The sequence below is a fragment of the Budorcas taxicolor genome, chromosome 12, assembly GCF_023091745.1.
Source record: "Budorcas taxicolor isolate Tak-1 chromosome 12, Takin1.1, whole genome shotgun sequence".
NCBI lineage: Eukaryota > Metazoa > Chordata > Mammalia > Artiodactyla > Bovidae > Budorcas > Budorcas taxicolor.
In genome coordinates this window covers 11,270,975-11,509,255 of record NC_068921.1, presented here as the reverse complement: position 1 = coordinate 11,509,255, position 238,281 = coordinate 11,270,975, and the positions used below count along the sequence as shown (strand labels likewise).

Sequence of the window (238,281 nt, the reverse complement as noted above, 5' to 3'; positions counted from 1 at the left end):
ATGTAAAGAAATTTTTAGTTTAATATTTAGCCTCCACTTAAACTTTATCATGCGATATCTGTTGTGTGATATGGTAGAATGGTGATTGTTTTAGGATTAATAGTAGGTAATATTCCCTTTTAGTTTTTACTCGGAGTTGGACATGAGTGAGTGACTAGCACACTTAGGTTTTACACATGGGTTTATTTTCATAACTGCAAGTATAAAACATTTTGTTCTTTGAAAAATAATTCTAGCATCGATGACTTAAATTTCGATGAAGCAATAACAACTATTTCATAAGTTTTGCCTGTTTGCTGGGTGTGTCTTTACAAATCTTAATAGGTCTTTTATTTTTGAATGCAAACCATTCACTATTAAATGCATACCTTTGTTTTGAAACTTTTTTTTTTTTTTTGCTTTGTTTTAGATCTCTGTGGAGGTACTTAGCTAGTGACTTCTAGGTCCAGAGAATCTTCTGGATAGTCTGAAATCTTTGTTATTGTTTAGTCTCTAAGTCGTGTCCAATTCTTCTGTGACCCCATGGACTGCAGCCGTTCAGGCTCCTCTGTCCATGGATTTTTCCAGGCAAGAATACTGGAGTGGGTTGCCATTTCCTTCTCCAGGGGATCTTTTCAACCAAGGGATTGAACCTGCATTGGCAGGCAAGTTCTTTACTACTTAATTAAGGTTTCCTTTGGATTCCTTAGACCCAAGGAATCCCAAGACCAGGATATATTTCCCATTTAGGATGTGCTGATGTATTGCTTTGTGTGAAGCTTTTTATGTTTCCAAATTTAATTAGGCACTTAATTCAAGTTTTCAGGGTTGTAATGGGATTTGTTTTGCCCCAGCTCTCCTACCATCTGTGCTTATCACTGATACCCTCCAATGCCAAGGAACCCAGTGACCCTGCCACCTGGGAGCAACAGAGCCCTGCCGCTCAGTCATCCTGTGTGTCAGGCAGGCACTGACCCAGTGGCCAGGCGGAGCTGAGGTAGAAGGAAGACTATCACAGGAAGGGACTGTCCCAGCACACAGGTAGCAGGCAGCAGGGGAAAGGAAGCATTCTAATAGAAGGCTGAACATCAACTTAAGGAATTCATAAGGCCATGCAGGCAGTTGGCATTTGAAAATTTCACATATGAATGGGATATGCCTTCCCATTATTTTTTCTCCTTTTTTTGGCCATTTCACATGAATCGCAATTTTATTGTCCCTTATATCCTGCTTTAAAAGACTATTTCTTCTTTTCTACTTTCAATAAAGAAAGCGCTGAAGAGTTGATGCTTTTTGAACTGGTGCTGGAGAAGATTCTTGAGAGTCCCTTGAACTGCAAGGAGAGCCAACCAGTCCATCCTAAAGGAGATCAGTCCTGGGTGAACTGATGTTGAAGCTGAAACTCCAATACTTTGGCCACCTCATGTGAAGAGTTGACTCATTGGAAAAGACTCTGATGCTGGGAGGGATTGGGGGCAGGAGGAGAAGGGGACAACAGAGGATGAGATGGATGGATGTGAGTTTGCGTGAACTCCGGGAGATGGTGATGGACAGGGAGGCTGTGTGTGTTGCAGCCCGTGGGGTTGCAAAGAGTCGGAGATGACTGAGCGACTGAACTGAATTACTTTCAATACCTTTTGGAGTTGTCTTTCGCTAGTTCGTGGAGCATATCTTAGAGGGCTTTTAGCACATGTTTGTAACAGAAAGAAAGCACACAAAATTTATGTAAAAGCAAGTCTAGGGCTCTCTGGTGGCTCAGTGGTAAAGAATCTACCTGCCAGTGTAGGAGACGCTGTTTCGATCCCTGATCTGGGAGGATTCCACGTGCCTCGGAGCAACTAAGCCTGCGTGCCACAACTGTTGAGCCTGTGTTTCAGAGCCTGGAAGCACAACTCCTGAGCCCGCGAGCTGCAGCTGGGGAAGTCCCTGCGCCCTAGAGCCTGTGCTCTGTAAGAAGAGAGGCCGCTGCAGTGAGAAGCCCTGCTCACCGCGACTAGAGAAAAGTCCCCGTGCGGCAGTGAAGACCCAGCACAGCCAAAAACCAGCAAATCTTCCACCTGCACTCATTAGGGTGGCTACTATCAAGAACCCCCAAACACAAAACCCTAAATAACAAGAGTTAGTGAGGGCGTGGAGAAAGTGGAGCCCCTGAGTACTGTTCGTGGAAATGTAAAACGGTATAGTCGCTGAGGAAAACAGTTTGGTGGAAAACAGTTTGGTTAGAAAGCAATTTCTAATTTTCAAAAAATTAGAAATAGAATTACCAAATGATTCAGCAATTCTGTTTCTAGGTTATCCCCAAAGAATTAAAAGCAATCTCAAAGAGATGTTGTGCACCCATGTTCTTAGCAGCGTTATTGACAATAGTGAGAAGGTAGAAGGAGCCCAAGTGTCCATGAATGGACAAGTGGACAAACAAAACGAGGCCTCCACGTGCAGTGGAATGGTCTTCAGCCTTGAGGAGGAGGGAAGTGCCAACACAGGTTATGACCTGGGTGAATCTGGAGGGCATTATTCCTAGTGAGATGAACCAGTCCCCAAAAGACAAACACTGCATGATTCCACTTACCTGCGGTACCTCAAGTAGCCAGAATGATAGCGAACACAGTAGGGTGTTGATTGCCAGAGACTGTGGGGAGGGAGGACGGGGAGTGGTTCAGTGGGTATAGACGTCTAGTTTTGTGAGATAAAATGAATTCTGGAGATTGGTTGAGAAACACTGTGAAAGTACTTGCTATTCCTGAACGGTACACTTCAGTGATTAATTTTGCCATGTACTTTTTTGAAAAGGTAAATCTGAATTTGTATTTTTATATGCAACTTGTAGGAGCTTCCCAGGTGGCCCTAGTGGTAAAGAATCCACCTGCCAATGCAGGACACCCAAGACATAGGGTGTTCGATCCCTGGGTCAGGAAGATCCCTTGGAGGAGGGCACGGCAACCCGCTTCAGTATTCTTGCCTGGAGAATCCCATGGACAGAGGAGCCTGGCGGGCTGCAGTCCATGGGTCTCAATGAGTCGGATGCGACTGGGTAGGCACGCACGTGGCCTTTTAATGTGGTAAAATGTACTTAAAGGGTGGATTTAAGGGGATTGTGAAGGGTAACTGAGCAGAGGTGAATTTCACCTTTATAGTTGAAATCCTAGAAGTGGATGTCTTCGCCCAGGGAGAGTCTGGAGTGAGAAGAGGCTTTTCCGCCGAGCCCTCGGGGCCCCGGTGTTCAGTCGTGAGGTGGAGGAGGTGGGCCGAGAAGACAGGAGAAGGAGCGCGTGTTGGTCTCGCAGGTTCCAAAAGCATTCCTTGGGTTTAGCCCAGTGTGGTCTTCGACTTTAGTTAGGGCAGGTTTAGTGGCTCAGTAGGGGCAGGGTTAGGCTAGACAGACTGGAATGAGCGGGAAGTGAAGTGGAGTTAGGCAAATCCCTGAGGAAGGCTGGCAGTGAAGGGCCCTGAGAAGCAATGTTAGAAGGGATTGAGGTGTATGTGGCACTTGGGGTGTCAAATAATGGAGTTTTTTTTTTTTTTTTAAGAAAGCTTGAATTAAAATAAAAATTTTCTTTACATCTGTGAAATACTTGAGAAGTATATCACACTCCTTGCTGATTCTCTGAATAGAATCTACTGAGTACAAATGTGATCTCACTGACTTAATCTGGGTACAGAGTTGTGGGACTGTGTTTACACAGGTGCAGTCAGGTTTGCCTGCTGAGGTACAAAGGTCTGTTTGTCACTATACTAATTTCTGATCATCTGGGCAATAAAAACCAGAGAATCTTGGGTTCCCTTCTGAGCTCCTAGTTTGAATCTTAGGTGTAGGACTCAGAAGTGTATGTGTTGTATATGTGATGTTTGTGTCTTTGGATAATTCTCATACATGTGTTCTGTGGACTGGCTTTGGAGAACTGTGGTCCCAGGAATGTTCTATTGATACTTTGATGTGTTCTGAATGCTTTTTTAAAAAAAATTTTTATTTTACTTTTAATTAGATGATAATTACCTTACCTTACAATATTGTGATCAGTAATTACTTTATAGCGTTGTGCTGGTTTCTCCCAGACATCAACATGAATCAGCCATAGGTATACACATGTTCCCTCCCCCTGGAGCCTCCCTCCCACCTCCCTGCCCATTGCACCCTGCTAGGTTGTCACCGAGCATCGGTTTTGGGTTCCTTGCATCATACAGGAATGCCCACTGTCTATTTTTACATATGCTACTTATATGTTTCAGTGCTGCTCTCTCAAATCATCCCACCCTCTCCTCCCCCCACTGCACCCGAAAGTCTGTCTTTTATCTTTGTGTCCCCTTTGCTGCCCTGCAAATTGGATCATCAGTACCTTCTTTCTAGATTCCGTATAGATGTGTTAATATATGATGTTTGTCTTTTTCTTTCTGACTCACTTCACTTTGTGTAATAGGCTTTGGGTTCATCTTCCTCATGGAAACTGACTCAAATGTGTTTCTTTGTACAGCTGAGTAAGATTCCATAGTGTTTGTGTACCGTGTCTTCATCCATTCATCTGTTGATGGACATCTAGGTTGCTTCCGTGTCCTGGCTGTTGTCAGTAGTGCTGCAGTGAATATTGGGGTACATGTGTCTTTTTCAGTTATGGTGTCCTCAGGGTGTGAGCCCAGTAGTGGGATTGCTGGGTCATATGGTAGTTTTATTCTTAGTTTTTAAAGGAATCTCCATACTGTTTTCCATAGTGGTTGTATCAGTTTGTATTCCCACCAACAGTGCAAGAGGGTTCCCTTTGCTCCACGCCCTCTCCAGGATTTATTGTCTGTAGACTTTTTGATGATGGCCATTCTGACAGGTGTGAGACGATATTGTGGTTTTGATTTGTATTTCTCTAATAATGAGCAATGTCGAGCATCTTTTCATGTGTTTATTAGCCATCTGTACGTCTTCTTTTGGGAAATGTCTGTTTAGGTCTTCTGCCCACTCTTTGATTAGGTTGTTTGAGCTGCTTGTATATTTTGGAGATTAATCCTTTGTCATTTGTCTCATTTGCTATTATTTTCTCTCACTGAATGCTTTTGAATAGCTCTATCATGAGGATTAAACGAGATATTTATGTTAAGCTTCCCAGGTGGCGCTAGTGATGAAGAACCCATCTGCCAGTGTAGAAGCCTTAAGAGGTGCAGGTTCAATCCCTGGATTGGAAAGATGCCCCTGGAGGAGGGCATGGCAACCCACACCAGTATTCTTGAGTGGAAAATGCGCATGACTGAAGCGACTTAACACAGCACATGTCAAGCCCTCAGCAAGGAAAGATTTTTATAATTTTGTCCACCTGTGTGATTGGGGTAGTGGTAAAGGTTTTCTGCTCATCTGTTTTTTAGGATGAAACTAGCTTGATCTTTTTCCCTGACTGTAAGGGAGATACTTGTTTAGCGCGTGCACTTCTCCAGCCACTTTGCGTGCTTTTCCTCTCCCCGCTGCTCTCTGAGGGCCATGGCGCTTCCTCTCGTCGCTTTCTCCTACAGCTGCCTCTGCTGATGATATTCTGCCCCAGCCTCCTGCTTTTACATGCCTGCCTCCTTATCGTTAGGTCTCAGAGCAGCTGTCACATTTTCTGAGAGGCCTTTCCTTATCTAAGGTTTTCTTGGTCACCACCCTTTATGTTGCTTTGTTGCTTTCCTTCATATGTGGGCAGGGACTGTGTCAGAATTGTTTACTTGATTCCATAGGTAAACTATGTCTTGAGTCTACAGAAGAGTGCTCAGCACATGGAAGCTACTTAAATACCGAATAGCACAGACAAATAGTGCAAATCATAAGAATTTTACCAACTAGCATATGTACTGTATTTAGTTGATCATTACTTTGGATACTGAAATGTGGACCTTGTATGTATAAGTATTGATTGTGCAGTGATACACACTGTTTTCTAACTTGTGTGTTTCACTTACATGTATAGTGGAGATTTTTTCAGTCAGTTCAGTTTAGTCGTGTCCAACTCTTTGCAATCCCGTGGACTGCACCTGGAGTGCAGGCCTCCCTGTCCATCACCAACTCCCACAGCTTACTCAAACTAATGTCCGTCGAGTCGGTGATGCCATCCAACCATCTCATCCTCTGTCAACCCCTTCTCCTCTTGCCTTCAATCTTTCCCAGCATCAGGGTCTTTTCCAGTGAGTCAGCTCTTTGCATCAGGTGGCCAAAGTATTGGAGTTTCAGCTTCAGCAACAGTCCTTCCAGTGAATATCCAGGACTGATCTCCTTTAGGATGGACTGGTTGGATCTCTTTGCAGGTCAAGGGACTTTCAAGAGTCTTCTCTAACACCACAGTTCAAAAGCATCAATTTTTCAGTGCTCAGCTTTCTTAATAGTCCAACTGGAAGAACCGTAGCTTTGACTAGATGGACCTTTGTTGGCAAAGTAATGTCTCTGCTTTTTAATATACTGTCTAGGTTGGTCATAGCTTTTCTTCTAAGGAGCAAGGGAGATTTTTTTATTGGTGTATTATTTTATATTGGTAATCATTCTTTAACAGTTCCATAATACAGTATGCTCCATATAGTGAAATATGATTTCTGTAACACCTAATTTCTCTAACAGTTTATTTCCAGTTTTTTACTGTTTTGAACAATGGTACTGAATTTCTCTAATCTTTGCATACCTTGTTTGTTAGAATAAATTACTGGGACTGAAAAAATACATAAAGTCCTTTTGGTTGTGAAATTGCCTTCTGGAGTTATATTTTTGTACACCGATGAATGTGTGAGACCATTTATTTCTCCTATACTTTCTCTATTCATTTTACTCTTTGCTAATAGGTGAAAAATGCTATTGTTTCTCTGCTCTGAGGTTGTGAGAATGAACATCTTTAAACATCTTCTGTTGTGTTTGGCCGTATTCCGTGAAGTGCCTCTTCATGCCCAATGTCCATTTTTCTATTAGAGTGTTTGGGTCAATCAATAATAGTTGTTTCTTTCCTCATTTTATTATAAAAGTTTTTAAACATGTAGCAAAGCTGAAGTTTTTTAATGAGCACCCATATACTCACTTTTTAGATTTTAGCATTAACTTTTTATATTTGTTTTACCACACTTTTATCCTTCTATCTAAAGTGAATTGCAGACATTAGTGCATTTCCATCTAAATACTTTAGCATCCTTATCACTGACTATAGTTTCAATATTTGTTTACTTTTTTCCTTGTGAGGTACAATTTGCATTAAGTTAAATGCACGAATCTTTTTTAGTTTAAACATTTTATTTTAATTTAAAACAGAATTGGATGTTCCTTGGTCAACCTTTGAAGAGACAAGGCTGTTTTCTTTGAGAATAAGCCCATTGTTGCAGTTCCGTGTTGTATTGTTTTTCTTACACACCCACATTATATAGACTAAGATTTCTAGTTGGCTTTTTGAATGGAGCAGCAACTTTATTTTTTGTAAAGCATTTGTTGAGTTTCAACACATTAATTTGCCAGGGTAAGCCAAACCTTAGACTGATTTTTTTTGCTTATTTTTTGTTTTTAAAATGTTGTCATATTTTCCGCCTAGTTTATCCTTTGCCTTACCTTTGGTTATGGTGCTTTTAGAGTTTTAGATAGTCAAATGCCATTCTTTTCCTTATCTTTTTTTTTTTCCCGCCCTTTGTATCATATAGAAAGATGTGGCACTAGTGGTAAAGAACTCGCCTCCTAAAACAGGAAACACAGAGGACGTCGGTTTGATCCCTGGGTCAAGAAGATCCCCTGGAGGAGGATGTGCAACTGACTCCAGTATTCTTGCCTGGAGAATCCCACAGACAGAGGAGCCTGGTGGGCTTTGGCCCATAGGGTCACAAAGAGTCAGACATGATTAAAGTGACTTAGCATGTCTTCACTGGATAGTATATAAATACTTATATTTTCTTTTGCTCCTTTTTAAATTGGAATAATATGGTATAGGCTCTTTTTAGAAAAATGATTATCAGTGGTTTGAAATTATTAGCTAATACTGTCTAATGAACACCCTTCCCCTCTGTGGGTTTTTCCCTCCAGACAAAACCGAATTTAATGTTTCTGTTGATGCTATTTTTATTATAACCTAAATTTGTATATAGTATCATATCTTTAAAAAAAATTTATTTTATTAAGGTATAGTTTATTTACAATGTTGTGTTAATTTCTGCTGTTCAGTAAAGTGACTCAGTGATACTCATACATACATTATTTTTCATATTCTTTTCCATTATGGTTTATCCCAGGATATAGAATATAGTTTCCTGTGCTATACAGTAGGACCTTGTTTATCTCTTCTGTATAGAACAGCTTGCATCAGATATCTCTTTCAAAATATTGTATTCTATTTAATCTATTTATTACTATACTTAGCTACTTGAGATAACCTAGTATCTGTATTAAGTACATGTCTTCTTGCTGTGCTAGGGATTGGATCCGAAACCCCTGCATTGCAGGCGGATTCCTTACCACTGAGCCACCAGGGAGGCCCTGTAAACAGTTAGTGAAGACTTTAGTGATGACTTATTTTTTTGTGAAAACAGGAGCTATAGGAGGGTTTTGAAACAGGAGAGTAATATGATCTGGATGTATCTTTTTAAATGGATTACTTCTGATTGCTGCTTTGAGAGTAGATTGTAGAGAAAATCAGAAATAATCCATTTAAAAAGATACCACTTGGACTACAGCGGTGCAGGTAAAAGATGACGGTAACGGTGAAGTTCAGTGGTGATAGGGTTCTAGGTTGAAAACTGAACTAATAGTATTTCCTTTCAGATTCGATGTAGGTCTACGACAGTCAAGAAAGAGCCAAGGTTTTTGGTGAGAGCAGCTAGAAGTGTTAAGTAGCCACCAAGAGGACTGGAGAAAAGTGGGTACAGTACATTTTGGAGGGGTGGTCAGGAATTCAGGTTTGGACATGCTAAATTTGTCCATCAGACATGGAATGGAGTTGTCAGCTTGGGCAGAACAGTCTGTGTGGTACAGGAACGAGACCTGAAAATAGGAATTTGAGAACATTAAGATACTAGCATCATATGTCCAAGAAATACTTCATAAAATGATACATCTGAAATACTCATAAAACTTTCCAGTTCCATTTATTCCAGCGGTGTGGTTTCAGGTGTGAAAGAGGAGTAGCAGGGCAGCTTGCTATAGCTAAAGTGTGTCCTTTGTGCTGATATTAAATCAGTGCACAAAGGCATCAACTGTTCATCCGAATGGTGTTGTGGAACACGAATAAAGCCTGCAGTCTAAATATTTTATTTGAATATTCCTTTTACTAAAACGTTTACTAACTTATTTATAATTTGAGAAGTTTGTTGACAGGAGGCTGTGTAAGTAAAAGCCTGAAAGAAACAGAAGACCCAGAAGTTGAAAGAAAGGGCCACATTTGGCTAATTGGTCCAGATCTGTTGGGCGTCTCCTCCTTTGTTCTCTGTCTCTAATTTTATTTGTCAACTGTTAATATAATGAGGTATTCAGGTGTAAGCATGGGGACTCATCTGGAAATTGTTCTGTGTTAACAAACACAGAGCTTTACTACTGTGGGCTTGTCCATTAAATGGGGCTGTCAGAGCCAGCTTAACCAACTTATTCATACGAATTGGACTGTTCAGGAAAGGGAGAAAGGGGCCTTGCTGTTTGTGTCATTTCGACTTGCAGAAAGGACCTGAAAATGGCATGGATTGTGTGGAAGGGAAAAAGCAGATTTATCACTGAACCAGTGTTTACTTGAACCTTCGAATGTTTTCTTTCAACAAATATTTATTAAATACTGTTGTGAGTCAGGAATGCTATTTAGCTGAAATAAGTAACCAGTGAGACATGTAAATAAATGGTTAAAAACAAAAACAGTGTCTTCACCAGAAATTCCAGTGGCGTAGATGGGAGGAATTTTAAAGGAAATCAATTCACCTTGAGGTCCCCCAAACCTAGAGTGCTTCGTGTATTGTAACCTTGCATAAATTTCTGTATGAATGGGTAAGCAATGTGATTTGTTGATCACTTACAAAATACTATGGGAGCATAAGGAGGAAGTGACCAGTTCTTCCTTCTAGTGGTGGAGGAGAGAGGGGTTTTGCAAGAGATTTCCTGGGTGGAGAAGGCCAGCAAATGTGAGGTGAGAAAACATGACATGATCTGAATTAATAAGTTCAGCAAAGCTGAATTATAGGGTGAACATTGGGAGGTGGCCTAGTCACAGATGAGGTTGTAATATGGTAGACCAAAGTCAAAATGCAGAAATATCTTGTATTGGAACTTATTCTGTGGGTGTTGGTAGACCATTGAATTTTTATATTTTTAAAAATAAGAATATTAGGAGGTAGAATTTATGAGAAATTCCTTAAGAAGGACTTTTTTTTTTTTTTTTCCCCTGCTGCACCTTGCAGTCTGTGGGATCTTAGTTCCCTAACTAGGTATTGAACCTGGGTCCCAGCAAAAGCACCATGTCCTGACTGCTGGCATTGGGGAATTTCTGGAAAGAACTCCATTATTCAATTAGGAAATCAAATGTTGATAGAACTTTTAGTTATAAATATATACCCTGAAGGTTGGCACAACTAGTAAGTCATATAATTTATGGTAGAATCTATTTTCTCTCATTCAGAGAACATGTATGCTCTTAGTGTGGGTATGACCTATACTAGGTAATCACTAGGTAATCACTACTTTACCTACGCTGAAGTAATCAAAATATGCAGGATGGCATTGATTTGTTTTTGAAAGAGAAATGTATTTTTGCTTTATGAAATTATTGCAAGTGTTTTTCTTAAAGATTCGGCATTTAACTTATTTTGAAATGATTTTAGGCTCGTGGAAGAATAGCAGTAAAAGTACAGAGAGTTCCTGTGTGTTTTTTATCCATCCTACACTACTGTTAACACCTTACACAGTGACAATAAACGATCAAAATTTAAAAATTAGCATTGGTGACAGTGCCATTAATTAAATGTAGACCTCGGTACGATTTTGATAGTTTTTCCGCTAATGTCCTTTTTCTGTCCTAAGATCCACCCAGGATACACACGTTGCATTTAGTTGTCATGGTATCCTTTCAAATCTATGATGGTTCCTTGTCCTTTTTGACCATGACACCTTGAAGAGTACTGGTCAGATATTTTGTAGACTGCCCCTCAATTTGATTTTGATATTTTCTAATGACTATGGACTGGAGTAGAGTTTTTGGAGTGTTGGAATTAAAAGTAATTTTTGTTTCATTTTCTAACTTAGGAAGTAAAATTGGTATTTTTTTGCTGAACAATTCTGTGAACTTTAATGCAAGTGTAAATTTGTGTAGGCACCACCACAATCAGGTTACAGAACAGCTCCATCACCCTCAGAACTCCCTCATGCTCGGTTACTGTGGTCAGTCACCCTCCTCCAGTCCATCCCCTTCAGCCACTGATCTGTTCTCCATCGTTATAGATTTGTCTCTCCAAGAATGTCATATGAATGGAGTCTTATAGCATGTAACCTTCTGACACTGGCTGGTGCTTTCACTCAACATAGTGCTTGTAAGTGTCATCCAAATTGTATCTATCCACAGTTCATTTCATTTTATTGCTTAGTATGGATGTACTATTAGTATGTGTGTGGTTCTCCTTTTTTGATAGGTATTTTAGAATACATTATGTGTCCTGGCACCGTAATAAGCAGTTTAAGTCATTTTTTTTGTGGATTTATGTGGTTAGTTGCTTTTTATCTCTGTTTTGACCAGCAGTGTAATTAAGAGAAATTGAAGTTCTTGTTTCTTTAACATATCCTAAAATGCCCCTACTTTTCTGTTTATATTTGGCTTTTCTTTTTATTAAAGAGCAAAAATAATAACAAGGTAATCTTTTTCATGTTGCTGGGTTTTAATCTTCAGGGCTAAGCACTGTATGTGTGGTTCAGGCCTATAGCAAAAGGTCAAACCAAATAAGTCGTCGGTCCACAAACAGTGATGAATTTATAGAGTCCATTTATTTGTAAGAAAGCCATAATACTTTTTATTAATCTCTTTGTAAGTAGAACCTTTAATTTGTTTTATAGATAAATAGTAAATATCAAATAAAAATAGACATAGTCTAAATCAGGCTAGTTAAAATAAGAGGCTTGACCTCTGTCATACTGTCTTAAATTTACTAATGGCAAAAGATAGTTGTCAGGGCCTTCCTTGGTGGTCCACTGGTTAAGAATCTGCCTTCCAATGATGGGACACGGGTTTGTTCCCTGGCGGGGAAACTAAGATCCTACGTGCTGCAGGGCAACTAAGCCTGTGGGCCGCAACAAAGATCCCACACCTGAGACCCAAATTTAATTAATTAGTTAATTTTTTGAAAAGATAGTTGTCTTTTTTTAAGAGCATGGAATTTTGGCATATTTTAAGATGAACTGTTTTGGACTTGTGTTAGAAGACTATTTACTTAAATATCCTACTACCATAAGATAAAAAAATGTTTCTAGAATATTAGTATAGATTTGGCTTCCCTTGTGGCTCAGCTGGTAAAGAATCTGCCTGCAATGTAGGAAATCTGGGTTCGATCCCTGGGTTGGGAAGATCCCTTGGAGAAGGGAAAGACTCTCTACTCCAGTATTCTGGCCATAGAATTCCATGGACTGTATAGTCCATGGGGTTGCAACAGACACGACTGAGAGACTTTCACTTAAAAAAAAAAACACACAACCTTTTATTAATAAAGTCTAATAAGTGAAATTGAATTTTTGGAGGACTTTATAAAGTTTCCAGGTTGTTCTGAATATCTGATAGTTTTGTGTATTACTTTCAGTAAGCTATGTAAAAATTTGATGAGGAAACTTCTCTTTTAAATGTAGCCTTAATGTGATTTTTGTTTTCAGTTCCCCAAACACTATTTAGAGGACTTGGAGAGGCTGTGGAACAATAAAATGTCAGAACTAAAATAGATCTTCAAAATTATCAGATCTCTAGATTCTCCCCGTATTTTACAAAAAACGGAAACTGAAATCCCATGGTGGTGTGAAGTAACTTGCTGTTCACAGTCACAGTTGGTTGTAGAAGCTGTATGATACAGTCCTGCCCTCAAGTGGGTAACTGGTTTATAAATGGAGACACAGAGTTGTACAAACTTAACTGCAATACAAAATGGAATGTTCTAGGCAATGGGAGAAGCACTGCCTTTCTTAAACAGCGGTGTCCTCTCACCCCTAAAATCTTTTCTTGACCTGTTCACAACAAAATTATTTTGCCTTTAGTTTCTCACCTCTCATTCTTTGCTAAACTGTCTCTCATCTGATTTTTTTTTTTTTAACCTCTATCACACCATGAAAATTCTTTCAAAATCAGCAGTCGTGTCTGTGTTGCTAAATCAGCTGTCGTTTTCCTCTCAGATCTCATTGTGTTTGATCTTTTGTCAGCCTTCGGCACAGTTTCTTCCTCCTGGAAATACTGCTCCTCAGATAGCAGGGTAATACCACATTTGCCTTATTTTCCTGCTGTGTTGCTGCGTACTCCTTTTCAAAAAGCCTTCTCTGCTAGTTCCACCTCGTCTTCCCTACTTCTAAAAAGTACAGTGTCCCAGAGTCTGTCATTGTTTCCTTTTATATCTGTACCTTTCATATCATATATGTTAATGACTCCCAAATTTGTATACCTAACCCAGACCTCTACCCCAGGCTCCAGGACTATATTCAGCTCCATGACAGTATACTCGTTTTGACATTTTTACTTGGATAGCTGATAAGCTTCTCAAACTCTATGTGTTTCATAACTCGTGATCTCCTCCTACCCCAAATCGTTGCCATCTGTGTTCACCTTTTTGTGTTCAGTAACTCCTGATACTCCCTTACTCCAAACCTATCAGTTTTGGCAGCTGCAGTCTTCCAGTTGCCAAAAATTGAGTTTTGAAGCCTTCCGCCTCCTCCACCCCCAACAACCCACTTTCGTCCATTAAAAAATCTTATTGGATATTCCTTAGAAACATAGCCATAATTTAGTCATATCTTCCTCCTCTGCCTCCTCTAAGTCATTGTCATCTTCTCTGCTATTGCATAAGCTTCTCTTTCTTCCATCCCTGGTTGTTTGCAGTCTTTTTTCAACACAGCAGTCAAGTCTTATGACTCAGCTACTCAAAACTGTCCAGCTAGAGTCTAAACAGTGAGGCTTTCCCTTAGTTTCTAGTAGTCTTCCTCCTCCTATTATTTCTCTTCGTTATTTTCTCTTCGGGAACCACACTGGCCTTCTTGGTTTCCTAAAACTTACCAGGCCAGCTCCCTGTTTGTCTTTGCATGGGCTTTTTTTCTGCCTGGAATGTTCTTCCTTAGGTATGGGTTGAGGTCTCTACTTAGAAGTAATCTGGCAAAGGGAAATTTTTCCTCACTAGCTGTCTAAACTGTCATATTCTTCTCATTGCTGTTTTATTTTGTTCTAATTTGTCCTTATCACTAACATACTATACATTTTATTTGTGTCTTTTCTTTGTAATCACCATACTGTGTATTTAGCTCATAACATTTCTCTCTTCCTAGCTAGAATGTAAGTACCATGTGAGTGGAAATCATTTATCACCTAGGTGTCTTTCTTTACTGCTGTATAAAACGGGCCTGGAGCTCAGTGAATATTTGCTAATGAATGAGTGCCTAAGAGTACCTCACCTCTGTTACTAACTTGACGTTGGTCAAGTCACTTCTTTCTGTAGCCCTGCTTTGTGTATGTGTGTGCTCAGTCATGTCCAGCTCTTTGTGACCCCACAGACCTCCTTTCCCTATTTTTAAATGAGACTGGATTGTATCGGTATTACAGGTTTTCTTAACACACCAAAGACAAATGCAGTAGTAAGGTTCCTTGAAGACTTTTATAAGAATTCAGCTACTTAACAGGAAAGTTTAAAAACCACTGGACTGAAAAGAGGATCTCTCAAGTTCTCTTTCAGCCTCGTGGTCAGTTCTTGTAATAATAATTGTAAGTGGAGCAACACGGGGGAACCGTCATGCAGAGAAGGCATTTGAACTGAGACTGTGAAGGATGGATGAGTAGGCAGAGATAAGGGAAAGGGTAGGAAGTAAGGCAAGTGCTTTCCAAGCTCAGAGAAGGCAAACGAACAGGAATGGAACAATCCAAAAGGTTCCAGTAAGCCTGGAGTGTGTGTGTGTGAGTGAAGGGGGAGGGGGAGGCCAGAGGGAGGAAGGACAGAGAGAAAAAGAGCCCCACGAGAGACAGTGGGGAGGTGGAGAAAGGGGAAGACCGGGCCGGAAACAGGTGATTGAAGTCCCAGTGTGAGAACTTTGAACACCGCGATAGGTGGTCCAGCTTTCTGCCTGTGGGGAATCAAAGTTGGTTTTTCAGCCATGAGTGATCATCACGCCACTCACAGAGTTGTTCTTTAGGAAGATTTCTCTGACAATAGTGAAAGGTGAATTGAAAGTAGACAGTTGGTGGTAGAGAAAGGGACAGTTAGGATGTTGCTGAGATGTTATTTTCCCGTGATGTTACTTTTACCTGAAGAGGAGCACAGGAGGAACTGGAGTCACACTCTAATCTCAGATTGAAAAATAGAAGATTTCCCCTCCACAACATCTGGAGATTGCTGAGCAGTAAGGTGGCCGTCCTTCGGAGTGGCTGCCGGGTGAAGAGCGCTGACTGCGTTGGGTCTAGGGCTGCAGAGCAGCAGAGCCGTGGCTCTCAGAAGCCTGGGCTCCGCCCATACCGCTGGTTCTGCTCCTGGGAGTAGGCATGCGTCTTCACAGACTAGGTAATCTGGAGGAGCATCCCTGGTTACAGTCCACTGAGGGAGAAGATACATTGCCTGTAATACTGAATTTTAGATTGTAAGAGATACAATTTCATATGATATGAAACTTGAGATTGCAGTTGGCCTGTTACTTGGAAGCATCAAAAAGAATATAATTGTACAGTTAAATCTTGGTTATTTTTGACAGGAAAGGAAAATCTAACACCCAAAGCAGTGCCTACAGGAGAATCTGGTAACATAGTTACATGAATTCAGCTGTATCGAATCATGGATCAAAGTGTCTCCTGATGGGTGAGGGATAAGGTAGAGGTGGTGTGTGTGGTTGGGATAGTATTCATGTCTCTGAGTTTCTGCTATGTGTTGGACCTTGTCCTTTTCTTTTTTTGACAGAAAAGTAGGATTTATTCGTGGGCATGAGTAAGGAGGGGACAGCACCAAGGCTCTCATGACTACAGGGCCCACCATTTGTCCAGAGGGCCTCGATTAGGGATGTATTTGACTCCACAGCCGTCCGGGATGAGCCACGTTTCTGCCACCATGTCTTCAAATGCATTGACATTAAACTTAGTAAATCCCCACTTCTCGGAGACATGTGTCTTCCGGTGGCCAGGGAGCTTGGACTTGGCGCAGCAGAGGGCCTCAATCATATGCTCTTTATTCTGCTTAGTGAGGATGGACCTTATGGCTTGACCAATGTAGACCCTGGCCCCTGTGCCCTGGGGCTTTCCAAAGCACCACATATATCCCTATCTGGAGCATAGATTGGGAACACCATGCCAGTCAGGAATGTCCAGTGAAAAGGACTGTCCCCAGGGTCCCTTAGGGCGACCTGCACTTGTGTACACACTGAGGAGGGTTCTGTGTGTGGCCACGGCACACTAGATCCCCATGGGGAGCAAACATAGTCCACTTAATTGGCTGCAAATGGACCCTGTCTTAGTGGTAGGAATGTAGTAATGAGCAAAGCCAGACGCAGCTGTGGTCCTTTCGCCTTCACTGTGCCTGTGAAAACACACAGACACTTGACCAGAAGAACATTCTTGTGGATGAGTCCTGGTAATCTGTGCAGAAATGGGGAGGGGGCCTTGGTTTAACAAATCTAGCGATAGACAATGGAGAATTAACTATGTTTTACATTGAAGCTCGTGTTTGGGAATGCTCTGGGAGTTGGTGATGGACAGGGAGGCCCGGCGTGCTGCAATTCATGGGGTTGCAAAGAGTCGGACATGACTGAGTGACTGAACTGAACTGAACTGAACACGTTGCTCAGAACCTAGCATTACCCTTTGAGAGGTGTTAGCATCAACAAGACTAATGCTGTCCCCCCAAAAGATTGGTCTAACACTGAATCTCAGCCTTTAAATTTTTATTTTTAGATAAAAACAGTAGGGGAGAGTGATTTTAGTCATTTGTCATTTTAATGGTTTGATCTTCTTCCATCTCTGAATGCAAGCATGTTAGCTGCTCACCCAGCAAGATTCAAATCATACCTTTTTTTTTTTTTTTTAAAGGCCAGGTTTCCTAGATATGAAACTTAAGACTGTTCTGTATTTTTATATACTCGAAGTTTTCAAATTTGAGGTCAAGGAGAAGAGGTAAAAATAAAAAGGAAGAAGAGAGTGCTTGCTTACACAGTAAATTCTTTTCATGAGTTCCATCTTAAAGAAATAAACAGTGTCTTAACTTTAGTTGGCATTTAATACATTCATTTAGTTGAAATCTTTCTCAGCTAATAGTTCAAATATGAATGTTGGCAATTCCCCCAGATGTGACAACTCTATATTAAGATATATACTGACTTTGATATATATATCTAATTTTAGAAATAAACATACGCACAGTATATACAGGTACATTGTATTTCCATCACAAATCTGAGATGCCACATTTTATTTACATAGAAATTTAGAGATCTAAAGTTTGTCTTCCTGAAGTATTTGATACTGGTGGCTTCTACTGTGAAGCATAGTGATAGCAACTCATATTTATGAAGTGTTTACTAAGCACCTGCTACTGTATTAATCACTGTAGTACCCATGAACTGGATTTCTTTTTAAAGTCCGGTTTATTGATGTGTAGTTTATAACACTCTATAGTTGGCCCTTCTTAGTTATGTAGTTCTGTGATTTTTGACAGGTACAGGTCTTATAACCAATACCGCAACCAACCATTCGAGATCTTTCCATCACCCCAAACAGTTCCCTTGTTCTTCTGTGTAGTCAACCCACTCCCCTCATTCCCAACCCCTGGTAACCATGGATAGGATTTCTTCTGTCTGTATTGCTTTTTGGAAAATGTCACATACATGGAATCATACAGTATGCGTTTTGAGTTTGGTTTGTTTAATTTAGCCGAACGCTTTTAGATTCGTCTGTATTGTATCATCATCCCGTGTAGAAGTTCATACCTTTTTATTGCTGATAGCCTTCCATCGTATGGACATGTTATTGATTAGTTGCTCGGTCGTGTCTCACTCTTTGTGACCCTGTGGACTGTAGCCTGCCAGGCTTCTCTGTCCATGGAAGTTTCCAGGCTAGGATCCTGGTGTGGGTTGCCATTTCCTCCTTCAGGGAATCTTCTTGACTTGGATTGAACCCATGTCTCCTGCACTGGCCAGTGGTTCTTTATTGCTGAGCCGCCACGGAAGCTCTTGTATGGATATACCACATGTTTATTTGTTCACCAGTTGGACATTTGCATTTCCAGTATTTGGTGATAATATTTATGTAGAAGCTTATATATATATTTCTCTTGGGTAAATATCTAGGAGTTGGACAGCAGGATTGTATGATAAGTATATTTTTAACTGTATAAGAAATTGCTGAAGTGGAAGTCTCTTAGTTGTGTCCGACTCTTTGCGACCCCATAGACTTTACAGTCTGTGGACTTCTCCAGGCCAGAATACTGGAGTGGGTAGCCTTTCCCTTCTCCAGGGGATCCTCCCAATTCAGGGATCGAACCCAGGTCTCCCACATTACAGGCAGATTCTTTGCCAGCTGAGCCACCCTTAAGGGAAGCCCTAAGTTAGAAATTGCTAAACTGTTTTCCAAATGGGCATTCCCACCAACAGTGTGTGGGAGGGGTAGTTGTTCTGTATCCTTACTGGCCCTTGGTATTGTGGATGGTGGTCGTGTTTTTAATCTGCTCTAATGGGTGTAGTGGGCCTGTGACTTTAATTTGCTTTTCTCTATTGAGCAATGATGTTGAGATCTTTTCTGTTCTTACCATCTGTCTCTTCTTTCGTGAAGTATCTGTTCAAATCATTTGAGCATTTAAAAAGTTGGTTTGTCTTCTTATTTTTGAGTTGTGAAAGGTCTTTACATGTTCCAAATAGTAGTATATGAACCGACTTTAATTCTCACAATAATTCTTTGCGGTGGGTACTCTTACTCTAAATTATAGATCAGAAGGTTTAGGCACAGGTTTTAGTAATTGCCCAGGATTTCACAGCTAGTAGGAAGCAGAGCTGGTATTGGAACCCATCCTGTGCTAGACTGTTTGCCAGGCTTCTTTTTTCTTTGGCGGAGCTTGATTGTGGGGGACTGTGACTAGAACCAGGATCCAGTCCCTGTAGGTGGTAAGATGATGGTTGAGGAGACATCGCTGAGCAGAGTGGCCGCATATTACAGTAGCAATTCTGCATCACCTCTTTGGGAACAGCTGCTTGTTTCTGTTGAAAAAAGTTGATTATTTTTACTCCACGTCTCTTCTACTGGTGGCCAAAAGTACTTCTTTTAAATTACAGTCCAAGTATCTGCCAATATCAGGTAATGAAGTACTGTATATAAATGGATTTTCTAAACAGCAGAAGTTTACCCTTTTATGTATCTATACTTCATAAAAATGTTTATGCGTTTAATGTTCGTCATTTGTTTTTTAAAAACCTTTATCATAATGCTGACTTCTAGGCGCTTACTCTTTGGTGACATCCTCAGATATCCTGAATATCCTCTGATATTTCAGAGCGGCTTCAGACCCCGGTACTTTTTTTTATATTTAATTTATATTGGGGTATAGCCGATTGATACTGTGGGGATAATTTCAGATGCACAGCAAAGGGCCTCAGCCATCCGTATTCATGTATCCATTCTCCGTTCAGGCTGCTACCTAACATCCAGCAGAGAGAGTTCCATGTGCTATACAGTGGTCCTTGTTGCCTGTTCATTTTAAAATCGCAGTGTGTACATGTCCATCCCAAACTCCCTAACTATCCCAGACTCCAGTACTTTTAAGTTACATTTGTAGCGATTGACTTTTATAAAAACAACAACAACAACAACAAACCTTTTCTTATTATCCCCTCTGTCACTTGTTGGTTCTGAAATCATCCTTTCACTAGTCCCTCTTTCACCATTTATAATTCGATTGGCTAAAAGATAATCAAATTAGGCTTATGTGGATATTATCTAAGATAAATTTTAACTCTGGGAAACAACTTGGGGATTTTCCAAGTGAAAATCTCCCGTGACTGCTCAGAGGGCCTCTCTTGGTGTTTGGGTTCCAAAGAGTCCTTCTGGATAAATGAGCTCTAAATCAAGTCAGGTATGATATTTGATGGTAGAACGTGTGATGCATTTCTCTTTTCAGCCTAACTTTTATTAATAATTTATTAAATCATGGAGATTATTTTAGTAAAAAGATTAGCCAGGCAGTGTTCAGTGACGTGGAATAAACAGGCACTTAGTGGGCAGAAAGTTGGTTTACAGTCATTATGTTTTGTAGCAGTTTACAAAGTTCCTAAGTCAGTGACAGCTTGTCCCCTCAGCTGTGCCTCTAGTAGGGCAGAATGATTACTTCCAAGTAATTAACTGAGGGGAGGAGACCTTGCTAAATCCTATTTATTTTTTGTAAAAGATAAGGATGAAGGCTAGCCAGTGAGCTGTGCTTTTAGAGTACTTTTGGAAGCGCTTAATGCTTTTAAGCCATTCTGATCAATTTAAGCTCTTAGAAGAGAGTAATATATATGCAGCCAGGGACAGGGTAAATTATCTGTAGTGACTGCAGTTTCAGCTGCTTGGGCACCTTGTCAGATGGACAGGGGCTTGGAGAGCAAAACTTCACTGGCCACATGTTGACACCCTGGGGCTCTGCAGGACATACCTGGTTGGCTTTTATTTGTGGACAGTTCTGTTTGAAAGGTAACGAGAACTGTGGCTGCCACTTGGAAGTAGTAGAGTTATGAAACACGATTATATTGATAATCTAATTCAAATAGGGTTTCATCAAGCTTGCAGTTTTATTTAAAATCATTTTGCTGTATTGGACTTTAGTTCCTTTTTAACCCCAAGTTTAGTTTTTTTAGTCTGAAAACCAGATTAGTAATTCACGCTTATTTTTCCACTGAACTTTGAATTTTCTAGTGGATTTTATCTGTTTAGTGAATTTATAAATCTGCATCTGGTATTGCAGCGTGCTGGCTTTTCCAGATTACATAGCAATATACACCTTTTCTATAAGCGTTAATGAGTAGCCAGGTTAGGCTTCCCGGGCCATTGTACATTCAAAGCCAGAAAGTTTGCTGTCTCCCTTCCATCCCCTCCCCTCCTTTTCCTCCCTTTCATCTTTGTATTTAGTTGCTATATTAAAATAACTTTTAAAATTTGTGATTTGTATTTTTTTTTTAAACAGCATGCAGGTTTTTCATTTTGCTTCCTTATAGATTCTGACTCTGTTTTATTGTGAATTTTAAATTATGGTGATTAACCTGGACTGAGTAATAGTTTAATCAAGGGAGGTCTGGCTGCTTGGCTCTCCCTCTCCCCCTTTTCTGTCTCTCTGCCCCGTTTTTACCTGTGGATTTGCATGTTTGACCTAGCAGAGTAACTGGGTCCACAGCAACATGGGCGTGCCTCCCTCAGAAACACTCAGTTTCACGTATGACTCATAAGCTGAAGCACAGACACCACTTCCCCAATCTACAGGAGCCATTTTAACAGCACAAAACTTGCCGGATAGCTTTTTACTTTCCAGCCCAAAGGACAGTGTCTAAAGAGAACGAGAATATTGGAAGGTAACTCATTAAGATTTTGCGTGTCTGCTTCTGACTGTTTCCTGGGCTGATGAACTGGGAGGGTGCTTCTTACCTGGCGAAGAACATGGCTGAATGTGATCTTTAACTCTCTGGAAAAAATGTGTGTCGGGGGTCCCATGCCTGATTGCACTTTGCTACTAGGGGGAAACAAAGCGTTCAAATGCTGGAAGCTTTGAGATCTTCTTGATGAAGCAGTTGTTTTATTTTCTGTGATTTCTTTTTCCCCCTCTGTGTGACTTGAGAATAAAGGAGACTTTTTTCTTGATTTCTTTTTTTTAATACCACAAAGGAAACGAGGTCAAATTCTAATTTTTAAAAATGTGACTATATTTGTGAGGGTGCTCTGTAAATTACAATTAAGCAGACTATTATTTGTGTGTGATTTGAGTGTTAAGGAAGAAGTTGAAGGGCGATGGTTTTGTTTTGGCATTTAAGTTAAGGGGAAGTTTGTAGATAACTCAGTCATAGGTGTTGCTCACTGACTGTAATATTCTTTGTAATATTCTTTTTTGTTTCTTTAAAGGTAATGAAATTTATGCTAAACATTTAATTTTGAAACTGAATGTAAGTTTGGATAAAATGCACATTTAGATAACAAGTAAAAGTGATTATTAAAGAGGAAGAAAGGCTAGAATGATTCATTTAGTTAGGAAAAAATAATAAAGTTTTATAATTCACACTAGAAATTTGTTCAGAGTAGCAACCTTAGAAGCATAGCTAATTTCTGAGGAAATGTAGTATTTTGATTTGTGTTAAAAAAAGGAATGTTGACCTTCCCTCTATACAACTATTCTTAAAATTTGCTTGTTTTGAATTAAAAATTAAAAACTAAGAAAAGATTACTTAGTCTTTTCCTGAAATAGTTCTCATTATGGAAATCAGGAGATTTTGTCAAGTGTATATAATGGTGTCCCTTCAAGTTCCAGGTGCTCTGAGAAAACTGGATGCAGCGGTATATTACTTAAAAAGTTATTTTGTGAAACTAAAATCTGAATGACAGTAAAGTTTGAATATGCAGTGATGCCAAATGCAGTTTTCAGAAATCAAACTTGGCAAGGCATTTATTGTTGGCTGTGATGATATTTAGCTAGTTCATCGAGGATTTGCTGTTAATAACTTTTATAAGTGACTGAAGGCCTGTCAGATGAAAGGGAAGATAGAAAGGCAGTCAATTATTATTTCTTACTCTTTGAAAAGATTGTTCCTGTTATCAGATCTCAATTGACAGGCATAAGCAGACATTTTACCAGTTTAGCTCTGAGCCATTTGCTATCATCTTTGTTTGCATATTGCTGGTTTAGTCAGCTTTTGAGTAAGCAGAAGCTGTATTTACTTCTGGTCTGCTCTGTGGGAAAAATTTAATGAAACTTTTGCCTTCCTTTCTTTTTATTGAGTTTTTAAGGCCGGTGACCCACAGAGAAAAATCAAGGGGCACACAGATGAGTAAATAATTAAGATTTCATTTATTAAAGTAGAAGAATTTAGTGTATTAAAAGTAAGACACCATTAAGATTTAAATAAAGATAAATACGAATCATTTTTGTATTATGTGGGGTTTATTGTTATGTGGAGAAGACTGAAGTGGGGCTTCAAGGAGAGGGAGGGAAAACGAAAAAAAAAAACACAGAAGCAAAGGCAAACCAGTATGACTTATTATGTAGTCCCCTTCCCACCCTTTTCCTTTCATAAAGTTGAATAGAAGTTAAAGTGAGTCATCAGAATTAAACTTAGAATGACCAGTTTGAAGAACTTCGCATTAAAAGATTGAAGATCGTTCAGCTGCCTCACACTTAAAGTTGAGACTGTGGCCCAGAGAGGTCTTGTGACTTGCTCAAGGTTAGGTTGTGCTGGACTGCAGGCCTTCCAGTCTGAAGCTGCTCAGTTGAGCCCCCACCAACAAGTGATGCTTTGTTTGAAATGGTCTGTGTTGGCTCAAGAGTGAATAAAATCTTACATTAAGTTCTTGGTGATGATTTTGGTGATAAGGTATGGCCAAATGAGTTAACTAATGATTTTGAAAATTTGTTCAGACTAGTTTCTTTTTTCATCAGAGAGAGGATGAGGCATTTAATTTCTACAGCAGCTTTTTTCTCACTATTAGAATTTTTTCATAGTTGAAGCTTTGTGACATTACGTGTTTAAGATGGGGCTAAGGAAGATGGGAATTTGCTTTGAACTCCTAGATACGAAGACAGATTTATTTCCACTTTAATCTTACCTTATCTTCTGTTTCATATGATGCCTTGTTCTATTAAAGTGTGTAAAACTGCATATGTTTGCAAAACCTGGAGGTCTCTAAACTCTAACATAAGTATAATCTTGAATTTAACTTTCCCATAAGTAATAATCTCATTCCATTTGTTGTACCTTCTTCTTTGAGTTTACTTCACATACCAGGCACTAGATTCTTAGAACTGTTTGGGGAATACAGAATCTTTGTCTATTAACTTTTTGATATGTTTTATTGTGGTGGTTGAAATTTACCTTAGATCTGCCTTTCTTTAGGTCTGAAATCTGGATGTTTAAATTGCTTTTCATATGACTGTTGAATCTGTTAAATTTCTGAGTCCCCTAACCTAATTCAGTATCAAATTTTCCACAGTGTGGTGGTCATCTATATCCTAAACAATAAACAGGGCACACAAGTCTACAAAATCTGGGCTCTAGTCTCACAAACTTAGAGTCTTACCGAGAAAATAGGGTGTGGTAACATAGGTGAAATAAATAAAGAATGAAACAAAACCACAAAGTTACTAAATTTTGGTTCAGATTGCTTGCCTAGAGGTGAATGGTGACCGAGTCTTAAAATGAGCATGAAAGGCCTGTGAGTCTTGAGGAGTATTGAAGAATGAGTAGCATTTCTTTGTGCAGGTTTGGAAGAGTATCTTCAATGAGAGTAAGAATGTATACGAGAAACAAATATAGCATCTTAACACATATATATGGAATCTAGAAAAACGGTTTTGATGGAACTATTTGCAGAGAGGAAATGGAGACCCCGATGTAGAGAATGGGCTTGGGGACACAGCGGGGGAGGGAGAGAGTGGGGCAGATGGAGAGAGTGGCGTCAGCACACGCTCACTTTGGGTGTAAGGTGGAGAGCTGGTGGGAAGGCACCGTGTAGCGCAGGGAGCCTGGCGCTCTGTCGGCCTGGAGGGATGGATGGGATGGGGCGGAGGAGGCTGGGAGGAGGGCCTGTGTGGAGAATTGCGGCTGTCTAATTATACAATAATTCGCATTGTATGGCAGAAACCAACACATTAAATCAACATTAAACCAAACATTTAAAAAACCAAAATTTAAAAAAAAGAATAAGAATGTAAATTCTTAGAGAGCAGAGGTGTTGTATTCTGTTTCTCCATCTTTTTCAGCCTTTGACAGAGGCACAAGTGTACAAGCCGTTACTATTATATTTGTTCATTAAACCCTTGCTACTCGGTTGGGCAGGTCCTGCTAAAGTGGTGAAGTGAAGTGAAGTCGCTCAGTCGTGTCCGACTCTTTGCGACCCCATGGACTGTAGCCTACTGGGCTCCTCCATCCATGGGATTTTCCAGGCAAGAGTACTGGAGTGGGGTGCCATTGCCTTCTCCAATGTCTGCTGTAGTGGTAGCAGACCTTTAAAGGACATGTGGCCCTTAGCTTAATCTCTGATGCATACACATTGTAACCACAGAAATAATGAACACCTGCCTGGTAATATGCTACATTTAAAGTAGTAATTTTTGACCTTTGTTGTAACAGAGAATCACCTGGTTTCAACTTAGAGATTTTGGTTTATTAGGCCCGGGGGTTTGGCTTATCCATCTGCAATTTTAATAAGTACCCTAGATGACTTTCTCGGAAAGAGAGTTTGCAGGTTTAAGAGCTGTGAAGAGTGATTAATCAGTTACTTAGCATTTTAATGTCTGAATTTTTAAGGAACAGTGGCATTTGGAAACCCACAGGCTCTAGTAAGTATTAATAAGAAAAATGACTAGGACTGACTGAGCCTCAGCTCCCTGCCCCGCGCTCCCTTTCTCCATTGGTTTTCTGCTGGGCTTTGTCTTTCAACGTTGTGGCTCTTCCTGTGTCCTTTTCTCTAATTTTGCTTTTCTTCCTCTGGCTGTCCACTCACAGCCATCTTGACCACATTATATAATTAATCTAATTATTTTTGTTTTTCAGGTTTAATTAGCCTCTTTATCTCTCAGTGAACCATCACTCTCCCAATGTTAGTATTTTGTTTTTTTAGTTCCCTTTGCTGCCTCATGGTAACTCTCCATTCCCTTTTCCTTGGGGTAGGGCAAAAAAAAAAAGAAAAAGGTCCCTTCCTGATGTGGGGTAACATTTACAGTCTTTGAAAACTCTTCTTTCCTCAGAGACACTGTTATTATTTGTTATTGTTTGAGTCTGGGAGGGAGTAACTTTTTTTTTTTTTTTTGCCATGTAATTCTTGAATATGGTTTTTGAAATGTCTTTGGACGTTTAACTGCATAATGGATTGCATATTTGTAGGCTTTGCATGACATATTGTCTAGACTGCACAGATTCTCAAATGAGAGGAAGAGTCCCGTCAGTTGAGTGGTCTGAGTGTAATTTTGCCTCCATCAGTTGGTCAGAATATTTTGCTCCTTTGCTTGGGAGCTGCTTCCTTCAAATGGTAAGGATTAAATTCGTAATACCATTGAGTCACCTAATTGATTTGGGCAGTTTTCAACTCTGGGAGCAATCTTTGTCCCATTAGTAAAGAGGAACTCCTAATGGGAAAGTTATTTGTTGCCTCTATCTTTGTTTCTTGTCAGTTGATCTGTGAACTAGAGTAAAAGTGGCTGTTGATCTATACTATAAATGTATAGGAATCCACCCTTTCTGAAAAAAATAGTTCCTGTGCAGTTTGCTTTGTTGGTAGAGGGGATAAATGCGGCAGCTGAGCTTTGGTTGTATAAATTTCTGTGCAGAAACATTTTTTATTCCTTCTCGTCCAGTAATAAGTATCTGAATTAATAACCCCACTGTCATCATCACAAAACTCTTCCTAAACTTGTCTTTTCACCTTCGTTCACTTACCCCTATTGGAATTCAGAGGCCTTTTCATTTGCCTGTTAATGCTGCGTGCAAGGTATCAGGGGCTTCGCAGGTGGTGCTAGTGGTAAAGAACCCACCTGCCAATGCAGGAGACATAAGAGACGCAGGTTCTATCCTGGGTCAGGAAGATCCCCTGGAAGAGGGCATGGCACCCCACTCTCGTATTCTTGTCTGGAGAATCCCATGGATAGAGGAGCCTGGTGGGCTAAATCCATTGGGTCGCAGACTTGGACATGTATGAAGCAAATTAGCATAGCATAGCAAGATAGCAGTTCTGTTTTGTCTCCATGTTTTGTAGCTTGAGATTGATTGCTAGCATCAAAAAAAAAAAAAAAAAGCACAAGTGTAAACAATATGAATGCATTCTAGAGTTATGAAGATTGATTTAATAATTTTTATATTAAAAAGCTATCAAAGTGTTGCACATTGTTAAAAATCTAATAAAAAGCCTTTAGTGAAAAGTAGCCTCTGTCCTCTACCCCTTCCCCATCTCAGTCCTGCTGCCTAGAGGCAGCCACTTATACAAGTTTTTGATTTTTCAAATTTATATTTTCTTGGATCTATCTTTTCCCTATCTTTTACCCTGTAGAATAGAAGTTCTTCAAGGTAGCAGGAACCAGTGTGACTTTAAGTGATGTCAAGTCCCATAGAGGTCATAACCTATGTGGTAGGTGCTCAATAATACAGTGGTCATTGTATTTGTACAGAGTTGTATGGCATGGTTTTAGAAATTAAATGAAAGAAAATTGGTTATTTTCTGTGTTTTAGAAAACAGTCCTGTAAACACTGAAACTAGAAGATTTTATAATAAAACAATAAAAATGAGCTGTTGATTTAATAACTGTTAGTTTCTGTGCATCTTATTTTTTGTATCAAAATACTAAATGGAACCTGTGTGTTGCAGTTAAGCAATTCATTATCCTTTTTTCTTTAAAACTATGAAATGTGAGTGTAGGATAATGTATAAAACATATACAGTTTAAATGTTATTACATAGTGTTAACCCATGTCACAACAGCCTAGGCTAAGAAATAGAGCATGTTTATTAAGATAAAAATCCCCAACTCTGCCCATGTTTGTTTTTCCTTAAAAATAACTATTATTCTGGTTTTTGTGATAACCCTTTCTTTATAGTTTTACCCCTTTGGATTTTACTGAAATGGATCATACCATCTACACTCTGTAGTGACTTGTTTCTTTCATTTAACTCTATGAGATTAATCTTAATTAATTTTAATTGCAGTATAGTACTGCATTGTCTGTCTGTACTGGAATGTACTTACCATCTTGTTGATGGTGGTAGATTATGTCCAGTTTGGGAACACTCTTGATGTAATTCTTGGAACATATGTGCAGGAGTTCTTTATTATATTATCATACTGAGGTATGTGAAGCGTTTACAAAGTGTATGGGGAGAATGCAAATTAAAGATAATCTAGAGTTTCTCCTTCTTGCCCATTCAGCCTCTTGTCATGGTGGTTTGCCCTGGGGGCTCAAACCTTCCAGCCTGTGCTCGCCCAGTTGCTTTAGTCGTGTCCACTCTTTGCGACCTCGTGGACAGAGCCTGCTAGGCCGCTCTGTCCATGGGATTTCCCAGGCAAGAATACCGGAGTGGGTTGTCATTCCCTTCTCCAGGGGATCTTCCTGACCCAGGGATTGAACCTGAGTCTCCTGTATCTCCTGCATGGTAAGCCACCAGGGAAGCTAGGACCCTAAACAAGTGGGCAGGTGATGTCTTTAGAATAAGCTGTGGACATTAGTACATTTGACCACTAAACACTCAGCAGTTTAGCATGCCTCCCATTTATTAAGTAGAGTTTATTTCAAATAATTTTGAGTAAAAATTTTGTGATAGATACATTAAAATCCGTATTACGTACATAAAAACAGTACTATCATTGATACATGTGAAGCAAAGTTATAAAAATATAGGCAGTTGGGCAACAGCAATTTTAGAATGGTCAGAAGAGATTGGAGAGGGATATACGCATATTTATATTTGACCATTTTATTCTTAAGACTGAAACAAATTATGGAAAAATGTTAATATAAAGCTGGGTGATGCGCATGTCATTGCATTCTTTCTTTGGTTGAATTGCTTCATAGTAAATTGTGCTATGTGAGGGGTAGATTATTTTCCCTCCACATTTATGTGTAACTGAGAAATAATGTTTAATTTGATGAGGACCAGAAGTTGATTTTTTAAAAAGAAGTGGTGAGTAAGCCCTACATCAGTTTAAAAAAATCATCATTTCAGTGAAGGAGATGAGCTAGATTCAGAATTAAGTTATTCATAAGACTGTATATCTGTCCCCTAAAACTAACAAGATGGCTCTAGGCATACATCTGATGAGTAAATGATAATTTCCAGTTGACATCCATTAACCAGTTGGAGATAATAGTTTGTTAGAAATAATTTAGCCTTTAGAATCATCAGTTTCAAATATTTTTCAAAATTGCATTTTAGAACAAAGATTCTTAAAACATAATTGATACAGTGTCAATTGACATTGATAAACTTTTTTTCCCCCCAAACTTTAAACTTTTTATTTTGTATTGGGGTATAACCAATATACTGATAAACTTTTAACTAGCAAATACCTTGAATTAGGTTTTTACATCTAACCAGATTTATTGCCATAATTAGTGTTTCGTCTTACTTCCTGATATGTGTTTCATCTTGTTTCCTTAAAATTCTTACTTATAATGATAGTAATTCTTGCATCTTTAGCTATAAACTTGATATGGAATCTTTATGTAAGATTTCCAAAATTCAGTAATGTAAATGTGGGATTTGCTGTAAAAAGTGAAACAAGGACCTTTCTTTCATAGTCATCCCTGGCTCGCGCTATCTCTTTTTTTAATTGGGAATGAAAACACAGTGGTTTATTATCAAAGAAATGCAACCCCTGAGTAAATGCAACTTTGCATATGTGTGCATGGGTGGGGGTCGGGGGGAAGAAATCAAAGTTTTCACTAAGTTCTCAAAATATCAAATTGCCCTGGCTCTCTTTTTTGAGCTGTTTTCCACAGTGTCTCTATTTGTAGTAGTAGGAACACAGAGGAACAAATGGAAGTAGAAGTCACAGGATTTATGTAATTGGAAAGGTTCTCATAAGTCATGCAATTCAGGGGTCTCCTGGATTTTTTTTATTATCTTACTTTTCCTCCTATATAATTTACGGATTCATTCAGCAATTGTTTATTGCCTGTAGGATTCTTGATGCGGGGGAACACAGCAGCCAGAGGTTTTCTTACTGCAGTTTAGAACATAGCCATACTGACGGGACCAATGCAGCGTTGGTGGTGGTATGTAGACTGCACCTTTCACGCAAGTTAGACAGAGACTGCGGGGGTTAGCCCCCTGAACTTCTTGTTAAGATCTCTGCACATGACATTCTTAAGGTGAGCTACCTTTGTTCTGCAGAAGGTCAGAACATGTTGTGAGAGGCATCATTGAAGATGGGCTGCTTTGTGTATCTAAGATATTTCTCTTTGTTATAGTGGAAGCCAAATAATCATGACTTATCTTTCTTTGGTAATAATATTTTTCTAAGCACTAAGTCCTTGCGAATGTTTAAAATTCCTTTCCAAGTAACCTTTGTATTTCTTCAGAATTTTATGTCTTAAAGAAGCTTGCTAAAGTATGCTGGAAGAATATATACAGTATGATACTATTTATATAAGGTTTAACATATACCACACAAAACACACATATACATTAAAGCATGGAAGAAGAAAAATGTGAAGATTTTAGATTTAAATTAGAATTAATCAGAATTAAAGTTATATGTGTTTTAGTTTCAGAGACAGTTAAGACAATTTGTATTTAGAAACAGAAGATTTGTGTAAGTTATTTGTTTATTTGAAAGACTTAATGGTATGAACTGTTAAAACTGGGTGTTACATTTGATTCTTTTGTCTATGGACCAGAGACAGATATGTGGTTGTTATGGGATAATTTATAACCTGTTAGTCTTAGAAATAAACTGAAAGGAAGATGTACTGTTCATCTGCACTTGGTAGAATAGAACAGTTGCCTGCCTTTGTTAGCAAATGATTGTCAAGAAGGTGGTACACACTAGGTTCTCTGCAGACGTCCTGAGACTTTCCTCACCATTTAGAGTGGTTCAAGGGCGTCCCAGGTGGCACAGTGGTAAAGAATCTTCCCGCCAGTGCAGGAGATGCAGGAGACTCAGGTTTGATCTCTTCAGTTGGGAAGAGTCTCTGGAATAGGAAATGGCACCCCCTCCAGTATTGTTGCCTTGGAAATCCTATGGACAGAGGAGCCTGTGCGGCTACAGTCCACGGGGTGGCAAAACGTTGGATGTGACCGAGCACCCTCACACGGGGTGGTTTGACAGAGCATCAGAGCCCCAGGCTGTGGGAAGGGAGCTGATGTGTAAGGAAAAGGACACTTCCCTAAGGCTCAGGGAGCATGTATTCCCTAGACACTGGGGACCGCTGAGGGCAATACACTCACAAGCAAGAGCAGAGATATACTACAGATACTAGACTCTTACAGTGTTGAAAAGTATACATTAGTATTTTCATTGAGAAATACTGAATAGAAACGCAGTTGTTATCCAGGGTACTCACTTTAAGAAATGTTACTTACTTTAGGAGCATGGTGCCATGCTTAGAGTTGATTTTTTATGCATATATTAAATTCTCTTGAAGAAAAAACCCGCAGATGAGCTTGCTTGCAGCAAAATATTGAGTCACTGGGGACACTGACCTAGAGACAAACAACACTATTGCCTGGTGAAATTGTGGTTGAGATAGCTTATAGCTTAGGTGAGAATTGACCATTATGAATGGAAAAGATGACTGTTGTAGGTTTTTATGGACTATGAGACAAGTAAGTGATGAATTGAGGTGACTCTTAGGAATTATTCATTGGGGAGACAGCTAGGCCTGGTGAAAAGTGAACATCTCTGTTTTAGCTGTAATTAATTGAAAGCTTGCTTAAAATGACTTACTTAAAACAGCAAGACTTGAGCTATTAGGAATGGAGTTCTGTTTGGTTTGTTTATAGTTGATGGGTGAACATACGTGAATAAATGATGCGAGCCAAGTTTTGGGTATTCTGAGAAGAGAACCAGGGGCTAGAGATCGTGTGATTGGCAGAGGGGACACGAATGGTGATCTGGAAAAAGTGCTTACCAGAAGCCACGGCAAAAATGGCCGGAGTTCCAAGAGGCAAGGTATCTATACTGCTGTTTTGAGTTGCCTGTTGGAAGGATTTTTGTTTCCGTTTTGAGCGGTGGTTATCTTTTATGAGAGGTAAAAGCTGAATGGGAAGGTCTTCTGTCTATGTAGTCAAGTGTTAGTTATCTAACCGGTTGGGTAAAATAGTTTGAGGGCCGTTCTGTTGTTCAGACATTTCATTTTGTAGTCCGTCATTGTGACTTTCAAGTCTTAATTTGTAAGGTGTTTACTCCTAAAAATACTTCTCGAGAAAACTATTAATAATGAGTCTTCATGTGTGAAATGAACTTAGATCCCCACCTCAGAATACCTTTTTATTTGTTCTGTTTTCATAAACAGGCTTCACCAATTACATCTTTATGCTTCTGGCACCAGGCTTTGATACGTTTTCACATAGACTATTGGACTATTTATAAAACAAGACATAAAGATGTAGCAGAGAAGGCAGGAAGTACTTGATGTTCATATGTCATATCTTGTTCTCTGCTTCCTGTCAGTTAAACCACGATGAGAGGAACAGAGACACAGATGTACAGTTGCTGCTCTACTTTCCCATTAGGGGGACACGTTAAGTATATAAAGCTTGTTCATTAAACTTTTGTCACTTGTCAGTTCTAGGCATGTCACAGGCTTGTTGTGTGTTATATGGATTCTGTGGATCACAGTTAGAGAAAATATGAAAATGTGTTTACTTTTTGTGAAATGTTTGTAGGTCATAAAAAACTGGCCTTCAATATGAAATGATAAGCTAATATGTTGCACTCAAATTTTGATACGCATTCTTTTTTTTTAATATTTTGGTGTATCAATATTCTTTAAAACTTTTAGAGCACTTGGTGGTTTACAAAGTAAAATCTTAGTAGGTACAGCTTTTAAGACGATGAAAGAAAGGTCACAGAGGTTGACTTACCCAGGGAAATAAAGTGATTAAATGGCAGTACTAGGATTTGAATACAGGTCTTCTGATGCCAGATCCTGTGTGCTTCTAGGAAAAAGTTTGTTTTCATTAAATTCCCATTTCATCTTTATTCAGTGATTTAAGCTTTTAGGTTTACCGTAGCTCCTTCTATCTAGAATGTACCCCCAGCAAATAATTACTGAATAACATGGGAAAATGAATTTTGTGTCTAATCCTGCTGCGTCTCTGGTCTCAGCTGATAGATGGATTGCCCATAGTGTCTTAGCTACTGGTCTCTTTCCTGTGCCCCTTACTCACCGGTGTCTGGCAGGTAGGTCCCTCGTGAGTCCTTGTGAAATAAATAAAAGAATGTAGATAGTACTAATATGACTTCTGAAGGCCACCTGGTATATAGGAGAAGACAATACAGGGAAAATGTACTCTTCTCCTTGAAGTGTTTATATTTGTGAAGGGAATGGTTTTTTTAAAAAAAAGAAAACTCCCCAGTAAACCTTTTGTCAGTCGATCAGTCATGTCCAACTCTTTGCGACCCCAGCTCACCAGACTCCTCTGTCCATGGGGATTCTCCAGGCAAGAACACTGGAGTGGGTTGCCATGCCCTTCTGTATAAGCTTTTTAGTCGTTGTTAACTTTCAATTAACTCAAAAGTCAAATTAAAAATTAAAGGGAAGTAGTGGCCTTGAGGTTTGCCTGTAAGAAGTTGGCCATTGGATTTAGCTGTATCTATTTTCACCTCAAATTTTCCCTTCCCCTCTCCTTATGAAAGGTAAGAAGTTACCCCACAGCTCTTCCTCTCCACTTAGAGAGGTCACATGTTCTGTGTCCGGTTGACAGGGGTTTGGAGGTAGCTGGGAGTTAGATGTGAAGAAGAGGGGCAGGGCTTCTGTTTATGGGTTGTAAGACAGCCATATTGCCTGACAATCCCACATTTTTAAAGCAGAATTTGTTGAGGGGGATCATCAAGATCACTAGATTAGAAACCCTATGAAGGCAGAAATGGTCTGTTTTTTCCTGTATTCCTGCCACCTCGAACAGAGTCTGACATGTTGTAGGTACTCAGGGGATATTTGTTGAATGCATGAGTGAATGAGTGTGAGCTGAGGTCAGACACGTACTCAAACTGTCTCTGAGCATCTTGAGTATTTCTTTGACAAATATTGTTCATGACCATCTAGGTGAGCTGTGGGGGTTTGGTGGTGACCTTAATAAAGTTCTTGCCCTTATGTGGTTGGTCTCTGAAGCCATGGTTGTTACCGACATGACGATTAAATGACAGATACAGCAAAGTACTTTAATATGAAGCCTGCCACCCGCAGCTATTATATTCTTCTTACTCTTTTTCTAATCTGTTATTATTATCCCCTTCTCAATTCCTTGAGGATAAGTATCATGGTTTTTTGTCTGTACAGCAATGTCAGTGGTTGTAAAGATGTTTAAGAATTAAGTAGTATGTATATGTCGGGCTCCCAGGTGGCCCAAGTGGTAAAGAACCTGCCTGCCAGTGCAGGAAATGTAAGAGATGTGGGTTTGATCCCTGGGTAGGGAAGATACCCTGTAGGAGGGCATGGCAACCCACTCGAGTATTCTTACCTGGAGAAGCCCATGGGCAGAGGAGCTTGGTGGGCTACAGTCCATAGTGTTTCAAAGAGTCGAACTTGACTGAAGCAACTTAGCACGCGTGGTATGATATGTCTTGTTTTGTAAATTGTAAGGCATTTATTAGGCACTAGATATTACCAAGAAATTATAATATAATGGACCTTATTGTGCTGTTGTAAAATTTCTAAGTGTGTCTTCATGTTAAAGTATTTTTTAAAATCTAGTAAGTTCCCACTATATCTACTAAAGCAACTTTGAATTGTTGAACTTCTGAAGAATCAAGCAAAGCCACAAAGCAGAAAATACATCTAATAAAGAGCCAAGTTTAATGCAAATAGACATTTTTACAGGAACTTCTTTCTTCTAAACATTGCCCTGGAAGAAAGTAAAGATTCATTGAAAGTTGGTGCTAGAAGTCTCTATTAAATGACTAAGAAACTTTCCTAAAGTCATGGATGTCATATCCTTTCTCACTGAATAACTGAATCAGCATCATCTTTTCAGGATATTTAATACTATAAACAGCAATATCCAGTCATCCATAGATGCAGCGAGTTCATATATTTCAAAGTTTCTGTAGTGTCCAAATGGATATAGGACAGTTTTGAGGTTCAGTTGATTAACTTAAAAGAAAAGTTGTATGGTAATGAGTCATATCTTTTTTAAAATCTAATTTTTCTATTTCTGCCTTCTTTTAATCCTTAGGCAAAGAATAAAAACTTGATGTAAACTAGTGAAGTAATTTTTGCTTGTTTTAAATAATTTTCCCATACCCTGGGTGATTTATAAACCATTGTGGAGAATCTCTGTTATATGTAATTAATGAAGAATTTAAGGAGGATAGTATACACATCAGTGGCTAGAAGTTATTAATACCAGTGTAGCAGTCAAGCTATGGGGTGTTTGTTTAAACTGTCCTCATCATTTTTAGATGGTAGTTACCCGACCGCCTTGCTTTGGGCTTCGTAATCTTGGGGACCACACAGTGTTGCTGCAACCGGATTTGAAAACCTCCAGGAACTTTCCACTTCTTCTTTCCAAATCAAGCCTGCATTCCACTGCCTGACTTTCAAGACTCTCCGTAATTCGGTTTTGCTTCGGTTCACATTTTCTACTGTTTGCCGTTGTCAGCTCTTAGCTCTGGTCAGTCTGTTAACTGTCTCCAAACTTACTTGGTCATTGGGTTCTGTTCATTCATTCATTCATTCATTTTTGTTTTGGGTATGCTGAGTCTTCGCTGCTGCTGGGGCTTTTTCTTCTCTGGTTGTAGTGAGCGGGGCCGCTCTCCGGTTGCGGTGTGGTGGCCCCTTTTGGAGCATGCGCTCTCGGGTGTGAGGCTCAGGAGCTGTAGTGGCTGAGCTCCATGGCTGGAGGATGGCTCTGCAGGGGTGCCGCGTGGGCACAGCTGCTCCTCAGTGCGGCTTGGGGCATCCTCCCAGGTCAAGGATCCAACCTGTGTTTCCTCGTTGGTTGGTGGATTCTCCACCACTGGGCCACCAGGGATGCCCACCTTGGTTTTAATTCTCTTTATTCCTTTGTGTCTCAGCCTTCACACAGATGTGCGTCCATGCACATGTGCACGCATGTACACATGTATGCCTGCCTAAGGAAACGTGTGCACACACACTATACTGGGCTATCTTTCCCTTTCCGTGCAGTCTCTCCACATCCTGCCTCACTTGAAGGTTGAGTTTAGGTTCTTCCCTGTCTAAAGTGTTTCCTTGACCCATTTGACCGTCCTTTCTTCGGAGATGCTACAGTATTGACCAGCTTTATTAACGTTTAATTAAAGACTGACTTTCAGTGTTCAGTTATTTTCTCTCTCGGTCTTGTTTCCTCAACTAGATTGTAAGCTCCATAGAAAGCAGCCCATGCATTATCTCTTTGTCTTTCCCACAGTGCTGAGTTTAGGGGAAGTTCACTAAGTATCATCAGTTGTGTTTTTTTTTTTTTTTTTTTACTGCCAAGTTGATCAGTAGAGAGCATGGTTTCTTGTGAAAATGGATGTTGTAAGAAGGCCTAAAAATTGAACTGTTATGTATTATAATTTTTTTTTTCCTACACTGCATGGCTTGTGCGATCCTAGTTCCCCGACCAGGGATCGAATCCATGCCCTCAGCAGTGAAAAGCATGGAGTCCTAACCACTGGACTTCCAGAGAATTCCTTGTGTTACAAATCTTTATATAAACTGTGAATGGTATTTAAAGTTTGCTTCGATCTGAGATTTGTGCAATAGGAAAATATAAAGTTATGTATGGAATTTATACTCAGCCCATGCCCTTCCACTGTCTCATTTCTCATCTTGGGTTTTGCTGCTTCTAGTTTTTTTGGTGTCCTTGAGTTTACCATCTTAGGCACGAGCCAGGTCATTATGAGGATGATTGTAGAAAGAATCCCATTTTAAGAATCCTGACATGGAGCACCAGGATCGTCTGATTATAGCCAAACTTATTGAAAATCGATTTTTATTGTTCCAAGAAGAAAAGGGTATGCTGTGAAACTGGAGACCTTCTCACGCATAGTGACCAGGACGTTTTGTGCATGAGAATGAGTCCATCGGACTTGCTGGTGACTTGGGAAAAGGTAAACGTGCTTTGCTTCTCGAGAGTTTATGTCCTTGACTCGGGTCCCAGTGTGACTTGGGAGAGGCCCCTAAAATGCCACAGGTATAAAAGGCTATGATTACTCAAGAAGATGTGGAAAGCTCTGAACTGGGCCAGCAAGCCTGGGACAGGGTGGGACGTACGGGCGCTGGGGGAACTGGAGCAGGACGGACTCTGGCTTCTTCACTTCAGGGGTGGGGCAGCGGGCTAAGAGGGGCTATGAACTGCAGAGATGCCAGTGTACTTGTTTCTGAGATGGGAATGAAGGGTTGTAATATTGTGGCCTGGGTGTCCTTTTAAACTCGGTCTGTGAACGATTCCCATTCACCCTTCTGCGCACGTGTTCGGATATCCTGCTTTACGCATCTGATGGCTGCAGGTTCTCATACCTTTTGGGGCATCATGAAGAGCCACTTCAGCCTTGTTAATGGACTTGAAGTTTTTCTTATAGGCAGTGAAAGCCACTGATTAGTTTTTTAAAATTGAAGTATAGTTGATTTACAGTGTTATGTCGATTACTTTTAAGTATAGAAGTCGGTTGGTTCTATTTTCATTTTTGGTGAATTATTCCTATTGCAGGGTGAAGAGCCGCAAGGGGTACTAGACTAAAGGTAGTAAGGATCCCTCAGTTGAACACATGGAGCAGCTGTCACCTAATAATGCAGTCTGTGGCCATTAAACTTTCTTTGTGGCCTTCAATTTTGTTTTCAGCTGATGGTGTATCTCTTCCTTAAGAGTGAAAACTTCTTAGGACAGACTAACAGTCTCCTCTGGGAGAATATTGCGCATTGTGGGAGTTGGAGGTGGGGGGAGGCATGTCCTTAGCAAGATGTCCTGTGGGCTTTTCAGCAGTATCCCTGGCCTTTTCGCCTTCACTCTGGGCCAGAAAGAAGCAGTGCTTTGGATGGGAAAGTGCTGTCTTCTGGAATGGGGGACCCGCTGCTCTAGAGCATGTCCGTTTTAAGAAGATGAAAATGTTAAACAGGAGTCTAAACAACCACATAAATGAAACAGCTTTCTTGCAAGCTGTTTCTTGTTTGTTATAGGAAGAAAATTGTTAACTGCCCGAACAGGTCTTGCTGATAAGCACATTTCAGCATATTTGTGTTCCCAAGCAGGTGTGTTTTCATCAGAGTTCAGATTTAGCTTGCTTGGAGGAAAGAAAACTCCTTCATTCAGTTTATTTGCATAATAAAAGCATCAATTAATGACATTTTGACAAAGATCACTTTCAGTCATTTGGAGAAAGTAAAACCTTTTTCATGACCCAGAATTAAAACAATACCTGATTACTGTTGAGTATTTCTCATTGGTTTTATTTTTTTTCGCTTCGGTTTTAAATTTTCTTATTTTCAGAACAGGCTCAGAAAAAGGGTTAATCTTGAGACCACAGGTATGAACAGGTCTCGGTATGTGATCTGGTTTTGCAAGGTACTGTGACTGCTGCCTGAGTGTAACCTGACACCAGGTAGGCCCGAGTGGCCAATGGTGGGAAGTGGAGAACAATGTGAAAGAACTGGCCTTTCAGGTCTGGGTAAGTGAGCAATTGCAGCCTGCCCTCCAAGTCCTGGAGCTGTCCTGGGGTGTCAGTGAAAAGGCCAAGCACAGAGAATTCAGCCTGTTTCCTTGATCATATTGACTTTGTGGGTTTGGGGTTTTCTTTTTTTTTTTTTTTCATTTAACGTGGTTGAAGCTAAGGTGAGCTTATTCAGGTTTCTAAGGCATGCTTCAGTTCTGCAGATGTCATCAGAATACAGAAAACATCAATTTGGGTTTCATTCACATGGGAATAAAACTATGTTCTGGAAGAAGATCTAGGTACTTCACTTCCCCTGCCTCCCCTCACTTTCAATGAAAGATGCCTAAAGCTGGGGAGCTACTTAACAGATTATTGTTCAGTCGCTAAATCGCCTCCGACTCTGCGACCCCATGGACTGTACCCTTTTACCTTTTTCTCTGTTTTCTTAAGTTCTTGAATATTTGAAGTAATTTAAATTTAAAGGTTGGAGTATAGGAACATTTTCTCCTTGAATTCAGAGAACTGTGAATGTGGCAGGGAATGACTTGCTCCTCTTGTGATGTTCGCTTGTATTTTTTCCTCCACTATCTTGCTTATGTTGCTCTGTCGTGTCTGGCTCTTTGTGCCTGCATGGGCTCTATAGCCCACCAGGCTCCTCTGTCCATGGAATTCTCCAGGCAAGAATACTGGCGTGGTGACCATTCTCTTCTCCAGGGCGTCTTCTTGATCCAGGGATTGAATCTGGGTCCTTGGTTTAGAGAGGACTGTGCAATGAGATTTATTTTACAGTTGATGTCTCTTGTTTGTTTGTTTCCTCATTCAGTAGGAACTTAGAGACTACCCTTGCTTGGGGAAGTGTTAAGTCTGGTTACTTAACTGTAACTACATTTTGGTAAGTTTTAGTAATTTTTCCTCATCTACGGTATTTTAGTTGTGATAGCAGTATTGTATTCAAAGAACTAGAAAGAAAAATGTCAATTAGAGTTTACAGTATTTTAATGACCTACTAAATTGTGGTAGCTTTATAAAAATGCTTAATAATGTTTCCTTTTCACTTTAGGCTGAATGAAGGTAAAGCAAAATAGCAGGATATGATAGAACTTGGGAAAGAACAACTAAAGTAAAATTGTAAGATTTAAAACAATAATAGATCTAGAAACTCCTCTGCTTCAGTTATTCAATGTGAAAATATTACTGAAAATGATTTTCCAGGTATCAAAGAGGTTGCACAGAATAGTATAGAAACTGGACTGTACTATACAGATATTTTTCTACAGATACTATACAGATCTATTTCTGCTTCATTGACTGTGCCAAAGCCTTTGACTGTATGGATCACAATAAACTGTGGAAAATTCTGAAAGAGATGGGAATACCAGACCACCTAACCTGCCTCTTGAGAAATCTGTATGCAGGTCAGGAAGCAACAGTTAGAACTGGACATGGAACAACAGACTGGTTCCAAATAGAAAAAGGATTACATCAAGGCTGTATATTGTCACCCTGCTTATTTAACTTACATGCAGAGTGCATCATGAAAAACACTGGGCTGGAAGAAGCACAAGCTGGAATCAAGATTGCTGGGAGAAATATCAATAACCTCAGATATGCAGATGACACCACCCTTATGGCAGAAAAGTGAAGAGGAACTAAAGAGCCTCTTGATGAAAGTGAAAGAGGAGAGTGAAAAAGTTGGCTTAAAGCTCAACATTCAGAAAGCTAAGATCATGGCTTCTGGTCCCATCACTTCATGGCAAATAGATGGGGAAACAGTGTCAGACTTTATTTTTCTGGGGTCCAGAATCACAGCAGATGGTGATTGCAGCCATGAAATTAAAAGACACTTACTCCTTGGAAGGAAAGTTATGACCAACCTAGACAGCATATTAAAAAGCAGAGACGTTACTTTGTCAACAAAAGTCCATCTAGTCAAGGCTGTGTTTTTTCCAGTGGTCACGTATGGATGTGAGAATGAGTATAAAGAAAGCTGAGTGCCGAAGAATTGATGGTTTTGAACTGTGGTGTTGGAGAAGACTCTTGAGAGTCCCTTGGACAGCAAGGAGATCCAACCAGTCCATCCTAAAGGAGATTGGTCCTGAGTGTTCATTGGAAGGACTGATGTTGAAGCTGAAACTCCAATATTTTGGCCACCTGATGCGAAGAGCTGACTCATTTGAAAAGACCCTAATGCTGGGAAAGATTGAGGGCAGGAGGAGAAGGGGACGACAGAGGATGAGATGGTTAGATGATATCACCAACTCAATGGACATGAGTTTGGGTAAACTCTGGGAGTTGGTGATGGACAGGGAGGCCTGGTGTGCTGCTGTTCATGGGGTTGCAAAGAGTTGGACACGAAGGAGAGAATGAATTGAAATGATACGGATATTTGTGTAATGGATTTCTTACCTGTCCAGATACTTTGCTAATGAAAAATACTAATGAAGTTCTATTAATGCAGATAGAGAGGCCTGAATAGAGAATTGGGCTGGGAATTGGAGAAAAGCAGAGAATTGTTACTTTCTTTGCCATCAACTGTGTGTGACCTTGGACAAGTCAGACTGCTCTGGGCCAAATTTTCTTAAGTGTTCAGTGAATACATTTTCCTAGGTAATCCATACATTCTTTTCACCTAAAAGTGTGTGATTCCATACTTTTTAGATTGAGAATAGACGGGTCTGTGGAAGGTTATATAGAATTTATCTTGATACCACTGATTTCTTATTTTCATTTCTGCTGAGAGATAATAGAAAGCATTCTACCATACTCAAAAAAGATTGAAAAAGCCTAACTATGATCTGTTACGTAAGAATCATTCCATTCACTACAGTGTATGGACTTATTGCTTGCTTCTCATTTCTAACTTAAATAGCTTTTCTTCTCTCACTTTTCTCATTCTTTTTAAAAATCTTCATTGTATTTCTTCTAGTTTCATGGTTTTTCTAAACTATTATGATGAGTATGTCTATATGTTGAAAAAAGCAGTTTATTTGGTTACCACTTCATATAAAAATACTTTGCATTAAGGTACTTGGCATCTGGAGTTACTACATAATTCCACTTCTTTAAATATTCCCAGCCTTATGAACACACACACACAGTCTGAATGCTTTATTAGAGATAGTCATTCAAATTAAAAGTAGTCATTCAACCATCCATTGCTCTAAGCTGTTGTATTTTACCTTCTTTGGGCCAGAGCTGTCTAATCTAAAAACTTTTTGCTTTTTTGTTTAATTAGTTCCCCTTATCAGTTTTTAAGTTAAGCGTAATGAGTTGGTGGCCTAGTAACTTTCAAAGGGTAGCAGTAATTTTTTTTTAATTGATGAATTGATGGATTTATAGACTCTGTGTTTAAAGCCCCTTTGAAGGAAGCTTAAATTTGTATTCAATTAGGGATTAAGGAAGCAAATGTGAAAAAGTATTAAAAACTGATTTTGACTATCATGTTTATTATATCTGAAATCTTTTACAATAAGTTATTCAAAAATTAACCACTTGAGTTAGCTATAGTAGCCAGTATTGTGGCTGAGGGTTTTGTGTTTGCAATCAGTAAATTTGTTTTGTTTGGATTAGGAGCATAATGGAACTCTGTCTTAAGGGAATCTTGCCAGACAGGGTGTGGTCCCAACCTTGAAGCGACTGAATTTATCAAATAGGTGCCAAATTTTTAGGCACTGACATAGAAGTATACTTCTGTTGATACAGGGCTCCGGTGTTGTTTGTTGCAGTCTAGCAAGTAACTGTTAATGGAGGCTCCCAGGGAGTATGGGTATGAGACTTAAGCACCTGTTAACATTATCTCTTGCACTATACTTAGATTATAGTGAAGCTAATCTTTTCACTGAGTAAAATTTATATGCCAGGCATTTCTGCACATACATTTACGTCTCACCTTCATAGAAAATCTAGATTTTGGTGGTGTTATAATCATTTTACAGAATGAGGAAACTGGCTTATAGTTGTTTTGCAGAAAGAAGGGACTGATGCTAAGTAAGTAACTTTAACTTGTCCATAGTCACAGTGCAGAAGATTCAAACCCAAGTGGTCTGATACCAGAGCCCGTGTTCTTCTCCTTTGCTTGAGCTACTGCTTCACCTTAAATATGAAGCTTAGTTTGACCATAAGAGCTGAGGAACCTCACTGATGAGGTATTTCTCTGGCACGGCTCCTTGAAGAGTAAGAATACGGTCCTTCCCAACTTGAAAGAGATGAGAGCCAGCTCAGGGAATTTTCATTATTTGGTGGATTCCTAACTAGATGAGCTCTCAAAACTGTGCAGATAAGTTAACTGTTTTTGTCTTTGTGCTGAATGCATTGTTTTCACTTTTTACTTATTATTTTATAAAGACTAACTGATGCTTTGAAAGTTATGGAATAACTTTAATCAGTGGAATAACTTTAATTAATGGGAAAGTTATGGAATAACTTTAATTAATTCCTTGGTAGCGATTAATACTGCAGAGTGTTCCTGAGTGTAATCCATATAACTAATGGTTAGTAAATTCAACCATGTTTAAAATTTACTGAAGACCTTATAATTTTGTTGAAGTAGATAAAAGGCCCCTACTTTATCCTAAGAACCCATGTTTTTTCCATACTAGAGTAAATTTGAGGAATAAAAATGATAAGCTTAGTTTTGAATGTTTTAGACACATTAACTCTGACATGGACTTATCCAGTAGATAATCTAGTGAGTAGATTTAGGCATCTAGAGCTAAACAAGAGATGGAGATTTGTTTTTTCTAATTGGATACATGTGTTTACTTAGAAACCTGTGTCCTAGGGAGTTCCCTGGTGGTTTAGTGGTTAGGACTGAGAGTTCCCACTGCACAGGACATGGGTGCCATCCCTGATCATGAAGCCAAGATCCTACAAACTGCACAGAGCAGCCTAAATAAATGACTGAGAAGAAAAGAAAAATTAAAGAAGAAAGAAACTGTGTCCTAAGCTATTACAGCATGAAGGATTTGAGTAGATTTAGACACTGTGTACTTTAGTCATGGACAGAGTCCTAATTTAGGAGATGAAGGTTCTAGTTGTAATTCTGTTATGCTTTCAGATTGTGACACCTTGGGCACAGAGACTTAGTTCAGTCGTGAAAAATTGAATCGTCGATCTAGGTGTCTCGTCTCATCTCTTACTGACAAAATGTGAATACACTGAGACTGTTAGTTTAAGTACATCTAATATGGGTGGGTAGACTTACAAGGTGGTGCTAGTGGTAAAGAATCTGCCTGCCAGTGCAGAAGACACAAGAGGTGTGGTTTCAGTCCCTGGGTTGGGAAGATCCCCTGCAGTAGGAAATGGCAGCCCCCTCCAGTATTCTTGCCTGAAGAATCCCATGGACAGAGGAGCTGTCCATAGGACAAGTCTATAGGGCCGCAAAGAGTTGGACATGACTGAGCGCGGCACAGCAATGTGTATGGGGTAGTACCTCTGGATCGGGAATTAGAGAAACTCTTCCCAAGAACAACCTGGTGCTGTAGGCTGTATACCTACTCAGAGAAAAGGAAGAGCGGTGGGATAGAGTGAAAGGAGACGGAGGGTCAGAGGCCTAATAAAGCCAATAAAAGAATGCAGGAGCTTTCCTCTACTTACACATTCTCAGTATGTGAACGAAAGTATAGAAGTGAACGAAAGCTACTCACCAGAATAATGGTGGCTCTTTCTACCCTAACAAAGTCTTAGTGATCATGGGCGATCATTTCAGTTTTGGTTGACTACTGTTGGTTGCTAGTATGTACTGTAATTTGTAAATATGTTGATTGGTTGTCCCTGTTTTTGAAATTAAAAAAATTTTTTTTAAATAATAGCACTGTGGAAGTGCTTGTAAGAAAAAGTTTGTGATTGCAGTGGAAAAGAAAGTGAAACTTCACTTAGATGTGTTCACATTGGTCATTGGAATGGTGTCACTTTTATATTTACAAATAAATGGATTTTGGGTTAGTCTTTTGGAATCCAACCTTTTACAGAAAAAAAAAACACAACTTTTTAAATCAGGAAGCATCCCTTGATTCTGGTTATCTGGTTATTCTTACTATGGTTCATCAAGTTTAGAATATTGGTTTCCCCTTATCAAAAGTATTATAGTCATTGTTTATAAAGAATATACATAGAAAGAGTTTAAATGTCTATGATAGATTGTAAACATATGATAGATTGATGACAGAAAACAGTTATCTGTCATCAATATCTATCTTTTATTATGGGCACATAGGTTTGGTAGTTACAGAAGAAATGTTAAAAACAGTGGTTACTTACCCAGAGAAGCTTTGCTCTAATTATCATGGTGCCTGACACACTGCTCTGCAAATAATAGACACTGAAACGTGTATTCAGTTGAATTAGGGGGACATAATTTTTAGGCGTGAGACAGTATACAGTTAGTGCTAATTTTGTGGTAGGGGCAATAAGTGTTGTATTTTTGAAGGGCCGTGTAGGTCAAGTCACGGAGGTTGGGAGGCTATAAAAGAAATGGGCCTTGAGTTGAGCATTTTGAAGGATGGAGAACATAGAAATGGCTGCTGAGAAGTGGGAGAGGAATTCCAGGTGTAGGTGATACTAAAAGTTGAGAAGGGAGGCAAGAATGAATCTGGTTTGTGTGAACAACCTGGGAAGACAAGCCTAGTACAGAAGAATTGGATGAGACTTTAAAGGAAACCGTTGTGTGTGCGTTCTGCATATCTGTCTGGCAGGGGCTTTTCCCACCTCTAGACTTGGCGCATTTCTCAAAACCTACCTGATGCAAGAGGGAGGGGGTTTGTGTATACATAGCTCTGATTCATGTTGCTGTACAGCAGAAACTGACACAGCATTGTAAAGCGATTATACTCCAATTAAAAAATTTAAAAATGTCTGAATATTAGTGCTAAAAATATTCCCCCAGCGTTAAAGCTGAACACATTATTAAAAGAAGTGGACTAGGTGAGTATGGGAAACCACTGGGTAAGAAGCTAATGAGTATCACCTGAATTGAATTGACTTCTTAACCGTTAAAATGTTTTTTTTTTTTAATTTTTAATTTCCTGTTAGGGAAACCATAGTCATCCATGATAACCCCTAGAATCTGGACTATATAGGAAATTGACTAGTGAAATTAGGAAAATGAGTGTGTGATTTAGCTAGCACACACTGGCTGGTTTTCAGGGAAAGTGATTCGTGAGATCAGCTTCATTCCTGAACTTGTCTCTTTAAAATTAAAATTGTAGATAATGTTTCAAAGAACTAGATGTTATCTGATGTGATTATTTGTATATCTTTGTCTCTTTATGTCATATTTGTGGCCATAACCATGTGATGCAGTGTGTAACAAACTTGTGATCAACTTTTAAATTAAATTTTCCTTTGACTTTTGTTAGTAATAGTAACTTCAAAAAACAAAGCATGAAATAGACAGACGTCTTTGCAGGCACTTTGCAAAGCTCTTCTCCCTCCACTGTGAAATTGTTTTCACTCTTCAGTTGCGCTTCTGTTTTTCTATTGTAAAGTGCAGTTCTTTGCATGTTCTAATTTGCCATGACGTGGTCAAGTGCTGTTTCCTTCCTGTTGCTCGCAAGCCTGTGCTGGAGATAAGGGCACATTTCAGTGCGTTAAGAAGAAGCCACTGAAGACAGACTTAAGCATGGTAAAGCATTCTACTCACCAGAAACCTTTCCAGAGAACAGAAAGAGCGGGCTTTAATTTCTGCTTATTTTTAAAAGCTCTTAAAACAGTACTTGTTAAACTTTAAATGTATTAGACCGAATTTAAAGCCTAACAAGGGTATTGTCTGAATGCTTATATCAGACCTAACGAGGATATTGTCTGAATGATTCTTAGGCAAAAAATATGTATTATGAAATTACTCATGGAGTACCAATTCCTGTGTGTGTGGTTTGCTAAGTTAGTAGAAAGAAGTTGTTTATGTATCCTTTATTGCAATTACAAGAACCTAGTTATGGCTGGGTGGGATTTTTTTTTGTTTTTAATTAATAGTACTTTGTAGTTTAACAGGGAGTTGGAGGAAGGATGGCTTCACTTTCAGTAATGAGAGGTGACATTTTCTTAGCAGGAATGAAATCTTAAAAGAAAATACATATCTAGTTTAAAAAAAATCACTGGTCATGTTGCTTTTGTTTAAAAACATTAAAAAATACTTTGGAGACATTGCCATCTGTATTGACTGTTACATTCTAAATAATATGCTTGCTTTCTCATAACTAATTTAAGCTTTATGTTTTTCAGGTCAAGAAGTTCCAGAGAAGAAAAATTTCAGAAGAATTGCCTCAGTTTAAGTAAAATCTCAGTGAAGCAAGAAAATCTGAAGTACCTTCCTTAAAGAAAACCTGGGCATACAGTAACTTCACAGGTCTAGCTGGGCTTATTTACGCAGATTGTTCACTGGTCTCTGCTGCCTGGTACTTGAACCTGTTTGGAATTTTTCTCATGTGGATCTAAGGGGAATGCTTTATTATGGCTGCTGTGGTCCAACAGAACGACCTAGTATTTGAATTTGCTAGTAACATCATGGAGGATGAACAACAGGTATGAATGATACTTAGAGAAAATTGAATTTTAATAAAAGTATTCCAATGATTTTTCTATTTGTCTCAAAATTACTTCCTTTAAAAGACAGCAAGAGAAACTTTATTAATATAAGCACTCATATTTAAAATGTGAAAGTAATGTGATTTTATGTGTTAAGTACTAGTTAATTCACTAAGAAAGAATTTTATCCTTAGCTTTGATGTGGTAACAAGGATATAGTACTTTGGGGGTTAGCTCGTTTTTTTGTAAAATGAGAACTTAACAGTAAATATCTTAAGTCATTATTTCAAAATACTTTGAAAAGTTCTAGATGACATACTGACAAGACATGTATATTTTTCTTAGGACTGGTGATTGTAATACTTGCTTGCAAATACACAGTTTTAATGTATGTGGTTAGTTACGATTTCTAATACTGGACTGTTCCTTGGATGGAAAGATGTTAGCAGTCTCACCATCAGACATCATTTCAGTCCAAAGCATGTGACTCTGAGGAAGTTACTTAACTTCTCTAGATCCTGATTTCATCACCTGCTGAACGAGGGCATTGAAGGGGAGAATTTCTAAATTGGCTTTCTTTTGTTGAATTTATACAAGATGTGTGAGTTACTGCTTCTAGAATGAAAAAGATTCAAGAGATAATGAGAAAAGGACTGAGTTAATTCTGCTCTCTCCCTTCCTAGGGGTTCTTTGGACTTTATAATCTACTTCATTTTGAACAGGTTATTTGGAAATGTAAGATGTGATGTGAGAGAAATCATGTGTAAGAGAGATTCAGTATACTGGGAAAAATATTTTGAGAGCTGGTAGGTTTAGAATATGTCTATAAAGTTGATACAAATACTGAAATAAGCCTAATTCTAAATACCTGATTTTAATAGGCCAATGGTAACATATCATGCTTTTATTCTAGGTGATTCTTACTTTTGGCAGGGCATTGTAATTTCTTAGTTCTTGCTATTGTACTGTCGAATGAAGAGACAGAAGAAAAATTTATAAGTAAACCTACAAAGGGTGAGAATTTGGATTAAGGTGCCTTAAAATCAAGATGAACTTTTGCTAGGGAAAGAAAGAGTGTGAGGGAAGGGATTGCATCCCAGTGAAAAATAGTTTTATCTAGGAACAACAGAAAAGACATGTTAGGAGGAAAAAGTGTTTTGAATTGGTCTTAAAATAGAATGTTTCTGTTAAGGTTTGAAAACAGTGTGTTTACTGTGCAGGCCTGGAAGATGAGAGATCTGAGGCTTGATGTGGTGAGGTTTGCTCTTTGGGTGTGGCCATGGGACAGAGCTCGGAGCCGCTCACTAGCACACTGCCACTGCACTGGCTTTGATGCTCTTTGACCATGAGAAACACGTTGTATGTTACGGTGAGGTATTCATACATGTGTCTGTATAGCCTTAGGAGAGAAGATAGTACCCACCCTTACTGTATATGAGATGTGTACTTAGTTTAACTTGGAGAGGTTATTAATGTCTTTGGGTAGGGTGATGTATGCATACCTTCAAATGTATATGATTTTTCTTAAGTTATTTATTTGTTTAAAAGTCACTGGAAAGACTGTGATGCTGGGAAAGATTGAAGGCAAAAGGGGAAGAGGGTGGCAGAGGAGGAGATGGTTAGATAGCATCACCAACTCAGTGGACATGAATTTGAGCAAACTCCGGGAGGCAGTGAAGGACAGGGAAGCCTGGAGTGCTGCAGTCCCTGGGGTAGCCAAGGGTTGGACACGTCTTAGCGACTGAACGACAACATCATTTATTTTTTGTCTAACAAAATATTTATTAGTTTTTGCAGAAGTTACTCTAAGGACTTTACAAATGTGAAACGTGGGCAAACACTCTCATCCCTGTTTTACAATGAGGAAATTGAGAAAATAGGTTGACTAACTTGAAGTCATACTGTTAGTAAACAGTGGAGCTGCAGCTTGAACCCAAGCAGTTTGACCTCATTAAAGATGCTGAACACTGTTACCATGATGAATGCTGATCGTACAGTATTATAATGAACTGGCCAGGTTTAGGGTTTTTCCATCTGTGGCCAGGAGCATAGGAAACTTAACTCATCAGATCAAGTAGTATTAGGCTGATTAGCATCTCATCTTAACTATTAGGTAGATACTGCTCTACTTCATTGCTTTTCATTTGCTTCAGTTTGTTTTTGGTTTAAAAGTAAGAACATGCCAATTATAAAATAAATAGCCTAATACAAAGATACCAAGTAAATCATGAAAATCCCTTTTCACTTACTCCCTCTAATCCTGTTCTCAGAAGATACCATTAACTATTTGATATGTAATTTTTGAACAAATGTCTAAAGGAAAGAACAATATATATACATACCAACCTATATACAGAAGTTATTTTTAAGATACAAATGAAAGAATGCAGTATCTTTTTTGTGACTTATTTTCACTTGCTACTGCTACTGCAGCTAAGTCACTTCAATCATGTCCGACTCTGTGCAACCCCATAGACGGCAGCCCACCAGGCTCCGCCGTACCTGGGATTCTCCAGGCAAGAACACTGGAGTGGGTTGTCATTTCCTTCTCCAATGCACGAAAGTGAAAGTGAAGTCCCTCAGTCGTGTCCAACTCTTAGTGATCCCATGGACCGCAGCCTACCAGGCTCCTCCGTCCATGGATTTTCCAGGCAAGAGTACTGGAGTGGGGTGCCATTGCGTTCTTCTTCTTCAATACATTCACTTAAAAATGTATTACAAATACTTGCGTGTACCTACACCAGCACTGTGTCATTTGTTTTTCTGCACAGTGGATGGATCATAATTTATTTTACCAGTATTTGATCACCGACAATTGGCTAGTCCCAATATTTTGCTATTATATTATAAATGAATATCCTGGTTTGGGAGGCAGTAAACTTATAATGGTTAAGAGCTCAGATACTGAAGTCAGAGCACCTGGATTTGAATTCTTGCTCCACTGCTTATTCCCTCTGTGACTTTGGGCAAGTTATTTAACTTCTCTATGTCTTAGTTTCCTTATCTGCAAGAGGGAGATGAAAATAACAGACTTGATTCTAAAGGTAGAGTTATTATGAAAATTAAATGAATCAATACACATAAAGTTCTTAGAACCATGCCTAGCATGTAGTAATATTAACTGAGCCATATCATTTCATTATTACACACGTGTGTTCACATGTATGTATAGTATATCTTTGTACACTTGTATGACTATTTCTGTAGTTGATTTTAAAAAGTAGAATTACTGAGTTTACTAAAAGTATAAGCTAAACGTATTACCAAATCATTCTTGAGAAAGCTGTATCAGTTTCTGCTACCCTAACAGTTCAGTTCAGTTGCTCAGTCATGTCTGACTCCCCACGGACTGCAGCATTCCAGGCCTCCCTGTCCATCACCAACTCCAGGAGCTTGCTCAAACTCAGGTCCATCAAGTCGGTGATGCCATTCAACCATCTCATCCTCTTGTCGACCCCTTCTCCTCCTGCCTTCAATCTTTCCCAGCATTAGGGTCTTTTCACATGGGTCAGCTCTTTGCATCAGATGGCCAAAGTATTGGAGTTTCAGCTTCAACATCAGTCCTTCCAATGAACATTCAGGACTGATTTCCTTTAGGATAGAATGGTTGGATCTCCTTGCTATCCAAGGGACTCTCAAGAGTCTTCTCCAACACCACAGTTGAAAAGCATCAATTCTTCGGTACTCAGCTTTCTTTATGGTTCAACTCTCACATCCATATATGACTATTGGAAAAACCATAGCTTGGATTAGACAGACCTTTGTCGGCAAAGGAATGTCTCTGCTTTTTAATATGCTGTCTAGGTTGGTCATAACTTTCCTTCCAAGGAGTAAGTGTCTTTTAATTTCATGGCCGCAGTCACCATCTGCAGTGATTTTGGAGCCCCCCAAAATAAAGTCTGTCACTGTTTCTCCATCTATTTGCCATGAAGTGATGAGACCAGATTCCATGATCTTCGTCTTCTGAATATTGAGCTTTAAGCCAACTTTTTCCACTCTCCTCTTTCACTTTCATCAAGAGGCTCTTTAGTTCTTTGCTTTCTGCCATAAGGGAGGTGTCGTCTGCATGTCTGAGGTTATTGATATTTCTCCTGGCAATCTTGATTTCAGCTTGTGCTTCCTCCAGCCCAGCGTTTCTCATGATGTACTCTGCATGTAAGTTAAATAAGCAGGGTGACAATATACCGCCTTGATGTACTCCTTTGCCAATTTGGAACCAGTCTGTTCTTCCATGTCCAGTTCTAACTGTTGCTTCCTGACCTGCATACAGATTTCTCAGGAGGCAGATCAGGTGGTGCTGGTATTCCCATCTCTCTAAGAATACCATAACAGTATATCACTAATAAATCCTTTCTTCTTTTTGGTCAGTCTTTTGGGTGAAAATTACATTTTTCCATTTAATTTGCATTGACTACTAGTAGTGAGGTTATAGCAATATGTGAACCATGAACTTCCTGATGTTCAAGCTGGTTTTAGAAAAGGCAGAGGAACCAGAGATCAAATTGCCAACATCCGCTGGATCATGGAACAAGCAAGAGAGTTCCAGAAAAACATCTATTTCTGCTTTATTGACTATGCCAAAGCCTTTGACTGTGGGAATCACAATAAACTGTGGAAAATTCTTCAAGAGATGGGAATACCAGACCACTGACCTGTCTCTTGAGAAATCTGTATGCAGGTCAGGAAGCAACAGAACTGGACATGGAACAACAGACTGGTTTCAAATAGGAAAAGGAGTACGTCAAGGCTGTATATTGTCACTCTGCTTATTTAACTTATATGCAGAGTACATCATGAGAAATGCTGGGCTGGAAGAAGCACAAGCTGGAATCAAGACTGCAGGGAGAAATATCAATAACCTGAGATATGCAGATGATACCACCCTTATGGCAGAAAGTGAAGAGGAACTAAAAAGCCTCTTGATGAAAGTGAAAGTGGAGAGTGAAAAAGTTGGCTTAAAGCTCAACATTCAGAAAACGAAGGTCATGGCATCTGATCCCATCACTTCATGGCAAATAGATGGGTAAACAGTGGAAACAGTGTCAAACTTTATTTTGGGGGTCTCTAAAATCACTGCAGATGGTGATTGCAGCCATGAAATTAAAAGACACACACTCCTTGGAAGGAAAGTTATGACCAACCTAGACAGCATATTCAAAAGCAGAGACATTACTTTGCCAACTAAGGTCCGCCTAGTCAAGGCTATGGTTTTTCCAGTGGTCATGTATGGATGTGAGAGTTGGACTGTGAAGAAGTCTGAGCGCAGAAGAATGGATGCTTTTGAACTGTGGTGTTGGAGAAGACTCTTGCGAGTCCCTTGGACTGCAAGGAGATCCAACCCATCCATTCTGAAGGAGATCAGCCCTGGGTGTTCTTTAGAAGGAATGATGCTAAAGCTGAAACTCCAGTACTTTGGCCACCTCATGCGAAGAGTTGACTCATTGGAAAAGACTCTGATGCTGGGAGGGATTGTGGGCAGGAGGAGAAGGGGACGACAGAGGATGAGATGGCTGGATGGCATCACGGACTCGATGGACGTGAGTCTGAGTGAACTCTGGGAGATGGTGATGGACAGGGAGGCCTGGCGTGCTGCGATTCATGGGGTCGCAAAGAGTTGGACACGACTGAGCGACTGAACTGAACTGGACTGGAGTGAGGTGATGGGATGTTCCATTAACTTTATTGATTGTTCATGTTTTCTTTGAATTGCTCATATCCTTTTGCCTGGTAGGAGTTTTTTATATGTTCTGAATTTACATCAGTGTCACTGTCTTCTAATTCATTACACAGTTAATGGTTAACTCCCTTTTTGTGACACAGTGCGCATATATTGTCCCCGTCTGGTGCTGTCTTTTTGCCACATGGTGTCTTGTGCCCTGTGGAAATTTAAAATATTTCCATCCTATGTTAGTTGCTCAGTCATGTCAGACTTTTTGCAATCCCATGGACTGTAGCCCACCAGGTTCCTCTGTCTGGAATTCTCCAGGCAAGAATAGTGGAATGGGTTGCTCTTTCCTTTTGCAGGGGATCTTCCCAACCCAGGGATCAAACCTAGGTCTCCCACACTGCAGGCAGAATCTTTACAGTCTGAGCCACCAGAGACGCCTATTTATATCATAAATTTACCAATTTGGGGGGCGATTTTTCTGTAGGAAAGCTTTACTTACCCTTAACACTATTGACTATTCTTTTTATATTTTATAGGTTTAATGCCTCAGTCCATATGAAAACTGCTTTTATAGGATGCAAAGTATAGGAATATGACAACTCTCCTCACCTACAAATGGGGATATTGGCTCTTCACCATTTATTGAGTTTTATGGTTTCTACACTTAGACTGCTGCTCTTGTCATATACTAAATTACCATATGTGTAGACTCGTTTTGAACTTGTCTAGTGTATTTTATTACATTTACCTGTTTTGCATTGTGCCAATATCACATTGCTTTTTATTAGTATCACTTCATAGGTTTGATATCTTTTCAGATATTCTTCCTCCCCTTCCAAAAATTGGGGTAGAGTTTTGAATGAATTTTAGGACTGACTTGTTAAGTTGTACAGCTCTATTGGGATTTTGACTTGTCAAAGTTAAAAAATATTGGTGTCCTTAAAATAATTTGCTCTATTTTTTTGATCCTATATTGGCTTGATTAGTTGGTCTTTATAAAATCACTGTTTTGAAGGCACCAGATGAGAATATATTTCCTGCTTTTAGTTATGGTTTGTGGTTATTAGTGTATTTGTCTAAAGAAACTGACACCATTAATGTGTGGTTGCAACCACCTTGATCATTTCCCCTTATATCAATTCCTACTCTTTTCAGAATTGCAAGGAAGGATTCCTTTGGCAGGGATGAAGAAGGGGGTATTGGAAAGGAAATATCAATATTGTTGATCCTGACAAGCCATATATTTATTTATTTTTTAATTAATTTATTTAATTGGAGGATAATTATAATATTGTGATGGGTTTTTTTTTCATGTATGCATCAGCACGAATCAGCCACAGGTGTTCTCCCCTCGCCCCATCTTGAACCCACCTCCCTCTCCCCTCTGCACCTTATCCCTCTGGGCTGCCCTGGAGTGCTGGCTTTGGGTGCCCTGCCTCATGCATTGAACTTGGCAGCAGCCATCTGTTTCACATGTGATACACATGTTTCAGTGCTGTTCTCTCAAATCATCCCACCCTCGCCTTCTCCACTGAGTCCAAAAGTCTGTTCTTTACATCTGTGTCTCCTTTGCTACCCTGCATGTAGGATCGTTGTTACAGTATTTCTAAATTCCATATATATATGCATTAATATACAGTATTTCTGACAAGCCATTTCGAAGTGTATTCTTGTAGCTTGTCTGTTCCAAGCTAGGTCTGTTTCAAGTTAGGTCTGTTTGTTAGGTGAGATAAGGTACTTCTCTGGGAGAGCCACACCATCAGTAGTGAATTACAGTCTACTTTTATTTGAAGGTGCCTCGTTTGACCTTATTGAACAGGGATGTTTGCCTGGTGAATATATAAGAATAAAAAGAAAGCTGAAGGTTGTGGACATAAGTTTCTAAAGAGGAGGAAAATTGACTCTATGCTCAAATATTCCAGAAGTTAATTGTGTGAAAAACAGCTGGTAGTTTAATGCTTTTTATAATTTTGTTACATTAATTACACTTTGGTTTTTTAGTTGTTGGTTCTAAAAGTAGAATTTAGCATACCATAGTTATTTGTGCTTAATAAACTTAGCTCCACCAGGGAGAAGGTTGGTGACATGCTAGGGAAAGTGAAACTAATATTTTTATAAAATCCCATCTGTGTAAGAACACGGCCTTATGGCTTTTGTTCTTAGGGTATAAACTAGTGTGGTCTGACTGCTGATTCCCAGAGGCTAAAGGATAAACCGTGCTTGCTGTCTTTTTACCAAGCTGCCCATTAATTCTCATGCAGTGTTTTGGAATCACTATTCAGTGTAACTTCCCTGGTGGCTCAGACGGTAAAGAATCCGCCTGCAATGCAGGAGATGTAAGAGACATGGGTTCTATCCCTGGGTCAGCAAGATCCCCTGGAAGAGGAAATGGCAACCCACTCCAGTCAGTTCTTGCCTGGAAAATTCCACAGACAGAGGACCCTGGTGGGCTACAGCCCATGGGGTCGCGCAGAGTTGGGCATGACTGAGTGACTAACACTTTCATACCCAGTGTAGCAGAGGTTAGCCCAAAGTGCTGTGGATACAGAGAAGGGAGCCTTAGACTGCACTGCAACTTTGGGGAAATTGCATTTGGTGAGCTGGATCTTGAAGGAAGATCTCATTTATTTGACAGATGAAGAAGAGGAAATGTTTCAAAAGAGTAGAATATACCAAAACTTTTGATAGATTTCTCTTGACTGTATAATCAATCTAAACATCTTAACTTTCGGTTAGAAGCTTTTCATACATAGTGCGACTGTTTCAGGCTCTTTTCTTTCTTGTGCTGTGTTAATTTTGCCAGCCTACTGTATAATTTTCCCAGATGCTTTCCTGCTTCCCTACTGTTTGACCTTCCACGTCCATACCTGTTGCCTGTTCTAAGTTCTAACCATCTTTCAGAATCTTAGGGCAAAACCTACTTATTCTGGGAGCTTACCCTAAAGTCATCTCTGAAGTAATTAGCAACTTTATTCTGTTATTCCTCCATGACTTATTGTCATTGTTATACATTTGCCATGTTAAATTTTTTATATATACATTAACTTCCCAGATAAGTGCTACTTGAAGAAAGGGTTGCCTTCCTTTCTTGGTAGTCTCCATGCCTTTAAAATAATTTATATGAAGCACAAGCTGAAATCAAGGTTGCCAGGAGAATTATCAGTAACCTTAGATACTCAAAAAATACCACCCTTATGGCACCAAGTGAAGAGGAACTAAGGAGCCTCTTGATGAAAGTGAAAGAGGAGAGTGAAAAACCTGGCTTAAAACTGAACGTTCATAAAACTAAGATCGTGGCATCCAGTCTCATCACTCCGTGGCAAATAGATGGAGAAACAATGGAAACACTTTATTTTGGAAGACTTTATTTTGCGGGGCTCCTAAATCACTGCAGATGGTGACTGCAGCCATGAAATCAAAGGACACTTGCTTCTTGGAAGAAAAATTATGGCCAACCTAGACAGCCTATTAAAAAGCAGAGACGTTACTTTGTCAACAAAAGTCTGTCTAGTCAAGGCTATGGTTTTTCCAGTGGTCATGTATGGATGTGAGAGTTGGACTATAAAGAAAGCTGAGTGCCGAAGAATTGATGCTTTTGAGCTGTGGTGCTGGAGAAGACTCTTGAGAGTCCCTTGGACTGCAAGGAGATCTAACCAGTCCATCCTAAAGGAAATCAGTCCTGAATATTCATTGGAAGGACTGATGCTGAAGCTGGAGCTTCAATACTTTGGCCACCTGATGGGAAGAACTGACTCAATTGGAAAAGACCCTGATGCTGGGAAAGATTGAAGGCAGGAGGAGAAGGGGATGGCAGAGGATGAGATGGTTGGATGGCATCACTGACTCGGTGGAAATGAGTTTGAGCAAGCTCCGGGAGCTGGTGATGGACAGGGAAGCCTGGCGAGCTGCAGTCCATGGGGTCGCAAAGAGTTGGACACAACTGAGTGACTGATCTGATAATACGTTGATTGGCTGAGTTGTCTTAAAGATTTTTCTTCTCTTAATCCTATTGGCAATATGATGTGGGCTATGTATGTATGTTTATGTTATGGCCGTTATTACATCAGAAGGCCTTTGAATGAAAGGTGATATCTTGCTCCACAGCTCTCTTGACTACATTTTTTTTTTTTTTCTGGGACCTGCATTCTCACTTAGTGCATGGGCAGTGTGGCATGTCAGCACCATTCCGAGACCAGAAACAAACATTCATGGAGTTTTGTTCTGTTTTGTTTTCTGAAAATGTATTTGGAGCTATTCTGTTAAATGTGTTTAGTGAAAGCCACCTCGTATAACTTAAGTTTTGTTATTGAAATTATCAATAAGTAAGTATCCATTGAAAGTTATCATATTTCTTGAGATACTCATTCAAATTGTAGAGAGGGAGTTTTTGACATGATTGTGTCTTGAGAATAAGGTCATATTTTGTTCGCTGAGAAAAGTATAGAGCCTGTCAACCTGCCATTTTTTCGTTGAAATGGTAACAGGAAGTTAGTTGACCTTAGAGTAGAAGGACTGTGTTGACAGTGTTGTGTGTGTAACTTGTTCAGCACCAGTGTTGTGGTTACTAACTTGTGCATGGATAGGCTAGATCCTGTTATTCGAGTTCCAGGTATACCGACTGCTCTATCTGTTCCTGTCATCCTCATTCTTAATCTTGGCAGTTCACATTTATCAGATATATGAAGAGTTTGACCATCTGTAAAACTAACATACAGAATCGCCTTCTTTTCCTCTTTAAACAGGTTTTCGTTTCTGGCTGCACTGGGTCCTCATTGCTCTGCATGAGCTGTTGCAGCAGGCGGGGCTCCTCTTGGTTGCAGTGTGCAGGCTTCCCATTGTGGTCGCTTCTCTTGTTGCAGGCACAGGCTCTGGATGCACGAGCTTCGGGAACTGCAGTTCCTGGGCTCTCGAGCACAGGATCAGTAGTCGAGGCACACGGGCTTAGTTGCTCCGCAGCGTTTGAAGTCTTCCCCGACCAGGGATTGAACCCGCCTGCACTGGCAGGCGGACTCTCATCCACTGTGCTGCCAGCAGTGTTGATTGCTTGTTCTGTACATTTTGCAAAGCCTTTATCAAAGGAGTTATGCAATAGAGCCCCCAGTGACAAGCCTTATTATCTTTCGGAAAAGTCTGACTTTGAATAAAGCAGATTATGTGAAGGGCCAACCCTACCCGTGGCCTGGAGTTTGGCCTGTTTTATCTCCTTACCAACTATTGGCAGCAAGGAAGCTAATAGTTGGTAAGAAAGAAGAGTTAGTTAGGGGAGTAGGAACTTATTAGTTTCTTTTGCAGGGATTTCCTCTAAATATCCTCTAACTATCACACTGAGGCCCTGTGACAATGTCTTAAAATGAATATGGATGAGATCATTGTATAGGGTAGGACATGGACCAGTTTGGCTCCAGAAACATTCAGTTTTGAATGTTAGTAACTGGTGTTCACGTATCATTTTGCTCTGCATACTCTGCTATGTGCTTTGCAGAGATTATCCTATTTAATCCTTACAACAATCTTTGAAATAAGTATTCTAATTCTTACTTTACAGAAGGGTAAGTGCGACCCAGGACTGGCTAGCTCAGTCAGTAGAGCATGGGACTCTTAATCCCAGGGTCGTGGGTTCCAGCCCCACGTTGAGGCAGTGGAACTTCCCTCTGCAAAGCCGAGGGGTCCCAAGGAGAGGTGAGCCTGCTGCCCGCCAACCCAGCCCCTCGGTGAGCGAGAGACAATCATACGCCACAGGGGTTCCGTCTGAGCAGTTCCGGTTTATTGCCACAAACTCTTGGTTTATATAGGCAAGCAAGGGGGTTCTGGGAGGGACCTCGCATAGTTGCACCAATCACGTTAAAGGTCAAATTATAATATGCCATAGTTACACCAATCATGTTAAAGGTCAAATTATAATATGCCATAGTTGCACCAATCACGTTAAGGGTCAAATTATAATATGCATATAAGGTCAAGTCGTCATTCGTGTAACAGGAGTCTATGGTAATCACGCACTGTCCACGTGTATGGAAGTCAAGAGAGCCAGTCAAAAACTTTAGCGTAGACCACGCCCATATCTCTTTTGCTGGACGCCATTTTGGTTTCCAACCGCAAAAGCTAGCACCCCCCCCCCTTTTTTTTTTTACTTTACTTTACAATACTGTATTGGTTTTGCCATACATTGACATGAATCCACCACGGGTGTACATACGTTCCCAAACATGAACCCCCCTCCCACCTCCCTCCCCATAACATCTCTCTGGGTCGTCACCGTGCACCATCCCCAAGCATGCTGTATCCTGCGTCGGACATAGACTGGCGATTCGATTCTTACGTGATAGTATACATGTTACAATGCCATTCTCCTGAATCATCCCACCCTCTCCCTCTGAGTCCAAAAGTCCGTTATACACATCTGTGTCTTTTTTGCTGTCTTGCATACAGGGTCGTCATTGCCATCTTTCTAAATTCCATATATATGTGTTAGTATACTGTATTGGTGTTTTTCTTTCTGGCTTACTTCACTCTGTATAATCGGCTCCAGTTTCATCCATCTCATCAGAACTGATTCAAATGAATTCTTTTTAATGGCTGAGTAATACTCCATTGTGTATATGTACCACAGCTTTCTTATCCATTCATCTGCTGATGGACATCTGGGTTGTTTCCATGTCCTGGCTATTATAAACAGTGCTTCGATGAACATTGGGATACATGTGTCTCTTTCAATTCTGGTTTCCTCGGTGTGTATGCCCAGCAGTGGGATTGCTGGGTCATAAGGTAGTTCTATTTGCAATTTTTTAAGGAATCTCCACACTGTTCTCCAAAGTGGCTGTACTAGTTTGCATTCCCACCAACAGTGTAGGAGGGTTCCCTTTTCTCCACACCCTCTCCAGTGCCCCTTTTTTTTTTAAGGTTTCCCACGTAGGGCCCCACATAAGTGAGGTTCAGAGAGGAAGAGCAACTTGCCTACAAATACTAAAGCCTGGAGTTGCAAGGCAGCTTGTGGCTTATACAACTGTATTTGGATAATGCCAGCCTGTGATTCACGTAAACAGTAAAAAAAAGAAAAAGAAAAAATAGTTTTAAATGTGGAAGAATTATATATTTTGCATTTTTTATATTAGCAAAAGGAAAATGCTATTCATTCTATTTGATAACAAGGATTTTTTCAGTTTTGCCTTTTTATTTTTTGGCTGCGCCACCTGCCTAGAGGGATCTTAGTTTCCTGACCAGGGTTGAACCCAGGCCCTTGGCAGTGAAAGTACGGAGTCCTAACCACTGGACCACCAGGGAATTCCCCAAATAACAGTTTAATAGAGATATAACTTATATGCCATATCATTTACCTGTTTAAAATGTGTAATTCAGTGGCTTTTAGTATGTAAACAGAGTTGTGCATCCATCACCGTAACCAACTTTGGAACATTTTTATTACCTCCACAAGAAGCCTGTACTCACTCATGCGGTATTCTTCCCTCCATGTCCCCCCGCCATTGGCAACCACTAATCTGCTTTTTGTCTCTGTGGATTTGACTCTTCTGCACATTTCTATAATGGCATGCAGTAGGTGGTCTCCTATGACTGACTTCTTTCACTCAGTAGAGTGTAGAGTTCATCCCTGCTTTAGCATCAATCAGTACTGCCTTCTTTTTGTTACTGAATAATGTTCCATTGTATTGTTAACACTACATTGCAGTTATACACTTTATATACCTTTCAAAAGAATGCTGTTTTTTCCAGTGAGGTTTGTGTTGATCAGATTTGTGTGTGTGTGTGTGTGACAGAGAGAGAGAGAGAGAGAGAGAGAGAGAGAGAAGGAATAGAATTAGCAATCTCTGATCTCCCAGAAAGTAAGTACTCTGTCACCCAGAGCAGCCTTGCTGAGTAAATAGTACCTCCTTGAGGTAGCTCAGTTCATCTACGTAATCTTGAAATTTTTTGCCCCCTTTCTATTTCACTTAACACATAATGCATATAGAATAAGACATTATATAAGCAGATGGTATTACTGTGTTACTAGCCTTTCCCTTTTTTTAAAGCCATTGTCGTCTTCAAGACTATTTGGAGATTATTGATGAAGATAATGTCCTTGATTTAGTGAAATAAAAAGAAAACTGATTGTTAAAGGTTTGTTAAAATGTGAATTTAACAAAGCGATGCCCCTAATAATGTTCATAAATCTATAATATGCCTGATATTAAATAAGTAGAATACAGGCAGAATTTTTTTTAACACAGTAACCAGAATTCTTAATATTATGCAATTACTGTCTTGGAAAGAAGAATTGTGATGACCAGCGATCTGTGTGTGAGCTTATCTGTTTAATCTGTTCCCACCTCTTGTCAATGAAGCGTCTTTGTGATGTGACATCAAGAGTATCAACCTGGAAACGGGGCTCCGCCACTTACTAGCTATGTGACTTGAGACAAGGTTTTAAATTGCACTGAACTCTGATTTCCTCTACCAAAAGTGAAAGCTGTGTCCCAAGGTTATGAGCTTTAAATGTTTACGTAAAACATTTAGTAAAAGCCTGGCACAAAGGAAGCAGTCAATAAATGTGGTAGTTGCTGTGTTAATGACCTGAGTTAAATAACAAAAAAGTGTTCAAGTTAGTCATGTTGCACTCTGAGCTCCCTGTCCCTCAGTTGTCTTGGATAAGGGAAGTAATGAAGGCAGTTTTTATGACTTGGATACCAGGCAAATTCATTCACCCCTTTTTTATAAAAAAATGTTTTCTTATTTTTTCTTTGATACTTGAATATGACTGACGTGTTTCTAGGGTAAGCCAACAAATTTGTCATTCAGGATTTTAAAAATCTGGGAGATTCATTCTGTAGGGGAGCACTCTCCTTTGACACTGTAACATGTTAAGCTGCTTTTGACATAGTTTGATCTGGAATTGTTCAGAGTGACTAATTTCTGTCATTGTCTGTGATCAGCTAGTGTGACATTTCATTCTTAGTTTCATTGTAGCCAAACTACTATATTCACAAATGCTGTGCTTCATTTTATTTTATGAATTATGCATATGTAAGAGTCTTATCAAACTTCATCTTTTAGAAGTAGAAATTACCTCTTTAAATATGATTATACTTAAATTCTTTGAGTTATATAGAATCTGCATATTTAGAACATTTATCAGTCTAGTAGCGACTGTTGTGATGTTGCCTAGTTAGCTTGCAAGTAAGTATTTAAACCTGGTTAAAACTTACTACACCTCCCAAAATTTACCTTTTTTTTTTAAACCCATAATTGACTCTGTTCATACTTAGCTAGCTACACACACACAGATACACACACCTACACATGTACACACCCCCCAGCAGTATATTAAACTTTTTAAGAGGGCACTCTAGTTTAAAAAACAACCCTAAGGTTGCTTTCAGTGATTATTTTACTTTTTTCAAGATGCATGGCCAAGCTGTAATTTATCCTGGCTGAAAAGAGAAAACTCTGGGCAAAGACTAAATAAGGCCAATTGTCATGAAAGACCTAAAAAATGAGATTAGACTTAGCTAAGTCAACTTCACAGGGGTTTACAGTGGAATTTCAAACATTATCTTGGGGAGGTCTGGAGAAAAGAACATTTTACTTTGACCTTTCTATTTTTCATTGTGCTGTGCAAGAGAAAAGGCTTCTTTAGAAACACTCATCTCTACTGGAGCCAACAGAAATAACTAATTTTTTCAGCTGTGGATCTAACGCAGTGTACATTAGGAAATACGTGTGTGTGTGTGTGTATTTAAAACCCATATTGTAGCTGTGATGAAACTTTCATTATGACTGTAATTTATCTGTAGGATCCTGTACTTGTAGTCTATCAGTGATTAAGCTTGTGGACTCTGGAGTCGGATTGCCTGGGTTCAGATTTCAGCTCTGCCTCTGGCTGACGAGTGTCAGCAGAACAGCGGCACAGTGTTGTGGGGGTAACTGGTATGAGCCACATGAAGTGCTTAGCATAGTAACGGTTTTCATCATCATTATCACCACCCTTACTGCCTCCATATTAAGAATATCATTTTATTTTTATTTTATTCTAGTTTATCGTTTAGTGATGAGCTCTCAAAGATAGAAAGCAGAGGATACTTTTTACCCAGCATCGTAATGAGTTTCTTTTTAATCAGATTAAGGAAGGACTTTGACTATGGTAATTATTGCCAGGAGTTTGAATCATGTTTCCCTTATACAAAGCCACTGGCTATAATGTAATATTTATCTACATCATGATATAGAAGGTACATAATTATTAAAAAACTAGGACACTGGAGCAGTGAGGGGACTGATTGAAGGATGTATTGGGACTTCCCTGGTAGTCTAGCAGTTCAGACTTGACCTTCCAATGCAGGGGGTACAGGTTCGATCCCTGGTTGGGGAGTTGTGTGTGTGCTAAGTTGCTTTAGTCATGTCTCACTCTACTGACTGTAGCTCGCCAGGCTCCTCTGTTCATAGGATTCTCCATTCAAGAATACTGGAGTGGATTGCCCTGCCCTCCTCCTTCCCAACCCAGGGATCGCACCCACATCTCTTGCATCTCCTGCATTGGCAGGTGGGTTCCTTACCACTAGTGCCACCTGGGAAGCATTAGATCCCACGTACCTTGTGGCCAAAACATAAAACAGAAGCAATATTGTAACGGGTTCAATAAAAGACTTTAAAAATGGCCCACATCAAAAAAAAAATCTTGAAGCATGTATTAAAATTTTGGGCCCTGATGTTGCTTTGGATATTAATCTCTGTGCCAGGAAAACATTACCTGCTGTATTGTAAAGTGTAAGAATAACGCTGCCTCGCTTTTGGTAGGAGTCTATATAGCTTACAAAGTCTTCTGCACATACACTTCGATTCTCACAAATCACCCTGTGATACAGTGCTTTTTGCATTTTCTTTAGTAGACTATCATCTCGAATTTATTATTGGATAACCAGAAGAACTGTATTAGAATCCTGTAATAGATTCCTAGAGCAGGGTTACAGAGGTACCCAGAATTGTGTTCAAAATAACCTGGCTTATTTACTAAGGTTATCTGGATTCCTATTCTGATTCGATAGCATCCTTTTAGAATGTGGATGGTTTGCCTTATTATCCACTTATTTATTTCCTTATTAATTTTTTGACAGAACTTGATTTGTTTGTTTATATTTCTATTAAGAGATGATACAGGCTTCCGTGGCTGGGATACCAGGGGAGACTTCCCTGGCGGGATGGTCCCCCGGTGCCAGGTGGAAGTGTTGTATTTTGCAAAAAGTGCTGAAATAGCAGGAATTTGCTCAGAGACCATTTCTGTGCTGCAAGAAATAAAAGCATTGCAGCTGTGGAATGAGATAGAAACACACCATCAGGATTGGCTGATGTCAGAAATCAGGTGATATTTGCTGTTTGTCAAGAATATGTCGAGCTTGGAGATCAGCTCCTCCTGCTTCAATCAGGAGACGAAATTGCCGTTATCCCTTCCATTAGTGGAGGGTAGTACTTTTGAGCCACCTGGAAAAGATATGAATGAAGTTGAGAAATCTAAAGATACAGTAAAGTTCACACCTGAGAAACTTTCAGTAGATGAAGTCTCACAGCTGGTGATTTCTCCACTCTGTGGCGCAATATCCCTATTGGTAGGGACTACAAGGAATAATTTCAAAGGGAAAAAAGTCATTAGCTTAGAGTATGAAGCATATCTACCAATGGCAGAAAATGGGATAAGAAAAATTTGTAGTGACATTAGACAGAAATGGCCAGTCAAACACATAGCAGCGTTTCATCGACTTGGCTTGGTTCCAGTGACAGAAGCAAGTGTTATCATTGCTGTGTCCTCAGCCCACAGGGCTGCATCCCTTGAAGCTGTGAGCTATGCCATTGATGCTTTAAAAGCCAGGGTGCCCATGTGGAAAAAGGAAATGTATGAAGAATCATCATCATCTTGGAAAGGAAACAAAGAATGCTTCTGGGCAACCAGTGCTTAAACCACTTAGGTTTTTAGAGCCCTAAAATTTAAACTTGGTAAATTCTTATCTTTGATCATATTTCCATTCTTCTTCTCTAGAAGATGGTTTAATGAAGCTGACCTCTTATGTTATACCAGTGGAACAAAAGAGAGGAGAAAAGAAAGCAAAATAAGTGAGTGTTTAGGACAAGGGCTTATATGGGAACTAGAAACAGAAGAAAGAAAAGCTTTAGGGGGAAACATGGAAGAATAATTTGAATGTGAGGAATGATGCCTGTGGTGGACAAACAGTTCTATGACTGAGTTCCAGTTGTAATTTGACTCACACTGAGGGGTCGCCCCTCATCAGTGACTATCTCAGGCTGCCCCCTCTGTCACCCCTCCTGCCCCCGGCACCCTGTCCCCACCCCCTTGCCCCTATGCCCAGCAATATTGTCAGGGATGCATTTTGGGAATGTTGGCAGAACTGAAAGTTATAAAAAGTCCTTATCAGATACTCTTGATATATTTTTAGAATTTATATCTTTAAAAAATAAGCTAAATAAACATGATTTTAAAGGTTTTTAAAAAATGATACAGAACTGTGTAGGAATTTTATACACAGCTTGAGCTAGTGCATTGAAATATTTTTAACTTTTTACAATGTGCAATAGTAATCAATATTTGGTAATTTGTTTAAAAAGAAAATGTACTAGTAACAACAACCTGAAGAAATTGCCAGGGAACAATCTCCATATGCATAAAACTGGTAGCCCCAAAGAGTTTTTGGTGGGTGAATTATCTTAAACTTTAGTGAATCGCTTAAACAGTTTCAAGTCAGAGAGAGAAGTTCCCTAATTCATTTTTACAGAACCAGTATAACACAGTATACCAAAACCTGGCAAAATATATGCATACACACGTGACCAGTAGGCTAATTTCAAGATGGATATTTGTCTAACTATATGAAAGTGTTAGTTGCTCAGTCATATCCAACTCTTTGAGACCCCATGAACTGTAGCCTGCCAGGCTCTTCTGCCCATGGGATTTTCCAGGCAAGAATACTGAAGTGTTCACATATATTATCTCTTAAATATACCTTCATTTCCCTACAGTATTATTTTAATGACTTCATAACATTAAACTGTGCTGATGATTTATTTATAATTTATAAAATCATTATTTTGCTGAAAAAAAAAAAAGAATACTGAGGTGGTAAGCCATTTCCTCCTCCAGGGGATCTTGTCAACTCAGGGATGGAACCCGGGTCTCCCGCATTGCAGGCAGATTCTTTACTGTCTGAGCCGCCAGGGAAGCCCATCTAACTATATAAAGTACTGTTCATTGTCTCTTGGCTTTACAGGTCCTGTAGGCAGTGTGCATTTTCTCTTTTGATCCTCACAACACACCGTGGCAACTGATTTTTTCCTTTTATGACCAAACAGCATCTTTGTAGAGAGGCATCTCTGGAAGAATTAAGGGCTGTATTTGCCCAGAAACACAGCTGTAAAGTGACAGCACCTGCATTGGAGTGGAGTCTTTGACTTGAGAAAGTCCAGAGTCTTAACCTATATAAGAGATAAAAAGGAACCTTGAAGGAAAAAAAGAATCTGGAAGAATATTAAGTAGATAGCCTTTTATAGGATTACACTTGTGATAAGTAGGATTTTTGCTTTTCCCTCAGTACATTTAAGTATTAAAAAATTTAAAAACCAGATTTATGCACTACATTTTCAGGCAGGAAAACTTTATAAATTAGACCAGTGTGTGGTGCACTGCAGCTCCCCAAGACTTGCTGCCTGGTTGCTGAAACAGCTTTTCCTTTTCTTTTAAAATAAGACTAGAAGGGTTCAATTCCTATAAAGAGAGCTTGAGTCAGTCAACAGAAGTGTTTCACTTGCAGGTAATGAAGCTGTTTTAATGACAGATTTTGAAAGTATGCTGAGAATCTGGCTGTGAAGAATCCTTTTCCAAGGACTTATTGCTGAGTTCCAGAGACCAGTTGCACAATCCTGGCTTGTTTTATGTGCATCAGCTCCTGAAAACATTTAAAATGCACTTTGGAAATTGGTAACAGTGGAAGTTACTGGTGATAGGGGAACTATATAGAAAGGGGGATGGTGATGTTTTATACTCTTGGAATACAGATATGTTCATATATTAATCTGTCCCCTAAAATAGTACTTTCTATTTTATTTTTGGCTATGCTGGGCTGCACGCAGGCTTTCTCTAGTTGCATTGCGAGGGCTTCTCATTGCAGTGGCTTCTCTCGTTACCAGGCACAGGCTGTAAGGCACGCGGGCTGGAGTAGTTGCTTTCATGGGCTCCAGAGCACAGGCTCACTAGTTGTGGCCCACGGGTTTAGTTGCTCCATGGCACGTGGGATCTTCCCGGACCAGGGATCAAACCCACGTCCCCTGTATTGGCAGGAGAATTCTTATCCACTGTGTCACCAGGGAAGTCCCCCAGAATAATTAAAAAAATATATACCATGGGAGTTTGTATAAAGGACTATGATTTTGACTCATTTTGTTCCCCAGTCACCCTAATTTTGTGCATGTGTATTCACCAAGATGTGCTGTGGCTAAAGATTTTCTTGCATTTTGTTGCGTTTCATAGGAGGGGATGAAGGAAGGTTATTCTAGTGTTTGGCTTGGTCTCAGTCTCCTCCCCCTAGCTGCGCTCCTTTCACCTCTCTGGGAGAACAGTGCTTGGAGCTGAGGGAACTAGAGAATACTGAGTTAAAGACCTTTCCAAGTTTTGTTTCTCCTGGCATATGAACCTCTGCTCTTTAAACTTTCTATTGGAGCATAGCATAAACACAAGGATACACAGGCCCTAAGTGTACAGTTTGATAAATTTGCGTAACATGAGCACACATATGTATCCAGCTTTTGCTTTTAGTTGAAGCTAAATGTTGTTTGCTGGTACTGATAGATGATAGTATTTCATGCACTAGTCTTCTGAGAGGACTTATTCTTACTGCAAGCAAAACAAAAAGGACTGCCTTGGCTATCCAGTGGTTAAGATTCCACGCTTCCAGTGCAGAGGGCTTAGGTTTGATCCCTGGTCAGGGAACTAAGATCCCACATGTGGAGTGGCATGGCCACATTACAAAACAAGACAAAACAAAAACCATGCTTGTCAGTGTAAGATTTCAGTAAGTCAAGCTCCCCCCTCCCCAACAACAAACAGCTATATTGAGAAGCATTTACATATAACAGTGTTAAAGTGTGTACAGTGTGATTTGATTTGTATATGTGTGTATATATTTGTGTGTGCATATATATATATATATATATGTGTGTGTGGTAAGTCAAGTTTTTAGAGTGCTTGTTTTTATCTAAATCAAATATTGAAGGATTTTTATCAAGAAGATATGTTGAATGCTTAATATATGCCATGCAGTATAAGTGATATATTTACATGTTATTGAATTTTTACAGCTTGAAGATATTCTTATTTTAGTTGGACACAAAAACTAAACCCTAGAGAGACTGAATAATTTGCCTGAGTTCAAGCACCCAGGCCACGCTGTGCAGTCTGGCCTTAAATAGGGTCATTCTGACTCTAGAGCCGGAGCACTTAAAGTTACATCCTGTTTTCACTGTGTGTATTTCTGGTGCGTTTGCTGCATGGTAAATATTGTCAGATCCTGTTCTGATATAGTAAGGGCTCGGGTTTTTGTTTTTTAAATCAAAGGTGAAGGAAGTCATTTCAAAGTGGTGTCTTCATAGGATGAGGCTTCAACAGCATTCTGATTGGAAAAGAGGGCACAGGAATTTCTCTTAAAGAGAGGTTTCTGGAGCAAGTGCACTGTGCTGATTAGTTTGTGTGTTCTTTGAAGTGGCCTCAGAGTGCAGCGGGCCGCTGAAGGCCGTAGTGGAGTAGTGGGAGTAGTGGGCCCCCAGCCTATTCCCAGTATTGCCTCGACTGGAGTTCCAAGAAATGGTAGAAGCAGCTTGGAAGTGTGCTCATTTTGCATCTTACCTTTGAGAAGGATTGTTTTCATTGGGGAATCTCTTTTCTTTTGACTCCGCACAGCACGCAGGATTGAGCCTGTGGCCCTTACGTGGAAGTGCAGAGTCTAAACCTCTAGACTGCAAGGGAAGTCCCTGCATTGGGGAGATTTTTAGACTGTTTTTAACCAGCTTTTCATTTAGGAAAGCATTTGATAGATATTTCATTTTAAGCCATTTCATAAGGGATCTTGGCAGGATGTTTCACAATAGCCTCTGACAAGATTGAGCTCTGCTGTTGGAGAAGCTTGGCAAACAAGTTCTCTGAAAATTCTTTTGCTTTTTTATATCCCAAAACTTGTTGAATAAACCTAATAATTGAGTTGGAATAGTGATCCATAGTTCCTTAAATATCTGCCTAAGGCTTGGATTGTGGTATACCGAGGAAATAAGCAAGCTCTCTCAGAGTAGTGCCATACTGCTTAGAGATTGGTATCTTCTCTTTTTTAACTTGATGGTATTGCCACATATATCATCAACCACAACAAATAGTCACTGTATAGTGGACACTGTTGAAATTTGGGGAATTGTCTCTCTGCTAACAGTTGGTTTGATTTTTATTATTGCTGCTAAAAAGATTATTAATTTTGTTTTCATCACATGTCATAAATTTACCTGAAATTAATAGAAAGGGAAACTGGTATTTGTATTTTTCTGTCTGGAGCTGTTAACACTTCCACTAAAGTTGCAAAACAGTCAAAAGTCAGTCTGTTGTTTGTTGTTGTATTAGTCATTTTATTTCTAGTACAGTTTATTACTGTAGTTTAATTTATTTATGGAAATAGTTGAAGTCGCTCAGTCTGTCAGACTCTTTGTGACCCCATGGGTTATACAGTCCATGGAATTCTCCAGGCCAGAATACTGGAGTGGGTAACCTTTCCCTTCTCCAGGGGATCTTCCCAACCCAGGGATTGAACCCAGGTCTCCCACATGATAGGCAGATTCTTTACCAACTCTAAGAAGCCTTCCCTCTCTCTTCCCACCCATCGTTTGTGATTTATTTTGATTCTCTTTCAAAAGCAAATGAGAAAGTAATCTGCAAGTGCCAAATAGCGAAAGATCTCATAACATAATAACATAACTGCTTATCTCTTTGGATTACTAGGAAAGCAGACATTGGCATCAATAATAAGAGTTGACTCAATTTAGGGAGTGCAGTTTATTTTTAAATTTTTTAAAATCTATGCGACTGCACTGGGTCTCGGTTGCAGCGCGTGGACTCTTCAGTTGTTGCACTTGGGCTTGGGCCCAGTTGCCCCGTGGCGTGTGGAATCTTAGTTCCCTGACCAGGGATCGAACCCCTGTACGTTGCATGGCAAGGCAGAGTCTTAACCACCAGGGAAATCCCAGGAATGCAGTTTAGAATCTTGTAATTCTCAGGAGCAGTGGTTTTGACCTCTGCATTCTCATTGGAATCATCTGAGAAGCTTTGATAACATACGCTGGTCATAATGCTTAGATAATCTGATATATTTGGTCCCATATAGGGTAAGGTAGGAGAAGTCAATGGCACCCCACTCCAGTACTCTTGCCTGGAAAATCCCATGGATGGAGGAGCCTGGTGGGCTGCGGTCCATGGGGTTGCAGGGAGTCGGACACGACTGAGCGACTTCTTTCACTTTCCACTTTCATGCATTGGAGAAGGAAATGGCAGCCCACTCCAGTGTTCTTGCCTGGAGAATCCCAGGGATGGCGGAGCCTGGTGGGCTGCCATCTCTGGGGTCGCACAGGGTCGGACACGACTGAAGTGACTTAGCAGGAGCAGCAGGGTAAGGTACTGATATTTTTAGATGTTTCTCAGTGTATAGTCAGGGTTGATAAGCACAGATAGAGTTTACTTAGATTCCCCAATTCAAGTGAAAGGTACCGAAGAGGAGATGCTTATTTAATATAATTATTTAAAGGAGGAGAGGTTTTAAAGTTGATTTAGAGGATTTGGAGAAAAAGATTTTTTAAGTAGCCAGCCAAATAAAATGTAGTATTTTTGTTTGATCATCAGTAAAGTGTTGACTCCCTTATTTCTTAAAGGAAGTTTACATCTTATTGTTAACTATTAGAAATGTGGCCATTTTATGATTAGCTCTGACCTTCCTGAAATTCTTGTTTTAAATAAATCTTAGGAAGGAGTCTGGTTGAAATGATATGGCAAAACTAGGTAGATAGACTTTGATGGTCTTCAGCAAAGAAACTTGAAGAATACTATCTAAGCTTAATTTAGGAATAGTAATAAGTGTATATATATATATATATATGAATATATTCTTATATAAGAATGCATTCTTATATATATAAGAATATGTTATATATATCATATAATACATGTTATATAATATATTCTTATATAGTATATATACATATTCTGTCTATATACTCTTATATGTGTTCTGTATATATTTTATATATATTCTTATATATTATTTTTATGATATATGTAGAATATGTATGAATGTATTCATTGTTACTATTGTTACATTCCTGAATTATTTGTTACTGCTATAACAAGTTACTATTGTTACTATTGTAACAATTCCTGTTACTATTCCTGAATTACTATTTTGTTGTTGTTCAGTTGCTCAGTCTTGTCTGACTCTTTTCCACCCCATGGAGGGCAGCACACCAGGCTTCCCTGTCCTTGACCATCTCCCGGAGCTCATTCAAACTCGTGTCCATTGAGTTGGTGTTGCCATCCAACTGTCTCGTTCCCTGTCATCCCCTTCTCCTCACGCCCTCAGTCTTTCCCAGCATCAGCGTCTTGTCAAATGAGTTAGCTCTTCGCATCAGGTGGCCAAAGTATTTGAGCTTCAGCTTTAGCATCAGTCCTTCCAACGAATATTCAGGATTGATTGCTTTTAGGATTGACTGGGTTGATCTTGCAGTCCAAGGGTCTCTCAGGAGTTTTCTCCAACACCACAGTACAAAAGCATCAGTTCTTCAGTGGTCAGTCTTCTTTATGGTCCAGCTCTCACAGTCATACATGACTACTGGAAAAACCATAGCTTTGACTATATGAACCTTTGTTGGCAAAGTAATGTCTCTGCTTTCTAATACACTATCTAGGTTTGTCATAGCTTTTCTTCCAAGAAGCAAGCATCTTTTAATGTCATGGTTATATATATATATATATATGTATATATTTTAATTGCCATAAAGATGGTAAAGAATCCACCTGTAATGCAGGAGACCTGGGTTTGATCCCTTGGTCGAGAATATCCTCTGGAGAAGGAAATAGCAACCAACTCCAGTATTCTAGCCTGGAGAGTTCCATGGACAGAAGAGCTTGGCCGGGTAGAGCCCATGGACACGACTGAGAGGCTAGCATTTATTGCCATAAGCTATCGAGATTGTTTAGGGTCGAGGGACTTAGTTGTCAAATGAGAGACTTAAAGCTAAATTAACTTGAGTCTTGTTATAGTCTGAATTGCCCTTCACTCCTCAAATTCAAATGTTGAAGCTCTGACCCCCAGAATGTGACCTTACTTGGAAATAGGATTGTTGTGGATTCAACATGAGGTTATACTGGAATAAGGTGGGCCCCTGATCCAATATGATGAGTGCCTTTATAAGAAGGGAAAACTTGGACAGAGACACATACAGGGAGAGCACTGTGTGAACATGAAGAGGGCCATTTACAGGCCAAAGAGACAGGCCTGGATGGACCCTTCCCTCACAGCCCTCAGGAACTGACCTTGCCATTGCTGTGATAGCAGCCATGCAGACTCCAGAACTGAGAGACAGTACATTTTTGCTGTTTCAGCCATGTAGCCTGTGGTCCTTTGTTATAGCAGCTACAGCAAATTAATACAAGTCCCCATATTTTATTTATTTTTAAAAATGTAAATCTAGGAAAATTCAGTATGTGAAATTTTACCGTCTTTTTTTTTCACTCAAGAGATTAGGGTCCATTTCTTTATCAGGGATTTTATTACTTAAAGCAACTTTTGTTTCTAATTTATTTTTGTCTGTGCCGGGCCTGCATTGTTCCTCCGGCTTTTCTCTTGTTGCGGCCAGCGGGGCTCTCCAGGTGCGGCCAGCGGGGCTCTCCAGGCGCAGCCTGCAGGCTTCTCTTGCAGTGGAGCTCAGCCTCCAGGGCACCTGGGCTGCAGCAGTTGCGGCGAGGGGCTTAGTTGCCCTGCAGCATGTGGGATCCTCCTGGACCAGGTATCGAACCTGTGTCTCCTGCATTGGCAGGCAGATTCTGTACCACTGAGCCCCCAGGGATGCTCTACAAGGAATTTTAGAACATGTGGTTATGAAGTTTTAAAGTTCCTGGTGACTCAGTTAGCAGTCAGTGAGTTTAGTCAATCAGTTTATAAGGCAGGAGTTTACCATGAGCCCAGATCCTCAGCAGGCGTTTCTGGAGTATCTGTTTTCCTTTTCTTTATGGTTATAGCGGGGAAGGGTCTTTCCAGTCACCTGAGAAGGGTTTCCTGGATCTATTTTGTGTATACAGATTGAGGCTGGTTACCTGAGACGCAGAGTTGGTCTATTTATTGTACATGAATTAACAGCACCCTGGAGAAATTAAGAGTTGAACAACTGTGAATACACATCTCAGTGGACTAGAGAAGAGTGGCCTGTGTTTTTCATGAGACGAGCCAGTGTCTAGAAGGAGAAGACAGTACGGCCAAATTGGGAGTGATCCTGGGAAGTCCCTGGGGAGTGGCAGGAGCTGGCTGTGCCCTCAAGGTAGTTTATAATAGAGTTGGATTGGAGAAGTCCTTGAAAAAGATAACATTGAAAGTCATGCCCCAAACACAGCTCCTCACCTATTCTGTGTTTCTAAACAGAGCTAAGTAAATATACGTAAAAGGAAAAAAAAGTTGCGGAACAAAATAGCATCATGCTTCAGGCTGGCTATAATAGTGAAAAGGTAAAGAACTTGGTCTCTGGAGTCCACTTTAGGTTAAGATTCTTCCACTTACAGTGAACTGTTTTCCTTCTCTTTGAGACTTCATTTTCCCTTGTATAAGGTAAATCATCTGATGTGCCTTTCTTATTGGGTTTTTGTGATGATGACATAAGGTGGTAATCCGTATGAAGCAGTGAACAAAATGCCTAGTGCTAATAAATATTAGCTAATAACAGTAGCAAAGCCAGAAGGTATGTGACCACTGTGCGTAGATGACTGCCTCCCCACCCCCCTGCATTTAGCCCATTAAATATGAGTAATCTCTTCTGATGTAAGCATGTAAACAGACAGTTTTCATATCCGTGCCTTTAAAGTACATCTTAAAACCTGGAGTTCAGTTCCGTTCAGTCGCTCAGTTGTGTCTGACTGAGCGACCCCATGAATCGCAGCACGCCAGGCCTCCCTGTCCATCATCATCTCCCGGAGTTCACTCAGACTCACGTCCATCGAGTCCATGGTGCCATCCAGCCATCTTATCCTCGGTCGTCCCCTTCTCCTCCTGCCCCCAATCCCTCCCAGCATCAGGGTCTTTTCCAATGAGTCAACTCTTCGCATGAGGTGGCCAAAGTACTGGAGCTTCAGCTTTAGCATCATTCCTTCCAAAGAAATCCCAGGGCTGATCTCCTTCAGAATGGACTGGTTGGATCTCCTTGCAGTCCAAGGGACTCTCAAGAGTCTTCTCCAACACCACAGTTCAAAAGCATCAATTCTTTGGTGCTCAGCCTTCTTCACAGTCCAACTCTCACATCCATACATGACCGCAGGAAAAACCATAGCCTTGACTAGATGGACCTTAGTCGGCAAAGTAATGTCTCTGCTTTTGAATATACTGTCTAGGTTGGTCATAACTTTTTCTTCCAAGGAGTAAGCGTCTTTTAATTTCATGGCTGCAGTCACCATCTGCAGTGATTTTAGAGCCCCCCAAAATAAAGTTTGACACTGTTTCCACTGTTTCCCCATCTATTTCCCATGAAGTGATGGGACCGGATGCCATGATCTTCGTTTTCTGAATGTTGAGCTTTAAGCCAACTTTTTCGCTCTCCTCTTTCACTTTCATCAAGAGGCTTTTTAGCTCCTCTTCACTTTCTGCCATAAGGGTGGTGGTATCTGCATATCTGAGCGCAGGCGGCTGCGAGCCGGTGCACTAAAACCTGGAAGTGACCTAGAAATGATTGTCTAAAGCAAATTAGAATATACTTGACTATGCATAGACTGCCTCTGTTACGGAACAAAGATACTGGCTTCAGTGGTTGCTTCTGGAGAGGGGCACGCTGTGCTGTGCTTAGTCGCTCAGTCGCGTCCAACTCAACGCGACCCCGTGGCCTGTAGCCCGCCAGGCTCCTCTGTCCACGGGGATTCTCCGGGCAAGAATACTGGAGTGGGTTGCCATGCCCTGCTCCAGGGGATCATCCCAACCCAGGGACTGAACTCAGGTCTCCCCACTTTGCAGGCAGATTCTGTACTATCTGAGCCACCAGGGAAGCAGTATTGGTTATAGGAGTCCATGACTGTGTGTTTCCTAACATAGAGCCATCAGCTCCAGTCCACTTCCAGGATAAGGGACTGGGATGAGGTAGAGTAGTAACAAGCATCTGTAGTTATCTGAAACTTGGGAGCTGTATGGATTCAGAAAAATTTTGGAGCTATCCCTCTTAATAGCCACAGTCTAAATACTCACTCTCCAAATTTCAGGAGCCAAATAAATGTGGGTAGGGAGGAATTCTTTGCTTCCTTTTGAGGGCTTCTCCTGTGAATTGCATTGACCTGCCTCTGTCTCTGACTTAGTGCTGCTGCTGCTACTAATGCTAAGTCACTTCAGCTGTGTCCGACTCTGTGCGACCCCATAGATGGCAGCCCACCAGGCTCCTCTGTCCCTGGGATTCTCCAGGCAAGAACACTGGAGTGGGTTTCCTTCTCCAGTGCATGAAAGTGAAAAGTGAAAGTGAAGTCGCTCAGCCGTGTCTGACCCTCAGCGACCCCATGGACTGCAGCCTTCCAGGCTCCTCCGTCCGTGGGATTTACCAGGCAAGAGTACTGGAGTGGGGTGCCATCGCCTTCTCCGGACTTAGTGCTAATCTTGGGTAAATTTTTTTTTAATATTTTCACTTTTTGGCCACATAGCATGGCATGTGGGATTGAACCTGTGTCCCCTGCATGAAAGCTCGAAGTCTTAATCGCTGGACCACTAGGGATGGCCCCTTGGGAAAATTTCTTAGTCTAATTCTTCATTTGCCAATAGATAGAAATAGTAAGCCATATCCTTACCTGATGTGTAGAGTTGTTGTGGCATAAAATGAATTCATGAAAATCAACTCACTCTGGGCTTAGCCTTGTTAGATGAGGAGCTTAACTTGAGCTCTTAGGAGAGAAGAAAAGAAGTGTTGTGACAAGCACGTGCCCTGCTGGGTAGGGTTGCTTGTGCGACAATTCCTTCTCAAAAGAGAGAAGTGCAAGGCAGTGACTGTACTGGGGCCCTTTATGTGATACTCCCTCTAGCGCTTCCCTGTGTGTTTTTCTTTGTAATGTTTGAGCCTCTTTCTGTTCAAAACTTAGGGTTTGGACAGCTGGTTACTTCTCACTAACTTCCTCTTGAAATAGGAAGAAACATTTGAAAATAAAACCATCCAAATATGCTTTAGTATTAATATTATTTATAAATTTCAAAACATAGCATTCTTGAAGGCATGGATGGTATTGAGTACCCATGATATCATGTATTTAATTTGGGTAAATTAAATTCTTATGATTGAAGTACTGTTTAACTTCTGTGCACTGCTACAAACATATTAATTTTAAAGATGGAGGATGCTTAAGTTATAATGAAGTGATAAATAATATTTTCACCCTACATATTTTAAGAAAAAAGATATTTACATGAGCTGTCTTCTCATAAGATATTTACTAATTATAAAAGGAAATACGGTAATGGTAGAGAAGTCTGGTAGACTGCATCCAAACTAAATAAGTGATCAAAGTTAATGTCACTCATAGTGAGACTAAACGGTATTTTGGACCTCCTGATAAGGTGTATTTGAAAGGACACAGTGTTGCTTTTTTGGTATTCTTGCTGAGTTACTAACACACAAACCCAAATTGGGAGACATTTTATGAAACAAATGGCCTTTATTTTTCCAGAGTGTCAAGATCATGAAAGACAAACTGAAGAACTGCTCCAGATTAAAGGAGAAGAAAGGAATTGTTGTAAATTAGAGAAGTTGTCATGAAGAAACATGATATTTACCAAATGAAAGTTATGATCTTGATCTCAATTAAAAAAATTTTTTTAAAGACATTAGTGAGACAATTGGAGAAATTTAAGTAAATTCTATAGATTAGATAATAGTGCTGTATCAAGGTTACTTTCCTAATTTTGATAATTGTGCTATCTTTATATAAGATAATGATCATATATTTAGAAAATATACGCTAAAGTGTTTAAGGTTAAAGGGTCAATATGTTTCCCACTTTCAAATAAATCCTAAAAACTATAGATATAGAAAGAGTAGTATAGAAAGAGGATGATAAATATGATGAAGTTTTAATGTTTGAGGAATATGAATGAAGGTTGTAAGAGAATTCTACTTTTACAGAGATTGTAAGAGAATGTGCTACTTTTACAACTTTTTAAAGTCTGAAGGTTTTTAATTTTTAAAGTAAAAGGTAGAAACTTAATGAGGTCTATCACTAATTGATTTTTTTAAATCAATAGACTTTAATATGTATTAGTGGCTTAGGCAATGGCACCCCACTCCAGTACTCTTGCCTGGAAAATCCCATGGATGGAGGAGCCTGGTAGGCTGCAGTCCATGGGGTGGTGAAGAGTCGGGCATGACTGCGGGACTTCACTTTAACTTTTCACTTTCATGCGTTGTAGAAGGAAATGGCAGCCCACTCCAGTGTTCTTGCCTGGAGAATCCCAGGGACGGGGGAACCTGGTGGGCTGCCGTCTGTGCGGTCGCACAGAGTCGGACATGACTGAAGTGACTTAGCCGTGGCAGCAGCAGTGGCTTAGGAGATGATGATTTGCAGAGAAACGTTAATATGAAGTGTAACGAATAATGCTCTTACCATATGACAAGGAGAGCAATATGAAACAAGTTAAAAAGTATCTGCCTTTTTACTCTAAGAAATAATTATTTTATAGACAGCCCTTATTATGTAGTATTATGATTCATGTATACTTAGATACGAGATTTCCCTGATGACTCAGTGGTAAAGAATTCACCTGCCAATGCAGGAGACGCAGGTTCGATCCCTGGGTGGGGAAGATCCCCTGGAGAAGGAAATGGCAACCCACTCCGGTATTCTTGCCTGGGAAATCCCTTGGACAGAGGAGCCTGGCGGGCTACAGTCCATAGAGTTGCAAGAGACAGACACAATTTAGCGACTAACAACAATGAAATACTTAGAAAGCGTATTTTATTTGGTTTTCACTTTAATATTGAATTTTTTTCATGACTAACTGATATTTGAGTAGGCTATTAAAAAGTCTCTCTGGGTCAGTTTCCTCATCTGTGAAACGAGACAGCTGGAATAGAGCTCTTTCAGTTCTCAGATTCCCTGATCTTATGACTGAATAGAAAGTGAAAGTTAATTTTCCCATTTCAGTCAAAAGCAATTGTTAAACACGGCCTGTGTGACAAGTGACGATGTAATATTTATTAAGCTCACAGATCTTTTTCTGACCAAGTAACTTTGGTTGAGGTTTTATTTAATTGTGTACTTATTCGTATGCCACTTCTTATTCATGACGCTAGTTTTTGTTTTTAGTTTAGTTCACTTTAAAAACATACTTTTATAGAAATTCCTGGTGAAAACTTGGCTATTAAGACCCCAAATTGGATAGTTAGGGAGTTAGAGATGGACATGTACACTTGGCTGTATTTATTTATCTGTTTTAAAAGTTTATTTGACTGCACTGAGTCCTAGTTACGACACACGGGGTCTGTCTTCTTGCCGCATTGCATCTTCGTTGCTGCGGGCGGGGCTTTCTCCAGTTGTGGCGAGTGGGGGCTGCTCTCCCGGGGGCTGGGTGGGCTTCTCGCTGCAGGGGCTTCTCGTGTTCCAGAGCACAGGCTGTAGACCGCGCGGGCTCCACAGTTACGGTGCACGGGCTTAGTTGCTCCGCGGCATGTGGAAACTGCCTGGAGCAGGGGTCAAACCCACGCCATCTGCAATGGCAGGCGCGACGGAGCCACCGGGAAGTTCTCCGCTGTGTTTAAAACGGATAGCCAGCAAGGACCTGCTGTGAAGCACGGGAACTGCTCCGTGTCATGTGGCATCCTGGACGGGAGGGGGTTTTGCGGGGAGGACGGATGCATGTGTATGTATGGCTGAGGCCCTTCGCTGTTTACCTGAGGCTGTCACAACATTGTTAATCGACTGTACCCCAACCCAAAGTAAAAAGTTAAAAAAAAAAAGACCCAAAATTGAGTAATGAAAGTTTTATTTGGTCATAGTAGATGAATATTCTCTGTAGCCTAGGATTGTCAATGTACAAGTGGCTGATGATGTGAAAACTAAGTTGATGTCCAGTATGAAACAGTTTGGGTTGTAAAAGCAAAACTTGGCTAATCTTTTTTTCCTCTTGCCTTCCCAGCTTGGCGATCCAGCTATTTTCCCCGCCGTCATTGTGGAGCATGTTCCTGGTGCTGATATTCTTAACAGCTATGCAGGTCTGGCCTGTGTGGAGGAGCCCAATGACATGATCACTGAGAGCTCCCTGGACGTCGCTGAGGAGGAGATCATCGACGAGGATGAGGACGACATCACCGTCACAGGTCTGTGCATCCCGAGCAGCGTCGTCGTAGGCCTTGGCTTCTCTTTGTGACTTGGGGGCTGGAAGAACGTTCCCGACTCGGTTTTGAGTAGCGTCATTAGTGGCAGAAGCTAGAGCCCTGCAGGGAGAAAGCAGTGCCGTTTCCCTTCTGGTCCGCCTGTGGTTCATAGCCGCTGCTCACCTCCCGCTTCTTCTTTCCTAAATAGACAGAGATGAACGCGACAAGAGAGGAGGTGTGTGAGAGGAACCAAACCAGCTCAGTTCACCAGGTCTTCACTGAGCACTGTGTGTGTGCCTAGCTCTGCACTCCTGGTAACAGCGAGAGGTTGCCTGGGGGGCCAAAGATAGGAATGCTCTTCTGTTACTGCTGCCGCAGAAGGCAGAATAGGAGGCCATAACCCAGGTGTAGGATAGGGTGCTGGGGTTTCAGGAAGGTTTCTTCAGTCAGAACTAGCAGGATATTTCAAACCAAAGAGTTCACTGTGTAAGTGTTGAGGTGGTACTTTTTTCATCAGTTTTGGAAACTGATGCATGCATTTTTATTTTTATACACTTAAACTTTCCTTTATCTTGGCCAGAGATGTTGGAGGTGTTTGAGAAAATAAACTATTTGGAAGTAAAATTTATTTGAATATTTAATATTCATTTAAAAACCAGAAATTAACATTTTTCACAGTATTATCAACTAAACCTGGCCTTTATTTGTATTCCACGCATTTCACACTAATGTCCTTTTTCTGTTCCAGGATCCTATCTAGAATCTCACACTGCGATTAGTTGGTAGTCATTTTTTCCTAGGCACTCCCAATCTGTGATGGTTCCTTTGTCTTTCCTTGTCTCCTATAACCCTGACTGGTCAGACATGTAGAATGTCCCTCAGTTCTATTTCTGTGATGTTTTCTCATGATGGAATGTGATAATGCATTTGGGGGCAACAATACTGCCAAACTGGCATTGTCTACTTCTTATTGTATCATATTAACATAGTAGATCTTTATAAAAGTACGTTGTCTCACTTAATTTTCAGCAGAAAAAGAAATTGAAATTAAAGAAGTTCAGTGACTTGCCTAATGTCACACATCAAGTGACTGCACCCTCACTGATAACATTGACCAGCGACACTTAATTTTTGTATTGTCCTCTTATATTTTGCAAAGCATGTTCTCATATATTCACATCTTTGTTCAGAGCAGCTCAGTGAAAGTTTTTAATGAATCTAGACTTGTCTTTCCCTTATCAATAAGGGAATTAGATTACTTTAATTAGAGGTTTCCACTCATCGCTGACTGTGATCTTTGTGTTTTGTATAACAGAGTGACCACCTCTGTGCATATATAGGTGTGTTGTGTAGCTAACAGGGTTTTTGCAGTGTGTTCTGATCTACTTTCTTGATGCATTAGGGTGAGGCCACACTCTCTGTGGGCTGGGAACCAGAGTCTTCCCTGAAGGAGTGTTTATTCCTGGTTTTAGCAGCCAAGGAAGATACTGGTCCTCAGAGGAGAAACAGAGACTAGGAAAGCAGATCCTGTGTCTTCAGGAGAAGGAATCATTTCTTCCTTTCAGTGCTTCGCTCCTGGGCTTGGACTTGAAGGCAGCTGATCGATGAGATGCAGACAAGCGCCTAGATCCAGAAAGTGACCCATATTTTGACAGATTTGCTGTTTTCGTGTTTCTTCTCTCTTACCTTTCTTATCTTCCAACCCAAGCCTCTGTTTAACTCTTCCATACCTGTCTGAGTCAGGTCATGAGAAATGAAGGGTTGTTATAGCCCCCCTTACTCCAGAATGGGGGAGGGGAGAGTACCACGCTTTTGAGAGGCTGCAGGGCTGCTGGTGAGGGGATAGAGCAGTTTATAAGCTGTAATTATGAGACCTAGGTAGCACTTCAGATGATAAAGAATGTTGTTAACATTTTTAGGTATGATAATAGCATTGTGTTGGACTCTATCTTTCAGATACATATGCTCAGATACTTAGAGATAAAATATGCTGTCAGAGATTCCTTCAGAAAAATCCTGAAGGTCAGAGTGTGTGGGGAGGGGGGTCCTTGGGCAGTAAGTGGAGGATGCATGAGATGAAAGAACATTAACTATGTATTGATAACAAGTGATGCTTAGAATGGATATGTGAGAATTCATTTTACTGTGTCCCAGAATTTTGATTCCGTTTGAAATTTTTAATAATAAAAAGATCGAACTGTTTTTATGGATGTGAGACTTACCTTAGGTGGCCGCTGTCATCTATAATCCCTGATTTCAAATTTTCCTGTTCATAAACACTGTTTTAATCTATGAAATGTGCAGTGTGAAAATACCACTTTAATATGTTTATATGTTGGGGTTTTATATAAAATTTCCTTTGAAACAAGGTTGTGTGGTTAAAATTTTTTGAAAAGCATTTGACTAAGAACTCGTATGTAGAGATTCTTCTTCTTTACCAGTCTTGAGGATCTGAAAGTGAAATTGTTAAAGGAGATGGGCCCCTTTAGACCCATCAGCCCAGCTGCTCTGGGATCCAGCCCCATTCACCAGTGGGTCAACACCAGTTAGGGGACACACAACCCTGGACCCACAAGCAGCTGTGCCAGGAACTGGCCCTGCCTCTAGCAGGTTAACCCTAGATCTGGGGCCCCAGGCCCCACACCTCCCCCACTCTAGAACCTGACTCTGACCATTTGTGAGCCAGGACTAGCCCTGGGACCACCTGGGGTCTCTGGCAGCTTCTGTGCAAGGCTCGTCCTGGCAGCCCACCCAGCGCTAGCCACGACTACCAGGTCACCCACAATAGCCCGCCTGTCACAAGAGAAGGAGCCACAGGTCCTCTAGGGGGCGCCCCAGAGCTCATAGCTCTGGTGACCAGAGGGGAGCGTGCTGCTGGGATGCACAGCAGGGATGCACTTCTCTGAGACTGGGAAATGTAACCAACCTACCAGATACACAAATAAAAAGAGCAAGTTAGGCAGAATGAGGTGACAGAGAAATAATCTTCTAAATGAAGACGAAACCCCAGAAGAACAAATAAGTCAAGTGGAGATCGGTGATCTACTGTATAGAGAACTCAAGGTAATGATTGTAGACATGTTCAAGGAACTCTGGTGAAGAATGGATGCGTAGAGCAAGAAGTTAGAAGTTTTTGCCAGAGTTAGAAAATGTAAAGACCAAACCGAGCAAGAGTACAATAACTGAAATGAAAATGTGCTAGAAGGAATCAGCAGTAGATTAAATGATACAGAGGATTGGATTAGCAAGCTGGAAAACAGTGTTGGAAATCACTGAAGCTGAATGGGAAAAGGAAAAATGGTGAAAAGGAATGAAGACAGTTAAAGAGACCTCTCAGACAACATCATGTGTACTAATATCTGTATTATATGGGTCCCAGAGGAGAAGAGAGAGAAAGCGGCAGAGAACATATTTGAAGACATAATAACTGAAAACTTTCCTAATCTGGGAAAGGACACAGACATCCAGGTCCAGGAAGCAGAGTGAGTCCCAAACAAGATCAACCCAAGAAGGACCACACCAAGACACGCTATAATTAAAGTGGCAAAAATTAAAGATAAAGCAAGGATTTTAAAAGCAGCACGGGCAAAGCAACAAGTTACAATCGAGAGGACTTGCATAAGGCCACGAGGTGACTTTTCAGCAGAAACCATGCAGAACAGAAGGGAATGGTTCCTTATATTTAAAGTGGTGAAAGGGAGACATCTACAGCCAAGAACACTCTACCCAGCAAGGCTTTCATTCACATTTGGTGGTGAGATCAAGGTTTACAGACTGCACCCACAAACCAACTTTATAAGAAATGTTACTTTTCTAACTGAAAACGAAAAGGCCACAACTAGAAACATGGAAATCATGAAAGGAAGGCAAAGATAGTAAATTAGGCATGTAGAAAGGTTAAAAGACAAGCATAGTGAAATTATCTATGTCCACAATAATTGTAGTTGAGATACACAGAACAAAAATATGTAAAGCAGGATGTCAAAAAACAGTGAACATGTAGTTGGGGAGTAAAAATGCAAGGTTGTCCATGGCTGATTCATGTCAGTGTATGGCAAAAACCACTACAATATTGTAATTGACCTCCAACTTAAATAAATTAATTTTTAAAAATACAGGGTTGTTAAAATGCATTTGAACTTAAGTGATGAATAGCTTTATGTGTATATATATATATATATATATATATATATATGTATTACTATGTAGAGTGTGGGGAGTATAGTAAATAACTGTGTAGTGTCTTAGTATGGTAACATTTCATAACTGGGCATCGTAGTAATCATTTCGAAATGTACAGAAGTACCCAGTCACTATGTTGAGGAAGTACCAATGTTGTAGGGCAGGTGTACTTCAAAAACAAGCAAACAGACTCACAGAAAATGAGATCAACTTTGTGGTTACCAGAGGTGGGGGAGAGGGGAATGAGAATTGGACAAAGTCAAAAGGTACAAATGTTCATTTAGAAGATTAAGTACTAGGGATATAACGTCCAATATGATAAATATAAGTAACACTGAGGCATGTTATATATAAAAATTAAGAGTAATTCTTCAGTTCTCATCCCAAGAAAAGTTCTTCTGTATCCTTAATTTTATATTGATATGAAATGATGGATATTCACTAAACTTATTGTGATAATCATTTCATGATTGAAATGATCAAATCATTATGCTGTACACCTTAAACTCACACAATGCTGCATGTCAATTATATCTCAGTAAAACTGGAAGAAATAAAAAAGCTCGTGGGTTTGAGTGTTGCCTGCAAGAAATTTTTGTAATCCATTTAATGGTGGGAGAACATTTTCTCTGTGTTTTTAAAAGCTTAGTTGCACTGTTTTTTTGGTTTTCATTCCTGTTTTATGTAGGACTCACCAATTTATTTTGCATTTCCTGCCCTGAGCACTGAGGCTGAGTGTAATAAACAGACTTTTACAAATTAGATCACTGATACTAAATTTGCTTTATGTTTTTTGAAACTCAAAAGGTAGTTTGATTTCTGTATGTAGCTGTGGAATGATTTCTAGTGTATATGAAGTTTAAAAAGCAAGGGTCAGTACAGCATGAATAGTTATTTATTATTTAAGATGAGGAAGAGAATAAAAATGATATGTATGTGTTTGCTTATATTTAAACATAGAAACATAAACTAGAAACTAATAAAAATCTTTTAAACTCAGTGGTCACTTTTGAAAGATCCCATTTTTTACTCTGAGAATTAGTGAATAACAGGAAAAGATCCAAGCATTTAAGTTGCCTTTATGGTATAAACCGTGGCTCAGGGTAGCCAGATAGTTGATGACAGCAAGTTCTTCCTTGTAGAAATTCTAGCTAATAAATGCGAGAGGAATGATAAGATTATGATTATCACCATTTTGGAATCCCTAATGAACTCCTGGATCTAGGCAAACTGTCATCAATAACTGCTAAAGCCTTTAGATGAAAGGCTGTTGGAAAATTTAATGATGACTGGATCAGGCTGGCAACACTTGAAACTGCTTCTCAGTCTAGCAGTACGGAGGGAAGACTACCTATTTTCAAAAAAAGCACAGAGAATCACACAGCATCACCTTCAAGTATTCTTGGCGAAAAATTGAATGTGAATCAAGTCATTCTTATAGAAATATCTACCAGTTTACAGGAAATACATGTGGGAGGGCTGTGGTAAGTGACACCACAGAGATATAATCAGCAAAATCTAAAATGTGGGAAACTGCAAACAGGTTGACCCTGTTTCTGTTAAGTTAAACAGCAAAACAACAACAACAAAAAAAATAGGAAGGAAGGTGCATGCCACCAAGTGTAATGCATGAACTTTGTTTGAAATCTGTTGGGAACAAACCAACTTCTTAAAAAATCTGAGACAGAGAAATTTCAGTGTTAAATGGATATCTGATTTAAAGAATAATTGATTTGTAAAAGATGTGACCATGGTATTGTCTGTATATGCTAATATTTACAACGAATGACAGGCTGTCTGAGGTTCACTTTGAAATAATCTTGTGTCTTTACTGAGCTGGGAGATCAAGGAAAATTGATTGTTAAATATTGAACTGGGTCCTTGATACATTCAGTTCATTGTATGATTTCCTCTGCTTTTGTGTATGTTTGTTCTTTCTCATTATAAAAGCTTGACAAAGAGGTGATTTGAAATTCTTCTTGTAATATTTTCTTAATTGCTATGGAATTAAATAGTTATATAAGCTAATTTCATCATTTTCATCTACCTAGCAGAACTTTAAAATATTTATAAAGCTTATATAAATGAATAGCTAGAGTTATATAAATGTTTAGAAGATGGTTATTGATTATTAACTTATCTGTGCCTTACTTGCCTGAGTTTTTAGGAAAAAATTAGTTTTAGTGGGATATTTCCTTCAATTCATGGAATTCCAGAGCCTTGACAGAAGAGTAATCTCCTTTTCTACTACGCCTTAAATCTACAAGATTTTAAATAGAAGGCTTCAGTTTTTAATAGGAAGTGTTACAGTGCCCTGTTTTAATAACTTTACTAGGCTTTTTGAAGTATTTATCTTTTCTGGTTTTAACTGTTATGGAGGAACTGGATCTTAGTTCCCCAATTGGGGATCGAACCTGGGCCCCCACAGTGAAAGAGCAGAGTCCTCATCCCTGGACCACCAGGAAATCCCCAAACCTGTGTTTTTTAGAACAACAGATGTCTTATGCTAATTCTGTTTTCTGTTTAAATGTATTATAGTCGAAGCTTCCTGTCATAATGGGGATGAAACAATTGAAACCATCGAGGCTGCTGAGGCACTCCTCAACATGGATTCCCCTGGCCCTATGCTGGATGAAAAGCGCATGAGTGAGTGTTATGGCTGTTCACGTTCTCATGCTTTTTTTTTTTGAAGTGTAGTTGATTTACAGTGTGGTGTTTATTTCTGCTGTACAGCAAAGTGATTCAGTAACATATATGCATATACATACATTCTTTTTCATATGCTTTTCTGTTACGGTTTATCACAGGATGTTGAATGTCGTTTCCTATGTTCTACAGTAGAACTATGGTTATATACTTGAAAATCTTTTCCTGTCATCTCTCTGTTTTAGATGATAAACAGAAAGAGACCAGAGTGATGTTTTATTTTTTTAGCATCCTAAGTGCATTATAAGGTATAGTACCGGTTAAGGTACCTTTACTAAAGTGTTCAGTCAAACAGGATTTCTTTTTTTAGGTTTGAGGAATGAAGACTTTGAGAATAAAAGGTAATTTAGGTGTCAGAGAGGTTATGCAGAATATCTTCTTAACCTCATTGGTGAAGTATTAGTGTATTTAGGGTCCAAACAATTAAAATTTAGTGATTTCTGTCAGTATTCATCAGTGAATAGGCAAAAATCCATTGAAATGTTTTCTAAGACTTCATGGCATAAAATTTCCTACCACATTTATTGATTTGCTTTCAAATCCATGTTCTCCTTTGGACTTTTCTGACAAAAAAGTAGTCAGACTGATAAAATGAATTATGATTAAATCAATTTAAGATGTTTATTGAGGATTTTCTGTATACACAGCAATAAATTAGGCAATAACATGATACAGAATAGATTTTTTTTTCTTTCCTCACGCTTACAGTTTTCTTTTGAAGATAGTTATTTATGTAAATAACTGTAAAAGCCAAAAATAAAGGCCAAAAGAGGGATAGCAGAGTGTTCTGGAAGGAGAGATTTATCTAGCTGAAAATACTGGTGACTGACTTTTTGGAAGGAATGTTTTGACCTGGGCTGTTAGTGACAAATAAGCTTTTCATGTGTAGAAGAAGACAGGAAAGGGCATTCAAGGTAGAGGGAGTCGATGGAACCAAAGACATAGATCTGTGCAAGAATGAAATGTTTAAGATTCAAAATGCTTTGGTATACCTGAAGTAACGTTTCATAATGGGTTATATATTGTGGATGTTCAAAATGGTATGCTATGGAATTTGGTTGTTCTTTTTCCCACCTGTAAACAATGAGAAGATAGGTCAGTTTTATTTTTCTTTCTAATTTTCACTCTGTAAAGTTTTTATAGAGAGGAATGATATGATCAGGTCAGACTTAGGTTGTGGAGAAAAACCTTAGCGGCAATGCTAAAAATGCAGAAGAGAGCCGGGATGGACTGGGGATAGGAAGTCAAGTCAGGAAGACATTGAATGGTCCAGTCAAACCTGTACTGATCCAGGGAACTTGACTTAGGGCAGAGGAAGTAAAAACCAGGGGCTAGATTCAAGATTTCATTTCTCCTGTAATCTTCAAAGAAATAGGAAATATGTTATGAAATTATTTTGATTTATAATACAAAGTTGATTTTATTCCCACTAGATAATAATATATTTAGTTCCTCTGAAGATGACATTGTTGTTGCCCCAGTCACCCATGTGTCCGTCACATTAGATGGGATTCCTGAAGTGATGGAAACTCAGCACGTTCAAGAAACATATACACACTCACCAGGACCCTCATCACCAGAACAACCTAAGAGAAAGAAAGGTAGGTGGTTAATCTGTTTAGGGAAAACAGTCCACTCTTGATGTGGAATCTCAAGGTAACTTCTAGTCAAGGATATTTCTACACCAATTAAAACTTCTGTAAGATAAAATTGGTATAAAGCAAATTGAGTTATTTCTTCATATTAGATCCATTTTTTAAGAATTATACTTTTAGGGACTTCCCTGGTGGTCCAGTGGCTAAGACTCTGTCCTCCTAACGCAGGGGGTCTGGGTTCGATTCCTGGTCAGGGAACTAGATCCCACATGGCACAACTAAAGACTCCACATGCTGCATCAAAGACTGAAGATCATCTTTGTAACAGCTAATGCCTGGCACAGACAAACAAATAAATTAAAAAAAAAGGAATTATACTTTTAAAATATTTGTTCTTATAGAAAAGGGATTTTCCCAACTTTTTAAGCCTCAGTCTTGTATCTAAAGCCTTTTATCCAAGCTCCAAAAGAGCTCAGGGATAAGACCAGTTCAGTTTTCTCCTGGAGGACATAGTTTGAAAACCACCAGCATAGATTCTAATAAAAGATTCCAGTGGGAAGAATACGAGTAGTGAATCAGCAGGTAAGTAATAGAAGAGGATACAACGTGCCAGAGGGAATTTTAAAGTATTCACAAATTAGAACCATACTTACATCCTAACAGTGACACGTTTCCCTTTCTTTGCCTTTTGATTCTGCTCCAGCTTGTTTAATATGTTGAGTTTAATATCTTGGTTTATGGCATCACCAGCCACTGTGTAACCTAATTTCACATGAAATTAAGGTAAGTTTCAAGAGCCAAAGACGAAGAGGAAAATAACAACAGTGAGAGTGAGCTGACACTGCACCAGCTCTGAAGGACTGAGGAGGATATGTAGTCTGGAAGTCCAGGGGTCCTGGTTTTATATTCCAGGTAGAGGCACATGCTAAAGCCGTGGTCCAAAGCAAAATGGGGTATTAGAGAACTCGGCATATAATTCATGGGGTCCTTGGAAGACTGTACCCTAAGGGGAAAAACAGTCCACTCATTGGCACAGACAGATGTTAAGGAAACTTGTATTTTGTAGCTGGGTGGAAAAATTGTTCTTTTGAAAATTCATAATCCTAGGTTTACCTTCACCTAGGTTTATGACTAGATTTTGAATTATCACTGACTTTAGAAATTTCCAGCCAGGTAATTAACATAACAATGGCCCCTGACTGCAGTAACTTTGGGCCCCAGGAGAACTGCTTTGCCACATCATATATTTAATCCAGGCTGCACAGTATTTCTTCAAATAAAACCCTGTTGAAGGTGAACTCACATTTCAGTATCACAGAACATATAAGAAAGATACCTCCTGAATGAGAAGCAGCAGACATAGGAAATTCTAAAGTTCCCCCGCTGGCTGCTCTCGGGAGCCGTCTTTGCATTGTCCCCTGGCCTGGCTCCTCACTCGCTCAACCACCTCCAGTTCCGCCTCCACTGCGGACTCCGGCAGCTTCATGGCCAGGGTTCTCGACCTCCTGCTTTCTTTGCACTCTGCTGCATAACGTCACTGCCCCCATCGTGCCAGATGCAGCCACGGACACCAACTCCAAGATCACTGCTGCTGCTAAGCCACTTCAGTCGTGTCCGACTCTGTGCGACCCCATAGACGGCAGCCCACCAGGCTCCGCCATCCCTGGGATTCTCCAGGCAAGAACACTGGAGTGGGTTGCCACTGCCTTCTCCAACGCATGAAAGTGAAAAGTGAAAGTGAAGTCGCTCAGTCATGTTCGACTCTTAGTGACCTCATGGACTGCAGCCCACCAGGCTCCCCCGTCCATGGGATTTTCCAGGCAAGAGTACTGGAGTGGGGTGCCATTGCCAAGATCACTTCCAAGGACTTAAAAGAGAGAAGCTGCGGGGGAGCCGGAGAATGGGAGCGAGGGCCTGCTAATGGGAATGCTGAGAATGGGGAAAATGGGGAACAGGAGGCTGACAGTGAGGTGGGTGAAGAGGAGGAGGAGGGGGATGGCAAGGAAGATGAGGCATCCGCGGCAGCTGTGGGCAGAACAGCAGCTGAAGATGACCGGAATGGGGACACTGACACAAAGAAGCGGAAGGTGGGTGAGGATGACCAGCAGCAAAAACGGAGAAGTGAAGCTCACGGAAAAGGCTGCTGTAGCCCATTCACCCTCCTCTTCACGCCTCAGACCGTAAACTGCCAGGTGGAGTCCGGCCTGCCCACCGTGGGCTCTCCACCGTCCAGCCAGAGCCACACAGCATGAATTTGCAAAGGAGAGGAAAAAGAAGCCGAAACTTCCAAGAAAAAGTAATTTTTTCCTAAAGTACTTTTAAAAGGAAAATTGGTATTTTATATTTATATTTTATATATTTGTACATATTGTTAGGGGTTAGCCATTTTTAATAATGATCTCAGATGAGCAAACCAGTCTTCCCAGCATTCTCTCTCCTACTTCTGACTTTCCTTGTGGTGTGACCATGTTCATTATAATCTCAAAGGAGAAAGAAAATGTTGTTAAAAAAAAAAGCAAAGGCTACAACAAAAAATCAGTCTTATTTCGAGAATGCCAGTAACCCTTTTTGTGCATGTATGTAGCTGTACTGTAAGTAGCTGGTTTTTATGAGATGGTTAAAAAGGCCAGTGATAAAAGTTTTCTTTTTTTTCCTTGACTATGAAGTTGTGGTTTATTATTATTATTATTATTTGGCCTGCTTGATGTGTGTGTAAAACACTGTGGTCCAAAAATAAACCAGAATTAAAAAAAAAAAAATCCTAAGGTTAGTTCACTATGAACCTCAGATAATAGAATTATCAAATAGAAACTTCCAGTGAATATTATTGTAATTATTAATGCAAAAGAATAGAAAATATGGTCAAAGAATGAGACTATTAAAAAATACCAGGTGAAACTTCCTCTTCTAGTCAAGATGGAGTAACAGCTCTTGATGTAACAACTGTTTTCTGGATATGACACCAAAAGCACAAGCTTTACAAAGGCTAAAATTAACAAGTGGGATTACAATAAACTCAGAGTCTCTGCACAACAAAAGAAACAATCAGCAACATGAAAATGCAACCTGCAGAATGGGAGAAAGTATTTGTAAATCATATATTGGATATATGATACATTAATATCCAAAATATATAAGCAACTCATATGACACAATAGCAAAAAAAAAAAAAATCCAATTAAAGAATGGGCAGAGGACCTGAATAGACATTTTTCTGCAGAAGATGTACAAACAGCCAACATATACAAGCAAAGATGCTAAATATCACTAGTCATCTGGGCAGTATAAATCAAAACCACAGTTAAGATATCTCTTCACACCATAAGATAGCTAGAAAAAAATCGATGAGTCATTTATTTGGTAGAAGGGGGATTGGGACATTGAACTGCTTTTAAATGATGTGAAGAAACTCTGTCTTCACCCTTTTTTTCCACTCTCTGGTGCTTTTAAACCCCTTCCTAAGGAGGCTGAGAGCTGGGGTGTATTCTCAAGCTGCTTTTTGAGGCTGGCATTTTGAAATACGCTGGAAAATCTATCTCACCTCTGAATCATTTGTTGGGTCTCATCATGGAGAGGGGTGGAGTGGGGTATGTCATATATCACATTGTGTTGTATACCTTAAACTTATACAATATGTCAGTTATATATCAATAAAACTGGAAAAAATAAAAACAGAACCCAGATTTACCCTCCTGTTTGAAACAACTGAAACCACAAACAAAATATCTGAATCAGTGGTTCTAAAGAAAGTGGACATCAGTCAACAAAAGCCAGCGATCCTTGGAAAATAGGAAACCAATGAGGTGTGATTACCCCACCTTCCTGCATGGAGAAGATAGTTTTTGGAAAACAGTATGGCAGTTCCTTAAAAAACTTCGTATATACTTAACACGTGACCCAGCCATTCTACTGCTCGGTATTTACCCAAAAGAAATGAAACTATACGTTTAAGAGAAAAACTTCTGAATGAATGAATGTTCATAGCAGCTTTATTTGCAACAGCCCCAAAGTGGGGCTGTTGCAAATAAACATCCATCAGCTGCTGATCGGATTAAACATGTGGTTATACCCATACAGTGAAAGAGACCATTCAGCAATAAAGTGGAATGTACTGTTGATACATAAGACAAAAATGGATGAACCTCAACATAATTATACTAGGGGAAAAGAGCCAGATTCCCACCCCCCTGCCATAAAAGAAGAGTATGGTTCTGTTTATATGAAATTGTACAAAGTGTAAATCTATAATGAGAGAAAACGAGTGGTTGGTTACCTGTGGACTGGGCAGGGTGGGGAAAGTGAGGATTACAAACACACTTTAGGGAGTGAAGAATATGTTCATTATCTTGAGTGATGGTTTCACAGGTGTATACATATGTCAAAACTTATCAGATTATAAACTTTAAACATAAGCAGTTTTATTGTATGACAGTTATACCTCAATAAAGCTGTTTTTAGAAAGTAAAAGACTAATATCCTACTTAATGGTGAAAGACTGACATGATAAGGAACCAAATAGAACACATAATATTTGGGTTAAATAGCAAATTAGTCACTGCTGAAGAAAGAATCAGTGAGCTCCAGTCTAGAGCTGACGTAGAGTAAAAGATAATAAAAGTGTTAGAGATGTGAGGATTGCTTGAGAAGATCTACACGTTTAATCAGAGCTCCAGGAAGGGAGAATGTGTAGAGTGAGGAAGAAGCAATATTCAACGATGATGACTGCGAAATTTTCCAGAATGATGTTAATTCCAGCATAGTGAATCCTGAGTAGCATAAGTAAAACAGATGCAGGCCAGAATAGATTATGCTAAAAAAAATGTGGAACATCAAAGACTCCCTGCAACCCACAGCCAAAACAAGAGAAAAAAAAAAAAAAGAGGAAGAAATAGACCAATCAGGGAGAAACTGCATTACCTGATGAGGATTGATTATTGAATTGGCTACAAGCTCCCGTGAAAGGCTGGAAGGGCTGGATATGTTCAAAGTATTAAGAGAAATAACTTCACAAAATTTATATACCGATTAACCTATAGTTCATGTGATGCTGTGTGCATCATCGCCGTGAACAGTGAGAAAGACAGTGGAGAGGATGGATACTGGGTAGGCTGCTGACAGTATCTTCCGTGACTGACACTAGTGGCGGAAAGCAGCGGAATGAAAACAGTACTATCGGGACGCCCCTGCTGGCCCAGTGGCTCAGACTCTGAGCTCCCGATGCAGGGGACCCAGACTCTGTCCCTGGTCAGGAGTCTAGATCCCACATGCGGCAACTAAAGTTCCTGCATTTGCAGTGAAGATCGAAGATCCCGCATGCCACGACTGACCCAGTGCAGCCAAATAAATAAATATTTTTTAAAAAGAGAAAACATTAGAGAAAACAGAAGGATAGCAGCTAACTGAAGCCTGGCTTCTAATCCTCACAGTCATGAACACAGTTAGCTAGAAATCTCTGTAGGTTCTCTGCAGATGTCTGCAGTGATGGCATTTGAGGCACCAGCCTGCCTATTTTCCACGTGTATACATCTGGTAGTCTCAGGAGGGACCAGACCTGAAGAATGACTCTTTTGACTTTCTTCTCCTCATAGCTCAGTTGGTACAGAATTCGCCTGCAATGCAGGAGACCCCAGTTTGATTCCTGGGTTGGGAAGATCCCCTGGAGAAGGGAAAGGTTACCCACTCCAGTATTCTGGCCTGGAGAATTCCATGGGATCGCAAATAGTCAGACATGACTGCATGACTTTCACTTTTCACTTTCCTTGACTCTTACTCACCTTAACTTCAGAAGTGTTTTCCTATTCAGTTTGTCTTGGGATGTATTGCTATTAACAGACTGATTCCAGATTGGGAAAGGAGTACATCAAGGCTGTATATTGTCACCCTGCTTATTTAACTTATCTGCAGAGTACATCATGCAAAATGCTGGGCTGGATGAAGCATAAACTGGAAACAAGATTGCCAGGAGAAATATCAATAACCTCAGATATGCAGAGGATACCACCCTTATGGCACAAAGTGGAGAGGAACTAAGGAACCTCTTGATGAAAGTGAAAGAGGAGAGTGAAAAAGCTGGCTTAAAACTCAGCATTCAAAAAACTAAGATCATGGCATCCAGTTCCATCACTTCATAGCAAATAGATGGGGAAACAATGGAAACAGTGAGAGACTTTATATTTGGGGCTCCAAAATCACTGCAGATGGTGACTGCAGCCATGAAATTAAAAGACACTCCTTGGAAGAAAAGTTATGACCAACCTAGACAGCATGCTGAAAAGCAGAGACACTCCTTTGCCAACAAAGGTCTGTCTATTCAAAGCTATGGTTTTTCCAGTGGTCATGTATGGATGTGAGAGTTGGACCATAAAGAAAGCTGAACGCCAAAGAATTGATGCTTTTGAACTGTGGTGATGGAGAAGACTCTTGAGAGTCCCCAACTAGTCCATCCTTAAGAAAATCAGTCCTGAATATTCATTGGAAGGACTGATGCTGAAGCTGAAACTCTAATACTTTGGCCACCTGGTGTGAAGAACTGACTCATTGGAAAGGACCCTGATGCTGGGAAAGATTGAAGGCAAGAGGAGAAGGAGATGACAGAGGATGAGATGGTTGGATGGCGTCACCGACTCAATGGACATGAGTTTGAGCAAGCTGTGGGAGTTGCTGATGGACAGTGAGGGCTTGCATGCTGCAGTCCATGGGGTTGCAAAGAGTCGGACACGACTGAGCAACTGAACTTGTCTTGTGTTGCTACTAATCTTGTGACTTTAGCCCTAAAGAGTTCTTTTTTAAGTCACTTCCCTAAATTACCTCAGCGTTTGCCCTTGTGATCTAGATCAGAGAGAGTCAAATTCAAGAACGTAGTGGTTAGAAGTACTAACTGAAGCATCCATTTATGCTTTATCTCCATTGCCTCTCCCATGCAGCGCGGTAGCCTGTTCAGATAGCATCATTGCCCCAAGCTAAGTCATAGGCAGCACTGCTACCAGGTTTCGGCTCTAGGTAAGGGGAGAAGAGATCACAAACATGGCTTTAGAATAGTCGGTTGACCCAGACTAAGGCTGAACAGAATACACTTTCAACTCTGACTTGTCTGGGGCTGGGTGATGGATAACCATAAAGTTTGTTTACTGTAAATTGGAAGAAACATAGGATAAGATGTTTTAAAATACACAAAATAAAAATTGAGTATGTGGTTCACGAAAATTTACCCTCACTCTTACCTTATTTTTTATATCTAGAAGTTTTGGGTAGTTTCCAGTATTTGAGAACCAACCAAGAGGCGGACAGACTTACATGGCTTGATTTTGGAGCCCAAGTTTTATCAATATCAGTAATGTTCATCCAAATTTTAAGAATTGTCACCTGAAAGATAAAATTAAAGTTTCAAGTTAATCTCATTTTTACAAAGGAGCCAAAGTATTGTTTTCTACATAAAAGTGTCTGTGATCTAACCTATGTTAATGTTAAATTTTTACTGAAGTTATTTTCCTTTTAATAAGTAGTATTTAGGAAACCAATATGTGTTTCATGTATAAATACTTGGCACTTGAAATTGGAGATAAATGACCGAAAAAGCTTTTATAAACAGCTAAATTATCCATTCTCTCTCACTTTTGAGGGCAAATATTTACGTAGAGCCATTGTGATTTCAGGGAGAAAAACTAAACCACCACGTCCAGATTCCCCAGCCACTACACCAAACATATCTGTGAAGAAGAAAAACAAAGATGGGAAGGGTAAGTACTACTACTGTAATTTCCTTACAATATTTATAGATCAAGTAACATTCAGATCGCTCTAAAATATCTACGTACTGTAAGTAGAAACCACTAATAATATCTGCATACTGTAAGTAAAAAACACCAGATTTTATTGAAATGGATCTGATTGCTGCCACCTCCCACATACACAGCTATCACTTTCTGTAGAGATACTGGTAGTAATGTAGCGCAAGAAATCCATTAGGAGATTTTCACTTCCCTGTCAAAATTGTCCATCCTTTCATTTAATAATGAGTCTCTTGGAAGAATTCAGCCACATTAGGTTTTCAGTTCATAGGCACTTTATTACATTGTCTTGGAGTTTTAATATTTTCATAACTGCTTCCCAAATTTGAAGAAAATTGTTAAGGCTAATCTGCTGGCTCTTAATATAAAAAGAACAACCATTGAAAGATTTTTTACATTTCTTTTTCCTTTTCTTCTATGTAATAATGGTTCTTAAAGAGGCTGAAAGAAAATTTCTTACAATGCTTTCTCCCTAGGTCATCACAAATCTAATTGGCAGGATTGCTCTATTCAGATAACTTACGTGGGACTAATAAAAAGATCTATATTAGATTCTAGAAATTATGACCAGTATATCACCAGTACTAACTGAGCTGTGTAATTTGTTTTATATAATTATAAATGGAACTTAATAAGACCTTTAGTTGTGTTTTATTGTGCCCTTTCAAATAAAGTTTTGATTCAGTTAAAAAGAAATTGCTTTTGTTTCAGGAAACACAATTTATCTTTGGGAGTTTTTACTGGCACTGCTTCAGGACAAAGCTACTTGTCCTAAATACATCAAATGGACCCAGCGAGAAAAAGGCATTTTTAAATTGGTAGATTCTAAAGCAGTATCCAGGTTGTGGGGGAAGCACAAAAACAAACCTGACATGAATTATGAGACCATGGGAAGAGCTCTCAGGTACGTGAAATTTCTGTAGTTCATTGTGTGAAGAATATTAATACTAGAAAGCAGGTAAGTTCTAAAAAGTCAGAGGGTTTTCTTTAGAAATGGTGAATTTTACTATTGAAGTGCTAAAACCCCACTACTTATAGAAGTGAGTATTTAAATCGAAATATTATTTCAGTCTGGGAAAATGTTCTCCTTCCCCCCAAAATCTTCAGGCAAATAATGGATATTTTATTTATGAAGAGATCAGAAAATGTTAAACTATCATCAGGCATTGTACATTGACCACAAGGCTCATATGTTTTGAGCCATTAAACTTAAATTCAGCACAAAATAACAAATGTTGGTAATGCAGGTACTTTATAAGAGGGTGCATTTTTAAGCATGAACCTCAGGTATGATACATTATGTTGGAATAAATGAATGTTTCAAGAATAATGTTAACCATGGTGAAAATGTTGAACAGAGATACCTCTTCAACCCACTTTTAGTTTGTTTTTCTTTGATCATGTCATTTAGTCGTCAACATCTGGATATGTTTGAGAAAAAGTTAGTGGAAATGTCCAAATCTGATAACTTGATAACTTTTTTAAACCAGAACTATTTAGTTACAGTTTGCACTTTATTTTTTAGCTCACAGTTGTTAGGTTCTTGATCTAATTAGAATCAGTGACAAAACTTGAATCACATCTATTTGTACATCATTAAGTTTTATATAGAAAATTGTTTCAGATTTACTGAATCGACTTTAAAACAGGTAGGGACATTTTAGTAAGCTATGGAAGAGAAAATAACTACCCTTCATTTAGAAATTCTTTTCTCACTTGTTTGTTTCCAACTTTAAACTCTTGTTTATGCTTACAAAAGTTTTGCTGTGTTGAATATTGTTTATGTTTAACCGAATACAATATTGATAAAATTGTCTGTTTCGAATAGGTACTATTACCAAAGGGGTATTCTGGCAAAAGTAGAAGGTCAGCGCTTGGTGTATCAGTTTAAGGATATGCCAAAAGACCTTATTTATATAGATGACGAAGATCCAAGTTGCAGCGCAGAGTCTTCAGATCCATCACTGTCGTCAACAACCACTTCAAGTAGGAACCCAGCAAGTCGATCGAGAGCATCTTCAAGTCCAGGAATAAAAGGAGGCGCCGCTACAGTTCCGAAACCAGGGAATTCGAAAGCTGCAAAACCCAAAGATCCCATGGAACCTGTGCAGCCGTCCGAGGCTCTGAGGACAGTACAGTCCACACAGACTCCGTATCCTACCCAGCTCTTCCGGACTATTCACGTGGTGCAGCCGGTACAAGCTGTTCCAGAAGCAGAAGCAGCCAGCAGCATGCCAGAGGAGACGTTAAATCCTTCCGTTCCGAGTATTAGGTGAGAAAGCTCAAGTGACCAGCGCAGATCGTTGCGTCATGTTCTGACAAGAGTCGTCATTGGTTAAATGTGTCAGGATTCAGAAGTGAAAATAAAAATGATACAGACTTCAAGCTAGAACTTTTGGTCAACAGATTGTTTCAGCAGCAAGGCATCAGTCCTCTGATTTTATCAGTGATTTGTTGTTTTTAAACTTTGATAGCACTTGATGTGATTCTCCCAATTTGAATCAGTCCTATATAGCTTTGTATAACTGATTGATCTATATACAAAGAGATCCACATACAAGAAAATCCAGGGAATGGTTTTTCAGATCTTTTTGGGGACAAAGTTAGAAGCTGTGAAAATTTAACATAAATTTACGTATAATACCCTTTGGGATGCATTGAGTTCTAAGAAATTCACATTATTCCTTGGGAAGATAACAGTCTTCTCAGATAGTATCCAGAATAGTCAAACAGGTTGGGAGTCCAGGAATCAGGTTTGTAGAGTGGCAGAATTGGAGGAACAGTTTTTTGGTTTAATCAAATCAAATCTGCCTCATAACCCTAGAGATGACATATCTTAACAAAGTCTAACAACAACTTAGACTGTTTTTTTTGCAGAAACTTTTGACTGGTTTTGACTGATTTACAATGGGGAAAAAGGAGAAAGCCAGAAAATTAGGTGGGCGTTTTCAGGGTTCTGTTTTTTAGTTCCTACTGCTGTGAATTTCCAGAACATGACTTATAAGAGCCCTTCCAAATCCAATAAATATGAGTCTTTTGATTATTTTTCATTAGCTGACTCCTGTCTTACAGTTGTATATTCTCGAGTATAAATGCTGGATTTGTATTCAGTTGACCTTGAAGTAAGCATTACCTAGAATCCAAACAGACCTGTTAGACCTTTCAGTCTTCCTTGCATGCTCCAGTAAACTTTTGACAAGTTTAAGAGAACGGAATTATATCTTAAATTATTGACGTATGAGGGGTGTAGGTCACATTTTTCCTATCTTAATTAAACAAGTACTTATTTAACTATGTTTTCCCTTTAATATTTGTTTTCCTCCAAGTTCTGTTGGTTACTTACGATGACTGAATATCTGATTGGAATTATGTGGTTCCGCCCAGTGTTTTCTAGGCTCTGTGTCACTCTTTGTTGTCATCGTGTTTGTTTGTGTTGATAACAAACATGCAGATCGCTGGGACTCCCTTCTTGGATGGATTCAGTTTTGTTTTTTTTTTTTTTAGCATCTCTGACCAAAGATTCCTTTTTAGACCTTGAGAATAAAAACAAACCAGAAGAATAACAACAATAACAAAAACACACAGCTCTAGCTCAGAAAGATTATAAATTATGATATCGTATTGGATACTTTATTACTGTGAATGTCAGTTTCTGAATAAGACTCAGCGCCAGGTATTAAAGGGTTGTAATTAAAAAACTTCCTTCCTGTGACTTTCAAGCTGTCTTTGGTATACCTTTCAGAATCTTCATTTTTACCTTCTCTGAGAGTTCTGTGGGCTTCCCTTGTGGCCCAGAAGATAAAAAAGAGTTCTGTGGACTCTCTGCCTCATTCCTCTTTCTCCTGTTTTTTTCTTTTCCAACCTCTGTGTTATCGATGCCTCCCATTATGGGATGTTTCTGACCAGAGCCATCCTTTGTTTAATGGGTCAAGAGCCAGCATTTATGGTGTTGCCTTCTTGCAGCTTTTGTTAGGTCTGTGTTGCACACAGAGTGTTGTCCAGTTTCTGTAGCTTCCGCTGCCAGCTCTTGCTCTGCTCAGAATTCCTTCCAGCTGAAGCTGACTGCTTCCCTCTACCATGTTCTAGTACATAATCCAGGTTTTCAGGTAACTTTAATGCCTGTCTCCTGCTATCCATTTAAATCTGTAGAAGCTAGCTTCTATCCACTGTCCTTTTTCTTGCACCTAACATAGTCTGACACAGAATGCTCCTTCATATTCGTAAAATTTGTTTGGAAGTAGTGTTTATGATTCTTTATCTCCTTTCAGAATAATGAGTTCTCTAAGTGGACTACTTATAAAATGAACAAATACAAAATTTAACTCTTCAAACTTTAAAACACATTTTTTATTCTTTTTTTTTGACCGTGACTTGTGGCTCACAGGAGGAATCTTAGTTCCCTGACCAGGGATTGAACTAGGCCCATGGCAGTGGAAGTGTCAAGAACTAACCACTGGACCACCAGAGAATTTCCAAAACAATCTCTTCTTGTAGAAATTATCATGTATTTATATGACTATCTGTGTATCTACATTCATTTTTTAAAATTGGGGTATAGTTGCTTTACACTGTTACTAGTTTCTGTTGTACAGCAAAGTGAATCAGTTATATCCACATACATTCTTAATCATTTGTTTGATTTTAAAACAATTCTCTCTCTCACTTGGTTGTATTTTATTTTCCTCCCTCAAGTCCTACTTATCTTCACTGTAATTATGCCAACTTTTAACTGTAGAAATTTCAAAATATGGAAGGGTTGAAATAGTACATTGAACACCTGTTTGCCATCCATCTGGATTTATAATTGATATTTGTTTCTTTGCTTTCTCTCAATATTTATTGATGCCCTTTTTTTGTTTGTTTGGGTATTTGTCAAGTCAGTTGACATCACCATGACATTTCACCCCTAAATATTTCAATGTACAACTCTTTAAGAATACAGACATGCCAAGTAACCATATTATCACTCCTAAGAAAAGTTACAGAAATTTGGCTATCTTTCTTGGCTAGTTTTTTAAAAAACCAAAGACCTTTGAAATATTTTTTTCTGTAGTTGAGAGAAGGTACAATACTTACAACTTAGTTCAGTTCAGTTTGTTCGCTCAGTTGTGTCCGACTCTTTGCGACCCCATGAATCGCAGCACGCCAGGCCTCCCTGTCTGTCACCAACTCCCGGAGTTCACCCAAACTCATGTCCATCCAGCCATCTCATCCTCGGTCGTCCCCTTCTCCTCCTGCCTGCAATCCCTCCCAGCATCAGGGTCTTTTCCAATGAGTCAACTCTTCGCATGAGGTGGCCAAAGTATTGGAGTTTCAGCTTTAGCATCAGTCCTTCCAATGAACACCCAGGACTGATCTCCTTTAGGATGGACTGGTTGGATCTCCTTGCAGTCCAAGGGACTCTCAAGAGTCTTCTCCAACACCACAGTTCAAAAGCATCAATTCTTCGGCACTCAGCTTTCTTCACAGTCCAACTCTCACATCCATACATGCCTACTGGAAAAACCATAGCCTTGACTAGATGGACCTTTGTTGGCAAAGTAATGTCGCTGCTTTTGAATATGCTATCTAGGGTGGTCATAACTTTCCTTCCAAGGAGTAAGCGTCTTTTAATTTCATGGCTGCAATCACCATCTTATGAATTAAATTTAGATTAATTATTAAATTAATATAACAGGAACTGATAACTTTCAAAGCACTCTATATTTCATATACTTTATGTATATTAAAATATAGAATCCTTATTGCACAATGAGGTATAGGTAATATTCAGTATTCCTATTTTACAGTTGAGGAAACCAATGCAAAGAGAGGCCAAGGAGCCTGGTCACAGGTGGAGATAGTGGTGGAGATAATGTTTTAATACAAGCAATTTAGTCTAAATCAGTGAACTTAATGATCTGATATACTCTCAGTTAATTCACACAATCACAAGAATTATTTACTTATTTACAGAGAAGTAGCAACATATTTTTTCTCCATTTTTTCCTTTACTCATTTCTTTTTATCTCACACAATTGTCCATAGAATTATCCCTCAGTATCCTCAGGGGATTATTTCCAGAACTCCCTTCAGATTCCAAAATCTGAGGTTGCCTCTTATCTAAAATGGCTAATATTAGTATATAACCTCCATATAGCCTCCCATATACTTTAAATTATCTCTAGATTACTTATCATACCTAATACAGTATAAATGCTCTGTAAATAGTTGCCAGCATGTGGCAGATCATTCAAGCTTTGCAATTTGGAACTTTCTGGAATTTTGGGGGAGGTGAGGCTGGATATTTTCACCTGGGGATATTCAGACTCACATGGATATTTCTGGGGGAGAATACGTGGATGTGGAGCCATGAGTATGGAAGGCCGACTGTGTCTATGTTGAAATTGATAAAACTTTTCTTAATTGATTTATGGTATATGTATTCAGGTTTACAAATCTTAACTTTGGCTTCACAAAAATAAACCTCTAGTAAAGTGTTTTCCTAAAATTGTCCCTTGGTAAACTTGGAAGTCCGTATACCTACCAAGTATAGCTTGTTTCTCTACAATGTTTTTCCAAGCACTAAGTTTGTCTTGCTGCGGCTGCTAAGTCGCTTCAGTTGTGTCTGACTCTGTGCGACCCCATGGCAGCCCACCAGGCTCCCCCGTCCCTGGGATTCTCCAGGCAAGAACACTGGAGTGGGTTGCCATTGCCTTCTGCACTGCATGAAAGTGAAAAGTGAAAGGGAAGTAGCTCAGTTGTGTCTGACTCTTAGCGACCCCATGGACTGCAGCCCACCAGGCTTCTCCATCCGTGGGATTTGGGTCTTTTAAATAAATTAGCCTCTAAAAATATCAATATATAATGTATGTGAAAGTGAAGTTGCTCAGTCGTGTCCGACTCTTTGCGACCCCATGGACTGTAGCCCACCAGGCTCCTCAGTCCATGGAATTTTCCAGGCAAGATTCCTGGAGTGGGTTGCCATTTCCTTCTTCAGCGTATCTTCCCAACCCAGGGATCAAACCCTGGTCTCCCGCACGGCAGGCAGACACTTTACCGTCTGAGCCACTAGGGAGCTCCTATATAATGTATAGGTTACTTTAAAAGCCATATAATGGAGTAGGAATTGTTGGGCATAAAATTCTCGCCCTACAATCCTTGTCAATTATTAGATATGACATTGGATTATATTAACCAACTATTCTGTTTCCTCATCTGTAAACTAAAGATGATATTATTTAACCTGACAGGTGGTTGTAACAATTAAATGACACTTCCTGACAGCTGAGAAGATATTCAGCAAAAGCCAAATATTATATTGTATATCTTTCTTAGCTTCAGAAAGTTTGAAGAATTTTAAATAACCAATATTGTACCAGTTGGTTACAAGCAGCTTGGGCTTTTTAGAAGTAGTTAACTGTAATGTAACCTTTGTTGTGCAATATAATTATAAGCAGACACAACTGACAGTTTAATAATTAACTAAGAAAAAAATACTTTTAATTCCTGTGGTTGGGAAAAGGCTGCATAATATTTAATCCTTTAATCTCTGAATTTTTTATTAGTGAAAATTTATTGTTTTATAATTTGTTCAAATAGCCAGTATATTTACATTGCAGGTATTTTGGGTCAGTGTATATATTTTCTGGCAGATGGCAGTCAGATGCCCAGGAAAGGGCCGTGTTTTTCTGACTTCAATAAAAGGCATTGAATGTCTCATGGTAGCCCTGATTAACAACATGGAACTTTTCCAGGTAGATTATTGGTTATGCCATACCTGAGAGAGGGAAAGAGAAAGGGGTGTGTTGGTGTATTAGAGTTGTAACTCCCTGCTGTTTAAAAATCTAATAGTAAGTATCCCTCTTTACTTGAAGTTATTCAGGACTGAAGTGACAGTATGTTGTAACGATTAAGCACATAGGCTCTGTAGTTGACTGATCCCTTTTCCTATCTAACTGCTCACCTTATGTGAGCTGTTCAGCTTCTTTCTGCATTAATTTTTTTCATGTGGAAAATTGTGATAATAATACTTATTTGGTGGCCAGGCTATACATATTTATAGACACATTCTGTATGCTTTCTATGTGCCAAATTCTATTTTATCTGTATTGTACATGTACATGAGCTCTTGGCATGGGAAGCTCTTGGATCTTTTTTATTTAAAAAATGGTATCAGTCTGTAGGGTCAGTTACCATTTGCAGGCTTAGATTCTACCCAGGATATCCTGATTTTAGGCAGGCAGGAAAAAAGAGAGGTACAGTGTAGTTTGGAAAAGTGCCCTAGTTCCCAAAGTTATTCTATATCCTTCCAACTCATCACTGCCCGCCCACTAGTATTAGTATACCTGGCCTTTATACCTGGCCGTACCCTGCCAACCTAGTAAATCTTCATTACCTGACTCACACTCTCTTCTAGCAGTGTCCTTCGAAAGGGCTGCTGACATCCTGCCGTGGACGGATCCTCACAGTGGTGACTGTGGTGGCCGACTGAACTTGAGGAACAGTATCCTGCAGGTGTGGGTGTGGGCTCCAGCTAGTCCGGGCCTTTCTGCCTCCTCTTAGTTTCTCCTGAGTTGTACAGAGCCATCTTCCACCTTACCCACTTGGTTTCTGCTCTAGAATTTCATTTTTCACATGAGACAGGCCACATAACTGTCACTTGCTAAAATTTACCTGTGATGGTCTCCAGGCAATCATTGGCATTTCGTTTATGGGGACTAATCCGGCCCTTAGCCATCTGAAGTAGCAGTCCTCTCCCTTTTGTAAAACAGCTTTACAGAATGCAGAGGAAACACAGTTGAGATCCATATGCTGAGTTTGTTCAACAACATTTGTTTTGTACTGACAATAGCCGTGAGTATATAAAGTTCACAGCTGTGAACTTTAAAAATTAGATTGACTTGTAATACCATTTATGTACCTCTTTTCTTCAATAAATAGAATTAACAACTTAAACAAACTGGATTTTATGTTAAAATTGTATCTTTATGATTAAAATTTGTGCGGATTACTTGAGCTGAGAAAACACACCTCTAAAACAACCTTTATTTTTGCCAAGATTTGGCCTTACCTTTTGTTCTCTCTGCCATCCTAAAGAACCCTCATGAGTTAATTATATTCATGACTTGTTTTATGTAATATAAGCCGTGAATTATTAAAATTCTTCTCATAATTCTGTCACATATACGTTTAAGGTTGAAGTATTGTTTAATTTTAGTTAATTGAGTGTTTTCTCTATATAATAGAAAAGTGAAGTCGCTCAGTCGTGTCCGACTCTTTGCGACCCCATGGACTGTAGCCTGCCACGCTCCTTCGTCCATGGAATTTTCCAGGCAAGAATACTGCAGTGGGTTGCCATTTTCTTCTCCAGGGGATCTTCCCGACCCAGGGATCGAACCCGGATCTCCCACACTGCAGGCAGACTCTTTACCATCTGAGCCGAAACAGGTTGAAAACAATTATAATCATGTGAAGTTTGGTAATTTGGTTGGACTTATAGATGACATTATTCCTCAAATATTAAAATGATAGTGGATCCAATGTTTATTTAAAAATTCCTAATTTTTGAAAATTACCTGGCAGTCCAGTGGTTTGGGCTCTGCATTTTGCCAAAGGCCAGAACTGATCCCTGGTCAGGTTGCTAAGATCCCACAAGCTGCATGGTGCAGGAAAAAAAAAAAAAAAATATATATATATATATATATATATATATATATATTCCTAAGTCAGGCAGCTTATGTATAACTTCCTTGGGAAACATTTTGATATCCTCCTTCAACAAAAAATTGCTTCCCCATTTGTGTTAATGTAGTGCTTTATACAGACTTTTTTTTCACAGATGGCATTATAGTTAATGGACTGAGAGTTTTTTGTTGGCCATTTCTGTATGTGCAGTGTTTAATGCTGGGTCTGGCACAATGTTTTTGTTGCGTTGGCAATAACGGGAAGGAGCATTTGAAATGAATAACTCGTGTTTTGTTCAAGTGACTTGTCAAGTGTTGTTTTCAATAATGTAGAATATGCTTATTTCCTCACTTTTATTTCGTAATCTCAATAGGACCATACAGACTCCAGCCCAAGTTCCAGTGGTGGTATCTCCTGGGAATCAGCATTTGCACACGGTAACACTCCAGACAGTGCCAATCACAACAGTGATAGCCAGCGCAGATCCATCGTCAGCTGCTGGATCTCAGAAATTCATCTTACAAGCCATCCCATCCTCACAGCCCATGACAGTCCTCAAAGAAAACGTGGTGCTCCAGTCGCAGAAGCCGGGCTCCCCTCCCTCCATCGTCTTGAGCCCTGCCCACGTGCAGCAGGTCCTCACCAGCAGTGTCCCGCCCGTCTGCAACGGAACCGTCAGCGCGGCTTCGTCGCCGTCCTTCAGTGCTACCACGCCCATGGTGACCTTTTCTCATCACAGTTCACAGCTGGTTGCTCACCCACCTGGCACTGTAATCACTTCAGTTATCAAAGCTCAAGAAGCAAAAACTCACATACAGGAAGAAGTGAAAAAGGAGGTTGAAGATAATGAGGAACAAGGCACTGAAGACGCTGAGCAGCAGCCACAGCCTTACGTGATGGTGGTGTCCAATGGATTTCCTTCTCAGGCAGCTGTGAAAAACGAACTACTGGAGCCCAGCTCCTTCTGAGGAAGACGCCAAAGGAATTACAGATGGCTGGTTTTTAACTGAACATTTTCGATTGTATGCAAACTATTGATTCTAAGATAAATCCTCCAAACTTTCCTCATTTTGTAGTTACTTGTTAAAAATTAGTAACAGTTAATTTTGAATTTGTTAGATGAGGGGGGAAAACCCAGATATTTCTGTTTGTTCTCCAAATGTTTCAGAATTCAGTTGTGAAGGAACAGGCATTTTATACTATGAAGACATTCTTTTGAGATTTTTTTTCAGTGGTTATATGATAAGCATTTTACAAGCACCATTTTAAATTTTATACTGCATTAGCTTTTCTGATTCTTTTGTAAATACAATACTTAAATGTAAGACATCAGGAAATTTATATAGGAGCTGTTTTCATTCCACTCGTATCAAAGGTTAAGTCTTGACTCTTTGAAATGCAAGACACCTATTTTATGCTTTGTTAAAATTATGATTTCACTTAGATCGACTTTAGTTTGTTGCACTCTATGTTGAGCTATGCCTATGTAAAATATAACTTTAAAAACCGAAATGTGCCCGTGATAGGGCTGAACCTGTTTCAGAAGCAGGATAATAGAAAAGCATCAGCCTAAGAGTGGTTCCCCTGCTGACTAGCTGTGTAACCTTGGGCAAGCCACTTGATCTTCTGGGCCTCCTAAGAGCAATGGTGTATTGGATTAGACTCCAACTCCTATCTAGTTCCTATCTAGTTCTCCAATTTCCCATCTAGTTCTAAATTTTATGATTCTAACTCCTACATTTTATCAATTTATCAAATTTATCAGTTAGTATCAATTAAAACATTATCAGCTTATCTCCTAATGTAAATATAACTAAAATATTACAGAAAATTAATGGTCCTACAAAATTCATTTTTCTATTATCTGTAAGACCTGCTATGAACCTGAATTCTTCCTAAATAGTTTGTTCCTTAACTGTTTAGGCCCCTGTGCACTGTGATCCACTAGTAAACTTATGTTCTGAGTGCTAAATGATATACTGCTATTCTGAAAGAGTCAGGGCTCTTTAAGGGCCCAGAAAGCAACCAAGCCTTGGCTAATCTGACTGAGTAGTCAATTGCAATAAAACCGTAATTGCTTTATATTTTGGATCTTTTTTTTTTATTGGGAGTGGGGGAGGGGGAATTACATACAAAGATAATATACATTATATATCCATGTTTCTAGATTACTTTTAGATTACTTTTTCACCTGTAAATAATGTACATTTAATTTCACAAGAAAAATTGTTTCCTGCAAATTTTTTAGTATAGCAAAAAGCAATTTTTGTAGATGAAAAAATCATTGTGTTTAGAGGTCTAATGTTATATGTTTTCATATTACAGAGTGAATTTGTATTTAAACAAAAATTTAAATTTTGGAATCCTCTAAACGTTTTTGTATCTTTAATTGGTTTATTATTAAATAAATCATGTAAAAATTCTGTTTTTTGTTTTCAAGCTAGTGTTTCTTAATACAAAATGTTACTAGTATAACAATGTTACTAAATGTTTATATAATAGTCAGATAAGATTTGCAGAATGTTATCTTCTCAGTTTTCCTTTCTACAATGCCAAATGGCAGTTTCCAGACATGACACCATGGGTTACCAGGCTCCAAAAATTAGAAAATAAAATATTCCCATCAATAATACTAAACACACTTAAAAAAACAAGTTTTCTAATTAGAAATTAGATCAGTTAATTGTTAAACTCAGAAAACATAGAAACAGAAAAATGTAAGAAAATGAAAATCTCAATCCAATACCTCTATCAGTTTAGTTCAGTTCAGTTCAGTCGCTTAGTCGTGTCCAACTCTTTTCTACCCCCTGAATCACAGCACGCCAGGCCTCCCTGTCCATCACCAACTCCCGGAGTTCACTCAGACTCACGTCCATTGAGTCAGTGATGCCATCCAGCCATCTCATCCTCTGTCGTCCCCTTCTCCTCCTGCCTCCAATCCCTCCCACCATCAGAGTCTTTTCCAGTGAGTCAACTCTTCGCATGAGGTGGCCAAAGTACTGGAGTTTCAGCTTTAGCATCATTCCTTCCAAAGAAATCCCGGGGCTGATCTCCTTCCGAATGGACTGGTTGGATCTCCTTGCAGTCCAAGGGACTCTCAATTGTCTTCTCCAACAGCACAGTTCAAAAGCATCAATTCTTCAGTGCTCAGCTTTCTTCACAGTCCAACTTTCACATCCATACATGACCACAGGAAAAACCATAGCCTTGACTAGACGGACCTTAGTCAGCAAAGTAATGTCTCTATACCTAGTAGTAACTTCCACTTATTCATTTCTTCATGTCACTTAATATTTTTTTGAAATATGGTTTTGAAAGGAGCATTCTTATCTCTGAAGATGGAAGCAGAGAAAAATGTGAAGGAGCAGGCCTCACTGGTTTTCTTGTTTACTACCCTTAGCTTATACCCTTCTGTCCACTGTTTTTCTACAACTTTCCATTCTTCATCAAACCTAGTATATGTATATGTGTACTGGGGAGATGGGTGATCAAAGTGTGTATATATATATATATATATATATATATATATAAAGTATATATATATATATATATATAAAGTATATATATACTATAATATATACATACACTTTCTTATATTCTTTTCCATTGCGTTATGTCACAGAATATTGAAAACACTTTCCTATACGATCCATTATGAGCTGGTTGTTTATCCATTCTATAATGGGTAGCTTGCCTCTGCTAATCCCAAACTGCCGCTCTTCCCCTCCCCTGCTCCCTTCCCCCTTGGCAACCACTAGTCTGTTTTCTATCTGTGAGTCTGTTTTTGTTCTGTAGATGTTGCTGGTTTTTACCATATTTTAGATTCAACATGTAAGCGATACGATAAGGTACTTGTGTTCCTCTTTTTGACTGACTTTGGTTGCTATGGCAATCTTTCAGTCCATCTGCGTTGTTGCAAATGGCATTATTTCATTCTTGTTGACGGCTAGTATTCCATTGTATATAATGTACCACATCTTCTTTATCCCTTCACATGTTGATGGACATTTAGTCCATTCATTCTTAACCCTCTGTAGTAGTTCATTTACCCTATTACCCTGAAATTACTGTTGCAAAGGTCACTAAATAGCCATCAATTTCCATATTGCCAATTCTCTTTTTTGACCTTTCCAATATTTGATAACCTTTTAAAACTCACTGTTTCTTCAACTCTCTATTGCCTTTACTTTTGTGCCGACTCTTTCCTGTCCTCTTCTTACCTTCATAATCATTTCTTAGTGCTGCTCCAGAGACTCTCAAAGGCCAGAGTTCTCCCGAGTTTTATCTAAAGATCACTGTTCTCTGTCTCTGTGTCTTCACCTTGTCCCTCTTCAGTGCATTCTTCTCCAGCCCAACAGGTGAACATATTAATAAATAGATAGAAATAGATATATATTTAATTATACTTGGCCATTCAGTGGTTCTTTACAGTCGTCAGATGGAGTTGAGGGCCTGCATGGTCTCACCTTTTCTTTTTTTCCCCTTGGTCTCACCTCTTCTGGATCCCAGTACAAGTATCTTCAAATTTTACTCTCCAAATCATACCATCAGGTAGGTTTGCTGCTGCTGCTGCTAAGTCATGTCAGTCGTGTCCGACTCTGCGTGACCTCATAGACCGCAGCCTATCAAGCTCCCATCCCTGGGATTCTCCAGGCAAGAACACGAGTGGGTTGCCATTTCCTTCTTCAATGCATGAAAGTGAAAAGTGAAAGTGAAGTCGCTCAGTTGTGTCTTGACTCTTCGCGACCCCATGGACTGCAGCCTACTAGGCTCCACTGTCCATGGGATTTCCCAGGCAAGAGTTCTGGAGTGGGTTGCCATTGCCTTCTCCACAGGTAGGTTTGGGATGCTTTTAATTGCAAGGAATGAAAAACCCTATTCACAGTTATTAAACAGTACAAAACTCGTTAGGAGGTTTCCCAGTTGGCTAATTCAGGAGCGCAGTAGTGATCCTGAGCAACCAGCTTGCTTCCCTCTTTCTGCTTTACCATCCTATTATTTGGGGTTTGCTTCCAGAATGGCTCCTGCTATGGATGCAAGATATCTACAGTAGTTCTGTGTTTCTGTTTATCAGTAAGGAAACCTTTCCCAGAGCACCCTGAGCAGCCATCTTTTCAGAGCTAGGTTGGTCATATACTCCTTAAGGCTAACCACCGCTGGGCAAGGATGCAGGATTACCACAGATGAGTTAGTCAATGTGTTGGGGAGCTAGGCGGTCAAGCACAATTGGGCTCCACAGCAAGGAATAAGGGAGGAATGATGGAGCCCATGCATCTACTTCCAAAAATGCTCACACCTACAGGAAACAGGATTTCTCTCATGTTTCCTGGAGCTGTGAGATCAGCCAAAGCCTCATCCAGTTACTTGACCCAGTTTCATGACCGGGACCTTTTGAGGTGATGCAGTCCTCTTTTTCAGATCAGCTGTGTCTCCCTGGTTTCTTGTCTTCCACAGCCACACCTCGTATGAGCACTGGGGAGAAATCTCTTCCCAAGCCGTCTCAGCTTTAGCATACATTTCTTGATGGTGTAAGCTTGATGTCCTATCTCAGGGCCACCCTCTCCCCTTGGGTGTTGTGTCTTCAGTGTCCCCCATCCTGCCTCTTTCATCTGCCTGGTTATACATACCAGAATCTGTTCTGTAGCATCACACTTCCGAACACCTAACTGTCAGTTTCGGTTCCTGGTTTTTAGCAACAGAGATGGATTCTGGTTTTCAGTATAAAAGAAACTTCATCAGAAGAATATTGTGCAGTTCACAGAGTAGAAAGGCCAGAGAATCAAGGTCAATCTGAGTCACACAGCTAAGAACAAATCACAAAACTGTACTGCACAACTGGTCTACCTGTAGCCACTGTTGGCAAAGCGCCTGAACACTGAACTCGGTACCGCTGTCTCTACTGCTTCAAAAATCTGATCTTGAAACAAGCGCTGCTTCGTCCTGAGAGAATAAGCAAGTCCTTCCTTGACTCCTTGTGTTAACTACCAGTTTATGTGATTGGCTACCCCAAAGAATGACTGATTCCCTCTTTCAGGGCAAACCCAGATTTCTGTGGGATACACAGCTTGGTGATTGGATGGGTGAGGGGGAAAACAGAAAATGAGAACACGAGATTAGAGGGTCTGATGGGGCTGTACTTCCCAACTCTGTGTGCCCCCTTTACTTCCTGGGCCTCTGCACATGCTGTCACCCCACTTGGTACCATTGCTCTCATTCTATTTGGCTAACACCCATCTGTTCTTCAGGCCTCAGCTTAGATATTACTTCCTCTCAGAGCTTTCTCTGAGTTCCTAAAAATTCCCCACTACTGTCACAGAGCCCTTTTTTTATTTTTTAAATATATATTTTTAGCCACACAATGAACTATGAGGGATCTTATTTCCCCAACCAGGGATTGAACCCAGGCCCCCAGCAGGGAAGCATGGAGTCCTAATCACTGGACCACCAGAGAATTCCCAGAGAGCCCTTTAATTTCTCTCATTTGGGCAGATTATACTATAATACTTTTCATACTGTTCATGGGGTTCTTAAGGCAAGAATACTGAAGTGGTTTGCCATTCCCTTCTCCAGAGAACCACATTCTGTCAGACCGCTCCACCATGACCCGCCTGTCTTGGGTGGCCCCACACGGCATGGCTTAGTTTCACTGAGTTAGACAAGGCTGTGGTCCGTGTGATTAGATTGACTAGTTTTCTGTGATTATGGTTTGTGTGTCTGCCCTCTGATGCCTCTTGCAACACCTACCATCTTACTTGGGTTTCTCTTACAGAGAGAAACACAGACATGTTTTTTCTAGAAGTTTTACAGCTTTAACATTTAGGTCCATAATCCATTTTAAGTTAGTTTTTGTAGATGATGCAAGGTATGAATTGAAGTTCACTTTTTTTTTTTCCTTTTTGCATCAAATTTGTTGAAAAGATCAACCTGTTCAATTGAAAAGTCTGAGAAGACTAACTTATTCAACAATCTTTTCTGCCCTGAATTACCTTCGGACTTTTGTTGCAAATAAGTTGTATATATTCATGAGTCTACTTAGGGACTCTCTATTCTTTGCTACTGATTTGTCTGTCTTTGTACCAACACACAAGGTGGATGTGTTGAAATCAGCTAGTGTTAATTCTCCAACCCTGTAACTTGGCCATTCTGAGTCTTTTACATCTCCATTTGAATTTCAGAACCAGTTTGTCGACTTATATCAGGTTGAATCAATAGATCAATTTGGGAAGACCTGACATTTTAATATTGAGTCTCACATTCATGAACATAGAATATTTCTCCATTTGTTTAAGTGTTCTTGATATCTCTCAGCAACATTTTGTAATTCTCAATGTATATGTTTTGTACATCTTTTGTCAGGTTTAATTTTCAGTATTTAATAGTTAATGCTATTGCAAATATCATTTTTAAAATTTCAAATTGATTGTTCATTGCTGATTTTGTTTTTGTCTTTTTTCCCTATTTTATTGAAGTATAAAGTGCACAAATCTTAAATGTGTTCAGTTCAGTTCAGTTGCCCAGTCGTGTCCAACTCTTTGCGACCCCTGTGAACCACAGCACGCCAGGCCTCCATCCATCACCAGCTCCCAGAGTCCACCCAAACTCATGTCCATTGAGTCAGTCATGTCATCCAACCATCTCATCCTCTGTCGTCCCCTTCTCCTCCTGCCCTCAATCTTTCCTAACATCAGGGTCTTTTCAAATGAGTCAGCTCTTCGCATCAGGTGGCCAAAGTATTGGAGTCTCAGCTTCAACATCAGTCCTTCCAATGAACACCCAGGACTGATCTCCTTTAGGATGGACTGGTTGGATCTCCTTGGTTGTCCAAGGGACTCTCAAGAGTCTTCTCCAACACCACAGTTCAAAAGCATGAATTCTTCAGCGCTCAGCTTTCTTTATAATCCAACTCTTACATCCATACATGACTACTGGAAAAACCACAGCCTTGACTAGACGGACCTTTGTTGGCAAAGTAATGTCTCTGCTTTTTAATATGCTGTCTAGGTTAGTCATAACTTTCCTTCCAAGGAGTAAGCGTCTTTTAATTTCATGGCAGCAGTCACCATCTACAGTGATTTTGGAGACCCCAAAAATAAAGTCAGCCACTGTTTCCACTGTTTCCCCATCTATTTGCCATGAAGTGATGGGACCATACGCCATGATCTTCGTTTTCTGAATGTTGAGCTTTAAGACAGCTTTTTCACCCTTCTCTTTCACTTTCATCAAGAGGCTCTTTAGTTCTTCTTCACTTTCTGCCATAAATGTGTAACTCGAAAAATTTGACAGCTGAATGAAAGTCACTCAGTTGTGTCTGACTCTTTGCAACGCTATAGACTGTGGCCACCAGGGTCCTCTATCCATGAAGTTCTCCAGGCAAGAATACTGGAGTGGATAGCCATTCCCTTCTGCAGGGGATCTTCCTGATCCAGGTATTGAACCTGGGTCTCCTGCATCATTAATCTAATTATCATTCTAGTCAAGATGTATAGCATTTCCCACATCAAGAAGTCATTCTCAGGGCCCTTCCCAGCCACAAGATCATTCTTTGACGTCCCTCACAATGTTTCTTCTCTTCATATAAATGGGACTCAACCAGGATATACTCTGTCTGGCTTCTTTAACTCAATATTATGTTCGTGAGGTTCATCCATATTGTTGTGTGTACTGATAATTTATTCTGAGTCTTTGCTCTGTAGTAGTTTTCTTCTGCGAAAGAACTTTTAGATTATTTCCAGTTTTTGTTGGTAATGCTACAATCAGTATTCTTGTACATGATCGTAAGAATTCTTTTCTCTTGGACAGATGCCTACTGGTAAAATTCTTGGGCAAGATGGTATGTGTATGACTAGCTTTAGTAGATAGTGTCAACATTTTCTAAAGTAGCAATACCAATTTACACTCTTACTAGCAATATATGAAAGTTATAGGTGCTCCATATCCTTGTCAGTGCTTGGCACTGGAACTCCTTTTAATTTAAACCATTTTGGTGGGAGTGTTTAGTACCAAATTATTATTTTACTGTCCCTTGATACAGCTATTGATGTAGAACTTCTTTTCATATGCATATTGGCCATTTTGAGAACAACCGAAAACCAACCAAACTAATTAACATTAACATACTAAAGAAAAATACACATGGTCACTTCAATAAAGGCAGAAAAAGCATTTAATATTGAATGCTTTCTTCCTAAGTGTTACAACGAGGACAGGAAGTCCATCATCACTACTTCCATTCAACACTATAGTAGACATCCAAACCAGTGACAACCAGCAAGAAAAATAAAAGGTATAATGCCTGCATAGGAAAATGTTTACCCATCTATTCACAGATGACAAGACAGTGAAATGACAGAAATTCTAAAAGAATCTACAAAATATTATATAATAAGGGAAATTACATATAAAAAATAATAAATGAACTTACCAAGATTGTTGACTATAAGGTCAATATGTAAAAATCAGCAGTGTTTTAACAAATACTAGCAACAAACAAATAGAATATTAAAAACTTAAAATGCCATTTAAAAAGCATAAAAAAACCCAAATACCCATGAATAAATATAATGAAAGATAGGTAAAACCTCTCCACTGTAATCTACAAAACACTGCCAAGAGAAATTAAAGACTACTTAACTAAATGGAGAAGTATATTGCATTCATGGATTGGAAGAAATACAAAGATGTCAGAAAGAAAAAATGGAGGCAACCAAAATGTCCATTGACAGATCAATAGATAAAGAAGATGTGGTATACAGATATACAATAGAACGCTACTCAGCCATAAAAGAAAACGAAATAATGCCATTTTTTTTGCAGCAGTATGGACAGGTCTACACAGATTACTCTACTAAGTGAAGTCAGGCAAAGACAAATATCATACGGCATCACTTATATGTGGAATCTAAAATATGATACAAATGACCTTATTTAAAAAGCAGACACTGACAGACATGGAAAACAAAATTATGGTTACCAAAGAGGAAAGTGGAGGAAGGAAAAATGAGCAGATCCAAACTACCATCTATGTAAAGCAAACTGCTTGTACAGCACAGGGAACTATATTCAACATCTTGTACTAAACTATAATGGAAAAAATATGCAAAGGAATATTTATCTATCTGAATCACCTGTGTACAACAGAAAGTAACATGACACCATAATTAACTATATTTCAATTTTAAAAAATACTAGGATGTCAGTTTCCCCCAAATAAATTGATCTATAGATCCAATGTAAGGCCAATTAAAATCCTAGTAGTTTTTATAATTTTTTGGAAATCGACAGGTTCATTCTAAAATTTATAATCAAATGGAAATAAGTTTTATAAAATGTATAAAATAATGTAAATACAAAGGACTTTGACTAGCCAAGATTACCATGGCAATACTGAAAAAGTTATAGGGCTTTAAGACTTACAAAGCTACATTAATTAAGATAGTGTGGGACATGGTTAGCAGACCAGTGGCATGAGAACCTGGAAATAGACCCTCATATATCTGGTTATCTACTTTACAACAACCGTGCCATTAATATTTACTGGGGGAAAGAGCAAATGACAGTCTTTTCAGTAAATAGGTCTGGGTCAATTGGATATCCATAGAGGTGGGGGGAGGGGAATTTTGATCCTGACTTCAAACCTTTTGTAAAAATGAATAAATCTGGCTGTGAAAGGTAAAAATGTAAAGCATTTAAGAAAACACAGGTAACTAATCTCATGGTTTTGAAGCAGGCAAAGCCTTACGTATGACACAAAGAGTATTGATCACAAAAAAGAAAGATCAGCAAATCCAGTTTTACTTCAATTATTTGTTATTCTCACCATACCCTACAATCACTGACCTATTTAAGAGACATTTTGGTTCAGGGGTGAAGAATCCACCTCCCAATGGAGGGGCCCTGGGTTCGATCCCTGGGTGGGGAAGATCCTTTGGAGAGGGCAGTGACAACCCACTCCAGTATCCTTGCCTGGGAAATTTCATGGACAGAGGAGACTGGACGGCTACAGTCCCTGGCGACGTAAACAGTCAAACCCCACTGAGCAGTGAGCACACATTGGCCTGCAGTACAGCAGTTGTCTCCCAACAACTGTTCTGTTCCCTTTAATCATTCTTCTATTGTTGTTGTCCAGTCGTGTGTCTTCCATAGTACAGACAGAATAACAAACAAAAATGTAAATTTAACCGTTAATGCCTTTTTCGAGTAAAAATCCTATAATGGTTTAGCATCTTTAAGTGAATTCCATTCAAACTTCTCAGCGGAGTACACCTAGTCCTTATGACCTAGCATGTACCTACCTCTCCAGTCTGCTTCTAGCTTGAATTTTGGCTCTACAATTTGAGTTCACATCATCACTTTCTAACACGCATCCTATTCTGTCTGAATTGCCTTTTCCCTTTCCTTCCACTAGTCTTCTTACCAGACTGAGGCTCAGTTTTACAACCTATGAGGACTCCATCCGTATACATTATATTCAGTTGTGTCCCTTCTTGCTATCACATCAATGACTACTGCCCTTTCATTTTTAGCCTTTAGAACAAAACTGGAGGGTGTTACCACCACTGAATCCCCGGACTTTAAGTTTAGATTTCGGATGGAGCAGATACTCCAGTTCAGTTCCTTGTTCGTCTCTATGAACGGGCGGCTCACTCCCACGCCTTCCTGCTCCCCGGCTCCCGCCGCGGTGGAATTAGCTCTAAGTTTCTTCTGTTGGAATTGCACGGGTCGAGGGGCACTGAGGGAGGAGGGTCGGACCCGCTGAGTGGAAAGTAGAGTGGCACTGAGAAAAACTTCAGGCTCCCTTTCTCCCTTCAGCGCCTTCGGATCGAACACGTTTTTCTTGTATCTGGGAAGTCAAATGGGGAGAAAGCCTCAGCCTGTGAAGTTCTGGGGAACCGAGCGGTCCGCCTGAACCGGAATCAAAAGGCGTTAACTCCAGTCTAGCCAGTGTGAAGGCAAAGCGACTCCCGGCGAGCCCGAGGCCCTCAGGGCTCCCGGCGCCAGGATCCCGGCGTCAACGGGCCACCCCCCGGAAGTGGCTCCCGGAAAAGAACACGTAGCCGAGAGCGTCACGGGTCGCGAGAGCCGTGGCTGCCTCTGGGGAGCCATGATGAGAGCCATAGGGGAAAATGGAGCTCGACGTGCCGTGTGTAATTGACAAACGTACAAACGTCTCCCAAACGCCACAGGTTCGTGAGGGTAACTGTATGGTCCAAGGGTCCTACTGAATTACCGCGCGCGGAGGCTCTCGGGTAGTGCGCGCGCGCACTAGGACCGAGAGCGAGCGTGGCCCGCCGCGGCCTCCGTAACCATGGCTGCGGTGGGGCGGGGCCTGCGCGGTCGGTCAGCGGCCGGGGGTGGGGGGGCGGGGTCCGGAGAGTCGGTCCTCCAAGGTCCCAGCCCGCCCCGCGCCCGCGGTTCGCCTCCTCTCCCTCCTCCCTTCAGCACGCTGCGCGGCTGCTCGTTGGCTACTTAGGACGGAAGCTCGGTGGGTGATTCTCCAGAAGTTTCCCCCTTGGGCGGCGGCGGTGGCGGCGCTGGTAACCCCGGGAAGAGCAGCTCCGGCAGCGGGAACCCTGACGATTAGAGATGGCGGCGGCGGCGGCGGGCCCTGCGGCGGCCGCGAGGTGCGTGTTTTTCCTTCTCTTTGGTGTAATTGGCATCCCCCCGCCCCTTTCTTTGGTTCGTGAGCCCTTCTTGAAGTCGTTCTTTTCCTGGCAGGTTGTTCCGGAGTTTCTCAGATGCCCTCATCGAGCAGGACCCCCAGGCGGCGTTAGAGGTGAGACAGCCTTTGCCCCGGGGCAGGCGGTCGCGTCGGGTTCCTCCCGGCTCTGTCTTCCGGGGGTCGGGGCCGCTGCTTCTCCTTTGGGTCAACCTCCGATGTTGACAGCCTCCGCCCCTTCTTTTTCTGCCCCGCGGCGGCCTGGTTACGTTAGATCCTTCGTCGTGTCCCCTTTCCACCCCTGGTCCCTTTATGCATCCTTGGAGCTCCGTAGCGTAACCTTCTTCTGTCTTAGGGGTAGAGTTAACCTGCATCGTGGGCCTCAAGGGGCTTGTTTTTTTTTAATGGCATTTGTGACTAGAACAAAAAGTGAAATCTCAGTTCGATGTTTGTTCATTCGGGTTTTCGTTTGGCGGTCATCCTTGATTATTTTTAAGTACCAGGTGCTGAGTGCCTGTCTGAACTCACACCACGAGGACAGAAACCTTCTCCCCTTGTGTGCCTGAAAATTTCCAGGCGTCCCTATTTCTGTTCATTATTCACTCATTTGTTTTATTTCTCAAAACAGTTTCTTGGGGGGGGGGGGCGCTGCTATGTGGAAGGCATTGGTTGCTATGGATTAAAGTCTTAATTTATACAGTTAAATGACTTACAAAGCACTTTGTGTGCAGTGAAAGGCTATAAAGCTGCAAAGGAAACCAAAAGAGTGAGTTAAGTAATAATTTGAAGTAATACAGAGAGCCTAAGCTTATACGTGATGCAGTGGGTCTCAAAATGAACCAGGGGTTTCTTGTTTTGAAGCTTAAAAGGAGAGGAGACTTTGTTTTGCTGTTCTAATCTAACAGATGTAAGGTTAGGGATTTGAGGCAAGAGAACCTTTCTCTTGGCTGTGATTTCTGAAAGAAGTTGACTCATGGTTAGTAGAGGAGGTGACATTTGAGAAGAGGCAGGAGGGAGCGAGCTTGGAACCCCTGCGGAAGGGTTATTTCAGGCAGGAAGAGGAGCCAGTGTCAAGATCCTAAAGTAGGAGTGAAGTTGGCCTAAACAGGGAGCAGCAAGAAAGCCCAGTTTGGTTAGAGTGGGATGGACGGAGTGAGAGGAGGTGGAAAGGAAGCCGGGGCCGAATCCATCGGTGCCTTTTATCTGTAGCTTGAACTATGGTTTTTGGGGGGTTGGGATATGAAGACCTTAAAATCAAGCGGTTGATTACTCCTGTGCTGGGATGTTTTCTAGTGATTCTTCTGGGGTCACTGTTAGAACAATGTTACCAGAGGCACTGAATTTTTCTCCACAGTTCCTTATTTCAGCTCAGTATCTGTTTTCAGAGTCTGCATTTGTATGGTCCTCTTAGGCCCTGTGCCTCCTTTGGAAATCTAGTTTATATAATAGTTACTATTAAAAAATATTAATATACTGGATTCTTTGTCATTTTACATCTGACTTATTTTACTTTTAAAATTATGTGTTGACGTGTGGTATGTAACACAAATCTAAAGTTTCTTCCCAGCCAATAATTCCTCTTACCCATCTGTTCTGAACTCCATCACCATCAATTAGTTTTCCTTGGACTTCATACAAACAGTATCATACAGTATCAAACAGCATCATGCTTAATTGAGTGTAGCTACTCTCTCTTGCTTTAAACATTATGTGAGATACATCCATAAGTTTATGGGAAGGGATAATTCTTTTTCATTGCTGTGTAGTATTTCACTGTATTAATATAGCACTGTTTAACAGTGGACATTTGGGATATTTCTAGTTGTTAGCTAGTATGACTAAAACCAATGTGAATTTTCTTATACATGTATTTTGCTGAACACATGCACTCCTTTCTTTTAAGAGTGCAATTTTTTTTTCTTTCTAGGAGTGAATTTGCATAGTATAGGTGTGTGGTTAGCTTTAGTACATTTGTCCTTAAAGTGTGGTTCTTGGACCAGCAGCGTTAGCATCACTGAGGAATTCCTTAGAAATGCAAATTCTTGGATGCCCCCTCCCTCAGATTTTCTTTTTCTTTCCTCTTAGGGGGGCGGGCAGTACGTGATGTGGCATCTTAGTTCCCCAACCAGGAATGGAACCCATACCTGCTGCAGTGCAAGTGAAGACCGCCAGGGAATTCCCCGCTGCAGATTTTTCTGAACGTACTTACGGCTCCTGTAGGCCGGTACCCCTCACCCTTCCTTTTTACAGCAGGAAACAGACCCAAGGAAATGCAGATGAGCCATCAGGCAGGTGTGGACAGCCAGGGAGAGGCAGGACAGGGGCCCGAGGATAGGAGACTCCTGCTCCCAGTCTGGTGCTGCCGTGGTTTCCACGTGTTACCCCAGACCCTCTGCAGGAGCATCACCTGGAAGTCTGTTAGAAATGTGAATTCTCAGGACCTGCCGTGGACCTGAGTCAGAAACCCAGAGTCGGAGGATGGTCATGGTAAGAACCAGCCTGTGTTAGGAGGAAATGTCCTTTTTAAATCTTGAGATGATCTTTTCACTGAGTTAAACAGGTGAATGTTAATTACTAGGTAATTGGTAATAATGAGTAGGGCAGGAACCTTGATGAAAAGAGTCAGTTTCCCCCTCGCTTTCCCCAAGGGCTGGTTAAAAGTAACTGTTTTGAAGTTAAGGTCACTAGATATTATAGCAGGTAAAATGTCACATTTTTATATAACACCATCCTATTAAGAATAAAGAGAAAGTGTATCAAGCTGATTACATGTTTCATTAAACAATGTATATTAGTGTAGAAGGCTGTACTGGGAGCCAGCAATCTAAAGATGAAAATACTGTAGTGAGGGAGTTTGCAGTCTAGAGGAGAGAGAGGCAAGTCAGCAAGTCATTAGAATATAAGATAAATGCTCTAGTGGAGTGGTGTATCAGGTACAGTAAAATAGAGGCCAGCTGGGGAAGTAAAAAAATAAATCTTTGCAGAGGAAGTCTCAATTCAGCAGAGAGAGAACGTTTATGGGGATTATAAGTATCTTTTGAGGCCCAATATGAGCGGTACTTAAGAGCACTGGCTGTGGAATCAGACTGCTTGGGTCTACCATATCTTGGTTTCAGGAAAGTTCTGGCCATCACTCTTCTTGATCAGACTTCTGTTTGTAAAATGGGACTAACTGGGACCACTGGAAAGGATGATTATAATGACAAGTAATGTAAGGTCCAAGGGTGAGGCCCTTGAGGTAGGCATCTTGGAGAGCCTTGCTTTCTAGGTTTTCACCCCACTGGCTCTCTTTCTGTTACTCAGGTGTGTCGGACTCAGGCCTGGTGCAGGGCCTTTGGACTTGAAGCAGTTCTTTTGCCTAGAATGTCCTCTCTGTTGACTATTTATTGTTGTGGTTAGAAATGCTCGTCACTTTAGATTTCAGCTGAAATGTCACCTTCTCAAGGAACCTGTCTTTTCTGACTCCTTTATCTGAATGAGGCCCCAGTGTAAGCTTCAGGGGAGCAGGGGTTTTGTGTACCTGGTTACCACTGTCTTCTAAGTGTAGTGCCTGCGATGTGGTAGGCACTCAGGTGTATTAAATGATTCCTACTGTAATTCTTGGAACAGCTGTGCAGTGCATTTTACTAACAAGGAAGCTTAGGCTCAAGAGATGAACTTACTCGGGTTATCGAGTTTCGAAGCAGTGAGTGTTGGGTTCAGGGCATGAAGCTGATCCTCTGGAGGAGTGGGTAAGGATTGAGGTGTATGATATAATTAAATGTTTGTGAGCTGACTTTGAAGTAGCTGACCACAGGTAGCTTTGTTGAGGGCATAGCAGGTTGGAATAAAACATGCCAGTTCTACATGATTATGTGATTTTGGAAGGGAGAAGGCTTGGTATTCTTGTTTATCCATGATTGGGGATTAGCTGTGACTGAAAGAAAGTGAAAAGTGGAGGTAGCCTGAGACACTTAGAGCTAAAGGCCTTCAGACATGCGGTCAGTCTGAGCAGTCGGCTTTTGCTTTTAATCTGAACAAGTTACCTTTCTGGTTAGCATTTTAAAAGGGCCTAAAGCCCTAAAGATTTGGAAGTTAGTTTTCCAAGATTGAAATCTTACCCAATGTTAATTCCTTAAAAAGTAGTTTTTGCCCTGTAGTTCTGTGTTATCAGGGTACTTATTTTCTGTACTTTATCCTGGTAAAGATTTCAGTGTAATTATATTTTACGCTTCAATAGATTTCATTACTTTTGAGAACGATAAATTGCTCAACTATAACTCATGTGAGAAATACTACATCTTTGGATATGTTTCATGTAAGTCTGTGTTAAATAGCCTTTTTGCTGCTGTGATTCAAGTGTCGGCACCGTCCTTGCCTTTTATGATACCTGCCTTCAGTCAGCAGCCAGTGAGTAGCAGCTGTTGTCACAGAAACAGTAGCAACACTGAAAACATGCCCCAAGTCAGAGGTAGTTCAGACAGCACGATTATTTTAACTTAACCTTTTTTGGCTTTATTATATTGTATATTCCTTATTTAAAATAAAAATTTATTGTTGTGTTTTATTCATGATGTACAAGTCGGTGTGTTATAAAGTTCAGTTTGTGTTCGGTGATTTGGGGTAACTTTTTCTTTTTTATTAACGCTGAAGTAAGTCAGTTGCTTATTTAACCTAATCACCCTAGTTGGTTCTTCTTATCCAACAATTAGTTTGTGTTTTTAAAGGTCATTTGCAAGTGGGTTGTTCAAAATTCAAAAGTTTATACCTGACTCCTTAAGAAAAGGAATATTTTATGCATCTGTGAACCTCCAGTGTCTGGCCTATGTTTATTCCAAAATATATGTTTAAAAATACTTTTTGAATTGATGAGCCTGATGTTGTTATAATATGACAGCCTTTTTGACCTATAGTATACCTGTTCTTGGTGAGGAGAGGTTGGAAATTTGATTTAGGGAGTAGGTACGTAAGAAGCCATCAGCTGTTTTCCAAATTGCTTGACAGTTTAGTGCAAGATGGTGTTTTTAGCTTAAGTATTTCATTAGGAACCAGTGTGTTAATACAGATGTTAGATGGTTTGTGAAAGAAACTTGGAGTAAAGGAATTTTACCAGGAGGCCGTGTATAGTGGTTAAAATTTGCTTTGGAGTCAGACAGACGTGAACTTGAATCTTGTCTCTGGCACAGTCCCTGACCAGGATGTGAGGGAATGGATTTTTGCCACACGCTGTAGCGTGAAGAGCATTGTAGTGAGAAGGTGGAGGGTCAGATGTTTGAGGAACAACGAGGAGGCCGTTGTGGAACAAGGAGAAGAGTTTTAAAGAGATGAGATAAAAGACGGGAGGGTTCCGTCAAGGAGGGCCTTAACTGATCATTGGAGCACTTGGGCCTTTGCTCTGAGTCAGCTGGTAAGGCATCGGAGAGTTTTGAACAGAGATATAGTGACAAGATCTAGTTTTCATTACTGCTTGAATCAGGGTGATAGGGGTTAAGATGGTAAAACATTGGTTTAGATTTTAGGTATATTGGATTGTAGGTATATGATTACCAAGTATAATATACATTGCTTTGCGAGAATCACACTACAGGGTTTAAGCAGAGCCCCATGTGTGGCTGTTGAAGTAATTCTGCTTAACTAAGAAAGCTACCAGAATCCCTAGGATGTGTGGGTAAATGGCTGCTGGATCAAAGCCTTCCTGTCTGCCTGCTTTTGTCCTTGGCCTCACTGATCATGCTGTCTCTTCTCGCATCATTATTGTTCCAGCTAACACATACTGTGACTGCCCAGAGTGGCAGAAGTTTTAATTGTTCTGTGAATTCTTGATCGGTTGATAGTAGCTACTTATGAGATACTGTATCTGGCTGGGCTTTTGACAGAATGTTGTAATTTCTTAGGCCTTTGACAAGAGGATAGGAGAGGGCCAGGTAAGCTTGCTTATGTATTTATTGGTTCCATTAACCTCCTGAGCTCTAGATTTAACTTTCAGTTCTTAAAAATTATTGGACAGCTTCACGTTTTCTAGGGATCTTAAATTCTACATGGTCTTTGAATCTTCTCCAAATTAGAAGGAGAAAATCAGTGATGGTCAATGTATATCAACTAAGCTCTTCAGAATAAATGAGGTGATAATAATTACCATTTATTGAGTTCCTACTGTAGGCTGGAAACTGCTAAGTGCTTTGCATAGATATTACATTCGATTGTGGGCCTTCAAGGGGAGAAGAGGGGATATTGATCCTCTTGCATAGAAAGGCTCCAAGCTTGTTTCCCTGTTATCTTTCCTCCAAATAGCTTGTGATAATAGGTTATTTTATTAAAGATCATGTTTAAGTAGAGTTCAGTGACTTTTAAAAAACATTTACTGACACTCAGCGTGTTTGTATTTGTAGGAGCTGACTAAGGCTTTGGAGCAGAAACCAGATGATGCACAGTATTACTGTCAAAGAGCTTACTGTCACATTCTTCTTGGGAATTACAGTGGTAACTTTCCTTACAAAGTATATTGTCTCCATAAGTAACTTACACACTTTGCCCAAGATACAGTGAATCAAATAAAATAGAGGTTATCTTCCAGGACTTTTAACTTGATCTTTCATGCAAGGTGAAGTAGCCAAAATATGACAAGCATTATGTTGCGCATCACTCATTTAAATTTTACGGTTGTCCATTCTTTCTGCAGTGGGTGTAGAATTTGTAAGATTTCATTTTTGGTTTTGGATGTGCTAATAAAGGATAGCATCACATTTACTAATTTACAGAGCGTTTGAATGAATTCTCTTGTTCTATTAAAAATGTATTCGATATTCTGTAATTTTAATTATTCTGGATAGATAATCTGAGTAGGGAAAAAGTAAATACCTTGAGTCAAACAATGTGAATGATGTTAATGAAATTATCTGGACTTTGTGATACAGAGCTTTATTCATTAGGAAATGAGGTTGAAGATTAGGTCAGTAGGAATGTATGAAGGTAATTTTATCTCAGATTAGCTTTTCTTATTTTAAAGTCATTTGTCCATTTCGCTAGCTTGAAAACTTAAAAATTAATTCAAATTTTGTGTGTAGTATTTTTTAAGTACCTGACCAAAAAACCCACTTTTTCATCTGCAGATGCTGTTGCTGATGCAAAAAAATCGCTTGAACTTAATCCAAATAGTTCCACTGCTCTGCTGAGAAAGGGGTAGGCAGCAACTACTCTTCCTGTGGGGTCTGGACTATATATGGTTAAATGAATTTGTTGTAAGCTCCCCCCCTTTTTAAAAAATATTTATTTTAGTTGGAAGATAATTACAATATTGTGATGGTTTTTGCCATACATCAGTATGAATCAGTCATAGGTATACATGTGTCCCCTCATCCTGAACTTACCCTCCCTGTAAACTTTATATAAATAGTAAGCTCTGTGTTTATACATTTTATAGCTGAGATAGGATTCAATTTTTGGTATATTTCCTACTTCTATTTTATTAACTGCAGTATGTAGTGAGATACAGTTTGTATGTGTGTGTGTATAGTTTAAAATAGTGATGATTGAAGTAACTGCAGGGTATAGATGAAACTGAATATTTCAAATCCCTTTTTTGTGTCATCATTTGAAATTTACTGTGTTTAATTGACTAGAGAACATCTATTTCTCACCTAAGCTGTACAGACTACACTTAAAGATGACTGTGTCTATGTACTTTATATCCCAGCTTGTTTCTGTTAATAAGTGTAACTTTATTCTTTAAGAATCAGAAGCTTCTTTAATTCCTCAGTGTAACTATATTTTGGAATAAGCAAGTATGTATGATTAATAAATTCCTTCTGAAATGAGTTCCACATTTTTAATGGGAATTAGATGTTACCCTGGTGACTCAGATGGTAAAGAATCTGCCTGCAGTGCAGAAGCCTGGGTTCAATCCTTGGGTGAGGAAGATCCCCTGGAGAAGAAAGTAGCAACCCACTCCAGTATTCTTGCTTGCAAAATCCCATGAACAGAGGAGCCTGGCGGGCTACGGTTCATGGAGTCACAAAGAGTCAGACACCACTGAGTGACTGACACACACACAGATGTTATAGTAGAGTATTTTAGAACATCTGTTGGCTTATTAACATGCTTAAATTCTTTTAAAAGAGAAACTTTTTTTTTAAGAAAGAAAGCTATGTTTCATGATCTTATTATGTATGCGCTTGTTTTTAATATGCTCATACAGGATATGTGAATACCATGAAAAAAACTATGCTGCTGCTCTAGAAACTTTTACAGAAGGACAGAAATTAAATAGTAAGTATTATAATTGTATGTTAGTAAACTAGTCCATTATATCTGTGTATCTTAAATACCATAGCTGAATCTTGTTAGTATAATCTAAAGTTAATTATAGAAACACTTTTTTCTCTCTTAATGACATTTCATGTTCATTGCAGAGTTTGAGTTTACTTAAAATTTGATTAAATTGGCCTTTCTTAGTATTTAAATCACAGAAAAACTTGGAAGCAAAAGAACTGTTTAAACACTCGGTGTACTCCCAGTACTGGTCTGGCTTTTTAGTTTTTCCTAATGGACAAGTGAAAGTTTAACTTGCTCTCACATTCTGAAGTCTATTTAAGTTGTTATTCAGATTGCCAAGATAAGGAAATCTTAGAACAAAGATTTTTATTGAGAGGTGAAGTGTAAGTTTGGGTAAAGTATGATAGGGTATAGAAGAAACATGGAACTTTGAGAATATTGTGAATTTCTAAACTGTCTTTTTGAGAGAAATAGATGAAAATTATCCCAACAGTGTGGATATCTATGTATAATATATAGAACTTGTTAAAAGCCAAGTATCAAAAAAAATCTTCAAAATACAAAATGTTGTCAGTAATCTCGTAGATAATTACAGACAACATGGTCTTAATTGTGTTCTCTCATTTTATCTCCATCTTATGATAGAGTGTTAACCACAGTTGTCTAAGGTGGTAGTTCCTAGCTGGGGATGGTTTTCCTCCATGGGGGATGTTTGGAGTGTCTGCACTGATTTTTGACTCTCTTGACTGGTAGATGGGGGGTATATCATTGACATCTCGTGAGGGGTGCTGCTCAACATCCTGAACAAGACAGTCCCCACAACAGAAGCATCTGGTCCCAGATGTCAGTAGTGCTGAGGTTGAAAACCCTCATACAAAAGTCATACATGATTATACTTTATACACTAAAATATATACTGCTTTGAATATTTGCATTTCTGCTCTGTACCTACTTGAGAAGGGTGACAAGCCCAACTTTGCAAACAAAACCTACAAATGAGGAAAGACGAGATCTAGGCAATAGGAGGTACTCTCAAACTTGGTTATCCCAAGCATGGTATGTGAATAATAGGGCTATTCAGTTACCAAGTTAGCATGTATACACTTCGCAAATTCTAGAGTCCAGTTTTCTTGGTGTCTTGTTACATACTTGAAAACCCTGATGAGACATAAGTCACTTCATGTTTAGATTTCTAAGCCCTATTTCTTTTTTTTTTTTTTATCATGCCATTGACTTTTATCCTAGAATTATTTCAGAGGTGGCCTCAGAAGAGGGTGTCTGCTCTTTGGTTTACTTTCTGTTGAGGATATTTAATTTAAAATCAAATTCATCTTTTAATTCCAGGGAAATCTTATGTTAAACTGTTCAGCTTCCGTTTTATTAGGGTAAAAAATTTTTAACTCCATATTACCTATTTCCCTCTTTGTATGATAGGAATCAGCTTATTTACTGATTTATTTGAATAATTGGTTCTTCACATTTAGAATTTTTATATAAATGTTCACCTCTATAATGTGTGTGTATGTATTTTAAGGCCTGTATAGTTGAATTCTGTCTATAAATTAATGAATTAGAAAATTTCATTTTAAGAAATTTTAAACTTTGTGTTTTTCAGAATAATGATACCTGCAGTTAGCTTAAATTAGGAAACTTTTATTATGATCACTTCTAATAATTTTTCTTAACATTATAATTTATTAGATGCTATGACTTTTTAGATACTGTCATTGCCCTGAGTCTTCAGAAATAATTTGCTTATGCACATGTTTGCCTTGCTGTCTGTGCAGTGAACTATGATTCACTGTATGTAGTGTCAGTGGTTGTCAAGGAACTTGGAGATACTTAGAGATACAAAACTCTGCAGAATATAAAGATGGTTCTTGGTGTTGAAGGCATGATGATAAGTAGAGCTGCTGAAGAAATAGTAGACTGGATAAGCAACTGCATTAGACAGCAGACAGGTGGACAGAGGCTTCTGGGGTCCTCCCCCAACTGCATATTAGGGATCTGATTCAGGTGTGATTTTGTTATGTGAGAGGAAGCTCTTTTAAGAGGAAAGGGATGAGGAGAAATGGAGATTATCTGTATCTAGGAACCAATAACGTTGACTGGTTAAAACTGATTTTTTACAAATCAGAATTCTTCAGGATGAACAAAATAAATATTAAACCTAAGTAGTAGCTATAATATTAAGGATAGCTACACACTATTAGGACAGATGATTTTGTCTTAACTTACTGTTGGATCCCTAGTTTCTAGAACCGTGTTTGTAAGCTAGTAGGTATGCAGTCAGCATTTGTTGAGTGAGTATGTTAGGTTGTGCAGATGAGTGTTGTTATAGTTTGTTCTTTCTAGGTGCAGATGCTGATTTCATTGCTTGGATTAAAAGGTGTCAAGAAGCTCAGAATGGTAAGTGTGCAGATTTCCCATGGTCTTTCAATTTAAAAAACAGTCAATGTCATTTTTTTGTTTTGGTCTTTATAACTTATAATTTAAGTAGTGTGTGTTCTATTAGATTGGGATTTCCAAAGGTATTTTGATTTTTTTACCTGGTTCCTTATGTTGAAAGGGAGATTCGAATGGATTTGTTTTGCAATGGTAAGAAATTACTGAGGAGTCTCAAGTGACTCCAGACTGTAAAATTAAACCACTTTGTCTTATTAGATATGCATGGAGAATTGGTTTCCTCAATAATATATTTGTGCTTTAGAAATCATGTATGTAATTTTGTCTATACATGTACTGTTATCTGAAAATGTTTCTTTTTTATGTTTTTAATAGGATCCCAGCACGAGGTGGTAAGTCCAAAGTTTTTAATCCTTTGTGTTTTTACTTAATTATATTACTATTGAATATATTTGAGACAGTATTCCGAATGCACTTTCTGGCAGTTCTGCAGGTCTGTAGGACAGTTTTACTTATTTTCTTCCTCCAAATGCTGTCTCTTCCCTTCTTCTTTAAGAACAAGTTAGAGGCCACCAGTGACCCAGGGCAAGTCCTGTAGATTTATTAATAAGTAGTTTAGGAAGGTCTGAATTGGTTAAAAAGAGTCACTTTGTTTCTCAGTGGTCAACATAGATTGTTGCAGAGAGACAGTGAACCAGGATCAGGCCGTATCAGGAAGGCACCATGCAGGTACTCCTCCATAGGTTTCTCCAGGGCAGTTTTGCCATTATTAAGCCTGGAGGTATTAACACTACATTCCTGAAAATGGTTTTTTAAATGTTACTGTTATTTTCAGTTTAGAGCATTGCTGAATCTTGGAATCTGGACATTGTATCTGTAATCTTTTTCAAACATATCTTCTGAAATTCTTCTTCTTTTTTTTTTTGCTGCTTTTGTTTTAGAAGAAAAATGATTTTTGAAATGGAAACTCAAAAAATTTTTAAAATGTTGAATATTCTGATTTTTGTAAAGATGAATATTATTTAACATTGATGTATACCGTGCTTTGTAGGGAGTTTTCATGTAATTATTCCATATCAAAGTAACTATAGCACTGGGTAAATTAATAATACATACATTTTTAATATGCAGTTACTAAACTAACTCGTAAAAATCTTTCTCTTTCGATTTGCCCAAATCAGTCTGCATCCCAGAGGACTCATCAGTCAAAAATCAAGTAAGGATTTCTTTTTCATAATGCATGATAAATATGCCTAAAGGGAAAAGAAACCCTGTCATTTAATAGTAAGCAAGTCCCTACCTGTGATTTAAGTATTTCTTAGTTTTTAAGATAAATCTTACTGAAGCCTTGAAAAACTATAGTTGTAAGACCATTAACCAATTTGAATTAGTATTCCTGTTATGGTTAACTTAAAACTGGCTTCACATGGTTGTATATTATGTCATCTTTCCATATATTAAGAATAACGTCTTACATTTAAGTTATTGTTACATAGGTCAGGAAGTTAGTAGTAGACCTGATAATGTAACTTTACCTGCCTTTTACATTTGGAGTAAATTTTTCATGGAATAATTCTGCATGAATTGAAAGTTACTTGCTGAATGCAGCAGTTACAGTCGTGAATATAATTAGCAAGTGAGGATCCCTGATACATGGTGTGTTCATTGTATCAGTGTGGGATTATTTTATATATGTTCTATACTCCAGACACCGTAATTATTATTTATGTACCCTACCCCTAACTTAAATAATAATTACAGTGTTTGGAGTATAGAATATATATAAGATAACCCCACAATGGTTTCATAAATACACCACATCTCAGGGCACCATGCTTCATCCTGGGAATGTAATAATGGCAGAATAGATCAATAGCTCTTCTCTCACAGGGTTAATCTAGTCTGATTTGAAAGTGAGGATCCCAGCTTTCAGAGGGAAAGAGACACATGATTAGAATCTTTCAACACACTAATCTTCCCACATACTTTGAGATTGAAGGTAGATGCTCTATTTAATACTGTGCCTGACAGAATGAGTTGAATTATTTTAATTTTAGCTCATTTACTCCTGCTCCCTGAGCTCAGGACTGCCCCCAGCTTTGGTAAAGAGATCCTGGAATATGGGGTTGGGGCCAGTATATCACCTGCTACTGACTTAAACTGATTGCCGCATCCTTCTGAGCATTTTTTTTTTCTTTTTTTTTGTAAAATTCGGATAGAACTGTTTACTTCTTAGTATTAGGTTGAAATGAGAGGGTAAAACTATTGCTCATTTATTAGAACTATGATCTGTTTAGAATAAATTTTATTGTTTATTTTTAAAATCCCCTGGCGGTCCAGTGGTTAAGAATCCTAGCTTCCACTGAGGCGGCATGGGTTTGATCCCTGTTTGGGGAACTGATCCCGCATGCTGCGTGACGTGGCCAAAAAGAAGAAAAATTAGCTTAACAACACTATTGAGGATGCTTTAGAACCTAAAAAATTATGTAAGTATTTAAATCCACTGGAGAGAGTTGGGGCATCATCTACCTGATTTTCTCTCCCATCAGTACAGACCATGTGGAATTGGTTACATAAAATTATTTCTGTGAGCCAGCAGCTGCTTTGCTATTTTGTTCCTCAAGGTGGAGCTCTTGTTGTTCATCAGATTGTATTTTATCTTGACAGAGCAAAGAAGCAACAACTTTAAGAAATTCAGAAGCTCTAAGTTTCCTTTCTCTTTTTTAATAGGTATGACTGGTATCAAACAGAATCTCAAGTAATCATTACACTTATGATCAAGAATGTTCAGAAGAATGATGTAAAGGTGGAATTTTCAGAAAAAGAGGTCATTATAGTCTTTGAGTTATTTTTTATTGAGATTAAATACTTTTATTTATAAATGTGTGTGTGTGTGTGTGTGTGTGTGTGTGTGTGTGTGTGTGTGTGTGTGTGTGTGTGCACTCAGTTGAGTCTGACTCTTTGTGACCCGAGGGACTATAGCCCACCAAACTCCTCTGTCCATTGAATTTTCCAGGCAAGAATAGTGGAGTGGGTTGCCATTTCCTACTCTAATTTGTAAATATAAATAAATAGATATTGCAGAATAATTTATAGCGATCTATCAAGCATGTATCATTTCTTCCTGAGATGATATGAATATGCTGATGAAGATATGAAGCATTCCTTTTCCATTTGGATCATTTTAAGTTTTGAGACAAGAGTATATATACTGTAGGTTATAGCTCATATACCTTCTTTCCTCTTTAGATTTGGGATTTAAAGCAGAAGTGGGTTGCTAAATATAAAAGACACATTCAGGAACTTTAGACACATAACCATGCTTTGGTTACGTTTGTGTGGTACACTTAATGGGAAAGCTCTGCTTCTTTGTTATGACTTTAACCATATTAAATGAGTATGATTTTTAATAACTTGGTTTCTTAGCATTTAGTGGAAAACCTTGTGATAGATATTTAAGAGAGTTTGTGGCAGAACGAGACGTTTTGCACAAGAATGCTTTTTTTGTTACATGCTATACTATTTGGCCCTTGTATCTTGAGTTTCCTTGAGATTTAAATGTATAGTATATGTTATGAAACATACTGTGTTCTTTAATTAGGTATATAAGAGTTTTTGTGAAGAATACCAGGTTGTTTTTTGTTTTTTTGATTGGCGCATTTAGTCCATTCACATTCTTTTTTCCTTTTTTGTCATGGGCAGTGCTATTTAATTTTGGAGTAGAATTGCTTTACAGTGTTTCTGCTGTGCAACAAAGTGAATCAACCATATGTATACACACATCCCTTTACTCTTAAACCCCTTCTGCCTTTCCCCGTCTCACTCCCTAGCTCCTTGTGCTGTGTAGCCGCTTCCCCCAGCCGTCTCGCACGCCATAGCACGCATGCCTAATCGTGCTGTGTAGCCGCTTCCCCCAGCTGTCTCGCAGGCCATAGCACGCATGTCTTACCTGCTTTCCCATTCGTCTCCCCTCCGCTTCCTCCCTTCCCCACCCCCTGCCATGTCCCCAGCTCTGTTCTGTATGTTTTCTTCTCTATTCCTGCCCTGCAGACAGGCTCATCTGTTACCATCTTTCTACATGCCAGATACGTGCATTGATACAGGATACTTCTTGTTCTCTTTCTGACTGACTTCACTCTATGACAGACTCTAGATCTATCCACATCACAAATGACCCAGTTTTGTTCCTTTTTACAGCTGAGTAATATTCCATCATATATGTGTACACACACACACATGTGTATGTACATACACATCACATTTTTATTCATTCATCTGTTGATGCACATTCAGGTTGCTTTCTTGTCTTGGCTATTGTAAATATTGCTGTAATGGACATTGAGGTACATGTGTCCTTTTGAATTATGAAGGATACCAGATTTTTAAAAAGGATTATTTTGAGATTCTTAAATCTTATATTCCATATGAGGTTTTTAAAATACTCTGCAACGGTACTAAAGTTCTGTAATTATAGTCCGTTTAAGTACTTTACCCTTCTTTAAGTTAATTTATAAAATGTGCTACTAATTTTATGTTCATTAGTTGTCTGCTTTGGTGAAACTTCCTTCTGGAGAGGATTACAGTTTGAAACTGAGACTTCTTCATCCTATAATACCAGAGCAGAGCACGTTTAAAGTACTTTCAACAAAGGTAAGACCATTGAAAAGAATTGTCACTGGTAATCTTTTCAAAATATGGGAACATTGGTCATCTAATTATCCCTGTGGTTGTAAACTTATAGATTCTTCTAGCCACATATGTTTAAATTAAATAAGAACAGTAGTTTTTGAATAATAGTTTTTTTCCCCTCCCCTGATTCTAGGAAAATGGAGTTTAAAAATCTAACCTCAGCAGTATTTATATGCTTACTAAGATAGGTATAGTACTTCTTGATAAAACAGCTTCCACTAAAGATACAGTGATCAGCGTCTTCTTAAGATTCGATACTGATAGTGTTTCTTGTCTTGGACTTGTCAGTTTGGTCCATTGGGATATATAAATACTTTTCTCACACTTCCTTATGGAGTTAAAAATACAGACTATTATAAAGATGAATGTGCTGTTTTGTGTTTTAGTTAAGCTGAATTTTAGGTTACTGTGTTACGAGGGATTAATTGCAGTTTGAAAAACTAATCTATAGATTTCTTTATATTTTCAAAAAGAGTAAAAATATGCAATAAAGTTAAAATTCATGGAATATGTCAGGTACCAGTCAGAAGATGTAGTAAGAGTACAGTAGGACAGAAGTGTAATTTAGCAGAAAAAATACTGAACTGAAAATAAAAAAATCTGACTCTGGTTCCTTGCTTGCTCTGTAAGTGTAGACTAGTGATCCACATCACACATGTGATCACGTGATCACACATGATCATAGGGCATGATTTCCATCATCTTGTGAAAATGAGAGAGCTGTGGACTCTGAACTCTGAAATCCTTTCACCTGTAAGATTGTGTGAGGGTGTATGATGAGAAAGAATGATATAAATAAATTTTTTGCATTACTATACCTTTTCTATACACATGTTCTGCAGTGTAGTCGGTTATTTAACTTTTGAGCTGTGTGAATGTTCCACTCGTAGTCTAGAATCAGGGTTGGCTTATGTCATGAAGAATGATAACTGGGTCTTGTAGAAAGAAGAGAGCATCTGCAGAGGGTTGGAGCAGGAAGTGCAAAGTAAAGAAGCAGTAGTTTTTGCATCCAGTTAAAAATGATCTGCTTAAAACTATCTGAAGAGTGAATCATACAGAGCTGTTTATTTAGGAGGCAGACAGGAAACAGTTGCTTGGACGACAGAAAGTGAGAAAAAGGATGACATCTTCTGAAGATTTTAGTCTTACTGGCCCCGCCTACATTGGACAGAATTTGTTTAATAATATTGGGTAAAATAAGCAGAGAACTACAACTCGATTTGATGGGGAGATAAGTCAGAATATTAGGAGTTGGCATTTACATCTTTCTATTGAGAGGTTGTAATGCATGTCTTTTTGAAGTAATTTAAATTGATTTGTGTGAAAATATGGCAAGTAACTTCAAAACCTGTTTCCACTTTGTATAATGCAAGAGGGTATTTGGTGACTGCACAAGCCTGTGTGGCCAGAATGGAGGCTGTAACTGAGCACTGTCAGTTTTTATTCTCCTTTGGATCATGTGAGTGCTTGATTGTGACCATTCCCCAAAGCCCTCTTACTGTTTTCCCAGTTTACCTTTCCCCCCCCTTGGTCCTTTCTTTAAATGCTACATAGCTACTACCCTTCTCTGTGTGGTAGTTTGTTTATATATACATTTATTTCTCTTACTTTTTGTAAGTCTTCTAAAGTTGAGAAGCTGTCATACTTGAATTCTCTGTATGTGCTTCAGGGAAAGTTGCCAGATAAAGTACAGGTGGTGGTGGTTTAGTCGCTAAGTTGTGTCTGACTCTTGCGACCCCATGGGCTGTAGCCTGTGAGGCTCCTTTGTCCAAGGGATTTTCCAGGCAAGAATACTGGAGTAGGTTGCCATTTCCTTCTCCAGGGGATCTTCCCAACCCAGGAATCGAACCCGGGTCTCCTGCATTGCAGGCAGATTCTTTACCAACTGAGCTATGAGGGAAGCCCTAAAGTACAGGATATGCAATTAACTTTACATACAGTAAATAATTTTAAGATACAAATATCTTCCATTTGCTAAATTTGGCAATCCTAGCCCTGTACACTATATGTCCTGAGTAGGTGGTCAGTAATTATTCAGAGAATGAATTTAAATTGCATTCTGATATTGGCCTTACCAAATTTGCAGAGTGTAATAAGTGTCTTCATTCTTAGGTTTACAGGTAAAAAGAAACTGAGGTTCATGGACTTCAAATGCTTTCCCCAAGTTTCAAGTTACTGAATTGTTTAGCATGGCCCAGGAAGAATATTTAGACTTTTGTTTTTTTTCTTAGGCTTGTCTAAGTTCTGGACTAAAAAATTTAGATTTGAAGGATATATTCTGGAGGATGATATTTTCACTTTTCTAACCCAAAGTAATATATTTTACTTTGTTAAGCTATCTGTTTTTAAGCTGTGTTTTATGGGAAACAAATAGAAAGAATTGTACCTAATTAGATCCTAAGGGAAATGACATTTTTGAATCCTTTTTTATACAGCAGAGGGAGTCAGTATTAAAATATTGAAAATAAAATCTTTCTCTGGGTTACTGAGGCTTTATTGATGTCACTAGAAGGGGAAAATAGTAATTTTCTTTTCATACGTTTGCAGGTGGATTGAGAAAAGGGTGCATTTTGCTTGGGAAAATCTGCTTGATATTAGAGATTCTGTAAAATCTGTGGTTTAAAAGGGCTGTTTCTTTGCCTTTTGAGAATCCTGTTTTCTTTCCTACTTTCAAATAAATAGTGCATGTTGCATATTTATGTATAACTGTTGGTTAAGTGTTATTCAAGTGAAATATAATTTGCAGTGAAGATAGGAAGAGTTAGTACCCTTCAATTATTGAAATAGCATTTAACTTTTTTTTTTTTTTTGCCATGCCACACGGCTTGCAGGATTTTAGTTCCTTGACCAGGGATTGAACCTGGCCCCAGCAGTAAAAGCGCCAAGTCCTAACCACTGGAGTGCCAGGGAATTTCCCTTAACTAAATATTTTACAGTATAGTATCTAATGTCCTTTTTTTAAAGTCAGAATTCATATATATATATATATATATTTTTAGTAGCACTGATAGTTATTTCTACCTTCTACTGAATACCAGCTTATATATCTGCCTGCTGATCCATTTTTTAAAATTAAGAAACTTAATTTTTAAATTTCATTTTGTTAATCTCATGACAGTATTCTCTCAACACAACCATAGGATTTATCTTCAGTAACAGCTATGCTGTAAAATACTCATTTTAAAGATTAATATTCACTCCAAGAAAAATTGCTGTTGCAGAAATGTTCTTGTGTTCCTATTTTTAGTCAGAGTAATTTTGTGTATTATGTCAATATAAAATATGAAGCTTTTAACTGGAATTGTGGGAAAAAAAGATGTGTGTCTTAGAGACAGGTAGCCTCCTTCTCCCTTCTTAACCCACTAAAATTTTACAAGTTTTAGTATTCTTTTTTTAAATATTCATGGAAGAATCTTAATTATGATATGGGATTGGAGGTGTCTGGTCAGGATACTCCTGCTGTTTTAAACACAGACGTGTGTAGGGTTTTGGATTATTGTTCTGTTAGTGCTGTTTGATGTGGTAGTGGTGGTAATAAGGTGTTTTTTTTCCTAAGTAACTGTTTAGTTGCTGATATCCACAAATTGCAGATCTTGGAGTATATTCCTGCTGCCTTTTCTGTTAATGAATGTATGTATATTTTCAAAAGAAAAGGATTTTACTGTCCATGCTATCTGTAGCTGTCTTGTTAAATTTAGTGTGCAGTATGGATTTTTTTTTCCGTGCTCTCAGATGTTTTTCAGCAAAGTGTTTCATCATATGCATTTACTGTAGCTTACTGAGCCAGTGCCAGGTTGTGTGGCCTGTAAAGAATTACAGTAGCTAACTGTTTTGATAGCTGTGTAGTATCCTATGAAATCCTCACAGTTACTACATGGTGCCAGTATTGTTACTGCCTTTTTACAGGTACGGAAACTGAACCCAGAGATGTGAAATAATGTGCTCAGATGTTTGAGCTAATTGTAGCAGTGATGAAGAGACTCGTAATAGCATTCACTTACTTGCCAGACACAGTGCTATGTTGTTTTCATATATGGTTTTGTTTATTCCTCATAAGAACCTTAAGTGAGCTATGCCCCTGTTATTGTCACTGAGTTGCATGTAATCCTTTGCAACCCCACAGACTGCAGCACGCCAGGCTTCCCTGTCCTTCACTATCTCGGAGTTTGCTCAGATTCATGTCCATTGAGTTGGTGATGCTGTCTAACCATCTCCTCTGCCGCTCTCTTCTTTTGCCTTCAGTCTTTCCCAGCATCAGGGTCTTTTCCATTGAGTCAGCTCTTCGCATCAGGTGGCCAGTGTATTAGAGCGTCAGCTTCAGCATCAGTCCTTCTAGTGAATGTTGAGGGTTGATTTCCTTTAGCATTGACTGGTTTGATTTCCTTACATTCCGAGGGACTCTTAAGAGGCTTCTCCAGCACCACAGTTCGAAAACATGAGTTTTTCCATGCTCAGCTTCTTTGTGTTCCAACTCTCACATCCATGTATGACTACTGGAAAAACCATAGCTTTAACTATATGGACCTTTGTCAGCAAAGGGATGTCTTTGCTTTTTAATAGTCTTGTCTAGGTTAGTCATAGCTTTCCTTTCAAGGACCAAGCATCATTTAATTTCATGGCTGCAGTCACCATCTACAGTGATTTTGGAGCCCAAGAAAAGAAAATCTGTTACTGCTTCCACTTTTTTCCCCATCTGTTTGCCTTGCAGTGATGGGACCAGATGCCATGATCTTAGTTTTTGAATGCTGAGGTTTTTTTTTTTTAATAATCAATTAATTTTAATTGGAGGCTAATTACTTTACAGTATTGTATTGGCTTTGCCATACGTTGACATGAATCCACTATGGGTGCACATGTGTTCCCCATCCTGAACTCCCCTTCCCACTTCCCTCCCCATCCCATCCCTCTGGGTCATCCCAGTGCACCAGTCTTGAGCACCCTGTCTCATGCTTTGAACCTGGACTGGCGATCTGTTTCACATATGATAATATACAATGCTATTTTCTCAGATCATCCCACCCTCGCTTTCTCCCACAGAGTCCAAAAGTCTGTTCTTTATATCTGTGTTTCTTTTGCTGTCTCACATAAAGGGTTATCGTTACCATCTTTCTAAATTTCATGTATATGTGTTAATATACTGTATTGGTGTTAAGCCAGCTTTTTCACTCTCCTCTTTTACCCTCATCAAGAGGCTGTTTAGTTCCTCTTCACTTTCTTAATAGGTAGGCCCTATTAATCCCATTTTACACGAGAAACTAGACCTCAGTGAGATTTGTCATACGTCCAACAAGTGACACCTATTTGACTCTTCTGTTTTAGAATTACACTACTGGCTGTTTTTGACTTGTTCACAACTTCTGCTTATGTGGCTCCCTCCTCTCTAAAACGTGGATGCTTTTCCTCTTACAGGGCTTTTCTGTTGGGTGAGGTACATGAAGCACTTACTACCTGGGGAATGTAACAAGTGCTCAATAAGTATTGCTGCTGTTATTTAATTTTCATTATTTAGATTTTTATTTGGGTTTTAAAATCAGTAAATGCACATCATAGAAAATTTGGAAAAATATTAGGGACCTGAGAAAGTAATGTCTCATTACTGATGACATTTTGGCATACTTCCTTCCAGATAATTAGGTATTTCCCAAAACTTAGGTCTGTTGCTTACAGAATGGACACTGGAATTTTTTGTTTATGGGAGTGTCTCTTCTGATTGATTTCTTCAAGAAGAATCAAGGTGGTGAGGGGCCCTATGCACCAGCACGGTGCCTGGCTCACAGTAGGCACTCAGTACTCGTTTGAGCTGTGCTGTTAGAACATTGGGGAAGGTGATTCATGCATTACCATCCTTTGCATTAAAAACGTTATAAAATGATTTGAAAATAAAAATAAAGACAGCAGATGTGCGTTCTGGCCTCAGGGAGACTGAGCTATTCTAAGAGTTGATACAGAAGTTAAATGTGCAAAGAGCTGAGTGAGAGAACATTGGGAAAGCTGCATTCTAAAGATCAAGGAACACTAATGACTGGATCTTTGAAACAGATGGTTCTCAAAACTTTGCCAAAAAAAAAAAGTTGACCAGTAAGCTGCACAGCTCTCTAGTCTCTGGTAAAGATTCCTTCACCATCAATCTGTAGTAAGTAAAGACTCACCTTTTTTAAAGAAGATGGTCTCTGGATGCCGTGACCCTTTAGAAGTAATGGCTTTTCTTTAAATCTAAATGTCCTTTCATTGGAAAACATTAAATTTTCTGCTGTGCAAAGGAGAGCTTAGAAATGGGTGGTAGTATGCATAATATTGAACACTGACAACCCAGCACACAGGGATTCTTACTAGTAGTCTTGATACTGCTTGGGACCTTGTGGCACATTGAAAGCCTTCTCTGTGCCTATGAGAGCTGCATTCACGCAAATCATCAAAGTTTTAAGTTATCTTTAAATTACTTTTGACTTAAATGAAAATAGAATGGCTGATTAATAGTCCCAGTAAAAATATCTGAAGTTGAACTGGTGGTATTTCGCAAAGTATCTGTCAGAATCACTTTTAAGAGCATATATAAGCATTAAAGTGAAGTAGATATAAAAAGGAATTCATAGAAAATTAGTCTCTCCCCTTTTGCCTTTTAAGAAAGCCGCTTTAAATGCTTTATTCTGTGCATTTCTTTTAATGAATGGAGTAAGCATACTTTCAAGTTCAAGTCAGCTTGTCTCAGTTGAAATAGGTTGTTACTTAAAGCCCTGACTTTGGCTTTATAAAGGCCTCTTTGTTCATAATGCACAATTACTCAGGTTGTAGTGGCTCTCAGAGATGCCGGTGCTAGTGTGTGCTGCTATTCAGGTGAAGCGAGGGACTTTTTATAGGCAGTTCTTAGTACAGGAAAACGTGGTGTGAGCACGGGGTGCCCCATGACTGAAGTTAGTTAAGGATACTGGTGATGTACACACTGCTTGTGAAGTCTCCATTTCTAGATGAAAATTAAAGGAGCGAGATGCAGTTAGATGCAGTTTTAAATTTTAGTATATTAATAGTCCTTTTCAGTAATTGATTTTGTGTCGTTGCTGACTATTGGATTTCTGTCCCTTTTTGATAAAGATCTCAACAGTGACAACTGAAAATGACCAGAGTCTTCATACTGTGTATGAGAAAATATTGGTAGTATTTTGCTTTATGAAAGTTAAGTCATAGTTCACTTTACAGAATTCTGGAGATCTTGTAAATGTTTGTTTTTATTCATGTAGAATTTAAATACATACGTTACATTTAAAAGACTGATTGTTTTGCTTCTTTTCCAGTGAGATTTGTTTCATGTTTTTTCTCGTGAAAACATTTTTTGCTACATTTCTGGGCACCTTAAGAAAATACTTGGTCCACACCCCTTTTATACCCATCACTTGATATCTGACTGAAAATACTGGCAGATTACTGTTAGTGTTTTGTTAAAGTATTTTAAAATGAAGATTTTTAAGGATTTTCTCCCTAAACTCTTTTGGTAGAAAGATTACCAGCAGTTGTTACTTTAAATGACTCATCTTCACTGAAAAGATCAAAGAACCAAAGTGGACATAATAGGCTTATCTTTTGGGGTTTTTTTCCTACTTAAAAAGTTATAATTATTTTCTTCGAAGAAACATTAGAATATAAAATTCTAACTTGATTCTTAAAACTGTTTGCATAATGGTTATTACTGTGTTTATCAGCACTATAAATGCTAATTTTTGCTAGGCTCAAATTGGGGCTGAGCATTATTTGAATAAGGAGAACGTAAGGTGATAAGTGCTCTGTGAGTGTATGTTAGGTAGATTCTAGGGGAGCAGCCTTGATTAGAGAGTAAAGGATTCTTTTAGGAAGCTTTTAACATTTCGTTGTAATAAGCGGCCTTAGTTTAGCACTCAGAAGCTCTTCATAGTCTGTCTTACACCTTTTTCCATTTGCATTTTTCTCTGCTTTAACAAAAATCCTGGACCTGAGGCAAACTGGTCTTCTCTTCACTGGCTGATAACACTGTCCTTTCTCACCTCGGGGCTCCAGTTTTTGACAGTTCCCTTTGCTTCTGGAGACCCTTGCCATCACTGTAAATGGCTCCTGCCTCTCACAGCCCTCAAGGTGCCTGGAAACCTTCCTGTTCACAGCCAGTGTGATCTCTCCTGAGTGTTTAGAACATTTAGTTGCCTTTCTTCAAGTGCTTCACACACTACTGAGTGGTCAGGGATGACCACATATTATTTTTTAATATGTAAAAAATCCCTCACATTCCTGAAGGCTATACTTTGCTCACGGTAGATGTTTGATGATTACTGAACCAATGATTGTAAAAATGTTATCATTACTTGTGTTATCAAAGCAGGTCCATTTACCCAATGCACAATAAGCCGAACACTAAGACACTGATATTTGCAAAAGACAGTTTATTCTTGAGGCAGCTGAATGACGAGACAGGAGAACAACAACAAAAAATCTTATATCTGCCTCTCCAGAGGTGACAGACTTGGGCTATTTATGGGATAAAGAAGCAAGGTGGTCTGAGGGGTGGGGGAAAGAAAGGATGATAAAGTGAAGTCATTGGTGTCCTGCAGGGGCATATCTGAGTTACACGTTTCTTCGTGAGATGCATGTTCAGAAAATGGCATTAGCATGTTCTGAAGGTGACATATTTTGGCCCTCTGAGGTCAAACACTCATGGAGCCCCAGTTGAATGGTCAGTGGTCTTGACCAGTTTTAACTGGGCATGACTAGCTCTATGTTCCAGGAAAAGTTACCATTACTGTTGTGTGTTAGTCGCTCAGTCGTGTCTGACTCTTCGCAATCCCATGGACTGTAGCCCCCACCAGGCTCCTCTGTCCGTGGGATTCTCCAGGCAGGAATACTGGAGTGGGTTGCCATTTCCTGCTCTGGGGGATCTTCCCAGCCCAGGGGTTGAACCCTGGTCTCCTGCATTGCAGGCGGATGCTTTACCGTCTGCAAAAGTAATAGCGGTTTTGAATTGCTGAACTTTGCCTTTTGGTATTAGAATACCTTCTTATATAAATGTGGATATGTTATACATCATTTTAATGCACATTTCTCCCCTTTTTTTTTTTTGCTAATGACTTACTACTTGCTGTTTATATTTATTTTAGACTAGGGAAATGATGTTAGATAAAAAGAAAAATTTGAGCAAGTATCTTATTTGAGTTCAAAATGGGTCATAAAGCTGCAGAGACAACTCAAATCAACAACTCATTTGGCCCAGAAACTGCTAATGAATGTACATCGAAGCTGATCCTCTTACAGCTATGTGAGACGTTGCCAAAGAACTCAGTGTTGACCATTCGGTGGTCGTTTGGCATTTGAAGCAAATTGGAAAGGTGAAAAAACTGGATAAGTGGGTGCCTCGTAAGCTGACTGCAAATCAAAAAACCATTGTTTGGAAGTGTCATCTTCCCTTATCCTTTGCAACAACAGTGAACCATTTCTCAGTGGATTGTGACGAATGGAAAGTAGATTTTGTACAGTTGGCAATGACCAGCTCAGTGGTTGGACCAAGAAGAAGCTCCAAAGCACTTCCCAAAGCTAAACTTGCACCAGAAAAGGTTATGGTCACTTTTTGGTGGTCTGCTGCCTGTCCCATCGACTATAACTTTCTGAAACCATTACATCTGAGACGTGTGCTGAGCAGATGGATGAGATGCACCAAAAACTGCCGTGCCTGCAGCTGGCTTTGCTCAACAGAAAGGGACCAGTTCGTCTGCATGGCAGTGCCCAACTGCACATTGACAACCAGCACTTCAAAGATTAAACGAATTGGGCTGTGAAGTTTTGCATCATCTGCCATATTCACCTGACCACTCACCAGTGGACTACCACTTCTTCAAGGATCTCGACAGCTTTTTGAAGGAAAAATGCTTCCACAACCAGCAGGAGGCAGAACATGCTTTCAAGAGTTCATTCAGTCCTGAAGCACTGATTTTTATGGTACAGGAATAAACAAACTTATTTCTTGTTGGCAAAAGTGTGTTGATTGTAATGGTTCCTATTTTGATTGATAAAGATGTGTTTGAACCTAGTTATAATGATTTAAAATTCATGGTCCAAAACTGCAGTTGGTTTTTCACCAGTGGGTCACTAATACAATGACCCATACATCAGAGGTGTTTTATATAGTGGGTGCTTAAAGGTGTCTTCATGATACATGAAGCTTGGAGGGTATGCAATTTGCAAGAACAATTAAAGAGACTTTAGTCAATAAAGGCAAGTTATAGGATGCTATTATTAAGCAAGTTATAATTTAAGGGATCTAACTCATGACTTCCCTTAGTTGTTTTGATATTTTTATACAATGAAGTAAGTTTTTCTACTCTGAAACAGGTTAATGTACACACATACATAGTAACTCCTTTAGAACGGTTTCTCAGTGGTGGGCACTGTTAACATTTGGGGCTGGGTAATTCTTTGTTGTGGGTGTTACCCTGTATGTTGTAGGATATTTATATTTAGTAGCACCGCTTGCCTTTCCTCAGGAGCTTCCCAGGTCGCTCAGTGGTTAAAAAAAAAAAAAAAAAGGCCACCTCCGAATGCTGGAGATGCAGGAGACACTGGTTCAACCCCTGGGTGGGGAAGATCCCCTGGAGGAGGAACTGGCAACCCACTGCAGTATTCTTGCTAGGAAAATCCCACAGATGGAGGAGCCTGGTGGGCTGCAGTCCGTGGGGTTGCAGAGTCGGACAGGACTGAGCAACTGAGCAGATACACACACAGCCTCTCCTCACCTGTGCCTCAGTTGTGATGACCCAGCAGTGTCTCCAGACATTGCCAAATATCCCCTCGGGGACAAAATCACCCCAGTTGAGAACACTGCTTTAAAAGAAGAAAAGCATGTGGATTTCTAGATTCCTAATTGTAGTTTAGAGTGTGTATGTATATTGTTTTTGAAGGTGGCTTTTAAGTAGAAACAAAGTAATTGTTTCAGAGTTCTCTGAATTTAGCTTTGTAATTTAGCTTTGGAAGCAAGGACACTATTAATTCTTATGAAACATTGATAACTGAAGGAAATTGCTTTTTTTTTTTAAACTGTTCTGTGTATTTTACCTTGAATAATTGATTTTTTTTGGTGTCTCCTCCAGATTGAAATTAAAATGAAAAAGCCAGAGGCTGTGAGATGGGAAAAGCTAGAGGGGCAAGGAGATGTGCCTAACCCCAAACCGTTCATAGCAGGTTTGTTTTCTGGCCTTGATGCGCTTTGGATTCATGTTGTGTTATATAGTTGAAATTAAATAGTGGTGAGTATTCTTTCTACTTCATTATTTATGTTCTCAAGATAAAATACATGGAGTATAATAAGGTTGCTCTGTAATGAATACAAAATATTTCTTAATGGTGGTTCTAACTTCTTAAACTCCATAAGAATACAAATGAATGGCATCAGAGCCCAGAGGGAAGTGGAGTTCATTGTTTACCGTGGCAGTTTGTAACATTGGCTGGGGGTTGTTTTCGTGTGTTGGCCTTTCCTGTTTTTTATGTGTAATGGTTTTATTCTGCTGATAAATCTCCCGCTCTTCCTTTCTCCCCTCTTTATTTATGCCTTTCTGTCTCTTCTGATATAGTCAACTCTTAATTTCCTGGAATTTCAGGGCTTCCCAGAGAAAAGTATCCAGCACATGTCACTATTTTTCTAAGAGGTGGAGGCAGACAGCTAATGAAGGCCTAAGGCAAGCCTACGAGTAGAGTAGAAAACAAGGGCTGACTGCTTAATCCTTTAAGAAAAAGACTACTTTATGTTGGGGTCAATTCTAAGCATAGGCAGTAGACAGGTGTTTTTCTAACGCAGTGATTAATCTGTGGGACACACTTAGACCTAAAGTCTAAGTGTTTTATAGCAATGACCTCATTAATGAATGGAGAGAGATTACCTTTTGATTAGAGATAATGCTCTGATTTGATGACTAAAATGAGGCAACTTCGTTTCAGCTACTTTTTGATTTTTCACTGCTTTCTTCTGTAGTATAAAATACAGTTTCATTGTGGCACCTTGTAGAAAATGCCAAGTTCGCCAGTAGAGCATTCATCTTCAAATTTTATTTTGAGATAATGTTAGGTTCTAATAGAAGTTTCAGAAATTTAGAGTTCCCATGTACCCTTCACCCAGTTCCCTGCATGACGTTGTCATAGCTAACCTACAGCATAATTAGCAGAGCCAGGAAATTTACCCTCCCAGATAATTTTTAGGAATCGAAATGATTCAGGTTGGTATATGAGCTGTTTATTAAGCTTCTGTGCCCTGCTGTATGTGAAAGATTTGGTAAAGATGTTATGTGCTTCTCATGGGGTTGATTCCCAGAGATTTTTGGATTGAGGTTTATATATAGCTTAAAGCATTTTTTTAAGACATATTTTAAATGTAGTATCTCACCTAGTTTTAGCAGCAGCCCTGTATAGTAAGTGACCTTGTATTGTTCCTCTGATCTTACGGGCTCAGAAAGGTTAAACAGCTTGCCTGAGATTACCCCGCAGTTTTCATTGTCCAGGACTAAATCCAGGTCTTCAGAGTCTGGGTCTGGTTCTTGTACTCCATGTGTGATACTGCTTGTTGCTGCGTTTTCTAACAGTGGGAAGTCTCTGCTGACATGAGTAGCTTTGCAGTTAGTTGATGTTAGAGTGAATAAGCAAGAAGTTAGGTTAGCTGTCTCTGAGTAGTTCATTTGCCACCTACAGGTATTAATGTTTTTCTGAGATTAAAGATTTTCTTGGTGTTATGGTTACAAACTCTTTTTAAACTCAATGCCTTGGATATTCAAGATGGTATTCCTCCTGACTGGTTATATTTTTTGTAAGGGGTTAATGTGCTTATCAGATTGTTTGACAAGCTGGAGACTGCAGATAAGGGCAAGTTGTTAACCTATCTGTGCCAGCTTTCTTATCTGTAAAATGGAGATGAGAACTGTGGTCCCATCTGGCAAATCAGCATTAGGATTAATTAAACCCGTGTGTCCTAAGTTCTTAATTTACCACTGGCATGCGTTTTTTGTTTTCTTGGCTCCTAGTGAAAATGTACAAAAGAAAGAGATTACTGGTGGAGGACAGGTGGATAGAATTTGGAAAACAGTTTGCTTGCCCTGTATAAAACTGGTGTGTTGCCATTTGTCTTGTTAGGGATCGGGTGGTGAGATGGGCAGGGAGAGAGGTGAAGAGAAAGGATGGAAGACAGTGAACGATTCGCTTCTCATCTCTTTTGAGAAGGGGGATATATAGTGGCGGTAGTGGGAGAGGGACGTGTAGACTAGCATCATGTGTCCTAATTCACAGGGAAGCTTTAACTTCATAGGGAAGTGGTTTTTTTTTTTTAAGGCTATCTAGCTGTACCATCCAGTGTAGTAGCTGCAAACCACCTGTACCTATTGACCACTTGGAATATGACTAGTCTGGATTGCGATGTGCTCTAAATGTAAAATACATACCAGATTTTAAACTTAGTGTGAAAAGGATATATAAAATATATTAATATTTTTATATTGATTTCATGTTGAACTGATACTGTTTTGGATGTGTTAGGCTAAATAAGACATTTTTAGAATGTATTTCACCTGATTGTTTTTTTAAACTACTAGAAATTTTAGAATTGTATTTGTGACTCACATTTGTGGCTTATGTTATATTTCCATTGAATGATGAACAGATCTGCTCTTACAGTTCTTAGGTAATCTGGTTAGTTTCTTTTAAACTATTTGTGTGTCAAGACCTTGATTCCCTTGGTCTTTGGGGCAGTTTTGGCAGTGCCCTGAATCTCCCTGCGTTGGTTGCCTCTCTGGCTGCAAGCAGCCTCTGTTTAATCCCAATGTGCCCTCCAAGTAATATTATTTCCTGTGTGCACGTGATGTGGGCATTGACATGTGGATCATCATGTACTGTTTTTCAGCATTCAAGAATTATTTATTGTTTCCTTCTGTTGAAGTAATCTGATATTTTTAATGTGGTGAGAGGATGGAGTCTTAACTCACTGTCAGATGGCATGGCAGTGTCAAACGGCATGTCATTGTTTTCAGTTTAATTTTACTCTGAAAGATATAAGTACCTCAGGAGAAGCTACTTTATACACACACACACACACACATCAATATCATTTCATGTATTTTTGGCTTTGCTGGGTCTTTGTTGGCGCATGGCTCTTCTCTAGTTGTGGTGAGTGGGGGCTGCTCCCCAGTTGTGATACGCAGGCTTCGCCTCTTGGGGAGCTCTGGCTCTAGGGTGGGCAGGCTTCAGTAGCCGAGGCGCATGGGCTCAGTAGTTGCAGCTCCCAGGCTCTAGATCGCTGGCTCAGTAATTGTGGCGCACAGATTTAGTTGCCCCGTGGCATGTGGTATCTTCCCGGACCAGGGATAGAAGCGGTGTCTCCTGCATTGACAGGTGTATTCTTTACCATTGAGCCACCGAGGAAGCCCTAGAAGCTGTATTTTCTAACATTCGTTAAAGCTTTGTTTAGAGAAAGTTTGTTAATGAAGCATCTATTTTAAAAAGTCAGTATTTTTAGAATTGTTGGTACAATCTTTGCACCTTTTCTCTTAACATAAGAGTTCCTGTATGCGGGCTTCCCTAGTGGTCCACTGAGTGATTACGAATCTGCTTGCCAATGCAGAGGGCACAAGTTTGATCCCTTATCTGGGAAGATTCCACATGCTGTGGGGCAGCTAAGCCTGTGAGCTACAACTACAGAGCCAGCGCTCTAGAGCCCGTGGGTCGCAACTCCTGAGCTTGTTTGCCACAACTACTGAAGCCCGCGTGCGCAGAGCCCGAGCTCGGGAACAGAAGAAGACACTGCAGTGAGAAGCCTGCGCACGGCAAGAGTGGCCCCCAGTCACTGCAGTTGGAGAAAGCCTGCAGCAGTGAAGACCCAGCACAGTCAGAAATCAGTAAAAATAGCGAGTCTTAGAGGGGAAGTTCCTGTATGCTCCTCACAGTTTCTCCTGTTGGTAACATGTAGGCTTTCTTTGTTAATCTAGTTTCACATAATGTACCAAAAGTTTACACTATGAGTTATTTTGCTCAAAAGAAATTTCCAGATTTTACATTATGCTTACCGATTCAGTCTTTAGAGGTTTTAAATGTTAATTATTGATTTATATATCAGGAAGACATTTATTACAAACATGAAATTTAATGATTTAAACTATTTGCTGAGATGTAAACACCATGGTCACAAAGTTACGTGCGCTTGACATAATCAACACGTGTTGATTAATGGCTTCTTGTTTTTACTCCATAGATGTAAAAAACCTATATCCATCATCATCTCATTATACAAGAAATTGGGATAAATTGGTCGGTGAGATCAAAGAAGAAGAAAAGAATGAAAAGTTGGAGGGAGATGCAGCTTTAAACAAATTATTTCAGCAGATCTATTCAGATGGCTCTGATGAAGTGAAACGTGCCATGAACAAATCATTTGTAAGAACATAAACGTTAAGAAAATCTGTTATAGTTGTAAATTTCAGAAATTAAAAATATAAGTAAAGAGATCAGATTGTATGTACTGTAGTTGGGAGACCATTTTAAATGGGCTTTGTCTGAGCACTTCTTCTTACTTGAAACTTTATGAGAAAGTTGGAAACTTGTGGAAGAGGTGAGAAACAAATGGTGTATGTAGTCCACATAAATTTTTTCATTTGGGAGTTAGAACTTGAAAGACTTGTGATCCCAAGGTTAGCGTGGGCGATAGGAGTTACTCTAGTCAGATTTATCACAGTAGCCGAGTGGGCGTCCAGTGTTTTCCATCTAGTGCCATATGTAGTCTCAGTGTCAAGGATGAGGAATATAGAAGGGAGACTTCCCGAACAGTGTTGGGCAAGTGGCACGTTGATTATCCTCTGGTTTGTTAATAATTTCTCTGTTAGTTAAGAAAATTCAGGCTCTTTGCCAGGGCATGAATACCACCTGAATTAGGCCTCAGTTCTGTAGAACCATGTAGATTTTGCTTGAAGCTGTAATCATTGGACTTTCACCTGTAGCTCTGAAGATGTCACTGTCTTTTAAGGTATTTATTTTTACAGTAGAAAGTTAAAGTTAATATTTAATAATTAAAATTAACTAACATTTAATTAATAAATGTTTGAGGTAATAAGTGTGTTTGAGGCTTAGATATTCCATATCAGGTTACCATGTGGTAACTGATCATGACTGTGGCTTTCACTATTGCTTTAGAATTTTTTTGTATTACACTTTTTACATTGAGATAATTGTAGATTCCCATACAGTTGGAGAAAGTACAAGAGATGCCTTCTAGCTTTTACAGATTTCCCCAGTGGAAGCATCTTGCAGAATTAATATTACAGCCATGGTGTTGACAGTTAAGAAAGAGAACATTTCTGTTGCCACAGGATTCCCTCATCGTTGTCATCTTATGCCCATGTTCACACCCTTTTTTCCTACCCGTCCTTAGCCCATGGCAGCCACTCATCTGGCGAGTTTGTCTGATATGGCGTCTGCAGATATTTTCTCCCAGTCTGTAGCTTGTCTTTTTCTTTTCTTAACAGTCTTTAGCAGAACTGAGGTATAATTTTGATGAAGTCCAATGTATCAATTTTTGTTCTATGGATCATGGGTTTGGTGTCGAGTTCTAAGAACTCTTTGCTTAGTTCTCGATCTCAAAGATTTTCTTCTGTGTTCCTTTTTTTTTTTTTTTTTTAAAAATTTACTTATTTGGCTGTGTGGGATCTTTGTTGCTGATCTTTGTTGCATCCTGCGATATCTCGTTGCTGCACAGACTCTCTGACTGGGGTCTGTGGGCTTCAGTAGTTGCAGTACACAGACTTAGTTGCTCTGTGGCATGTGGGGTCTTAGTTCCTTGACCAGGGATCGAACCCACATCCCCTGCACTGCAAGGCAGACTTTCAACCCCTGAACCACCAGGGAAGTCCCTGCATTCTTTCTTTTAATACAGGTTTTTCTTACTTATGGCATCTTAGTCCATGATCCATTTTGAGTTAATTTTTATATGAAGTATGAGATGCAGGTTAAGCTTCTTTTTTTTTTTTTTTTGACCTGTATTTGTTCAGTTGCCCCGGCACCATTTGTTCAAATGGCTGTCTTTCCATCCTTGAATTGCCTTTCATCTTTCTCAAAAATCAGTTGAGCATATTAGCGTTGAGTCTGTTTCTGGGGTCCCTGTTCCGTTGTTCTGAGTGTCTGTTGCTCTGTTAATACCACAGTCTAAGTTATTGTTGCTATTTTAAGTCTTGAAATTGGACCGATTTATTTCCCCTACTCTATTTTTCATTTTCAAAATTGTTTTGGATATTTCAGTTCCTTTGCCTTTCTATAAATTTTAGAATAGTTTGTCTAATGTGGAAAAAGTCCTGTTAGGAATTACATTGAGCTGTATACCAGTTGGGAGAAACTGACATCTTTACTGTGCTGAATCGTCCAGCTTCATTTATTTAGATCCCTGATTTCTTTCATCACTGTTGTGCACTTTTCAGCATGTAAATCCAGTATGTGTTTTACTAGATACACCAAAGTATTTGGTTCTTTCTTTGAGTGATTGTCCATGGAATTATATATTTAATTTTCTTATCTATGTGTTTGTTGCTAATATCTAGAAATACAGGACTTTGTTTTTTGGTGTTTTTTTTTTTAATGTTTATCTTGTCTTCTGTGACCTTACTGAACTCACTGGTTCTGGGAGATTTTTTTGGTAGATCCCTTGTGATTTTCTGTGTAGACAGTCTTCAGATAGGGACAGTTTAATTTCTTCATTTCTGATATGTGTGCTGTTTATCTGCTTTTATTGCTGTACTGATTGACTAGACCTCCCATTGTTATGTTGAATAAGAGTAGACATCCATGCCTTGTTCCCCATCTTAAGGGAAAAACTATTCAATCTTTCACTGTTAAGTATAATGTTAGCTGTAGGTTTTTGTAGATGCTTATCAAGTTAAGAAAGTTTTGCTCTGTTTTCTGTTTTCCTGAGTTTTTTTAATCATGAATGGCTGTTGACTTGTGAAATGTTTTTTCTGCTTTGAATCAGTATGATTAGGTAGGTTTTTTGTTCCTTTAACTTGTTTAAGTAGTGATTTTATATGATTAATATGATTATTTTCTTCATGGATCCAACTTTGCACCCCTGGGATAAACCCCACTTGGTCAGTGTATAATTCTTTTTGTGGTATATTATTCAGTTCTGTTTTCAGATGTTTTAAGCATTTTTGTATCTGTATTTATGAGGGACATTGGTCTGCAGTGTTCCTTTTTTTGGTGCCATTCTTTTCTGGTTTTGGTATCAGGGTAATGCTTCATAGAATGAATAGGAAAGTGCTCAGTCCTCTTTTTCGAGGGGAATGGATTTGTAGAATGAGTGATAATTTGTCTTTAAAGATTCTTTAAACCAGTGAAGCCATCTGGGCCTTGATACTTCTTTTTTGGGGAGGTTTTAAATATATGAATTTCATTATCCTGATAGCTTATAGGGCTGTTTGGGTTATCTATTTTACATACAGCGACTTGTGGTAGTTTGTTTTTGAGGGATTGGTCTGTTTGTTTAAGTTGTTAGTTGGTATGATTTCCTTCCTAGCCTTTTGATGTCTGCAGGGTCTGTAGTGATAACCCATTTCATTCCTGTGATAGTAATTTGTCTTTTCTCTTTTTTCTTTGTCTTGCTAGGGTTTGTCAATTTTACTGACTTCACCCTCTTTTTTTTTTTTGGTTCCCCCAAAGAATCAGCTTTTTTGTTGATCTTAAATTTTTCCTGTTTTTTATTCTAAATTTCATTTATTTCTGCTTTTAATTATTTTCTTCCTTATGCTTGATTTGGGTTTATTTTGCTATTCCTTTTTTTAATAGGTTCTTTAGATGTGTGCTTAGATTATTGATTCAACCCTTTAATTTCTTTTTTCTATTATATGTGTTTATGCTCTATGTTTCCCTCTCAGGAATTTTAGCTGTCTCCTACAAATTTTTATTTTATATTTTCATTTTTATTCAGTTCAATATATATTTTTATTTCACTTGAAACTTCTTATTTTAAGTATATATTCCGCTTGAAAAGAATGTATATTCTGTTCTTGTTGAATGGAGTGTTCTGTAGATGTCAGTTAAATCCTGTTGATTGATATTCTTACTGAATTTTTAAAAAGTATTCTGAGTTGATTTTCTGTCTTATTGTTCTATTCATTGTTGACAGAGGGTCTTCAGCTATAATCATGGATTTATTGATTTCATATTTAGGTTTTGTGAATTTTTGCTTCACATATTTTGGAGCTCTGTTTAGTTCATATGTGTTTAGGATTGTTACATTTTCATGGTGGATTGCTTTTTTATCATTATAGAATGTCATTCTCTAGCTCTGGTAATTTTTTTTGCTAATATTAGTATAGCTGATTATATCTTTTGTTTAATTTTTGCATGATATATCTTGTTCCATCCTTTTATTTTCAGTCTGCCTAAGTCATACTTTTTTAATTTTAGTTTTTAAAAATTTTATTGGCGTATAGTTGATTTACAATGTTGTATTAATTTCAGGTTTACAGCAAAGTGATTCAGTTATATATATACACACACACATATATTCATTCTTTTTCAGATTCCTAAGTCATATGTAAAGTATCTTTTGGACAGCATGTATTCGTGTCATGTTTTTAATTTACTCTGCTGCTACTGCTGCTAAGTTGCTTCAGTCGAGTCTGACTCTGCAACCCCATGGACAGCAGCCCACCAGGCTCCTCTGTCCACGGAATTCTCTAGGCAAGAGTACTGGAGTGGGTGGCCATTTCATTCTCCTAATTTACTCTACCAGTCTCTTTTAATCGATGCATTTGGACCACTTACATTTAATTATTGATACATTAGGACTTATGTCTGCCAAAGAAGTTTTCTCTCTGCTCTGTATTTCTGTTTTTGTTTTTCCTGTTCTCCTGTGATTACATGAACATTTTTTAGAATTTCATCTTGAGTTATGTAGTATTTTTAGTGTATTTTCTTTGTATAGCATTTTTAGTGGTAGCCCTAGATTTTATATTAGCTATATTATACTTCTCTTAGTCTCCTGGCATCGTTTTTTGAAACTGAGTGACATTTAGAAATGTTACCTCTCTTTATGTACCTTTACCTTTTCTCATTTATAATTTCTTAAATATTTCTTCTGCATACATTTAGAAATCGCATCATAAAGTGTAGTAATCTGGAAAACTTACAAGAGGAAACGCAAGTTCTCTGGTCTTTCCCTGTCTTGTGGCCTGCCTTTCTTCCTTACTGCGTTTCAGGGTTCTGGTTTCTACTGCTTCTTTTCTGTCTAGAGAGGTTCCTTAAGGCATTCCTTCAGAGTACCTCTGTCCATGACAAACTCTCTGTATTGGCAAGGATTTCTTTGGGTTTATACTGATTGGAATTTGCTCAGTTTCTTGCAACCATAGATTTATGTTTTTGCCACTTGTAGGATATTTTCATTCATTGTACCATTGAGTACCTTTTCAGACCTGGCTTCTTTGTTTCCTTCTCCCTGGAACCTGATGACACAGGTACTGGATGGTTTGTTACAGCACTGCGCATTCCTGAGGCGCTTCATTTTACCTCTCTTCTCTCTGTCACTCAGGTTTATATAGATGCGTTTTCCAGTTCACTGATTGATTGTTTTCTCTATTCTGCTCTTGAGCCCGTTCACCAGTCTTTTTATTTCAAGTGTATTTTTCAATTCTAAAACTTTTATTTGGTTCTTCTTTATATCTTTGTTTACTGAGGTTTCTGTTTTTTTTTCATTTGTTTCAAGCTAGTTCATGATTCTTGTTGAAGCATTTTTACCCTGACTGCTTTAAAAGTATGTCTGATCATTTTAACTTCTCTGTCATCTCCGTGTTAGCATCTATTGATTGTCTTCTCTTTTTAAACATAGAATCTGAAATCTTTCTGGTTCTTGGTGTTTTTCATGAGTGCCAAGTGGTACCTAGTTGAAACCTGGACATTTTCATGTTATGAAACTGTAGATCTTATTTAAACCTTCCTTGTGAAGGAGCTTTCTCTGACGACCACTCTGGCGAAGGAAGGGAAGTTAACCACTTCACTATCGCCAGGTGGAGGTAGAAATCCATGTATCCCGCTCTGCCTCTGTAGACCCCCCAGGGCCACTCCTTGTTACTGCTGGGAATAGGCAGCTGTTCAGCTGCCCAGGTGGTTTCCACTGAGCCCGGTCAACAGAGGCGGCCAGATCTTGGTACCATAGCATGGGTCAAAGTCTAGGCTCTTCACGGCGCTGGCCTGGGTGGAGATGGACCAGAGTCTTCACTGTGGTTTTGACTGGAGTGATTACTGTCTAAAAGATTTCGGTTTTCCTATTGGTCTTCATCCTTTGGCTAGAGAAAGCAGCCTTTTGTTGGGTTTTTTGGTCATACCCTTTGGTATTTCCAGCTTCTTCAGTTCCAACTCTTGAAAAAATGAGGCAAAAGAAAACCCAAAGAACTCACCACCGTGTTGTTCCTTGGGTCCCAGGGTCTCTAGCTGACGTGTCCTCTTATATTTGTTATTTAAATGACATTCAAGGTTTTTAGTTGTACTTAGTCAAAAGAATAGGAAAAAGTATATTAATGCCTCCAAAAGGAGAAAGCAGTACCCGCCCTGCCACACACACATACTCGGCGGTTTGTGGGCTCTTAGTTTCCTAGCAAAGGATCAAACCTATGCCCCCTGGAATCCTAACCTCTGGGCCCCCAGGTAATTCCCAGAAATTAGATTAAATATTGACTTTTTAAGAGCCTGCTAGACAAAATAGTGTGTAAAATTTCAAAGATACGGAATCTGTGTCCGTTTTCATATAGAAACTTTGCTAATTGTAATTGAACTATACACATGCATAAATAGGCCCTCTGTCTGGCAACATTGATCTGGAACATAGCAAGGACTTGGCTTCTGTCCTTGTGGGAATACCGGCATACCTTGGAGATCTGTGGATTTAATTCTAGACTGCCATTTTAAAGCAAATCTTGCAATAAAGTGAGTCATACCATTTGGTTTTCTAGTTTGTATGAAAGTTACATTTACACTATGCTGTAGTCTCTTGAGTGTGTAATAACATGTCTAAAAAACAGTGTATGTACCTTAATTTAAAAATACTTTATTGCTAAAATATGCTAACTTTATCATCTGAGTCTTAAGCAAGTCGTAGTTTTTTGCAGGAGTAACATCAAAGATCAGTGGTCACAGATTCTCATAACAAATATAATAACAATGAAAAAGTGTGAAATAGAAGAGAATTATCAGAATGTGACAGAAACATGGAGTGAGCACACACTGTTGGAAAAGTGACTTAGCAGCTCACTTGATGCAGGGTTGCCAGAAACCTTCAAGTTGTAAAAAATGCATATCTACAAAGTGCAATAAAGGGGAGCACAATAAAATAAGGTCTGCCTGTACAGAGAAGCAAAGTGTCTCATCTGTAATCTCTCAGTCTTCTTGGGCAAGAAGACCAAGTGTACAGAATAAATCAGGGAAGTGCTCAGATGCACTGCAGTCCATAGCAGAAAGGGGAAGATAAATGTCATCAGCAGACATGATCAGGTTATAAATTAAATCTGTTTCCAGTTCTCTTAGGAGTAATTTATTACATAGACTTGTCCCATTTTATTCAGTATTTTATTTGAAGCCTACTATGTGCCAGGCTACAGCATTTAAGTATTGATAACCATGTATGGTGTGTATGGTAAAATATTGATCTAGCATTTGAGTATTGGTAATATATGGTAAAAAATATGTATGCTAAAGTATTGATCTAGCATATAAGTATTGGTAAAATATGCTCCTTGCCTTTTAGAAACTCTCAGCTTTGTTTGAAGCCAGGGGTGGGAAGCAGGTGTAAGAAAGCAGATCCTTACAATTTTAACAATGCAGTGTCATCTAATGTATATTATATATTGCTCACCCAGTAGACAAATCTTATGAGAGGAGGTAGCTAGAGTCCTAAATAGGGTCAAAGGAGGCCACAGAGAGACGGTGCCATGTCATGCTTGGAGGTTGACATGTCACGCATCTCTCTCCATGGGAGAAGAGCATCCATGCGGAGGAACCCAGGGGAAGGAGCTTGGCAGAGAGTGTGGGGCACTGGCATTGTTTAGAGGCTCCACTGTAGTGGTGGCATGTACAACTATACATTCACCAATAACACAGGTTGGTTATTTTTAAATGCTTAGATTTTTCGCAGCTTACTTGCTTCGATCCAAGTCAGTGTTTTGTTTTTTTTTAATTGCGGTAAGACTACAAATGGTAGTGGTGTTTAGTCACTGAGTCATGCCTGACTCTTCTGTGACCCCATACACTGTAGCCCGCCAGGCTCCTCTGTCCATAGGATTTCCCGGGCAAGAATGCTGAAGTTAATTGCCATTTCCTTCTCCAGGGGATCTTCCTGGCCCAGGGATTGAACCTGTGTCTCCTGCATTGGCAGGCGGGTTCTTTACCACTGAGCCCCCTGAGAAGCCCCAAGATAACAGTATCTAGAGCTTTATTTTTTTAATGTATTTATGAATGTGCTAAGATTGTTGGTAGCTGTTATAGTCAGTGGGTAGTAAATAGATGGCAGATTCTTTCCGAGACACTATATCTGTATGTGTATGTACCTTGATTCAAAAATAATTCCAGTGTACACTTGCATGTATTTGACAGAACATTAAGAGACTCCTAGAGTTCTGTCCAACCAGAAAGAGTTTACTTTGGAAAATCTTTATTAAGCTCTGCAAAAGAGATTATATCATCATTTTCCCTGGGAGCCGGTTTCATCTGAAGGTAGTTTTTCCATATATACCTCTATGCTGATCAGCAAGGAGACATGGTGTTTTATATGGCAGTGTCTGTGGACATGGTCCTCCTACGTAACTAGAGTTTCCTTTTCAGATTTTTACAAAGTATAGTAACTTACCTGGAAAGCCTAACATTAACATATTGTGTTGTGTGTGTTGAGCCAAACATAGCTTGTGTTTGGTGCTCTGTGCTTGGAACATTTTTTGAAAAGTAATTGTTTGGATTATATGGTCCAAGAATTAATCTATTTTTATTTCTTATTGCAGATGGAGTCTGGTGGTACAGTTTTGAGTACCAACTGGTCTGATGTAGGTAAAAGGAAAGTTGAAATCAATCCTCCTGATGATATGGAATGGAAAAAGTACTAAATAAATTAATTGGTTATCACTGTATTGCATATATTCACCTAACGCCCATTGTGTATTAATATTGCATTCTTGAATTTTGAACACTGAGTACATCTTTTCAGAGATTATACCTCTTTACCTCTCTGTGCTTTAGAAATTATTTTCTAGTGTTCTGAAAGTCTAATGAAGATTGCATTTTATCACTTTTGTCCTTAAGGATTTCAGATATGCTGAAATGGAATGAAGTATCATTTGCTACTAGACAGATTATTTCTACCTAGTAGTGGGAGTGGAGAAATCATTAATGGTTATATCTTGGGTTATTGCCTTATTTTTGATGCAGTATTCTATTAATAATTTATTAGACCTGGCAACTTTGGGTGAGCATAGATTTCTCAATTTCCGTGTTAGATTGTTTGCTTTTAAAAACTGCTTTTGAATGGAGTTGTAAATACAATTTTTCTATGAAAAAGTTTGGTTTATTTACCTTTTTCTTAAGTTTTTAATGAAAACTTTGAGAAATTATTTATCACAAGGAATTCCCATTTGATTATTTTTATGAGAAATATTTGTAATTGCACTGAGAATTTTGGTCCTTACCTTTCAAATTCCTGTGTAAAACATTGACACCTGAGTTTTCTATTCTGTAAATTAACTATACTGAAGTCTAATCTGTAAATCTGGGTCACACAGTCATTTAGAAGAGCCCAGCTCCACTCCTTGCTGCTTTTGCCACAGCAGGATTCCTGAAATTACAGCACTGGTGGCTTGATTTGGTTTTTGTGTTTTTTTTCCTTTATTAGAAAATCTCTCTTCTCACAGCCCCATGATTACTTTCGGTGGTTTAGGGCAGCTGTTGAGAGGGTAAATTAATATGTATATATTTAGTATGTATTCTGTTTCTAGAATAAATAGATACCATGGGAATACAAAAACCAAAAGACATGATCATTAACTTCAAGGACTTTATAATCTAGCGGAGAGAGAAAATTAACATTCATGAAGGAATGGTTGAATGGTGAACTTATTATAAATAGAGGTGTGAGATCAAAAAAGTGTTCCATGATTAAAATTCTTGGCAGTCTAAGCTGTTGCAAAGCAGAGGCTATGGATGACCTGTAGGCCTGATCGGCTTTCCCGCTGTGGTTTCGGAGCCATAGTGCCCTCGAGGTAGGTGTCTGTTAGGTCTTACTGACATTTTGTGGCAAAGCAGTACCATATACCCTCACAGCAGAGGATGGCGTAAATGGGAGGCAGATTAGCCATCGTGTCCAAAGAGAGTGGGTTCTCAGCCTTTTGATTTGAGTCATTTGACGTGATGTGTAGGAGAGTTCTTGAGGAAGGTGAGTTGGGGTGATACCTGACCACACCTCGGCCTGCTGACACTGCTTGTTTATGCGTGCCACAGTTTTCAGTTGTCCTTCTGCCCCTTCGAGTTATGGGCTACTTTTTTTGTTGTTCTTGAACACTGAAAGAAAAGGCAAAATGAAGTTCTTGCATGTATGAATTTCTAAGATTTTCTGCTTGGGAAACAAGCCAGTGATGTTTTCTCAGTACCATTAGTCCTCAGGGGCTCTCGTTGCAGAGTTAGGAAGTCAGAGGCCTGCAGCACAACCCCGAGCGGAGACTCCTGGCTCCAGCAAGTCCCTGCCACCCGTTAGCTCTAAAATCCTTAACAGGCTGACAGCCTTCCTGTGTCTTAGGTCCTTAATCTGTGAATAGTCTATAGGGTCTTAAAGTTTAATTAGAAGTCCATGATTCTAAATACGGAAGCGTTTTTGCCTCTTAAAAGCAGCTTCTTTTTTAGGAATGACACTGTTATAACAGAAGTCAGGTTTTTGAAAAGGTTCTGGTACTATTAATAGTTTTGCTTGCATTTTAAAGGATGTATTATCTAAAGTTTGATTTTCTGTTGCCTAACGATGTGGGATTCAGGATTTTGCTGAGCCACTCGGTGTTCCTAATATACGTGACTCTGTTACACAATGCCTAGTCTAAACACGGTAGGTTTATGGGTGAAGAAAGGAATTTTAAGAAGTGGTTGGATGGCTTGCCTTAAAGTGACACGCTAAAGTGCTGCTTCTCTTTTACCATTCTGTGCAGTGAAAGTTTATGACTCCAGAAAGTTAAAAAGCTCCATTTTGAGCCTCTTAACTTACAGTCTGCTCTCTCAGCTTGGGTATTAATTGGTCCCACTTTGTTTCTAGGCTCCCATTTTCTTCCTCCCTGCCTGCTCCCTACCCTCCCCCCTGGGTCATGGTAGTACAACCTGGAGTCCTAACCACTAAGCTGCCAGGAAACCCCAACACTCCCATTTTCAGTTCTCGGATCTTCACTCCTACTCTAGTTATGCTTTTGTTTTTTCAGAACATACTTTTTTTTCCTCTTAGCATGTGTTTTCTTTTTTGATGTTTAGTCTTGGAATATGTTTTTTTCCCTTAGGTTCTTTATCTCGTGTGTGTGTGTGTGTGTGTGTGTGTGTGTGTGTGTGTGTGTGTGTGTGTGTGTGTGTGTGTGTAGGTTCTTTATCTCGTGTGTCTGTGTGTGTGTCTGTGTGTGTGTCTGTGTGTGTGTCTGTGTGTCTGTGTGTCTGTGTGTCTGTGTGTCTGTGTGTGTGTCTGTGTGTCTGTGTGTGTCTGTGTGTGTGTTGCTTCACTCATGTCCAAATGTGGGATTCTCCAGGTTGCCAGTCACTTCTCCAAGGGTCTTCCCAACCCAGGGATTGAGCCCACATCTCTTACATGGCAGGGAGATTCTTTACCGCTAGCACCACCTGGGAAGCCCCTCTCTTTTCCTAATTTCTGTAATTATTTGCACTTTGATGACTTCCCAGAATTTTACTGTCTCCAAAGAATGTTGAATGGGATAATCTGCTGCTTTAAATTTTGCTATAAAGTAATCTCTTTAGGTGGCTACACCAGCAGGTTTGAAACACCAGGGTCAGTTTTGGTAACTTGCTGTCCTGTGTCTTAACGATGCAGAGTTACTAACTAGCAAGTTCAGTCTTTAACAAAGGCAGTTAGTGGCTCCTTTAATAACCTGGTTTCTCTATCTTTATTTGGAGAGAAGAAAAAGATTGGTTTGTACTAATAACTATTATAGTTTCTCCTGACCCCAGCATTTTCATTCCTTTGATTTGTGGTGTTCACTAACTGCAAGACATCGATTCATCATTGCTGTTGTCTCCCTGAGTTTGGAAAAACTTGTGTGTTCTTAGCAGGTTAACTGTATGTGATAAGGAAGAAAGTAATTGACCTGTCCTAAATAAATTGTTTAGATAAATTTCAAGTGAACATTTAAAATGAAGTTATGTCACTATGCTGTTATGAATAGTTTAGATAGACATTTTAATTCAATACTGAAATATTTTTTGGCTCTCCTTTCCTATTTTACCCTTCTCTCATTCCCTAATTATCTACATGTCAAATTAGGTCGTTGATCTGAGAGATATACATCATTGACCCAGAGCAGTATTGCCTATTAAATGACCTCTGATCTGCCCAGTGAACTTTCATTTTATGGGGACCTTCGTTATCCAAATTAGAGTGCGTGTTTCTGACTTGTCGCTATTAACTGACATTTCCAAAAACAGGTGAACATTTCTGGGTGTTTTGTGTGTGTTTTTGTTTGTTACTCAAGCTGCTTTTTTTTGTACCAGCTAGCTATAAAAAGCTTACCTTTACACTCTTGCCTGCTATTTTAGCTCCATAAGAGTTATGGGTATCTTGATGACTGCATCCTCCATCCAAAAAAAACAATATATGTATGTATATATCCATTATCTCTGCATTGGAGGAACCAAGGGGGAGGAAATATAAAAGCTAAAAGGACAAAATAGTGATTTCTGTGCCAAAAGGACTAAAAGGACAAAATAGTGATTTCTCTGCCAGGAGGGTCCCGTCAGTTTTTATCTTCGACTGCACTGTGCACATGTGGGATCGTAAGTTCCCCCGAAAGCAGGGACCGAACCAGCTCCCCCTGAAATGGAAGCAGGGTGCCTTAACCACCGGAATAGCAGAGAAGACCCCATGTGTGGCTCTAGATGAGGAGTTGTCAGCATTGATCCGGGTTCTTTTTCTCTAACAGTGCATTTTCTCCTGTAAAATCATTGTAGACATACCACGAGATTTTACTTTGGAAACACTCGGGAACTTTGTGGGTAAATCAGAAATAGTGATTTACTCAAAAGGGGAACTACTGGGGGCTACTCTTCTGATTTGCTTCTGAAATGAATTTAACTCTTAGCCTCTCTTCCTCCCTCAGTAAACTTATGCCCCCAAATCAGCTAAAGTCGTACACGTTGCTCAGCCATGAGGGCAGTAACAGTGCCAGCTGTTTGGGCTATTTACGGGCCGGGTGTGTTCTGTCTGTCCTGCCTTGTAGCAGTCCCTGTGAGGTAGTGATGCCATCCTCTCAGATCAGAGAAGCCAGGCCCAAGTTAGGTTCTTTGCCTCGTTCACGCCACTGACAAGCGGTGGAGCTGGAATTGGAATGGAGCACGGCCCATCAGACTTCAGTTCCCACGCCTTTTACAGCTGAATGAATTGGGTGACTGATTTTTATTAATGCATCAAGTGACTGACAGTGAAGTGGAGAATGTGCAAGTTGAAGTTTTAAATTCTTATACGTGGGCTGGGAAGTATATTTCTTAAAGATCAGAGTATCATCATCAGTTTCTTAAGTAGGAAAGGTTGCTAGGAGTCTAGGTCTCTTGCCCTTTGAGGAGGTAATTAGAAGCAAGTGGTCCTGACTTGTGTGGAAGATTTTTGTTTTCTCAAATGCAGATAATTACAGAGAAACAAGATATACTTACAACTGTACAGTTGAAAGAAGTCTAGCACGTTATTCCTGACATATTCTTGTTCATTAAACTTGGGAGCTCACACTAGTTTTCCTTGTTCAAATGCTAAAATTGTCAAGGTTTTTCTCCTACCTAGTTACATGTATTAAGATCAGTGAATCCCTGAGTTTTTCAGTGAAATTGAAATGATTCAGATTTAGTCCATTTGCTCCAATCATGTTAGCATTTTACATATGTTCTGAATTTTGGCTTGTCTGGAATCTTCCAGTACCTTTACTGTGCTTTCAAATTAGGTTTTTTTAACTCTTACATATGCATTGAGACTTCTCATACATATCTCATTGACTTTATTTTCTCTTACAAGGTTCAGTTATAAAAAAGTTGTTTCAAAAACAGTACTGTTGGCCCCAAAATGATTTTTTTATATTAAGTTTAATAAGTATAAAGTAGCCACCAAATAAGTAACCCATCAAAGTAAATATTGACACCTGTTACTTATGGTTAAGTAAATTTACATTTTCTTCTGTTAAGACTTCACGGCTGGTATGTTTTTAGTAAAATGCCCAGGAGTGTGAAACCCCTCACATCTGCTGTTTCTGCAACAGCAGCTCCCCAACGGCTGCTGAAGTTGTGATGTTCAGTAGAAGGAAGCTTGAGCTGTCTGCCGAGTGGGGACCAGCTCCCCGCATTCCCCACTCCTGTGTGTTTCACCTGAGGGGCGGGAATCAGCAGTCATGTTCCAGATCTGAGATCCCCAAATCTGCTGTGTTCGTTGATTTTTTGCCACTTGTCAACAGCCCCTTCTCAAATTCCTCTTCAGTAATTTTGCCTTTTTAAAACTTTTTCAAGAGCCTTGTGTCATTCAGAAGTTCCTCCATGTCTTCATGGAGGAAAATAGGAATAAAATAGTCTTCAGTGCTTGTGGATGGGCATTTGCAGCTATAGTGCTCCGCAGCACAAGCTGTGAAAGCTGTGAACAGCAGGAAACTAGTATACATACTGTGTGCTTGATGCTCCGTTCAGTGCACTAAGTGGCAGTACTGCATCGTGGTTAAACGCATGGACTCTGAGGAGCGCCTGCTTGAGGTCAGTCCTGACTACACTGCTTACCAGCTGTGTGACAGCAGGCCAGTGCTTAATGTCTCTGCGCCCCAGTCTTCCTGTTTATGAAACTGGGCTAGTACCCATCTCGTGGGCTTTGATAGGTTGGAGGCGTTAATTCTACAACTATTTCTCCTAATCCAGATGGTTCTAAAAACTAAACGTGTGTGTGTGTGACTCAATGGTTAAAAATAAAATCTAAACTTACAATATGGATAGTCATATATTTTGCTGCAGAAATATTCATTTGTTCACAGAATGCTAATGCTACTGCAGATCCTGCTGAGGTTATTACAGAATACATAATATATCTATATTACATTCTAAAATTTCTGAATTCACAAACACATCTGGCCCCAAAGTATTTGAATCGGGTTATATGTACTTATATATGTAAAGTGCAGAGAGCGGTTGCTTAATGTTGCGGATAACATCAACATGCTTTTAGGCTGAGAGGTTTAAATACTATAGAAAGCCTTTCTAAGTTCAGTCCTTCAAGATTCAGGATTCTGTCTGAAGAAGGTATATCAGCTAGTTAAAAATAATTAGTGTAATTAAAAAAATTATAGCAAGAGCATAAAAGTTAATTGAAAAACTTTTATTTTGAATCAGTAGTTACTTTACTTAAGCAGAGCTTAAATATGCACGTGTTGTCAGCACTACTTTAAAAAGAACCATGAAGTATGGCCAGAATATACAGACTGTGTGTAGACCGTTAAGGGACTTCCTTTCAGAAGTTCTTTGATTTTAATTCCATTTTAATTTAAATCTCAAGACAGAAGAAAACTATTAGGGCTTATAAAAGCAAGTTGCAAGATCACAGCCCTTGGAGCCCACACATTCTGTCCTGCTATTTCCATCCGTGTACAGAGGCTGACAGTTGCTTTTTGCAAGAGTTAGTGCATTGGTCTGTTCTCTCTCCCCCCTGCTCCCTGCCCCTCAGATGGTCAGTGGGGAGCAGAATGTCTGTGCAGTACCTTGTATATACACTGTATACTCAACTATAGACTCAAGTTCAGGGGGCTTCTCTCTCAACTGCCACTTCTTGTCAATCATTTGTACTCCAGCATTGACCTTTTCTGTGACCCATTTTACTACAGATGAACACTTTGCTAATTTAGCTGGTTTAATATAGTGCCTATGAAATATGCTAAGAAATTGAGTATATTTCCTTGGAATTACTACTTAACTATTTTGCTGCTTATTAGTTGCAAAGTGACCAGTTTCTTTCATTTTGACTACCGCAGAGGTAACTTTTCCAGCAGAAAGGATACTAAAACATGAATCTGAAATCTTAAAATCCCTGTTTTGATGTTCATAATGGTGTTTTGAGGACAGTGACTTAACCCTTCTGAACTTTTTTTGCCCTGGATGCTGATTACCTGACAGGGCTGTGAGGGCTCAGTTGTCCTGACTCAAAAGAGTGGCCAACAAATGCCAGTTAAGTATAAAGTCCTTGATTTTTTTTTTTCCCCTCAGTGCTGTTGAGTATTGGAATTCCTAAGAAGAAGGTAACCAATCTGTTACCTGTGCTGTTCAAGGGCTTTTGTAATTCAGCCTCAGCCATAAATATATAAATTTCTTCAGTTGTATCTCTCACTGCCTCATGGTGTACCTAAGATCTAGGCACACAGGAATAGTCTAGGGCTTTGCCTACTTTTCATGTAAAGGGCCATGTAGTGAATATTTCAGACTGTGTGTGCCACATAAAGACTACTGCATGTTCTTGTTTTTAGCTTGCAGACTGCTGCGGTCTCTCAATATCCCATGTGTTTTTACCCCTTCCACCCAACCTGGAAAGCTTGTTGCCTACTGTTGTATCAAAACTGGTCTCCCATGCTGCCTCCAGGAAGGCTGTGTAATCTTGTGCTGCTCTGTCCACCACTGGCTTTGCAGCAGTTGGATCAGGCTGTTTGCTTACGGTTGAGGCACCTGTTAGAGCCATTGATAGAGCAAACCAAAACCACCGTAGCATGTGAACATGTTTGCGAGTTTGATCTACCTTTTATCAAGTCACTACAGTTGCCTCATTTCTTCGCTCGTGACTGGGCTGCTTTGGGGAGGGTGGCGTGGGCTGGCTTCCAGCTTTGTATCTGCAGTACTTCCCTGGTGCTTAGAGAAGAACCCTTCACAGTTTGGTAAATGGTCTTCATGGTGCACGCTGCAGAGAGAAATGCCCTTGTTTTCTTCTCTTCATTCTTTACGTGTCCTCAGTTAGATTAGTCCTGTGAAGTCACCCGTTCCACACCCGCTCATTCACTGCCATTCCAGCTGTGATGTGAGGTGTCTCAGGGATGCCTTTGTAAGGCACCTCCCAGAGTTTCACTGCTTTTAGGCTTAGTTGTGTGGTATCTGTTCTACCCTGTGTGTCCTACGTCATTATTCACTCACTTTTGGACCTTTGATGCAGAGCATAATGCCTTTTACATAGTAGATATGCAAGTGTTGGAACTGTTCTTTTACACTAGACTAAACAGTTTTTTAAAATTGTACTTTGTTTTTGATATGTGACCTTGATATTATTTATTCATCTGCATATAAAGTAGTGATTTTTAAAACATGATTAACCTCTGGTCATGAGAAAATCTGATTTGTTCTTCGGTTATCTTCATCACTAGAGGGAATAGCAGTTATGTAGCTAATCAAAAACCATTTGATATTCAGGTATTTTGTGATTAATTTAAATTTTTAGTTTCCTTTTATTTTCCCCTCAGTGTTTTAAAACCAAAATATGTGGATTTCCTGAAAGAATGGACTGACGTTTACTTTCTTACTAGGTTAGTTATTCTTTGAGAAGAGATTTTGAGCCCAAGAAACTTAGGTAGAGTGAAAGAGGCCAGAGTTTTACGAATCTAGGAATTTGTGTGGAGATGTGCACAGGTCTAAAAACCAAGAGTGAATCAAGCAGTTTCATTTATAAGCATACCAGCTTCTGGAGGTGAACGTTTGAACTGCTTACTAGTACTTTTTTTTTCTGGAAAACCCCCAGAGAAATGCTGCGATGCTGAATACTATATGAACCGCTTTGGTAAGAGTTGCATACTTCATTTTTGTAAACAATATTAATACCTTTGCGGTCTTTCTGTCAAAAGCCATACTTTTTTTCTTGGAGTGGGTTTTCACTTTAATATAGGTAATAGAATAATATATAGAGTAATATAGATAAGTGAAAAATTCATGTTCATGGCATCATACCCATGCTCATCAACGTTGAAGTCCAGGTATGTGCCAGACACGGTTTCCAAACCAGGGGGATGCACTGGTGAATGAATTCTCTGCATTCATGGAGCCTAGCTCATGGGGGAAATAGGCAGAGTGCATGTTAATGGTGTTAGCTAGATGCTAAGGGAGAAAACTGCATATGCAAAGAGGACAATCGGTGGTTGACACTTGATGTACGAGCCCAGTTGAGAACTCAGTGAGCAGGTGATGCCTAAACACAGACTTGAAGGAAGTGGAGGGAGCCAGGAAGATACTTGAGAACCAGCACTGCCAGCAGAAGGAGCAGCGGCTGCTGGGGAGGCGGCGGGGCTGGGGCGGAGTGAGTGAGGGGAGATGGGGTGGGTGGAGGTGGTGGGGGCCTCCATCACCTAGGGCCTTGCGGGTGGTCCTGGTGAGGCGATGGTAGCTAATGCCAGGGCTCGCCCCAGCGTAATGTGAAACCCTGTTGTTCTCGGTGCTGTCACAGTGTATGTCTTCAGTTTTTATTAAATGTACATGCAGTCAAATGTAGTTTATAAATCCAACGGGGATTGCAGTGGAATTTTACTCTGAACACCTGATGCTGTGAATGAATTTGAGTTACAGTTTATGACTTAATGGTTATATGTGAAATCCTTAGAGTCAATATTTTATTGAAATATTTATTTCTGTTCTCTTCACATTATAGGTGATACTACATTTCAGTTTAATCTTTGTTTAGCAAAGCTGTTTCCTGTTCTGGAATCTAAGTATAGAAGACTAGATACTGAGGTGAAATTGGGTTAATTAGAACAGCTGATGATGAACAGAAACTTAGTAAGTGTGGCACAGGATTAGATGTTGAATAGAATTGTCAAAGATCAGCAGGCATGTTTTTATGGGCCATCTGGCAAGACTAGAAGTAGTTTTGGGACCTATACTCCCTTAAACATGTATTTGCATTCCATTCCTTGTCAACATGAGACAAAACAAAAATCAGAATTTTAGAGCCAGAATGAATCTTAAATACTTACTAGTCTAAATCTTTAGTTTTACAAAGAAATTTTTTCTCAGACACACTCATATACTTTCTTCATAAGTGTTCTTTCACTTACACAGATAGAATTTAACTTATGTAAAACTTAAGCTATTTATCCCAGTCTTGAGCTCATCTTCTGACAACTGTCCCAGATGCCAGGCAACTAAAAATTATAGCGTTGGGAAGGTATTCTGTATAAGCTTGAGGGTGAACGACCTTTGCCTGGGAAGCTTGTTTCTTAAAATGTAGGCTCTCACTGCTTTCCTCCCGAGATTTGACGCAGTAGGTTTGTAGGGCCCAGTAAATCTGTTTATTGTGACCTGGTGACGTCAAAGTATGTGACCTGGGACCTTACCCTTAAGAAAGCGATTTCATAGAGTAAAAGATTGAAAAGTGATGTTATTAGCGCTCTTCATCTCTGATGTCTTATTTCTGAAAAATTATAGAGACAGGTGAAGAGCTATGTGGAATCTTGTCCTTGTGAAGAATCTGTTTCCCTCTAATGTAGATGTGAGGCAGAGGAGTGCTTAGTGGTGATTTTTGTTCCTCTGTCAACAGAACCTTACGGTCATTACGATACAAGTCATTGAATCCCTATAACCATGTGGTGCTGCACATGATGAAAATCTTTTTCAGTCAAGTGAAGCAAATTGAGACCATGTGGACAATATGCTATTTATCGTTGCTGAGATATTATTAAAATGGAGCAGAGAATACTAGAGTAGTCAGTATCCATGGAGTATATATGGAATAGCATAGTATTGATTTAAATAAGGCAACTTCTTTAGCAACTGGAATATTCTCAGATGTTGTATGATTACACATAGGTGCTAAATGAATTAAACATTATAATGCTGGTTGGTTAAGTCAAGTAGGATGTGTGTTAGGGGAGAGCTTTCTGGAGCGGAGATCTTTCTCACTTCGTAGCTGTAGTTTCCTGAGCACCTGCTAGGCAGGAGTATGGTTTTAATTAAAAAGAAACCACTTGCCTTTAAAAGCATAATTTCCTGCTGAGAGAAAGTTTATGCTGGTTAAGTTTATTCCAGGTCTTTGACTGTGTCAGTATAAAGTAAATCCATCATAAAAAAGATGGATAATGGTCTACGTTAAGGAAATAAATAGGTGATTGAAAAGAAAATTTTTGGTAAATAATCCACACCTTGGGAAGCTGAAGAACAGGAAGCTAAAGAAATCATGTTTTTAAGAAACTGCAAGTAAATGTGCAAATATAATGCTAGTTTTAAGAAAAAGTGTATAGAGAGTATTTCTTCCAGACTATCTTATTGCTGTTAAGATTTTTGCAGCCGTGTTACAGATGAGAAAAAGGAGATTGATTCAATTGCAGAAATTTGATAGGAAGAGAATTTTTGCACAGGAGCAAGCACAGAAAGAAGTGTGACGTGACATCTGTAACGTTACTAGTGAACTCATAGAGGGAGCTTACAGTGGGGTATGCTTCTTAAAACAAATGGTATTTAATAACTTGGTGGTTAACCTAGGGACTTCTTCATAGCTTTGTTACTGATCTTTATCAACCTATGGTAATAACATAGATCCTAATAAAGACTGACTCTTGTATATTTGATTTAAAAACTTAAGACATGGTAAAGGTTCAGTCAACCAAAATACCTTAGAAAATAGCATTAGCTATTGCTAGGTTAGGCTACATCAATACATGCGCAAATGCATATATAGATGTACTTACCTTTACACAGGAAGTACCTAAAAATTGTATGTAAATTGATTACTTTTGAATGTAAGCATTTTAAATAAAATCTGTGGTTGACTCAATCAATACTAACTTAAACCGGTTCTGTAAATTTGATTCTAACATACTGGGCTTTTTCAAAGTGAAACCTGTATATGCATATAAAATATGAGCATGCATATATGTACAAAAGCCCTTAAAAGGAATTCAGCTTTCTTTTATAAACAGCAAAACTCACTCTGCTTGTAAAATGTTTTTGCTAAAGTTTGCATAGTTGACTCAAATCTGCACCTTTCTGTCTGCATATGCTACTGGGGCTATCTGCATGTAGATTTTTGTTGACTCCCTCCTTCCCCTCAATAAGTCAGTTAACTTAAGAGAAAATGTGACATTTCTATAAAATAAATGTACATAAAACAAATCAGCATATTCAGCTTATGCAGAAATAAAAATTATTCCCACACAAGGAATTTCTACTTTGTAAAAATGTAGCTTGTATTTCGGACTGTAATAAAATCTGGTATAAGAACAGCTGTTGAGTGGGTTAAGTGATTATTCTGAATATATTTGCTTTTTTAGTGTCAACAGTTATTTGAGGTGATGGTAGGAAGGAGGTTTAAGGATGAGGTTAAGGAAGTTTTTAACGTTGCAGAGGAAATTTGTTCAATGAGATATGTTAATGTGACGTGGATCACTTGCTGAAACCCAGCAGTACTATTTCTTCATCTTCTCTGCTGACACAGCAGCACCGATCACATCTAAGGCTACTGAGTCAAGATGGGACTTGAGGACCTTGAAGATGAACCTGTGGTGTCCTAAGGATTGGTCTGCCTCACCACTGAGGATTAGCTAAAGGACAGGTCGAGGTCAGCACTGCAAACTGGGCAGCATTTGCAGCTTTTGGACTGACCAGGTCGGAGGTCCCTTAGGGATTAGGAGCAGTTTGTGAAAAGTTTGTATTCCGCAGTGTCCTCTCTCCCTTAACCAAATATTCTTTGTACACTCGAGTCTTCTCTTTCAAAGTAGACCTTTAGTTTTTTTTCGTTGAAAAATTTGAGTCTCTTTGTCATTCCTGTATTTAATCCAACTTTGACTTTCCCCTCTGTCCTTAAAAAGCTCAGAGCTTTTTCTCAGATGGTAAAGAATCTGCCTGTAATGTGGAAGACCTGATCTTGATCCCTGGGTTGGGAAGATCCCCTGGAGGAGGGCATGGCAATCCACTCCAGTATTCCAGCCTGGAGAATCTCATGGACAGAGGAGCCAGGTGGGCTACAGTCCATGGGGTCACCAAGTTGGATGCAACCAAGCAACTACACTTTTTCTTTTTTGTCCTTAAAATATCCATGTTTTCCCCTGCTATGTTGAATTCCTTAGGTGCCAAGTGACTTTCATAACAGCATAATCCCATTATCTGTTAAATAAGTTATGCACCTATATCTCATTCACTTGTGGCGCTTTGAAGAGGGAGCACGTTGTCAAGAGGCAGCCTGCCTTCCCTTGTGGCCCGCTCTCCCCGCTAAGTCTGGCACCCTTCAGTTCCCGCGTGGAAGACTTCCAAGGGGCTCCATGTAAAGTGGAAACCACCGGCCCCCTCCTCGCCCAAAAACTTGCGTTGGTTTCCTTTGCCTTCTGTGTGTGTGTGTGTGTTCAATAGCTAAGTCGTGTCCGACTCTTGGTGACTCTGGACTGTAGCCCTCCAGGCTCCTCTGTCTATGGGATTTTCCGGGCACGAGTACTGGGGTGGGCTACCGTTTCCCCGTTCCTTCTTCCCCCAGTAAACTCAAAGTTGACATGCACTATTGTTTGGAGCTTCTGCCTCTGTTTCCGTCCTGACACGCCCACCTCAGCCTGAATGCTCTGTTTCCCTGCTTAATCGCACAGCCTCATGCCTCTACCGGAACTGCTCTCTCTGCCTGGAATGCCCTTCCCATCACCGCCTGGCCGACTCCTGCTCATCCTCGAAGACCCATTGAAGGCCTTCTCTTCCCCAGAAGCGCAGTGCTCCCAAGTCTATCGAGGCCTTCGGTGAACTGAAGCCCAGTCATCTGCCTCATGAGAGCGCAAGCACTTTTGGGGTGGGATCACTGACTCCCGTCTTCTTTCCTCTTCTATTTGCAGAGGCAAGGACACACAGGCTGCTGGGTGATGAGGCGGGAGGTGGTGTGCATAACCGTTGGCACTGACTTGCTTAGTAGAGGGGCAACCATTTTGAAAATGTAAAATTTGTAGCTGCAGGAAGTTGCTGCCGCCTGAACAGTGTGGCCATACATGTCAGTGTGTCTGTCCTTCATCCCTTTTTTCTCCAAAGACCTAACTTGCTGTTCATCCCATTTTATGTAGGTATATATGGGTGTTCCTCTGATAACCAAGTCTGAAAACTAGATGTACAGTAGTAAGGTGTCTTTAGACTATGGGACTGTTGGGGTATCACAACCTTTCATTTCTCTGAATCTTTGCATTGTTTTAGAAAACTTATTTTCTTTAGGAAGGTTTTTAATCTCTTAAAACTATGAGAGTCAAAACTAAAATGTCAAAAATACAAAATCCCTGTTCATCTTCCTGATGTCTCAAGTTTTAAAGACAGTCCTTGGTCCTGAGATTTGCCATTCCTCCTCAGCCGTGTCTATCAGACAGCGCTGCCTGTGTTACTAGGAGAGTAACTCAGCTGGTAACTGAACTATGTCAGCAGCCCAGCTTGTACTACAAAGGTAGAAATCATGCTGCTTCAAGCCCGAAGACCACTTAACTGAAAGCAGATTGCAAGGGATGTGAAGACCTGGTTTCAGAATGTCGGTGCAGGTGCTTCCCCACAAGCCTGGTTAGCCCTGCTCTGCCCTCTGCTCTTTGTCCTGGCGCTCTCCTCTCGGACGTGGCTCTCAACAGGCCAGCTTCCTATTCCCAGGACTTCCCGTGAGCTGCCACCTTCAGGGTCAGGTTTACTCCCAGGTAGATTTCACTAGATACCTTATTTTGTCTCATTTTTATCTGGGAACTCTGGGGGCATATTTGCAAGACTAGGAAAGAACAGTAAAGATTAAGAAAAACTGAGGAATTGTGAGCAAATAACAACAGAAGCCAATCGTTTTAGTCAGTGACGATTTAAAAGGAACTCAAGTGTACAGTTGAGATATATTGTAAGTAATTTTTCATGGTTATTTCAAAATAGCTTGGTAAGGAAGGCTTAAAAGCAGACCTTCCTGGCAAAGAAAAGCAAAACAATAGCAAGTAATAAAAGGATTATTATGATATTTTAGACTTAAAACTACCCTCTCAGTGCATGTGCGATTCTGAATAAAGTTCTGTAAAGCAGTTGAGAAGTATTCTGTTCAGTGTCTCGAATAATGTTGCTCAGATGGAACATAAAATACTTTATGGTCCCTTTAGCTTCAAGATGCCCCAAGCTTTGGTTGTCTCTGGAGTTTGACTTCTTCACAGCACCTGCTCCCTGAAGTGCTTTCACACCATGCCTAGGATGCGGGCCACCCACCAGCTACAAGGCATGATAACTCTGCAGGCTGAACGGCAGCCCTGGTAGTTATAGGGCCACGGGTGGTAGCCCCCCAGGGGCTCGCAGATCTTCTGGCAGTGGGTGTAGCTCCTCCTGCATTCTATACAGCAGATTCCTTCATGATCCAGTCTGGGGTCGAATGTCATGCTTTCTCCTTCCTGCTGCTGTGAAATAAGGGAGAATTACTTGTGTTTCCTTCATGAGGAGACGTTTATAGCACACACATTATTTTAAAATAAGGTCTTAAATGTCTCAGTGGTACCAGCAATCACTGTTTTCCGTAAGGCGCTTTCAATCTTTAAAACCTTATTCAGAAACTCTTCTAACATGAAGGAACTTCCACCTTGCCTGATCGGTCACTTACAGGAAGAATTTTTTTTTTAATGTTATGGTGAAGTTTCTCCATTCCCAGGTGGCACTAGTGGTAAAGAACCCACCTGCCAATGCAGGAGACAAAAGAGACGGGGGTTCCATCCCTGGGTCAGGAAGATCTAGAGGAGGGCATGGCAGCCCACCCCAGTCTTCTCGCCTGGAGAATCCCGTGGAGAGAGGAGCCTGGCAGACTGCGGTCCATGGGGGCACAAAGAGTCAGACATGCCTGAAGCGACTCAGCACACATGAAGTTCCCTTACGCCTTCAGTGAGCCATGGTTACCACTCAGCAGTGGCTCAACTTGTCCTAAGTAGGAAAATAGGAAGGAAGCCTGATTCAAAAGTAGCATTTCTGCTGCTGCTGAGGCCCCCTGGCATTTTGTAATAATGGTTTCCAGGGCTCTGGGGAGCATATTTGGAATTCACTGGTCCAGGCTAACAACAGATTGCTATTCCACTTGCACTGGCTGAGAACACTTATCAAGTCGTCTAGCTTCTGCCTTCGTGTAATGTAAGGGTCTGTAACCCTCGGGAAAGGGCACCATTTATTGTGTAAAGATTGAAGACCTCAAACTTTACCTGCTAGTTTGTGTGTGCCATGATGATAGTTAACTACAAACTTGTACTGAAGTTAAAAGTCACCCTGTTACTCACGTGCTCAGTGGTGTCCAACTTTTGTGACCTCGTGGACTCTTTGTACCCTGCCAGGTTTCTCAGTCCATGGGATTCTCCGGGCAGGAATACTGGAGTGGGTTCCCATTTCCTTCTCCAGGGGAGCTTCCCGATGCAGGGATCGAACTTCTGTCTCCTGCATTAGCAGGCAGGTTCTTTTACAACTGAGCCACTTGGGAAGTCCCAGGGTCACCTACAGAACCCTTTTCACTGCTGGAAAGACCACAGAACTGGAAGAAACTTGGCACCTGCCAAATTGTGTATCTGGGTTTCCTTTTCATGAATTTCTAGGGGTATAGATTCTATATTCTCTATTATGGCATTGCATTACAATGGGGGGGGGGGGGAGTCCGTATCAATAATGGAAATACTTTATTCAATTTAAAGCTCTTTCCTGGAGGAACAACTTGGCGGAGACGCAGCACCAAAGCACCAACATAGGTTAGACTTCAATGAGCCAAGTGAACTTAAGCAACCCTATCACCTTTTCTGGTATACTTTTTTTATTCAGCTATTTTAGGGGTGGGGGGCATTGAATTATAAGACATTTCAGACCAAACTGAAAAGTGGAGAAAATTGTGTACTTGAACATCATCTGGATTTGACAATTGCTAACCTGTTGTCAAATTTGATTTTTTTAAAGTATTTAAAATTCGAAAGTAAATTTAAAGAGACTTGAGAGCATTGTGACATTTCACCCATAAATGTTAGAATGTTTCTCCAAAATAAGATATTTTCCTGCACCACACTGCCATTACCACATCTCACAAGACTAACAATTCCTCAACACCATCCAATAAAGCTTATGTTCGTATTTTGCCATCAAAGTATTTGTCTTACTAACAGCAGGTTTGTTTTGTTTTTTTTTTTTCAAATTCTTCAGACTTTCCATTTCCTCCTCCAGCTTTATATCTTGAAAAAGGTTCACCTGGGACAGCAAAAATAAAAAACTCCTGATTTGAGGGGCTTCTCAGGTGACTCAGTGGTAAAGAATCCACCTGCCAATGGAGGAGAATCAGGAGATGCAGGTTCAGTCCCTGGGTTGGGAAGATCTGAAGAAGGACACAGCAACCCACTCCAGTATTCTTGCCTAAAAAATCCCACGGACAGAGGAGCCTGGTGGGCTCCAGTCCATGGGGTTGCAAAGAGTTGGACACGGCTGAGCGCACACGCACACACAGGGCGGGAGGAGCCAACAAGCCTGCCGGCTGAGGCATCTGACCTGAGGGGCCAACAAAAGTTTGTTAGGATTAAAAAGTTGGCAGAAATCTCTGGTTATTGAGATATTTCTGAGATACTTCCTTAAAGGGATAAGGAAAGGACGGAAGTCGTAGGGAGATGTTCCTGCTTACAAGCTCAACACAAGAAAGAAAGAAACTGCTGTGTGGAAGTTTTTGAGGAACACAGATCCCTGAAGTCCGGAAGCAGGGCGCAGTCGCATCCTACCCACCTCCTGTAAAGGGGCTGAAGCCCCCTCCTAGACCCAGGTGCAGGGAGGCCCGCTGCCTGGAGAATAAACTAACTTCTGTTTGTCTCTTCACATTTTATTCCTTTATTGTTCTCTGAGCTTTACCGAATGAAGTACCATGGCGTCCTGAATTTTCTAGTAAGCCTTGGGTTACTTCAAAAATACTTTTTGCTCTACGTCTTTTTAAAATATTAGTCTCAAATGACAAACTAGAAAATAACTTGCAACACGTGATACAATAAAGGACTGAGGAGACTACACAGGAAAGAAAATGCGCAAATGACTTCTCCGTGTATGAAAAGATGCTCAGCCTTACAGATAATTAAAGACTGGCCAAGACTGTTTACAAAGTTTGATAATAAATGAGGCCTTGCATTACATTTGAAGACTTGTAGCTGCCTTCCCTGGAAGGCAATTTAGAGTCCTCCATTAAAATGTAAAATTCCCATCCACTGTGACCCAGTAAACCCACATGCGTCAGTACTTGCGCTAAAAAGTGAGAACGTGTTTGTCACTCAGTCGTGCCTGACTGTGACTCCATGCACTGTAGCCTGCCCGGCCTCTCTGTCCATGGGCTTCCCCAGGCAAGAATACTGGAGTGGGTAGCCTTTCCCTCCTCCAGGGGATCTTCCCAATCCAGGGATCGAAGCCTGGTCTCCCGCATTTTAGGCAGATTCTTTACCGTCTGAATGGGAGATACCCAGGACAGGAGTAACTCTCCCAGGCAGCTTAAAATTCAGGATTAAATATCATCTGAATAGGAAAGGGTAGGGGGGGATGTAGATCTCTTATGGCAGGGTTGGTGACTTCTAGGAGAGACGAGTGGACCCTTAGAAGAACACATTGGAGGCATGATTGTGATGAAGTTGGTCTGAATGTGGTGCTGACTTCCACTCTCCTCCTGTGATGAGTCCATCTTCCCTGGTTAATGAAACTCCTGGGGAGGGGATTTATGACAATAGAATTCCTTCTGGAGGATTTGTCTAGGCAGATAAGGGGAGTTCAGAGAAAGACTCTCTCTGCACTTGCAGTTTTTAAAATGCCTACAGCACAGAGCCACCAGGAAGGGCTTTTCTAGTGGCTCAGCTGGTAAAGAATCCGCCTGCAACGCGGGAGACCTGGGTTTGATGCCTGGGTTAGGAAGATCCCCTGGAGGAGGAGGGTATGGCAACCCACTCCAGTATTCTTGCCTGGAGAATTCCATGGACAAACGAGCCTAGCGGGCTACAGTCCATGGAGTCGAAAAGACTCGGACGCGACTGAGCGACCAAGCATAGCACACCGCCAGGGAAGTCCCATTTGTGCTAAAGATATACTCCCTTCATGTACAGGAAGTGTGGATAAGACTAATAGCTAACAGGGAGCAAGTTCGTACTTCCTGTGTGCCAAGCACTGTGCTAACAGCTTCATCTGCATAACCTCACATCTTTCCCATACCCTGCGCAGGAGGTACTAGGTATATCCTATTAATGGTACTGGAGGAATATTTACATGCCCACCAAAGCAGAACTGTTTAAATTTCTATACATTTATCCATACAATGGAATACAAGGTCACCATTAAAATGAATGAGGTGGATCCATGTAAGAGATACAGTGGAATCCCTAAAATACTGTATTGTAACTGGAGAGACAGCAAAGTAAGGAAGTTATGTACGCTCTTTTGTGTTAAAAATGTGTGTGTGTGTGTGTACACTTATGCAGAGGAAGTGGGCAAACAGCCATTGTTAATAGACTGCTCGGAGGAGGGTATCTGTGGTAGAAGGTAAATTCACTTTTCATTGTATACATTTAAAATAAATGCATGTGTTTTTTGCTAACTAGTTAAAATACTAGTTTATTATTTAGTTAAAACACTAGTTACACATAAGTACTTATTTTTCTGATTTCACTCCCTACAAAGTATGGTAATGATAAACTACACTTTGTTGAAGATTTGAGAAGTGTTTAGCATGTTGGTGTCATCCTTACAAACACCAGTTCTCAAGGTTTCCGTCTGAGGCGTTCGATCCCCTATGTGAGTCTGTCTCCCAAATGGACTGAGTGCCCTCGAGGGCAGAAGTTACTCCTGTGTGCACAGGGCGTGGAAAAGAGCAGTTTCTCAGCAAAAGTCTGATGACTGGATGACTATCGTGGACATAGGGGGAAAGAGTATTTCAATCTGTGTGCTGCCTGCAGGGCACATGCTTGGAAATATTTTTAAATAGTCAAATTCCTGATGTGAATAGGTCTTCATGAATCTGCCTGTGACTCAAACGAGCAGAGCCCAGAAAACAACCTTGAATAAGGAGTACAACCCATCAGGATTTTACACTACAGAAGTGATGTTACCCTCACTTATAAACTCTGCAATAAGCAAATTAAGATGTATGTGAAATAATCGAATAGAAGTCTCCGTTGACTGCTGAGTGCCTTGAGCTCTCAAGCAGTGCCACGCAGCTTCGGCGCTGGGTTTCACGCGCCCGGGCGAGCTGTGGGGCAGACGCCGGCACTCACGTGGTAAGGGTTGTCTGGGTTGAAGGGCTCTGCGTCCTCCTGGATGCTGGGTCTGGTTCCGTTGTTCGGTCTTCCAGGGCCTGGGGTGCCCTGTGGGCCGCTGCGTAGTCTTCTTGTGGTCGTTGTGGTAACGATTTTTCTTACCAATTCTCTTCTTTCTCTCTGGATTTCTACAAAAATATGAAAACAACAACAATAAAACTGCTGTGAGTTATTTCCTTTATTTCGTTAAGGAAATTCTGTGTTTATCAGGGTGAAAAGCATAAGAAAAAGATACACAAACACATGAGTAGATCCTATCCTATTTAAATATACACATTTTCTTAAGACCGAAGCACGTTTCAGGCTGGGGTTTAACGTCAGGTAACCAGACTTTGGTTTATAATGCTGAGGCAGGTGGTGTAAGGCAACCAACAGAACCCACTTGCGATTCCCTTCCTCAGCCTCCCTCTACTTCTTGGTCAGTGGCTCAGTCATGTCCTACTCTTTGTGACCCCTTGGACTATAGCCCCCCCAGGCGCCTCTGTCCCTGGGCTTCTCTTGGGAAGAATACTAGAGGATTGCCATTTCCTTCTCCAGGAGATCTTCGTGGACCAGGGGTTGAACCCGAGTCTCCTGCATTGGCAGGCGGGTTCTTTACCACTGAGCCACCAGGGAATCCCCTGCTTCTCCTTAGGGGCTGAGAAAGTAAAGTAGCCCTTTTCCCCCTAGCCTCCCTTGCCATTAGGACTGGCCAGATGGGACCTAAGCAAAATATGCTACCGCAGTTTCCAGGAAAATTTTTGTTCTCTTGGTGAAAGGGACGGACACAGCTTCCTCCATCTGGTTTACCTTCCTTGAATGTAGACGAGATATCTGGGCTATGTGACTAGAAGTGACAGAAGGATGACAATCGAGCATGCCTCACGTAGCAGATAGTAAGCTACAAAGAGAGCTGATGACAGTGCCAAAACCCTACCTCCAGGGTTCTAGCTGTATGAAAACAGTCAACCTGTATGTATTTGTTGAAATCACTGTTGGTTAGCTATCCTGTTATTTGCAGCCCTATGCATTCCTCCTGGATTTACAATGTATGTATAATTTACAGTTTTAAATTTACAGTTTTTTCAGGAGGTTTATTATCTTGGTTGATTCTTTTTTGAAAAAGTTATTTATTTTTGGCTGTGCTAGGTCTTCACGGCTGCTCTTGGGCTTCCTCTAAGCTGCAGCAAGTGGGGGCTCCTCTTCGTTATAGCAGCTTCTCTTGTTGCTCCTCATGGGCTCTGTAGTTGGCCACGGCATGTGGGATCGTCCCAGACCAGGGACTGAACTCGTGTCCCCTGTACTGGCGGGCGACTTCTTAACCGCTGGACCACCAGGGAAGTCCTTGGTTGATTCTTTTACAAATTCTGGGATAGAATAAGCAAACACTTTTATACACAAAGGCATCCGATTAGCAGAGGCAGAATAGAAGATGCAGTTGTTAGGCTTGAAAAGACCAAGTGACTCAGCTGAGATCACAGAACCGGTGGCAGACATGAGTGTCTCTGGCTTCCAGCTCGGTGCCTTTGCTCTCCACTCTGCCTCGTGGGTCCTCATGGCCGCTGAGTAACAAGAATGGGGAGAGGACCACAGGGGTGGCTTTGGTGTCTCTGCAAGCCTCAGTTTCTTTTTCTCTAAAATGGGGATAATAGTAGTATCTAGCTCACAGGGTAGCGACAGAGGTCATGAGAATTTTGTCTCAGGGTTTTAGCATAGTGTTTGGCATGGAATAAGCCCTCGAATGTTAGGGGATGATGGTATGATGCCATGTTATCTGTGAGGGTGTGGTTGTGTGCCCAGCTGTGGATAGCTTCCATGGGTAGCCTCTTGGTTTCTCAGGCAGGGCTGGAGAGGCATTGGGGAGACCTAGATTCAAGTCTCAGACTCCATTTCTTTTTTTTTTCCTAATTAAAAAATTTTTTAAAATCAGCTGCACTTCTTTTAATCAATGACCTCAGGAGAGCGATTCAATCTCTGACCTTAGTTTCTTCATCTATAAACGAAGAGTATGACTAGTTACCTGGACAGTTGTTAGAATACAGTGTGTGTTAGGTTGCTTCAGTCGTGTCCGACTCTTGCAGCCCCATGGACCGTAGCCCGCCAGGCCCCTCTGTCCACGGGTTCTCCAGGCAAGAACACGAGTGGGCTGCCATTCCCTTCTCCAGGGCATCTTCCCAACCCAGGAATCAAACCCACGTCTTTTACATCTCCTGCCTTGGCAGGCGCGTTCTTGACCACTAGTGCCACCTGGAAGCCTGGGTAGTTGTTGGTAAAGATGAAATAAGGACAAAATGGGAAGCTGTGGCACACAGCCCACGGGCAGCAGACCTCGGCTCCCCGCCACTTCTCTCTGAGCTGGTCCGGTCACTCCCAGGGCTCTGACGGTTCAGCTCTGTGATGCTGACGACCTGCCAGCATGAAGCTCCGAGGGCAGGGGCTGCTGGACCCTGGTGCTGGGAGGCTCAATTAGAACTGGGGGGGGTGGATCCCGGCATCCTCGGAGAGGGTTTATTTTGTTGTCTTTCTTGTAAAATACACTGCATTTATGAGAGACTGGAAAGAAAATCCCTCGCTTTTAATGTCTAAGTTATTCCATCCTGTGACTACACCAACATTCAATTTAATTCTTTTCAAATCTGGGGGCATTTAGGTGATTTCTGCTTTTCTGCCGTTGTGTATAATATGTGTAATTCTTGGATGGATGGGGTGATGATTGAATACCTACGATGTGTGATTAATACTTAATGATACATTACTGAATATTTCAGAAGGGATCACGCTGTTGGAGTGTGAGGAAACAAGTCACAGCTCTTTTTCAGAGGGTGAAGGTTCTCATTTTATCAGCCATCCTCAGCAGTGCCAGTAGCATCGTCCTCCCAACTCTGCCCCCAGACCCCCTGTCCCACTCTGTCCTTTTTCCATAGCACCTTGTGTGCGTTAAGTCACTTCAGTCGTGTCCAACACTTTGTGATTTCTTTTTTTTTCTAATTAAATTTTTAAAAAAATCAGTTGCTCTTCTTTTAATCAATGACCTCAGGAGAGCGATTCAATCTCTGACCTTAGTTTCTTCATCTATAAATGGGGAGTTACCTGGACAGTTGTTAGAATACAGTGTGTGTTAAGTTGCTTCAGTCGTGTCCGACTCTTGCAGCCCCATGGACTATGGCCCACCTGTCCACAGGCCCCTCTGTCCACAGGATTCTCCAGGCAAGAACACTGGAGTGGGTTGCCATTTCCTCCAGGGACCTTTGTGATCCAGGGACTGAACCCACGTCGCTTTTATCTCCTGCCTTGGCAGGCGGGTTCTTTACCACTAGTGCCACCTGGGAAGCCCCCCATAGCACCTTGAACTGTACCGAACAATTTTCATATTTCGGTGTGTATTCAGTGTCTCCTCTAGCTATGATGCAAAATTCCAAGGGGGCGTGGGTTCATCAGTGCATTCCAGGTGCCTAGAACAAGTAAGTGGCACATAATAGATGTGCCAATCACCGTTGAATGAATGAATGAAGTCTCTGGGTAAGAGGCATGTCCTCAAACAGAAAGTGATTAGAGAGAGCTCTACATGGTGGCAGAGTTGGAAACTTTGTCCTTTTTTTTTTTTAAAGACTTTATATGGGCCATTTTTACACTCTTTATTGAATTTGTTACAATATTGCTTGTTTTATGTTTTGGTTTTTGGCCAAAAGGCATGTGGGATCTTAGTTCCCCAACCAGCAGTTGAACCTGCACCCCCTGCATTGGAAGGCAAGGTCTTAACCACTGGACCACCAGGGAAACTCTGAGACTTTTGTCCTTGATTGGAAAAGGTGACAAGGTATTGGAGAAGGAGTTCTTGGGTGATGGAAGGCCCATTCCATGTGAAGACAGGTGGGGAATAAAAAGCCAGAAGTTGTAAGTGGCCAGAGGTGTGAACACTCACTGGAGCAACACCCAGGATGTGCTGTGCTAAGTTGCTTTCGTCATGTCTGACTCTGTGCAAGCCTATGGACTGTGGCCCACCAGGCTCCTCTGTCCTTGGGATTCTGTCCAGGGTTAGACCCAGGACAGCAAAAGCAATGGTCCGTTTGGCAGCCCTCCTTCCCAGTCCCCTAGGGTGTGGCAGACACTGCGCAGAGGATTCTCTCTCACTGAGCCTGCCCGTGGCCTCAGAATTCTGAACCTGCTCTTCCAGACAGCTGCTGCCAGTGGCTTACAAACTGCATCCTATTTGCTTTGCCTGGGCTAAAATGTAACCACTTTATCCAGGCTTTGGAACTGAGTACGACTTGTGAACTGGAGGAATGAGTTAGCCATGGCAGAATGAGAAGCCGGGACTTTCTAAGCCTGGTGTGTGTTTGTCAATTGTGGTAAAATATATACAAAACTCACCATCCTAACCAAAGGATACAGTCAGGCATTAAGTACATTCACACTGCTCCGCAACCATCATCACCATCTATGTCCCAAACTTTTTCATCTTGCAAAACTGAAGGCCGAACGCATGAAACAGTCACTGTCTGTCCCCCTCTCCTAAGTCTGGTGGTTCTAATCCCCAAATTCTCTGTATTTCCATGCTGTTCTCTGTGTTCAATGTAACTTTCTGAGAACGTAGCCCATCTAAGCTGTGCTAAGAAGGGGGCCTTTTCCCCACCAATAAACCGGAGGTGCAGTTGGCCTTTGAGAGGTCAGTGGGGTGACTGTGGTGGAAATCAAGACAGTAGATATTCCTGGTGGCTCAGTGGTAAAGAATCCGCCTGCAATGCAGGAGACCTGGGCTTGATCCCTGGGTTGGGAAGATCCCCTGGAGGACAGGGCAACCCGCTCCAGGCTTCTTGCCTGGAGAATGCTATGGACAGAGGAGCCTGGTGGGCTGCAGTCCCTGGGGTGACAGAGAGTCCGCCACAATTGAGAGACTAAACAACAAGCGCTGGGGACAGACGGAACCCCAGGGAGGAGCCTGGCTGCAGGGCTCACCTGCCCTGGAAACGGCCCCAGGTGTACTCCAACCTGCTCTGAAACCACGAGCCCTTCGTTTATTTTTCTTGGACTTGGAAGTGGTTGTACAAGCCTCGAGGAATCTCAGCCTGTGTCCACAGCTGCCCACAATGCAAGGTTTGAGCATAATTAAGATTTGGCAGGGGCTTCCCTGGTGGTGCAGTGGTTAAGAATCTGCCTGCCAAGGCTGGGGACATGGGTTCGATCCCTGGTCCGGGAGGATCCCACAGGCCACGGGGCAACTAAACCCACGTGCTGCCACTCGGGAAGCCTGTGTGCCTAGAGTCTGCGCTCCTCAACAAGAGAGGCCACTACAGTGAGAAGCCCATGCACCGCCATGAAGAACAGCCCGTGTTTAGCAATGACGACTCACCACAATCAAAAAATAATTAAATAAATCTTTTACCAAAAAAAAAAGATGTGGCAGTAGGCTAGATTCTTAGTCCCCTGATTCTCTGCGTTAGGGGTAAAAAATGTAAAATTGCGAAGTGCAATAATGGAGAGGCGGGCAGAGCAGCAGCAGTGGGAATCTCATAAATAAAGCCCACAGCTAAGGCCCAGGCGTCCCGGGCCCACCTGCATCCCGTTGCCCGCTGCTCCGGCCCTGCCCTATGACAGTCATAGCCGCCCTTCCCTCCCCTTTGGTGTCTTGTGCCGATTACTGAGACCCTGAGCGGTGCGCCTGGCTTAGCTCCTTGTCATGTGCTCGAACCTGTGCAGGGGCTCACAGGAAACCCACGCCGGCTGGGAGCTGTCCAAGCAGCTTCCAGAGAATTTAAAACGTTACCTTTTGGGTAGGTTGGTTTAAGCCAGAAAATAGGAAGGTCGCCACAGAGTTCTAAAACTTTGGAACTCAAGAAGCTGTTGTCCTTCACGGGCTGGTCTCCAGCCACCCAGATGAGAGAATTTTCTTCGTATTTAACTGGCATGATCTTGCCTTCCTGTAAATGAAAAGGAAATGCGTGGATCAAAGAGGGCAGAGGAACACGCTGTGTATGAAGATTCGTGTGTTGGTAAAAGGTTATTCTGCCCTATAAAAATGATGCAAACTAGTATATACAGGATGGATGAACAAGAAGATCCTACTGTAGAGCACAGGGAGTTATATTCGCTATCCGGTGATACACCGCAGTGGAAAAGAGTAGGAGAGAGAACAGATGTATGCATAACTGAGCCACTTTGCATACAGCAGAAATTAACGCAACTTTCTCAATCAGCTATACTTCAATAAAATTTAGAAGAAAACTTCACGAGATTCCAAAGGCGTGCACACACACACGCGCACACTCTGAAGTCCTCATCTCTTTGTAGCTCTTTTCACAACATTCCACACCCCTCACGCCATCCTGCCTTTGGATAATTCGAAGGTGTGAATCTGAGCGTCTTAAGTAGAAGTGAAAATTACTTGACGTCAACTTTGAGATTTCAGTTAATCTGATATTTCTGATCAAAGATGCTTTGGAGGAAAAGCGATTGAACGGACTCTAGAATCCGATAGAGGAGAGAGGCGTCCCTCATGTGAAGTCAACGTCCTCTGGGGCCTTGTTCTGCTGCTTCCAAACCACAATAGAAAAAGCCAGTGATTGGTTCTTTAATGTCTTCAGTTCAAAGTAGTATTTAACATAAACCATTTCTGCATTTCCCAGCTATAACAAAACGTATCTCAGATGTTCTTCGCATCAAGCGCACCACTGAGATTTCAAAGCTAAACCCTGGATTTTCTTCTGCAGCGAGATGCTGAGAATGGTTTGATAGCCCGGGAGACAAATTTATTTTGCCAGGTTGTGCCTTTCATGTATTTATTAGTTTGCAATAGGTTGGAGAAATTAAAATGTTTTCTCCTGATTTTTTAGCTAAAAGCAACACTTCATTTATGCTTTCTCCCTCAGGCTTCTGGCAGCATTAAAACAACTTAAAGTTATTGGAGGCAGCAAACACGCAGGTAATCCAGTTATTCACCTGAAATTAAATGGCTCCATCCAGGAAATGAATGCTCTTTGGGTAGAGTAGCTTTTAAAAGTTATACAAAACTGATGAAAAATGCATGAGAGCTAGTGGTGCATAAATCTACCCCATCATAATCTGAAGTGCATGGGGACAGAGTGGGGTGATAGGGAGAATGCATATGCGTGAAACCTACAAGCCAGGAGCCTTAAAGAAAAGTGCGTGCACATGCTTTCAGCTGCTACCCCATCTTCTTCCTCCTTCTCTTGCAACACAATCCTGCTTTTGTTTGAGGCCCCAGGAGAGACACCTGCTTTCTCAGACTCCCTGGCAGCTAAGGGTGCCCGTGTGACCAGTTCTAGACAATGCAATCCATGCTAAAGTGTGTGGAGGGAATGTGAAGCTTTCTGCTTTTCCTGAGTCCAGAGAAAGCATGGTTGGCGCTGTTCAGCATCTTCCTGCCTTCCTTACTTGACTGCGTGGTTGATGTTTAGAGCTGGAAGTAAAAGGCTGCAAAAATAAGAGATGCTGGCCATGGAGACAATGCCTGGGGTCACCTACTTCCAAGGAGAAAAAAAAAACAATCCTTATTTGTTGAAGTCACTCTAAGTGTCATGCTCAGCTGTGTGTGTGTGTTCAAGCTCAGTCGTGTCCAACTCTTTGCCACCCCATGGACCGCAGACCCCCAAGCTCCTCTGTCTTTTCCAGGCAAGAATACTGGAGTGGGTTGCCACGCCATTCTCCAGGGATCCTCCTGATTCAGGGATCCAACCCACATCTCCTGCATTGCAGGCAGGTTCTTTACCACTGCAACACCTAGGGAAGCTACTGGCAGCCAACACATTCCTAATTCATGCAAACACGCTGTCTGAATTTGGTTTTGTCCACCAGAGAATCCACCACGCCCCATAGAAACAACTAAAACACGGGGAACAGAATTCACTTCTGTGACCTCAGTAAAGAATCAGACAAAGATTTAAGTGCAAAGCCATTCACCAAGGTGAATTATATCTGCATTCAAAAAAAATTTTTTTTAATTATTATTTTTGAGAGAATGGAAACTTAAAGATACCAATATTCAAGAGCAAAAGCCTTTTTAAATTATAGTCATATGATTATAATTTTAAATTTTCATTCATATAAATGTTTAAAAAGTATTTATTTATTTGGTTGCACTGGGTCTTAGTTACGGTATGTGGGATCTAGTTTCCTGCCCAGGGATCAAACCATAGCCCCTGTATTGGTAGTTTGGAGTCTTAGCTACTGGAACACCAGGCAAGCTTTAATATCGATTAGAAATTATAATCATATGATAACATACAATAATCCATTACCACCTACTACATTTTGGAAGACCTAAAGTTAACTGTGGTGTTGGAGAAGACTCTTGAGAGTCCCTTGGACTGCAAGGAGATCCAACCAGCCCATCCTGGTTGGATCAGCCCTGGGATTTCTTTGGAAGGACTGATGCTGAAGCTGAAATTCCAGTACTTTGGCCACCTCATGCGAAGAGTTGACTCACTGGAAAAGACTCTGATGGTGGGAGGGATTGGGGGCAGGAGGTGAAGGGGACGACAGAGGATGAGATGGCTGGATGGCATCACTGACTCTATGGATATGAGTTTGGGTAAACTCTGGGAGTTGGTGGTGGGCAAGGAGGCCTGGCGTGCTATGATTCATGGGGTTGCCAAGAGTCAGACATGACTGAGCGACTGAACTGAACTGAAAGTTAAGTGAAACTAATAAGGATGTACAGCAGTATAACTTCAATTATAAAAAGCATATCACACACATTGTACATGAAAGTTTACCAAAACACTAATATTAGTTATCCATGGATTTTGTAACTCTGGGTGACTTTCTACTCTCTGCTTTGATGTATTCCTGAATTTCTATAATGACAAAGTGTTATTTTTAAAAATCAGAAAAATAAAAAACCAAAACAAGGCCTTGTTTTTTTTAAAAAAAAAAAAATCTGAAAATGTACTGCAAAATTTTTTTAATGCTATATCTCAGGACATGCAGGAATTGGTTCCCCTGACCAGGAACTGAACCCACGCCCCCTGCCCTGCCACAACTCAAATGGAAGATGACAGTGAATGCGGCTACTTCGTAAGCCCTAAAGCACCGAATCAGTGTAAGGTATTACTGTTAAATATGTCTGTGTGCAATTCTTAATGCAAGCTTTTATAAAGCCAAGCTCAAAGGCAAGCTATTAATAATAAATGGATGAAATATGTTTAAAGAACCTCACAAGCCTGATACATAGGAAAGGAATTCTAGATATGTTGAATAGCCTCATTGGGCTGAACTTGAACTGGTGGGAAGAAATTGTAGGGGGAGCCATTCAGCTCAATGTTGGCAAAGCGATTAGAACTTCCTCCCAAGAAGTTGCCTGACACACAGGAAAGGAGAGCCTGGTCAATGCTTCCAGCAGAGGCTGAGTGATCAGCTATGGGGAATTTTCAGGAGGACTTCTCCCCCGGCTAAGTTGCACTGAGGCTGGAGTGAGGCTTCAGGCTCCTGAGCCCCTTAATGATCCCAACACCTAAAGTCCTTTAAGTTGTGCTAATCTCTGATCAGTTCCCTGCGTGCACACTAAGTCACTTCAGTTGTGTCGGACCCTTTGCCACCCTATGGACTGCAACCCTATGTGGCCGCCAGGCTCCTCTGTCCATAGGATTCTCCAGGCAAGAATACTGCAGTGGGTTGCCGTTTCCTTCTTCAGGGGATCTTCTCCACCCAGGGATTGAACCCGAGTCTCCTACATCTCCTGCATCAGCAGGTGCCACCTGGGAAGGCCCTGAAGTGAAGTCGCTCAGTTGTATCCGACTCTTTGCCACCCCATGGACTGTAGCCTACTAGGATCCTCCATCCATGGGATTTTCCAGGCAAGAGTACTGGAGTGGGTTGCAATTTCCTTCTCCAGGGGATCTTCCCAACCCAGGGATCGAACCTGGGTCTCCCGCATTGTAGGCAGATGCTTTACTGTCTGAGCCACCAGGGAAATCCTAGCATCAGCAAATAAGGGCCATGTCATGACTGTTACCCTTTATGTACTTTAAAATCTGGTTTTCCAGAACCTTCAGTTACACAACATCATGTAAGAATGATCACTTGGAACCAACAAGTAGGACCAAAGTAATTTAAGTTCTTTGTCAGGGAGGAAAGAGAGCTTATGTTCTGGTCACAGACCTGTCCAGCAACTAGAGACAGGAGGGGTGTGCCTTCAGTGTGCCCAACATGCCTGCTGTGTGGAGCCGGCTGGTACCCACCAGTTCAGAGGAGATGCTCTGCTTGGTCATGGTGTCCACCTCCGGGATGCGAGCCTTCACCTGCGCTTTGATGTAGCACTTCTCCCCTCCGGCAAAACGGATTCCTGTGATGCCCTAGGAAACAAAAGTTTATCCATCCTCTATTCATCCGTTCATTTATGCAGTGTATTGAGCGTCCACTGCGAGCTACGTACTATTCCAGGTGCCAGGTACAGGGATGAACAGAACAGATGGCATCTCTGCCCTCATAGAGCTTACCTTTCAGTGTTCTTTACCAAAAATAAAAAATAGAGATAAAGTCAGGTGGCGTTAAGTGCTACGGAAGAAAATAGAGCAGAGTGTGGAAATAGGAGTGACAGGAGATGGTGCTTTATTTTTTTATTTTTGGCCATGCTGTGAGGCATGTAGGATCTTAGTTCCCCAACCAGGGATCGAACCTATGCGCCCCCTGCAGTGGAAGCATGGAGTCTTAACCACCAGACTGCCAGGAACGTGCTAGGAATGGTCCTTTAGACAGTCCAACGGGGAGGCTTCTGTCAAGGTCTGACTCTGCGCCGAGAGGCAGTGCGTTCATTGCTCCACTCATCCCGCAAGCTCAGATGAAATGCCGTCTTCTCCCTACAGGTTTCTCTGTCCAGCCCAGGCTAAGGGGGCTCCCTTTCCTCTGACTTTCCGAAAGCCCTCCCATCTCCACCACTCATTTGGCACTCAGTTCTCAGTGCCCTTGTGTCTTGTGAATGTCACCTCCGTACTCAACTCTAAGCCTGAGATCAACCTGAATCTCTTTTTTGTTTTCGTTTGATGCTCCCACAGAAGTTCTCAGAAGATGCTGGTCCAATTAACGAATTCTGTGAATTCAGATTCTTCCTAAGTTGTTGAACCCAGAGGAAACGGTAGCTTTCTATCACACTGGGAGCTGAAGTTTGCTCCCAGAGCTTATCCAAGGACTTGGATGTTTTGTTTTTGTCCCATGAGATATAAACAATGTCTCCCCGTCTGCCTAGGGACTGGTCTCCAGGGAAATCTCAGCCGCAAGGCTCCAGTCTTAGCTGACAGCTCAGCACCGATTCTGCCCACAGAGTGCGTCAGGCATAACATTATGTTCTGACCCAAGAGTGTTTACTTTCATTTCTGGTTAATTTCATGACTAGTGAGTGGCCAAAACCAGTATTAAGATCTACAAATTATATGCCATAACAATGTAGGCACCAACACGAATCTGAAATTCTCAACTGGTCAGTCTTCTATTGGATTGAGACAAATGTCAGGAAGACACAGAGCTTGTTCTAATATATCAATACCAGGGAGTGGGAGGAAGAAAAGCCTTTAGAAATCTAGGGGCAGGATTCAGCCCTCCTTTTTTTTTTAAAAAATATTTTTTTCTTTTGGCCTCGCCATGTGGCACGTGGGATCTTAGTTCCCTGATCAGAGGTTGAACCTGTTCCCTGTGTGGTGGAAGCTCAGAGTCTTAACCGCAGGACCAGCAGAGAAGTCCTAGCATTCAGCCCTCCTAAAGGAAGAATGAAGTCACACGTCAGTCACGCTGGAGGATCTTCATGGAAAGTTACACCGAATGGAATCTCAGAGCCAGGCGTCCTGCAGACGTGGGTGGGCGACAGACGGGAGAAGGAACGGCTCCTTCCTCTTGAAGCTCCTCGTCAGTTCTCTTGCGGCCTGATCGACCACATGCATGTGTAACGCATCTCATTCCTCCCAGCGTCATCTCTCACCCAGAGGGAGGAGGAGGCATGAGCCTGCATCCCCAAACCTCGACAGAGGAAGAGCTCTGGGCTTACTGCAGAGGCTCTCAATTCTGCACCAAAATCACATGGTGAGATTTTAAAAACACAGATGCCTGGGCCTCTCCTAAAAGATTCCCATTTAACGGGCTTGTGGCTGTGCCCAGACATTGGCATGCTTAAAAGCTCCCCGTGTATTCATGATGTTAGCTGGGGTTGAGGACCCCCAGTCTGGGGAGAAAGAGACTTGTTCCGGGGGTGTGTGTGTGTGTGTGTGTGTGCACTTAGTCTCTTAGTCGTGTCTGACTCTTTAGCCTGCCAGGCCCCTCTGTCCATGGGATTTTCAAGAACACTGGAGTGGGTTGCCATTTCCTTCTCCAGGGGTCTTCCTGACCCATGGATCGAATCCACAAAGATTTAAAGTAACTGAAATAACCTGCTCTGCACCGAAAGTTTGCGTCTCTCCCAGCCCCCACCTACATTCGTATGTTGAAACCTAACGCCCCATAGTGGTACCTGGAAGTGGGTCTTTGGGAAGGGTGAGATCATGAGGCTTCCCAGGTGGTACTAGTGATAAAGAACCCACCTGCCAAGGCAGGAGACATAAGAGACTCAGGTTTGATCCCTGGATCGGGAAGATCCGCTGGAGAAGGAAATGGCAACCCACTCCAGTATTATTGCTGGAAAATCCCATGGATAGAGGAACCTGGCAGGCTACAGTCCATAGGGTTGCAAAGAGTTGGACATGACCAAAGCAACTTAGAACACACGAGGTCATGAGGGTGGAGCCCTTGTGAATAGGATTAGCGTCCTTTCCCCAGAGAGCTCCTTCCCCTCCTGCCTCATGAGTAGGACAGTGAGAAGACAGGCTTCCATGAGCTAGAAAGCAAGACCATCCCTAGACAGGCAACCTGCTGGCACTTGGACTTTTCAGCCTCCAAACTATGAGACACACACTTCTGTCGTGTAGAAGTCACCTAGCCCACGGTAATTTGTTGTAGCAGCCTCAGGGTACTAAGGCACAGCCTCTGGACCCAAGTTCCCTCTGTACTAGTGACTCACAAACTTTTCCTTGCAGCCGAATCATCTGGAGGACTCATGAAACAAAATACTCTGTTGGTCCTCCCACCAGAGTTTCTGAATCCGGGGGTCTGGAGTGAGGGCTAAACCGTGCGTTTCTAAGCAGCTCTCAGGTGCTGCTGCTGCTGGTGGCCTAAGGAACACACTTGGGGAACCACTGCTCTCTACCATGCTGTCTCCCCAAGGTCAGTTGTGCTTATTCTACATGTAAATCTATGGCAAATGGTTTGAAAAACGAAAGTTTGGGGAGGGGGATTACTGCCTCTGTTGCAGTGAAAAGAAAAAAAAAAAGAGGAATGGGTTTTTTTCTTTCCCTTTCCTGAGAACAAAGAAGATAAGGAAAACAGGCCTGAACATTCCTAGTTTTTTACTTTAACTGCTCCTAACTCTGCGTGAGTTGGACCGTGAAGAAAGCTGAGTGCCGAAGAATTGATGCTTTTGAATTGTGGTGTTGGAGAAGACTCTTGAGAGTCCCTTGGACTTCAAGGAGATCCAACCAGTCCATTCTGAAGATCAGTCCTGGGTGTTCATTGGAAGGACTGATGCTGAGGCTGAAACTCAATACTTTGGCCACCAGATGTGAAGAGTTGACTCATTGGAAAAGCCCCTGATGCTGGGAGGGATTGGGGGCAGGAGGAGAAGGGGAGACAGAGGATGAGATGGCTGGATGGCATCACCGACTCGATGGACATGAGTCTGAGTGAACTCCGGGAGTTGGTGATGGACAGGGAGGCCTGGCGTGCTGCGATTCATGGGGTCACAAAGAGTCGGACACGACTGAGCGACTGAACTGAACTGAACTGAACTCTGCATGTCTGCAACAAAGTTCACCTTTCTGCCCCCTAACTCTGCAGGAACTGCACTCCACACCATCTCCCTTTGACTCTGTGCTAAATACACCCTGTATCTGGTGTTTGCCCTTACAACACGCTTCCCCTTCTTGTTGCTTGGTGCTCGGTAGCTCAGTCTTGTCCATGTCCAGCTCTTTGCAATCCCATGGACTGGAGCACTCCAGGCTCCTCTGTCCTCTACTATCCCCTGGAGTTTGCTCAGATTCATGTCTGTTGAGTCGGTGATGCCATCCGACCATCTCATTCTCTCTCGTCCCCTACAGTCTCTTGCCTTCAGTCTCTCATTGCCTACAGTCTCGTCTCCCTCGTCGCCTTCAGTCTTTACCAGCATCAGGGTCTTTTTCAATGAGTCAGTTCTTCGCATCAGGTGGCCAAAGTATTGGAGTCTTAGCTTCAGCTTTTTACGTATCAGAAAGAAGGCCACAGAGCCACCTAACTACCAGACTCAAATGCTGGGTTAACGACGCCAGCCTATGACTGACTGTCTTTGAAACAATGAAAGAGGAAGGAATCAAGATGCTAACACCTCTGCTCCTCGTCACCGGCTCCTAAATGGGAGCCCTTATCTTACTTAAGCCCACAGACTCCTCCTGGGGGGAGCGTGGGCACAGTTCTTGAGGCGTGAACCTACTGTGTTCCCCTCTCCACCAGCTGGGAATTACAGCCACCTTTCTATTTCCTCCAAACTCCATCCATATTTTTTATTTGGCTTCGGTGAGAGGAGAAAGCCAAGATTTTGGCCAGCCACCCACCCCCTGCCGCCCATGTTATATCTTCTCTTGACTTCAAACCGTTGTAGCTTCTGAGATGAGACGCTGGGGAGGAAACCGTCTAGCCATGACCATATCCCCAGGGGGAGAACTGACTATGGAAGGATTCCCAGCACTGAATGTGTCTAGTATTGAGTTCGTTCTGACAGTCAGTCTACAGGCTGCAAAGAAAACTGTAACCCCATGGGGATGGATCCTGTGGGAAGGAATTCACACCTATTAACCACCCTATCTAGCTACAAATCCATATCAAGCAGCCAGAAATGCTAAAAGATTAAACAGAGGGAAAGGAACGGCACAAGAAAGGCAAGCAAATCTCCTGGTTTTGCAGACAAACAAGACCTTCAAAGCTGGTGATAATGAAGATGTTTGCTAACAAAGGTAGTGAGTGAGAATCCCAATGATCTAACATCCTTTCATCCAAAGTCAGCTAATCTCATTTTAGCCACACAGTTTTTTCTTTCTAGGGGTCTCATTTATTTCTGTGGCTTAAACCAGAAATTCCCAAGGAGGGCAAGGGGATCTTCCCCCAGGGGGGTGCTTTGGAAACTTTTGAGGGAATTTTTTATTGTCACGAAACTAGGAGCTCTCTGGCCCTTTGTTGGGCATGGCCCAGGGGTGCGGGGTCCCAACTAGCCTGGGGGAATTCTGAAGGACCAACTGCCCAGAATCTTGGCTGAAAACCTGGATTGTAAGCACCTGAGCCTGGAACCTAACACTGTTTTATATGTAAATGTAACATGATTTTTGGCAGTCTTAATGTACAAAGGGTTTCCTAGGAATGGAATTATTACGAAAATGGAGAGAAAATGCTACTTTTGTTTACTATTTGAGAAGATTTTGTTGCTTAGTCACTAAGCCGTATCTGACTCTTTCGTGACCCCACAGACTGTATAGCCTGCCGGGCTCCTTTGTCCATGGGATTTCCCAGGCAGGAACACTGCAGCGGGTTCCCATTTCCTTATCCAGGGGTCTTTCCGACCTAGAGATGGAACCTGCGTCTCCTGCACTGGCAGGGAGATTCTTTACCACTGAGCCACTAGGGAAGCCGTTTAGAGAAAAGTCCCTGCTATTTAATTTCTCAGCACACACTTAGGTCAGTGTGCATTTTAGGCTGTGACACAGACAGTGACCCAAGCATGTGACTATGACGTTTTCAAGGTACTTCAGGCTCAAGTTCTAACTGTATTATAAATTACTTTCACTTTATTTTTCCTTTGTGTTATACTTAGGTGCCAAATGGACTCTTGAAACCAATACCGTACTTACCTATCAGATAAGCTGTGCTGTCCATTTTTGCCCTTCAGTTTTTTTGTTTGTTTGTTTTGCTTTTACCTAATTAATTTATTTGGCTGCAACAGGTGTTAGTTGAGGCATGTGAGTTCCCCAACTGGCAATCAAACCCAGACCCCTCGCCTTGGGAGCATGGGGTCCCAGTCACTAGATCACCAACGAAGTCCCTCCCTCCAGCTTTTTAAATTAAAAAATTTCAAATGTACACAAGGTCAAAAGAATTGTATAGTGAAAATCTGTTTATATTCACCATTCTATCATTTTTTTTTTAGTTTTAGATATATTTATTTAATATTTATGAAAATGTTGTATCTTCCAAAATTGGAAGCCATTTTCTTTGTCTCTATTTTCTCCTGCTCTGGTGTTTTCTTGGAGAACTATCTTAATTTCTAACCAGGATTTCTGTCATATCTGTGGGTCATTAGGGCTGAGAGGGTTGACTTAAACCAACAGCATTGATACTTTTGAGGGTACAACTTTCATACATCATGAACAGAACTAGCTTCTATCTTCCTCAGGGTTTTGACAGAGATTCGCTTGACCTAACTCCAGTCAGGCACCTCTGAGTCCTCTAGGCCCCAACCCTGGGCTCTGTCTTGGCTGGTTTATTCCAATTTTAGCAAGAATCCTGCTGAGTCAGCCTTAGTCTGATCAAACTGGACATCTGATCCCCCTGACCTGCCTGCAGCAAAAATCCCGCTAGGTCAGTTTAGCGAAGGATGACTGTACCTCTCAGTAATCTCCCACCCACCAGCACTCCACCCTGCTCTGTGGCTATTATACCCGTTTTCCTTACTGTATTCAGAGCTGAGCCTGCTCTTTCTCCTTGACTACAAAACCCCACAGTGGTAGCCTCCCTTGAATGGCGTCTGCCTTACCTTCTGCAACAAGGGACCCGAACAACTGTTTTCTCCAATGGTGTAGAGCCTGGAGCCCTTCATTCAGTGCAAATTCCCTTTCGGGGGCTCTTTCCCACCACTGGCTCCGTACAGTCTTGGTGGGGTTAGCAGGGGAGGCTGCTCACCTACGGTTCAGAAACTTTCCTGCTCTGGGCCCGCCTGCATCTCCATCGCCCCCTCCTCACTTTCTAAGCTCCCTGCTTAGACCCTGGGAGCAGACCTGAGCACGGGTATGGCGTAGCCTTCCCTGGGCCTGGAAGGCCCTGCCTCTGCCTCTCTCTGGTTGAAATCCTAACCATTCTTCCAGACCCGGTTCAACTGTTGTCGATAGCGAGCAGGACCCTGCAGGACTCCTGCACACAAAAGCTTTCCGTGTTCCCCATTTCTCTGACTACCGGAAATAGGCTTCATTCAACCTCCAGGACCTTCCCTGAGTTCCAATGGGCGGGTTCAAACAGCTTTTAATTAGGGAAGGGAGAGGATGCAGGCGCCAGGGAGGGACAGTCCAGAGAAACAGTGGTGCAGCCTTGGGGCAGGGTCCAGCTCCCCCTCAAGGGATACACATAACAATATCTGTGAGTTGTTTTGCATATACTGAAACCCCTTCCTGGTGGGCTGCCCACAAGTACGGAGACCCCATCAGTTGGAACCAGAAGGTTGATGATGCTGACTCCCACTTACCCTACCACCAACCAATCAAAAGAATGCCCATAGCCAATCACACCCTCTTTGAATCGTTACCCTGAAACCTCTCACTACCCCCTCCGGGTTGGGACACACAGTTTTGAGGGCATTAGTCCACTGTGGTCCCGTTTGCCTGGCAAAGAGAGAAGCTTTCCTTTTCTACTTCACTTACAACTCTGTCTCTGAATATTAATTCAGTGTTAGAGCTCAGAGGCTGGATTTGGCTTCATTGCCACCTCTGCAAAACCTGCTCCACCCCGTCGCGGGCAGCGATGGTCTCCTCCACGAGGCCCCCCCAGCTCTGTCCATAGCTGCTTCCCAGCCTGACCCGAAGCCACTTCTCTGCGGATGCCCACCTCCTAATGTCCTTGGGAGAGGGGACAAGTGTCAGTCGTCTCTGCATACTCTGTGCTTCACACCATCCCTTGCGCATAGTCAGCTCCCGCACACGCTTCCTGAATTTGACTGACGGTTTGTAATACAGGAGAAAGTACCACAGTGGCTGATTCATGTGTTTTCAGAAGTCCAGGCTTATTTAAACCCATAACAGGTTCTATCCATCAAAAAAATGTTCTACTCACCAGTTCTGACTTAGAGAAATGTGGAAGCTATCAAAGAGAATTGATCAGTTTATAAAATATTTGTGGCCCCATTGGCCTCTAAGAACAAAACACAATCAATACCATTATTAGAACCAAAGGTTTATAAAACAGAAATATACGTTTGGGATTAAATATTTTAAAAGGACATTCCTGATATATACACATGTTGAGAGAGATGGATCTTTTCTTATTTATCTGCATAGCTACCTTTGCATATCTTGATATTGTGGCATATCCTGCGTATTCAATTTTGTTCTGGATTGAATGAAAGATGCATGTGTGGGAGTCACATTTTATGATTTTATATTGAGCAGTGCAAAGAAAAAAACACCTTTTACCTTGTCCTGGGTCTTGCAGTAAAAGCCTTTAATAGGTCTAGAGAAATTATCTTTGGGACTCGACCAGAACCATTTGCAAAGCTATGACCAAACGAAATGGAGCTGGGCACACACCGGACTGCCGAGCCTGTCCCCAGGGCAGAGCCCACGCCAAACACAGCCAGCCCTTGTCATCACCAAATAATGTCTAATATCAGCCGAGCTCTAAGGTTAGCTTCTGTTTGATATTCAAAAGGGCTTGTGAAGTGTGTTTGGGTATCAACAAGGGGAGTTCTTTCATTCAAATGAAAAGCACCTCTAGTTTTTCTCATCAATCAGAGGAAGACAGGTCGGTGAGATGTTTGTAGGCCGATAAACTATCAGAAGAGACATTATTTTTAAGAGCCTTTTTTCATGAGGAAGTCTCACCTACTCCATCTATAGATTTAACAGGAGAGCACAAACAGTGATGCCTCTTTCTCTTCCTAGAACAAGAAAGAGGATGAGATATTTATGGTGGCCAGCCAGAGAGGAGGCCTGGAGTGACACTTGCGTTCACAGATGTCCACTGAAGCATCCATGCATGGCTTGATGTCTCCAACTGCCTGTAAATTGAATTTTTTGAAAACAAACATGTGTGTCCTTTGCAAAGGAGACACGAATGTTTCATCTGTAATGGGCTCTGTTCAGACAGCAGATGATACACTAGGCGAATTTCTCCATGCTCATTTTCTGGATTAAACGGGAAATCTGGAGCACTGAGACGTGTGTAAATAGATCCCACCTGCTGTTGATTAGATTATTAGGTCATTAAAGTTTCCCTCCTCTCGATAACTGCCAGTTTTAGATCTTGCCACATTCTGGGAGACCTTGGGCATTTTATTCACTGTTAAGAAGGCTGCTTAGAGAAAAATAGCTCTTGCAAGTCTTTCTGCCAAGACTTTTGATAGCTCCAAGAACTTGTTTTTTTCAGTGCTAAGGTATTGTTTTTTCATTTTGAAAATGTCAAGGACAGACAGTGATCCTTTCTCAGAGAGAACAGGCAACATGGTTCAAGGAGGTTAGTGGCACCATGACTGCCATAAAGAGCAGTTCCCATTTGGTGTATGTGAGGGCCTTGCCTTCTCCCTGAATAGGCATCTCCCAGGCTTGCTTAGTTAAACTTCCTAAATGCATGAAATATACTTACATTCTGGAAATCATTAACTTCAACCGCTTCTTCAGCTCCACTTCCCATTTTAAAGGTCTCCAGGTTGTTCCCAGCATCTATTTCCATTGACCCATCTTGTAATTTCCCATTGATACTCATGGTATAATGGACATTGTAAATCTGGAAGTGAACACCAGAATTAGTGATGCTTCCCTCTTAGAGCAATTCAGGGCTTATCTTTATATAAATTAGCATTCCTGTGTCTCAGAGATACACTGAATCATCCTTAATAGTAAGACATTTATCTGGGAGGACTTCATTCATCCACCAATCACTTAATACAATGATTTCTTAAATAATATCTTGAAAGTAAAGGCTTTGATCGTCTCTGATACTAATCTGAAGAGCTCAGTGGTTTGCAATCCTGGCGGCACATAGACACATCTAAGGAGAATCTTCAGCTATCACACCAGGGTTGCCTCCACAGGATGGATCAAATCACAACCTGTGGGGATGCGGCTTGAGCACAGATCTTTCTTTCTCTAAAGGTCGATTCTACTCTGCAGCCAGAGTTGAGATCTGTTGATGGATAAATGGACATTGAAGAGGCAGAGGGTTCCCTGGGCTGTTAACCAAACAAATCTGCAGTGGCACCTTAATGTGAAGGTATTTTTAAAAAATCCTTCAGTCAAGACTTGGCATGGAGGGTGGTATACAGTAAGGACTGTGGACAGGACTAGGGTATGCCTGAGATACAGCCACATTACAGAGAGCAAGGTCAACGTGTATGTCTGCTTCCGCTCAAAATAAGAGGGACCCCTATTAATGACGCTATGGGACAGACATAACGTGTCGTAAGGCGTTGTTACGAGATGTGTGGGGGGAGGGGGAGAGTTTTGGCATTGTGCAGCAGCACTGGGCCAGGAATCAGAAAAACAGCTGGCTACACCATTTAGCTCTGCCTCTTGGGAGTTGCCTTGAATGCCGAATGATGAAGTGGGAACCTCAAAGGGGGGTTTCATTTATGTCATCAGAGCTCCGGGGTGTCACAGAGGTAGCCCAGAGCAGGTTCACAGACTGTGAGGTTCCTTTATCTGAGTCCCTCCCACCAGCGGTTCATCTGCAATTTGACCAGAGCAGCTTTGCTTCTGATCTGTTTCACGTGTTGCCTTTCTGAGTAACATCTTGTTTAAAATCCTGCCATGCGAAAAACCCTTTTTACAGTGGACCACTGAATTACAGGATCCAAAGGGCTCTCTCACTCTCTCTTAAAAAAATATTTATTTATTTCTTTGGTTGTGCCAAATAAGTTGTGACACTCAGGATCCTCGATGTTCGTTGAGGCGTGTGGGATCTAGTTCCCTGACCAGGATCGAACCTGGGCCTTGAACCATGGAGTCTTAGCCACTGGACCGCCAGGGAGGTCCCCAACGGGGCTCTCTGGTTTAGACATCTGGTTAGGACCCTGGTTTAAAAAGTGATTTACACGCTGCTCCTGACCAGTGTATAAATCCATGGGGCCACAAAGAGCTGGACACGACTCAGTGACTAACACACTATGTCTTATGTATGATATCTGGTTTAGTGGCTAAGTTGTGTCTGACTCTCTCAACTGCATGAACTGTAGCCCGCCAGGCTCCTCTGTCCATGGGATTCTCCAGGCAAGAGTACTGAAGTGGGTTGCCATGTCCTTCTCCAGGGGAATCTTCCCCACCTAGGGATTGAACCCAGGTGTCCTGCATTGCAGGCAGATTCTTTACCATCTGAGCCTCCAAGGAGGCCCATATATGGTACATAATGTATCTCTTATGTGTTGTATAAGATATACACTCTTCAAAGTAGAAGGAGTGGGAACTGATGAGGGCCATTAGCTACTTAGTGTCAGGTCCATAGGTCAGAACTGCAAAGAGCTCAAATTCAATTCAAGTCAGATTTTTTGGACTTGAAAAATTCAATTCAAGTCAGTTATGAGAAATAGCTGACTGCCCCCATGGACAAACCCTGGGGAAAGTATCTGTCGTTATTGGATCATTACTTATAGAAACTCATTATTGCAAGACCCACAAAGCGTTGTTTTATCAGCAGAGATGTAGAAATGGTAGCTGGTACCCTTGTAGGCAACAGCTCTCCATTAGTGGAACAAAAAATCCCGGCATTCACCACCTCTGAGCACAGGTCCTCCCCTCCTTCTGATGAACTTTGCTTCCTGCAGGACACTGTCTCCCCAGCTCAGCTGATCATGACAGCCACTTCCAGGGGTTCTGATTTAGGGGCATGGGAGCGGAGCCCACCAGGCTCTTTTCACTTTGCACCCTGGTGGTGCTCACCATCAGCCTGTTTGGGGAAACCTGTTTTCTTTGGCTGAGCCAGGGCTCCCTGCAGGTGAGGCTCAGAAAGCGGGCTCTGTTTGGCCCCTGCGCTCTCTGAGCAGCCACTGTTCATCTGAGTTAATTTTGGCTGTTAAGGCGTGCGTGGCGGACAACGCGTGTGTGAGTTTCTGCTGCCACAAGTGTCCGTCCTTTACTCATGAGACAAGAGGCTCTTTTTTTTTTTTTTTTTTAAAGCCTTGCACATAAACTTTTTACTACTAAAGTGATCCTGGATTTAAGAAATGAACTATTTCCAAATTCTTAGAAAATCTTAAGGAGACAAGATCATAACACTGGAACAGTGGCTTGTGCGTCTAACTTGACTTTCTTCCATCGTCACCCTTCTCCACCTTCCCCCTCAACAAAACACCCTACCTAACCAGGCCTGGGTATTGCATCCTTTTAATGGAGCTGCAGCCCCTGCTTGCCCCAGAGCAGCAGAGGGGGTTTGTGTCCTCCTGAAGTGCCTGGGTTTGGAGACTGGTAAAGAGTACTGAGCCCCAAGCTCAGGAGAAGGCTGGGTTGGTGAAGCAGTAATCACAATACCTGCTCTAAACGGATGGAGCTGTTAGCACCTAAGGCTATTTCTATTCAAGCACAAAGAAAGTTTATTATGTGCCAAAATTCTGCTCAATATGGTGCCTTTTACAGCCAAGGAGATTTGCTAATGAGTTTCTAATAAAGCCTGGGTTCATAAGATAATTACATCATGTTTGGGACCAACGGCTCAAAAAATCAGGCTGAGAATAAAGGCCCCAAGCAATGATCTCATCCCCTCATCCCAGGCGCTTGGGTTGTCAGTTATCTCATATTGGTGGGAACTTCCCATATTTCAATGCCTTGTTCCATTGACAATAATGTGGATGAAACATGACCTCAATATTTGAGCCCAGTCACTTGTCCCCTCATTATTAACACTTCAGTGCTTCAGAGTCCTCTAGCTGATTTCCAGTAAACCTGTCCTAAGGGGATTTATCCACATGAAAGGCGCAGGAGGTGAATTACTGCTGCTTCTCCTCTATAAACCAATACAGAGGGATAGAGGCATGGGTAATCTCCAAAGAGTGGGTGCCGCATTGGCTGTGGATGTCTCTGTCTGTTGGACAGAGACTGACCTTCTCTGATTATGTTTCGTTCGGGCCATTTAGATTTGAATTCAGCAGACCTGTGCATATGCTATGCGTAGATGGTACCAAATTTACTCTACTTAGTATTTTGTGATTTGTTTTTCAGACTTAAGTAATATGGATCAGCATGGAATATTTTGGGAGTTGAAAAAAAAAAAAACCACACCAAAACCCTACCACCATTTTCTTCATTCTCCTACCTGCAGAAGAGACAGCGGTAACTTGTATTGTTGGCAATAAAACGTGATTCACTCTTCCTCTGTATTTTTAGAATTTAATACCACTCTCTCGAACCAGACAACCCACCATCTTGCAGTGAAGTAAAAGTTATGATAAAAGGAGGCCCTACTCATTTTGGATGATCTTTCAATCTCTCTTTCTAGAAGCTTGTCAGTTAACCCTGTTTGCCTTGAATAATTAAATGCCAAACGGTACTCATTTAAATATATATCATGACCCAAATCTTTACCTAAAAAAAAAAAAAAACAAAAGCAAAGCCATTTTTGTCCCCAAAGGACTCATACCATGGAAGTTTTGTCATCTAAAAGATAGCATTTACATTTCCCAAGGGGTGACAGTCTAAACCCTGCTATTAATGGAGATGGAGATACAGAAATGTTCAGATATGCTGCTTTCGAATATGAGCATCTGGCCCGGCTTCTATATTTAAAATACACAAATACATTAAGGCACTTTTCAAATACACATAAAACACTGTGCAATTCTGATCGTACAAATCGATGCTTGTAAATTTGATATAGTCTCTAAAACAGACTCGGTGCTAAATGGCATACTTATCTACATTAGGCATTTGAGTTAAAAATACAAATTACGCAGTGACTGCAGAAGATGTGGTGTGTAAAATGGTTGAATTGCTCTCAGCACCATTTTCTCTAAGTACTGGAATTCGCTCATGCTTTGAATTTCATGGTGGGAGAGAAAGGGGAAGACAGCAAGTCACGGATTCTCTGAGGGGAGTGATTAAGAAACAGCCCTTTGTGTGCACCCTGGAGAGGGAATTCTTTTCCATTAGTTGAAATCAGCTTACACCAGGCCTGGCAATGGTCATCAAGATAAAATGCTCCTCCTCCTTTAGATAAGTGAACAAAACTCAGAGTATTTAATGAACACCCTGGAATCTTGCCCATTCGGGTCACAAGCACTTTTTATATTCCTTGAGAGCCAAGCGAGCTTTAACATAAAGAGTGGCGTTCATAGAAAGTAGGACGGGAGTTAGTAAAACATTAAGTCACGTGGGACCAGGCCAGAAATGATTTTTAAAGATATTGACTATCTTTAAGGAAGTTAGATTTTTTTTCCCTTACAGCAAGAGAGTAGGGCAAATTAAAGCATGAGGAGTGAGAGGAGAGAGAAAAGAGAGAGAGAAGAGAGAAAAGGAGAGAGGGAGAGAGAAAAAGAGGACGCTAGTGGGAGGTCAGGTTCATCCCCTTATTAGGTCTGAATGTTCCTCCGCTACCTTTGTCCTAGGTTCTTCAATTCACAGCTTTTCTCAGCTGGCAGAGGCCATAGTTTCATTTCCTCCTAAGGGTGAGTAAGGCGAGGCCAGAAGGGCCGTGCCTTCCCGGTGGTCCCTCAGCTGCTTGCGCCTTCCCTGCGAAGGGCTTCCCTGAAACCCTCCACTGCATCCCCCGCCCGCTACACAGCTTTTGGAGCCCAGACGGGCTTTTCTACAAAGTTGCCTGTCCGTGGGAAGCCACGTCGTGGAGTTGGATGGAAGAAGGGACCGAGGCGCCCGGGAGGCCCCCGAGGGGACAGCATCTGCTGAGGCCCCCGCGCGGGGGGGACACGCGAGTGACAGGGCCCCCGGCCGCCCCGTGCGCCTCCGGACTTACGTGATTGTCGCTCCCCTTCCAGAAGTAGAAGGCCCCGATGGCCCCCAGGAGCAGCAGCACCGCCCCCGAAATGAGGACCACGGCTCCGACCTTGAGCAGCCGCGCGGGGCTGGAGGGCTTCACGGTCACGGCGGCGTACGCCTGCGGGCGGCCGGGAGAGGACGCGTCAAGGCTGCGCGCAGCGACCGCGGCATCGGGGCGCGGGTGGGAATGGGGAACAGCGGCCCCGGGCTCCTCCGGGCGCCCCGTTTCTCCGCGCTCCCCTCGCCGCGGGTCCCTGGTCCTCAGGCCTGGACGGGCGCTGAGCAAACTCTTCGCGGTTCAAGGTCTGCCATGTCGGCGGCCTCCCCTCCTCGACGCCCCCTCCTCGCTCCCTGCCCACCTTCCTCTTCGCGCGCATCTGGGGATGCCCCGGCCTCTGCACCCGCACCCGCGTGGGGCGCCACCCCAAGCCCACATCTGGGCGCCCGAATTTGCTCCCACCTCCCAAGCTCGGTGCCTTGCAAATCGTAGATCCGGGGCGGGGGCGTCCGGGCCCCCGCAGGTCTGGGGGACCCCGAGCGGTACTCACCGGGGGGCTGCAAAACTCGAGGTCGTCGGGCCCCACCAGGGCGATGGGCACTTTGTCCGAGTTCTCCGTCATGACCGCGGCCGCCGGAGCAGGACACCGGGAGGCTCGGCTGGCGCCCTGGGCTCTGGCCTGCGGCCCCGACGTGCCGGGCATTTCAACGCGGGGCACGCGCGCGCACACCGTGCCCTCCGCCTGGGCCGGCCCAGAGCTCCCCACCCCTCCTGGCGCCTCACCTCTGCCCTGCCTCCCCTCGCCCGCCCCGGAGCAGCGGTGGACGCGCCCAGCTTGCCGCAGCGCACCCCCTCCCCCAAGCCCCTCGTGAGTCTGAGTGTGGCAGGGTGGGGGAGAGGGAGCAATCCAAGATGCTGAGCCCCGCGACCCCGCGACATGCCGGATTGCCGGGACTCTTTCCGCCGTCCGGGAACACTCAGGGTGTCTGAGGCTCTGCTGGGCGCCTGGCTGGAGGCCCGTTTCCCGCAGTGAACTTGTGTGTGCGCCGGGGGCGCCGGCGGAACAGGACACAGACGGTGGGGTCGTGGGGTGGACGGGGGACCCCGGCCAAAGTCTGCGGGGTTGACGCCCGGCGGGCCCTGCTGGGTGGACCCCGGACAGGCGCGCGGACCCAGGTCTTAGCGATGGGCTCTCGTCCCAAGTTTCTCTGGGAGCCTTAGCAGGAGGCTCAGCAGGGAAACTGGAAGCCAAGCTGAGAAAGAGTAATAGGTTCTGGTTGATTAACTAAATAAGCTAAACAAAGAGATAAAAACAACAATGGCAACAAACACACCAAAAACACTGTTATGTCTAAAGAAATAGCCAAGTATATATATATACACACACACACACACACAGTATACTATATGTATAGTATACATTTTATACTATATAGAGAGATATATAGTATTAATATGTATTTTAAAAGCAGAACAGGAGAAATTTTTTTGCTTTTGGAAATGCCTTCTGCCAGTACTAGGACTATACGTGTGTGCATGCTAAGTCCCTTCCGTCGTGTCCGGCTCTTTGCGGCCCCATGGACTGTAGCCTGCCAGGCTCCTCTGCCCATGGGATTCTCCAGGCAAGCACACTGAAGTGGGTGGCCATTTCCTTCTCCCGGGGGTCTTCCCAACTTAGGGATGCAATCCACACCTCTTAGGTCTCTCGCACTGGCAAGTGGGTTCTTTACCACTAGATGCCTCTGGGAAGCCCACCAGGACTACATGTAACCTCATGTGAATCCAGGCTTCATGAATCGGTGTCGGGTTCTGGCTGTGTGCAGAGTCCCCTCCTGAGGAGTAAGGGGGTGCTGCAGGAGAGGGCTCGAGTCTCCTGAGCAGAGGGAGGGGGCTGGGCAGGGCTGCGGCAGGAGGAAGTGTGTGCTCCCGAGGCGCCGCTGATGAGAGGGACACCTGGAGATGGGTGTGCTGACAGCGGAGCCGGGCAGGGCTGTGGGGTGGAAATGACTGCGTGTCTCTGCTGCTGCTGGGCTGGGGAGGTTGAGGCTTCAGGCCTAGGAGGACTGGGAGAGTGGTGGGAGCCCAGGGGAGAGGAGGCCGTTGGGAGGAGCAGTTGTGAGAGAGCCGATATAAGACTAATTTCAGACTTGTTGAACTTGATATTCAGTCACTCAGTTGTGTCCAACTCTTTGCAACCCCATGGACTCTAGCCCACCAGGCTTCCCTTTCCTTCACCGTGGCTGGAGTTTGCTCAAACTCATGTCCATCGAATCGGTGATGCCATCCAACCATCTCATCCTCTGTCGTCCCCTTCTCCTCCTGCCTTCAATCTTTCCCAGCATCAGGGTCTTTTCAAATCAGTTGGCTCTTCGCATCAGGTGGCCAAAGTACTAGATGCTTCAGCTTCAGCATCAGTTCTTCCAGTGAAAATTCAGGACTGATCTCCTTTACGATGGACTGGTTTGATCTTCTTGCTCTCCAAGGGACTCTCAAGAGTCTTTTCCAACACCAGTTTGAAAGCATCATGGGGGGCTGGTAAAGAAGAGCCCGGGGACCATCCTGAGCCTGCCTTGGATTCAGACAAGGCACCACTGGCTGCATCTTCCATGAGGTGGAAGGCGCTGGAAAACCTCCTTACAGCCTGCAGAGGCTCAGCCCTCGGAGGCACTGCTGCTGAGTTCAGGACCTCCTCTCCCCAGGGCGCTTGTAATGGGCGTTTCGGAAGGAATAAGAGAAGTCCCAGCCAGAGAAGTGGGAGGAGACCCAAGATGAAGGGATGCAGGAAGAAAAGGCGAGTTCAGGAAGGATGGATCCGCAGTATCAGATGCTGACATCATGGGAGAAGGAAAGAATACACAGAAAGGCCTTGGGACTCCTCAGTGAGGAGGGCGCCAGAGCCAATAAGACAGCAGTTTGGTTTGCTCCATTTATTGGGCACAGAACACATGCTCCAAAGCATCATTGTGACTAAAAGTATTTGCAGCTCATACCGCAGACCAGGAGAGTTCCTAGGAATCACTAAAATACCACCGATGGGAAAACTGGGCAAAGGATGGGAACAGAGGTTCCACAGAAGGGGAAATTCAAATGACTCTTCAACATTAGAAAAATGCTTGACAGCACTTATAAAAAGTAATGCACATTTAAAGTATTCCTTTGCACCTATCTGGCTGGTGAAAATAAACACCCTTGTTAGAACAGTCTATTGGAGAGCATGACGGGAAATGAGGCCTACGTTGCTGTGCGTGGCTGAATTGGTGCAAATTTTATGGAGAAAACTTGATTCCAAAATGCAAAGTGTAATTTTATTTCTGTGGATTTATCCTACAGATGGGCTCACAGGCTGGAAAAATCCTCTCTATGCAAGGCTGCTCCTTGCAGCGTGTCTGTTAGAACAAAGGCCTAGAAACGGTTTCAGTGTCCACAGCAGAGAATTCCTGGCACATCCTCACAAAGGGATCTTGGCAACAATTTGAAAGGATGAAGCAGCTTTGAATATACTGATGTAAGAACACACACCTAAGATATTTTAAGTGAAAAAGGCAAAGGGTAGAAAATGTATCTAAATGCCTCCATTTGTATTTGTTGTTCAGTCGCTCGGTCGTGTCCCACTCTTTGTGACCCCACGGACTGCAGCACGCCAGGCTTCCCTGTCCATCAGCAACTCCCTTAGCTTACTCAGACTCATGTCCATTGAGTCGGTGATGCCATCCAGCCATCTCATCCTCTGCCATCCCCTTCTCCTTCTGCCCTCAGTCTTTTCCACTGTCATGATTTTTTCCTAGGAGTCGGTTCTTTGCATCCGGTGGCCAAAGTGGCCAAATTTGCATAAAAAATACAAACAGGGGAATTCTCTGGTGGTTCAGTGGTATATTGAAAAGCAGAGACATTACTTTCCTGACAAAGGTCTGTCCAGTCCAATTATGGTTTCTCTAGTAGTCATGTGTGGATGTGAGAGTTGGAGGAGTGCTGAAGAATTGATGCTTTTGAACTGTGGTGCTGGAGAAGACTCTTGAGAGTCCCTTGGACTGCAAGGAGATCCAACCAGTCCATCCTGAAGGAAATGAGTCCTGAATGTTCCTTGGAAGGACTGATGCTGAAGCTGAAGCTCCAATACTTTGGCCACCTGATGCGAAGAACTGACTCACTGGAAAAACTCTGATGCTGGGAAGGATTGAAGGCAGGCGGAGAAGGGGATGACAGAGGATGAGATGGTTGGATGGCATCATAGACTCGATGGACATGAGTTTGAGTAAACTCTGGGAGTTGCTGATGGACAGGGAGGCCTGGCGTGCTGCAGTCCATTGGGTAACTGAACTGACTCAGTGGCTAGGACTCTGCACTTTCACTGCCAAAGGCCCTGGTTCAATCCCTAGTTGGTAAACTGAAACCCCACAAGCGGCATGGTATGGCCAATGAATAAATAAACAAACAAGAACATATGTATGCAGGGCTTGCATGGTGGTCCAGTGGTTAAGAATTCACCGCCAATGCAGGGCCATGGGTTGGATCCCTGCTGTGAGAAGATTCCGCACGCTGCAGGGCAACTGCGCTGGTGTGCCGCGACTCTGGAAGCCTGCCCTCTACAGCTCACACTCCACAACCAGAGAAGCCCCCACAGTGAGACTCTTGAGCACCACAGCTGGAGCGAAGCCCCCGCTCAGTGCAACCAGAGAAAGCCCGCATGCAGCAACGAAACCCAGTGCACCAAACAGATGAATAAGAAGAGTGTGTGAGTGCACACGCCCTCTGCAAAGACTCACAGAGGCCGACGGCAGGGGCTGCCTCTGGGGAGAGACACGGGCGCGGGGACACCCACGGGAGAAAGGCGCTCCACTCCGTGCCTTTTGGAGCGCTCTGGGTTCTGGGCTGTGAGCACAGACTGACAGTTCAAAAGATGGGTGCATATGCCAGTCAGAAAGGCTACGATCCAAAAGTCTGCAAACAATAAATGCTGGAGAGGGTGCGGAGACAAGGGAACCCTCTTACACTGTTGGTGGGAATGTAAACCAGTACAGCCACTATGGAGAACAGTGTGGAGATTCCTTAAAAAACTAGAAATAGAACTGTCATATGACCCAGCAATCCCACTGCTGGGCATACACACCGAGGAAACCAGAGCTGAAAGAGACATATGTACCCCAATGTTCATCGCACCCCTCTTTATAATAGCCAGGACATGGGAGCAACCTAGATGTCCATCAGCAGACGAATGGATAAGAAAGCTGTGGTACATATACACAATGGAGTATTACTCAGCCATTAAAAAGGTTACATTTGAATCAGTTCTAATGAGGTGGATGAAACTGGAGCCGATTATACAGAGTGAAGTAAGTCAGAAAGAAAAACACCAATACAGTATACTAACACATATATATGGAATTTAGAAAGATGGTAATGATGACCCTGTATGTGAGACAGCAAAAGAGACACAGATGTATAGAACAGGCTTTTGGACTCTGTGGGAGAGGGTGAGGGTGGGATGATCTGAGAGAATAGCATTGAAACATGTACATTATCTTGTGTGAAACAGATCGCCAGTCCAGGTTCGATGCATGAGACAGGGTGCTCGGGGCTGGTGCACTGGGATGACCCTGAGGGATGGGGTGGGGAGGGAGGTGGGAGGGGGGTTCAGGATGGGGAACACATGTGCACCCGTGGAGGATTCATGTATGGCAAAACCACTACAATATTGTAAAGTAATTAGCCTCCAATTAAAATAAATAAATTAATTAAAAATAATAAATAAAAAATAAAATCTAAATTTGTCCAAAAAGTGAGTGAATAAAATAACAAATAACAGTGAATAGGCAGGAAGTGACTGCTGCAAACGGAGACAATTCTTTTAAGAACTTTGGATTTAAGGAGGAGAAGAAAGTAAGGGGGCTAGACCAAGGGAGCTGGAGGGCCACGGACATCCTCCCCAGCCTTCCCAGGTGGAGAGGCATTTGAAAGCCGAAGGGGGATGGGAAAGGATGGGATGGACCCAAAAATAAGCAAGAAGGTCAACTCTGAGAAGGAGAGAGGGTTGGGGGAGTAAGTGACCATGTGGATGCTCGGGGGACTCCTGGTCTGAGGAGAGTGACGTTGAGGAAAGGGTGGGAAGTGGGGTGGGTTGCAGGACCCCGCCTCCTTCACACAACAGATGATGCCTGTTCCAGGGGCGGCCCCGAACGTAGCGGCTCGGAGCTCAAAAGACAGGGGGAAGGGTGGGCAGGGAGACCGCTTGCATTCTCTGAGCACATTCTCCGAAAGTGGCAGGTTTCCAGCAGTTGTTAGGTTATACATTTATACGATGACGGTCCAGACTGATGAAGAGACAGTAGAAGCAGCAGCCTAGCAGAAGGTCTGGGGTGAAGGGGATGTAGGGGTCCCCATTTCACAGGTGCGCTCCCCTCTGCCCACCCGCCTCCTGCCTCTAATCCCTGGGCTCATTCCTGGGCCTCAGGCCCCAACTCTGCCCTTGTGCCAGGCACTCTGCCAGGTCTGGGGACTTGACACTGAGCAAAGGAGACGCCACCCTGCTTACGGTGGAGTGGAAAAGACAATCTTAAAGCAAGCAGTCACAAAATAATGGTGTCCCCACATTCCTGATCAACAGTAACGAGGATTCACTGCAGCACCATTCACACGAGTCGGGACAGGGAAGTAACCTAAATACCCATTGACAGAGGAATGGATAAAGGTGTGGTGCACACATACAGGGGGATATCACTCAGCCACAAGGAAGAAGGAAACCGTGTCATTTGCAGCTACAGGGGTGGACTCGGAGACTGTCGTACTGGGTGAAGTCAGTCAGAGAAAGACAAGATACCACGTGATATCACTTACATACAGAATCTAAAGAAGGATACAAATGAACTTATTTACAAAACAGAAATACAGTCACAGATGTAGAAAACCAACTTATGGTTACTGGGGGGAAAGGTGAGGGGTTAACCTGGGACACTGGAATTGACATATACACACTACTATATATATAATTGATAACTAATAAGGACTTACTATATAGCACAGGGAACTCTTCTCAATACTCTGTAAAGACCTGTATGGGCAAGAATCTAAAAAAGTGTGTGTATATATATATCACTGATATGCTTTGCTGTACAGGAGGAAGTAACACAACATTTTAAATCAACTGTATTCCTACAGGTTTAATGCAATCCCTATAAAAATTCCAATGTAATATCTATAAAATGTTTCACAGATATAAAACAATCTGAAAATTCATTGCTGTTGTTTAGTTGCTAAGTCGTGTCTGGCTCTTTAGCAACCCTAGGGACTATAGCCCGCCAGGCTCCTTTGTCCTTAGGATTTCCCAGGCAAGAGGACTGGAGTGGGTGGCCATTTCCTTCTCCAGGGGATCTTCTTAACCCAGGCCTGCTTGGCAGGCTTATTCTTTATCACTGAGCTACTTGAGAAGCCCTTAAAATTCATACAGAATTGCAAATGTGAGCTGGAAGATAGTATAAAGGAACTCACCCAACGAGAAGAGGAAAAAGAAAAAAAAAAAAGAAAAAACCCCCAGCATTTTGACTATATAGAGTAAGTCTATAGACAAATAAAAAAAAGGGAAGGCTAAAATAAACCACGTAGTAATGAATTGTACTTAGAAACATCAGTCTGAATTCATGATTGTTATGCAAAGAAATAGAGGAAAACAACAGAATGGGAAAGACTAGAGATCTCTTCAAGAAAATTAGAGACACCAAGGGAACATTTCGTGCAAAGATGGGCTCGATAAAGGACAGAAATGGTATGGACCTAACAGAAGCAGAAGATATTAAGAAGAGGTGGCAAGAATACACAGAAGAACTCTACAAAAAAGATCTTCATGACCCAGATAATCATGATGATGTGATCACTAATCTAGAGCCAGACATCTTGGAATGTGAAGTCAAGTGGGCCTTAGAAAGCATCACTATGAACAAAGCTAGCGGAGGTGATGGTATTCCAGTTGAGCTGTTTCAAATCCTGAAAGATGATGCTGTGAAAGTGCTGTACTCAATATGCCAGCAAATTTGGAAAACTCAGCAGTGGCCACAGGACTGGAAAAGGTCAGTTTTCATTCCAATCCCAAAGAAAGGCAATGCCAAAGAATGTTCAAACTACCGCACAATTGCACTCATCTCACACGCTAGTAAAGTAATGCTCAATATCCTCTAAGCCAGGCTTCAGCAATACATGAACCGTGAACTCCCTGATGTTCCAGCTGGTTTTAGAAAAGGCAGAGGAACTAGAGATCAAATTGCCAACATCCGCTGGATCATGGAAAAAGCAAGAGAGTTCCAGAAAAACATCTATTTCTGCTTTATTGACTATGCCAAAGCCTTTGACTGTGTGGATCACAACAAACTGCGGAAAATTCTGAAAGAGATGGGAATACCAGACCACCTGACCTGCCTCTTGAGAAATCTGTATGCAGGTCAGGAAGCAACAGTTAGAACTGGACATGGAACAACAGACTGGTTCCAAATAGAAAAAGGAGTACATCAAGGCTGTATATTGTCACCCTGCTTATTTAACTTCTATGCAGAGTACATCATGAGAAACGCTGGACTGGAAGAAACACAAGCTGGAATCAAGATTGCCGGGAGAAATATCAATAACCTCAGATATGCAGATGACACCACCCTTATGGCAGAAAGCGAAGAGGAGCTAAAGAGAAAGAGGAGAATGAAAAAGTTGGCTTAAAGCTCAACATTCAGAAAACGAAGATCATGGCATCCGGTCCCATCAATTCATGGGAAAAAGATGGGGAAATAGTGGAAACAGTGTCAGACTTTATTTTTGGGGGCTCCAAAATCACTGCAGATGGTGACTGCAGCCATGAAATTAAAAGACGCTTACTCCTTGGAAGAAAAGTTATGAGCAACCTAGATAGTATATTCAAAAGCAGAGACATTACTTTGCTGACTAAGGTCCTTCTAGTCAAGGCTATGGTTTTTCCTGTGGTCATGTACGGATGTGAGAGTTGGACTGTGAAGAAGGCTGAGCACCGAAGAATTGATGCTTTTGAACTGTGGTGTTGGAGAAGACTCTTGAGAGTCCCTTGGACTGCAAGGAGATCCAACCAGTCCATTCTGAAGGAGATCAACCTTGGGATTTCTTTGGAAGGAATGATGCTGAAGCTGAAACTCCAGTACTTTGGCCACCTCATGCGAAGAGTTGACTCATTGGAAAAGACTCTGATGCTGGGAGGGATTGGGGGCAGGAGGAGAAGGGGACGACAGAGGATGAGATGGTTGGATGGCATCACGGACTCGATGGACGTGAGTCTGAGTGAACTCCGGGAGATAGTGATGGACAGGGAGGCCTGGCGTGCTGCAATTCATGGGGTCGCAAAGAGTCGGACACGACTGAGCGACTGAACGGAACCGACCGAATATGGATAGATAAATATAGAAATAGATATAGAAAATAACTCTATACTCCAATAAAAATAAAACAATGAAAGGAAAAAGCATAGGTACCCCGAGATAAGTAACCTCTGCTCTGCACTGGGTGGGGCAGTCCTCGGGGAAGGCATGCTTTGGGTGAGGACTGAAGGAAGAGCAGCTGTTCTGAGTTTGGGGCACGGGCGGGGTGTGGGAAGTGTGGGAAGATGGTTAGCAGGCCTGGCGGCGCTTAACAGTTTAGCATTTGAAAGAAGAGAGGTTGGACTTTGGAGAATGAGAGAAAGAGTGGTAGGAGGCGAGGCTGCAGAGAGGCAGTCATCTCAGACAAGACCGTGTTAAGGTTTGGATTTTTTCCCCTTGGTATTAGGAGGTCCCAAGGGGTTTGAAACAGCAGAATGGCATAATCAGGTTTGCATTTTAAAAGCATCATTTTTATTACAACCCACACAAACGGATGATACATTTTTTACCTGAATATTTTCTGTTAGTATCATTTTGTATGTTTTCAGACACCTTTTCCCGGTAGTCTAGGCCTTGGGCTATATATAGGGAAATACTTTACCTGACTATGGAACAGGGCTCCACCTGAAATTCAAAAGCCTCTTTTCTTTCCTAGACTTGCCATATATTTGTGGTGTGACCTCCAATAAGGTTTTTCATTTCTTTGGTGCTCTTTTTTCTCATCTTTAAGATGAAAGGAAAGTCTAAAAACTTCTCAATTTGTGACCTTCTATCAGTTCAGTTCCGTTCACTCACTCAGTTGTGTCCAACTCTTTGTGACCCCATGGACTGCAGCACGCCAGGCCTCCCTGTCCATCAGCAACTCCCGGAGTTTACTCAAATTCATGTCCATTGAGTTGCTGATGCCATCCAACCATTTCATCCTCTGTTGTCCCCTTCTCCTCCTGCCTTCAATCTTTCCCAGCATCAGGGTCTTTTCCAATGAGTCAGTTCTTTGCATCACGTGGCCAAAATATTGGAGTTTCAACTTCAACATCAGTCCTTCAAATGAACACTCAGGACTGATCTCCTTTAGGATGGACTGATTGGATCTCCTTGCAGTCCAAGGGACTCTCAAGAGTCTTCTCCAACACCACAGTTCAGTGCTCAGCTTTCCTCATAGTCCAACTCTCACATCCATACATGACCACTGGCAAAGTAATGTCTGCTTTTTAATATGCTGTCTAGGTTGGTCATAACTTTCCTTCCAAGGAATGTCTTTTAATTTCATGGCTGCAATCACCATCTGCAGTGATTTTCGAGCCCCAAAAAATAAAGTCTGTCACCGTCTCCCCATCTATTTGCCATGAAGTGATGGGACCAGATGCCATCATCTTCGTTTTCTGAATTTAAGCTTTAAGCCAACTTTTTCACTCTTCTCTTTCATTTTCATCAAGAGGCTTTTTAGCTCCTCTTCACTTTCTGCCATAAGGGTGATGTCATCTGCATATCTGAGGTTATTGATATTTCTCCCAGCAATCTTGATTCCAGCTTGTGCTTCTTCCAGCCCAGTGTTTCTCATGATGTACTCTGCATAGAAGTTAAATAAGCAGGGTGACAGTATACAGCCTTGATGTACTCCTTTCCTGATTTGGAACCAGTCTGTTGTTCCATGTCCAGTTCTAGGTGTTGCTTCCTGACCTGCATACAGATTTCTCAAGAGGCAGGCCAGGTGGTCTGGTATTCCCATCTCTTTCAGAATTTTCCGCAGTTTGTTGTGATCCACACAGTCAAAGGCTTTGGCATAGTCAATAAAGCAGAAATAGATGCTTTTCTAAAACTCTCTTGCTTTTTTGATGATCTAGCAGATGTTAGCAATTTGATCTCTGGTTCCTCTGCCTTTTCTAAAACCAGCTTGAACATCTGGAAGTTCATGGTTCACATATTGCTGAAGCCTGGCTTGGTGACCTTCTGTATGTCTATGTTTTTCCATATACAGAGTCATAGAAAAAAAAAAAAAGATAATAGAAACATCATTTTGACCTCTGTGGACTAGAATGTGTAAATTGGAGAGGGAGCAAGAATAAGAGGTAGGTATTTTGAGAGGCTCTTTTGTGGTCCAAGCAAGAGATGATGGTGGTGGTTGTTCTTGTTCAATCGCTAAGTTGTGTCCAACTCTTTGTGACCCCATGGAAAACCTGAATGAACTTTTTGGTCAACCCAATATTAACAGAGGCTTCCTTGGTAGTTCAGCAGTAAAGAATATGCCTGCAATGCAGGAGACTTGCAGGAAACATGGGTTAGATCCCTGGGTTGGGAGATTCCCCTGGGGTAGGGAAGGGAAACCCACTTTAGTATTCTCACCTGGGAAATCCCGGAGACAGAGGAGACTGGTGGGCTATACAGTCCATGGGGTTGCAAAACAGACATGACTGAGAGACTAAACAACAAATAAAAACAGATGCAGAGTATAGCCTAAGAATTCTCAACACAAGGAGAAATGATTTTCCTTTTCTTTTTATTGCATCCATACAAGAAGATGGATGTTGGCTGAACCTACTGTGGCAGTCACTCCACAGTATATTTAAGCCAAACCACCATGCTGTTTGCCTTAAACTCATACACTGATGTGTGAAAATTATTTCTCAACAAAACTGGGAAAAAAGGAATTCCATGGTGTCACTAAAACACAATCACTCCATTCAGGCAGCTGTCACCCCTCTAGAACTTTCTAGTGACAACACTGAGGTCCACTGAGGGGGCTGAGAGGGTCACAGTTGTCACGGGCAGTTAACTCTCGGCACAGCGTTCCAGTCCCCGCTTCCCTGTGCTCGTGGACTGGCTCATGAGCTCTGTCTGCTGTTCCTCTCTCGCTTCCTGCTGTCCAGCCAGTCTGGAGTTAGTGTGGGGAATATTCTTATATTGACAAAAAAAAAAAAAAATGCATTGATGGTAGATACGCTCCAGGGGAAAAAAAAAAGTTGCATTCCAATGCTAAATACGAGGGGTGGGTTTATTATCTGCCTTTTGGGATCAGCAAAGCAGGGTGACCTTCCCTTTAGTCAATTTTGAGTCTCTTGAATTTTCATTGGTCCATGTAGATAGGTTAATTTTCAAATGATTTTTAACTACTCACCCCTAAGCCGCCTCCTTCTCCTCATCTGAATACCAGTGTGTCCAGAAGACACGCCGAGCATCGTGTGTAGGTAACCGGAGCTGCAGTCTGTCGCTCCGCCTTTCTAGGCGGCTATTTCTTGGCTCGTTGGCTCAGCCTCACGTTTCCACTCTCAAGAACTGAAATCTCCCTCAGTGGAGCTTTATGTGGCAGTAAGCCCTGGGATAGAGTAGGAACGTCCTATGTGTCTGCCTGCCTCCCTCCAGCCTTGCCCCCTTCAAGCTCTTTGCCCTGTAGCTACATCAGCTTTTCTAAAGTGCAACTCACATCTCCTCCCACCTCTGCTCAAGACCGACAGTGGGTCTCAGTGCCCAGAGTCAAGTCCAGCGTCCCTCAAAGCACATCCAAGATTCTGGCCATTTTCCCCATTGCCTCTCTGTCTTGTTATTTGTCTGTTTCCCCCACCAGACAGTCATGTCAGCTTCTCAGGGGTCAGGACTGTGTCTTACTCACTGTCGTTCATTGGATAGGTGCATAGTTAATTAATTAATGAAGGGAGAAGCCGTGCAAGGGCCAGTCATACCTTAGAAAATCTTGCTGGAAAGGTTCATGCTCCTCGCTAACTGCCTTTGTAGAATTATGAATGGTCACCAACCTTACGGCAGGAGCTACTTGTGTGTTCAGTGAACATCAGATTTAGCTAAAAGCCAGAACTCGTGGTTTTATAGAATTTTTTACCTTGCTATAGGCAAGGTAGTCTGAGATACCAAGGTAGTCTGAGAAATGTAGTTTGGATGCTGTCTACTGGACTGCTTCAGTGATTTATGGGGATAACGATATAGAAAATGAAGTATTAAAACTAGCCTAAAAAGTCCAGGATCTATGATCACGGATCACAAGGAGCAGGGAGCAACTGGCATCTAAGTTGTATGACATCGTGTTGCTGGGGACTGTCTTGTACATCTCTGGACCCTTCCAGTGTTCAGTGTTGTGTGTCGAACATGGTAGGTCATTGGTAAATGTTTACTGATGATGGTTGAATAGGGAATAAGTCTGTCATCTCTGTGTTGAACATAATTGCTCAGGGCAATGGAGACAGAAAACTCAGGAACTTCTAGACATTCTTCACAACAGAGCAATTACCACCTGAGCCCATTCACTGTGATTTGCCCTGGGTTTCCCCCCAGAGAATGGCTCATCCAATTAACAGTTTCTTTAAAATGACTTTAACACACCTTGCCTTGGCATCACTAAAGAAAATAGACCTTACTGATTTTGGTAAGTAACTTGGCGACTTTCAAGTCCCATCCATATGGGTTTTTATGGTCCTCTCGCCATACTCATCCAGATACGTCTTCATATAAATTGTGGGAAATTCCTTCTAAGAAGGAGGACTGTGGAAATAGATAGGGAGAGCCAATTGAAGTCTCTTTGTGGAGAGTAATAAAAACAGGAATGGAGAGCAGTGAAGATGGGGGCATCCTGAAGGGTCGGTCGTAAGGTCTATCTCCTTTTCATCATTGCTGAACAGCTATTGCGGGTCAGCCCACAGCGGGTGCAGTGAGAGGGTAGGATCCCTGCACAGCAACTCAATCCATATGCAAACACGGTGACCCCAATTGCTTTGCAATAGAGAGCCACATGGCCTGTGCCCTTAAAATACATCATTTGGGCAGCTGCCAGCAGGCTGATTTATCCCAGATGGCCAGAAACAGCCCTGAGATCATCAGCGCTTTTGTTAATTGGGAGAGAGGGGCAGAGGAATTAAGATATTCCTGGGCACCAAGCATTCATTAGCCACCTGGCCTCCCTAAATTATGAGCCTGCCATGATTTTCCCAGTGCTTCAACTGAAATTTTAATATTTGGAATGTATTAATAACTGGGAACATGTCATTCCCTAAATAAGCAATGCCCTTCTGGACTTGCTGGAGAAGGGAGCCCAGAGAATGGTCACACTGCATGGATACTGGCCGTCCAGGGAGATGAGCGGCATAGGGGTGACCCTGGAAGTCCAATCCATAGCAGCAAATACAAACAGATGCGACGCATGAATGGACCTCTGGGTACTGCCCCTGATTCCTATCTGTTTGTTCTATTAACATTAAAACAGCACCTTAACAGGACCTATCCGAGGAAAAATAGCGAAACAGATGAGATAACAGCAGCTAACAATTCTAGTGCACTTGGTCTGCAAAATCACAATGCCGTGCAGATTACACCTAGGACCCTTCAGAGTAACCCCATGGGACACTGTTACCATCCCTTGGGGATTTATGCTTTCCCAGGACTCTTCTGTTTACGTGTTTATCCTTCATACCTACAATAGTTCCCGGCACATAGTAGCTGCTTAATAAAATCCGGTGGCTGAATGGTTGAGTCCTCATTTTAGAGGAGGCAGCTGAGGTGGGGCACAGTTAGTAACCTGTCTGAGTTGCCCAGCTTTAGAAAGTGACAGAGCCAGGATTCCAGCCTTATGTGCTGTCCTCAGGCATCCCCTTGTTCCAGATGCTCAGAGACCCATCAGCCTCCCATTTAGCTCTGTCTCTCTTCGTGCTCCCGTCTCCAGTGCTCTGCCATGAAGTGAACGTTGTGTGTTCCCCCTCGCCCAGTTCACATGTTGAAGTTCTGGTCCCCACGGGATGGTACTTGGAAGCAGGGCCTTTGGAAAGTGTGTTGTTGTTGTTCGGTCACTAAGTGGTGTCTGATTCTGCAACCCCACGGATGGCAGCACACCAGGCTTCCGTGTCCTTCACCACCTCCTGCATCCTGCTTGAACTCATGTCAATAGAGTCGGTGATGCCAGCCAACCATCTCATCCTCTGTTGCCCCCTTCTCCTCCTGCCCTCAATCTTTCCCAGCATCAGGATCTTTTCAAATGAGTCAGTTCTTTGCATCAAGTGGCCATAGTAATGGAGTTTCAACTTCAGCATCAGTCCTTCCAGTGGATATTCAGGATTGATTTCCTTTAGAATTGACTGGTTTGATCTCCTTGCAGTCTAAGGGACTCTCAAGAGTCTTCTCCAGCACCACAATTCGAAAGCAGCTGGGTTGGTTAAAAGTTCGTTTGGGTTTTCCCATGACATCTTACAAAAACCTGAATGAACTTTTTGGATAACCCAGTAATTAGGTCTGGATGAGGTCATGATGATGGGGCCCGACGATGGGATCAGTGACTCTACAAGAAGAGGAAGAGACAGCAGAGCTCACTCTCCACCTTGTGAGGACACAGCGCGAAGGCCATCTGCAAGGCAGTAAGAGGGTCTCCAGGAATGGAATCTGCCAGCAACTTGCTTTTGGACTTTCCAGCCTCCAGAACTATGAAAAATAAATGTGTGTTACCTAAGCCACCCTGACGGTGGTGTTTCGTCGTGGCAGCCTCAACAGACACTCTTCAGACAACCCTCCAGGCACACTCATCAGCATCGCCTGTCCCGTATCTCACTCACTGAAATCTCTGCTTCTGCCCTTCAGCATCAGCTGGTGACACAGTCAGCTTCCTGCCTCCCCTTCTCGCCCTCCCACCCTGCCACATCTGTGTTGGATATCAGAGTTTACAGAGAGAGTTCACACATGTGATCTCTCATGATGTTCAAAACCAACTTGTGAAACAGGAAGCACAGTGCCTGTTATCTCCATTTTACAGAAAGATAAACAGGCTTGGCAGGAGCCAGTGACTGCCCGTGACCACACAGTGAGGATGAGGACTCCACTCTCGAACACGCTTAGCCCAGCACCCCTTTCCCAGACCCACATTGTGGATAATGTCATAATGTGTCATTTCACCCAAAAGCAGGTCACCTTGTACCTGAGAGAAGGCTGATGAGAAGGGTGTCAACTCAAATGAGTGACTCTCCTATGGCAGCATTTTTGGCCGGTGAACTCAGATTTGGGGGTATCTTAAAGGACTTCAGGTTGGCAGGTGTATGTCTTTCCTATGCCTAAGCCAAGGCAGGAGCATGCTTCTGAAAACCTCCAAAAATCTGGCAACTGGTTCACTTGTCCACCCTGCATACCTGATTGACCTTCAAGCCCTGACCATTCTAAGCATCACCTGCCTTGGCCTCTTGAACACCCCCATCACATCTGTCATACCTACTTCAAAGCTTCACCCTGCCCTCCCAGGACTATTGCTGGGGCTTCCTAACTGGACCCCTGCTATTCCTTTACCTTGTCCAGGCCTCCTCTCATGTTGGGGACAAAATGATCTGTCTGAATAGCAGATCCAATGACCCCATCCTCCTGCTTAAAAAACTGTGCTTGAAAGCTTTAAGACATATATCCGATAGAAGTTAAAAAGGAAAGATAACAGAAATTTTAAAAACCTTTCTTTGTGGGTGGGGAGAGTTGAAAATTGTTTTACTCTTAAAAAAAAAAACTCCCCTGTTACTTTCCTTTAGAGAGTAAGCTCATTGTGAGCAGAATTTTATTCATCTATGACACAAGTGATTAGACACCTTTATACGAAGTAATATGTGGACAAACAACCACACCTGATATGAATTCTACTAAGGATTTTCACCTGTCATATGTCACAAGAGTCAACCCAGAATCCATTCGCATTGACTTTATTTTTTAAAGAGCCTAATGGATTCTTGACTCCAAGGAAAGAATCTGAAAGAAGGAAAAGTCAATAAAAGTCAATAAAAATGAAAATGATCATTGTGGAGTAATTAATAATAAAGAAAACCTAGCAACAGCCGAAAAGTGAGTAATTAAGTAAATTACGTTGTGTCAATTTGATGGATTATCATGCAGTCACTACAAATAGAATCAGGCAAACTGTGCAGCAACAGAAAATGCTTATGATATGATGTTAAGCACGCAAAGCGGAATAGCAAATTGCACATATACCTCGTTACAGCCCGAAAAATCATGCTTACACATGGCGAGGATGAGCAGGAGGCAAGGAGAGTGAAAACAGGTGATTAGCGCGGCTGGTGGGGTCGTGAGGGCATTTGCGTGCTGTCTGTCATGCTGATTGTGCAGTTTCAAGAGGACGCTGTTCTGCCCTTTGGGGTCCGCTTTCGAGACTGTCAGTCCCAGGAAGGCACATAAACAGCACCAACAACTGTGATTCCTGATTATACCTTACTGCCGGGTCTCTCCTGGGGGCCTGGCTCTGCTGGGGGAATACGCTGATCCAGCCCGATCGTGGCTGTTTGCACAATTGTTCCCAAATAGAACGTTGCTGCAGAAACGCAAACACTGGATGAATATTTATACGCAAATGTGATCATCGCCATGGCCATTTACCATCTTTTTTTCTTTTTTTTCATTTAGAAACAAGTCTAGTACAGGCTGAGAAACTGTTTACCTGGACTGCTGTGGAGGGAATTGCTGATTGGGGTGGAAGTTTGAACTAGGTGATCTGGGAGCCTGACTGAGTCTATAAGCCTTATGTGTCCTCTGGGTGACTCATACACACGTGGCTGAGGCTCTTCATGGCCCACAGGCCGTCTCCTGTCCCGGGCAGGCCTGGGGGGCTGCTAAGTAACAGAGCGTGGGAAGGGCTGGGCCAGGCCCTGTGCTCAGGTGGACTCGGAGGGTGAACTCCAGCTTTCCTACTGACGAGCTTTGTGACTGTGGCTGAGTTACTTTTCGTCTCTCCGAACCTCCATTTGCTCATCTATCAAACCTGGACATCAAAACTTAGCCCTGAAGGAGTGCAAGTTGGTCCACTCACTATGGAAAACAGTAAGAAGTTTCCTCAAAAAGCTAGAGTTACCAGATGATGCAGCAGTCCCACTCTTGGGCAGATAGTCAGACAAAAATATAGTTCAAAAAAAAAAAAACACGTATCCTTATGTCCACAGTAGCCCTGTTCACAACCGCCAAGACATTGAAAAAATGTAGATATTTATCGACAGATGAATAAAAAAGACATGGTACATGTATACGCTATGGAATACTACTCAGTCATAAAAAATAAAATAATGCCATCTTGCAGCAACACAGATGGGCCTAGAGATGATCACATTGAATGAAGGAAGTCAGACAGAGAAAAATGAACACCATATGATATTAGTTCCATGTGGACTCTCAAACATGACACAAATGAGCCTATCTATGGAACAGAAACAGACTCACGGACGCAGAGACAAGACTTCTGGCTGCCCAAAGGCGTGAGAGGTAGGGCAAGGCTGGATTGGGAATCTGGGGTTAGCAGATACAGCTGTTATATATAGAACTGATAAACAATGACATATGTGGTGGTATATACCACTATATATATATGTATATGCCATAGTATATACGAATCTATGAGCATCACTCATTATCCGTGTGACTTTTATACACATGTGGCTGAGCCTTTTCATTGTTTATAAGGCTTCTCCTGCTCCAGGCAGACCTGGGGCATCACTAAGGAACATATATACCATATGGAATATATACCATTTATACATATATATATATATATATATACATACACCACAAGTCTGATATTGAATATCCTGTGATAAACCATAATGGAAAAGAATATGAAAAAAGCGTGTATGTCTAACTGAATCACTTTGTTGTACAGCAGAAATGAACACAATATTGTAAGTTAACTATACTTCAATAACATGAAAAAAAGCCTATTCTTGAAGGTTGTTGAGAGTACGGAGAGGAACAGGCATATTGTGGGTGCTAACTTAAATGAACTCATCTCACACGCTAGCAAAGTAATGCTCAAAATTCTCCAAGCCAGGCTTCAGCAATACGTGAACTGTGAACTTCCAGATGTTCAAACTGGTTTTAGAAAAGGCAGAGAAACCAGAGATCAAATTGCCAACATCCGCTGGATCATCGAAAAAGCAAGAGAGTTCCAGAAAAACATCTATTTCTGCTTTATTGACTATGTCAAAGCCTTTGACTGTGTGGATCACAATAAACTGTGGAAAATTCTGAAAGAGATGGGAATACCAGACCACCTGACCTGCCTCTTGAGAAATCTGTATGCAGGTCAGGAAGCAACACCTAGAACTGGACATGGAACAATAGATTGGTTCCAAATAGGAAAAGGAGTATGTCAAGGCTGTATATTGTCACCCTGCTTATTTAACTTACGTGCAGAGTACATCATGAGAAACGCTGGACTGGAAGAAACACAAGCTGGAATCAAGATTGCCGGGAGAAATCTCAATAACCTCAGATATGCAGATGACACCACCCTTATGGCAGAAAGTGAAGAAGAACTAAAGAGCCTCTTTATGAAAGTGAAAGAGGAGAGCAAAAAAGTTGGCTTAAAGCTCAACATTCAGAAAACTAAGATCATGGCATCTGCTCCCATCACTTCATGGTAAATAGATAGGGAAACAGTGGAAACAGTGGCTGACTTTATTTTTTGGGGCTCGAAAATCACTGCAGATGGTGATTGCAGCCATGAAATTAAAAGACGCTTACTGCTTGGAAGAAAAGTTATGACCAACCTAGACAGCACATTCAAAAGCAGAGACATTACTTTGCCGACTAAGGTCCGTCTAGTCAAGGCTATGGTTTTTCCAGTGGTCATGTATGGATGTGCGAGTTGGATCATAAAGAAGGCTGAGTGCCAAAGAATTGATGCTTTTGAACTGTCATGTTGGAGAAGACTCTTGAGAGTCCCTTGGACAGCAAGGAGATCCAACCAGTCCATCCTAAAGGAGATCAGTCCTGGGTGTTCATTGGAAGGACTGATGCTGAAGCTGAAACTCCAATACTTTGGCCACCTGATGTGAAGAGTTGACTCATTGGAAAAGACCCTGATGCTGGGAAAGATTGAAGGCAGGAGGAGAAGGGGACGACAGAGGATGAGATGGTTGAATAGCATCACCAACTCAATTGACATGAGTTTGAGTAAACTCCAGGAGTTGGTGATGGACAGGGAGGCCTGGCGTGTTGCAGTCCATGGGGTCGCAAAGAGTCGGACATGACTTAGCGACTGCACAGAACTGAACTGAAATTAAATGGAGACACACAATAGTGACCCAGTAGCAAGCTGGTGGGCTTACACACACTGAAGCACAGGAGAAGTGAGTTTTAGACGGGGTTTCAAGGAACATATGAAGTGCATAAGCACAGGAAATGGCTGCTAACATATGCTACGATGTAAAGCTGGGAGTTGCTGCAGATTCACAGATGGTGAAGATCCCGCTGCTCCTGGGAGCAGCAGAACCGAAAGCAAACTCGAGCAATCAAGAGGCTCTGACTTCTTATTTAATTGCAAAAAATATATCAAATGCATAATCTGAGAATCACCATAGGCACTCATTCTACCTTCCCTGAGTCAAGAGCCTGAACAGCCAGGAGAGCAGCCTTTCTTGCTACACTTCAAAGAGTAACTTCCCTAATAAGCTGGCTTCTCAGACTCAGACCAGCTACACATGTCATGGGAACCATTTTCTGTTTTAAATCCCTAGCAATTCTCCTGGGACTAAGATTTCCATTGACTGTGAGACTCGACATGAATTCAAAGACTCTCTTCATAGTTACCCAAGAACTCCATAAACAAAAAGAGAAAAACTTGAGACTTTTGCAACTCAATATTAAGTTTTCCTTTTCTCGTCCTGGTTTCTCTTGGCTTAGGAAAATAAGAATGCTGAAAGTGCTCTTATTGTTTTGTACAGGACTTAAAAAAGCAAGCAGCCACTTTAATGTCTCAAAGTGGACCTTGAACACCCCCAAAACTTCTAATATTTCAGGAATGTGGAAACTGAAGCAATGAGGGTGTTGCATGAAAAGATGAAACGCAAGGTAAACATATGGTATTTTCAGAGTCAATATAAAACCCACCGGGCATGTATGGCAGCTCAGGATTCGTTTTAAGAAACCCACTGAGCCAAGTTTTGTGCCAATGCCAGATCTGTGGAGGGGCTGGACAGAGGGTCTATTCACAACACTTGCAGGATTTGTGTAGAAATAGCTTACAGATTTTCTGACAACCTCGTCTTTCAATTCAGATGAATGAAGCACTATTGTCTGGTCACGAGGAACTTTAATAAAAGAAGTTGTCACCAGAGCTGTTTCTCATGGGGTGCATGTGTGTGGAAATGACAGTCTTTAAATTTTTCTTGAAAAATGAAATTAGACACCAAAATCAATGCCAAAATAAGGTTAACTCTGAATGAGAAAATAAGGAAAGTGACAGGATGCCAAGTTAAGACTAATAACCTTTGGGCTTTGTTAGTAGGGACACACTCTTTGCTCCCACACTGGACCCCAATGTAGATTACTCTAAAGAAAAGGGTGTCTGGGGGTTCACAGTACAGCTGGGCATTTAATCCATAGCCATTTGAGTATCGTGTGGTTTGAAAGTACAGTAAGTCCCCTACATACAAACAAGTACCGTTCTGAAAGTGCATTCGTATATCCAGTTTGTTTATAAGTCCGATAAAGCTGGCCTAGGTACCCAACTAACACAGTTGGCTATACAGTATTGTAATAGGTTTATAATTTTCACACAAAAAGTATTATAAAAAACAAACACAAAACAGACACAAAAAGAAAACACTTTTAATCTTACAGTGCAGGATCTTGAAAAGTACAGTAGTGAAGTATAATGGGCTTCCATCATAGCTCAGTTGGTAAAGAATCTGCCTGCAATTCTGGAGACCCCAGTTCAATTCCTGGGTCAGGAAAATCCATTTGGAGAAGAGAAAGGCTACCCACTCCCGTATTCTTGGGCTTCCCCGGTGGCTCAGCTGGTAAAGAAACCGCCTGCAATGTGGGAAACCTGGGTTGGATCCCTGGGTTGGGAAGATCCCCTGGAGAAGGGAAAGGCTTCCCACTCCAGTATTCTGGCCTGGAGAATCCCATGGACTGTATAGTCCATAGGGTTGCAAAGAGTCAGACTGAGCGACTTACACTTTCACAGTGTAACAGCTGGTTCCTCTTCGCGGCACCAGCTGTGTCGCCACTGCTTCTACACATGCTTCTGGACAGCCTGGGGTTGAAATAAAGAGGCTGTATTGCTGTACACCAAACGGCACTGCACAGTAGAGTTCACAAGAGCACAGCCACCTGTGGAAGATGCACGCGTGTGACAGTGTATGCCAGACCCGTGAACTAACTTACGTGATTGGACTTGCCAAAGTGTGTTCACATCTTTGAAAGTTCACAACTTGTAGGTTTGTATTTAGTTTACACCTTATTTACCCCCTTTCATTTCAAATATGTTGGTCTGGTTCAGGGCTTAGTGATGGCCCTCCAACACACATTTAGTTGTTCTAAAGCCAGAGACAGTCTTGGCTAGAGCTCAAAGCCAAATATTGTGCTATATAAGGGCATGTTAAGACTTCTACAATTTCCCAGGCATCTTCCATTTGTAAATCAGTTTAAACTGACTGCTGGGTAGACTATTGCTTCAATACCCCCTGAGCTGAAAGAGTCAACACAGAACCCAAGGATGCTAAAGCTCTCAAAACATTTGACTCAACAATTGTCAGTAAAAGAGGAAACAGATTTATTTCTCTGTCTTCTTCAAGGGTGGATGGTTTAGCAGAAAATGAAGTAGATTTGTACTTGATAGAGCTGGGGTTGAACTCGAATGGAAAGAGGGTGAGATTTGAAATATGATATGTGGGTCTTGTATGGACCAATGTTAGCAACCCTGAAAATCCTTTCTCAGCCCTCAAAGCCTCAGTTTATCTCTGAGAAATGAGTCTACCAGTAACATTATTCTCACGACAGGAGCATTGCATGAAATATGACACATTTGAAAGTGCTTTATGTCTTGCAAAGTACTGTACTAATTTAGCCATTATTCTTACTAATTGTGGGAACTTGAGTCAACCTCTTAGCTTTCCTGAGCCTTGGTTTCCTTCTTTGTAAAGTGGAAAGAGTCAAGGCAGGCCTCTCCAGTCCATAAATTAAAACTCAAAATGAAATAACTTGAAAAACTTGGGTAAATAGCAAGCTACTTTCTTTAGCAACTTAAAAAAATTAATTTAAAAATATTCAAGTGAAATGCCTTTGAGTGTTGTCCATTTGGGGATGGTTGAATTATTTCTATTCCTTGTTGAATATTGTCACTTGTTTAGTTTAATCTACAGGTGATTTCCAAGATGCTAATAATCCTTTGTGTGGTCAATATCATAATTACAATTTAGTGACTTAAGAAAATAATTTTCTTGTGTTACCAAAAAGTTGCTTTCCAAACGTCACAGGGCAATTACCTCTTGAAAGCCAGCCTATCATTGTACCCACGTTTTCTCCTTTTGGCAGCTGTATCCCGTTTTCTAATCTCCCTGTTATCTGCTTCAGCAATAGACACTGGTCCATATTGACCAGAGCCAACTCCAGTTCCCTTATGGCTCTTTCCACCCTTTGAGAATTGGAAGAGACGGTCTCTGTTGGCCGTCGGGCATTGCTGATGCTGAACCTTGGTGGAGTGGGAGGAACGCATCAGAGACATTATGGAAACAAATATTCTCAGAATGCTTTGATGGACAGACAGAACGTAAGCAATTGCCTATATGTGCATCTTTGAAGACAGTCCTCTTCTTTTTTTTTTTTAATGAATACTGACAATTTTATTCACAGTAAACTGCAAACAACTCAATGAGAATTGTAGGTCAATGGATACCTATATGGTGGCATGTCTAGACAGGGGAATACTACTCAACAATAAAAAGGAATTAACTGCTGATGGATGTATCATCATGGATACATCTCTACAAGGTTATAGTCAGAAGAAGAATCCAGACATAAAGTCAGCACTGTATTATTCCATTAATAAACTTTAGAAATTTAGAAATGAAATATCTACTCTGCAGTAACAGGAAGCAGCCTGAGTCTGGGATTGACTTCATAGGGACACAAAGAAAGATTCTGGTTTGGATGGGAGCATCTTTAAAGGCTTGGCTGTGAGAATGATATATGTATCGATTTGTTAAAATTCATTGACTTACACTTAAAATGGCTTCATCTGTTGTGTAAAGAGTAACCTCAATAAAGTTGAAAATATTTTAAAAATAAATTCTGAATATATGGCAGAGGATATAGCTCCCCACTGAGGGACTGATGGAAAGAAAGAATGTGTAAGGTGAAATGAGGGTTAAAGATAATCATGAAATGTAGCCTTTGAGGCATTTTATGAGCTTTTGCATGCTTTTCAGGGCTGATGCAGGATAGCGCTCCATAAAAGCCAACATGTCTTGAAAGTCTCTGTCATTATTGCCTTTATCTGGAGAGGGCTGGCTTAGCCCAGCTGAACATATACTCTTCCTTCAGAAGAAAGTCCAGAGACAGACACTGTTGACATTATCTTTGCAATTTCAATAAAACAGTCCTTGGTGAAATGCGGTCTTGCTTCTATTCCAAGATCTATCAATACCGGCGGCCAAGCTGGTCTTTGCCTTTCACAAAGAATGTGGGGGACAAGCATTTACACTTTTTCTCTGTCCCTGTAAAGCCGTCCCTTAGCAGCTTCCTACCTCACCAAACAGGACAAAAGAAAAGATTTTTCTTTTCTAGGGGATTTTGACTTCCAAGAAATGACTGGGAGGTTAAAAGGCCATATGAGCTGATGTGACTGTCCCAAGGATTGATCTGTTTTTCACATTGCTCCCAGAATGTGAAAATGAGAAAATTAGTTAAAACTTGAAATTTAGTTAAAACTTGAAATTTAGTTAAAACTTGAAAATATAAAGGAGCACAAAAGACTACGCCTTTTTGAAAAGTAAAGTAACCACCAGAAAAGCACATAATAAGACTTGTTAGCATCTACCCATGTGGAGAGAGCAAAGGATGGCACAGATAAAGATCTATGTGTGTGTGTGGGGGGGTGCAATTAACATATACACACTACTATATATAAAATAGGTAAATAACAAGGACTACTACACAGCTTAGGACAGACACTATACTCAATATCTTGTAATAACCTCTAATGGAAAAGAATCTGAAAAAGAATATGTATGCATATATTTAAAGGTTTCGGTATACTTGAAACTAACACAGTCTTTAAATTAACCTCAACTCAATAAAAAACAAAAGAATCTGGTCTCGGGAGAGACTGAGGTCAATGGACATAGCCTCAGAGAGCAAAACAGTGCGTTGAATGAGGGACCGTCCCGAGGAGAGGCAGAGGTCAATGAACAGGCGCTCACGTCTAAGGGTATGACCTGGGTCTGTCTCTAAAAGAGGAAAAGGTATTTTTCAATAATGCATAATGTGGAATAACAAATTTAGGATAAACTGTAAGACGGTAGAATTTATACTGCATGTTTTCAATAGGTTCAAATTAAATAATAAATATACTAGTAAAAAAGAGAAAATTTACACTTATGACTAAGCTTGAATAGTAGAGGTTTATTGATTTTAAACTGTTTCTATTAAAGTTGGAATGGTTTAAAAAAGAATTTGGTAACAGTGGCATAGAGTTGGGGCAGCGGAGAATTTAAAATAATAATAAAACGATAATAAAACCCACTAAAAGTTAGGGGAAAAAAGATCTGCGTGTGTGTGTGTGTTTTGTCTTGTGTCCATACACCCTGTTGTCATTAACAGACAAGACGCAGAAGAGTGTAGTCATTAGGAGGACAGACAGTTTTGGGTTGAATCATAGCTCCCGAAGTTACTTAACTTCTTTGAGTCTTAGTTTGTTCACCTGTGAGTGGGAAAAATAATAGTGCCTACTTAATAGGATCACTGTGAGGATAAAATGAGATATAAGGAATAGAAAACACAGCAAGTACCTGGCATAGAGCAAGCCCTCGTAAGGACAGCTATTTTGCTATTCCCATGCATTTCCTGTGAATGTAAGTGTTGTAGAGATAAGACGAACAGTCATCCAGTGACTTTCGGGTTTTGAGATTGGGTTAACTGCTTCCTACAGCATCATAAAAGGGAAACATATATTCTTCAGTTCGAAGAATTTTTCTTGTCCTTTTTCGGGGTCGATTACTCTCCCTATGTCTCCACTTTTTGGAATATCTTTTGAGTGATCATTCATCATTTTTATTTCCCATTAAAAATTCTAATTTCAGTGAATTTCTCACATCTTTATCTTCCACTTCTTTTATTCTGCTATAATATTTCTTGTTCTCAAATGATACTTAAAAATAGCATTTTGGTCTAATTTCATTGGTGTAATACCTTCTCTTCTATCTGTGGGGATACGAATTACAGTTTTTAATGGTGTTTTTCTTCTCCTCCCTGCCTTGTCTTTATTTCTTCCGGGTTTCTTCGTCCTGTGTGTTGCTTTAGACCCTCCTTTCCTGTAGTAGTTTTCCTCACTTATCTGGTATCCTTGGCTCTCACTGACACCACTTAAGTGTGAGGTCCTAAGAACTGAATGGCAGCTCCCTCTGTATGAGCAGGACTTATCAGCTGATATGCAAGATGGATGGATACTTGGTTTTTTGTCAGGAACACCCACATGTTTTTATCTGGGGGTTTTCCCTTGGGCCCATCACTTTTCTTGGAGACAAGAAAAGAAAGAAGAAAGTGTTAATCGCTCGGTCATGTCTGACTCTGCGACCCTGTGGACTGTAGCCTACCAGGCTCCTCTGTCCATAGGATTCTCCAGGCAAGAATACCGGAGAGGGTAGCCTTTCCCTTCTCCAGAGGATCTTCCTGACTTAGGGATCAAACCCAGGTCTCCTGCAGATTCTTCACCATCTGAGCAACCAGGGAAGCTAGGATTCCTCTATATACTCTTGAGAATTCCAGTTTAGTTCCAGCATTTGGGAAACAAGAATGTAACTGAAAATGGTGTCTGATTGTTCAATCACTGTTTTTACAATTGCCAGTAAGGAGTCCAGGCTGACGGAAAGGAAAGTTTGCTTTATTTTGGATGCTGGCAACCAGAAAGAGGAATGGTGGACGCCTGTCCAAAGGCTGACTCCCCTCCCTGACCATCAAGGAGGCTTTTATAGACAGAGGGAGGGGGTTACATGCAGAAACAGCACAGTCAGCTCTGACAGTCCCCTTCAGAGTGATCATCGGTGGTCTGACCAGTGCCATCTTGATTGTTTGAAGTACAATTAAACTTTAGTTCCCTGGTCAATTTGTTCCTATTTCCTAGAGGTCAGTTCTCAGAACTGCGGCTGCTTATGTCCCGGCTACAGTCTAGCCATCAGGTAGTTAACTTCTTCCACCTGGATATTTCAGAGTCTACAAGACAGCTCCCAGGATATGATTCAGAACATTATCTATAGCCCACGAGAAGGAACTAAAGATCCTTGACTATGCTTCATGACTACATTATTATTATTTGGCCTCCTTTGGCTGTTTTCCTTTGTTTCGGGATGTTCTCACGTCTCTGATTTTACTCATTCCTTGGCTAAAGTTTTTCCACAGATAAAAGGCAGGCAGAGGCCATGGTTGGGGGCGGGGGCAAGGACCAGAGGGTCCTGCTCCATTTCAAGAAAGGAAAGCGCCTAGTGGTTCTGTCCCTGCAGCCTGCGCCATCTGCTTTAATTCTCCTTTTGGGCTTCCCTGGTGGCTCAGATGGTCAAGATTCCGCCTGCAATGCAGGAGACCCGGGTTCGATCCCTGGGTCAGGAAGATACCCCTGGAGAAGGGAATGGTTACCCACTGCAGTATTCTTGCCTGGAGAGTCCCCATGGACAGAGGAGCCTGGAGCGCTACCGTCCATGGGGTCACAAAGAGTCGGACATGACTGAGCATCTAATACTTTCCCTTTTTCTTAGAGGCAGCTCATCTTGGCCTCGTCTGTGCCTAAGCCTCAGATTCCTGGCCCCAGCTTGGTGATCCTCCCAGAGAGCACCTTGTTTTCTGCCTGGCTCAGGAAGAGCTGTTACCTGGCTGCCTGGAAGGGACGGGCACTTGCCGCACGAACTTCCTCTTATGCTGCCTTCCCATCGGTTGTCCCCTTCTTCACCTCTGCCTTCAGGGGCATCTGCACAAACTTCCTCTTACACTGCCTTCCCATCAGTCGTCCTCTTCTTCACCTCTGCCTTCAGGGGCACCTGGTATTATCAACTCCTGAGCCTTTCTGTGGTCCCAGGGTACAATGCACTTGCCTCTGGTTGCCTTCCCCAGCAGGCACTTAGTCTCAGCCTTCTTTTTTGACTCTCCTTGTCAATAACAGAACGTTATTGACATTTCTCATCTGCTGTTGACTCTTCTGTTTTTTTCCTATTTTGTAATATTTTTAGCTCTTTGATTCTTTTGTTGCCATTTTATCAGGCTTTAGGAGCCGAGTGGAGATAAACACCTGTTTTTGTATCAGAAGTTCATCCATGGAATGTTAACAATAACCCCGTACTCGGGTCCCATCTTGAAGATTCTCATGCAGGAGCCTGGGGCGGCATCTGGATGCGCCTACAATTTCAGTTCAGTTCAGTTGCTCAGTCGTCTCCGACTATTTGTGACCCTATGAACTGCAGCACGCCAGGGTTCCCTGTCCATCACTATCTCCTGGTGCTTGCTCAAACTCATGTCCATCAAGTCAGTGATGCCATCCAACCATCTCATCCTCTGTCATCCCCTTCTCCTCCTGCCTGCCATCTTTCCCAGCATTAAGGTCTTTTCTAATGAGTCGGCTCTTCGCATCAGGTGGCCAAAGTATTGGAGCTTCAGCATCAGTACTTCCAATGAATATTCAGGGTTGACTTCCTATAGGGTTTCCCTGGTAGCTCAGCTGGTAAAGAATCTGCCTGCAATGCAGGAGACCTGGGTTAGATCTCTGGATTGGGAAGACCCAATTTCCTTTAGTATTGACTGGTTTGATCTCCTTGCGGTCCAAGGGACTCTCAAGAGTCTTCTCCAATACCACAGTTCAAAAGCATCAATTCTTCAGTGCTCACTTTCTTTATAGTCCAACTCTCACATCCACACATGACTACTGGAAAGACCATAGCTTCGACTAGATGGACCTTTGTTGGCAAAGTAATGTCTCTGCTTTTTAATATGCTGTTTAGGTTGGTCATAGCTTTCCTTCCAAGGAGCAAGCGTCTTTTAATTTCATGACTGCAGTCAACATATGCAGTGATTTTGGAGCCCAAGAAAATAAAGTCTGTCATTGTTTCCATTATTTCCCCGTCTATTTGCCATGAAGTGATGGGACCAGATGCCAAGATGCCATGATGTTTTTCTGGAAATCTCTTGCTTTTTCGATGCTCCAATGGATGCTGGCAATTTGATCTCTGGTTCCTCTGCCTTTTCTAAAACCAGCTTGAACATCTGGAAGTTCTTGGTTCATGTACTGTTGAAGCCTAGCTTGGAGAATTTTGAGCATTACTTTGCTAGTGTGTGAGATGAGTGCAATTGTGCGGTAGTTTGAACATTCTTTGGCATTGCCTTTCTTTAGGATTGAAATGAAAACTGACCTTTTCCAGTCCTGTGGCCACTGCTGAGTTTTCCAAATTGCTGGCATATTGAGTGCAGCATTTTCACAGTATCTTTTAGGATTTGAAATAGGTCAACTGGAATTCCATCACCTCCACTAGCTTTGTTCATAGTGATGCTTCCTAAGGCCCACTTGACTTCACGTTCCAGGATGTCTGGCTCTAGGTGAGTGATCACACCATCATGATTATCTGGGTCATTAAGATCTTTTTTGTATAGTTTCCTCTGTGTGTTCTTGCCTCCTCTTCTTAATATCTTCCGCTTCTGTTAGGCCCATACCATTTCTGTCCTTTATTGTGCCCATCTTTGCATGAAATATTCCCTTGGCATCTCTAATTTTCTTGAAGTGATCTACAATTTGAGGGCTCCCAGTAGAGTGATGAGGTGAGCCGAATTGGTGGCTCACTGGGCCCCAATGGAGTGTGGCTTTGAGCAATTTTTTCTTGTACAGTTGACTTCTTTCCTTCTTGCTAGAAGCACAGTAATGAGAAACAGCTGAGTGTGAAAAGCACTTATTGGCTGCTTTCTATGTTCCTGGGACTGAATTAAGGACTCTATTCGTTCCAGCTGATAGGATCAAACAGCTTTGGTAAAGAATTTTTAGCTAATACCAATAAATAATGGTAAAGGCAGGGACTGAAGCACCGTACAGGCTTCCGTGGTCTCTCATTAACTCTTTTCTATACTTTGGCCACTATACTTTCTATACTTTGGCCAGTTGTTGTGAAGAGCCAACTCACTGGAAAAAATCCTGATGCTGGGAAAGACTGAGGGCTGGAGGAGAAGGGGGTGACAGAGGATGAGAAGATTGAATAGCATTACCAACTTAGTGGACATGAGTTTGAGCAAATGCTGGGAGATAGTGAAGGACACGGAAGCTGGGCGTGCTGTAGTACATGGGGTTGCAGAGAGTCAGACACGACTCAGTGACTGAACAACACAAAGACGCCGTTCAACATGAGGCTAGAACAATTTCAAATGTCAGACTTGGTCTTCCATCTTTATAGATGAGAGTTCAGAAAGGAGGGATCTCTCCCTCAAACCCCACTATTCCCATCCCTGTTCGAATGTGAGCAAGGCTGGGGAAGGGCCTACAATGGCTGGTATGGGTAAGGTTTTTACCCACCCATTGATCACCCGATCAATGGTGATAGTGAGGTGGGTATTGTGAGAAGATGGTGATGGTGGCTTCAGACCTCAGAGTGAAGGAGGAGAGGGAGGGATGACCCTTGTAAGGGAGGAGGGAGAGAGGAATGCTGGGCAAAGAGAAAAACAGACCCATTACAGTCCACCCCTGGCTACTCAGTACCTAGGCATGTATGTACACACAGGTGTGCTCCTTCCTCCCCTCTCTTTCTCTCTTTGTTTCTCTCTCGTCCCCTCTCTCTCCATCTGAGACATTTCCAAAAATGCAATTATCCTATGCAGAACTGCAGACATGCTTATCTCCTCATCCTTTTGAAGTGTTCCCGACTACTCTACACCATTCCATAATTCCACATTGTCGGTGATGGCCACTTCTTTTCATCAGCTCTGTATATAGCTTCTTCTGCTCCTGTAATTTACAGGCAACATGAACATTTAATCTTTCTGAACTTACCCAAGTTCCCAAGGCTATAGTCTCAGGGGGGTGAGTCCCCAGACACGGCACGCAATCGATGAACAAACAGCTTAACTGATTCCTACCAAAGACAAAACGAAGGCATCCTGACTGCCTTTATAAGTGTTGCCAGGCAACAAACCATCTCCAGTGGTTAAGCCAGTAACAATCACTTTTGTTGTGAGACAGTCTTGACTGTCTCAGACAATGGCCGGGGCCGGGGTCCTCTCAAAAGTATCTTTATCTTATAAGGGGTTTGGGGGGCTGGAAAGACTCCAATCACTGGGGCTGGAACTGCTGGGACTCTGGCAGCTCCCTTTCCTCGTGGTCGCTCCACCTGGCAGCCTTGGGAATCCGAACCTCTTATGTGGCCACTGAAGGCTCCTGGGGCTAGTGTCCCAAAAGAAACTGGCAGAAGCCCTTTGGTTCATTTCCTCCTAACCTTAGAAATCACACATTGTCTTTCCCGCCATATTCTGTTCATCGAGGCAGTCACCAAGCCTGGCTCAGTGTCAAGGGGAAGGGGACAGATTCTCCTCCTGATGGAAGGCGTGTCAAGAATTTGCATACCTTAGAACTCCCATACTGACCGTAATTCAGACCATGCACATTTTAGGATCTTTGAACTCTCCACTCCTGGCTTATACAGAATTCTTTTAGTTGCATGGGACACAAACAAAATTCAAATCAGCAGATAGCCAGACCGTGGAAGGGTGGGGTGAAGCCAGGGACTTCAACATGTGCGTTCCCTGTTTCTTTCGAAGAGTCCCAGGGAGTTGCTGGGGACACACACCCATCCCTAGATCAATCACTATAGTTAAGGAGTTCCTACTCTGTCTGGCATAATTTAGAAGGGAGATTACCTCTTGGTTAGTCACTGTGGTCAAGGTCATGGGAAAAGGTAGCGACTCCCATGTGGATGCCAAGGTGAGGATGTGGAAAGTGAAAGTGTCACTCAGTCATGCCCGACTCTTTGCGACCCCATGGACTATAGCCCGCCAGGCTCCTCTGTGCATGGGATTCTCCAGGCAAGAACGCTGGAGTGGGTTGTCATTTCCATCTCCAGGGGATCTTTCTGACCCCATGGATCAAACCTGGGTCTCCTGCAATGGCAGGCAGATTCTTTATAGTCTGAGCCCCCAGGGAAGCCAACTATAGGTGGTGCAATAATATCAAATCTGGCTTTAATCACATAAATGTCTATTTTATTTATCCCATTCTAAATAACCATCCAAAGAATTTTTTTTTAATTCACCTGCAGTAACTCCTTTTTTTAAAAGAAAAAAAAATTTTTTTTGCCTCTTTGAAATGATAGCTAGACCTTTTTTGTTTTTTCAAGTTTTTGTTGATATTCTTAATTGTTCTTATTAGCATCTGTAAGGCCCATTGAGAAGGCCTCAATGAAGCTTCCTAAACCAGCTTTTCTCATTCAAAAAAGTTCTTAGGTTAATCTGACTTTTGTTTTATAGGTACCAACAAACCAGTTGTTTAAAATGAGAGTGCTCTGGATTTACTGATTTGTTAGCTCCTCTAACTAGCTCAAGAAAGAGTAAGGGTGCTTTTCTCAGGGGCGGTGGGGTGAGAGGCTGGCTGAGAAATAAAATCCCACTCAACTCTTGCGTATACTACTGTCTCATACAGTTCCAGCAACCATGAAACGACTGCTGTTCTTCCTTTTTAACAAATGAGGAAAATCGAGGCTTGGGGACATTCAGCATCGTGTCCCAGGTGACTCGGTCTAGCGTGGCCGTTCAGAGCCCAGCTGTATGAACACCAAGCCCATGCCTAGAACACTCTTCCCTCTACCCAGTCCGCAGACCACATGCTTTAGTACAGGCAGTGAAGGTTAGAGACAACCCTCCTCCCCCTCGCACCCTGCTTCCAGCTGAGCTGCAGCTATGGGCACCACTGCTCCAAGCAGCTCTGGTGGTGATTGGCCCAGCTCTCTGCATCCTTTCATCCTCTCATTCAGCTGGACTTTCCCTAAAGGAATCATATTAGGAAATGCATGGAAACGCAAATCCCAACCAGACCACGGAGAAACACAAGAGTTGAGGAAATGAACGTGATCACAGACTGCCGATTCCTTATCTTGGCTTCGCCGACTCATTTGGCTGCGACTGTTTGGCAGGCCCTCAGAATTTTTGTTTCTTTCGCCTGAATCAGTTGCTATGATTTCCCAGGGGTGCTTTCCCAAGCTCATTCTTGAGACTGGTCCTACTTGTAGGTAGTTTTAATTTCATCGATCATGAAATTTGAGGCTCCAACAGCAGCCACATAATCCCCAAGGAGGACATCATCACAGCTTAATATCAAACGGTCCCCTCTTACCTGCAAGGGACTGACAGGCCCCATACCTTCCACTGTCCATATCCAGTAGGATCACTTTGCTTGTTACTGAATTTCTTCCATTCAGCTCATCTGCAAGACCAAGGTCATTGACATGGCCACGACCCAACAGAGGTTAAGGCTTTTGGACTTTTGTCTTATGTGCTAAGCAGCTTCAGTCATGTCCAACTCCTTGCAACCCTATGGACTGCAGCCCACACGCTCCCCAGTCCATGGGATTCTCCAGGCAAGAATATTGGAGGGGGTTGCCATTTCCTTCTCCAGGCAATCTTTCTGACCCAGGGATCCAACTTGCATCTCCTGTGTCTCCTGAATTGGCAGGCGGATTCTTTATCACTAATGCCACCTGGGAAGCCCATTTTGTCTGGGGTATACACATCTCTTTGACTCCCTGGTGGCTCAGACAGTAAAGAATCTGCCTGCAGTGCAGGAGACCTGGGTCTGATCCCCGGGTCGGGAAGATCCCCTGGAGAAGGGAATGGCTACTCCTTCCAGCATGCTTGCTTGCAGAATTCCATGGACAGAGGAGCCTGGTAGGCTACAGTCCATGGTGTCACAAACAGTCGGACACAACTGAGCGACTAACGCTTTCACTTCGGGGATTCCCTTGTGGCGCAGTTGATAAAGAATCTGCCTGCAGTGCAGGAGACCTGGGTTCAATTCCTGGGTGGGAGGGATCCCCTGGAGAAGAAGATGGCACCCCACTCCAACATTCTTGGCTGGAGAATCCCATGGACAGAGGAGCCTGGCAGGCTACAGTCCATGGGTTCGAAAGAGCTGGACACGACTTAGCAACTAAACCACCACCAGACACATCTATATAAATATATATATTGACACACAGAGACACACACCTTTGGAGTGTGTGGCCGAATTCTGATCTCTGTAATTTCTCAATCTTAAAATGCCTCACACACATGGTAACAAAAATCCTCATGGAGTCAGAGGATGGGGGAAAAAAGGAGCTTTCTCTCTCTGGACCCTCATAGACTCCAGTATCTAGGAGACACTTCTGTTTGTCCAAGAAAGACGCAGAAGGACCTGAGGCAGGTGTCATTTCTAAGCTTAAAGCTCTAGGGTTGAGGAAGGAACATTTTTCTTTTTTTAAAGAACAGCTGAAAGCAAGACGAAGTAAAATTACAACAGTTTGACAGCATAATTTTAATAAGTTTTGTTTTTCTCTGGTGCAGAGATTCATCAAATCGTGGCTGGAAGCAATAGAGAGATGAGAAGGAAGGAAACAAGTGTTGAGACAGCAGCAGTTACCGTGGTGGGCGCCTGGGATGTTATTTGGTTGTGAGAATGGTTCACGCTACAGCTATTCCCCATTGCTTTACGGACTGAAATTAAAAAATGATTATTTAATGTGCTGCGTTCCTCTGTCTACTCCTGAGAACCAGTGCTGTGACCTTCCCAGTTGGTAGAGTGTTGGATGCGAGTCTCTGTCAGGCTCACCTGCCACCTCCCTCTCCTTTCCCCCGGAGCTGGGGTCCCCTTCTGCCCCCTCTTGGGGTGTGGCTGAAGCCACGGAAAGCTCAGCTTTTCTGGGGAGCTTCAGAGAGGACAGGGGGCTGCCACCCTACTGGTGGAGCCACTGAAGCCTCCATAGCATGCTTGCACAGTTCAGGAATCCTTCAGTCATTTGGTCACTGGATCATTCCTGTATCCATGGACCACGCATCTGTGATATGCCAGGCTCTGTGCTGGTGATGGGGAGCGGGTAACATATGGACAGCCCTACTTCCCATCTCCTAATATTCTTCCCACCTCCTTTATATTCTGTCCGCCCGGAGCCCTGGGTCTGCTCCCAAGCGGGCCTCTGAAGCAGCTTTGTGTCTGAGTGCAACGCAGCCCTACAGAACCCCTGCACAATTCATGA

At 41.2% G+C, this 238,281-nt stretch overlaps 4 protein-coding genes and 1 pseudogene across 5 annotated transcripts; 3 read left to right on the top strand and 2 right to left on the bottom strand.

The window, feature by feature from the left end:
* Positions 1-16,443: 16,443 nt before the first annotated feature.
* On the bottom strand, positions 16,444-16,566 carry LOC128057913 (uncharacterized; annotated as a pseudogene).
* Positions 16,567-46,845: 30,279 nt separating this feature from the next.
* On the top strand, positions 46,846-107,144 carry ELF1 (E74 like ETS transcription factor 1). Of its 2 annotated transcripts, none has more exons than XM_052650157.1 (8): positions 46,846-47,109; positions 79,210-79,390; positions 86,108-86,215; positions 87,781-87,876; positions 95,523-95,606; positions 96,369-96,561; positions 97,486-97,929; positions 105,697-107,144. In XM_052650157.1, the coding sequence occupies exons 1-8, from the start codon at positions 47,038-47,040 to the stop codon at positions 106,289-106,291; spliced, it is 1,773 nt and encodes a 590-aa protein (XP_052506117.1). In that variant the 5' UTR covers positions 46,846-47,037; the 3' UTR covers positions 106,292-107,144. The 2 variants fall into 2 exon arrangements, with proteins under 2 accessions (XP_052506117.1, XP_052506116.1); XM_052650156.1 differs by having other exon boundaries at positions 87,709-87,876.
* LOC128057688 (molybdopterin synthase catalytic subunit-like) lies at positions 64,156-64,722 on the top strand. Its single transcript, XM_052650158.1, has one exon. The coding sequence runs from the start codon at positions 64,156-64,158 to the stop codon at positions 64,720-64,722; it is 567 nt and encodes a 188-aa protein (XP_052506118.1).
* A 10,261-nt stretch (positions 107,145-117,405) lies between the features above and the next one.
* On the top strand, positions 117,406-158,156 carry SUGT1 (SGT1 homolog, MIS12 kinetochore complex assembly cochaperone). The gene is made up of 14 exons (XM_052650077.1): positions 117,406-117,505; positions 117,762-117,943; positions 118,038-118,095; positions 124,347-124,437; positions 125,067-125,136; positions 126,152-126,222; positions 128,584-128,637; positions 129,010-129,026; positions 129,816-129,850; positions 131,365-131,461; positions 133,177-133,284; positions 144,420-144,510; positions 148,553-148,734; positions 157,326-158,156. The coding sequence occupies exons 2-14, from the start codon at positions 117,906-117,908 to the stop codon at positions 157,425-157,427; spliced, it is 1,014 nt and encodes a 337-aa protein (XP_052506037.1). The 5' UTR covers positions 117,406-117,505; positions 117,762-117,905; the 3' UTR covers positions 157,428-158,156.
* Positions 158,157-172,691: 14,535 nt separating this feature from the next.
* On the bottom strand, positions 172,692-203,424 carry CNMD (chondromodulin). Its single transcript, XM_052650315.1, has 7 exons — positions 203,272-203,424; positions 202,701-202,841; positions 197,391-197,531; positions 187,967-188,080; positions 183,535-183,688; positions 177,750-177,919; positions 172,692-172,907 (listed from the first exon to the last, which is right to left on the bottom strand). The coding sequence occupies exons 1-7, from the start codon at positions 203,422-203,424 to the stop codon at positions 172,692-172,694; spliced, it is 1,089 nt and encodes a 362-aa protein (XP_052506275.1).
* Positions 203,425-238,281: the final 34,857 nt, after the last annotated feature.

What these genes read in the sequence shown, in the direction of transcription:
- ELF1 (XM_052650156.1), top strand. Translation starts at nt 47,038, where the DNA reads ATGGCTGCTGTGGTCCAACAGAACGACCTAGTATTTGAATTTGCTAGT. An exon ending in ACAACCTAAGAGAAAGAAAG is followed by an intron (nt 87,877 to 95,522) that starts GTAGGTGGTTAA and finishes TTGTGATTTCAG; the next exon opens with GGAGAAAAACTAAACCACCA. An exon ending in ACCATGGGAAGAGCTCTCAG is followed by an intron (nt 96,562 to 97,485) that starts GTACGTGAAATT and finishes TGTTTCGAATAG; the next exon opens with GTACTATTACCAAAGGGGTA.
- LOC128057688 (XM_052650158.1), top strand. Translation starts at nt 64,156, where the DNA reads ATGTCGAGCTTGGAGATCAGCTCCTCCTGCTTCAATCAGGAGACGAAA.
- SUGT1 (XM_052650077.1), top strand. Translation starts at nt 117,906, where the DNA reads ATGGCGGCGGCGGCGGCGGGCCCTGCGGCGGCCGCGAG. An exon ending in GGCCCTGCGGCGGCCGCGAG is followed by an intron (nt 117,944 to 118,037) that starts GTGCGTGTTTTT and finishes TTTTCCTGGCAG; the next exon opens with GTTGTTCCGGAGTTTCTCAG. An exon ending in AGAAGGACAGAAATTAAATA is followed by an intron (nt 126,223 to 128,583) that starts GTAAGTATTATA and finishes TGTTCTTTCTAG; the next exon opens with GTGCAGATGCTGATTTCATT.
- CNMD (XM_052650315.1), bottom strand. Translation starts at nt 203,424, where the DNA reads ATGCCCGGCACGTCGGGGCCGCAGGCCAGAGCCCAGGGCGCCAGCCGA. An exon ending in TCGAGTTTTGCAGCCCCCCG is followed by an intron (nt 202,842 to 203,271) that starts GTGAGTACCGCT and finishes GGCCGCCCGCAG; the next exon opens with GCGTACGCCGCCGTGACCGT. An exon ending in AAGTTAATGATTTCCAGAAT is followed by an intron (nt 188,081 to 197,390) that starts GTAAGTATATTT and finishes TTTGTTTCCTAG; the next exon opens with GGCATCACAGGAATCCGTTT.